The sequence below is a fragment of the Manis pentadactyla genome, chromosome 16, assembly GCF_030020395.1.
Source record: "Manis pentadactyla isolate mManPen7 chromosome 16, mManPen7.hap1, whole genome shotgun sequence".
Classification (NCBI taxonomy): Eukaryota; Metazoa; Chordata; class Mammalia; order Pholidota; family Manidae; genus Manis; species Manis pentadactyla.
Window position 1 is genome coordinate 35459412 of NC_080034.1, and position 212957 is coordinate 35672368.

At 44.0% G+C, this 212957-nt stretch overlaps 3 protein-coding genes and 1 pseudogene across 4 annotated transcripts; 1 reads left to right on the top strand and 3 right to left on the bottom strand.

Moving 5' to 3' along the window:
• The first annotated feature begins 32516 nt into the window (after window positions 1-32516).
• CCDC167 (coiled-coil domain containing 167) lies at window positions 32517-48267 on the top strand. Its single transcript, XM_036907132.2, has 4 exons — window positions 32517-32604; window positions 46166-46260; window positions 46432-46484; window positions 47929-48267. The coding sequence occupies exons 1-4, from the start codon at window positions 32563-32565 to the stop codon at window positions 48030-48032; spliced, it is 294 nt and encodes a 97-aa protein (XP_036763027.1). The 5' UTR covers window positions 32517-32562; the 3' UTR covers window positions 48033-48267.
• A 3320-nt stretch (window positions 48268-51587) lies between these two features.
• Window positions 51588-96226, bottom strand: CMTR1 (cap methyltransferase 1). Its single transcript, XM_036907129.2, has 24 exons — window positions 96029-96226; window positions 93933-94070; window positions 85417-85565; window positions 83749-83907; window positions 81077-81169; window positions 79585-79656; window positions 78353-78447; window positions 78163-78235; window positions 73254-73452; window positions 72199-72317; window positions 70161-70257; window positions 69697-69829; window positions 68816-68995; window positions 61267-61323; window positions 60426-60483; window positions 59862-59930; window positions 58779-58910; window positions 57742-57864; window positions 56954-57045; window positions 56081-56149; window positions 54667-54714; window positions 53714-53826; window positions 52990-53098; window positions 51588-52237 (listed from the first exon to the last, which is right to left on the bottom strand). Exons 2-24 carry the CDS (start codon window positions 94063-94065, stop codon window positions 52105-52107), a joined length of 2505 nt encoding a protein of 834 aa, XP_036763024.1. The 5' UTR covers window positions 94066-94070; window positions 96029-96226; the 3' UTR covers window positions 51588-52104.
• Window positions 96227-101070: 4844 nt separating this feature from the next.
• On the bottom strand, window positions 101071-148577 carry LOC118927626 (phosphatidylinositol 3,4,5-trisphosphate 3-phosphatase TPTE2-like; annotated as a pseudogene).
• A 14009-nt stretch (window positions 148578-162586) lies between these two features.
• Window positions 162587-209113, bottom strand: RNF8 (ring finger protein 8). 2 transcript variants are annotated; one of them, XM_036916150.2, is made up of 8 exons: window positions 208847-209111; window positions 195832-195960; window positions 186766-187506; window positions 184435-184503; window positions 182125-182214; window positions 180194-180301; window positions 178009-178213; window positions 162587-162899 (listed from the first exon to the last, which is right to left on the bottom strand). In XM_036916150.2, the coding sequence occupies exons 1-8, from the start codon at window positions 208955-208957 to the stop codon at window positions 162883-162885; spliced, it is 1470 nt and encodes a 489-aa protein (XP_036772045.2). In that variant the 5' UTR covers window positions 208958-209111; the 3' UTR covers window positions 162587-162882. The 2 variants fall into 2 exon arrangements, with proteins under 2 accessions (XP_036772045.2, XP_057349701.1); XM_057493718.1 differs by lacking the exon at window positions 182125-182214 and having other exon boundaries at window positions 208847-209113.
• Between the last annotated feature and the right edge of the window lie 3844 nt (window positions 209114-212957).

The following is a 212957-nucleotide window of genomic DNA, read 5'->3' on the forward strand; positions in this document are numbered from 1 at the left end:
GGGGAGAGGCTGGCGGCCCAACTCCAGCCCCCAGCCAGGACAAAACCCGGCTTCCACTGCTGCAGACTCGGCTTCCAGGGACTTAGAAAGGCGGGCAGGCTGCTCTCCCTCCTTCTGTGCCACTGGCAGGGACAGGCCTAATCACTGAGCCTGGCACGCGGGTTAATGGGCTGCCCGCATTTGGCCAGGGTCCGGGGGCCAGCTCCGAGCCCCGGGCTCACAACCCCGGGTGGTTCCAAGGCACCAGGGTCAAGGGCTCCTTTAGGCCAGCTAAAGGGGATGGGGTGGGGGTGGGGGTGGAAGGTGGCCTAAGGGCAGGAGGACCCGTGGGCTCAGCACTTCTCCCCTCCCACCCACCCCCAACCTCATTGCCAGCTGTCACTTCGATTACTCTTTCTTGGCCTACCCTATATTGCAGTGAGGAGAGGGTCATTCGAAGAGAGGGTGGCTGTTCCGGTCCTCCCCCACCCCCCACGCCAGCTTAGGCCCCGCACCCTGCGGGCGGGGGCGGGGCTGCAGGGACAAGACGGACCCGCGGGGCTCTGGTGGATATGGTGCGCAGCGCGGTCAGCCTCCCTGGTAAATAATGCACGCCTCCCGGTCCCCGCTGCAGCAGGTAGTGTATCAAAGCAATATCGCGCTGCGAATTGCAGTGTAATCGCCGTAATTTAGGGCCCCATGGGTGAGCTCGTTTCGGAAAGGCTGCGCGCCCGGACGGGCAAGGTGACTGGAGCGTCTGCGCCAGCTTTGACCTCTGGATTTCCTCCAAGCTAAGTGAGGCCATAAAAAATTCAGAAGCCTAGCCTGTCTCCCAGCAAATGGGGTGTGGGCAGAAAGATTGTATTATCTATCTAGACCCAGCGAGGCAGATGGCTGGGCTAAGAGTAAAGCGAAGTTGCTGGGCGCGCACAGCCAGACACGCTAGGTGTCTGTGCGCTGCGCCCATCCTCTCCCAGGTGGCTCAGAGAGGCACAGGCGATGTGCCAGGGGCGCCCAGCCAAGGAGCAAGATGTTTCATTGAGACTTGGGCAGCCTGGTGGCAAGCCGGCAGATCCCTTCCTCCAGGGGGCCGCTGGCAACGGTCTTCCAGACCCTCCCAGGTGTGTACCGAGGCGTGGAGCTTACCGCTCCTCCCCCATGTGCTACGAAGTCGCTGGGCATTAACAGTCCTGCCCAGGTCCTCCTGAGGGGCATGCTGCCTGCCTCCCCTCCTCCAGCTCCGCCAGGGAAAGTCATTCTAGGGTGGAGAGATGATAATAGGAAATGTATTTGCAGGCTCCCTTCTAACTTCTTGATGGGAGCCAGCAGGAAGCGCACGAGCTGTGCTGTCCCTCTGCGCTCCACTTCTGGTGACCTAGAAGGTGATAATCATGAGCTTCTCTCAGGAAAGACAAAGAAATGGAAAAACTCATCGGGCGCTGCAGCCCTGTCACATTGCATTAGCAGAGGGCCTACTGTCTGTGTGCCCCCCCTGAGTGCCAGAGGGGCTGTCTTGTGTATCTTCAGGAGCCCCTCACCTCACACCTAATTGTCAGGACGTGCCCCTCTCCAAATCGGTTTCACCGCTCAGTGAAGAGATGCCATGTACACCAAGCTTTCCTAGACTGACAATCTGCTGCTATTCCCCAACCCCATCCTACCCCCTGGTTGTTTCTCCTTTGCTTGGGTGGTGAGCCTGGGAGTTAGTAGGGCCCTTAGAAACCAGCAGTTCTGGTTAAATGAGCCATAGTGCATCCTTAGAGCAGAACCATTCTACAGTCTGCAAGAATGAAGGAGATTTGTGTATGTGTGGAAAGATGTCCAGGGTATATTGTTAAACAGAAAAAGCAAGTTGCAGAATAGCAAGTAGAGAACAATCTCATTTGTGTTACATTTTAAATAACAGCTATATATACTCACATGCTTGCATATGCATAAAAACTGTCTGGGAAGATAGAAGAGACTGTTAACAGTGGTTGTTCCAGGAGAAAAGGAGGAAAGGGGCACTTTAACCTCTCACTCTTAAAAGTTTGTACTGTTAAATTCTTTTCAACAAACAATTGCATTATTCTCATAATTTAAACTTAAATCTTTTCCAAAAACAAAGAAAAAAAATCTTCCCATTCAACCCCTTCATTTGAAATTGGACCCAGAGAGGGAAAGGGACTTCTGTGGGTTGCACAGTGCTCACAGCCTGGCCTCAGTCCCTACCCACCCTGAACCCACACCAGGCTCCTTCCCAGGCACCCAGCCCAGACAGCCAGGCTCAGCAGGCCCACGAGGGAATCATGGACCCCCTTCCCACAGCAGAAAGGAACCCTGACAGGAGTGTGCCCTGATTTGAAGGAGCTGTCAGATAAACATGAAAGAACCAAAGCAAGAACTGAAGGCAGATTTAGACACCTGGCTGGAGTCTACACTTGTCTGTGGCTCTGCTCTCCACCAGCCTTGGCAGGACTAGTCTTTTGATACAGCCGGCTTCTTTTGGTTCAGACTTAGCAGGAGTGGGGACTGAAGGGTTATGCCTAGGGTGACCAACCATCTTGATTTGTCCACAACTGAGAGGGTTCCCAGGATTTCGGACTTTCAATGCTAAAATTGGGGCAGTCCTAGGCAAACTGGGACATGGTCACCCTTGTTGTGCCAGTCATGTCTGCAGCAGCCCACTGAGAGTTTAGCAAAGATGCCCCTTGTCAACTCAAGGGTGAAGATTCTAGAAGGTTGTCCCAGGCAAAGACAGCCAGCCCTTACTCTGGCTTTTCTGAAAAGTATGAAGCTGTAAGAGTTAATCTGCCTCTTGTCAGTTGTGATTCCCCTTTAGTCCAAACACCCACACACACATACACACATCTCCTTACCTCCCTTAGTCAACAAGGGCCCAGCTATACCACCCAGAGCCCCCTGTGTTTCTTTGAGCAACATACTACTCAATAAATTCTAGAGCCTTTAATTATACACGGGTGCATCACAGTCTCTCATCTCTCCCTCCCCACCTCAGGAGATAAAAAGGAAATTTCACAACCTAGTGAGCCTAGCTCATCTTTTGCTCTTTGATGCCAGCCTGAGGTTAAAAAGCAGGGAAAGGCGACACATGCCTCCTCTGGGTCCTGATTTCTTTGCTGATTTTGAGATTCAAAGCATGCATCTTAAAGATCATAGTCTGATTTTGCCAAGCCTGACTTCTCAGCCGATTAATGGTTCCTGCTTCTGTACTGCAGAGCCCGGAGTTCTGCGGAATGCCATCTCCCACCTCTTACCCTCTGGCCCTACAGCAGACAGGCAACCCAGACCAGAAAAGGCTGAGTTAAGCAGTGGGGGTGTCAGAGATGAAATGGGACATCTGAATGCGAGTCCTGGTTCTGTCACTAGCTAGCTGTGTGACTTTGGACAGTTGCTAACCCTGTATGGTTTTGAGTTTCTGCATCTATAAAGTGAAAGGGTTGACCTAGGTAGTCTCCAAGGTCCCTATGGATCTAAGAAACCAGACTTGCTCTGCTGAAATCCTAGCTGGGTGAAGTCGGGCAGGTTCAGGTTCCTTAACCTTTCTGTCTTCATCTATCTCTGGGTGGCAGTAAGGCTTAAGTGCATTAATATTCATAAAGTGCTTAAAACAGTGCCAAACAGACATTAAAGCACTTGTGACAGAGGTATCGGTGTCCCTGACAGGTACCCTCCTCACTCACTAGCCCCACATGTAGTGCTTGGCCTTGCTCCATCCGGTTCCAAGCACCTGCGTTTCCCTGCCTGACCACTTTCTTTGATACCCACCCCCACACCCCGGCCTGCATGCCCGGAGCTCCAGGCAGGCTGGGGGTGCCCCAGAGCCCCAGGGCAGCCTCAACCAATGACAGCTGGAGTTGGCATATAAATACCCCAGCAACCTTGTCCCTCGTTGAGACTACTCTGAGGCTTGTTCCACTGTCTCCCAGAGGTCCAACAGGATTGAGCCAGGATCCAGGGTGGTGACTGCTCTTCCGTGGACCATTTGCTGGCTTTATTCCTTTCCCTCTCTCCCTTGCCCAGTGCTTCCCACAAATACTGTGGTTTTTATATCCCACAAATATTGTGCTACCCCTCAAATAAACTACTTGCACTCAAGTCCTTCTGACTCTGTGCTATTGCACTTTACCGACATTACCTTCACCCATTGCAGTGATCTGTGTGATTGTTCCATGTTACAGATAGGGAAAGAGGCCCACAGAGGTTAATGCCCTGCCCACTATCACACAGTAGGTAAGTGGCCAGCTGGGGTTTGAACCCAGGTGTGCCTAACTCCACAGACTCTATGCCTCCATCTGTCTCCCTCTTCTTCCTCTGAGACCCAAATCCTGCCACAGGGACTGCATTCCTTCAGGGCTACAGTGGCAGCCCCTTTGCTGCAGGCAGGGAAAGGGGGTGCCTGGTCCGGGCCATCTGTGAAATTTCCTCCAAGGCTACCACTGAGAGGCCACCCAAGGACTTCTTTCCCAATCACATGGAGACCCACAGAGCTCTTGGGTTGTGCAATCCTGGGCAGATCAATCACACCCCGGGTGCCACAGCCCCAGTGTAAGTGCAAACATGGGGATCCATGGGGGAAGTGGCCCCCCAGGGTCCTGGAGATGGACCAAGCTGCTGCCTGCCCTGGAAGGGTGCCATGCTTCCTGACCCCCGGTGGAGGCCCCCTCTGGGCCTCTGAAAGTGTTCACTAATGGTAAGAGCAGTGGACCATATGCCTTGACTGAATGAGCCAAGTCACACCCCAGCAGACCTCACTTCAGACTTGGGCTCATCACAGTTCCCGATGTTTAAGCCAGATTTTATACCTATCAGTAGCTTTTATATGCACATGGGTCCAAATTCACAAAAACCTTCCTCCCTTCTCTCCTTTCCCACTTTCCCTCCCTGAAGACAACTGCCACTGTTACTGATTTACCATGAATCTTTCCAGAGATACTCTAACGATAGACCAGTGTACAAATGTTGACATTACAGCATACCATTCTTTCTTCTCCAGAACAGTACATCTTGGAGATCTTTCTTTATGAGTACATAAAGAAATTCCCCATTCCTTTTTACAACTGCCTAATATTCCAGCATACTTTTGTCCCATAATTTATTTAATGCACCCCCAGTGGATGGATATTTTGAGTTATTTTCAATCCTTTGCTAATACAAACCTTGTACCTCTTATTTTGCAAACTTGAAAGTATATCTATAGGAAAAATAACTAAAGGTGGAATTGCTTAGACAAGGGATTATGTGCATTCAAAATTTTGAAAGATGCTGCCAGTTCCAGAGCTCTCTAAAGATGGTGGACCATTTATACTCCCGCCAGTCATGTGTCCTACTGAGGGCCAACACGGATATGCATTGCTGACTTTGATCTCACAACAGCCGTGGGACAGTAGCTTTTTTATCTTTGTTGAGAAAATTAAGAGAGATTCAATTTTGCCCAGTAAATCTTTTAGTGCGCATTTAATTACATGCCAGGCCCTGTGCTAAGTGCTTTACATTCATTATCCCATTTAACTTTTCCAATAACACTATGGTGTGGTTACTCTTACTGTCGTTATTCATTTAACAGATGAACCAAATATTGGAGGCTCAGAGAGGTTAAGAAGTTTTCCCAGCATCACACAGCCAGTAAGCAGCAGAGCCAGATTTACAATTTCTCAGTATGGCTCTAGAGCCTGGGCTGTAGCTGCATCCAGAAGGCTCTCTCCAACTCCCTGTTGATTGCCTTATTGTGTTCCCCCAACTCCTGTAGACACTGCGGGGGTACACAAACAGATCCCCTCAAGGCATTCAAGCCAAAAACTGATAGAAGGCCAGAGCTGGAAAGAACTATGAAAATGCTTTTCAGAAGGAGGCCTCTGCTCCTGGGGCAGGGAGGGAGGGACTGGAAATGTGAAGCTGTGTATCTGGTTGCTTCAATGCGTGGGGCACTGGTGGGATGCTAAACTGTCCCTCCTTGTGCAGGAGGGTCTCACAAAGAAAGAACTGGTCCCTCCAAATACCGATAGGACCTCTACTGAGAAACTTTCATTCCACAGATGAGGAAATAAAGAGAGGATCTACTGGGGCGGGGACAGGAGTATGGCCAGGCCACTCACAGGAAAAGCCAGTACTGAAAATTGCTCTGCTGACCTCCAGGCAAGAGCTTGTTGCTCTGAACTCTGCATGGCATTGCCTCCTGCACACATTTAAACAAAGAGAATTGGACCAAGCAGCTTAGTGTGCGTTGGTGGGGAGAAGGGGGGACTCATTTATTAAGCACTGCTGCATACATATAATCATTTAAGTTCCATTATAACCCTATCATTTCACTGACCCCAGCTGAAAGGCAATGCTGGGAGTTGAACAGCACAGGAGTAAGTGCATGCAGATTTGGGAAGAAGCCTGAAATCCAGGCAGAGGGCTTTGTGCCCACTAGGACATGGGCTGCAGTGAGCTATAGCCGCTCATAGGTTCTTGAACCAAGACATGACTTGATCAAATTTGTGTCTTAGGATACTAACTCTGGTGGCCATGCTGTCCCCTCTGCCTGGAATGCCTTTCCAGGCTTGGATACCTGGAGAACTATAGCTCAAAGCTCTCTCTGATGTGTTCCCTGACTCCTGGGAGTCTGACCAGGTGCAACCACACCCCTTTGTGAGTTGGTGAACCCCTGAAAGCAGTGACTGAGTCTTATCTTTGCATTCCCATTATCATTCATTTTACAGATGAACCCTTGTCTTCTCTGGTCCCATGTCAAGTACATAGTGGGAGCTCCATAAACGCTTATGGTATAAACGAATCAATGAATGGATGGAGTGATGAAGGCCTGACTGAGATAGTGGCAGCAGGAAGAAAAAGGAGATGTGAAGACAAGCTGAGGGAAGATGGACAGGGCCTCTTGACTAGTTAAATATAAGAATGAACAGCTTACACTTACATAGCACATACTATTTACCAGCCCCCATAAGGGAGGTACTATCTGGGGGTGGGGGTGGTGCTCTTTTTTATTATTTTTAAGGGAGATACTATAATTATCCCCATTTGACAGATGAAAACACTAAGGCTCAGAGAGATTACACAGCCAGTAAATGCTTGAGGTCACACAGCTAATACGTGGAAGAGCTGCACTTCGAACCCAGACATTCTGGTGCAGGGTCCATGCTCTTAACCTATTGTCTACTTGATACAGCTTACAAGGGATGAAACTGGCAACTGAAGTCAAAACCATCCATCCTGGGAAACCGGGATAATGATGCTCAGAGACCCCAGGTCTTCTGGCCTCTAATCTGTTGCTATCCATGCCTGCTCACCTCCCACCGACGCATCACCTCCTTGAGCATTCTTACAGGACCCAAGCTTCAGTCTCTACAAAATGTACAGCCTGGACAGAAGGGGCCGAGTCCTCTCCTTTTTGAGGCCCAGTGTGCAGAAACGAGGATGGGGAGCATGCAGGAATGCCAGCCGGCATTAGAGCCCCACCCAGGTGGCTTTTGGCTCACCCCGGCAGGCTCTGGGCCCACAGCCAGTCCAGCCTATAGTGCCATCTCTCTGCTGAGCTTCCTCCCTCACCCAAGTCACAACTCTACACGCTCAGGTTCCTTTGTGGTGGGTGTTTTGATTAATTTTATTCTAATTAATTCAGTAATCTCAAGCTGTTTGCAAAATCTGCACCAAGCACTGCTCCGTGATGGATCTGCAGAAGGGGCTGCAGACAAACACGCGATTCATTTCTCCATTGGAGCTATATATATCTTATGGCTGGGAGAGGGTGGGCTGGGGAAAGCAGCAGGAACATTGCCTGCCTGCCGCCTTCCAATGTCATTTCCCAAATGCTCTTTGCCTGCCTGGACAGGGCTTGCTGGCTGTGGTAGAGGACAGACACCCTGAAGGTCTTGCAGGCAGGTGGCTAGGCTTGGTGACAAGGAGGTAAGTCCCATTCTGCTCCTCTTCTGATCCTTGGGTGGTTCCCTTAACCTCAGCAACTTCCGCACACCATCCTAGAAAATGGAGGTGAAATGCCTGCCTGGCTGCATCAAGGGCCCCAGAACCAGCTATGGGGACCACTTGGGAAACTGTACAACTGCTGACATCACTGTTGGAGAGGTAGTGGAGTGTGATGGTGAAGACTCAAACTAGATTTCCTGCCTCAAGTTCTTACTACCTGGGCACCTTGGAGAGGTTGTTTCACCCTCTTCCCCCCATACCTCAGTTTCCACATCTATAAAAAGGGGTAAAAGTGGCACTCACCTCATAGGGTTCTTATAAGGATTAAATGAATATAAGTTTTTAGAACAGTGCTTGGCATTGAGTCAAACACTAAACAAAATAACTATTATTATGGTTATCTTAGTCATATTTGTCCCTTTAAAATCTTTCCAGTGCAACACAAATGCCTGGTTATGCAGGAAACTTCTCTGACCATCCGTAATGCAACCTGCACCCCTAGTCCCAAAGAACCACCCTTCCCTCATTTCTCTGAATGTGTTGAATTCTATACCCATAATCTCTGTGTCCCCCTTGGGTAGCCCATTTTTCTTCTTGTTCAGTGGAACACCCCAGATAATAGAGCCCATCTTGCCCTAAATCTGTAATTCCCACATGGTGGGATTAAAGGGGCTTGGTCCGTGGCTGTTCAAGAAGCCTTATCCAAAGGGAGTTAGAGGCAGGAAGGTGATTTGAAGGAAACTTATCCTGAAGCAGGATGGGATTGCTAAGGACACACAATAATTTACTTAAATGTAGGAAAGGTTTTCTTACTGAGGTATTGTTAATTGTCTCTATGAGTAATGACTTTCTCTTATATGGAAGGACTTTGAGAGGGATATATGGAAATGTGTAGGAAGATCCCTCCCAATACCCTCTTAGTATCAGTACTGGTGCCATGAGGAGGAAACCCAGCCAACCAACAGCCAAGAAGGTACTGGAATGGGGAGTGAGGTTATGCTTCAAATGGGTGGTTAAGAAAGGTCTCTCTGAGAAGGCATCATGTGAGTCAAGCCCTGGCAAATTAGAGGAAGCCCACTGTGTGGCCATCTAGGCAATGGGCACCCTAGTTAGAGGACACAGCTGTGCAAATACCTTGAGATAGGACTAAACTTGGGGAGTCTGGAGGACTGAGAGCCATGACTGAGGAAGATAACAGGATAAATCAGAGTGATAAGACCACAGGGTTTGGACCAAAGGGCCTTGTAGGCCATGGTAAGGAGATGGATTTCTTTCTAAATGAATGGGAGCCCTTGGAGGGTTTTAGCAAGAAAATGATCCACTCTCATTTATCCAATAATTCTAGCCGTCTTTTTAGAGTTCATCCTTCCATCCTTCTACCCAGTCATTAGCAAGATTTACTATGTGCCTACTATGTGCCAGTACCGGGCACTGGTGGTTCAGAGTTGAGTAGGGCATTCCCCTCCCATTATGTAGCTCAGCACTGATGAGAAAATGAACACAGAGTTGCTTTAAAGGTAGGGTGATGAGTGCCATGGTAAAGCTGTGTACAGGGTTTGACTGGAGGGAAGGAGTGGGGGCCTGGGATTTCCAACAGGAAAAGCTACTGGTTAAAGCAGTGGTTCTCCAAATTGATGGCACCAGAATCCCTCAGAGGGCTGGTTAAAAACAGATCGCTGCTGTACACACCCTCCCCCAACAAATTCTCCTTCATTACATCTGGGGTGGGGCTAGGGAATTCCACTTCCAGCTCATTTCCAGGTGGTGTTGCTCCAACAGGTCCAGTGTCTGTGCTTTGAGAACCACAAAGTAGGAGGCTCTCAGCTTCTGCGGAACCAAAAAGAGGAATCCATTTCAGCACTGGGGGCCGGGACAGCTCCCAGCATCTCCCTACAGCCTTCATCTTCCATCCTGGCCTGAGACCAGAGAGCCCGCTGAGGACAGCATTTCCCTGCCACCACCTCCCTCCATCCACTGCCCCTTGGATTCCACTCACCATCTCCCCCTTTCCCCTCTCTGCCCCTGGAAGGTACATCTTCAAACTCTGTCCTGCAACTAAAGGAGCAATTTCACTCTCAGTCACCTTCATTGACTCCTTCAGGATGCACAAAACCTCAGTTCCCACTGAACACAGTTCACATTCAGCCAGCCAAGAGCCCTCACCTTCCTCCTCAAAACTGTGCCCTAGCCGGGGGATTCCAGCCAACAGCCTCCATCTGCATGTCCGAAACCTTATTCATGTCATACCCTAGTGGTCGGACATCTCCCCACTCTCTTCCTCCTTTCCTGCCCCCTGCCTTTCTCTGTGCCCGGAAAGCCCCCTTCTCTCCCTGCCATAGCCCCCAGGCTCCTCCCCTCCTCTCCCCTTTGCCCATCCCCTTTGTGCTAAATTTGACAAGCCCTTCTGTGAAAACCTAAATTACCAGGATTCTTGGTCCTTAGTTCCTCAGAGAAACTGAGCTGAGGTTTCCAACATCAATCAAAGCCCCAAATTCAAAATTTATAAAAATTCCCCAATTTGGGGTTTTCCAAACTATCCTTCAAGACCAGAACCCTCCTTGGATTTTCAGTGGGCAGCTGATCCCATTACCCTCTCTTTCACAATTGTAAATAAACTCCCTGAGAACAAGGAGCTCAGCTACTCACCTCTGATATAATATGCTCAGCACAGCACCAACTCCTAGTAAATGCTCAGTAAATGCCCTTTATTATTACTGCTACCGTGATTGTACTGTTGTTACTGTTACCTCCTCTTCTTGTGCCTCGCCCAACGCCTAGCACATAGATCTCAAAGTCTTCCAGGTAAACACGTAACAGAAAGCAGAGCTGTCGTTCTCACCTTGCTGGTCTCGCCTCTCCGCCTCTACTGCCTCATTCTTCTTTAACAGCTTCTTCCTCATTTGCCTTTCCTTTTTTTTTTCCTTAACTGCCGCTGTGTTCCGAGCTGGAGCATCTGAGCGATTTTTGTTCCCCACCCCCAAAGCCCAGATCTTGGAGGCCTGGGAGATTAGTGTCAGGAGATTTGGTGGGTAATGGGTTCTGGGCAGTGGAAAACGGCCCCCTTTACACAGATACAATTATACAGGTTACACTTCCCTGGCTTCAGACACGGAGCCTGGCGTCAGCACGGGTGGTGCATGGGGCCACATTATATAGAATATTCTCCACTTGCTGTAAAGCTTTTGACAAATATATAAGGAACAAGATGATTTTCTTTTCCTTCTTTTTTTTTTCCTTTAGCCAAACACCGCAGGCCCTCGTGAGTCACAAAAGTTTTGAGATATTACTCAAGAATGTGGGAGGAAAAACTCCATATTTCCCCCTGTCAAAGGTTTGGTTTTCTTATTTATTTACTAGCATGCCACTGGGTAAATTGAACCCTGAACAACATTAAAAGGAAATAAACATATCTCTCAGCCGCTCACGGATCTGGTGCTCCCCAGGGAGCTAGGTTATCAACAAGCCTCCCCAGCCAGGGATAAAGTTGCAGCCTGGAGGTGGAGTAAGGGCTCACAGGCCTGCAAAGCAGGGGACATTTAGCTCCCCACTCCAGGCATATCAGAGGCCCCCTCCCATCCGCCAGCCTCCAAGACCCATGACAAACACCTGCACCCAGTGTCCACTGCAGCCCTGGGCAGGGGGAATGATTGTCTTTTTATCCCCATGTTTCTAGTCCCTGTGCCTCTCACCAACCCATACACACACGCCCACACCCCGACAATGACAAATAAACCAGAACCTCAGGAGGACTGTCATCTGCATGGTTGAAATCAGAAGGTGGGGTGCCTGAGAGCATTCTTATGGCCTGTTTATAGTCACTGAGAATCAATACTTACTTGGGGGAAAGAAAATATATATATATATACACACATACACACCTATATATCTGTGGTGGATGGATGGATCCCTCTCACCCTGAAAACCATGACAGATGAGTTTTGTTCAGACCTCTATGCATTTTAAGGTGCATTTAAACTCACTAAATTAGAATTGGGATAGGTGGTGGCATCCACCCAGCCCTGACCTGGCTCCCCTCTCCCTCGGCAGGGGGGGCAGCCAACCAGGACCTCGTTCAAAATTCAATTTCGCCCGAGTGGTGTGACTGCTTCTCTCTCTCTGCTCAGTTTCCATGATGAGAAAAGCTGGGCATTCTCCCCAGGGGCTCTTGCCTAGCTGGGTTTGTAGGTGTGAAGGCAGAGACCTCACTGCTCTGTGGTCCTCAGAGGATCTGACTGCACCTTAATTGTGACCCAAGACTGATTGGGATCATGGCAAGCAGTCCACACAGGCTCCAGGAGTACAAAACCCAACTGACATTCATTCTCCTGCTCAAGAACCTGCAGTGGCTCCCAATTACCCACAGGAATTTAAGTTACCTCTGAATTGCAAACCATAGGCAGGGGCTGCCTAGAGCTTTGGGCTGAAAGGGCTCAGGCCCCAAGTGGCTCAGCAGGGAGGGGTAATGATTGATTGATAATGTCTACCACGATGAGGGGATAGATTGAAGGTGTCTGTGCTGAAGAGCTGTCTTCCCTACATTGCAGATTTAAGTCCAAATACCTCTACTGCTCTTTGAAACCCTTCCACTGTCTGGCCCCTCTCCAGCATCATTGCCCACTCCTCTCCAACAAGGCCACCCCAGTGACACCAGACCTCACGTGTGAGGCATGTGCCGCCTCAGTCCAGACTGTGCCTTTACTCAAGCTGGTACCCTTACCCTCCTGCCATCTCTCCTTGTGTATGAGTTTGATTCCTACTACTTCTTAAGGTCCAATTCAAATCCTCCCCTCCCATTAAGCTTTCTTAACTGCTTCAGTCCACAGTGGTTCCCAAGGCACTCAGGGCATTACCACATATTGAAATATTTGAGTGTTCTGTGTGTTTCCTATTTCCAAGTGCTCATCTCCCCAACCCAGTTGGAACTGTGTCCCCCCACTCTGAAACCATCCCTCCAAACAAAAATCACATCTTCAGTTCTTTTGCATCCCCCATAGCATCTCACCCAGTTCTTGCCAGGACTCAGCCTGGTCACAAATACTTGCTGATTAGAGGGCCTTCCACAGGCTTAACCAGGTGCCTTGAGATCTCTGGGGTCTTAGAAACTAAACCTGTGGGGCTGAAGGAGTCAGATGGGCTGGTCCTGAACCGGGAGTCCCCAACACCCAAATTCCATACCTAACTCGCTTTGTAACCCGGGGCCCAGGCACAGCCTAACTAAGTTTCTGGGTCTTGATATGCTCATGTGCAAAATGGGCAGCCACTTTCTGCCCCTTCCCTCCCTGCCCATCAGGCAAGGGTCAGTTTCAGTCTGCACTCTGCCACCAACTAGCAGGGACACAGGGCCAGGACGAGGCCTCCTTGAGCCTGGACGTCTGCCCCTATAAAATGTAACATTCTCAAGGCGGAATAGGTATTCAGGATGGGTTCATCCTCTCTGGTCCCCCTCCCTGAAGCGCAGTAGAGAGTGAGCGACTGGGGAAAAGCCCAGGAAGGCAGGGGTGGGAGAGATCTGAGCCCCAGCATCTTATCTTTGTACCGCCTGCCTCCCTCCGGAGCTCTTACTTTCTCCTCCCCACCATCCCACCCAGGCGAGGAAAGGGGTTAGAAAGACAGCTGTGCTCTACAGAGTGGGGGTGGAGGGGCTCTCAGGCTCAGGGGGAAGATGCTTCTGGGGCCTGGAAGTCAGTCACAGGACAAGCCTAGGGAGGTGGGGGAGGCTCAAGGCCCAGCAGCCTCCCTGAGGAGTGCGGTCAAGTGCGAGGGGCTGAGAAGACAGACCCCCAGGTGGAAGGTCGAAGAGGGATAGAAAGCAAAGGTCACCCAAGCCAGCAGGGCCCTAGGCCTATTGGTTGTAGCCCCTCCCAGTCAGATACCCAGATGCCCCTTGGTCCCACACAGGGTTGGCCACCTCCTCCTCTTCCCCACATGTGGGGCCACAGCTGCTCTGCTCTATGCTCCCCCATGTGGCCACCACAAATGGTGATGACAAAAATTATGGGAAAAATATTTGTGGCACAGTGAAGGGCCAAAAGCAGGACGTGGCACAGGATGTGCTGTGAGAGTCCCGTGTCAACAGCGTGGAGAGGCACTAACCAGCAGAGGCGAAGAGGAAGGCCCTGAAGCCAGGCCATCCAGGTTTGAATCCCAGCTCTGTCTCTTCTATCCTGTATGACCTTGACAAGTCACTTGACCTTTCCGGGCCTCACTTTCCCCACCTGTAAGGCAGAGATGACTAATATGGGTATCCCTCTAGAGGGAGTTAGACTTAACACAGAGCTTCCTATCAGCATAGAAGCCCCTGGGATGTAAGCTGAGGAGGGTGCAGACTTTTGTCTTTCTTCCCCACTTCTCTAGCCTGGCACCTAGAGTAACACCCAGCACACAGGAGGCAGCACCAAGTATGTGTGAATGAGGGAGTGGGGGAGGGAGGATTCACACGGCCACACGCCCACACTGACGGGGACACACCCAGGACCATCTACACGAGTCTGTCCTTCCACAAACTGAGCACTTGCTAGGCGCCAGGCAATGTGTTATTGGGTGGCAGGGACACAACCCAGGGATGGAGGAGGCCAGGGCCCTGTGGCAGAGACTGGGTCATTCCATACCCTCTTCTTCCCTAGTCCTGGGACTTTGGGCTGGTCACATGGCAAACAGAATAAAGTCTACATTTCCCAGCCTCCTAGACAAAGCAATGGAACTAAATTCTGACCAAATAAGTATAAAGGGAAATATCAAATGATAGCTTCTGGAACCCTCCTTTGGAGATAGCTGGTACTTACTCTCCCCCTGGCTAACTCAAAAGTGGGTGTAAGAATGATTGGACTTGGAGCCGCACATCAGGCTGTGAGGGGGCCCCAGTCATGGAAGCCGTGTGTCCCCAGAGGCCAAAGAAGCAGAGATACCATGTCAGCTCTGGACTCCAGACTTTCAAAAGAGAAAGAAATAAAACTTCTCAATTGTGTGAACCAGTATTTGGGGGGTTATTATTATGTGCAGCATGTCTCAGTCCTAGCTGATCCTGCTGACCCCTGCTGGAAGCTCAAGGTCAGCTGGGGGGCCACGGGGGAGGAGGCAGACCATCTCTGCCCCGTGTGGCAGTCACAGGTTTGCACGGAGTCCCTCGGGAGAGCCCAGAGGAAGGGGGACCACAGCCCTGCTGGGAGGGGAAGGTGGGGAAAGGGGCTCTGAGGAGGCTTCCTGGAGGGAGTGGCACCTACGGCTGAGTCCCACAGAATGAGGATCAGTTTTTAAGATGGTGGGAGGTGGGGGAGGGACCACGCATTATAACTGAGACATTTTGAAAGTTTGGGAAGCCCCAGGGAGAGACAGAGAGAAATGTTGTCTTGAGTGACCAAGAAAGATTTTCCAGAGTGAGTGGAGCCAGGATCTGATGAGAAGGACTTTGACAGGCCAAGGTGGGTAGGAAGGGCATTCCTGGCTGAGGAACAGCAAGTGCAAAGGCAAAGAGGTCATGACCAAATGGCAGGGAGAGTCTGCTGTGGTCTGAGCACAGGGATCGGGTAGGAATAAGGGAAGATGAGTTACAGTATTTGAACCCTGCGTGGAATAAGACATGGAAGTTGTGTACAGGTGTTTGCAGTGTATAACATATATCAACTTGCTTAAGCTTACAACACCCCTATGAGGCCAGCACTCCTAGAATCCCTCTTTGCAGATGCAGAAACCAGGCACCGGAGATTAGACCCCTTGCTCCAGGCTGCACAGCAGTGAACCGGGCGCTGAGATTGGAGTCTGGGCAGTGATGCTCCCCAGGCTGCATGCCCCCCTGAGACCCTCTGCACTCTCCTGGGGCCCTGGGCTTCACAGAGAGGCCTCGGCCCCTTTCCTCTACCCGCCCCCAACACCTGGCATCCTCTGTGGGCACATCCTCGTGCCAGTCTGGCTTACAGCAATACCAGGAGATTCTGATCTTGGTGCTGAAGGGAAAGGGAATAGAAGGGGCCCCAGGGAGGCCAAGGAAGTCTGGAGCCACCCAGGAGAAAGGTATGTCTGAAAATAGGGCTGCGGATTTGTTCAGACAGGGTCCTCCTTTCATTTGAGAGGTGAGCTTTCCATCAGGACGCATTCTATCTCTAATCTTATGTATATGCCAGGGAGATATCAACTATCTGTATCTCAGTGCGCTTCTTGCCTTATCTCACTGTACCTTCACGTCAGTGCTATGAGGTTCACACTCTCACCCTCATTTTACAGACAAGGCAAGGCACAGAGATGGTAAGTAACTTGCCTGAGGCTGCCCAGCTCATAAAGAGATGGGCGAGAGAGACCATCTCTCCCCCACAAGGTGGGCGCTAGTGGTGGAGCCGGGGATTGCCCCCATCCATGTGACCTCCCAAGCCCGTACTCACAGCCGCTGGCTCTGACACTTACAAGCTCTCTGTCGGAGATCTTTACACTCCTGACTGAATTCTGTTCAGATGCTGCTGCCTCCCCCCTCATCACTCCCTCCCCCTCCTGTTCTGCTCCCACAATCTGTAGTCAACATATGCCTCGAAAAGGCGACAAAGCCACAAAGCCACCGTTCTCAGAGGTTTTAAGAAACGTAGTATTATTATGCAAGAGCTGAGAGATTCGTTGCTAGAAACACCCCTTACTTTACTCAGTCCTGGCACGTTTGGAAAACCATCCTAAGACATGAATCTGAGTGCCTTCGGGCACCAAAGACCTTGGATGGTTCTCTTCCATCTCCTGCCTCCAGGAAGGAGGCCTCGTAAATACTGGCTGAGCCGTGGAAGGGCCTCTCCTGAGATGGAGATGTGCACTTCCCTTGCTCTGGCTGCGGGTCTGGAATAATCTCTCCACAGGCAGAGGCCCAAAGCAGGTGTGCACAACTCCAGGGGCACTGCTCGCAGAGAGCACAGCATGCCTCGGTCCCTGGAGCTGCTGCAGTTGGCCCCCTTCCTCCCCAACTGGCTCCAGCCTTCAGCACCCCACTGCCCAGCCCGGCTACCCTTCCAGGACCTTACACTGGCTCAGGGCTGCCTGCTCCAAGCCTTGTGGCATTTTAAGCCCAAACTTGAGCTGACTGATGGCTGGACAGTGGGCAGCCCACGTGTCTGGAGTTCTTCCCAGGAGAAGCCCCAAGTACAGCCCAGTAAATCAATAAGCAAATTAATAAGCAAATACTGCTGTCTGCTGAGCCAAACTGGGACACCCGGGCAAACAGATTTCAAATCAACAACAGACGGCCACAGGGCATGCCGGGAACCAGGGCACCATTTCTGGGTGCAATTTCCAAAGAGCCCACCTCCCTGTGCCTCCCAAGAGTGGAAACAAGGTTGGGAGCAGGGGAGTGGGGAGCAGCAGGGGGACCAAGGCTGATGTCCAGGGTAACAACTTTCCACCCTGAGCTTCATCTCTCATACTCACTTAACTCTAGGCCGCTGTTCCTGCCGAGAGCAGGGCTCAGTGCACAGCTGGCAAGAGCTTTATCTGGGTACCACGGATGATGATGTGGGTGACAAAGGAGTCCTGCATGGCACAAGGCACCAGTTAAGGGAGGTGGTCCCTCATTGCTAACTTGCAGCTACCTGGCTTCTATTCACTCCTCAGTGGGGCTGCAAAGGGGAGAAGGCCTGGCAGGTAGAGGGAGGCCAGGTGGATGCAGGTGCCTGGGGGAGGGGACTGACCCGAGTGGATGTCACCCGTATAACGCCATTTGTGAGCAAGTAGGAAGTGGGTCGTCTGGGCCTGGGGAAGCGCTGACTCCAGCTCTGGGCAGCCCGCACAGGGTCCTCCAGGCAGGGGGCTCACCCCCCGCAGTCCGCAGGGGTCAGGGTCAGGATGCAAACAGAAATGTCTGGACAGCTGAAAATAGACTCACCCGGACCTCAGGAGAATCTCCAGCCAGAACGCCCGAGGCGCCCTTTTCTGAAAAGGCTTCCTGAATGCCCACATCTTCTCTTTTGTGCTCACAAATGCCACCCAATCGCAGCAAGGCCACTGAAGCTGAATAATAAGGCAGAGAGAGTGTCTGCCTGGGGCGCTGGCCTCTGGGCTGTCTGCCAGGGCTGTCAGGCTGCCCAGACTTCAATACCAGCAGAGTTAAGGGGCAAGAAAACAGCTTCGGCAAGGGCTTGGAAGACAGGGAGGGAAATGACCTGTCTTGTGAGGCAACAGAGTCAGTCTGCACAGGGCCTTCTGACGCGAAGCTGTCGCGAGGCGTCTCATCCCCACCGGGTGGGCACCAACAGTGCCTGCAGCTCAGTGGCCTTAGAAGCTCTGCCCTGTCTGGAAGCCCATGGCTTGTGCTGTAATGAGCCTGTGTCCCCCATTTCTTTTGTGGCCACTGAGGAGGGGGGTTCTTATCAAGCCGCTACAATCCCAGCTCTCCTCAGAAAGGAGGGAAGATGCCAGCCCCAGACACCCTGGTTCACTTGGAGAATTCTGACCATGAAATACAAGTGCTGAGAAATTTTGATGACCTATCGTTGGCCCACAGAACAATGCCAAAACACATCCACATCCCAACATCCCTTCACTGATTCAAACAATCACAGGGTGCCTGTTCTGTCCTAAGCACTTTAGAGGAAGGTGTCCAGGTGGTGACAGTGAGAAAGCAGATGTGGTTCCTACCCTTCCTGAGCTTGAAGTGAGGAGGGGAGCCCAGCTCTCAGATTCAAAGGGTGGGCTGGGGTGGACAGGACACTCTCTAGAGTGAGCGTAGGTTTCAGCTGGGTCTGGGAAGCCAGCGGGCATCGGGTGGGCTGGGGCAGGAGGGCACTGCAGAGGCTGGGGAGGGGACTGCCAAAAGACAGAGGCCAGAAACTGCCAGTCAGCCCTTGGGCTGCTCAGTAACTGCCACACTCCTGCCAAGCTAGCCAAGGCCTGGGCCCTGGTCCTACGCCAGTCCCCTACAGCAATAGAATGGGGTTTGGAGAAAATGAGAAAAAAAAGCGATCTGCTTTGTAGGCACAGGCCCAAGCCTGCTTCCTTCCTGTCCCCAGGGAAGCCAAGAGAAGCTGCACAGCTGTAGGTCAGAGCACAGCCCTTGGGGCCTGATCCTAGCTCTGCCTCTTAAGAGCTGTATGGCCTTGAGTGAGTCACTTCCCCTCTCTGTGCCTCAGCTTCCTCATTGATAAAAGGAAGGTGAAATTATACCAATGTCCATAGGGCTGCTGCGGGGATTAAATGAGTTAATGCCCGTGAGTGCCCAGAGCAGCTCCCAGCATGCAGCCAGAGCTACATGAGTGTGGCTACGCTTACTGTGAGAGAACAAGGTGGCTAGGCCTCCTCCGGGAGGAAGGTGCCCTGGGCCAGGCCATTTCTGCAGCGTGAGGAGAGAAGAATGAGAAGAGAAGAAAGGGAAAGAAGGGCCCAGAGTGACAGGTGGTCCAGGTTCCTGGAGGAACAATGGAAGAAAAATGGGAATCCATGGACCCAGACTCTGTGTGTGTGTGTGTGTGTGTGTGTTACATATGGTCAAATGTACTGACCTTGAGTGTACAGCTTGATTAGTTTTTACATATGTGCAAGCTCATATAATCACCACACAGGTCAATATAGTATTTCCATCCCCCCAAAATGTTCCTTCAGGGACATTAACCTGTAACAGTCTCCATCAAAGCAGGAAGCCACACCCGAAGGGGGCAAGAAGTAATCTATTGGGGTGCCACCTCTATCTATTATAGCTCAGCCCTGACAATTTCCCTCTTTGTGTGTACTTTATACTGTACATACTATATTAGCACAGTTGTGCATGTTTAGAATTTATTAATAAATACACGTTCATTTGCTGGGGAGATGAGCGAGTATCTCCCCCCGGCCCCACCCACCCACCCTGAGGCTCAGGCCTTGGGGTTTCAGGAAGGCTTTGGCAAAGGGGAAGGCTGGGAGAAGGAAAGCGCAGGTGTCTGCGTCCCTTACTGGGAAGTTCCTCACAGGTCGGCTCTCTCCCTGAAAATTTTGGGAACCACTCCCTCTGCTCCCCTGCAGCCTGAGGGGTGCGGACAGTGCCATTCAGTGTGCTGTCCCTTGAGAGTCCTCTACCTGCACCCATATAGAGAGCCCTTTGTAAATGAACCTCCCTGGGTTACACTAATTTAAATGTGACATCTGTTTCCTGCTGGGATACTGATACACAGGCACATACTGGAAAATGGGTCATCCACAGGAGTGTGTCATGAAAATATTTGGAGATCACCGTTTGTTGCGCAGGATGGCACCTGGAATCTGGACCGGTGGAGGCAGGCCTCCTCTTCCTGTGGGGATGGGAAGGCAGCAGTTTCCAGCGTTTGCTCTCCCCTCGGAACTTGGAAGCAGCCAGCATCCAGTTAGTCTGTTTTACAGATGGACTGAGCTCCCACCTGTGGCCCACCACAGGCTCCTGCCTCGGGCGGGGGGGTGGGGGGACCAGGCCAGGGGGCTGCTCACCCAGGCCGCTCTCGGTCCCCTTTTCCTGTTGGGTATTCAGCTCCTTCTCCAGGGGCCAGTTTTCTATTCCTCTTGGGTCCTGGGAGCAATGAGAGGACAGTTTCACCCCATAACATGAGGAGAGTTCAATGAAGAGTTTGTTTACAAAGGTGTAGATGGGGTTCAGGGAAACCGAGGGCGGTGCTGCAGCACCCCAGGCTAGCAAAAGTGGGGAGTCGCCAGAGAGAGGAGCAGTGCAGAGAGGGCTGCCTGAAGGCCAACCGCGGGGCAATAAACTCCCCAGTCTCACTCCCTCCCTTCCTCAGAACCCCACCGGAAGCCAGAGGGCACGGGAGCCCATAGGTCCCGCAGCCTGCCCGGCCAGGGGGGCAGGGGGCTGAAAGGGGCAGCGTCCGCCTTGAGGGACCAGGGCAAGGTTTCCCGCAGAGTATTGGGAATGGCCTCTTCCTGGGAAGGCCTTTAACCCCACAGCCCAGCTCCACACAACCCACCTTCAGGGAGTGAGAGGGCCTCCTCCCAGAAATCTGCAGGGGCTGGGGGATGAGATGGCGGGGTGGGGGAGCCGGGGAGCAGATGTTGGAGGACAGATCTGAGCTGCGCCCCAGGCAGAGATGGGCCGACTCCTAGCCTGAGCCGGCTCCACCCCGCAGGGAATCCAGGCAGGAGGGAGGAGGGCTTGCTGTCTCCACTTCCTCACAGCCTCAAGGACAGGCGGTGGGGCTTAGGGACACCTCCAGCCTGCCGTTTAGGAAGAGCTCCCTGAACCTTTGCTCACTCAGAATGCAGAGATCAAGCTCTCCTTCCCCTCCAGAGCAGGGGCTTCTGAGCGAGAGGAAAAGAGAGGGAGTCCTCTCGCCCTCATCCCCGGGAACCCCAGCCTGGCTCCGCATCTGTCCACCTGTGTATCCCTAAGCAGGCTCCTGCACTTCTCTGGGCCACGGCGTCCTCATCTGGAAAGTGGCAATAATAGCACCTCTTCCAGGGGACCTTGAGGGGTAAACGGGACAACATACATTATGCTCTTCAGCAGCAAAGAGGGATGGTGGGCATGTGTCATTTTATGGAATACCCCAAAGAAACACTCATCTCTAATTGTGTCTTGCTGAAATAGGAGAACCTTTCCCTCCACTAAGGGCTTACTGAGCATCTGCCCAGGCTTTCCACCTTGTGGGCTGCCCTGAAGCACCGAGGGGATGGAGGCTGGCACTTGGGCTGGAAAACAAACACAGACATGGAAAGGTGAGAACTCTGGGAGGGGACCAGGATGGTTTCAGTGTGTTGTTACTCCCAGAGGGGACATGGGGCTGGGGGAGGTAGGGAGTGTGGCTAAGCGGCGCTGGGGAAGTCAGAATGCAGGGCGAGAGGAATCACCCAGATGGAACCTGAACATCACTCGGAAGGGCGGCAGGGCAGGGAGCCCTCTGTGACTGGGGCGGGCTGGCGGGGGGACCGGATACGGGTCCCGGACACCACGTGTCTGGACAGCCACAGACAAACGGACCCAACCCTAAAGAAGCCCCTCCAAGCTCTTGCCCCTCTTGCAGACCAAAACCCCATCCCTGGGTCAGTCCAGCCATCTGCTCTCATTCTCCAGGCTGCTGATATCAGCAAGAGAAAATGATGCCAGCCTGTCCATCCTGGAGTCCCTACAAATAAATTCATTCATTCAACAAGTATTTACTGATCATCTACTATTTATATCCACTATTGTAGGCCCTGAGGGATATATCAGTGAATGAAATGGATCTACATTCTGGGGCAGAGAGACAAGAAACAAAATAAGTGAGCAAAATATGTAGTAGGTGCTATGGAGGAAAAGGCAGGCGAATAAGGGGACTTAGGAGGGGGTTCAACTTAAAGAAAGGAGCCAAAGAGGATGTCATCAACGATGAGTAAAGATTTGAAGGAGATGAGGGGGGAGCCATGTAGGCATCTAGAGGGAGAGCATTCTAGGCAGCAGGAACAGCAGGCACAGAGACCCTGAGGTGGGAGTGCACCTGGCATGTCTGAGCAACAGCAAAATGGTGGGTAGCTGGGATGGAGTGAGAGTTAGCAGGGGTTCCAGCGTGGAGAGTCTTGTAGGCTGTTGTAAGATCCTCATTCTCAACTGGACACTCTAGTTTGTTTTCCCTCTTTCAAGCCACACTTCAATTATTTCAAAGTCTCAAATCCCCTATACCAATTAGGGTACATTCAACTGCAAGTAACCAAAAAACCAAGTGGCAGGGGCTCCAGTTATAAAGACTTGTATTATATACTAGACAAGTGTCTGAAGATAGTGGGTCCCAGAGCTTGTTTAACAGTTCTCAGATGTCTTCAAGGACCCAGGATCTTCCCAGTTTTCCATTCTTCAATCCTCATCCTCAGTGTGTTTCCTCATGGTGACAAGGTGGCTACTGCAGTTCTAAGCCTTACACCCCCTCCTAATAGCTTCCCACATAGAAATGAATTGGTCAGGCAGAGAAAAATGTAAGTGTGGAGTGAAAAGACAGGATGTTCTCCTCACGTATGTCTCTTGTCGTGAAGGGAAGCAATTTCCCAGAAGACCCAGCAGACTATCCTTTATGTCTCATTGGCCAGCATGGGGTCAAATGTCTACTCCCAAGCCAATCACTGGCAGGAAGGAATCGACAGACAGTCATAACTGATTTGTACCAATCATGATGCATGTCAGGGCTGGGCACATTGACTTCCGGAGAAAATAGGAGGAGGAATGTTGTGGGGTAGGTGATGCCCATCCCATTTACCACAGTCCTCTACTGGAGCACAAAGAAAACTAAGACCTCAGGCTCCCTCACCGGCCCTCCAGCCCATCGATGGTGCCTCCAGCTGCACCCAGGCCCCAGCACTGAGGGCCGCCATTCCACTGAACTCACCACTGTTCTTCCTAATCAGCTACCCTACCTGGCTTTCCCGTCCAGCAAATGGCAACATCCACTGGCCCAATGCAGAAAGATGGGTGGCTTCCTGAACTCTCCCCCACACTTACCGTCCATAACCCCTCTTTACTCACCTCCTTCATTGCTCTCCAAGATGTCATCTGTTTTGCATCCTCACTGTGACTGCTTTGACTCAGGCCCTAGACTGTTGCCACAGCCTCTCAACCTGGCCCCTGCCTCCAGTCTCACCCCTGACAAACCAGGGCTGGGAGTAGCCTGGGGAGAGAGAGGCACCTAGGGGGCCAACTGGAAGGAGGTTTTCAGTCACAGTCACTGATCCCCACCATCCTCCATACGGCAACCAGGCTGAGCGTCTAAAACACAAACCCGAGCTGCCCAGGGGCTGCCCTCTGCCTTGGTGAGAAACCAAACTCCTGAGAATGATCTAAAGGTGCCTCCGGCGTTCCCAGCCTCCTCTCTGCATCTCCCCCTTCCCCATGGACTTGATGCTTCCTCAACCACCCCAGCCTTCCTCATGTCATCAGCTTCTTTGGGGCCTGGGGCCTGGGCCTAGAACACCCTTCACCCATCTTCTGTGCTCCCTTAACGTTTTTTTTCCATTATGAAATATTTAGGACCTCCCTAAAAGGTATAAACAATAATGAAACAAATACCCTTATATTATCACCATCACCCAGCTTAGGAAATAAAACATTACCAACACAGCCGAAGCCCCCCAGCACCTGTTCCCAGTCACATTCGTCTCCCCCATTACTGGGATAACCACTATCCTGATTTTGGTGTTTACTATTTATATAACATATGTTTGGACAGTTAAGCAACATACAGTATTGTTTTTAATATTGTGAATGTTTTGAAACTTTAGGGAAATGGTATCATATGGTTTATATTCCTCTGCATCTTGTTTTTTTCATACAACATGGTTTGTGAAATTCATTCATATTGATGTGAAGCTCTAGATCAAAGGTCAGCAAACTTTTCTGAAAGGTATAAATAGTAAATATTTTCAAATTTGTGAGCCCAACAGTCTGTCGCAACTACTCTTGTCATTATAGTATGAAAGCAGCTATATACAATATGTAAATGATTGAGTATGACTGTGTTCCAGTACAACTTTAATTACAAAAGCAATCAGCAAGCTGGATTTGGCCTGTGCACCAGTTTGCTGATCTCTGCTCTAGACCATCATTGCTGTATAATATTTCACTATATGACTGCACTGCAATTTATTGATCCATTGTTCTACTGATGGATGTAATTGACTGAATTATTCCCAACTCTACTCGATGACTATATAGAACTATAAATTCGTTCACCCCCTTTGCCATGTATATATCTCTGCCCCATTAACTCTGGGAAGACTAAATTTCTAATGGGTTTTAACCAGAATGCTAGCAGTTGGTGAGATCACATACCAATAGTATCTGATGCAAACAGCGGTTTTAAATGTACCTGTATGGCTGAGTTTGGCCTCTGGCAGCCCTGCCATTTACCATGGGAAAAGCATGCTCCCAGCAAGCTGCCATCTCTTTGGCCTTAGTCCTCAAATGAGAGACACATGGAGCAGATGTGAACCTGAGCAGAATCACCCTAACTAACTAACCTAAAATCCCGTGAGCAAGAAGTAAGTATTTGCTATTGTAAGTCACTGAGATATTTTTTAGGGTTATTTGTTACACAGCATTATTGTAGTAGTAAATTAATACAATGGACATTTAAGTTGTGTCCAGTTCTTTGTTATTGCAACAAAATACATTCTTATAATAGGTCAACTGGTGCACCAGTGCACCTTCAACTTTTCTAGTTAATGCTGATTTGTGATTTGTTTACCAAAGCTTTGTACCTATTTACATGCCACAAGCAGTGCATCAGAATTTCCATGTTCCATGTCCTTGTCAACACTTGGTTTTGTCAGATGTCTGTTGATCTGATGGCCATTAAATTGCATTGTCTGTCCAACTCTTACTCATCTTTCCCTTTCTCTGAGTTGCCTTCCTGAGCGCCCAGCCTGAATAGGTCCACATGCTCCTTATGCCTGCCTCTCTCACAGTGCTGGTGACCTGGCATTGTATTTATCTTTTAGTCTGTCACCAAACAGAGAGCCCCTTCCTCCAGCCCCAGTAAAGAGCTCAGCACAAGGCAGACACTTAGTAAATAATTGTGGAATGAAGGTTTGATGAGACACTTTTCTCAAACTGGTCAGCTCCTGTACTGGGGGAGTGTATGAGCTAAGACAACTAGCTTATCACAGGTACAATACACACATCACGGTGGTGAAAGGTCAGAGAATGCCTTTTGTGTGGGTAGGCTTTGAATGCTCTTGTTTTTGTGTTAAAAATTTGATCAGACCAAGGTAGATCTCAGGAGACTAGCAGTAGCTCCATAAGTGAGCAAAAACTAAACCCTAAGGGTCAGGGAATGTTTTGCAGGAAAATGCCATCTGAAAAAAAGCAGGTAATAGTAAATAGCTAGTATTTGTGGTTCACTGTTCTAAGTACTTTATACATATATGGAAACTTACAACAACCTATGGGGATAAATATCAGAGAAGGAAACTGAGAAAAGCAACTTGCTCAAGGTACACAGCTGGTGAACGGAGGACTTGGGCTGGTTTGAACTCAGGCGGTCTGGCTTCAGGGCCTGAACTTTTAATCACCATTCTCCACTGCTGTTCTGGAAACCATCACACACACACACCCCTACAGCAATTTCTTTAGAGATCAATGAACTTGGCACTTCCCAGAGATCCCTTCCCTGAAGCCCTGGGAACCCCTTTGGATGGCATAGTTTTGTTTGGTATATCCAACTTCATATCCAAAGGTCAGAGTTCTGAGAGATCCCAGAGAAGAGCATCTTTGCTGCCAGCCAGCTTATGGAAAGAACTTGAGTCTGGAAGCCAGGAGACTTAGGTTTTAACCCAAGCTCAGCCACAGTCTTAATTTAGGTTATTTTTGTTGCAAGAAGAAAAACACTTTTAATAACTTCAAAACTCCCAAATGAAGAGGAAAGCTGTATTACAGGGGATGGGTGGTGCTGGTGGGGCACCCAAGGGTTGAACCAAGACCTGGACCGTTGAAAGGACATGCATTCATTCTCTGCCTTTCTCTCTGGGGTAAGACCAACATCTCATTCCATGGTCAAATTCCTGGGAGATGAAATCAGACTGACCCAGCTTCAGCCAGATCCAATCGTTGCAATGGGAAGGTGAGAATCACATAAACCTCAGGAAACGGAGGCCATTGTGAGCTAGGCAGATATCCCTAGAAGGTGTCTAACAAAGTTACTAATTCCCTGTAGACAGTAGGGATTCCATCTTCCTTCCTGGACTCAATTTTCTCATTTGTAAAATGAGAAATATTGGATCTGTGTTTTAGTCACCATTTTATCTATTATATCTAGCACATAGTAGGTGTTTATCAAAATGGGTTTGCATGATCTCTATATTACCTTCTGATTCTGATAGTCTGTCTTCTCAGATTCTTATATGTGAGCCATTTGGGTGCTAGGAGCTGACAGGAAGTAGAGGGAAGGGAGGGGAGCAGATACTGGAGATGCCCAGGGAAGCCAAAGGAAGCAGACTTTTCTCAGGCATCTTTCTGGGGCCAGTTTTCTGTCCTCACCAAGCAGCCTTCTGGACGGAATTTGACTCTGCTTTGGACTGTGCCTGGAGGGACAATGCCCTTTATAAGCTGTTAAATTGGCTTTCTGACAATAGCCAGCCCACTCCCACTTCGCAAACACAGTCCAAAGGAGAGGACCCTAGATTTGACTCCAATGTCTAGAATCCAGACACTCCCACCTATTATGTGACTGAGTAGGTGACTTAACTCCTTTCAGTATCAGAGTCTTCATCAGCCAAACAAATATGAGAATATTTGTTCTGCCCCATTCATAGAAGTGCTTGAGGGATATTGCATGTAAAATCATCCAGAATAATTTAACTATATTTGTGGTGTGCTAACTAGGTGCCAGACATAGCATTATGTGCTGAAGCAGATTATTTTGTATAATTCTCCCAAGAATTTTTGAAGTACCTGCTGTTATTAACCCCATTTGTAGATGAGGAAACTGAGGCTCAAAACTTATGTAACTTGCCCAAGGCCACACAGTTGATGAGCAGCAGAGCCAGGTGCCACCCTCTGAGCCACTCGGCTCTACTGCCTTTGCTTCTGACCAGCTCTAGACAGACACAAGACACATGACAACGTGATGGTCATTACTTTTATTCTTACTTCCCAGGGCCTAAACCCCCTTGGATAAGCTAAGCTTTGAGGTTCCAGACATGTAGGAGACAAGAACCTGGACTCCAGAAAAGCAGAACGTCAGGATTTATTCCTTTAGGGGGAAAAAAAAAATCAGTCTCTGAACTATATGAATTAAGAAATCTCTGGGCTCTAAGTAAAAGAAATCCAGCTCAAACTAGGTTACTCAGAAAAGGGGATTTATTGGTCTCCATGCTGGGTAGGGTAAGGGCAAAGCACTGGGAACCAGAGCGGCAAACATCTGCAGGATACACTCTCTCACCACCTCTCATAGCTGCAGCTTCATGCACACAGCCTGCCTTCTCCCATGCCCGGGATGAGCTGCTTCTCATGGAAGGGAGCACAGCTATCAGCAGTTCCTGGTTCACATCCCGAGAGCACCACAACCAGAGATGGGATTTCATTTCCCAGTTAGAGATCGCAATTCTCAGTGAAGAATTTCTATTGGCCCAGCTCAGGTTATATGTCCTTCCCTAGGAACCAATCACTATGGCCAGGAGCATATGGTTCTATGATTGGCTGCCTAGCTTGGATCATGTGTCATCCATGTGATGTGACCAGTGGGAGTGAGTCTGTTATCTTTCAGAAGTTGCAGGGCGGAGGGACAGAGATGGCAACACAGATACAAACTCTGGGGGAATTTCTGAAGCCAGTGGTTACCCCAGTGTGTGTCCTTTCCAACTGTCGACCCCAACCTTTGATTCCTCCTTCTTAATCTACATCTAGTAATAAAAAGTCACCTAATTGGGCTATCTCATATTCCTGTCTCCTTCCTCAGAGGTGTTTGGGTGGTCTTCTGCGTGGATGGAGTCACACACCTGTCCTTTTCTTCAAGTCACTTCATGCATGGATGCACCTCAACTTCCTTGTCTGCAAAATGGGGTTGATTGAGCCTGCCAACTTTCCTTACAGAGCTATGTGAGTACCCACAAAGCTAATGGATGTGAAAATTGCTTTAGAAAGAGCAAAGTGCTGTATTTACAAACACAGGATGTATTTATTGATTTATTTATGCTCTTGTGTGTTCCAAAAATGATTTGAGGTAGTTTACCAAAATGCACACAGTATGATGGGATAAAAATAGGTGATAGAGCAAAGGAAAAACAAGGGTAGAAAAATAAAATAAAGCCATGGAAAATGCTAGTTTTTAAAAAGATGTTTTTTTTTAAACATAACAGGGGAAGTTATGCTCAAAATCGCTGAGCAAGTTCAGATCTGAGCTTCCTCATGAACAAAAGAGTGGGAAACATAACCAGTTACAAAAGGAACAGTAGCCATAAGGTAAAAACATGTCAGCAGGCCAAGAAGGACACATTGTGTATCTTGGCAGTGAGGTCTGATAGAAGTTTCTTCTCATCAAGAAGATATTATGGATATCAAGATAACATGGATATGAGATCCCTGTTCTTCGGTTTCCACGGGTCTCATGTGGATTCATCATCTATTTATTATTTGATTTCGTTTATCTAAAAAACTGGGCATCAATTATATACATCCTTTCATCTCTCTTGCTTTCTTTTCTTTTTATGGTAAAATGAGGCTGGATGCAAGGAGTAGTACATGAGTTCCCCAGTGAAGTATGGGACAAAGAAGTTTGAGCATCTAGGCTGAGCTGAAACATATAAAAATCACTAAGACATAAAACTGATCCAAGCAGGCCATAAAGACACTGCTGCCTTTGCCTCAGAACTTGGGCTATAATCTGCTGTTCTGGAACAAAATTCAAACATAAATCAGCCTCCACTGTATTTTTAACCACCTACAGAATTCTTCATTTCCTGCCTGAAATGCTTCTGACAGTGAATGATTCTACTCTCCCCAACTCCTGCTGTGAGAAGATGCCCTCAGGGCAGTGGTGGGGCTCCAGGTCTGGCAAGCCCAGTAGGGGACTAGGGATAGAAGAATCCGTGCAAGGATGTCCATGACAAATAAGCCAGGGCTGTGACTAGGCCACAGGGTGGTTTTGCGCAAAGTTGAAAAGGACGCCCCCTGTAGGCATAGGAAGCCCCTTGGGTTCGCAGCTGGGGTGTCCTCTTCCCCCATCTTCACCTAAGCCATCATGTCTATCCTACAGGCCTTAAGCCTCCACAAGCTGCCCCACTGCCCACAGCATTCTCTTTTTTCTTTCTGGAGCTGCACCAACAGTAAGTCCCAGACAGCTGGCACTTAGTTATATGATGTCTGGCATTCACTATTTCATGTTGTCAGTCTGTCTCTCTAACTACATTGAAGATATCTTGAGGGTAATGATTGGTTTTTATTTTATATGCATACCTTACTTCAATGAGGTTGAGGTGCCTTCTTTCTGGGCACTTTAAAAATAACAAGGTCATTAAAAACAGAATCCTGGGCTGTCTAAGGTGTCTAGGTCCCCCTCTCCCCTATGCCCATTTCACAGATGAAGAAATTGAGAGCCAAAGAGGAGGCTACACCTGCCCGACCTCATGCAGTGAGAACCTGGCCTAGCCAGGTATGAACCCAGTTCTGTCTGCCAATGCAATGCTCTATTTTCCTTAAACACTTAGCTCTAAAACTCCCAAACAGGCAGTTCAGAACCACAGTTTTCTGGAGAACAAAGACAGACAGACAGCTGGCCCACAGTAATCCATCTGCGTGTGGCAGCATTTCCAGCAGGAAGCCAGGCCAGACTGCATTAGGCTTGGAAAAGCAGCCCCCATGGGAATCAAAGCTGGCCTTTGTATATAGCAGGGGGATGAAAGGGTTACCTGGGGCTCTCTCAGTGTCTCCAGCGCTATGGGGGTCACCACTGACTATAATGTCTAGGCACACAAAACCCACAATTGATGGTCTCAGCAGGCAGGTCGAGTGGAGAGATGGAGAGGGCATCTCCTCTCTATGGAGAGAGGCTCGTGTATGGGCGTGCTGCCTTTGCCATAAACGAGGCATACTTGATAGCAGGAAACAACCCATATTTGCCCCCAACTCCTAACAACAGAGATTTTACAAGAGTGTTAAAGCTGATAGAAACCAACATCGAAACAATAACAGAAAAAACAAACAGCAACAATTGCTAAGTGAAAGCCCATAATGAAAAGCTGGCAACAGGTGCACCTGTCCTGCTGAGTCTGACCTGCTCACTCACCAGCCCCAGAACCGACTACTTAGTAGTTTTCACAGCGACCCTACAAGTCTGGCACAACGAGTTCATTTTACAGGCGTGGAAACTGAGGCTCAACAGGCTTAAGTATGTTGCCCCAGATCACACGGTTGCCAGTGGCAGAGCTGAGACTGGAATCCCGGTCAGTGTCACTCCGAAAGTCTCCTTGCACTGCAACCCACACAGGTTCTTGTTCCAGTCCCATTATCACAACTGTGGTACGGAGTTTGGTCTGGAAAATCCAAGGCTCTTCTGGGAGAAGGATGACAACCTGCCCACCATGTCACCTCCTAGGGAATGGGGGAGAGACACGAGGGAGCATGAAGCACACCCAGATCCCCGTGGCTTTTTCTTGGTGCCAAACAAACACAGAAGGAGCCACGTCTAAAAGAACACAGTGTTTCTCCTCCTCTTCTCACCTCCCCTGGGCCTGTGCCTGCGATAATTGGAAAGCACAGAATCTGTTTTTTCTGGGACTGGAACCAGCGCTGTGAGGAGTGTTCTGACAATAAATGCTGTTGATTGACAGTTGATGGACAATGTTCTTGAGTAAGTTTTTCCTGTGCCGGGTGTTAAGATGAGTACTGCACTAAACAACTGCTCAAAAACCTGCTTCCTGTTCAGACAGAATTTACTACACTTTCCCTCTGGGCCACAGTCAGGCAGCCAAGTGAGATGGTATCTTAGGTCCCCTCCAGCTCCATCATTCAATGACTCTATCGGGAGGAGAACACAGATTTGAAAACACTTTTTTTCCCCAAACACTGAGTCAGGGTTATTATTCACATGCAGAAGACAGGCTCCAACAGAGAGATAACAGGTCAGAAAATAAGGAGCTTCGATTCTAGTCTCATACTCTGACCCAAAAATTCCACTGTGTGAATTTATCTTAAAGAATTCAGAAGGACAGAGCTGTGTACACAAAAATGTTTGCTTTAGGATTATTTGGAAGTAATGTCCAATACAAGAATGAGATGTACTCACTTGATAGCATCCACAGCCATCACAAATGATGATTTCAAAGACATAGGAGTGTCTATGATAGGGTCTTTCAAATTGCAGTTCAGTATCAGTTAGCAGGCATGAAATAATAGGTTTCCTGCCACCAATTTTATTTTTAATGAAATAGACTAGAAGATACCAGAGTATATCTCAGGTGGTAAAGGTTTTTATCAGGAAACTTTGGTTTTGTTTATATGGGTAACTGGGCCATAACACAAAATAATATTTTTTATCATAGGGTCACAAACATTGGGAAGGGCACAGGTCTACAGGGTACTCTGTACAGTAGGATTACAACTGTGTAAAATATCATGCCTGAAACCAAGCCTGGATGGGAATACACAGAAACAAAGATAGGAACAGTGTTAAAAGTGGTTAAAGGATGCTGCTTTTCCTTTACAAGTTTTCTGTGATGTTTGTAGGCTCTTCTAACAATAAAACAATAAAAAATGAGTAAGAACAGGAGACAAAAAAGGAGGAAAAACAACAGAAGGTCGTTATCATATCCCAAGGGGACAAGAAGCTCAAAGTGGGGTTCTGGGAAAATGTTTCAGGATGAGCCTTAAAGGTTGGGCAGAATTTCATTGGGGAGTGGGGTTTGGACTCAGACTGGTTACGGTGGTCACTAAAAGGACTGGAGGGCACCAAAAAAGAACATGGGGTGAAGAAGAGGCTCTCTGTGATGTCAAGCGGTTTTGAACTAGGAAGGAAAGGAGTTGCTCCACCTCTGGGCGGGCCCTTGTTCCTCCAGGGCCAATCTAGTTATCCTCTCTCCACCCCAAAGTTGAGGCTCCAAATAAGAGGTTGCCCCTCATAAACATGGCCGCGCCAAATGGCCCTGCCCCTCAATAAAATGGTGACCCTAGTAGCCTCCCCCTCCCGCCCCCTGGGCGACCAATGAGAGAGAAGCACGAATGTTTGCGCGTGCGTGCTATCACCAGTGGGCGTGCCCAATAATGACTGGGGGATCCCGGCAAGTAACATGACTAAAAAGAAGCGGGAGATTCTGGGCGTCGCTCTGGAGGTGAGGGGAGAAGGGGGAGGGGGGCACATCGTTAGTTGCCTTCTGCCCGTTTATGGGTAGAGGGTCGGCCCGGCTGCAGGTTGGAGGAGGGGCCTTGGGGAGTAAGTGAGGGTGACACGGGGTTTGGGAGAGGGACGCCATGGCCGTGATAGGGCCCGATGGGGTACCCGGAGGTGAGGGGCACGGTGGGGAGCCGAAAGTTGGAGAGCCTCAGGGGCCGCTAGAGATGGGAACCGGAGGTGAGAGGACCTGCAGACCAGAGAGACTTGGAGGTGGAGGGGAGCCCCAAGGAGGGCCGGACAGGGAAGTAAGGAGGCCCCGAGGGGAGGCGTGTAAATGAAAGAGGACCCGAAAAGGGCGGTACTCGGAGGTGAGGGGACCCCTGAGGGGTAGAGGTCTATAGACGAGGGGATCCCAAAAAGTGAGGGAGCCCTTACTGTTTAGTATATTACCAAATGGCTTAAATATCCCCTGAGATGGGAAGTTTTCCCCAGGTACAGAAGCTTGTAGCTCGAAAATTACTTTGGTAATCTGTAGGAATTTACAGAGAATTCTGCAATTCCATGTTCCCAGAGAGCTTAAAAATAATTTACTGCATATGAAAGGGAAAGAAAATTGATGCAAATTGAGCAACTTCTGTATGCTACTTTATTTGCATTCTCAGTTAATCTTCACTATAAGCCTATGAGATTTTTGCAGATGAGGAAATAGGTTTCAAGGAGAGCCCAGGTTGAAATGCTGGAAGAGCTGAGAACCAAGTACAGGTGATTAGCTTTCCGGTACATCTTGTTTCCCATGTGTTACAGTTTACAGTTCCCTTAGAGCACCCTCCCAGGACTTGCAAGGGAGATACAGGGTAATAGTCTTCTTGAATTTACTACCAAGTTCAGAATGCATTAGGAAGCATTTGTAGAGCTTGTTAAAAACAGAGTTCAACTCTCCCCCACCTGGGGTAATTCAGTAGGACTTGGGTGTGCATTGTCAACAAAGAATCTGCATTTTTAACAAGCTACACACACCCATGCTGATGTAGGAAGGTTTAGTACCTCCCCTTGAGAAATATTAGTCTACTTGGTAAGAAGAAAGTGTTTATAGAAATGCAAATCTCCCAAAAGAAAATATAGATGGTAAAATGAGATGGTGCTGTGTAGGGAAGAGCATGGGCTTCATAGCTTATAACAGGACACAATAAGCTGCTGTTGGAGAGAAGCCCCCAAATTCAGAGGCTTTAAGAACAAGAAAGTTAATTTTTTCCTAAGAGGCTAGAGCAGGGATCAGCCAACTTTGTAAAAGGTCAGGTAGTAGGCTCTGTGGGTCATAGGGTCTCTGATGCAACTACAATTGATTTTCATTGTTCACGATTCAGTATTTGTGAATTTTCCTACTAAAATGTATTTGTAACTCCTAAATCAATACTTGTAACACTTTTACTGTAATTCATGGATAAACTCAAAGCAGTGAAAAATTTGAGCCATCTGAGGCCCACCTACCCTACCAAGGACAAAGCAGTGCGCTTCCTCCCTGTTTCATCACTTATGCTGTAAACAAGTTCCTTTCTGTAGTCTATTTAGTGCCATGGTTTTTGCATTTTTGTGCTTTTTGTGGGTGAATTTGCTGTTTAAAATAGCCCTCAGGTGTAGTCCTGTCTAGTTCCTAAGTGCAAGGAAGCTGTATGTGCATTACAGAGAAAACACACACATTAGGTAAGCTTTGTTCAAGGATGTGTTACAGTGCTTGCTGTTGGCTGTGAGTTCAATGTTAATAAATCAGCAATATAAATAGGGTCCCTTTAAACAGACACACAAAAACCGAGGTTTTGTGTTGATCGGTTGACAAAAATCTTGTGACCAGAGGTTCGCAGGGACCTAACCTTGTTCACTATTTGCTAACTCACTGTTGGCAGCACCTTTATGGAACATAACTACTACAAATAAGGAGAATCAGTTATACCTAAGTAGGCCTGGCTGTCTTAGCACAAAAGCAGACATAGGCAGTATGTAAATTAATGGGTGTGGCTGTGTTCCAATAAAACTTTTACTGACCAGAGCAGTCAGTGGACTGTATTTGGGCCATTGGCCATAGTTTGCCAGCCCCTGGTCCAGAGTACCAGGAAAGTAGTGCTTCTGCCATATTCCCTCCGTCTCATAATCCTGCCGTCCCCCAGGGTCTCATTGTCACCTCAGAATGAAACTAGGTGGCACCCCATTGGTGTTCACTGGCAGGGAAAGAGAGAGTGGAGGAAGCATACCCACTGGGAGGCCTGGACCCAAAGTTCTTGACTTTGGCCAAGATGCCCACTAAGATGCAAGGCCTCACCTAACCTCAAGGGGACGCTGGGAAATGCATTCGTGGCGAGGAGGCCACAGGCCCAGCCCATCTTTAGGAAAGAACTAGCTAGTGTGTTTCAGTAAATAGCCTGCAGTCTCCAGGGCAGATTGCAGTTTACTTCACACTGTGGTTTTGAGGATTAAATATGTGTAAAGTGCCTAGCACGTGCCTGGCACAGGGTGATAATCAACAAACTACTCTTATTAGTAGCCCTGGTGGTTCTTTTGCAGCTTTGCATCACGGCTAAGTCAACCCCCTTGTCTGAACTTGAGTTTTCTCATCTGTAACATAAAGGACTTGAATTTCACCAGGGGTCACCGGTTCACTGACTAGGGTCCAAATAAAGATCACAGATGTCTTTTGTTTAGCTGACATTGGTTTTAAGTGTTTTTAATTTGGTAGGGTGTATCCTCTCCTAGTGCCTTTACCAGTCACACGTGCCCATTTTTATTCTTTACCTATTGATACCAATATAGACATTTACATTTGCCATCTTAGTCTCCAAGGTTACTTTTTGTTTGGATATTGTCTTGCCAATGGATTTAAGGCCCAGGTAAGTTCACTATGGGTTCAATGGGACCAAAGAAATTACAGAATGTTCTTGGGGTGAAAGGGTTATACCCAACTTTATTTCCACGGTGGCAGGTCAATCACTAAAATCTCATTCACTCAGAGCGAGTCTGCATGCGACAAGCCAGTCTCTGCCTCTGGGCCTCTGTCCTGGGCGCTGCCACCACTCCAGCCTTTGCTCGCCTGCAGCCTTGCAGCCGTGCCACTGTGCTGCCCAGAGCACTGGGCGGGGCTCTCTATATAGAGTCAATAATGACACATTGCCCACACGTGTGTAGTGAGCTAGCCAACTAGGGCCAGGTGAGAATCCTGGCCACAGGAACCTTCATTTTATCCACAGATATTCAAAGATTTGAGATGTTTAACTGTGTGCCTTAGGAAAAGCCTGGCATCTGGCTAACTCCCCACCTTGTTCCTCCACTGCCCCCAGCAGATTTGTGCATTGAATGTGCACTGATGCTCAGTAGCAGTGGATATTGTCCTCTTATTAAAACTCGTGTGCTTAGTGCCAATGAAGTGGTGATTTAATCAAAATGTTTGTTAATCTGACTAGTGCAATAAAACCCCCACAAGTGAATGATCTCATCACCTGCAGACCATCTCCACTTGTTGTAATGAAGCAATTACTGAGCAGGCAGCACTCACCCTGAGCTGTGCTGGGCAGTCACCTCCTAGGACAACCAAAGTGCCTCCTAGCCTCCTCCCCTCGTGGCTTCTCTTGAGGTGTCTTAATTCAACTCATTTGCTACCTTGTGAGATCTCACAGTTAGAAAAAACTGGTTATGAGTTTTAGCTTCTGAGAGTTAATTCTGACTAACAAGGGGATTATAATTCAGATGAGAAATCATCAGTCCTGGTACTAATTTTAATGTTGTGTGGGAGATGGGAAAGGTTGCATTTCAGTCTAAACTGATAGGGTTTGGGCTGATGTAAAACCTGTTTGTTTTTTAATCTCTGATAGTAATGAGCTCATACTTGGTCACTACTTTTCTTTCGCAGCTGAACCATTCAACTTCGTGTTTTCAGATGTTTCAATAGCCAGTTGGTCTTAAGGTAACAAATTGTGGTTTCTTAGCAGACATCTTAAAAAAGATGGTTAGATCTAGTTCCCTAGTACAAAAATCCATCAGTTTGGGAGCTTTTGGCTACAAGGTATAGAAAACTGACCTCAGTGACCTAAGTATGTAGGAGTATAGCTTTTTTCCCATAAGAAGAAGTTTGGACGTAGCTGGCTACTGGCATTGGTTCAAAAGCTTAGCTAAATCAGGGCTGGTATTTTTCCATTTTCTTAGCTATTTCTTCAGTAGTCACAAAATAGCTGTCACAGCTCCCCGGTCGTCATATCCAACTTTAAGTCTGGAGCAAGGATAAAGAAACTACAGCACGGTCCCTTTTATCAGCAAAGCATAAGCTCTCCCAGGAGTCTCCCAGCTGACTTCTGGAATGTCTCACTGGCCAGAACTGGGTCATGACCAGCCTTAGCTGCATCGAGGCTGGGAAAGCATCTGTTGAGCTTTTCTAGCCCCTGTAGTGGAGCTGGGCAAAGGGAAGGGGTTGGGAAGAAATGTTGTGTTAGCCAACTAACAGTGTCTGCTATAGGGAGTAAAAGTTAGTGGGAATTATTTAAAATTCACTGGAATCTCTACCAGAAAAAGAGGCCAGGATCAGTGACAAGTAAGGAGAGGTGGTAAATTGAGGGGAAAATATGGCCTAGGCACCAGGAGAGGAGATTAGACACTTAAAATTATTTCTTTAATGTCAGCCACTGCTGTAAGCCCCCTACAGGCAGGGAGGGGCAGAAGCACCAAGTTGTTTCAAGAACTGGCCCCCTTACACAGAGGGCAGGGAGAGACCAAAGACAGAGGCAGGCCACTTCAGACAGGTAGGTGGCAGGTTTAATAAGGGAACTTACATGTGAGGCTCGTCTTGGGCAATCGCAAGTAGATCTCTGCACCCACACACCAAATCTTACAGTTCATATAGAGGCCTTAACTGGGTTCAGTCACGTACACCTTGCAGATGGTCTCAGCAACACATTGCTCTCTCAAGGCTGCATCCTTGAAAATAGCTCCCACTCTGGGAACAGTGCACAGAGAACATTCCAAGGATGGGGAGGGGGTAAGGAGCCTCCGATTGCCCGGGTCCAGATTGAGGGTCAGCTGGTGGTCATGGCCTCTGGATGACCTCCCCAGCTCAAGAGTGGATAAAGAGAGCCTTAGTTCTGGAACAGGCCGTGCACAAGGCCAAGGGGAACCTACCAGTTTTCTGAGACAAGGGATAGAAACAGCTTAGTGGACTGTCAATAAATATTTACTGAATTGGCTTGAGTGGCTGGAGGAGGCACTTGAACTCTCTGAGCCCTGTTGAGTGGTTTGCTGACCAGAGGTGAGGAGGCCACCGTGGAACAAGCAGGTGGGCACTGCCTTGCTGGGGAGCCACTGGCCAAGGGGCTGGGAGAAGGGTTCACAGCCTACGGACGGACACTGTTCAAGGGCCACCGACCATTAAATGAGCCTCACCTGCTGCTAGGCGCCAGCGACAGGTCGCCATCGAGCAGGTGATTTCTCTCAGCAGCCTGTGTCTGGCTCCGCTCCACCTGATGGGGGTCAGGAGACTAAAACCTCATTACCTAACACGGCTGGATGTCAGCATGTGTGGAGTGGCTGTTTGCCAGCATCTTAATTAATGAATTCATAAGACATAGAGTGGATGCCAGTTCTTGAATAGTGCTTTGAGCCTTTCAGCGATGAAGAAGCTTTTGCTAATTTATCAAAAAAACATATATTGAGAGGGAAAGAAGAGAAAACAAACCCCGAACAGTTCTGGCCCAGGGACAGCTGAGGGCTCCAGGCAAGGACTGACTTGGCTGTACGTGCAGAGCCGCTCAGCACACAAGCAGGTCCTACACGGCCCTGTGTTCCTGACCCTGCTGCCGGGTGACTCTCTAGAGAGGTGCCAAGTCCCTCGGCGCTCTGCTTTTCCTGAAAATTGTTCGTTAAAAATGGAGAAGGTTTACTATCTTCACCTGCTCAGCCTGGGAGAGAAACTTGTGGTGATTCAGGGAACTGTGGGTGGAAGTTTTTGTGAGCCCCGTGAGCCTCCTCCACAGAAAAACATCCCTTAAGCAACATCAGGGTAATCGACCCTTTGCGGTTTGCAGCTGGAAAATCAAGGCCTGTGACTCCCATGTGACTTGACTGTGGCCCAAAGGCCCCAGATGGAAAGCCCCAGCACCCTTGCCAGAGACTACATGGACAGGTGTTCTGGCTTCTTTACCCATTACAATAAACGTCCTGGGACCTTCCTGACTTATGAAAATGAGTGGATTTCCAGAAATCCAGTTCCTGGGGCTAAAGATGAAACAGCTGACACCACTCTCAGGGTTGTGAATTAGCAAGTGAAAAGAAGGGCTTTGATAACCCATTGGGGGAAGGAGGACTCATCAGGTCCAACTAGCCCACGTATTTCCTTCTGGAAACTGGGTCTGTTGCATGAGTTTTGGAGGGTGCTTTGGCAGTTCAGACAATTTAGGGGTAGGCAGGGATGTTTGAGGCTGGGAGTCAGAGGGTAATTGCCTTCAATGTGATGAGGACAGATGCTCCTGTCTCACCGTCTCCAAGCAAACAGACTTCAGCCAGGTTCTTCCCTCACAGAGAGTACACCTGTTATGTGGGCGGAGACCAACTAAAGCCCTCGTACAAGATTATTCAGAGTAGAGAATCTCTTTAAGCCAGATCAACAAGCTTATCGATAAGCTTCGACTGGGTGTGGAATGACTTTGCTCCACTGAACCCTTCTTTGTCATGAATGTTTTCATGAGGGATTTTGGGAAAAGAGCTTGAAGTGGTGAAAAGACCATCAGCTCTGAAACAGGGAAACCCTGATTCAGACCCCAGTTCTGCCACTTCCAATTACGTGACCTTGGGCAGGCTACTTAGAATCTCCGTGCCAGGAGTTTGCTGCCCTGTAAAGGAGACAGCCCCTTTTTTGCAAAGTTGGTACAGACATTGGTAGCGTACATGGAGCTGCCCACAAACTGTCTAGCCCAGGCAGAAGGCATTGAGTTTGTACCCAGGAGCTGAGGGCCGCAGGGCAGGTGGCTCTCTACTTTCTCAATGTGGGGCGGGGGCTAACAGCACAGACTGCCCGGCTCTCCCAGGGGCTGGCTGTATGACTGTCTTGCCAGTGGGTTTCAGCCCCAGGCAAGTTCACTATGGATTCAATGTGACCAAAGAAATTGACAGCAAAACGTTCTTGGGGTGAAAGGGTTATACCCAACTTTATTTCTAGGTGGCAGGTCAATCACTAAAATCCTGCTCACTCAAAGCGAGTCTGCATGCAGCAAGCCAGTCTCTGCCTCTGGGCCCTTCTGTCCTCACAGCCATCCTCTGGGCCTCTCTGCACAGTCGTCCTGCACAGCCATCATCTGGGCCTCTGTCTTCGGCGCTGCCACCACTCCAGCCTCTGCTCCCCTACAGCCTTGCAGCCCTGCCACCATGTCGTGCCCCAGAGCACTGTGTGGAGCTCTTTTTATAGAGTCAACAGCCATGTATTGCCCACAGGTGTGCAGTGAGCTAGTCAACCAGGGCCAGGTGAGAATCCTGGCCACAGGAACTCTCATTTTATCCACAATGACCCTGACAAATCATGTCTTCTCCATGGCCCAAGTTTGTGCAAAATGTGAGGCTGATGCCATACTCAGCCCAGTGGGTTATTACGAGCATTCTGTGAGTGAATCCACATGAAGAGCCCAGAGCAGGGCCTGGCATATAGCACGTGCTGCGCAATAGTTGGCTGCTGCTGGTATTGCAGCTTACTTTCTCATGGGCTTTTGCTTCCAAGGCTGCTTTAACTTGTGCCATCTAGACATGTGAAACTCTGTGACTTGAATCAGGCTCAGGTACCCTGACATCGTCCTTTTTATTAGGTCTCAGCGTCCATCAAGGACCTGGCCAGGCAGGTATGGGATACACCTTGGCTGCTGCCTGACTCCTGAGGTTAACCTGTTACAGCAACTTCTGTCACTTGCTGACCAGAAGCTCCTAAGAGCAAGGCCAGCAAGACTAGAAATGACTTCCTAAACCAGACAGTAGTGGCCTTCGTGACCCACAGCCAAGCCATGAGGGTGCCTTCTGCCCTTTCCCAGAAGAAAGTCTGCTCTAGACAGGGGCCTCTTAGAGAGTGGGTGGGAGCCACCTCCCAGGCTGTGAAGATGCTCATGGGAACACCATTCAGCCACCTTCAACAGGAGAACCTTCGATAGGGGAGTGACAGCCTGTGGCTCATGCTTGTCAGCAGAATGAGCTGCACTTAAGGCAGCAGCCAGACCCAGAGCTGGCCCCCGACGGGCTTGACCTGACCAGTGTGCTAGGCAGTTATCTGTTAGCTGGCACTCAGCTTCCCTGTCCCCAAAGAGACCTCGGTCAGGACTTTGATTCTGGGAGACTCCTCACTCCTGAAAAGATTCCTCTTGGGAATGTCAGACAAATTTTACAATTTCTCTTAACACAGCAGTTTTATGGTGTATAGAACCCAAGGGAGACTTCCCTAAAGCTCTGAGGATAAGGTGTTGTTCCCCAAGTCAGGTGGCAGAGGGGATTTTGCTCAGGTGGCCCAGGGCCACTGAACTGGTAGTGCAGTGCCATGGAGCACCCAGCACCCAGTAGTGCATCCGAGGGGGGCCTTTAGGAAGGCCTCAGGAAGAGTCCCAGCCCATGGTAACCTCAAAGAAGAGGCCTCTCTTCGCTTAGCACCCGCCAGCAGGAAAGCAATGGCCCTGTTTGCCTGGGGTTGGGGCCTCTGCTGAACTGCCCAGATCTTTGCGTTCTTCCCAGGGACCGCCCCCATCACTGTGAAGAATCCTTGGTCTTACACTTTGCCCCACTGGGCCTGCTCTTCTGCCCAGTCTCAAAGCCACACGCCAGGCACCGAACCCTCAGTCTGTGGGTAAAAAAGGCAGTGGGTCTCCTGCCCGTGAAGGAGGCCTTTCTTGTTACAGCACAGACTTCCTGAATCCTGTCTCCAGAGCCCCCTGGGGCCATCAGCTCCCCCTCAGCGGATGGCTCCTCACATCCTGCCTTATTGTATCTTTCTCCCTCCCTTTCTCCTCTCTTTCCCTTCCTACATAGGCTCAGACCAGCAGTCCTCCTGCGCAGGTTTTAGCCACTGCTGGTCTCAGGGTCAAGAGCAGACTTTCCCACCACAACACCCTACACTCACCACCTACTTGGAAGGCCCCTGGACTGCTTGCACACAGGTTTACACCACACCTATCAGGCCCTCAACTCTGGGTGCGGTGCCTGAAGGCACAGTTTGCTAACTTGAAGGGAGCTCACCCCACCACCTTTCTGTCTGCTCAGGTCCCTTTCCAGCTGTATTCCGCCTGCTGACTGACACCTCAGTCACTTAGTCACAGTGTGGTTTTCCCTGTATAAAGACGGATGCTCAGTCTGAATATTAACATAACACATGCACACTTCTTAATGTTATTGTGCACTGGAGGCACGCACTCCTCTGTCCCCACACTTTGCCTGTGGCTGTTGTAGCCAGCAGTTCTGCTCTTAGAACTCCAGGAACTCCCAGCACCCGAGCCAGTCTCACTCCGGCCATGCTCTTCCTGCCAGGTGACCCACTCTCCAGCCTGTTGGGCAGGGGTCCTGGGAGCCTCCCTGGCCTCTGGAGGGTAACCTCTTCACACTGGAGTTGGTCCGATCTCTCTTATGGGGCCTTTTTCTGCCTTCATCCTGGGGCAAGCCCTGTAGTGGTGCCTTTATCTCTGATAATGGTGTGGATGAATCCAGGCCCTGGCTGCCGGGCCTCCCTGCCACTCTGCATCTCCTCACATGCCCAGACCACAGCGGAGTCTGTTCTGCCCTTGGACACTGCTCTCGGCCTCTCTCTGTTGGGCTCCACCAGGCCCAGCTTCCGTGGCTTGGCTGGCTCCACAGCCCCAGTCCAGCTTCATCCCCAGGGGGGAGCATAAGGTTTCCAGCGTGCTGTGTCCTCAGCTGGCTCACCTCGCAGAGTGGCCTTTCTGATGGTCTAGCTTGCAGCCGCCCCGCTCCAAACCCCTCCATGGACTCAGAGGATAGTCCATCTTTGCCAGAGAGACTCTCCTTCCCACTATCGCCAGCCAGTGACCAATGAAGATTTCTATCCATAACATTCCTCACCTATCTTCTCTTACTCTTGCCACAAATTGTTTTCTTTGTATTCCCCAAATATCCAGTGAAAACCGCTTCTGGTAATAATGATAGCAGACACTTACTGACTCTACTATGTGTGTTAGGCACCATGGTGAGCCCCTTACATGTATGCCTCATGTCATGCTTATAACTCTGAAATATGAGACACTATCTTTGTTTTACACATGAATAAACTAAGGCACAGAATTAAGGAAATCACTTAGACATATGACAAGTGGCAAGCTGATGCTCCTGATTACAGCCTACACACCTTACTACCGTATTTTTCAGGAACCACAGTTTCAGGTTTCTGGATACCTGGGCTCCCAACTGCTTGCCCAGCTCTGACCCTTATGCTTCTAAAATCTTCTTGACATTTGTCTCATTCTGTTCCTAACCCGTTGCCCTCTCTCCTGTTCCTGGCTCACTTGTCCTCTGTTGCCTCCAGCCTCATGACAGAGAAAACTAACCAAGGATTATAGATTCACACTGGGGAGTCTGTAAAGTGAATAATCCATGTACATGTTACTAAGAGCTGACTGAAAATCCAAATAGGGGCTTTCTTCAAGGCCTACTCTCTGGGTCCTGTCCCCCGTTTCTGGCCCAATTTTGCTGGCCAACTCTACTTTAGCCACCACTTCTGATCACATTCACAACTAAAAGATGCATCCTGACCCTCCCTCCCTGCCTTCTTTGCAGCCAGGAGGTCACCCAGGATCTTTGCACCCATCATTGCTGCTCAAGAGCTGGCATCTGCTTCAGCAAATGCTGGAGGGTGTTTGACTGCCAGCGGGGTCACCTTCTGAGGATGGGTTTGTGGTCTACTGGGGAGCCTCCTGACAATGTCAGCCTCCCCTCACTCAGCCCACATCAGGCAGCTGGGTTATAAAGAAGGGAACTTGCTATTTTGAAGGGAATCAGAACTGTCAGCAGGACATAAATATTCATAGAGGAAGGTTAGAACTCAAGTCCCTAAAACCTTGATTTATGTTGGTCCGTTTAAGCCTCATTAAAAAGTGGTAAATGAAAGGGGATATTCAGTGCAACTGCAGATAAATTGGGCTTGTTCACATAAAGGCCTCCAACTGCCAGCTCCACAGGCCCTTCCCAGAGCATGACAGCCAGTTGGTTTGGCCACTTGTGGTTTGCCAAACTCAGTTTAAAGACTGTGCTTAGCATGAGTTCCTGGCCTCACTGGGCCAATTACCACTTGTCTGGGCACCTGGTAGCCTTCCAGAGGTGTTTAGGGATGGGAGTCTTCAGACTGCCTTCTCCCTAGACTGACATGCATCCCGGGGCCTGGCACAAGGATCCGCGGAGAGAACTCTACCCTGGACTGGCTTGCACTGGGTGATCTGCAAAGTACATAATCTCTGTGCATGTACAGTTGCCTCTCCTAGCTCCTTCCAGCTCCTCTGGCACAAACAGAGGGTTCTGGACTCCAGCCGCTACATGAGGCCTAAATCCATCCCAGCCCCTCAATCCCACATCCAACCTTCTCATTTTTCATGGCTACATTCACAAAGACTTCAGTGGGCCAGGCCTTGTGGCCACAGAGAAGAAAGATGGCCACCGGGCCTTCCAGAACAAGAGTTGCAAAGTCAGGCACCCTAGGGGTCAGGCATGTTAATGAGTGGAATGGGCCAGTCTGAGCTAGACTTGACCCCTTGGGCTACAAGTATACAGCCCTGTCCTAAGGGCTCCCAGAGTTTGGAAGACAAGGTTTGGACATGTAGCTGGGATGACATAGTATGTGCTCAGCGTCTGAAAAGGACTGATGAATTTGTAGCCGAGGGCAGCAGAGAAGGCCTTGTGGAGAAGGTAAGAGCTTCAAGAATTAAGCTTTGTTTGGGACCCTGGTGGAATTTCGTGTCTTGTTTCTAAACCACGGAGCAGAAAAGGCAAGTCCGAGGTCCTGAGGAGCTGGGCTATGTGCTGGGAGTGGTGCCATGATGGGGGTGCTTCATGGTAGCCTGAAGAACCTGCTCCTCCCAGTTGGGCTTCACTAACCTTGGCATCAGGCTGTTGCTGTTCCCTGACCCTGGCTCCCCGATGCCTGTTTCCCTACAGTGCAGGTTCCAGGATGGCCTTTGGCTTCCCCAGGTCCTGGCTGGGGCTGTTTCCCAGGACAGCCCTCCCTTTGGTGCCCATTAGCAGAGAAATTACACAATTAACCAGGCAGTTAAGACTGCAGTTGCTCCCTCCCCAAGGACCCTGATTCCGGAGCTGGAGTTGGCAGTGGGCTGGGACTGCAGGGAAGGGGGTAGTTGGTGTGTTGTTTCGGCCAGGCACTCAGCTGAGGGAAAGGGGCAAGAGGCCCAGAGACTTCACATGCAACTCTCCTAACACAGGCCCCAGAACACCTGCCTGGGACTCTGGGACTCATACTTGGAGTCACTGACTGCCATCTCTGTAGGAGCCATTCCAGAAGAGACTGGAGCAGAGAACTCACTGACACCGATAGAGGAGTGTTTCACCCCGACTCCTCAGAAAATTGATTCCATCTGGGGAGCTTCTCCCATTTGGGAAATAGAAGTCATATTTGTTATTCTTCCTAGGGATGTGGTGAGAGTGAGTAAAGCCAGATGGAAAATCATGCATTACCGGGACCCAAGGCACTATTCAGTCACTGCTGTGAGAGATATGGGACCCTCTGAACCTTCCCATCCACTGAAATCTAGGCTCCTGCCAGCAGGGCAGAGATGCAAAAAAGGCAGGCCTGGGCCCAGAGAGGTGGCTGATTAGACACCTGTATACAGATGAACTTTCAAAGCCAAGCACATGATACCAGGACCCAGGCTTGGATGATCTGGTCCAGTATTTTATAAAACTTCAACACAGCTCAAATTATTTCCCCAAGAACACACCTCAGAAACTATAATCCAGACAAATTGGAGAACTAATACCTTTGGCAACCAACCTTTTAGGAGCTTAGCTGTTTTGCCACATAAGTTGCAGGTACCTTGACAATGGGCAGAGTTGTATTTTTCTCATGGAAAGATGTATATTCTTACAACTCTAAGATTACTTTAAGATGAAGTGTTTCAATGTGAAAAATACCTCTGCTTTCTAGCCCCTAGATGTCTAACCCCCACCCCTCAGATATCTGGAGGGCTTTGGAAAGGCAGCACCTTCCAGCAGCAGCTCCTATCATTCTAGAATGCCTTGTGTGTTGTGGCCCACATGAGCATGTGCTGGGGTGACAGCTAACAGGCCCTTCTCCTATCTGCCCTCAACCCACTTTGGTCCAGAGGGGCAGGGCAGCTCTGGGAGCCTGAGCAACTCCCATAGCTGTTCCCAGTGGGGCTCAGGCTGTAACCTGGAGAGGCCAAGGAGAGCAAAATAGAGGTGATTGGGGGGAGAGGGGTGCTGTCCAAGACAACTCTTCGAGGCTCCTCCTTCCCATCCTGGGATCCCAACTGTTTCAAAACTTGTGAAGCTGTGCCCCATCTGTCTGCTGGGTGTGCTGTGTGTTTCAGATTGATGGACTGGAGAAAAAGCTGTCACAATGTCGGAGAGACCTGGAGGCTGTGAACTTCAAGCTCTATGAGGCAGAGCTGAGCCCAGAGGCCAGGTAATGCCCCTGCACCCCTCCCTGGGCCTCCTGTATCCATCCCAGGGTCCTGGCTCTGAACTCCTGCCCCCAGACCCGGACTCGTGTCCAGCCTACCCTGGTGTGCCAGCTGCCCCTCAGGAGTTAAGAAGGAAAAGGGCTTGAGCCATAACACTCCTTCCCCCTCAACAGGAGGTCTTTGGAGAAAGAGAAAAGCAGACTGATGAGCAAAGCATCAAACTATGGTAAGAACTCCTTTCCATTAGCAGCCCCACCCTCTAGCCCTGGGGCCAGGAGGGGACAGCCAGCCCAGGAAGCCTACAAGGTGATGGGGATCAAGGGAGGTCTTCAGGGGGAATCCAGCCCCCAGTACGTTGCAGGAACCCACTGGAAGGCCAGCACGTCTGCTCCTTTGTCCCAAGGGAGACGGAGGCCTGCTTGGCCGTTTTTCCCCTTGGAGGATGAGGTGGTATGGCTGGGTAGCCAGGTCCAGAAGAGACTCACACCCACCCAGACCTGGAAGGCGTGTCCTACCCTACAGACCTCCACTCCCTCCTAGTAGAACCCTGGGATGGGTGTGGGGGGCTGGGATGGAAGAGGAACCTCCCACTTGGGCGCTGGGAAGGGCTGCTGTGGGTGGAGCATTGCTGCCACCTTCTGGGCACTGGGGGCAGAGCCAGGTAGAGCCTAGGCAGGGCCGGAACCAGAGGGGTGGCTGCTGGGCCTGCCCTACCAGCATGGAGGATAATGGTCTGCAGAGGCCCCTCAGACTTTGCAGTTGTATTGTCCCCTTGGGGGCCAGACCTGGCTAGGAATCTGCCCTAGAACACTCCACATGGCAGGGAACTTCCCAGAGGGACCAGTTTGCATCAACACTGCAAGCACAGGGCACACCTATCCCTGACAGGGCCCCGGGCTGTCTCACCTGCCCCAGAGCTGGTGTGCAGTAGCTCCCACCCCCTCACACAGGTCGGGTGGAACACTGCTCAAGCTTAGCAATTTCCATAGAATCATGGCATCACCACTCAGCTTAGCCTTCACAGAGTCCCAACAACCTGCGTGCCTTAATGGAGGGATAAATGCAATCTGTGGCTGCACAATAGCAGGACTGACTTCCTCTAGAGGTGAGCCCCAGCTACCTTGTGGGCTACAGAGTGCTTCCTCTGAGCATCCCTCGTTCCTCCTTAGCTGGGCTTCCAACAGAGGGCAGGCCTGGAAGTACTGATGGTGTGGCCCCACCCTACATCTACTCCAGTGCCAGGCTCAAGGGGGTCCCAGCTGCCCTGAGTTTCTAGTCAGATAAATGAGACACCCTGGACAGATAAGCACCACAGAGCCTACTCAGTGACAGGCCATAGGACTCACCTGACGATGCCATGCCACCACCTCTCTTGGCTTTCAGGTGTGGCCTTTTTGATGACCCCCTCACATACTACATTCTCAACTTCAACTGCATTTGAAGAGAAATGGTTGAACAGCACTGGGTGTTGGGACTGTTTTGGGCTGGGATCGGTAGCCAAAAGGTGAAGATCTGGAGAGATCAAGGAGTGTCATTTTGCGGGTACATGAGTGGCTGGGAGGGCACACTCTTCAGCAGAGTGTACACCCAATTGTGAGAGAGGCAGAGGCAGGGGCAGATGAGAGTGGGAGATGGGACCAAACGACCTGTCCACCACTGTTTTCTCCCAGAAAAGGAGCTGAAGTTGCTTCAGCAGGAGAACCGGAAGAACACGCTGCTCTCTGTGGCCATCTTCATCCTCTTGAGCCTCATCTATGCCTACTGGGCTGTGTGAGCCTGAGATTTCTCCACTCAGCACACATTTCCCCTTGGCTCCCTGGTCGTGACCAAGCAGGCCCTTCAAGCCTCAAAAGAACCAAGGCGCAGGAGCATTTGTCCCCACCCGACACCTGGGCAGGCCTCCTGTCAGCCTAGACCCCTTGCTTGCCTTGGAGCCTGGGTCTCCTGAAGGACTTTATGCTGGCTCCTCCCTCAGCCCCAGGGACAGGCAATAAAGAACACACAAGCTGCTCCTGTCTGCTGAGTGAATGTCATGGTCTGACTGAAGCCAAGGGACAGTGGGGGCAGCTCAGGAATTGAGGAAGACAAGCTGCTCAAGGGAAAGCTCTCAGCTTAGAACTTGGAGGAGAAAAGGGGCTGTGAAGGTGAGCCCCAGCTTACATGAGGAATAAGGAGATAGTATGAAGCACTTTCTAAGCCAAAACTGCTGGGGGCCACCTCTGGGGTGTGGGCAATGCTTGGGCTGAGAGGCGAGCACTGCACCTCCTGTCTGCCACCTCTGCCAGGTACATGGTCTTGCCCTGCAGTCAGTGCCACTGCCTGTAACTAGGGCAGAAAAAATGCAGCCTGTGCAGCCAAGGGTGAGTTGGGGGCTTGAAGTGATTGTATGGGGTCCCATGGGAGCAGAGAGCGCATCCATTCTTCAAGAGGCAGGCAGAGCTGGTAAGGCGTGGCAGTGACCAGTCAGCCTTCCAGCAGCAGTGGCCACTCATGCAGGGTTTGCAGGGAGCAGCAAAGAGCACCTGTGGCCCCTGAACACACCCCCAGAGCTGGTGTGCAGTAGCTCCCACCCCCTCACAGCACAGGAGCCGCGATGGTCAGGAATGGAGGCTGGGGTGAGGCGGAGCACAGCAGAGCAACCAAGAGGGTGAAGGGCCTGGGTACCCAGATTATACCAAGTGAAGTGAAAACAAGGAAAGGAGTTGCCCCAGAGCTAAGGCTATGGAAGATCAACGATGGACCCTCTGGGCCAGGGTGAAGGAGCCAAGTGAAGTGCAGGCGGGCTCTAAGAGGGCAGCAGCTCAGGAGTCACAGATCTGGTGGAGAAACTCTAGCTGGGAGCCAAAGGGAACCATCAGCTCCTGCACATCCCCACCCTGGAGCAGGCGCACAGGGGAGGTGGGCCTGGGGTCAGAGAAACCATCTCTCCCTCTCTTCTCCAGTCTAGTGACACTAATTGGTCTGACACCTCTGTTATTTTAGTCACACAGACTGATCCTGGATTATCACAGTGCCACCATGGAGCGAGCAGGTGTGATTTATGTAAGGGGGAAGGTGCCTGCCTGCCCCTCTGGGCTGTCAGTTCATTCATTCTCCAGTCCCTGCTTCTGACTCTTCCTTGGGCCTCCTCTCTGGCAGCAAGGAGCATCCCTGGGAGCCTGATGGAGCCCAGGATCTTGGACAAACACTTTCCTCTTCAAGTACAGCTTCCTGCCCTTCACCTCCAGCCCAAGCTGTTTCACCCAAGCCAGACTTCAAACCACTGAGGATAAACAGCAGCAGCCCCAGCACAGAGCAACACAGAAATTAAAAATATGTTTATCTTTAATGATCCAAGATTCTGCAAGACACACTGATAGACCCAGAATTGGGTGGAAATACAGCAGCTCAGCAGTGCTGCCAAACCTGGGGCTGTGCGGGAGGAATGCTGGCTGGAGACCCCAAGGTGGAGTCCAACCTCCTAGGGAGCCTCCATGCCCTATCTCCGTGGACACCAGTCACACTGGGATGGGACCCAAGGGAGCTGTATGAGCATCTGAGAGGTATATCTTCCCATCACAAACCACGACAGTCGCCCCCAATCCAAAGCTGCTGCCCAGCTTCCCCTCTTCCCCCTCCACCAAGATAGAGGAAATGAAGTGACCACAAAAGGACAAACAAAAGCAACTGTACCTTCTGCTGGGGAAGACAAAGGGGGTGTTAGGGTGGCTATGGCAAATGGGGGTGCCATGATTGCCAGAGGGCTAAGTGTGACCCAACCCCAGAGATACCCTCTGTTACAGTGGGGCCACTGCTGCAAGGGCACAGAAAACGGCAGGTTTTCAAGGCTGCTCTCTCCCCCTTCTAGAACTGCCCAAGGTTCATATAAAAAGGGGAAGGAAAATCTCTTGGACATAAACATGAGCAACATCTTCATGAACATATCTCCCCAGGCAAGGGAAACAAAAGCAAAAATGAACAAGTGGGACTATACCAAGCTGAAAAGCTTCTGTACAGCAAAGGACACCACCAATAGAACAAAAAGGCATCCTACAGTATGGGAGAATATATTCATAAATGACAGATCCGATAAAGGGTTGACATCCAAAATATATAAAGAGCTCATGTACCTAAACAAACAAAAAGCAAATAATCCAATATAAAATGGGCAGAGGAGCTGAACAGACAGTTCTCCAAAGAAGAAATTCAGATGGCCAACAGACACATGAAAAGATGCTCCACATCACGAGTCATCAGAGAAATGCAAACTAAAACCACAATATCACCTCACACCAGTAAGGATCACCACCATCCAAAAGACAAACAACAACAAATGTTGGCGAGGTTGTGGAGAAAGGGGAACCCTCCTACACTGCTGGTGGGAATGTAAATAAGTTCAACCATTGTGGAAAGCAGTATGGAGGTTCCTCAAAAAGCTCAAAATAGAAATACCATTTGACCCAGAAATTCCACTCCTAGGAATTTACCCTAAGAATGCAGCAGCCCAGTTTGAAAAAGACAGATGCACCCCCATGTTTATCGCAGCGCTATTTACAATAGCCAAAGATTGGAAGCAACCTTAGTGTCCATCAGCAGATGAATGGTAAAGAAGATGTGGTACATATACACAATGGGATATTATTCAGCCATAAGAAGAAAACAGATCCTACCATTTGCAACAACATGGATGGAGCCAGAGGGTATTATGCTCAGTGAAATAAGCCAGGTGGAGAAAGACAAGTACCAAATGCTTTCACTCATATGTGGAGTATAAGAACAAGAAAAAAATGAAGGAGCAAAACAGCAGCAGAATCACAGAACCCAAGAATGGACTAACAGGTACCAAAGGGAAAGGGACTGGGGAGGATGGGTGGGAAGGGAGGGATAAGGGCAGGGGGGAGAAAGGGAGCATTATGATTAGCATGTATAATGTGTGGGGGGCACGGGGAGGGCTGTGCAACACAGAGAAGACAAGTAGTGACTCTATTACATCTTACTATGTTGATGGACAGAGACTGTAATGGGGTATGTGGGGGGGACTTGGTGATGGGGGGTGTCTAGTAAACATAATGTTCCTCATGTAATTGTAGATTAATGATACCAAAATAAAAAAAAAAATAAAAAGGGGGATGGGGCACAGGAAGGCTCTACAACCCCAGGAGGCAGTTACATCCACACTAAGCTACCTGCAACTGTGTCTTTATGTGGTGTCACAAGAGGTGGGGCAAACATGCCTCCCTTCCCGGCCTGCGGGACTGTCAAGAGGTCCAGGGCTGAGAACTCTAGGGAAGACCAGGACAGGAGGTGAGAGGAGACGAGAAAATCTTCAACTTGGCAAAAAAACAGCAAATTCAAAAAAACAAAACCTTGATTTGTACAGCAGCTGCTCCTGGCCAGCTCACGACAGTGGGCTTCCACCAACTCAGGGTTGGCCCAATAAAAAGGTGGGCAAAGCAGGGTGCATGCCACCCTCAGGGCAGTACACAGAACTCAGAAAAGTGAGTACAGGATACGGGAGCGGACCGCCCCTGCCGCTGACGTCCTCCACTGGCCCCTTGTGCCCCGGGCTCTGACCTCCAACATGCCGGAGGAGCAGCATCCTTCAGGCTGAGTCCTGGCAGGGGACACAGTTCCTAGGCAGGTCTCCAGGGAGAGAGGTCCAGATGTCCCAGAAGGAACGTGTGAGTGTCCTCTGATGGCCCCCGACTGAGTTCTGGGGAAGATGGGGAGAAGAGCCCCACCCCCAAGGCCAGGCTGCAGTGACTGCTCCCAGTCCCTTCCCAAGACGGGGAGGAACCAGCGCTGTGGGCCCCATGCAAAGCGCCCTGACTCAGGGCACAACGGGGCATTTGGCAGGGTGGGGGTCCTCAGGCGCTGTGCGTCTGGATGAAAGAGAGGACATCCTCCTTGGACAGCTTGTCTGGATCCTGGGGCTTCTGGGAGTCATGCACACGGATGCCATCCCCCCATTCCCAGAAGAGCCGGCCATAGTAGCAGATGCTGGGGAGGAGGAGAAAGAAGGTCAGAGGGCTGCACCCAGGTAAAGCAGGACCAAGAGGTCACCACCCCACCCCTGGCAACTATGCCTTAGCAGGTGGGTATTCTTAAAAGTCAGAGGTGGGGAATCTATGATTCCAATTGAGGGTCTTCTCTCTGTTACCAAAAGGTACCCAAAAGGCCCCAACTCCTGCCTACCTTCCAGAACCACTTTTCTTACAACCAAGCTGTTGCTGCCAATTGTATCCAACTGGGTTCCTACACTTCCTGATAATCCTGGTTTATCTGCTGCTGATAGAGCAGTGTAAGTGTGGTGACAAAACTTGTGTCAGTGGCTAATTACAGGCACATAAGGGCTGCAGGCTGCTGTCAAAACCTACGATCAACAACCAGGTAAATGGACACTAGGCTCTTGAAAAAGGACAACTGGGACCCTGCGTCCTGAGGGGCAGAGCTGGGGCTCTCACCTGCCCACCACTACCGCTAAGTCATATAGCAGTGGCTGCTCCATGGGGCAAATGTCTTGCCTGGGTGGGCCCTTCATACCCAGGACTGCCAACTTTCCCAGCAAGTCCTGGCATGGCTCTAGCTGAGCATAATTGCTACCCAAACCCAGCCACACCCTGAAGGGAGCCACCATGCCCACCCTTACCAGGAAGAGCCCAGCAGGTGTGGGTGCCCCAAGAGGGCTGGCCAGTGTCTTGGCAGGAGTACCTGGGGCTGTGCAGGGACAGGCCCAGAGAAGGGCTACTTACTGAAATGGAGCAATGGAGTCTGCAGGGAGGTCAAAGGTAGAGATCTTGGTTTTCTTATTGTAGAAGAACTTTCTTTTGAAGCTTTTGCTGAATCCCATGGTCCATGGTTCTGACAGCAAGAAGACGGAAAGAAGCCCAGAAAGAACACAGAATTCCATGGGGGTAGGTCAGGCCAACATAGGGATATGCCTTCCTCCGCTCATGTTCTTCCACTCCCCTCTCCCAAAATGCAGGCAGAGAACAGCCTGTCAGGATGCAGCCTTCATTATCAGCCCAAAGGGGCTCCAGGAGGATGAGGATAACCACTTAACAACCACACCCCAGTCCTGCCAGCCTGTCTGCAACATATCTCTGGGACCCCGGCAGAGGGAGCAAGAACTCATTCAGAGGGCACCAAAGAAAAAGGACTTCACAGGGGATGTAAATGCCAAGCTTAACTTTCCAGATATGCTGCCTATTGAGAAGTCCCTTTTCCCGACATAAGGACCCTGTGTGCACACACGAGTTGGGCTCCTCTTGCCCCAGCCCTAATCCAACCCCCAGCACCCCACAAAGAACAGAAGATGCTCAAGGAACACAGTCCCCTGCAACATGTACTGAAAAGAAATGCGAGCCTGGCTGCCACCCACCTAAATAGGGAGCCCTTCGATCTGGCCCAGGCAGGGTCTGGGCCAGTCACCTTGTCTGGGGGTGAGGGAGCAGGGAACACTCACTCATCACCCACCATTCACTGTCCTGACGATGTAGAGGCCAGTGGGCACAAAGTGCCGGTCATCCCGCCCTGTGTAGCTGAGCTTTGGTGTGCCACTGGAGCCCTTGATGATCTTCATTTCTAACCTGATTGCCCAAGCAGGGGTACAAACAGGACATATGAATGCGTTTGAGTGTGGGAGAGAGAGAAAGCCCTAACATTAGTCTGGCTAATATCAAAACCACACCAACAACAGCCTTTTACAAAGCTAGACCTAAGAAACTGAGGTAGATGTAAGTTGCTCCAGGCCACACAATGAGTGAGTGCAGTGCTGGTCTAGAACTCAGCCTCTGAACTCCAACTAAGCAATGGAGGCAGGGCAGTGACAGATGCCCCACTATGTGGCTGCTGTTTGGGGGGCTTCAGGGTGACACCAATCCAAGTAAGATGTGAGACCACAGGCACCACTGGGTCTTCAGCCCACCACCCACATCACTGTGGCTACCGAAGAGTTAACACAAGCATACTGCGACCCAGCCCAGCTCCCTGGCCATAGGAGCGCATACCCAGGATGAGACCCACAGACTGAGCACCCAGCACACTGCTAAGAGTATGAGAATGCAGTTATGCCCACTCCACCCCTCCAGGCTCAATCTCTCTCAGCACCAGGAGCTGGGATTTACAGTGTTTCAAGCAGCTTGCTGCTCTGCCCCTCACAGGGACAATCATAACTATTACAGCATCAATGAGACCATATTTCTGTCTGGCACACACCCGCCCTGCTCCCCTCCTGACAGGGTACTGAATCAGCTCTCAGTTGGGGGCCTCTTTGCTATACTGGAGTCCCACTAAGGCAAGGGAGGTGGGGATAAAGGCGGCCTGGCAGAGCCAACTCACCGCCCCACCTCTTCAAAAATGCTGGACACTCTTCCACGCCTCCTACCCCAAGTCCTCCAATCCTGAGCTACGCTGGTTGAGTCACTCACCTGACAAAAATCTTCTCCATCTCCTCCAGCCTGTATACCTCTTTCACCCTGTGGATAGAGGGATGGAGAGAGGAAAAAGGCTTCCTGGGGAGACATTCTTATCCACACAACAGCTGGCAGGCTGGAGACTGCCTATCCTCGCACTCTGCATGGGGCCCCTGTACCACCCAACCCACCAAGAATGAGCCTGTTGCACTGCTGTCCTACACAGATGAGTCCTAAGTTTCAAAGTTGCAAAGCACCCCCTGGGGCCTACCCCAGGGCAACTGGAGAACACAATACAGTTTTGGAAATGGAAGGGAGAAAGAAAGGTCCAGCAGACAAAGATTCTGCCAGCATTCCTACCAGGTCACCATCACTGCAACCAGGGTTCAGAACACGAAGGTCCAGGCTCTTGCCCAGTTCTGCCTACATGGATTTTAGGCCCCAACCCCCCACAATAGCAGTTACTTCAAAATAATCCTGACAGGCCTACTACCATAGGGAGTGGGGGCCCCTACCCAGGGTATAGGGCTCCTGTTTGATTCCCAGCTCTCCACTTCTGGGGCCCCCGAACATGCTTTTGGAACTGCTACTGAGTAAGGTTTCCAGAGACCCAACAACCAGACCACAAACAGTGGAGGCAGGGTCCCTGGAAGCTGTGCCTTGGGACCTGGCAGATAAGACATTTTAAAACACAGGAAGCAATTGCTTTTAGACTTTCAGAAGACATCTGTAAAGTGTAGGCTCATTACTGCATTTAATTTGAACTAAGTTAAGTTATATTACAAATAATAAAAATGATTTTGATAAATGTAAATAGACACCTCAGTCTTTGGTCATATGAAGCCCCAAAGGTAATAACCTCAGACTCTGGCCCAGCTTGGAAAAGTCTGTTCTCCAGCTATCTGCTCTCTGACTATCATCATCCTCTCCTCCCTCAGAGACCTGGAGTTTTGACACTACCTAACATGGCAGCAAACCTTGGCCTTCTTCCTAAGCACCAAGAATCCCCCTCCCTCAAACCATCTTTCTCTTTTTCATGTTCAAAACACCGGCATTCCCAGAGCACCCTTTTCTTACCTGAAAACACTGAAAAGGCCAGGTGATATGCTAATGATACCCAAGCGTGAATATGCAACTCAGAGGTGTGTTAGCAGCTCTCAGAAGCATATGCGTCTTAAATAAGGACACCTTAAACCCTAGGAATGAACCCTGTGGAGGTCTGCCCACTGTGACAGGATAGGGAAACACTCTGGGACAAAGGAGCCAGCACCCCCAAATTGCTCATCAAGTGCAATCTTACCTCCAACACCAACCTTGCCTGGGTCCTCTCCAAAAAGTCCTCCCATCCCCCACAGGACAGGGAAGCAGACATTGGCCAGAAAGAAGCAATGGGGAAGGGGGATTAGGGAGGGAAAGACGATATGCTCACCTGATGGGATTCATGTCAGGCCGACTGGGCTTGGAAACAGCTTTCACGAATTTCTCTGCAAGCTGAATTCTACAATCCAAACAGAGTCAAAGGCAAGCAAGGGTGCTCTCACCCACACTTCCACAGCACCAGCAGGAAAACACTACTGAATCTGCAGAAAAACTGCTCCAAGAGTCAGCAACCATGCTCCCCAAGAAGCCACAAGTACACTGACATCTTTGCACATGCCCTCTCCTCTGGATTCCAACCTCACATTTCACTACATCTTGGTTGGTTCTCCTGAGGTGTCCTTTCAGCCGTGCTCAGTCACACGCTAGAACCTCAGTTATCTTTACTGTGGACGTCTGCTCCATCACCGCCTACCAGATACCACCACACACTCACTCAGATGGACCGATTTAAGAGAGACGTCAACATCGTGTGTGTGTAAAACGTCCCTCTCTTTTGTCCCTTTCTAACAGCTGGTTAGGCGTCCACCCACAAACAAAGGTGCCTCTGTGGGAGTTGTAGGATCCAGATGAACTAACTTAAATGGGACCACCCAAGCATAAGACACACTCTTCAGAGATCTTCCCTCTCCCTATAAGGCCATGCTTTTGCTCAACCTTAACACAAACACTACCTCTGATCTGAACAGCTGTGGCAAAAATGAAGTGTGCTATTACCTATAACAATCAAGGCCTAAGCCCTAGCAAACTGAAGTGCCAACACCAATTTCTCACCCTGCTTTGAACTAGTCAGTGGATGGCAGAGGGAAACTCTTAAGGATGTCCTTAAACATAGAGGGCAAAAGTGAGGGGCCAAGCCTCAGAGGCTGCAGCCACACAGCTACCCTGTCCCACTCACCCTCCCTCCCCAGGGCCCAAGTCAGACCTTTGGTTAAAATGTTGCTCCCTCACATCACTGCCATTCAGCACAAGGACATCAAGGATGTGGATGGCACTAATCTTCCGCTGGGCCTTTCCCTGGAAGAACAAGTACACTGTCCACCCTGCCAGGGACCAGACTGAGCCCACTCTGCCCACTGTGGCATGCTGGCCTCCATTCTACCTACAGACGGGGAAGGATAGGGCTCTAAACACAGGATACTTCTCTTGCCTGCCTCCCAGCTGATGCTCAGCACCAGACTGGCCCAGACTTCTGGGAAGGCAACCATCTGAGGCTTTGGGTGATAAGCCCCTTGAACCTCAAACCCAGTGAGGCTGCCAGCATGGTGATCCAGCCAGGGTACTCCAGCCTGGGCCTGACTTCCCACCCTCACCAGCTGTTCCCACTGACTATTCTGAAAATCACTGGTATGGCTGTTAATACCCAAAACTCATGGGAGATAACAAGTTACTTCTTTCCCAAGGGATCCCTGGTCAGAAACTAAATTGACAACAAAAAAATACCCAGCTGATCCACAAGAGCCCTTGACGCAGAGATGATTGAGGTCTCCTCCTGCTTGTACACTGACTGTGGTCTTTCTTACCTAAATATACAGTGGCTTAGAGCAACCACTCAAGAATAGGAATAATTACAAAGCCTTCCACTGGCCCTGGGCTCTGTCAAGCACCACATCCAATGTAACCCATTTGACTGAGTGGGGAAAGGGCCAGGCTCAGCTGTGTCTCACTCCCTTAGCTGGCAGGACCAGAACACATGATTGAACCACCTCTGACCTCCCCTTTCAGCTCATGGACAATCTCCACAGAGAGCAGAGTGTCCCGGGGCAGCTCTGTCTTCAGGTCCAGCTTGACCCAGCGGTCTGACTGGCGGCCATCCCATGTGTAGATCTGGGACTTCTATGGGCAAAGAGAAAGGACCAAGTCAGACAGGTATGGAGGTTGAGAAGTGAGAGGCTCAGTTATTGAAAGGGCTTTTGGCTGGCAGCTACAAGCTGATGGGGTCAGGAAATGTCAGAGGAAAACATCCAGAAGAGTTTGTCAGTTATACTTCAGTGATGACAGTGCTGTCTTCCACTGCCTCAGCAGAAGAGAAGTGGAAACCTGGCTCAGTCCTGGTGGTAGGGAACAGGCCAGCGGAACTTTCAAAAAGGCCCAAGTCCATGATTAGGGGCCCTCAAGAAAGATCCAGCTTGGGGAATGTCTGAGATGGGTTTGGTGAAGGGTCCAGAGAACAGAGGAGACAAAGTAAAAATTGAAACAGATTAAGTCTGAGAGAGCACAGAATGTGAGGAAAAAAAGATAAAATTATAGAGAAAGACAAATCAGAGTGGAAAGAAAGAGTAATAATGACATTACCCAATTAAGTAAGATATAGAACTGCTAAGGCTTTCCCTTACCCCGTTTTAGATTCTAATGGCCCTAAGGATAGATGGTGTGTTTCTAAGAGGGGATAACATGAGTGTTGGTGGTGTTGTAAAGTAATGGCTGTATGGGCTTAATCCAGATTAGCCTGCTACCACCCTAGAAGCTCGACATCACAAGAAAAAAGGTAGTGCTCCCTTTAGCAATGCAGAGAGATGAATAAGCAATACGTGAAAAAATGAAAGAATGGATGAATGAATGACACCTGGCTAATTCAGAGGAGGAAAGGAAGTGAAGTTTCGAGAAATACCTTCCCTGGGGTCAAAGCCCCAGTTCCACGGTGCCAAGAGCACACAGACCAAGTGAGGCAGGCAGCTAGCTGTCCTGCCATAGACAGAGGGCAAGATTCTACCGCCCCAAGCTGGATAAGAAGCCAGCTGCAGACTTACCCCCAGGCCAATGAGGAACTTCTGCTCGCTGCCAGACACCATGCAGCGGTAGTCAAGCACAGGGCGGATCTTCTCCAGGGTTTTGGAAGTGAGCAGTGTGGGCTTATAGCTGAAGATGTCGATCTCAGTGCCCTGCAGCCCCGGGTCAGAGAAAACACGGCTGGGTTGGGGGAATGGATAGGCACTCAGTAAGGGTGCCTCTATGGGGAGTGGGGTAGGCTGGGAGAAGTGAGGGACCAGAAGCACTTGCTGTCTCCTGCAGTTCCTGCTCTACCTAACCACGCACTAAATGGAATCTAATTCCATCTGCTTGGAGGGTTCCTTTAGGACCTATTGGGAGAGGCTGGCAAAGGAAAGAACACCAAGTCCCTGAGTACATATCAATTTACCAGACCTATAAGGAAATGTCACCAGAATATAAAAGCCACCCCTTCAATAAAATTGAAGGCAAGGACTTGCCAGCAGTTGGTTTGAGAGCAGTTAAGTGATCTCTCCATCTCATTCAGAAGAATGTACACAAGCTATTCCTCTGAGACACCTTGAATCTCATTCTCCAGTCCCCTGACCCCACAAAACCAGTAGCACAATGGTCCATGATCTAGGCCAGATTTAAATGATAACCAGGGAAAAGCTGGAAGTCAGGTGTTGAAAAAACAGGGCAGATTTCCAAAGACTAGCTCACCAGAAACAGGACAAGGAGCCTAGGGTTAAGGCAGCCCCTCTTAGCCCTCAGTTCAGCTACTCTGCCTTAATCGTCATCACACATTTCATGTTTCCACTGCAGGCAAATCTTAAGGGACCCTGAACTTGCCAGGGAGTGATAGCACCACCTTTTGGGCAGCAGGAGTGCTGAGAACACATACCTAGAGCAAGAATCTCAAGAAGCCTGATAGGCTCTCAGAGAACTCAACAGCCTACACCAAAGACTCCCGCCTCTGGTGGCCTCGGCCCAGCTCCTCAAAGCCCAGGTGGTGCCTCCACAAGCCCTCGGGAGGCTAGGCACCTGGAGCTCTCGGTGATACACCTCCCCCACCTAAAATTAAGTTTCTCTAACTTTTCATTTTCATCAGACACCAGACTTACCTGGATTAGCTCAAAGAACTTGGATTTTGGGTCTGAAGAAGAAGGAGCAACTCGAGCCTGGTCTGGGATCTGAAACAAGAGCTTTGATTTTCAAACATGCTTTTGACCAAGGCTGTGTGTGAGTGTATGTAAGCGAGGGAATAAGCTCAGACTGGGGAAGAGGAAATGGCACTTAACAAAGGAGGATAGAAAGAGATGAAGGTGAATAATTCAGTCTCCGCTCCCTTTCAGGCACTTGTTAGAACACCCCCCAAAGGCCCTTTCCTTTCTCTTGGGCTCTCTGTGGTCAATGTTGCTTCAGAGGGCCACCAGCAGCAAAATGAGACCTGTTCACCCTCCACCCTTGTACCTTCTGACCCAGTTATAAGGTCAAACTGGCAGTGAAAAAAAGGGCCAAGGAGGTAACTCCCAGCAATGCTGAGATAATCCAGTTCTGGAATGCTGTAAGGGTAGGCAGATATTTTCATGCACGGGAAGGGCCTAAGGTGGCAGTGTTGGAGTCAATCCCATTCTTTCCTACAATTTCCCTGCCAAGGAGCAACAACAGGCTGGGGATACACTCACCCCCCAAAGTCGGAGGCACTCTTTCCGGATCTCTGCCTGCCGAGGCTCACTCAGGGTCCTGGGAAAACGAAGCCAGGAAATAATGAAAACTTCCAAGAGGTACAAGGAGTATTCTTCCTGTGTGGCCCTCAGAATCCCAGAGGAAGACCACATGGATGAACATGTGTGTGCATACACACAGGCCATGTTGCCATTAGCCCAGAATGCTTATAACACATGGCTCTCCCTCTTGAACATGGGAGTTCATATGTATACAAAATGGGATGATCTCTTCCCACCACAAAGGGAAGGGAGGACCAGTACCCGCCCTCCTGACCACCCTGAATGCCATGGTTCCCCACACATGCTTCTCCCATTACCTATCAGCATGCTCTGGCTCCTCCTCTGCTCATACAGGCCACATTAAGTCCATCTTGGTGGATGTAAATAACTATGATCCAGAAAGCTAAACTAGCTTATACCTGCCCCCTCCCAGAGTTTTTCCTTGACCAGTACTACTACCTCTCCTCTCTTGATCACTCTACTCCATGTCCCCTGAACATTATATGTTCTGCTTGCACTATGCTCCTGTACACACTCTGATGCACTGTTAGTAACTTTTCCTGTATCCCTGAGCTGGGTTACTCTTATCTGCCCAAACACAAAATAAAGTCTTTTGAGGGCAAGGTTCATGCCATATGTTTCTCTGGCATCCTTCATAGACCACGACAGAGTATGAGATTAAAGACTAGACTGTTTTAAATGTCTGTTAAAATGAAATAAATGGGAACTCAGTGGAAGGAGCAAAATGAAAAGATCTTCCCCTGAAATAGGTGAATTCTGGGAAGTGGTCAGAACTCACGTGTCTTGAACAAAGGCATGGATTTTGGCCAGAGCTTTGATCTGAAGACTACAGTGGCTAGAAGAAAAAGAAAATGATTCAATTTCAGGAGGATTACCAAAAAAAAAGACAGCCCGAAGACATCAGGAGAGAAGTTTTACCAGAGCAGTGGCCATCTATATTTGGGAGAGGGGTTGGAGAGTTGAAAGAGAACCCCCTTGACCACACTCCAAAGCAGACCACATGGGGTCTGCTGAAGGCTGAGGGTAAAGCAGAAAAACTGAGTTGAACCCTCCAGATGTATCCCAAGTCCTTAAATATCTCAAAGCAGTGGTGAACTGATTCTAAATAAAACAACTAAGGCCAGATCCAGTTCAACTACTGACTAAACTGACTCAACCCACCTGTACTAATAGCCATCCTTTCTAGTTTCCACTGTCCTTTTACAAACAATGTCTGGCATTTAATAAAAATGTATGCGATGTGATAAAGCAAGCAAATGTGATCCACTGACAAGAGGGAAAACAACCAAGTTGAACAAGACCCAAAGATGGTCCAATTGTTGAAATTATCAGACAGGTCTTTTAAGCTAACTGTGAGAAACAAGTTAAAAAATCAAATGGAAAAGGTGTATAAAGTGCATATGAAGGTGGAGTGCATATGAAGATGGGAGAATATCAGCAGAAAGCCAGAAACCATATTTTTAAGAAGGGGATTAAAAGATATTGTGATTAGCACACAATGTAGGAGGGTCATGAGGAAGGCAGTATAGCACAAAGAAGACAAGTAGTGACACTATAGCATCTTACTACACTGATGGACAGTGACTGCAATGGGGTGTGTTGGGGGGACTTGATAATATGGGTGACTGTAGTAACCACATTGTTGCTCATGTGAAACCTTCATAAGACTGTATATCAATGATACCTTACTATAAAAAGAAAAAAAAGAAAGTATTTTTAAAAAGCAAATAAAAATTCTAGAAATGAAAAATATAGTATTAGAGATAAATAATGTTTTTGATGGGTTTATCAGTAGACTGAACATAGCAGAGGAACCTGAGGGCAGACAAGTCAACAGACACTCAAACTGAAACATAAAGAGAAAAAAGTAAAAAAAAACAAAACAAAACTGGGGCATCTGAGTTCGGTGGGACAATAACAAACAGCTTAACATAAATATAACTGGAGTCTAAGAAGCAGAGAAAGAAAAAACAACAATACAGACATGAAAATAGCCAAGAATTTTCCCAAACTGATGACTGAATGTCCACAGATCGAAGGTCAAAGAACCCCAAGCGGAATCAATACAAAGAAAGCCATATATGAATACATCATGGTCAACATGCTGAAAACAAAAGGTAGAGAAGATCTTAAAAGGAATCAAAGAAAAAGGACACATAACCTACTGGAAAACAATGACAAGAATAATGGCTGACTTCTCATCAGAAATAAGGAAGGCAAAGAACAATGAAACAATATCTTTTAAAGGGCTGAAAGGAAAACACTGCCAACCTTGAATTCTATATCCAATTAAAATATCCTTCAAAAATAAAAGGGAAATAAATATACTTTCAAAAGATAAAAGCTGAAAGAATTAGTCTCCAGCAGACCTGCACTACAAAAATTGGCTAAAAGAAATTCTTAAGGCTGAGGGGAAATGATTCCAAAAAGAGACCTGGTTCTGCAGGAAGGAAAGAAGAACATCAGAATAGGTAAATATGTCTGTAAATATCAAAGACCTTTTTTAAAAAATTAATGCACATATATAAGTGTGTGTATTTTTTAATCTCTTTAAAATATAGACTTTTGAAAGTAATATAAAGTGGGGCTTATATAAAATAACACAAAGGCAGAAGGACTGTAAATGCTTTACTGTGGTAAAGTTCTTAGATTGTTCATGAAGCAGAATACTTTTTTGAAGATAAACCATGATAAAGATGCATATTGTAATCTCTAGAGTAATAACTAAAATATAACATAAAAGGCATAAAAAAAGAAAAAAAAAGCCCTAGGAGATAAAAAGGAATGCTAAAATATACTTCCCCAAAAAGGAGGGAAGAAACTGGGAAACAAGACAGGATAAATAGAAACCAAACAACCAAGATAGAGGATTTAAATCTAAATGTATCAATAACTACATGGCATGTAAATGTACCAAACACCCCCATTAAAAGGCAGAGACTGTCATACTAGATAAAAAGGTTAAGACCCAACTATATGTTTTTACAAAGACCAAGACAGGTTGAAAATAAAAGGACATAAGAAGATAAACCATGTAAATATTACGCAAAAGATAGCTGATGTGGCTATATTAACATCAGACAGAGCAGACTTCAAGACAAAGAGTTTTACTAAAGATGAAGCAGGATATTTCATAATGACAAAAGATCAATTCATTTAAAAAGACAAAAGCAATCTTAAATATGCATATGACTAATAACAAAGATACCAGATATATGAAGTAAAAGCTAACAAAACTAAAGAGATAAATCAATATTCATAGTTGAGGAATTTAACAGCCCTCTTTAAGCAATTGACAAAATAAGAAGTCAAAGTATCAGTTAAAATACAGAAGATTGAAAAACACTACGAATCAACTTGACCAAATTAACATTTATAGAACCCTTACTCAACAACAGCACTTGGAATATTCAGCAAGATAGATCATGAGCCATAAAAAAAAGCTTCAATAATTTCAAAGGACCAAAATCATACGGAGTATATTCTGAGTACAAAGGGACGATATCTAATCAATATCCTGAAAATCCCAAAATATCCTACACCATATATCTGCATGATCCATGAATCACAGAACAAATCTTAAGGGAAATTTTTAAAATATTTGGAACTGTATAATAATGAAAGAGAAACATATCAAAATGTGGAAGAGTCAACTAAAGCAGTCCTTAAAATTTATAGCATTTAAATATATATGTAAATATATTTCTGTATAAATTTATTTAAATGCTATAAGTTAAAAAATTAAATGAAAGGAAATTATTTCCTTTATTCTCCTTACTTTGGCCTTAATTTGCTCTTCTTTTCCTAGCTTCACTGCTTTTTGACCCTTTCTTCTATATATATTACACATTAATTATACAGGGATTAATAAAGATAAATTTATATATCTATATATTTAAACCAGACAAGGACTTCAGAAGAACACAGATTTCGATATGAATATCCGTCATGAACACAGACACAAAAATCCTCAATGAAATATTTGTGAATTCAATATAGTAACATGCAAGAGTGATACTCATGACCAACTGGAGTTTATCCAAAAATGTAAGATGCATTTACTATCTGAAAATCACTATGTAATTCACTGCATTAATGGAAAAAAGAAGAAAAAAATTAATTTCTATAGATACAGAAAAAGTATTGGACCAAATTAAACATCCATTCATGATAAAAACTCTCAGGTAACTAGGAATAGAAGAAACCTCTGTTAACCTGATAAAGGACACCTACAAAAACATTGACAGCTAACATTATACTTAACGGTTAAAACATTTTATACTTAAAATCGAGAAGAAGGCAAAGATGTCTGTTCTCATCACTTCAACATCATACTAGAGGAATTAGTCAGTGCAATAAGGCAAGAGAAAAACAACTACTATATGATCTAGTAGTTCCACTTCAGGGTATTTATCCAAAAGAACTGAAATCAGTATCTCAAAAAGGTATCAGCACTCTCATGTTCACTGCAGCACTATTCACAATAGCCAAAATGTAGAAACAACATAAATGTTCATTGACAGAAGAGTGGATAAAGAAAATGTGGTACATATGGACAATGGAATATTACCTAAGGCTGTAAAAATTCTGCAATACACAACAACACGCATAAACCTTGAGGACGTCATGCTAAGTGAAATAAGCCGGTCACAGAAAGACAAATACTGCACGTTTCCAATTATACAAGGTATCTGAAATAGTCAAATTCATAGAAGCAAAATGTGGAATAATAGTTGCCAGGTACTGAAAGAGGGGAACGTGGGGAGTTACTTAATCAAATGAGCATAAATTTCACCTAAGGAGGATTAGTAAATTGTAGAGATCTGCTACACAACAATGTACCTATAGTCAACAATATTGTATTGTACACTAAAAAGTTTTTAAGAGGTTAAGTCTCATGTTGAGTGTTTTACCACAATGAAATAAGAAATTTTTAAGTACTATTTAAAGACATACAAATTAGAAAGAAGAGAGTAAAATATTTACAGAAGACATGACTATGTATGTACAAAAGCTGAAGGAACCTACTAAATTACTAAAATAAGTAAATTAAGCATTCTCACATAGTCAATACATAGTAAATATACAAATTTCAATTGTATTTCCATATACTAGCAATCGAACAGTTGAAAATGAAATTTAAAATACCCTTTACAACAGCATCCCAGCCCGTAAAATTCTTAGGTATAAATTTAACAAAAGATATGTAAAACTTCTATACTGAAAGCTGTAAAACATTGCTGGGAGACACTGAAGAACCTAAACAAATAGATTTTTTTGGCTTCTGGAAAGGAAGATTCAATATCGTTAAGATGTCAATTCTCCCCAAACTGACCTATAAATTCAATGTAATCTCCATCAAAAATCCAGCAGGCTTTTCATAGAAATTGACAGATTCTAAAACTTATATGGAAACGCAGGAAACCTACATTAGCCAAAACAATCTTGAAAAAGAAGGACAAAGCTAGAGAATATACACTACCTGACCTCAAGACAACTTTTTCAAGGTATAGTTATCAAGACAGTATGGCAAAGAACTGTCAGACAGATTAAGGGAACAGAACAGAGTGCCCTAGATAAAAGCACACATATATAGTCAAATAATTTTCAACAAACGTGGCAAAGCAATTAAATGGGAAAAGGAAAGTATTTTCAACAAGAAGTGCTAGAACAACTGGATATCTATAAGGAAAAACAATTTGAACCCTTACATCACATTATACACAAAAATAAATAGATGTAAACATATAAGCTAAAACTCTAAAACTTCTAAATGAAAACAGGAGAATATTTTCATGACTTAAGTGTAGGTGGAGATTCTTTTAGAGAGGAGAACCACTAACAAAAAAATTTTGATAAATTGGATTTCATCATCAAAATTTAAAACTTCTAGGCATCCAAATCGAAAAGAAAGAAGTAAAATTACCTCAATTCCCAGATGACATGATCTTTTATGCAACCAAGATTCCACAAAAAACTGTTATAATAATCAAATTTAGTCAACTAGCAGGATACTAAAATCAACACACAAAAATCAGTCACATTTCTATACACTAACAATGAGCAATTCTTTTTTTAAAAAAGGAAATAATAAAATGCTTAAGAATAAATCAATGTAGTGAAAGGCTTATACACTGAAAGCACTGAAAACATACTGAAATGCAAATTAAAACCACAATTGATATACTACGACCTACAACTAGAATGGCTAAATGAAAAAGACTAACAATACCAGACGGTGACAAGGATGTACAGCAAACAAAACCCTCTGGAGAGTATTAACCAGTACAAGCACTTTAGAAAACCATATGGAATTATTAAAAAGTTAAATACACACCTACCCTATGACCTAGAATTTCCACTCTTGTATTTATCTAAGAGAAATGAAAACATTTTTCCACCAAAATCAATATACAAGAATGTTTAAGCAGTTTTATACTCACAATAAACTCAAGCTGGAAATATCACAAGTATCTATCAACAGAAGAATAAACTATGGCATATGCCTGCAGTGGAATACTACTCAGCAATAAAAAAGGAACAAACTAACACAACATGAAAGAATCCCAAAAAATTCAAAGTGAGGAGAAAAAAAACACAGACAAACAAGTACAAGTATATACATATGATTCCATTTATACAAGTTTTAGAATAGGCAAGACTAACCTACAATGATAAACATCAGAAGAGTGGTTACTTTAGGGTTGACTAGGTAGGGGCACAAAGAAATTTCCTGAAGTTATGGAAAAAATATTTTTAACCTTAATAATGATGTACATGGATATATGCATTTGTCAAAACTGATTGAAGAATACATATAAGACCTACATTTCACTTACAGAATAATGCCTGTTTTTTTTAAAAAGTAAAGAAAACTAATCTCTGATTTGAAAAGATATATGCACCACTATGTTTATCACCACACTATTTGCAATAGCCGAGATATAGAAGCAACCTAAGTGTCTATCGGTAGAAGAATGGATAAAGACGTGTGTATATACACAATGGAATATTATTCAGCCATTAAAAAAAAAGAAATCTTGCCATTTGCAACATCATGGATGGATCTAGGAGGTACTATGCTCCGTGAAATAAGCCAGGCAGAGAAAGACAAATACCATATGATTTCACTTATTTGTGAAATATAAAAACAAAGCAAAAAGAACAAACAAAACAGTAGACTCATAGACATTGAGAAGTGACTAATGGTTTCCAAGACAGAGGGGTTGGGACAGGTGCAGGGGAAGAGGGGTAAGGGGATAAGGCATAATAATTCACAATCACAGTAGAAGTCGATCACGAGAACTGTTGAACCACTGTAATGTACATTTGAAACAAACATAAGATTGTATATTAAAGAAACTTTAATAAAAAAGAAAGTAAAACAAACTAACTGGGTATAGGGTTGGTTAAACACTCTGTGCTTTTGGGAGCATTGAGAAGTCCAGTTCTGCTGTGCATCCATACATACTCGTAGCAGAGAGCATTACTATCAAGATGGGAGAGCTTATGTGGCAATGCTGTGGACAGTTAAGATACCATGAGTTGACGGATAAAGATTTCTTCTCCTTTTATAATTCTCCAGAGCCACCTGTACCTTCCAACTTCTCTGGGAGGCTTGGGGTTGTACCCTTAGAAATGAGCCTTCCAGTAGGTATTGGACCCCTAGGAAAGCACTTCTGCTGATTCATTACTACTATACAACTTTCCAATCTATCTCAAAAAAACTTTTCTCTAAGGCTTGCACACTTTGAAAGCTGAGCCAACTCTTACAACTTTAAATTATTACCACTAACAGGGAGGGGGGAAAAACAATTTATTAAGGCAAAAAACCAAACCAGCATTCAGATCACCCATCTGGGGAACTCATGAATGGGCAAAAGCTTTGGTACGAGAAACTTCCAAACCATGTTGTACACTTGCTTTCCAGCCATCTCTTGCCTCCAAACAGGGGACTTTTTTACAAGGCAATAACCATGACCGCCTTTTATAAACAGAAGCATCTAAAGGGAAATTACTCCTGCCTCCAGGGATACAAGACAAGGCCATTCTCTGTCAGGCTTCACTATCATACTCAGGCTCCCACGGGCAGGGCTATGCTGGCCAGATTCCCACCACCCAACCTTAGCACAGGGCACTGGTAGCAGGAAAGAGTCCCAAGATAGCCAAAGTCCCAGGGAGCCCTGGAACAAGTGGACCAATCCTGGTTACCAATTTTTTAGGGCTGACAAACTGATACCCAGAACCATTCATTCAGTCCTTCATTCTCTGATCTTGATACCCCAGTGGTTCCAGGAAAAAAAAAAAAAACAACCTGGTTTGCTTACCTCTCGTTGGACCGCATCATGTAGTCAGTAAATTCATGGTCTCCCTTAATCACTTCCAAGGGAACCACAAGGTTGACATCAGAATCAGTGTCGCGCAGCTGGTTGAGTTTAATATTGACTGAGAAGAGGTAATCCCGCACATCATCTATGCCCACCTTCAGGCCCTTGCACACCACGTACCTACAGAAGATATTTTATCATTCCACTGAGCAAGGGCTTCTCCCCTACATTCCTCCTCCCCAGACTCTTTGTGAATCATGAAGCTAAACAGCCTTAAGTCTATGCACAAAGAACAGCACAGTCTGTGCCGCAAAAGTTTACCTCAAATCCTTGTTTTGTGCTGTGCTGTATGTCTACTCTCTACGGCAGTGTTCTCAACTGCCCTGTGCCAGGCTGGCTGCATCACCATCACCCAGGGAATCTGTGAAGCTATAGACCTAACCATTCAGACTCTCCAAGAATGGGGCCCAAAAAACTGTTTTTAACAAGCCATCCAGCATTCAGGTTCGCTGCACCTTCTCTCGTACTCTGCATAAGCACCGCGTCCCACGTGGGATGCCAATATGCCTCTGGTTGGAGGCCCCCTTGCCCTTACCCAGCCTATATGCCTTCAAGTATCTCTTCTATTGGTCACCTTCTCCTTCCTGGGCCAAACCAAGGGTCCCTCACATAAATGTGGTGAATAAGGCTTGAGAAGGAGGCAGAGGTTAAAATGGCACATCCCAGAACCAACAGATCCAAATCCTGATTCCTCTTGGCTCTAATCACTTTTTTAAAGTCAAGGTTTTTAATGAAGCTTGAGCAATCATGCCAGAGATGCACCAGGATTTGCTATTCTGACACTTAGCCAATGAGTCTGATCAAAATGGAGAAGGACTCACCTCTCTGAGTTGGCAGGACGGCTGGTAATCGGCTTAAAGAGACATACTCGTTCAAAGCAGCAGTACAACAGGTAGATGAGCCCCACACTGAATGGGGTGAACAGGTCAAAGGTTTTACAGATGAAGTGGCCTCCTGGAGTAGAGAGAAAACACCAGGAGTAATCAGTGGGTTCTAGTTCAGGAGGTGGGTAAGGTGTCTCCAGGAGTATATATGACAAAGTCCATATTTAATGGGCCCAACTGCTAGGACCATTAAAAGACATGGGCAAATTAGCGGGGAGAGTCAGCTTTAGAGGGGACTCTAGGGATTCTACAGCTTTTATTTCCTAAATTTCTCATTCAGCCACCTGTCACCTGATCTAAGCAGATTTTTTTTTTAACTTTCCAAGGTACCCCTGTCATGCTCTTGTCTAATAGGGCCTCTAGTGGGTCCTGGGGTGGGGAGACAGCTGAGGAAACATCACCTGTCCGGACAACAGATAGTGCCATGAGGAACTGACAGAGCAGCAGCTGCTTGCTGAGGATCTCCTGAAGGTTCTCCTGCCCCTCCACTGAGAAGCCCTGAAATGAGAGCACAAAGACTGGGTTCGCAAACACAGTGCTAGGGACTAAAGAGCACCCCCACCTCATTTTCACCAAGGTGTCTTAAAGTGTTTACATTCATCTCTGCCATCTAATAAAGATACAGCTGGATATTTGAATTATTTTGGCAAGGTCATATGGCTCATTATGGATGAATCCAATCTAGCACTAAGACCCAGGCCTAACTACCAGCCCAGTGTCATTCTCCTGTTCTATCACTCCTACAGGATGGAACCAAACCTGCTTTTCCAAGAAAATGGTCCAAAACCTTTAAAACTCATGTGGAAATCCAAGGGAAGAGTAAGGCAGAACAGAGGCAAAGTAGTGGCTAGTCACAGGCCAACTGTAAGATAGAAAACCACGCCCTAGTGAGTCCAACAAGACACAGGGAGCACATATGTATGAACAGTCTGCTTGGGCTCACTCAGCCACTGTTCTGACACTAAGCAGGCCCCAGTCAGGTGACAGGAGAAAAGTTAGCACAACTCTTGACAGCAACAGAAACCTCTCCTTCTTTGCTGACCAAGGCTTTGTTCACAAAACCCCCATTTCTCTCCCAAGACCATGAAGGCTCTCCCTCCAGTTGACAGGGTGTTTGTTCAAAGAAAGTGCGTTGCTATTCCTGGCATGGTCTCCCTCCCTATGAGATCCCAGCACGGAGCAGAGAGCCAAGCTCACACTGAAGTTAAGGAGCCCCTGGCTGGAGGAGGGGCAGAGGGGAGTTGTTTAATGGATACAGAATTTACATTTTTCAAAATGATAAAGTCCAGAGATTTTATTTCACAACAGTGTGAATATACTTAACACCACTGAACTATATACTTAAAAATGGTTAAGATGGTACTTTTTATGTTATGTATTTTTTTCTCACAATAATACAAAGAAAAGTAAGGGAGGCTGGCCTCTATTAAGCTGGCTCCAGCCAGGCCAGGTCTCTCTCAGTCCCACAAAGGTAACAGCTAAACAATTCAGCATTAAAACACCGAACAATGTCCTTCAGATTTATAAATGCTCCTCAAAATGCATGCCTGTTTATAGGGTCAATCAAAAAAATAAAAAATAAAAGAAGCCCAGGTCACCAGTCTACATTGCCTGAGCAGAAAGACAATCCTGAGTATGCCACTCTAGCTGCCACACTGCAACCTCAGCTTCCCAAGCACTACAAGCCCGCCAATCTGCTCAGCGTGGCAGCCCCTCCCTCCTCCTCCAGCCTCTATTCCTGCTGTTCCCTGCAGTGCACAGTGCTTCAGTAAGGCCGCAGCCTGCATATTCCTTCACCTTTCTACACCGCTACTACTGCTCCAGGCCTCCCAGGCCTCCCAAAGGACACTAGAGGCTTTTCTCACCTCTCATCATGTTTTCTCTCCCTCCCCTAGACTAAGTGGTGGCTGACTTCAGAAAAGACTACTGTAGCATCCCCTTTCTGGGTGAGAAGGCTGCACTGGGCTCCCCTCTGTGCCTCAAGCCGCTGCCCAAGGAATGTGACTCCTTGAATTTCAAGTTGGATCAGCCACTGACAGGGCCTCTTGTGGACTCCCCTGGGCATCCAACAGCCCATCCAGAGGCTTATGATGGACCATGTATAGACAGCCTCTGCCTGAAGCAGTACCCAGGTGACAAATGATAGAAGTGTTCTTCCTGGCCAGTTTTGCCTAGTTTGTCTTAGTCATGGTCTTCCTCTTTCTGTTTCTAACAGCTAACCAAGGCCCTTTGAAGCTGGTCCACTTGCTCCAAGCAAAGGTGTCTACAACAGCACAGCTTGCCAAAGCTACCATTGAAAATCCATATACCAAAAGAATAAAAAATACATCTCCCACTACCACCTTCCTGGGCAGTTGAAGGACCAAATAAAAATAAATTCTCAAGCCTACAACAAGATGAATTCTTAAAACATAACCCTATGGAGAGCAGGTCACCTACCCCATCAGCCATCAGAAAGTGGACACCCTTGCGGTCTGTGTTATCCAAGACAAAATTCCGAAAAGCAGTGACGTTCTCTGGACGGGTGATATCTCCATCTCCATCGATCCCACCTTCGCCTGGCAGGACACAAGATTCACATTCAGCTAATCTGCCCTGTGCAACCCAGGAGCTAGGACACAAGTTCTCTAGAGCTGTTAAACTATTTTGGCATGGTCATATGAGTCATTATGGATGAGTATATCTTCAAACACAGGTACCAGGTGGGCCTCAAGGCCAAGAGAAAAGCCCCTGGGAAGAGCAACTCACTGCAGGACCCGTCCTGCAAGGCTGCCTTGCAGTGATGGGCCAGGAGGCAAAAACAGGGCCCTACAGTAATAAAGCAGAGTTCAAAAGGAGTTCACCAGCCAAGTCATCAAATGAAACAAAGGGTCTTCTTCAAGACTCAAGTTGTGCTTAAAGCACCTACATGTAGGAACCAATATCAATTATTAATAAGGACTGTTAAGAAAGGACTTAGGATTTGCTACCAAATCACAAGAGAGAGAAGAGAGGACTGCTGCCAGGCTGTAGAACTGTTACCAGTGTACTCCATACCAGTGCATGGGTCTGGAGATAGGTGTGGAGTTTGCATTTGTTAATTATCTTGCCAATTCTCAACCAGAGATCGGGCAGTTTTATTATCTCCTATCACCACAAGAAAGAAAAGAAATAACTAATATGGCTTTGATCAGAGTTTGCAGTACAGTGTTTAACCTGTACCCTGCAGGCCTGGGGTAAAAAGGGACAGTGTGGCAGGAACTCAGACATCATGACAAGGACTAGGAACCCAGGTTGAGACCTAGGAAAGAAAACTTGGCTCTCCCTTTTTTTTTCAATTAACTTTTTATTTTGGAATTATTGTAGATTTACAGAAAAGTTGCAAAGACAGAGTTCTCATATACTCTTCACCTAGACTCCAGTTTTGTTAACATCTTACATTGCATTTGTCAAAACCAAGAGACCATGCTTCTGACCTAAAGTCCCACAGATGACTGACCCTCATAGCCCCTTACCATAGTAGGGTTCAAAGAGCTCACTGGAGGCTGAGTAGAAGTCCTCCAACTTGAAGTCATTAGGGCCCTTCAGAGTCATCCCAAATCCCTTTGCGTGCCACTTCTTCCTCCACAGCACATACTCTGAGAAACCACCTGGGCCTGCGCAGACATCAGCAAAATATAGAAGCTCGGCTTCCCGGTCCTTCACCAGGGGCTTCTGCAAAGGCAAATGGAAGACAGGGGAGGAGGGGGGAAAGCTGGCTCAATGGGGAACAGGAAGGAGAATGCAGGGGATGTAAAATAAGCCTTTCAGCAAGCACAGTACAGAGCTCCCACCAGGGCCACAACACCCAAGAAATGTATCCTCTATGATCACTGCCCTCTGGAATTGCCCATCCCCACCTCAAAATACCCCTGGATGCCTTTCACACCACCAGGCCTAGTTCAGACTCCTAATAAAAATATCACCAGGCATCTGAGTGTGTATTTTCTGTTTCTCAGAGTCTTTTCCTTATTATATCCTGCCTTACAAGAGCCTACTAAGCAGAACAGATGCTGTCCCCTACATTACAGATAGAGAAAAGGACACACTAAGATACAAAGTAACTTGTTCAGCCAGTCCACTACAAAGCTAAATCAGAATCCAGTCAACCTGATGGATAGACTCAGGCCTTCCTGTCCAACCAAAGTCTGGGGGACTCTAACATCACCCCCTCCCAACCAAAGGGCCTACCTTTCCATAACACAGCCTCTCCTTCCTTTCTCCCATTTCTCCTTAGCTCTCCCCCTTTTTGTTCCCAATTAACATTTTATTTTTAAATTATTTTAGATCTACAGAAAAGTTGCAAAGACAGAGATTTCATATATCCTTCACCCAGAGTCCAGTTTTGTTAAAATCTTACATCGCCATCTGTCAAAACTAAGAAACCAACATTTGTTGTAAACTTTAACTGAACTCCAAACTTGATTCAGGTTTCACTCATCTTTGTTCCATTTCAGGATCCAATCCAAGATACCATTTAGTCTCCTCCTTTTTTATACTCTCCTCTTCTCCTGCCTTTGTCCCTCTGCTAGCCAGGGACCTGGAATGGTGAACAGCTGGGAGGTGACAAGGCAGAGAGGGAAGGAGACACTGCTTCCAAGCAGCCCTCAGAGCATCCACTCACCTCAAGAATAACTAGATCACAATAATCACTTGCATTTTTATTGGATTATAGTTTTGGTTATAGTTTGATCAAGTAGCTTTAACTCTTAATCTAAAATTTATGCTGAACCCAGCACTGGCCCTTACTGTGTGTTTGTCTCTTCTACACACCTAGAAGGGCCCTAGAGGGCAAATTCTACTGGTCACTACCCTTCACAGCAGAGGGGATTTACCATCTGCATTGGTGACAACAAGTGGTTGAGTTCTAGAGCAGGTGACTATAGAAGACCCTGATGACATCCACCAGGAAGGGGCCTTAGGCAGCTCAGCCCTCCCTCTCTACAGGTTTAGCATAGCTGAGTGTTGTCCAAAGTTCTGTAACTGCTAGATACAGATCAGAAGGCTTTATGGAAAAGAGTTATAAGAGAAAAATGGAAATACTAATGTTCACAACCCAGTCACTTTCTTGGTGACAAGGCCTTGCCTCTGATGATAGCTATCTAGCTTTACCAAAACAGTAAAAAAGATTCTGGAGAAAGTGACTTAGCTAAAAATAAACTTCATCATCCTGTGACAAGCACACCCAGGCATGCTGGGATATATCCGTTCTTTCTCCCCTTCCCCACCATGCTACCCCAGCATTCTTTGTTCCTGAGCATCAATTATTCATATTTTTGGATTATTTTCATTTGCACACCAAAAAAGAATTAATGGCATTTGCTGAGAACATTTTGTAGCACTTCCAGGCTACAAAAGTGGTAATAAGACAGGGGTCACAAGTTTAAGGCCTCCACACTCTGGGAAGAGGGAAACAATGTTCCTCACCACTGGCTGTGCCCTGGCCCCAACTCCCACCTCTCCAGGTAAGCTGTTGGCCCAAAGGAAGACAGGAAGATGAATCAATGAAAGCATCTTACTTCCTAAAAGAGGGCATAAATATGATCTCATTCTGTGATTTCAGGACACGTGGCCTTCACAGGCCATGGCCAAAAGGTCTTTTCATAAACAGAACAGCTGGGGTTCTCACCTCTGCCACTTATTGGCTGTGCAGTCAAGGGCAAGCACAAAATTTATGTCTTTAAGCTTGAGCTTCCTCAACTGTAAACTGGAATGAAGGTAGGTTATTTCTCAAAGCTGTTGTAGGATTAAATAAAGTACCATATGTCAAAGACCTTTATAAACTATAAAATACTAAACAAACGTAAGATGATATTATATTTAACTAGATCAACTTCCTTGGAGTCAAAAATCTTGTCCTTTCCCATCTTTTTCTCTTTCCAATGCCTGATGTAGTAATAAACACTCAGTGGGCACTTTCTAAGCACTAATTTCCTCTAAGATAACACTAAAACTTAAAGATCTACATTCAGTTTTTGTCTCATTATGCTTCACAGTGTTTTCTTACCTAAACTAAATCCCCAGGCACATAAATCTCTCACATAATGTTATGGTTTATTACATACTTCCATATAACCAAAGAATCTAAATTCCCTTCTTTCCCTTGTCTCTTCCCAGTTCTCGTTTACAATTTCTTTAGTTCCCTACCCTAGTCTCTTTTCTCCTTTTACCACAACCTGCAGAACCAGAAACTCCCTGAAAAACTTCAGAGTCTCCCACCACTTTCCACCTACAATCTCTCCACAATTCCCCAAACTCCAAGTTCTCCATGCTCTTATTCTATCATTTGCTTGATCCAAGAGCCACTGAAACCCTAGCAAATGTGGGTGTGTGCCTGGACTTCCAACCACTCCCACCTCTGCTGGGAATGGCTCTAAAATATCTTTGCTTGACTGAAAGACACACCAAGCCTGCTGGGCTCAGCTGTCACTCTGTTCCTCAGGGGAAAAGAGATGAAAAGAGAGAAGAAAACACTAAGGGCTGGAAAGAAATCACTTTCTGTAGTGGAGAGCCAGAGAAACATTTCTGAAAGGGCAATTCTCCATGGCCACTAACAATCAATTCAGGTCAAGAAGCTGCCTGAAGCGTTACAAACAGGCTGCCTTTTCCTACATAACTAACATCTCCACCCTCAACCTGAATGGTACAACCCTGGTGCCCACTTCATTTTCATGACAGCAAAAGACAATAACCAGATACCAGATGCTGAAGGCATTTACATTCAAAAGCCCAAAATGACACTGTGACTTCCCATCAGCTTGATAGAGCTCCTCTGCCAGGCAGGGGGGTTTAAAGGAAATCATTTGGTGCTCAGAAAATTAAATCAACATTATATCAACCTAATTTTCTCAAGATGCTAATTCCAAGAGCCCTTTTATGCTGCCTGCTGGTACTAGAAAATGGGGAGGAGACCTGGGAAAGAAAAATGACTAAAAGCTGGAGGGGTCCACATGCCAGTTCTGCCAGCATGGGGAAAGCAGTTAGGGAGGTGGAGCTGAAACATTAAAGAACCTGGAAAATAAGTTTCTTTAGCAAGTGGATAATCAGGGGCCTAGGGAAGGAGGGTGAGGAAAGCAGAAAACAGGCTTGGGAACAGCTGGCTCCTGGCCCCTTTACTGTCAAAGAGAACTAACTTTCTAGCACTAGAAAAATGCTTTGAAACCTTGAAGGGAACGCTAAAATGAAATTTTATTTTTTCTTTCTCTGTCATTATAGAGGATCTGTATTCAGAAAAATGAAATGTACCAGAGTAGAAAATCATTTTGCTCTACCACTTTTTGAGAAGGGTCCAAGTCTGATAATTATGATCCCACACTAAGCTTGTTCAGAGAGGCAGAAAGGGAAGGTGGCCACACCTGAAATCACAGATCTTAGAGCTGGAACAAATCTTGAGAGCCTTTTGGTCCTACCTGAGTCTCTGGCAGGTTAGGAGTGCTATTTCAGAGATGAGGCAGCTGAGTCCCAAAAAAGGTATGAACTTAAATGACACCACTTGCAGTGTGTAGTCCCTGCCCCTCCCCATACTCACCCCACCCCCAAACACCCCCCCCCCCACATTGAATAACTCAGCCTAGATTTTCGGATGATACCGACTTTAAATAGACCAGTGAAAAAGGACCCAGATGCCCACATTTCATTCAATAGTCAAACCACATTTCCCAGGTCACTCCCCTCTCATACCAGAAATAGCACCTAAATCAGAGGATGTCACAAGTCTTGATTTGGAAAATAAGCTCACTGTAAAGACTATGTCATCCACAGTAGGAAGGTGGCAGGCAAAAGCTCCCCAGTGTCAACTGGCCTCCACATGCCAATGACCAAAGAAAGGCTTTACAAACACCCCAACCCTGCACCCTTACCAGCTCTGAAGTCCATAAGAATGTCTGGAACCTAAGCATCACAGTAGGGAAGGGATCAAATCTAAGTCAAAATTTTACTACTGGTGCCTAGCACTGTGCCTGGCACAAAGTATGAGCTAGATAAATACATGTTTAATGAATGCAGAGCCCATGGGTCTAACTCAAGGCCTCACCTCCCTGCTCCCTAGGCCTACAGATGCACAGCAGCTCATTTTCTCCTTGTATGCCCCTTTGCCCCTGCTGCAAGCCCTGCTCTCCTCCACATGGGGTGTGCAGCAGGATCTGCAGAGCTGGGGGCTGGGACTCTCAGACCAAAGCCCAAGACACAACTGCTATTTGGGGCACTCATGGAACCACAGTAGGACTCAATCTAAGGAGCTCAAAGCAAAGTATATGTCTAATCACAAAATATATCTATTCACATAGCAAGAATACTCTCCCAGCACTGCACCACTGGCAGTTTCTGAGCCACTGAAGCTTACGCCCATTTAGCACTATGAATTCAGAAGCAGAATCTTGTTCTCACCCCATAAGAGTCCCGTGGATTTGTAAACATGCGATCAAACACAAAGTCCATGTTAGCCATCTTCATTGCCGCCCTGCAACAAAGCAGAACAGGAAAGTGCCAACTCAGTACTAGACATATGGAAAGATGAGGCTCAAATTAAAAGGTGGAACAGCACATGTCAGGGGAGGGGAGAGAAATGTCAGCAAACCTGTTTAGGAAGAAAACTCCTCGGATCATCTCATAGGGATTGGCCCGGGTCCGAGCTCGCCGCATTTCCTCCCCATCCAGGACATCAAACACACTCTGCTCAGAAAGAATCAGAACCTCAAGGTGAGCACCAGCCTCAGGGATGGGACAGGAGACTTGAGAGCTCAAGGAGCCTGGCTCACAGCTCTCAAAACAACTAGGCTCCTGCTGAATCCCAGCTCTGATATGACCAGTTGCATGACCCTAGACATGTTGCTCAATTACTGACCCTCAACTAGGTCACCTGTAAAATGGTAAAAAATAAAATTTAAGCACATTCCTGCATGGTAAGTGTTTAATAAATGGCACCCGTGGTTATGCACTGAGCCACCTCTTAGCATTGCTAATCTTCATGGCAAATCTACTTCTCCACTGCCGCAGCAGCTTTCCAAGGGACAAGAGTTCTGACATTAAGGCTCACTCAGAGATGGCAAACAAACTAAGCCTGGGTTTCCTGATGACACCTACCACACAGTAGGATTCCCTTCATCCTTCTCCAGTTTTCTCTCTGAGGAAAGAGACTCATTTTCACCTGCGTTCCAGTCACCTTTAGGATATTCCCAACACTCTGCCTGCCCAAAAAATCAGCTCTGTGCAGCTAGTCTGAGGCCCTTCCTCTTCTCCGACCCACTTCCTCCTTAGAGTTTCCTCAGTTCATCCTGCTCCAGACAAAGCACTTCCTGACCCAACATCAGGCCAAAAGATGACAAGCAGAGGCTAACATTCACCCAGTGTTTTATGAGCCTCATACTATTTCATTTAATTCTCAGAACAACCCTGGGAAGTATTTTCTTCCCTTCTTACAGATGAGTTTACTCAAACTCAGAAGCTAAAGCAACTGGTCCAAAGTCACACAGCAAAAAGGTTGGAAAACAAGGACCTGAATCCAGGTCTTCCTGATGCTAAAGAATGATTCCAGACTTTTCACTAGGCCAGGCCTCCCAGGATTACAATGAACCGACCAAGGTTAAGTGGATCCTTTCCTGGCTACCAACCACAGGGCAGCACATACTAGAAGGAGGGACAATAACCAGGAAAAAAGACATCTAGGAGAAATACATCAAGCTGCACATCTGATCTCCAAGAAAAACCTTAGCTAAACTTCAGCTCCCCTTCAAGCAACTCAGAACTAGAAAAGCCTAGCACAGTCCCTCACACAAGGTTTTCAACTCAGCTCTAGCCACAAGGCCTTACCTTACACTGCAACATGCTGTGGAGTAGCTCTTCCCCACAAAACTCTGTTTCATCTTCAATAATCATCTTTCTCTATAGGAAGAAGAAAACAATCTATAATGACCACCTGCAATGCGTTTGGAGGGGGATGAACAGAGAAACGAGGTTATGAGTAAGGAGAACAGGAAGGGGCTTGAGTCCCTCCCAAGGAATATTAATCCCTGAAGGGCAAGAAAGGGAAAATCCTAAATCCCTCTGGCAATACTCCAGATGGCCGTAAGATGAAGCAGCCTCCTGGGTGCTCTGACTAGAGCACCATATGGATACAAGACTCTTGAATGCCGAGGCTGAGGAAAGCAAACAGGAAGGAGACATTCAAGCTGTCTGCCCCTGGAGCACCAAGGCACAAGGGTAAGGGCTGCTCCAAATGACAGAAGCCAGGCCTTCAACAGGAAGCTTGTACTCTGACAAGTATAAATACAGGACACTAGGCACTGACCTGGTAGCGTCAGGAAAAATAAGGGCTCAAGGGAGCCTCACGGTGTTATCTTGTGCAACCTCACATCTGAATGAGGCTACCTCCAAACCAACAATGTTCAAAGCCTAGTGTTCTCAGATATTATACTCCTCAAAATCAGAGTACCCCAAAGAGCTTTTGTTTATGTGGGAGATACAGATCGACTGATTGATTGACTGATGTCTATTATTAGAAATTAAAACTGATAAAATTTAAAAATATTAATTCAGTTTAAAAGAGTACGTTATGTAACATAAATAACGTATTTTTATGAAAAATAGTCATATTTCAAAAAAACTTAGAAGTATGGCACTGTTTTCCATTTTTGCAAATCTCTTATTATGTGGCTTAACAGGAGACAGCTAGATTCTCCTCTCCACATCTGTATTCAATTGGTTGTGTATCACGTCACAGTCTCTGGAAAACTCCACTGGACACTTGTGAGAGAATGAGAGTAAAAAAGGCAAATAACTTTTAGGATCATTATGAAAACAATTTTGACCTTGTAGAGTCCCTGAAAGGTCTTGGAGATCCCCAGGGGCCCTATGCTTTGAGGAGAGCTCTCTAGACCATAATGATTTGGTAGAATTTTTTTGTTCTTACAAATTTCCTTATAACAACTCCCTCATTACTTTCTGAGAACAGGGATAGTACCTTTTCATCTACCTGGAATGGTGCCCAGCACTAACCAGAATAAACACAGATGCATATGTTACTCTAAAAAGCATCTATGAGGAAGGTAGAAGTTATGCATTCTGTGCTGCCTTGCAAGTAAAATGACCAGAAGAAAAAAAAATCCTGTCTGCCACATCTCCCAGGACCACATCTGTAAAGCCCTTGACACACCCTCTTGACATAGCTTCATTCCTGCCAGAATGATCAGGCTCCCATTTTTCTTTCAACTCTGAGCATACAGACATACACGCTGGACTAGAGGAGGAGAAAAGTCAGGAGATAAATGCCAAGAATTCAGGGTACACTTTTCTGAAGTCCTACCTTTCCCACAACCATCCAATCACTCATCTCCTGAGTGTCAGGAATTTCGGTGGTACATTCTGGAAACCATGACACCTGCTCACAGGCACTGGGCTACAAACAAAGGAGAGGAAAGTAAGCCAGATAAGGCAGACCCTCAGGGTCTCGGCCCCAACTCATCAGGACTTCCCCAAAACAATCAAGAGGGACTCAAGACAGACTGCGAATGGTCCAGGAAACTGAGGCCAAATGCAGTGGTCAGACATGAGACTGAGTGCCAGAATTCTAAAGTTTAACTTCTGAAGGTCAGCTTTGATTCTGGTTTGAATCCTTAGAAACTTCCCAAACCATCAAAGTTTCTTTCATTTGTTCCAATATTATTTGATGAATACCTATTATATGCTAAGGCCTCAGAATTCAAAGTTAAAAAGTCATGGTCCTTGACCCAAGGGGCCTACAATCAGAGTAGTGGGGACAGAGAGAAGTACACATGGGATATAAGTCTACGTAAGGTAATTACATCAGGAAGACTGTACGGTAATGAGTCTCACCTCCTGATGCCTTTGTTATTCACCAAATAAATAGAATTCCTTGCCTATGCATTCCAAAACAGAACAGAAACCAGCATCTCTAATGATGCTTCCTTTTAATTTTTCAATTATTTTCCTTATCAGGCTAAAACGGTGGTTTTCATCCTGGCTATATATTAGGATCATCTGTAGTCCTTTTAAAAAGTAGTAATGCCTGGGCCCCACCCTCAAAGTGTAGTATTCTGCTTGCCTGAGGTAGGGAGAGAGAATAAGTCCATTTTTTAAAAGTCCCAGATGATTCTAATGTGCAGCCAGGGCTAAGTTCACTGGGCTAGAGAGAGATAAATTATAAAATCTAAACAGGTGGCTAACCTGCATGGCCACTTGACACACTGCCTCCCAAGCAAGTGTGAAGAAGACATTCACCATTGCAAACTGAAGCAATGTGATGAAAGGTAATATTACATGCTCTGAAAGGCATAAAATAGTAACACAATGCAGGGTCTTGAGGACAAGCCAACCACTCTCAACAGAAAAAGAGTTTAAAAAGAAAAATTACTGAAGTCTTTTGTCAATGAATCTGGCAATGAATCATGGCTCCCCCTTTCCCCTACACTGGTCAAATCCTTCACCTTTAAGTATAAATAGTTGTAAATACTAAAATCTAGTAAAAAAAAAAAAAGACGCCCATATACACTTTGGACTTCTAAAGGGTCAAACTTCGCATTCTACATTTCTGGGCTGCAGTAGCCATTAAGCATTTGCCTTGCAATGAGTCTAGGAACTGGATATTAACCTCAGGCTACCCAGACCCATCTACCTTAAAGAAGTGGATACCAGCTAATAGTTGAGCCACCCTCTCAACCAAAAGATAGGGCATCTTTTGTAACAGAAAAACTGAACTATGGTAAATGGTGATTAGGACAGCCTTGCCTCAAAAAGGAATTTCAGTAGTATGTCTCCATTAAAAACAGAGATTTTTATGGGCAAATTTCTAAACTCCAAGTTTAGCCAAGTTAGTTCTAATTCTGCCCCACTGAGAAGATTGGGAATCTCTACTGGTTTTCATACAAATGAGGACATGGAAAGCACCAAGTATTTTTCAGGTAAAAACCTACATCTAATATCCAATTATATATATTTACCCTACTGTGCAAAAAAAATTATATATATTTGTCTCATCTGCTCTTCTGCTGGTCTTGTCTCCTTACAACTACAAGGGAACACACAAGACCACCTCCAGAACCCAACAGCTTCTGGCTGTCTGCATCTTACTTTGAAGCCTTTTTAGGCTTCATCATGTATGGGTTCATGTGAGTTCTTTCCTGAACTGGAATATCAAGGAAACAAAATATCAATTTTCCAGAGTTCACAGCCACATCTGAAGCTCAACTACAGCAATTATGTAAAAGGCTGGACATTTATATTCTATTTTCTCCAGTTTTGACTCTGTAATGGTAATATATCCTCATTATGTTTAGGTGCTTTTATTGTCCCTACTTCAAATCATTTATGGAATAATGTAGGACTAAATAAATGAATAAAAATAAAATCTCAACATCATTTGTGCCATGAAAAGGGATTAGTCTTTTAGTATTCAGTTAAAACAAACCGGTACTAAATAGATAAGCAGACTAAACCCACAACAGAAAAGATGTATGAAATAAACACCTATATAGAACTGGGATGGCATAAATCTGTGGAGATACAAGGGTCTCCAAGAGCCTCTAATGCAGTCACTTACACAGTGGGAGAGTACATTCTCATTGGGCACGCCTAAGTCCTTTTGGCATAAGAAGCTAACTACCTTGTGAGATATCTTAGTCACTTGTGGCAAGCTTTATCTATTTATCGAAGTTCCATCGAAGTTCTCTGTGGAACCAAACTCTGCTTTCTGGCATCTTCTACTCACTAGTCTTAGATAGTCCTGTATGAAGCAACAGGGAACAAATCCACATCCTATCATCTCTATCTAGTCCTCTGTTTTCCATTCTGGACAGCCCAAGTATCTTCCACGTAAGAAACTAATTCCAATCTCCACTAACCACCCTGACCATACAGCCTCTGGAAACTTCTAGTTTGGCTAATGTGGCTACTTAATTTAAAACCATACATCCAAAAACACAACTGGCTTTCCTGCCTCCTCCTCTCCACACCAGTTACCTCTGGTTCATCTCGCCAGTCCACATTCAATTCTTGGTCAAAGCCTTGCAGTGTCAGACCCAAGCCTCTTCTACCTTTTTGATTAGACGCCTCAACGATGTCCTTCCGACCCTGGCTGTATTTACCCAATCCTTCGCCTTCCTTGAAGCCCATCTTAGCCTGAAAAAAGGGAAGCAATGGAGCATTAAATAAACAGATAATAATGGAGCATTTATATAAACATTTATTTAGCCTCTATCATGTGCCAGACATTGTGCTAAAGCCTGAGCTACAGAGATAAGGCATAAAGTTTTCATCCTAACCTAATGAAGGAAAAAAACACAAACAAGTAATTGTAGATTAACTGTGGGCCCAGTGGCGGTCTTCTGTGGAGGTGAAAGTCTAGGGCAACCAGAAGTTGGGTAAATGAGAAGAGACCTCATAGCTATAATTAAAAGCACCAAGAGTATGTAATGAATCTCACTGGACAGTTGCACAGCTACTTTTCCAGCTAATTTGTCTGATTAAGTGAAAAGCAGATCTAGAGTAGAGTTGATAAACAGGACATAATTTAAAATGGAACCGCTTCAAGCGGCAACTTCTGTCTTACACTTAGCAAGTCAAAGAGACTTACTAGGCAAGGACAATGAGGGTTTGTAGGAGACCTCTTAATCAAGAGAGTAACTGAAAAATCACTTCATTTAAAACTGAGGTATAGAAGGTACTATAAGATCCTGAACACATTTTTTAAATGTCACACTGTCTATAAACTCACACTGAACTCTAGTGTGACTGGGCCTAGTTATATATCCCCCAAATCAGAAACCCAAACCCCAAACCCCACAGACCCTTGACTGATTTTAAAAGAAGATCTAATTCCCATAGAGGGTCTGTATTCCCTTTGCAAAGAGCACCACCAGTTTAAGAGCTGGGTGGAATTCCTACCTACTAGAGAAGGTAGCCACCAACCCTTCTCTAGGTCAAAGAGGTTACTGAGTCACAAACTTCTCCATCTTCTACTTCCCCAAAGTTTGTGTCCCAACTGACTATGACCTCCGAAGTGGTAGATCTCATTCTTGAATGAATCCAACAGAAAATGGAGAAGTCAGCTATAATATTTCTGAAGCTAGAGAGAAGGCAACTTGGATTTCCCTAACCTTTGCACATACACTAAAGTTTGATGAGGAAAGTAAGCATGTCTTCGCATTCACCTTCCTCCTTGTGGTAAGTCAATGGAGTATGGAAGCTGGGAAGGAGAACTGGGCTTCCTTTGGGAAGTAATACAAAAGACTGTTCAGACACCTGGGAGTGAGCAGGATTTTAGTCATTTCTTTTGAGACCACTCACTAGAGCAAAAATTCAGCATGAAGCCTCTTTACTGATCAACACACATATGGATGTGTAGGCAAATATGTTCACACATGCTCAAAAGAACTCTATAAGGAGACCAAAGGGTCGTCTAACCTTGGACAGGACAGGAGAAACAGGCCTGAGCAGCCACCTCCATAGATGACTCAAGTGTGGTAAGACAGTTCTATTGAATAGGGGCCATACTCTCTCTACTAAATTTCAGTAGCTGGAAAGCAGAGGAAAAACTCATGCCCTAGCTTTTCTTCATTTTATATTACAATTCCCCTTCTCTCATTCTAATAGTAGAGCTCTAGAAACCCAACCCAAGTGCTGACATACCATAAGCTTCTGAGAGACACTATTATACATGGAATAGCGAGAAGAAGTTCCCTCCACAAGAGAGTCTGCTTTGAACGCATCAAAAGAGTCGGAGCAGTGCTGCTTCCCCTCAGTCTCACTGTCAGACCCACTAAGGCTTTTGGTAGATGCTGGAAAAGAAAAAAGTAAAATGTTCAGGTGAGTCTATGGAACAAAATAGTTTCTACAAGTCCAGGTTTCATTTATTCAACTAGTGTCCAGTATGTGCATTGCACACACAAAGTTCACTAAATGACCCCAGGTGAAATGTGTTCTCTATCTCTTACTGTATAATCTTGGACAAGTCACTGAAAGTTCCTAAAGGCACCTGACACACAATGGCAGCTCAAAAATATCAGTTTTCTTTCCCTATCCTTTCAATTTCTTCCCCTACAAAACTGGGATGGTAGTACCTGCCTCACAGGTACTATCTAATTAAATGAAATGTGTTTGAAAATACAATGGTAAATATAAAATGTATTTATTGAAGATATATATATATATAGTTGTTATTTCTGATGCTGCTATTTATTATTTGAACATCAATTTCCAAACATTGATACCTGGCTCCATTTCCAACAATTCAGTCATCAGACTAACAGTTTCTGGTATTTATCTCCCCAGTTCCCTGTGTTTTCATGGTCCTTCAAACTTAAAGGTAAGAGGGTGAATCTACAGCACAACCCAGGGAAGAGCTGGCTCACAGGGGGAGACGTGGAAAAGAGCCAGGGAGGAGAAAAAGCGGGGGAGGGAAGGGAGGAAGAAAGAAGAGGAAAAAAAGGAAGGTTGAGAGGGACATGTTCAGGCAGTGCGCTGAGGTGGACAGTAGAAGAGCTGCACCTACATGCTCCAGGAAGTCCAGGTTTCTGGAGGGAGCTGATAGCCTAAGTGAGCTAAGCCGTTATCTTCACAGTCAACAACTTTGTTGCCAAAGGACTCCAAATAAGGCTCATCTGAGCAGCTGCCAATGAAATGGCAGGAGATGGGTTACCTGTCTCCTGGCCAAAAGCGGGATATTCCAAATATTCACTATGACTGGCTCCTTCCCTCTCTTTAATAGATATATGAATTTCTTGACTTGAGGGTTATTTCAACCCAATATAATTTTATTCATACCTGGCTCCATTTCCAACAATTCAGTCATGAGACTAACAGTTTCTGGTATTTATCTCCCCAGTTCCCTGTGTTTTCATGGTCCTTCAAACTTAAAGGTAAGAGGGTGAATCTACAGCACAGCCCAAGGAAGAGCTGGCTCACAGGGGGAGATGTGGAAAAGAGCCAGGGAGGAGAAAAAGGTGGGGCAAGGGGAGGGAAGGGAACTTCAGGCAAACCAACCGAAATTGGGAAATAGACTGTATCTCAAAAATCTGGTTAATAATTGTTGCATATTCCCATCAAAAATAATATAAATTGTAAGCCAAGAAGAATGAAGAACAGGAAATAAGGGCGGTGGTATCCAATCTGATCCCAAAGAGAAGCTGTACAGTGCTCGACAGTATACATATCTCGCTGATAATTAACTGTGCTTATTTAAGAATAAAGGTTTTTTTCAATTTATGGGCATTATTCTTTTAAACATCTATTTGTTGTTAGGATATAAATACTTGTTATTTAGATATAAATACTTAGTAAACTGAATTGTTAGGTATTTCTTTTGGCCTAGGGGCATAGAGAAAAAAGTTAGGGCAACACCAAAGGTGCCAAGAACCAAGAAAATTTGAGAATCTCTGCTCTATATACTGAAATGAATAGATCACCAAGACACATTAGCAAATGAATAATAGAAAGAGCTAGACCATATGCATGAGCATGGCATCCTAACTCCTGTGTATGAAAGAAGAAAAATAAGAATGTATGTTTTTATTCCATGTAATTACAAAAAGGGATTTTGGAAGGAAAGATACAGAAGACAACCAATAAAAGTAATTATCCACATACTCAGGGATTGAGGAATGGGGACAGAGTACCAAAATGATTACTTGGGACAAGTGAAAGTGAAAGAAAGGAAATTTGATTTACATTTTAATATCACTAGAGTTTATACCGGCTATCTTTTTGTATTTTTTTATTTATGAACCAATATATTTATGACTATATTATTTAAATTAATAAATAAGGGAAAAAAACTAACTTAGCAATGTGGCATAATTCCTTTAAGGAAGAAAGGAAGTCCCTGAGAAGAGATGGTGAGACAAAGCTTGGCTGCTTGTGGTGGGAGGTACTAAGGAAAGCCACAGAGGGCAGCTGTGTAAACCAATTCTTTATATACCCAAGATGGCTGCTATTCAGGTACTAGTCATAACTTGAAGATTACATCATGATTCTAAAGCCTATGTGCCCAGATCCATCCACTGCCCTGTACGAACACAAACTTGCTAAGGGGTTGACACTGGAGGAGAGGGAAGCCTTCCCCAGACCCAGGCCTCGTTCTCCTTCCACTGTGCTCCAGTACCATAAGTATTCACACCATCAGCACAGCACTCACCACATCGCCTGTTATCATCACATACCACCCCCTTGGACAGAGTCACTCCTAAAGTGTGGGAACTGTGTCACAGACAGACATCCATCTCTAACACCTGGACTGAGGCTTTCCACCTAACAGAAATTAAGTGCTTACTGTAGTGAATGTAAAGAATTGTCACCCAGCTGTCATCTTTGCTAAGCATCTACTGAATGTACTGCTCCTTATATTTCCTTTTTTTTAAATGTATTTTCTCTTACAACACCTCATACAAGTAGTGCAAGACCAGCCCTCAGAAGTAACAGGGTATATGCCATTATGCATTTGTCCAAACCCCAGAGTGTACGAGTGTAAACCATAATGTAGACTATGGACTCTGGGTGATAATGATGTGTCAGTGTAGCTTCCTCAGCTATAACAAATGTACCACTCTGGTAAGGGATGTTCATAATGGGACACTGTGCATATGTGAGGGCAGGGAGTATAGAGGATACCTTTGTACTTTTCTCCTAACTTTGCTATGAACCTTAAACTGCTCTAAAAAAAAAAATGAAGTCTTTAAATACTTAAGAAAAAAAACAAACCAGTGAAACAACAATAACAAAAACTTTAAGCATAAGGATGCAATACCAATATCCTAACAAAGAATTGGGCCCACCTGGAACTTTTTATTTAGCAACCCCTACACCACAAGTAGGTTGAAACAGGACATCCATCAGCTCTGTTAGAGAACAAAACACTGATATTGTTTAATAGACCAGACAACAATTTTGGTTCAAGACATGTTAATGGACCAGGTCCATGCTATAAACAATGGGGTACTACCCAAAAGTAATAACCCTATCCTTAGAGAGCTTAAAAATCTAATAGCTAAAATAAATATGCTATAATAATTTAAATTATTAATATTTGTATTTATTTATAAATAAATTATTTGTGTTTATTTATAAATAAAAACAGGGATATACATTTTGCAAAAGGCAGGTGAACATGTATGAAAAATTATAGTAAATAGAAAACCAACATTCTGGTTCCTAAGCAGTTAGGCAAGGAGGAACTTGGGTTGAGAATAACCCTGTATGAGAGGCACCAAATCTGCCACTTCCTCTTAAGGTGACTATCCAATTCCCTCAATAAGGAGCCAACTTGCTTACATGGACTAATGCAGCACACACTGTAGAATGCCACAGCGTGCCTCTCAGAAGGAAAGATCCAGAACATTAACAATGAGTAACCATGGAAACTGAGAGGTGCAGTGATATTTATTTTCTGTTTTGATCTTTTCTGCATTTCTGTATGAGAAATAAGAATATATTAGTTTGAAAATTAGGGTAAGAAAAATTGAGCTATAAAGAAATAAAAGTGCCATTCCAAGCTTTGCAAAGAATTTGGTTCCTTGTCCCCTCAAAGGGGACAGGAGATCTGAGTGGAAAGAGCTCCTAAGTGGCTCAAGACTAAGCTTGGGCCTCTCATCTATCATGTCCTATGCAGAGGAGAGATATATGCTCTGCAACAGAGTGCCCACACGCTAAAGAACCACACTTCCAAAGGTGCAGATTCTCTTCACTCAGTTGCTTCCATGCCTTCAACCTGTACTGCTTAGTACAGAAAGAGGTGGTACCAGCAATGTGGGCAGCTCCCTGAGCACAGCCATAAAATTTCCTTCCAGGCAGCCCAGGAATACAGGGTCCTGACTAACCAGAAGCTACAATGTTAAATCAGTTACTACTCCTTTTGAAACCAGCCATCTGGAGATTCATAGGCCTATCTATGCAGAGGTTAGGAAAACCTGGTAGCCTTCTCAAAGGAGAGTATGCCTTTGGTCCAGCCCTACAGAATTGCCAGGCTGTTTGGTTTGCACAAGGACCCATCGATGCACACCCACCAATGGTATGAATATCATTTCTGGGCATGCAGGGCCCCTGCCACCCCTAAAACTCAGAGAGGGAGAAAAAGATCTTTTGTTTTGTTGTCATAATATTTTTGGACCAAGGTGGCAGGGAGAACCAAATTTGGGTGAAAGCCTCATTAGGCAAATCAGTGATGACTTTGGTGTAAAATTCCAGCCCCAGACTCTGGCAGAAAGATTTGCTTTATTCCTCTTTCCTAAGTGTACAGCTGTCCTGTCCAGGTTCTGAAAGTGAAGTTAATAGGAGCTAAAATATCATCCTCCTAGGCATTAATTTGTGAGATCAAGAAGTATGCTAGATAAGCAGATAAGCCTCATTTCTCTCTTTTATTTCATGTGGTATTTGAAGCAAATTCTTAGTGTGACATGATTTAAGACAAAGTTCCCTAGATTAGTCCTGATGTCCACAGACTGCCACAGCCACTACTCATTTTTACCCCTGGGCCTTTAGAGGCAATCTTTTCAGATGAAAAGGAGACAACTGTCATGGCTGCAGCAAGAACTAGAGGACATTTAGCCTTCCAAGACCAATAAGAATTTAGCAAACAGTGAGCAGTCCTGTAATGAGGACATAAATTAACAGGACTAATAAGGTCAGTCTATCAAAATCATTAGTTTCATTAAGAACCTGACAAAGCTGGGTGACATTCCCATTTACCTCCCCAGAAGCTCCCCTTCTAAAACCTACCAGAGAGCTCAAAATATTATATTTAAAGGTTTCATTTAAGATTTTATCTTCATTTCATAGAAATCATTACTCTTAAGTCATTTTAAAGAAGGGCTCCCTTTATAGAAGAATCAGAGGTTCCCCAGGTGCTGGCAAACGTTTCACATGGCAGTAAGCAGTAGAGCTAACATGCCAAGATTAAAAGTGACAGTGACAACACACAAAGAAGGGCGGTTCCAAACACCAGTGGCCAAGGTGAGCACCACAGAGACACAGAAGAATAAATTATGGATTTTTATATAAACATCACATCCTGCCTAACAATTGCTCTGGAATGTACTCATTCCTGTTTAAAGACTCAATTTGTCCTTTATGGCAGACAAATGGTAACTTGTTAGAGCAATTTAACAGATACTGATAAAGGAAGTTTTTGATTAAGGTCATGAATCTGAGCTGATAGGAAAGCAAAGGTGTTTCAGGGAAAATAGCATATTTACAGAAGAATTAAACCTGGCGGAGGGGAACGTGCTTTTACTGTGGTGCCAGTGAAGAAGCAGGGCCACTAGAAAGCAACACACTGTGGGAAGGCCAGGAGCACACACTGGATGCACAGCTCAGGAGAAAAGGAAATTGTCTTGGGGTCTAGACTACAGTTCACCTGTGAAAAACAACTAAGAAGAACAAAATGACCTCCATATGCCCCTCTGTACTTCAATAGGCTATTATTTAACAGCAAATTTCCCAGAGTTTATTTAGGCTTGAAAATGCCTTCAAACTCCTCTTAAAATGCTCAAAAGAACATATAATGCCACACTGGCCATGACAACAACATCTCTTTTTTTCTTTGGTCAGATGTCTGACTCTGACCCAGCAATGCAGCTACCTTATCAATAATGTAAAATAAACAAACTGATTAAACTAAATAGATCTATAAATGAGTCATCACACTAATCTAGCAGAGGAAGCACAAACAAAGCCCATGCAGACAGGGCTTTTTTCCTTTTCCTTTTTGTACTCCCTAAAGAACAATTTTCAATTATCTGTTCAATGGGTAGAAGTGGTTGGAGTACAAGGAAACACACTTGCTTTAATGCAATGTCTTGACTAGGAAAGCTGCATACAGATCTCAGGGGATATGTAGTTTCTGGTGAGACACTAAACTATCCAAAGCACGTCTAAGAGGAGCCAATACAGAGCAGATGATAGAAATGCTAAGTACTTAATAAAATGATCTTCTGTATTATTTTGCCTGTCACTCCTGCAGGAGTGACAGGCAAAATAAAAGAGGTAGAGCTTTTTAACTCCCTGGAAAAGATAATACTATTGTCTTCTATCAATTCTATTCAATAAACATTTACTGAGCAGTTACTCCATGCCAGACTTGGGGTTCAGGGGGAGAGGCACAGAGAACAATCTTGCTGATGAAGACACCAGACTCTAGTCCTCAAGAGTTTTTGTGTCAATGTGGAGCTATCCCTTCCTAAAATAAGCCGACCCAGGGAAATCTAGCAATGGCTGTTGGCCTCTGCCTCCTGCCTCATTTTCTGCAAATGAAAGGGACCAAATGGCCCATTGCCAGATACATACGAGGTACTGGCCACCTCTAGATTTCCATTCTGTATACATAACAGCAGTAGTCAAGCCTGAGTCACACAGTGCTACTTCCAGAAAAGGTTAAAGCTATTTGGTACAATTCAAGGGCGTTGGGGATAATCTCAATTCACAATCACATTTTTTAAACCTTGAAATTTAAATCAGACTATTCCATTGAAAGATCCTTAACCATATACCTTCCTCTATCTGGGAGTTGTTCTCGTCTGACTTCAAAGAGACGTTACTAAGAGCAACTATCCCCCAAGATTCCCTTAGAACCAGACACCTCCACCAACTGAGTATCATTCATTTCTCCACAGAGGCTGACCCTTTTGCCCTTGTAGGCCATCTCACAATACTCCAGAGCCCTACTCAAGGAGTCTACCTTTACCAAGCTGCTCAAATCCCTGATAAGAAGCAAAACTCCCTTTCCTCAACAGTTCCTACAACCAATGATCTTATGCTTTTGCCTTCTCACTTAGTAACCTCAATTACACAAGCCCTTCTCACCTATCCTGGAATCCACTGTAACCACTTTAAAGGCACACATATCTCCACATAGAAGGTTATGAGAGAGTCATTTTCCAGCTGGGACCACAGCTACACCAAATGCTGCAGCTATACCACCTGTCAAGCTTCTCTCTGGATCAGCTTCTTGGTACAGCTGATGACTAACTGCCCTTCAGTTAGCCTCTACTTGTGAATAAATCCTGTTTTCTACCACTCTCAAAGGATACTTCACACCTTCTCAGTCACCAATCTGTTACTAAATTTCATTCCAGTTTACCAGTGATCCAACAGAGGATCTGAAATGCAAAACTGCTGGTATACTGGATTGAATACCACCCCCCAAAAGATCATGTCCACCCAGTACATGCCAACATGACATTTGGAAATAAGGCATCTTTGCAAATAGGATCAAATTAAGATGAGGTTATATTAGATTAGGGTGGGCCCTAATCCAGTGACTAAGGTCCTTATAAGAAGAGGGAAATCTGAACACAGACACACAGAAGGAAGGCAGAGGCAAAGCCCGGAGTTATACCGCTACAAGCCAAGGAGCACACAACCACCAAATGCTAGAAGAGGCAAAGAAGGAGTATTCCCACGAGTCCTAGGAGAGAGCATGGCCCTGCTGACATCTGGATTTTCAGCTTTGCCCTCTAGCACTGTGGAGAATAAATTTTTAAGCCACTCAGTTGTAGTAATTGTTACAGTAGCCCTAGGAAATTAATACACCTGGCAAGTAAATGCAAATAGAGCTACTTCTAATTGCTTGGTATTTGAGACAATCTCCTAGACATTTAACAATTTTTCACAGAAAGCATGTGTGAAAACTGTGAATGTCCACAACTCTAAAAAACAGGCAAAGCAAAATGTTAGCTTCAGCCAGATGAGTGAAATCCTTTGAGCTTAATGTAAACAATTAACACAGTGATGCTCCAGTTCATTTGGGTGTTTCTGATCACAACTGCTGGGAGAATTGAAAAAAACAGAATGAAAAAACCTGAGGGGAATTAGGCCAGATCACTCTAACAAAGAGCCCATCCCATGAAAGAGCCACAGGATGATCAAAGCAATTAAGAGCACAGGGTACTCAATGCTCATCACTTCTTCCAACTAATTCAAGGCAGCAAAAGAGTACCACCTACAGAAGGACCGGCGAGAGAACTAAGGCACTTCTGAAAAAGCTCTCCACATATAGTAAGAGAATGGCAGAAGGGAAGAGAGTCTACAGTCAACACTTCTCTGTTGTTTTGCCTAATTCTCCCCAATGGGCAGTAGGCTGTATTCTGCCCAGTTCAGGCACCAGGGATTCAAATAACCAGATGACCAGTGGCCTCAGACTACACAAGCAAGCATACCTTTTGCTGCATGATTGATAGAAGAGGGAGGCTCATCCTCAGATGTAGAGCTGAGGTTCAGGGCAAGCTCTGCAACTCTCTTCTTCTGCTTCTTGATTGGAGCAGTGCATTCTGGATCACTCCTCCTTTTCATGGTTACTGCAACCATAAATCCAAACAGTCAGCTGCCCTCAGAGCAGGGATTCCCAAGCATAAATCATCAATTGGATGGGATTTGGCAACTCCAAACAGCTTCTAGCACCAGCACTTGAACACCCTCTTCCTTAGAATGAAAATGCTAGCCAAGCTCTGGTTTTCAATAATAGATATGAGTTTCACTGGAAGATGTGGTATTCATAGACCCAGAGGCCTCTGGGCCATTGGAGTTACATACCAAAAGTCATGGATCAACTCCACAAGCCACAGGGGGGAGAAAGGCCTTGGGTACTTGTCAGTCTATACTTTTCATACAACATTGGCTATGTGTAACAACAATGTACACTGGGAGTTATGAAATCTAATGAATATCAACCAGTATTTCCAAGATGAAGGGACCATCCTAGAATTGTTCCATGGCCATTATTACTTTACTAGGACAATTAATAGATTACATAATATGATACAAACACTGGTTTTGGTTTACTTCAGGATGTTTGACAACATTAAAGAACTGGAAAAAATTTTTAAACAGAGTAAGGAATAGAAGTGGTTGACTTAGAACTGAGGAAATAGAAAAGTGGGAAAGTTACTGGGACAGAGGTAGCTATTATATCAGTGGACTCGGGCACAAAAACAGTAATTTTAAGAACATGAACCCACCTCCACAAAATAAGAAATGGAAACAGGCAGACACCATGTTACCATCACCATAGGTACATGAAAGGTAAGCATGAGAAAAAAAATGAGAAGAAATGAAGATTCTGAGACCCAGAAATCTTAAGGAATGATCAAGTTTAAGAGCAAGCAACAGTAGCAGTGAAGACAGTGGAATTTACATGCAACCATTGGTTTTAAGAAGACTCAGAAAAAAGGGGACTCAAAACAGAAGCAAATAGGTGGGAGACCACCGGACTGCAATCCCTTGGAGGAGGGGAGGGGAAGGGGCACAAGAACAAACTTAACAGCATGGGTCACAGCAGCAAGAAAGCAATGAAATCCAAAGATCCCTCAACCTCACAAAACCCAGAGTCACGTTTCACTTCTCTCCAGCTCAAGAATGAGCCAGTCAACCCAAAACATAATCTCATGTTAAGTAGGCAGCCTGTTACTAAGCACAGGCAGGGGCTATCCTGGGGAAATAGGGAGAATGGGAAACACTGTAGCAACAGAAAGCAAGACCAGGTTGATCCACATTTCACTTTAAATCTGGCCCACCCTAGCCTCCCTCTCCACCCCTGCAAAAAAAAAAAGGACCATAACAAAAGCAAAAAGAGCCCTCTGATTTTTAACAACTCACTGGGGAGATTAGGCACAGGAAACTCAATATGGACTGTGTTGGGGTAAGTGCAAGAAAAGGAGAGGAAATAGTTTTGTGAAAGCCGGAGATACTGATGCTCCTCCCCAAACCACTTAGATTTGGGCCTTCCAAATCATCTAATCCAACCTTCTCTATTTCCACTGGAAAAAAACTGAGGCCCGAGAGTGGAAGGCCGCAGTTAACCAGGGCCCAGCTCAAGTGACTGTACAGGCCAGAAGCATGTGCCCCAGCAGGGAACTTCTCGAAGTGTTAGGCAGAAAGCCTGGTTCTCCCTGCTGCTCCCCCAGGGAAGGGGTTCAAACCCCCTCTCCGGTCTTCTCTCCCCAGGTCTCGGTTTCGCACTCCCACCCCTATCCACGGGGATAAGTGAGAACTCCCATCTCCCCGGGCCAGGCTTTCCACTTGAAGATAACGTGAGCGTGTGAGTGCGTGCACAGAGACGTTCTGCCAGCGGCGGCCCGGGCTGCGAGGAGCTGAAGGAGCGGTTTGGAGTGCAGTGGCGAGTGTGAGGGAGGGGCGGGAAGAAGCGGCAGCGAGGGTCACGACCGCCGGTGGGGCCCGGGCGGCGGTGGAGGGGAGGAGGATGCTGAGCCCGCGCGCCTGCCCGCTCGCTCCCCCCGGGCCGCGCTTCAGCACTCACGCTGAGGGGAGAGGGTGAGCTGCCAGAGAGCGGGGCGGGGTGGGCGTCAGGCTGCCGTTGCTGCCGCCACCAGGCCTGGCCCTGCCGCTGCCAGAGCCGCCGCCACCTCCCTCAGTTTCGTTTCCCCACAAGCTAGCCTGGGTCCGCCAGCCGCGCTGTCGCGCTCGGGTCCCGCCCTGCTGGCCGCGCGGATTGATGACGTCAAGAGACAGCCGGTTCCCCCGCCCTGCCGGGTCCTGGCCCCGGGGAAGAAAGCTCGTACTCTGGCCCGCCCCAACCCAACCCAGGGCGGCCCAGGGCGCCTGCGCGGCAAACCTTCCGGGAATGGATACAAAGGCAAAAGTATCAAATACTTTCGGCTCTTGGGTACAGAAATAAATATAAAAATTGAAAGGGCCAAGAACCGTTCCATCGTCTCATCTCAGTCTCATCATTCTCTTCATTTTGCAGATTAAGAACAAATTTAGAGAAGTAAATTTAGTTTTTGGTAAACTGGTTGAGGGCAGAAACACAATCTTCGTGTTCACTGATGTGTCCCCCAAATCCAGCATATAGTACATCCTCAACAAATGCTGAACAAAGGTAGGGAGAAAAGAAGGAATGCCGCCTATGGCATCTTACCGTATGGGCGCACATAGCTTCCTATTCCAAACCCCACTTCCGATTTTCAGGCCAACATGGCCAAAAGTTTGCGGAACCTTCTCACTGAGGACCTCACAACCATAAATTCAAATCTGACCTTACGTTCTACTATATGCCTGCTTTATCCTGTGAACGGCACCACCATTCACCTGTGGGCCCAACCAGAAATCTGTGGAAGCCCCGTCTACCTTCATTGCCCATAGCCTCTAATACACACTTCATTAAGTTTACCTCCAACTTATTCCTCACATCTATCCATTCTTCTCCATCCCCTTTGCCGCTACCATGCACGCTCTCCAGGATTTTTAAAATCATCTCCAAATCATTGTGTCAGTCTCCAGTTGCGATCCCTCTAGTGCATTCTCCACAAAGCCAAAGTAATTTTTTTTAATGTGTTCTAATCCTATCAAATCTTCCCGTTGATGCCGGGGTTCTTGTTCACGAAGCCCAAGAATGAGCTTCACACTCAAGGTAGGAGAGCTTGGTACAGGCTTTTATTTAGAGATACGGTGAGAAGACAGAGCTCCAGTGGTGCGTTGTCTAGGGGGTTTTATAGGCAGTTGAGGATTTTTCGAGAACATGAAAAAAAGCTTAGGGGTGTGGACTTTATAGCAGTCCAGGATATTTACAATTAACTTGATACAAGTAACCTCCTACTCTTTAGATTTCTCCCTGAAATACCAGCATCTTGGTCTGGGGGGCATATGAAACAAGGCCACCTGCTCAGCCCCCAAGGTGGGCTGAGGCATTGTTTGCTAAAGAGTTAGTTAAGTGCAATCTTATCTTTAAGGTGGAATCCTTCTTGCCTTTTACTGTGTTATGGCTGGGCTTGCATGCTAAATTAGTTTGCCCAGTTTGCAAAATCACTTCATCAGATCTGAAGGAGGAAAAACAGCACACAGGCCTGGGCCTTTTAGCATGTTAAAGTGAATCTTACACATGATTATAAATGATTAGCATAAAGTAAACATGTGTTACTCTTCTTTATCTGGGGCACACCAACTGATCTCACTGAAGAATGACTCTAGAGCTGAATGTTTAGCACAGTTTTAGTAGGGGGTTTCCTTGCATGCAGTTACATTGCTCTGACTGCAAATATCCTGCCTTGCTTTTTTCTGGAGTTCCTCACCCTACTCTGACTACACCCCCAGTCCCTGTCTCACCATCAATGACTTCCCACTTCTCTTAGAATGAAGCTAATGTTCGTATGACGACTGCAAGACTCTCCGGTCTGATTCTTTCTGTAGCTATGCCTTGTGCTACTGGTCCCTTACTTCTCCCCATCCTGTCTCTAACGGTTCATTCCCCTGCCTGGATGGATCACTCTTCACCCCCTCTTGACTTGGTTAATGTCTGCTTATTCCTGAGGTCTGTTTAGCGTCCTTATCTCTAGAAATCTTTCCTGATCCCACAAGTCTGGGTTGGGAGACCCACCCCTGCTCCCATAGCACTGTACCCTTCTGCTATCAAAGCAATTAACCACCCTTGTTGTGTAAAGACCCACTGATTCTTCTGCCTTCTCCACTCAGTTTTCAAATATCTGCAGGAAAGGTTATGTCTATTTGTATTGAATCCATAAGATTTAGCACAGTGGATGATGGCACGTGCTCAAATGACATTTATTGAATTTGTGGAAGTATGGAAGGTGAATGAAGGTTAACTGGATATGCCCAAGATCGCAGAGCTAGGAAGCACCAAATGAGCATTTAAACCCAGGTCTGTTTGTTTCTAAAGCTCAGTGTCTTTCTACCTCACCAGGGTTCTTAACAGTGTTGTGCCTTAGATACCTTTGGTAATCTTATAAAGCTTATGGACCCATTCTCAAAATAATTTGAAAGGATAGGATTACAAAGGAAATCAATTATATTGAAACACAGCTATTGAACAAATTTTGTGATTTGTTTTTAATTTTAATGCAAAGCATTAAATAGTATATTTATAAGCAGAGAAGGAGAAATGCCATATGATTTCACTTATTTGCAGAATACAAAAACAAAGTGAAATAGAAGGAACAAAACAGCATTAGACTCATAGACACTGAGAAGTAACTAGTGGTTACCAAGGGGGAAGAGAGTGGGTGGGGGTGGGGGGAAGAGGACTGTTGAACCACTGTGATGTACATTTGATAAAATTAAATTTAATTTAAAAAGTACATTTAAAATATAGGAAAATTAAAGATAAATTTAGTTTTTAATATATGTGAATGAACCCAATGAAAGGTGGTAGAACAACAAGACAAATATATAGGGAAAAGCTTAAACATGAACCATAACATAAGAGCAAACCTAAACATAAGAACAAAACAGATAAAGCTTATAAAAGAAAACATAGGTAACTATAGTTAACAATGTATTGTATATTTAAAACTTAGAAAGGAGAGTAGATTTCAAAAGTTCTCATCACAAGAAAAAAATTAACTATGTGAGGTAATTGATGTTAATTGTGGCAATCATTTCACAATATATACATATATCAAATCATTGTGTGGTACACCTTAAACTAATACAGTGTTTATGTCAATTGTATCCCAGTAAAACAGGGGGGAAAATAATTAAAGAAAAACAAAAGAAAATACAGGAGAATAACTTTGCAGACTCAGAAAAGACACAGGACCCAGTGAGCATTAATCAGAAAAAATATATATAAAATATATTTCATCAAAGTAAAAGGCTTCAACTCACCAAAAGACACCATTAGGAAATTCAGTAGGCAAGCCACAGACTGAGATAAAGACATTCACGATGTATGTCTGACAAATGACTTAGATCCAAAAATATACTAAATATATAAATGACTTAGATCCAAAAATACATTAAATATCTAGTAATAAAAAGAAAAACTGAAGTTTTCCAATTCCTGTCAAAATGGAGAAAACACATTCTATCTCATTTTTCCCACTGAATGCAATTTAAAATCTAGGCAGAATGCATGGAACACCTACCTGAGAATTCTGAAAAGCAAATGGTAGCAGGATTATTGGAGAAGAAAACCAGAAGTCAAAGAACCACCAAACCAGGGGTGAGTTTTTCAATTGTTTCCCTTCTGGTATCTCCCAGTCAAGACTGAAAGGCAGCCTGAAACCTAGAACAGTTCAACAGCAGATAGAACTCTAAGACAAACCATCTATTTCTCATCCCTGAAGCAAAAAAGAAGTCCTTATAGATCAGAAAAAGTGGGAAATCCCATGGTTTTGTTTTATTTCTTTAACCCACTTTCACCCCTGTCTTCAGGAAGTCACAAGGTGACAATGATAGCAAAACCCACAGCCCATTAGAACCACAGCCCACAGAAGGTAAGTGGGAAATTAAGGTAAGAAGGTAATTTTAACTTGGACCTACCAGGTTAGTTCCCCTTTTAAAACAAACAAAAAACCCAACCAAACAACCAAACAAAATCAACATTCTCTATAGGATTTAAACAAGACCCATTTTATAAGCCACATAGTGTAATATTCAAAATGTCCAAGATAAAATCCAAAATTGGTCAATATACAAAGAACCAGGATATATTCGATATGTTTCAAGGTAAAAGAAAATCAGTAGACTCTAAACTTGTGAGGACACATAATGTTGGAATTATCAGACAAAGTGTTTTTTTTAATTGACTTTATATTTTCAGAGAAGTTTAAGGTTCACAGCAAAATTGAGGGGAAAGTGCAGAAATTTCCCACATATTCCCTGCCCCCACACATAAGCCTCCTACAGTTATCAACATCCCCCACCAGAGTGGTACATTTGTTACAACCGATGAACCTACATTGACAAATCATAATCACCTGAAGTCCATAGTTTACATTATGGTTCACTCTTGGTGTCATACTTCTGTGGGTTTGGACAAATGAATAACAACCTATATGTATCATTATGGTATCATACAGAGTATTTTCACTGTCCTAAAAAAATCCTCTGTGCCCTGCCTATTTATCCCTCCCCAGTCCCAACCCCTTGCAACCACTGTTCTCCATTATTCTCTTCATAATTTTATCGTTTCCAGAATGTCATATAGTTGGAATCATACAGTAGGTAGTCTTTTGGGATTGTCTTCTTTTCAGTTAGTAAAATGCATTTAACTTTCCTCCAAGTCTTTTTTCATGGCTTAGTGGCTTATTTCTGAAGAGTCCTGACTAAAGAATCTTGTACATTTGATAAAATTATACAGTAGCTAGTATTCCATTTTATAAGTGACTTCATTTTGTAAAAGACAGGTCACATCAAGAAGAAGTTACAAGAGTTACAAAAATTTAACCAACACAGTTGCCAGGGCTGGCCGGATGCTCCCATCCAGTGGAAGGTGGACGGCTCGCCCACCTGGTGGTCAGGAGTGTCATTCCACCTAGAAGGAACAGGTCCAAATGGTTGGTGAACAAGTTGAGACCAATTGCAGTAAAGGTCGGGTCATATCTAGGCCCGCTCTGCAGCAAGGCCTACTCTGCGCATGGCCCGCTCTACGCACAGCCCCGCTCTGCGCATGGTCTGTTCTGCGCACTGCCCGCTCTGCACACGACCCCATTCCTGTGTATAAAAGGAGAATGAACTTGTACTTTGGGGTCTCCACCTGCAAGTGTGAGACCCCAGCATGCTGGCTACCTAATAAACACTCTTGCTTTTGCATCCACGCCCCTCCCGGTTATTTGGAGGTAGATTGCACGGACCCAACAATTTCCTTTTAGTTCTGAATAACATTCCATTGTCTGGATGTTATCAGTTTATTTATCTATTCACCTACTGAAGGACATCTTGGTAACTTCCGAGTTTTAGAAATTAAGAATAAAGCTGCTATTAACATCCATGTGCCAGTTTTTGCATGGACATAATTTTTCAGGTCTTTTGGGTAAATACAAGGAACACAATTGCTGGGTTGTTAAGAGTATGTTTAGTTTTACAAGAAACTGCCAAACTATCTTCCAAAGTGACTGTACCATTCTTCATTCCCACCAGCAATGTATGAGAGTTCCTGTTGTTCCACATCCACACCAAGATTTGTGTTGTCAATATTCTGGATTTTTGACCATTCAAATACATGTGTGGTGGAATCTCATTGTTTTAATTTGCATTTCCCTGGTGACTATAATGTGGAGCATCTTTCCACATGCCTATTTTCCATCTGTATATCTTCTCTGGTGAAGCGTCTGTTAAAGTCCATTTTTTAAATTGAGTTGTTTGTTATTAAGTTTGAAGAGTTCTTTATGTGACTGGGGCCTATTGGGGTTAGTTCCCCTCTAAAACAAATAAACAACAACAACAACAAAACACGAACAAAAATCAACATTCTCCATAGGATTTAAACAAGACCCGAGTCTCATTTTGTCCTTTATCAGATGTTTTTTGCAAATATTTCCTCCCAGTCTTAATTTATCTTTTCATTCTCTTGACATTATCTTTCACAAAACAGATGTTTAATTTTAATGAAGTCTAGCATATCAATTATTTCTTCCATGGATCATGCCTTTGGTATTGTATAAAAAATTTATTATCATACCCAAGGTTATCTAGGTCTTCTGCTATGTTCTCTTCTAGAAGGTTGACAGTTTTGTGTTTTACTTGTAGGTCTGTTACCCATTCTGAGTTAATTTGTGAAAGGTACAAGATTTGTATCTAGATTAATTTTTTTGAATGTGGATACCCAGTTGTTCTAGCACTATTTGTTAAAACAACTGTTACTGTTCCATTGTATTGCCTTAACTCCTTTTTCAAAAATCTTTTTGAGTCTCTTTTTGGTCTCTCTACTCTGTTCCATTTGATCTATTTGCCTATTCTTTGGCCAATACCACACTATCTTGATCACCATAGCGTAATAGTAAGTCTTGAAGTTGGGTAATGTTAGTTGCTTTTCTCCTTCAATAATGCGTTTCCTATTATGGGTCTTTGGCCTATCCATAGAAACTTTAGAATTTATTTGTTGGTTATTGCTGGGATATATATATATATATATATATTGGATTGCATTGTATCTATAGATCAAGTTGAGAAGAACTAACATCTTGACAATATTAAGTATTCCTATCCATGAACATGGAATATCTCTCTATTTATTTAGATCTTTTATTTCATTCATCAGAGTTTTACAGTTTTCCTCATACACATCTTGTACATATTTTGTACACAAGATTATTACACAAGATTGAAATACAAGATTTATACCTAAGTATTTCATTTTGGGGAGTGCTATGTAAATAGTATTGTGTTTTTTATTTCAAATTCTACTTGCTCATTGCTGGTATATAGGAAACTGATTGTCATCAGACTCCCAGAAGGAAAGAAGAAAGAAAAAATAGGTAGTGAAGAAAAAATATTTGAAGAAATAGTGGCTGAAAACTTCCAAAATATAGCAAAAGACAAACTTAGAGACACCAGAAGCTCAGCACTCTCCAAATAGGAAAAAATCAAAACTTATTCCCATGAACACAATAATAAGACTGCTGAAAACGAAAGGCAAAGAAAATATCTTGAGAAAACCAGAGAAACACTGTGTATCACATATAGAGGAACAGCAATTAGAATGACTATGGATTTCACATCAGAAATGTCAGCACTGAAGGAAGAATAAAAATGGCAAATATCTACATAAATATAATAGACTCTTTTTCTCCTTTTAAGATCTTTACAATTTACATGAAAGTTGAAAGCAAAAGTTATAACATTGATGTGGTTTTCAATGTATGTAGATGTATCATATGAGACACTATAACATAAATGAGGGAGGGCAAAATGACCTATAAGGTGGTGAAGTTTCTACATCCCACTGAAAATTGTAAAATAATTCTTCTAAATTGACTCTGAAAAGTCAAATATGTGTATTGTAATCCTTAGAGCAACCTTTTTAAAAAGGATTCAGGAAAGAGGAGGAACTAAGGTGGCGGCGTGAATAGGGCATAGGAGATCTCCTCCCAAAACCATATATATTTTTGAAAATACAATAAATACAACTATTCCTAAAAGAGAGACCAGTGGATACAGTACAACAGCCAGGTTACATCTACATCTGCGAGAACTCAGCACCTCACGAAGGGGGTAAGATACAAGCTGCGGCCTGGTGGGACCCAAGCACACCCCCCACCTCAGCTCCCCAGTGGGAGGAAAGGAGTTGGAGCAGGGAGAGAGTGAAAGTCCAGGACTGCTAAACAACCAGCTCTAGTAATCCGGACTGGGAGCACAGACACACACTGCATGGTATGCTGGATATTAGAGAAATGGAAAAGAAAAATCTGCAAGCAAGTCCCCGCACATGGCCCCCCTGGGACAAAAGTAAAGTGAGTGCTTTTTGAAAGTCTTGAAGGGACAGGGACCTCACAGCTGGACAGAAGCATCATGACACACTCAGCCCAGCCCGTGGGAATACTGCAGAACTCCGGGAGCCCTAACCCCCTAGGTAGCAGCACAGCTCTGAAGCCCCTCATGGTGATAAGCAGCCTATCAGTCATTCCCCCAGCTGGCATGGCCCCCAACGCAGTAGCACAGTAGCTGGAGAGAGGCCGCATGCGCCCACAGCGGCAACAGAGCAGCCCGGGAGTGGCCGCACCCCCAGCAGCCACCAGAAATCTCTACCCGGTGCACAGCCACCTGGGTCAGACCCAAAGGCCGCTGCCAGCACACAGCTGCCCAACACAGGCAGAAGAAACTGGGGCAAGGCACGGAGACGCACAGCTCTTGCAAGAGAGCACACCCAGCATGCCTGCCACTCCCTGCAGAGCTCTGGGCTGCCCTGATAGCAACCCCACCCACAACAGCAAAGGGCACTGATTGGGAGGCTGTTCCAGGAGTGTGGGTAACTAACACAGGCAGCAAAGAAGGGCAAGGTGATCAGCAAACAAGAAAGGACTTTGTTCTCCCAGCTGACACATGTGCTACCTGCGTAACTCTATCGCCATGAAAAGGCAGAAGAATTTGGTCCAGACCAGATTTACCCAGACAACCCTCGAGAGAGGGCCTGGGGAGATAGATTTAGCCAATCTTCCTGAAAAAGAATTCAAAACAAAGGGCATAACCATGCTGATGCACCTGCAGAGAAATATGAAAGAGCTAAAGGAGCAAGTAGGGAGGGAGAATACAGAAAGAAAACAATCTTTGGAAGGACTTAAGAGCAGACTGGATGTGGTGCAAGGGGCCAGTAATGAAATAGAAATCAGAGAACAGGAATACATAGAAGCTGAGGAAGAGAGAGATAAAAGGATCTCCAGGAATGAAAGAATATTAAGAGAACTGTGTGACCAATCCAAAAGGAATAACATTTGCATTATAGGAGCAAAAGAAGAAGAACAGTGATAAAAAGGGATAGAAAGTGTATTTGAAGAAATAATTGCTGAAAACTTCCCCAAACTGTGGGAGGAAATAGTCTCTCAGACCATGGAGCCCACAGAACTCCCAAAACAAGGGACCCAAGGAGGACAACACAAACACATATAATAATTAAAATGCCAAAGATCAAAGACTAGGACAGAGTATTAAAGGCAGCCAGAGAAAGAAAAAAGGTCACCTACAAAGGAAAACCCATCACACTTCTCAACAGAAACCTTACAGGCCAGAAGAGAATGGCATGATATATTTAATGCAATGAAACAGAAGGGCCTTGAACAAAGAATACTGTATCCAGCACAATTATCATTTAAATATAAAGGAGGGATTAAACAATTCCCAGACAAACACAAGTTGAGGGAATTTGCTTCCCATAAACTACCTCTACAGGATATTTTAAAGGGACTGCACGAGATGGAAGAACTCCTAAGGCTAAATAGATGTAAACAGAGAAAATAAACTCACACAAAAGAAAGCAGACCAACCAAATACTAACTAAAGGCAAAAAATAAAATCAACTACTCACAAAAGCAGTCAAAGGAAATGCAAAAGAGCACAGAATAAAACACCTAACATAAAAAAAAATGGAGGAGGAATAAGAAATGAGAGAAAAAAAGAATCATCAGACTGTGTTTATCATAGCTTAATAAGAGAGTTAAGTTAGATGGCTAGATAGTAAAGAAGCTACCCTTGAACCTTTGGTAATCACAAATCTAAACCTTGCAATGGCAATAAGTACATATCTTTCAATAATCACCCTAAATGTAAATGGACTGAATGCACCAATCAAAAGACACAGAGTAACAGAATGGATAAAAAGGCAAGACCCATTTGTGTTTATACAGAGGATCAAAGCCTAATTTGGCTACCCCGAAAATGAACTAAGATACGATATGAAAAAGAACTTCCAACATCAGCACTCTCGGGAAGACACATGACAAAAGATGATCAGCAAAAAAAAAAAAAAAAACCCCAACAAAGATCCACGCACTGCCACAGGTGTAGATGCACTCATCCCACCAGTTCCTGGACTTGCCATGGGAATGAGGAAGGAGATATCTAAGCTGGCCTGTGCATACAGTAAAACAACAAATTGGACTGGATCTATACTGTTGAAACTCAACCAAGAATTAAGAGAAGTGCAAATTGTAGCGCTCCAAAATCTTACAACCACAGACTATTTACTGTTAAAAGAACATATGGGATGTGAACAGTCCCCAGGAATGGGTTGTTCTAATTTATCTGAATTCTCTCAGACTGTTCAAGTTCAGTTGGACAATATCCACCATATCATAGATAACTTTTCACAAATGCCTAAGGTGCCTAACTGGTTTTCTTGGTTTCACTGGATATGGCTGGTAATTACAGGTATGCTTTGGTTAGGTAACTATATTCCTATTATGTTAATGTGTGTGCACAATTTAATTAGTAGTTTAAAACCTATCCATGCTGCAGTTACTCTACAAGAAGATATGTCAAAGAAATAATCAATCTTCCCAGGTTTTCTTCTGCCTGCTACTTCTACAGCTTTTCTTCTTCCTACCTAATCACAACCTTTTAATAGAACTCGTGCCACATGTCGAAATTACCGAGTATCATAATTCTTCCAAGTGGTAAAGACACCTCAAGACAAATGCTGGGCATAGAAGCCACAGGGCATAAATATGCAAAGAAGTAAAAAGCTAACCTTTTCAAACAATAAGGCTTCTCTCTCACTTACCAACTTTACATTTCCCTGTATGGTCCCGGAAGATGACTGGTTAGCCAGAGACGGGTAAGATTCCTCAAGGGAGGAACAACCTAAGACAGGCACAGTCACAGGGGGCCATCTGGTGAGAAAATGGGGAGCAGCAGAGGTGAGGCTTAGAACCTCCCCCCTCATGTTCTGAGAGAAATCTTCTGCATACATGGATGTTTATTGCCCTCGTCTAGCTCGGATTAACACATAGTCTACAGGCACACACCTGATCATCTACATTTGCTCTCTTACAACACTAAACTCTGTTTTCTACCTTTATCTCGTATCTACCTACCACTTCAGCATTTTATTAAAAATAATAATAATAGAGAAATGTGGTATCCACATATAAATCAAGTTTAAAAATCAAATGAATATTCATATTTGAACTGACTGTTTATAGTTCATAATGCATGAACAAAACCGAAAGCTTCTGTGATGACTGCCCTTGCACTGTTCACCATGTAACTTATTCACTATGTAAGAATTTGTTCTCCATGTAAGAATTTGTTCGTTATGCATCAGAAGATTGGAGACTGACGAAAATTAGGCTTGGGGTGGATTAATGATTGTGCATTGAGTATTGACCCCCCTATACAGAAATTTATTGTTGTTAACAACTATTTGATCAATAAATATGAGAGATGCCCTCACAAAAAAAAAAAGGCAAGACCCATCCACATGCTGCATACAAGAGATTCATCTCAAACCCAAAGACATACACAGACAAAAAGTTAAGGGATGGAAAAAGATATTCCATGCAAACAATAGGAGAAAAAAGGAAGAGTTGCATTACTTGTATCAGATAAAAGAGATTTCAAAACAAAGAGAGTAACAATAGATAAAGAAGGACATTACATAATGATAAAGGACTCAGTCCAACAAGAGGATATAACCATTCTAAATATATATGCACCCAATACAGGAGCACCAACATATGTGAAACAAATACTAACAGAATTAAAGGAGGAAAGAGAATACAATGTATTCATTCTAGGATACTTCAAAACACCACTCACTCCAAAGGACAGATCCACCAGACAGAAAATAAATAAGGACACAGAGGCACTGAACAACACACTAGAACAGATGGACTAAACAGACATCTACAGAACTCTACACCCAAAAGCAGCAGGATACACATTTTTCTCAAGTGCACATGGAACATTTTCCAGAATAGACCACACACTAGGCCACAGAAAGAGCCTCAGTAAATTAAAAAAGATTGAAATTCTACCAATCAACTTCTCAGACCACAAAGGCATAAAACAAGAAATAAATTGTACAAAGAAAACAAAAAGGCACACAAACACATGGAGGCTTAACAACACTCTTCTAAATAATCAATGGATCAATGACCAAATTAAAACAGAGATCAAGCAATAAATGGAGACAAATGACAATGAAAGCAAAAAGCCCTAACTTCTGTGGGACATAATGAAGGCAGTTCTAAGAGGAGAGTATATAGCAATCCAGGCCTATTTAAAGAAGGAACAACAATCCTAAATGAATAGTCTAAAGGCACAATTATTGAAACTGGAAAAAGAAGAACAAATGAGGCCCAAATTCAACAGAAGAAGGAACATAATAAATATCAGAGAAGAAATAAATAAAATTGAGAATAATAAAACAACAGAAAAAATCAATGAAACCAAGAACTGGTTCTTTGAAAAAATAAATAAATATATAAGCCCCTAGCCACACATATTAAGAAAGAAAGAGAATCTACACACATCAACAGAATCAGAAGTGAGAAAGGAAAAATCATGATGGACCCCACAGAAACACAAAAAATTACTACAGAATACTATGACAATCTATACGCTAACAAACTGGAAAACCTAGGAAAAATGGACAATTTCCTAGAAAAATACAACCTTCCAAGACTGACCAAGGAAGAAACACAAAATCTAAACAAACCAATTACAAGCAAAGAAATTGAAGCGGTAGTCAAAAAACTACCCAGGAACAAAAGCCCTGGGCCAGAGGGATTTACCTCAGAATTTTATTAGACATACAGAGAAGACATAATTCCCATTCTCCATAAAGGTTCCAAAAAATAGAGGAGGAGGGAATACTCCCAAACTCATACTATGAAGCCAACATCACCCTAATACCAAAACCAGGCAAAGAACTCACCAAAAAAGAAAATTACAGACCAATATCCCTAATGAACGTAGGTGCAAAAATACTCAACAAAATATTAGCAAACTGAATTAAAAAATATATCAAAAGGATCACACACAATAACCAAGTGGGATTCATCCCAGGGATGGAAGGATGGTACAACATTTGAAAATCCATCAACATCATCCACCACATCAACAAAAAGAAGGACAAAAACCACAAGATCATCTCCATCGATGCTGAAAAAGCATTCGACAAAATTCAACATCCATTCATGATAAAAACTCTCAACAAAATGGGTATAGAAGGCAAGTACCTCAACATAATAAAGGCCATATATGATAAACCCACAGCTAACATCATATAGAACAGCGAGAAGCTGAAAGCTTTTCCTCTGAGATTGGGAATGAGACAGGGATGCCCACGGTCCACACTGTTATTTAACATAGTACTGGAGGTCCTAGCCACGGCAATTAGACAAAACAAAGAGATACAAGGAATCCAGATTGGTAAAGAAGTTAAACTCACTATTTGCAGATGACATGGTATTGTACATAAAAAATCCTAAATACTCCATTCCAAAACTACTAGAACTGATATCAGAATTCAGCAGTTGCAGGATACAAAATTAACACACAGAAATCTGTGGCTTTCCTATACACTAACAATGAACCAATAGAAAGAGGAATCAGGAAAACAATTCCATTCACAATTGCATCAAAAAAGAATAAAATACCTAGCAATAAACCTAACCAAGAAAGTGAAAGACCTATACCCTGAAAACTATAAAACACTCTTAAGAGAAATTAAAGAGGACACTAACAAATGGAAACTCAACCCGTGCTCTTGGCTAGGAAGAATTAATATAGTCAAAATGGCCATCCTGCCCAAAGCAATATACAGATTTGATGCAATCCTTATCAAATTACCAACAGTATTCTTCAACGAACTGGAACAAATAGTTCAAAAATTCATATGGAAACACCAAAGACCCTGAATAGACAAAGCAATCCTGAGAAGGAAGAATAAAGTGGGGGGATCTCGCTCCCCAACTTAAAGCTCTACTACAAAGCCACAGTAATCAAGACAATTTGGTACTGGCACAAGAACAGAGCCACAGACCAGTGGAACAGAATAGAGACTCCAGACATTAACCCAAACATATATGGCTAATTAATATCTGATAAAGGAACAATGGACATACAATGGGGAAATGACAGTCTCTTCAACAGATGGTGCTGGCAAAACTGGACAGCTACGTGTAAGAGAATGAAACTGGATCACTGTCTAACCCCATACACAAAAGTAAATTCGAAATGGATCAAAGGCCTGAATGTAAGTCATGAAACCATAAAACTCTTAGAATAAAACATACGCAAAAATCTCTTGGACAGAAACATGAATGACTTCTTCATGAACATATGTCCCCGGGCAAGGGAAACAAAAGCAAAAATGAACAAGTGGGACTACATCAAGCTGAAAAGCTTCTGTACAGCAAAGGACACCATCAATAGAACAAAAAGGTACCCTACAGTATGGGAGAATATATTCATAAATGACAGATCTGATAAAGGGTTGACATCCAAAATATATAAAGAACTCACACACCTCTCTCACACACCTCAACAAACAAAAAGCAAATAATCCAATTAAAAAATGGGCAGAGGAGCTGAACAGACAGTTCTCCAAAGAAGAAATTCAGATGGCCAACAGACACATGAAAAGATGCTCCACATCACTAGTTATCAGAGAAATGCAAATTACAACCACAATGAGATATCACCTCACCCCAGTAAGGATTGCCACCATCCAAAAGACAAACAACAACAAATGTTGGCGAGGATGTGGAGAAAGGGGAACCCTCCTACACTGCTGGTGGGAATGTAAATTAGTTCAACCTTGTGGAAAGCAGTATCGAGATTCCTCAAAACACTCAATAGAAATACCATTTGACCCAGGAATTCCACTCCTAGGAATTTACCATAAGAATGCAGCAGCCCAGTTTTAAAAAGATATATGCACACCTATGTTTATCGCAGCACTATTTACAATAGCCAAGAAATGGAATCAACCTAAGTGTCCATCAGTAGATGAATGGATAAAGAAGATGTGGTACATATACACCATGGAATATTATTCAGCCATAAGAAGAAAACAAATCATACCATTTGCAACAACATGGATGGAGCTAGAGGGTATTATGCTCAGTGAAATAAGCCAGGCAGAGAAAGACAAGTATCAAATGATTTCACTCATCTGTGGAGTACAACAACAAAGCAAAAGCTGAAGGAACAAAACAGCAGCAGACTCACAGAACCCAAGAATGGACTAACAGTTACCAAAGCAAAAGGAACCGTGGAGGATGGGTGGGAAGGGAGGATGGCGGGGGAAGAAAGAGGGCATTATGATTAGCATGCATAATGTGGTGGGGGGCACCGGGAAGGCTGTACAGCATGGAGAAGACAGGTAGTTATTCTACAGCATCTTACTACACTGACAGACAGTGACTGCAATGGGGTATGTGGGGGGAACTTGGTGATGGGGGATGTATAGTAAACATAATGTTCCTCATGTAATTGTAGATTAGTGATACAAAAAAAAAAGATTCAGAAATTCCAACTTCTAGAATGGCAGTATAAGGACCTCTGAAAATACAATCCTCCATAAAAACAATGAAAACACAGGCAAATTTGTCAAAATCAACTTTTTCAGAAATCTATAAATTAACCAAAGACTAGCAACAATCCAAGGAGTCCTTCCAGAAAAATGGTTTCAGTAAGAACAATGAGCTTTTGCAGCATTTTAATTTGCCCCAATCCTATCCCCTTATCACCAGACAGACTTGAAAACCAAGAGCCTTACAACTATAGCAGCTGTTAAAAACAGCAGTCTAGCAGCCACCGAAGAGGACAAAACAGGTTTGAACCTCCCCCAAAACCCCATGCATAAAGAATTGTCACTATTTGACCAGTGTGGCATCTCACTGAAAAGCTCCACCTCAGGACTTGTCTTTATTTTACCTGACTCACAGGTCTTTCTGCACAAACAGCCTCTTCACAAGTCATTATCAACAAAATGAATGGCAAATTTTCAATACTGCAGCTGCCTGAGGCAGCATTGCCAGTTGGAGCTAAAAAGACTCAAAAAGGATACATAACTTCTTCTAGAGTAACATAAGCATGTATGGGCAATAGTGCCCATAGGGGTCTCTGAAAAGCCCCAGAATATTCCTAGATATTTAGAATGCCACAAGAATGTGCAGGGCTATGAACATGCCCAGGAAAGACCTGAGAAGGCCCTAATCTCTCACCTCTGACTGACTATGAGGCTCTATATAAGTAGAGTTGTAAAATGTCTGCCAGAGCACTGAAGCCATACCCAGTGCACAGACCTTGACAAAGGCTAGGAGATTTATTGGTTCAAAACATTTTCTGTCCAGTCATAAGGTAAACATTAAGCTAACCAAGGAGATTTCCATGGCCATGCATGACAAAATAATGACTGTATAGAATCAGTTCAGGAAAATCACTAAAAACAGCAGCAAAAACAAACTAGGTAGGGGATATTATATCCAGATTGCCACAATTATTTTAAATACTGCTTTCAACACACAAAGTAATTGCAAAGTATGATCCATATACAGGAAGAAAAAGCAGTCAATAGGAACTATTCCCAACAAGCTGAGAAGTTGAACCTAACAGACAATGACTTTAAATCAGCTAGTATAATATGTTCAAAGAATTAAAGGAAAATATGTCTAAAGAATTAAAAGAAAATTTGAGGACCATGTCTCACCAAATAGGGAACACCAATAAAGAAATGGCAAAAAAAATTTTTTAAAACCAGACAAAAATTCTGGAGTTGAAAATTGCAATAACTGACATGAAAACTTCATTTTGGGGGCTTTTTATGGACTGAATTGTGTCCCTTATAAAATTCATTATTTTGAGGCCCAACTTCCCAATGTGACTATAGTTGGAAATAGAGCATTTAGGAAGTAACTAAGGTTCAATAGGACCATATGGGATCCTCAATAAGATTCACATCTGAGTTCTCACAGGAAGTCATGGAGGCCAGAAGGCAATGGAATGACATGTTCAAAGTGCTAAAAGAAAAAGACTGTCAACCAAGAATTTTATATCCAGCAAAACTATCCTTAAAAAATTCCCCAAAAAAACCAGCAAAAAAAAAAAACTAGGGAAGAAGAGGCCATAAAGGAGAGATTAAGACATTCCCAGGTACACTAAAACAGAGAATTTGTATTATCAGACCTAATTACAAGAAATACTGAAAGGAATCCTTCAAGATGAAAGGAAGGACACTAGATAGCAAATTTAATCCACACAGAAAAATACATAGCACCAACAAAGATTGCATCAAATCCATTTTGGGTGTAGGCAGCCAATGAAAAACAGTAAATAAATTACATCCAGAATTTGTCTTATATTCCCTACAATACTCACACTTATTTCCTAATCAGAAAATCCAGTCAGAAGTAACTTGAGATGTATTTTTATTTTAAAATATTTTTAATATGAATTAAGAAAACTATACAAAGAGATATAGTAAAAAATTCACTCTACCAATTAAAATGGAATATTTAAAAATGTCAAACAATCCCAAAAAAGACAGAAGAGGGAAAACAGAGGTATGAAAAACAGAACAAACAGAAAATAAATAATAAAGCAGCAGACTTGAGATTAAGTGTCTTAAATGCCAATGGCCTAAACACTCCAATTAAAGAGATTGTTATAAAGGATTAAAAAAATCAATAACCAACTATATGCTATCTATAAAACACCACTAAATATAAGGGTCAGTTAAAGTTAAAAGGATTTAAAAATAGTATATACCAAGAAACCACTGATCAAAAGAAAGCTTAAAGATCTATATCAGTAAAAGTAGTCTTCAGAGTGAGAAAAAATTATCAAGAATATAAAGACATTGCATAAATGATAAAAGAGTAAATTCATCAAGAAGACATAACAATCTTAAATATGTTTGTACCTAACAACAGAGCTTCAAAATTAAAGTGAAAACTGATAGAAATGAAAGGGAAAATGGAGAAGTCCACAATTATGGTTGGAGAGTTCAACACTCATCTCTCAATAACCAGTGGAACAGGAGACAGAAATTGTTAAGGTTATAGAAAAACGAATATCATGACCAACTGGATCTAACTGACACTTATAGAACACTTCACCCAATAACAGCATTCAAGTATATATATATATATATAAAGATAGACAATATCCTGGATCATAAAACAAACATTAACAAATATAAAGGAATTGAAATCATACAAAGTATGTTCTGTAACTATATAGCATTAAGGTAGAAATCAATAACAGAAAGATAACAAAAAATATCCAAATACCTGGAAATTATTTTAATTATTCTAAATAATACATAGGTCAAAAAGAAATCTCAAGGGAAATTAGACAATATTTTGAATAAAATGGAAATGAGATACAACATACAAATTTTTTAGCATACAGTAAATCCCACTTAGAGGTAAATTTTATGGCATTAATGATTGTTTTAGAAAAGAAGAAAGGTCACAATTCAACAAGCAAAGCTTCCACCTTAAGACACTAGAAAGGGGAAAGCAAGTAAACCCAAAGTAAGCAGAGGAAGGAAATAATTTTTAAAAAACTAGAATCAATGTAATTCAAAAAAGAAAAATAACCCAAAAGCTATTTCTTTGAAAAGATCAGTAAAATTAATAAACTTCCTGCCAGACTGACAGAGAAAAAAATGAGATACAAATTACCCAGGTATGGGAGAGGGAGTATCTTTATGGACCTTGCAGACATTAGAAAAACAATAAGGGAATACTAAGGACACCTCTGTACATATAAATGGACCAATTCCTTAAAAACAACAAACTACCAAACTCATCCAAGAAGAAATAGATATGTAAATAGTCCTGTAACTGTTAAAGAAATTTTCTTCATAGTTATAATTTTTTTAAACTTCAAAAAATGTTGAGGGCCACAGTTTGAAAAAGACAGATGCACCCCTATGTTTATTGCAGCACTATTTACAATAGCCAAGAAATGGAAGCAACCTAAGTGTCCATCAGTAGATGAATGGATAAAGAAGAGGTGGTACATATACACAATGGAATATTATTCAGCCATAAGAAGAAAACAAATCCTACCATTTGCAACAACATGGATGAAGCTAGAGGGTATTATGCTCAGTGAAATAAGCCAAGCGGAGAAAGACAAATACCAAATAATTTCACTCATATGTAGAGTATAAGAACAAAGAAAAACTGAAGGAATAAAACAGCAGCAGAACACAGAACCCAAGAAGGGACTAACAGTTACCAAAGGGAAAGGGACTGGGGAGAATGGGAGGGAAGGGAGGGATAAGGGCAGGGAAGAAGAAAGGGGATATTATGATTAGCATGTATAATGTGGGGAGTGGGGGAAACGGGAGGGCTGTGCAACTGAGAGAAGACAAGTAGTGATTCTACAACATCTTACTACTTACTACGCTGATGGACAGTGACTGTAATGGGGTTTGTGGGGGGGGGACTTGGTGAAGGGGAGAGCCTAGTAAACATAATGTTCTTCATGTAATTGTAGATTAATGATAACAAAAAAAAATCACAATGCAAAAAAAAAAAATTTATATATATATATATATATATTGAGGGCCAGATGGCTTCACTGTTGAATTCTAAAAAACATATAAAGAAGAAAGTACACAAATTCTACAAATCTCTTCCAGAAAATAAAAGAGGAAGGAACACTTTGCAAAGTATTGTGTGAGGCCAGCATTATCCTGATACCAAAACCAAATAAGGACAATAGAAGAAAAGAAAATTGCAGACCAACATCTCATGAACATTAGAAACAAAAGTTCTAAACAAAATACTAGTAAATAAAATCCAGCAATGTATAAAAAGAATTCTACTCCAGTTAGGATGGCCAACATCTAAAAGACAAACAACAACAAATTTTGGTGAGGTTGTGGAGAAAGGGGAACCCTCCTCACTGCTGGTGGGAATGTATAAACTAGTTCAACCATTGTGGAAAGCAGTATGGAAGTTCCTCAAAAAACTCAAAATAGAAGTACCATTTGACCCAGGAATTCCACTCCTAGGAATTTACCCTAAGAATGCAGCAGCCCAGTTTGGAAAAGACATATACACCCCTATGTTTATCGCAGCACTATTTACAATAGCCAAGAAATGGAATCAACCTAAGTGTCCATCAGTAGATGAATGGATAAAGAAGATGTGGTACATATACACCATGGAATATTATTCAGCCATAAGAAGAAAACAAATCATACCATTTGCAACAACATGGATGGAGCTAGAGGGTATTATGCTCAGTGAAATAAGCCAGGCAGAGAAAGACAAGTATCAAATGATTTCACTCATCTGTGGAGTACAACAACAAAGCAAAAGCTGAAGGAACAAAACAGCAGCAGACTCACAGAACCCAAGAATGGACTAACAGTTACCAAGGGGAAAGGGATTGGGGAGGGTGGGTGGGAAGGGAGGGCTAAGGGGGAAAATGGTACATTATGATTAGGACACATAATGTAGGGGGGGACACGGAAAAGGTAGTATATACAGAGAAGACAAGTAATGATTCTACAGCATCTTACTACACTGATGGACAGTGACTGTAATGGGGTATGTGGGGGGACTTGATAATGGGGGGAGTCTAGTAACCATAATGTTATTCAAGTAATTGTACATTAATGATATCAAAATTTTTAAAAAAAGAATTCTACTCCATGGCCAAATAGGGTTTATCCCCCAAATGCAAGATTGGTTAAATATTAAATCAATCAATGTAATCTATTGTATTAATAGACTTAAAAATCAAACCTCATGTTCACACTAACTGATGTGAAAAAAAGGCATTTGACAAAATTCAACACCCATTTATGATTAATAACTAGTAATAAAAGAGAAGGATACATATATAATCATATGTTAATTATCATAATATATGCTACTATAGTATATAATTAATTATATATATCAATTGTCCTAATTAACGGTGAAAGTCTGAATGCTTTCCCACTGAGTTCAGGTGCCAGACAAGGATAAACACTCACCACTCATGTTCAAATCCTACTGCAACCCTAGCTAGTGCAAAAAGGCAGGGGGGAAAAGATACATGATTGGAAAAGAAAAAACGAGGATCTTATTCACACACAACATGATATCCACAGAGAAAATCCCAGAGAATCTGCAAAACATGTTCGCAGAATTAAAGAGTTTTAAAAGTTTGCCAAATGCAAGGTCAACAGACAAAAGTTGGTATTTCTAAATACTGTCAATTAATAATTGGATGTCAAAATTTTTTAAATACCATTTACAACATCTTCAAGAAAATGAAAAATTCTAACAAAATTTGTTTGGAATATGTCTGCTAAAAAAACAAGAAATGCTGATGAAATAAACCAAAGAAGAACTAGACAGAGAGAAATACCTCATTCATGGATTGAATGACTCAATATAGTTAAGATATCAATTATTCTTGAATGATATATTGATTTAGTACAATTCCAATAAAATATCCAGCAGGAATTATTGTAGATATAGACATACGGATTTTAAAATTTATGTAGAATGGCAAAAGAACATAGATAAAAAAAACATTTTGAAAAAGAAGAATAAAGCTGGAAAGTTCACACTACCTGATTTTAAGAGTTACTATAAAAGACTATTAAAAAGCTACAAAGACCAAACGGTAAAGGAATAAACACATAATCAGTGGAGCAGAATACAGAGTATAGAAACAGACTCACAAATATGGCCAAATACCTTTTTGACAGAAGTACAAAAACAATTCAGTGGTGAAAGGATTGTCTTTTAACAAATGGTGTTGAAACACCAATCGAACATCCATGTGCCAAAAAATGTTTTTAATTAATAATCTTGAAGTAAACTGCAACTTTTATGAAAACTAAACCAAGATGGATTATCCACCTGAACATAAATGATAAAACTGTTAAGACTTTTGGAAGAAATTGTAAGATAAATTTTTATAACCATAGGTTATATGAATTAAAACCACAATGAAATATGCACCTATTTGAATACCTGTCATTTTTTTTTTTTAATTTGACAATACCAAGTTCTGGTGAAGATGTGAAGCAACTGAACTCTTGTAAATTAGTGGGCATACAAAATAATGCAAACACTCTATATAACAGTTTGGCAGAATTTTATAAACTTAATATATGTGCATCTTATTGCCCTGCAGTCACACTTAGATATTTACCCTATATAAATGAGTGTTATGTTCACATAGAAACCAAATACAAATATTTATATAGAGGGCAGCTCTATTCACAATTGTCAAAATTTAGAAATATCTCAAATGTTCTTCAATAGGGGAATGAATTAGCAAACTATGGTACACATACGTAACAGAAGACACAAGCAATAAAAAGGAACAAACCCATTTGCAACAACATGGATGGAACTAGAGGATATTATGCTCAGTGAAATAAGCCAGGTGGAGAAAGACAAGTACCAAATGATTTCACTCATCTGTGGAGTATAAGAACAAAGCAAAAACTGAAGGAACAAAACAGCAGCAGAATCACAGAACTCAAGAATGGACTAACAGGTACCAAAGGGAAAGGGACTGGGGAGGATGGGTAGGAAGGGAGGGATAAGGGGGGGAGAAGAAAGGGGGCATTACGATTAGCATGTATAAGGGGGGATACGGCGAGAGCTGTGCAACACAGAGAAGACAAGTAATGATTCTACAGCATCTTACTCTGTTGATGGACAGTGACTGTAATGGGGTTTGTGGGGGGGACTTGGTAATGGGGGGAGTCTAGTAAACATGATGTTCCTCATGTAATTGTAGATTAATGATACCAAAATAAAAATAATAAAAATAAAAATAAAACTGTGCTCACAAAGGCAAAAAAAGGGGGGGAGGACAAACTATTGACATATGCAACAACATGAAAGAATTTTAAATGCTAAGTGGAAGAAGCCAGGCTCCAACAGTTACAATACTGTATGATTCCATCTACATGACCTTTTAGAAAGAACAAAACTCTAGGGATAAATAACAGATCAGTGATTGTTAGGAGTTAGGGGTCAGAGGAGGGTTTGACCATAACGTGGGATCCATGAAGTATTGTTTAGGGTGATGGAACAGTTTAGTATCCTGATTGTGGTGGTGGTTACACAAATCTACATTATGTATTAAAATTTATAGAACTGTACACCAAAAAGTCAATTTAACTATATGTTGTTAGTTATCAAGAACATGTAAATTAAAACCACAGTGAAATACCACCTACTAGAATGACTAAGCATGCAGGCAAAAGCAAATGTTGACAAGGGTATGGAGCAACTGAAACTCTCATATGTTGCTTAGAAATCAGTATGGCAATTTCGGATGAAGCTAAACATACACCCACTCTGACCCATCAATTTCACATCTAGGTATTTACAAAAGAAATGAAAACATATGCACACAAAAAGACTTGTATATCGATGTTCATAGTAGCTTTGTTCATAATCACCTCAAAAATATAATACTGTGCAAAAAAAGCCAGACACAGAAGGGTATATACTCTACAATTTATATGAAGTTCAAGAACAGTCAAAACCAATCTATGGTAATGACAGAACAGTGTTTGTCTGTGGAACAGAGGACTTGACTGAAATGGGGTATAAGGGAACTTTCTAGGGTGCTGGAAATGTTTTTTTATCTTGATTGAATTTGTGGTTACACAGGTACATACAGTGTCAAAATTCATGGAATTGTTCACACGTAACATTTTTTATTTCACTGGATGTAAAATTTACCTCGATAAGATAAGAAAACTAAATTGTGAAGTGACTTTGAACATGCATGTTTTGTTGGACATTAAATCAATTATTAATCAAACTTTTGTTTGATCGTCAGAAATGTTGAAAATCCCCATTCGTAGATGCATAGAGATCTGTTGTTGCAAATGGAATTAAAGCTTCCAGAGTTTTTTTAATCAAGGCAAGAAAAATCCTTTCTGAAGGAATACTAGAATTCTTCAAGTACATTTGAATTAAACTCCAGTTTGTTTGTTCTAAGATTAGTGAATTCATCTTCAGTTAGGTCAACATATTAACATCTTTGATTCAGTTTATATAAAGAAGTAATGTGCTACATACCTGTGGTTCAACTTTGAAGCCATCAAGATAGAAATAACTTTTGAAAGACTTCTGAAGTGTTCCAGAAATCTGCAGATTTTTTTAACTGACAGAATTTTGTATTACAACTCCATCTTAGAAAAGCTTATCCTCCAGTTTTTTCCTTATCAATCACTTAACTGAGAATGTTTTAAATTTTTTAAGAAGTATGTTTAAAAATTTTTAAGAAGCATCTATAATGTTGACTTAATAACACTGAATTGAAAGGTTTAGCTCATTCATATGGTCAAAAGTACACACCAGGTAAGCCAATAATACATGGATAAAATTCTTTTACCTAAGGTGTCCCAAGAGTGGCTATTTTCTCTTTCTTTTTAAAGTTTCAGTTAAAGTAAAACTTCTGCCCTTAGTTTGAAAAAAAAGCTTGAAGGCATATCCTTGTGAGGTGTGAGGACTAGCAAACTTCTGTGTGGTAGAGAAGGAATTCATATTTTGCTCTCATATCTTTATAAAAAATAAAAAATGCATTAGACTCAAAGATCTGCCTCTGATACAGTAGATGAAATTTATACCTGTTGACAAGACTTATTTTTCAAGGTTGTTAGAATATTTATTAGTGCATGTGTGTGTGAAAACACAATGAGTGATGTGAAGTTTCCTTTCTCAGGCAAGTAAAATAACTAGGTGCAATTATACAGTACAGTGTTAGCAACTGTAGTCACAGTATACATGAGGTCCTCAGATGCTATTCATTTTATGACAGTTTGTATCTCTTTATCAACCTCTCCCTATAGTCCCCACCTCTCAGACCCTGGCAATCACTTTTCTACTGTATCCTTTGATGCACTCATTTTTTTATTTTGATGGAATCCAATTTATCTAATTTCTCATTTTTTGCCTGCTTTTGATGTCATATCCAGGAAATCATTGCCAAATCCAGTGTCATGATGATTCTCCCCTATGTTTTCTCATAAGACTTTTCTGATTTTAGTGCTCACATTAGGTCTTGAATCCATTTTGAGGAAATTTTTGTAAATGGAATAAGGATCCAACTTCATTATTTTGCATGTGGGTATCAGTTTTTCTCTACTACCACTTGTTAAAAAGACTGTGCTTTCCCGATTGAATGGCGTTTGAATACTTGTCAAAAATCATTTATGCAAGGGTTTATTTCTGGGCTCTATTCTGTTCCAATGGTCTATATGTCTGTCTTTATGCCAGTACCACAGTTTTGATTACCATAGCTTTGTAGTAAGTTTTGAAACTAGGAAGTGTTGCGAGACCGTCAATTTTTCTTTTTCAAGATTGTTTTGTCTATGCGGCCCCCTGAGGTTCCATATGACTTTTAGGATGGATTTTTCTATTTCTGTAGAAAAGAATGGTGTTGGGATTTGGATAGGGATTGCATGGAATATATAGATTGCTTTGGGTAGTTGCTGTATTATTCAACTCCAGAATAATCTTTTTTTTTTTTAGCTATTTCTATCTCATTATTGAGTATCTCTGTTTGTTGGTTCATTGTTATCATGCTTTCTTTTAATTATTTACACATAATTTCCTATATTCTTTGAACATAATTATAATAGCCTTTTTGAAGTCTTTGTTTGCCAAATTCTATGTATGTTTTCTCTGAGTCAATTTATATTGACTGCTTTTTACCTCTCAAATATGGGTCACACATTTCCATTTCTTAATGCATCTTGTAATTTGTTGTTGAAAATTGGACATTTTAGATAATATCTTACAGCAGTTCTGAATTCTAATTTCTCCACTGCAGGTTACTGTAATTGCTAATTTTCTGCTGTGTTTTTGTTTATTGTTTCTCTGCTTGGGAACATCTTCTGGGCTAAATCCATGAAATCTGTCTCTCCTGCAGTATATGCTGCTGCTATCTCTGTTCTACTTTGCTACTTTTTATTCTTATTTTTATTTCTGACTTCCTGAGGGTTGCTCCATGTCTGGCTTCCTGAGGGTTGCTCCATCTGTGTAGCAACTGATTGGGCAGAGGTTGTACTCAACCACCTCCAGGCAGTAAGTTTTATGTCTTCTACTGCTATCAGTCTGTGTATAGGTAGGCAAATGCTTTCAAAGTTTAGGCCACTTTCAAGTGTAACCCAGCTTTTACTTTCTATTGGGCCCTTTTTTAATCCTCTCTACAGGAGTGTGTAGCTGACCTCAGCCCTTTCTGATCTCCATTATGCATGCATGCAACCTCGGTGTGATACATGCTTTCCCCAACCAAGAATACAACTTTAAGCTAGTAGAGCCATTGGCTCTTCTCACTTGCCAGCCTCTGATATTATCACTTTTACCACTAATGCTTCTGGGTGTGGTCACTGTCCATTGCTCCAAATTGCATAAGCCCCTACTGACCACAGCAGAGAAGTAGCTGGTCCTGATTACCCCCAAATTTAGAATATCTGTGTCAAATAAGGTGAGGAGGTTTATGATGGAATGGTCCCAGGCCAAAACACCACAGATGTCCCCAATTCTTACCTGAAGTTCAGCAGTTTTTCAAACACAAATGCTTCTCAGATTGTTGTATGATTTTCTTTTGTTTCTGGGGAACTGGTTGTTTTTGCCAATTTTTCTTTTTGTCTACTATTGCTTTTGTCACTAGTTTTTTTTTGGGGGGGAAATGTTATGCTGATTTATTTACTTGGTCATACCTGGAAGTCCTGCCTCCAGTTTTCTTATCTTAAATGCTCAGTATTTTCCAAGCAATTATAATATACAAATACTACCTATGCAATATACTGTGTGCTCATTCTTCTACTTCAAAACACAATGTACAAAAAGGGAATTTAAGGAGAAAAGTAAAAGAAAGACATCTCTTACTCATAGAATTTGTAACTCTGTACATGAATCATGTGTTAGTAATAATAAATTATTTTAAATAATATCCTGTAAGAGTTAATTCAACCATTAAACATGTTTGAAATTGTCAAATCCACATTCCTACACTGCACACTTGCTCAGATTATAAAAGATCAAGCTGCCTTATGGAGAGTTTAAGAATTCTCATTTGAGCTGTCTAGTTTGCGAAACTTGACAGCAAGAGAAACAACTCACCTCTTTTATTTGATCAACAAACACTTTTTGATAGAAATTTCTGGAAAGCAACAAAGATATCTAAATTATCAATGTGAGAAACACATCAATCACAAGGTGCAGAGTTGTCTAATGCCTTGTCTTTCAAGATGCATGCTATGTATGCTCTGAGGAAGCTTCTTGTAAGAAGATGTGTGCAATATACCTACATAACACAAATATAAGTAGGTAGAAGACTGTGATCATGTCTTACCTAGTAGTAGACCTAATAATACTGTATCTCTGAAGTAACAATAAGTAGAATTAATATTTTGAACTATCTACAGTGACTTTAATGTGATATAAAAATGGCTATGGTTTCTGTGAGTGACAAAGTCACAGGTATTACTACTATTATTAAGGTTTGTTGACTACTGTATTAGCTAGCTATTGCTGCATAGCAAATTGTCCCAAAATTTAGTAGTTTAAAACAACCCTTACTGTCTCACACTATTTCAGAGGACCAGGAACCTGGGAGCAGTTTATTAGTTCAGTGGTACTGGCTCAGGGTCTCTCATGAGGCTGAAGTCAAGCTGTTGGCCAGGACTATAGCCATCTAATAACATTGACTGTGCTTGAAGAGACACTTACAAGCTCATTCATGTGACTGTCAGCAGAAGCCTCTCTTCCTTGATGAACCTATCTCATTCTGGGTGGCAATTTGTCCAGCTGAAAAACTATAATGCTAGCCTCCCTTGCAGCTAGGTGTGACTATATTCTACATTTGGGCCAATAGTGTGGAAGTAGAAGCTGTTGCATGGCATTTCTGGGGAGTCTTAAAACTATGAGACAACAGCTAGGAATGGTGAAGGGAGAAATAGCCTGAGTTCTTAAACAATAGAACTTCTCTTTAGCTTCTTTTATGTGGGGGAAAAATGGCTATTTTAGGGCCCTATATTAGGACAACTGATAATTGGCCTAATATAGGCCAATTCTGGTGTGCATATGTTATTTTATTTTATCTTCACAAAAACCTTGGGAGGAAAGATTTTATTACCTCATTTTATGAAAAAGGAAATCAAAAGATAGATTAGTTGACTTGCACAAGCTCATCTGGATAGTAAAAGTAGAGCTGGAATTCAAACCCAGGTATATCTGACTCCTCAACCAATGCTTGTGACCACTAGACCATTTGGTTTTTTTGCAATGTGGACAGTCTAAGTTCCCTGCAATAGCAATTATAATAATAATAGCAATAGCCAACACTTGAACTGTGGCCATGTGCCAGGCACTATGCTACAGACTACATTTAATTTAATCTGCACAACAACCTCTGTGAGGTAGGTATTACTATCCCCATTTTACAGTGAGGAAACTAAGGCTTGGAAAATTAAATCATTTTCCCACGACTCAAGCAGAGACACAGATGGCAAACACATGATCTCATGTATAGTTTAGAAAGCTGCCTTTGGGTAAGGTGAGGAAAATGGATTGAAAACGGAAAGAGCAAAGACCAGGGGCTTACTTAGGAAGCTATTGAAAGATTTTGAGAAGAGGGAAGGAAGGACTGAGTGAGCACTTGTGCATTCTGTCCCAGGCCCTGACTTTCAAGATGCATGCTGTGTACACTCTGAGGAAGCTCCTTGTAAGAAGATGTGTGCAAGAGGAAACAGTTAAGGATGCATTTGTCTCTCTCCTCCCTGAGCTTTTAGGGAGTCCTTCCATTTCCTCCTGTCTCTCACCTCCTTTAGCTTCTAGAATATCCACTGTCCCAATTTCACCCAGAGTTTATGGAGGGAAGAAAATAGGTGGAAGAAAAGACATGATAAACCCATTTGCTTTAGAATGTAATTAACTTAAAAGAAAGCTCAGTGGGCAGGAGAGAAGGGGGAATTAAATCAGTAGTTCAACCTGTCCCTCATTACTCAGAACATAATTCTATAACCAGAGTAGGTCAGAGTGGGAAGTGCCCTCTTAACTGTTAGGAAAGGTCCCACAGAGGTTGGATAATTGGCTGAAGGTCAGAGAGTAAGTAAAAGGTAGACTTGAAGCCCATACTCTTTTCACTGTCACAATTGCAATCTACACAAGTAGTAGAACCTGATGCTCCTAACTCAAACCCAAAGAAAGTGTTTTAGCATATAGGTTGAGGATACAGGCAAAGCTAGACCAGGCTGTGTCAGTCTTCTGACTCAGGTGTAAACAACAGAAATAGACCCTGGGTACATTAGTTAGAAAAGGAATCAACTGAAAGGATTGAAATGATATATCAGAAATAGGCTTGGCAGCTATGCAGCCAAATTATGCTATAGAACACCCCAAATTGTACTACACCACCAGTCTGGTAAAGTCACCATCACCCCCAGCACCCAGCACACACACCAAAGCTTGCATGGCAAGTACCCTTGACCATGGACAATGCTACAAGCACCACTGCCACAACTGTTTGGAGAAACTGGATTCATCAGGCACCATCCTGACAGAACCAGGACTCTGCGGTTGCGGGTGGTTTTTTTTTGGTATCATTAATCTACAATTACATGAGGAACATTATGCTTACTAGACTCCCCCATCACTGAGTCCCCCACATACACTCAATTACAGTCACTGTCCATCAGCATAGTAAGATGCTATAGAATCACTACTTGTCTTCTCTGTGTTATACTGCCTTCCCCGTGTACCCCACCCAACATTATGTCTATGAATCATAATGCCCTTTTCTCCCCCTTATCCCTCTCTTCCCACCCATCCTCCCCAATCCCTTTGCCTTAGGTAACTGTTAGTCCATTCTTGCGTTCTGTGAGTCTGCTGCTGTTTTGTTCCTTCAGTTTTTGCTTTGTTCTTATACTCCACAGATGAGTGAAATCATTTGGTACTTGTCTTTCTCTGCCTGGCTTATTTCACTGAGCATAATACCCTCTAGCTCCATCCATCTTGTTGCAAATGGTAGGATTTGTTTTCTTCTTATAGCTGAAATATATTCCATGGTGTATATGTACCACATCTTCTTTATCCATTCATCTACTGATGGACACATAGGTGGTTTCCATCTCTTGGCTACTGTAAATAGTGCTGCAATAAACATAGGGGTGCATATATCTTTTTCAAACTGGGCTCCTCCATTCTTAGGGTAAATTCCTAGGAGTGGAATTCCTGGGTCAAATGGTATGTCTATTTTTAGTTTCTTGAGGAACCTCCATACTGCTTTCCACAATGGCTGAAGTAATTTACATTCCCACCAGCAGTGTAGGAGGGATCCCATTTCTCCGCAACCTCGTCAACATTTGTTGTTGTCTTTTGGATGGTGGCCATCCTAACTGGCATGAGGTGATATCTCATTGTGGTTTCAATTTGCGTTTCTCTGATGATTAACGATGTGGAGCACGTTTTCCTGTGCCTGTTGGCCATCTGAATTTCTTCTTTGGAGAACTGTCAGCTCTGCTCTTCTGCCCATTTTTTAATTGGCTTACTTGCTTTTTGTTTGTTGAGGTGCATGAGCTCTTTATATAATTCAGATGTCAACCCCTTATCAGATATGTCATTTACGAATATATTCTCCCATACTGTAGGATGTCTTTTTGTTCTACTGATATTCATATCCAATGATATTTGGAAATGTGATTCACGTATGTGAAAGTAAAAAAAAAAGTTTACTTTTGTGTATGGAGTTAGACAATAATCCAGTTTCATTCTCTTACATATACAGTAGACAGTTTGACTTCTTCCTTACCAATCTGGATGCCTTTTATTTCTTTGTGTTATCTGAGTGCTGTGGGTAAGACCTCTTGAACTATGTTGAACAAAAGTGGGGAGAATGGGCATCCTTGTCTTGTTCCCGATCTTAAAGGAAAAGCTTTCAGCTTGTTGCTACTAAGTATGCTGTCGACTATGGGTTTGTCTTTTTGTTGAGACCCATTTTGTTGAGAGTTTTTATCATGAACGGATATACAAAAGCTTTTTAGTTTGATATAGTCCCACTTGTTCATTTTTGCTTTTGTTTCCCTTGTCTGGGGAGATATGTTCATGAAGAAGTTGCTCATGTTTATGTCCAAGAGATTTTTGCCTATGTTTTTTCTAAGAGTTTTATGGTTTCATAACTTACACTCAGGTCTTTGATCCATTTTCAGTTTACTTTTGTGTATGGAGTTAAATAATAATCCGATTTCATTCTCTTACATATAGTTGCCCAGTTTTCCCAACACCAGCTGTTAAAGAGGCTGTCATTTCCCCACTGTATATCCATGGCTCCTTTATCATATATTAATTCACCATATATGCTTGGGTTTATATCTGGGCTCTTCTAGTCTGTTCCATTGGTCTATGGGTCTGTTCTTGTGCCAATATCACATTGTCTTGATTGCTGTGGCTTTGTAGTAGAGCTTGAAGTCAGGGAGCATAATTCCCCCTGCTTTATTCTTCCTTCTCAGGATTGCTTTGGCTATTCGGGGTCTTTTGTGGTTCCATAGGAATTGTGGAACTATTTCCTCTAGTTCATTGAAGAATGCTGTTGGTATTTTGATAGAGATTGCATTGAATCTGTAGATTGCATTTGGCAGGATGGCCATTTTGACAATATTAATTCTTCCTTTCCATGAGCATGGGATGTGTTGCCATTTATTGGTATCTTCTTTAATTTCTCTCATGAGTGTCTTGTAGTTTTCAGGGTATAGGTCTTTCACTTCCTTGGTTAGGTTTATTCCTAGGTATTTTATTCTTTTTGATGTATTTGTGAATCAAATTGTTTTCCTGATTTTTCTTTCTGCTAGTTCATCGTTAGTGTATAGGAATGCAACAGATTTCTGTGTATTAATTTTGTATCCTGCAACTTTGCTGAATTCAGATATTAGATTCAGTAGTTTTGGTGTGGATTCTTTAGGGTTTTTTATGTACAATATCATGTCATCTGCAGACAGGGACAGTTTAATTTCTTCCTCGCTGATCTGGATGCCTTTTATTTCTTTGTGTTGTCTGATTGCTGTGGCTAGGACCTCCAGAACTATGTTGAATAAAAGTGGGGAGAGTGGGCATCCCTGTCTTGTTCCTGATCTTAAAGGAAAAGCTTTCAGCTTGTTGTTGTTTAGTATGATGTCAGCTGTGGGCTTGTCCTATATGGCCTTTATTATGTTGAGGTACTTGCCTTCTATACCCATTTTGTTGAGAGTTTTTATCATGAATCGATGTTGAACTTTGTCAAATGCTTTTTCAGCATCTATAGAGATAGATAATCATGCGGTTTTTGTCCTTTTTGTTGATGTGGTGGATGATGATTATGGATTTTCAAATGTTGTACCATCCTTGAATCCCTGGGATGAATCCCACTTGATCATGATGGATAATATTTTTGATGTATTTTTGAATTCAGTTTGCTAATATTTTGTTGGATAGTTTTGCATAAATGTTCATCAGAAATATTGGTCTGTAATTTTCTTTTTTGTGGTGTCTTTGCCTGGTTTTGGTATTAGAGTGATGTTGGCCTCATAGAATGAGTTTGGGAGTATTCCCTCCTCTTCTACTTTTTGGGAAACTTTAAGGAGGATGGTATTAGGTCTTCACTAAATGTTTGATAAAATTCAGCAGTGAAACCATCTGGTCCATGGTTTTGTTCTTAGGTAGTTTTTTTGATTACCAATTCAATTTCCTTGCTGGTAATTGGTCTATTCAGATTTTCTGTTTCTTCCTGGGTCAGCCTTGGAAGGTTGTATTTTTCTAGAAAGTTTTCCATTTCTTCTAGGTTATCTAGTTTGTTACCATATAATTTTTCATAGTATTCTCTCATAATTCTTTGTATTTCTGTGGTGTCCATAGTGATTTTTCCTTCTCATTTCTGATTCTGTTTATGTGTGTAGACTCTCTTTTTTTTTTATAAGTCTGGCTAGGGGTTTATCAATTTTGTTTATTTTCTCAAAGAACCAGCTCCTGCTTTCATTGATTCTTTCTATTGTTTTACTCTTCTCAATTTTATTTATTTATGCTCTAATCTTTATTATGTCCCACCTTCTACTGTCATTGGGCCTCATTTTTTCCTGATTGTCTACTTTCATTAATTGTGAGTTTAGACTATTCATATGGGATTGTTCTTCTTTCCTGAGGTAGGCCTGTATTGCAATATATTTCCCTCTTAGCACGGCCTTCATTGCTTCCCACATATTTTGCGATGTTGAATTATTGTTGTCATTTCTCTCCATATATTGCTTGATCTCTGTTTCTATTTGGTCATTGATCTATTGATTAATTAGGAGCATGTTATTAAGCCTCCATGTGTTTGTGGGCTTTTTTGTTTTCTTTGCATAGTTTATTTCTAATTTGTTACGTCTGTGGTCTGAAAAGCTGGTTGGTACAATTTTGATCCTTCTGAATTTACTGAGGCTCTTTTTGTTGCCTGTAAATGATCTATTCTTGAAAATGTTCCATGTGCACTTGAGAAGAACATGTATCCTGTTGCTTTTGGATGAAGTGTTCTGTAGATGTTTGTTAGGTCCATCTGTTCTAATATGTTTTTCAGTGCCTCTGTTTCTTTACTAATTTTCTGTCTGGTTGATCTGTCCTTTGGAGTGAGTGGTATGTTGAAGTCTCCTCCAATGAATGCATTGCATTCTATTTCCCACTTTAATTCTGTTAGTATTTGTTTCACATATGTAGGTGCTCCTATGTTGGGTGCATAGATATTTATAATAGTTATATCCTTTTGTTGGACTGACTCCTTTATCATTATGTAATGGCCTTCTTTGTCTCTTGTTACTTTCTTTGTTTTGAAGTCTATTTTGTCTGATATAAGTACTGAAACTCCTGATTTTTTCTCTCTATTAGTTGCATGAAATATCTTTTTCCATCCCTTTACTTTCACTCTGTGTATGTCCTTGGGACTGAAGTATCTTGTAGGCAGCATATAGATGGGTCTTGTTTATTTATCCATTCAGTGACTCTATGTCTTTTGATTGGTGCATTCAGACCACATTTAGGGTGATTATCGATAGGTATGTACTTATTGCCATTGCAGGCTTTAGATTCGTGTTTACCAAAGATTCAAGGGTAATTCCCTTACTATCTAACAGTTTAATTTAACTCACTTCATGTGCTATTACAAACACAACCTAAAGGTTCTTTTTTTTTTCCTCCTTTTTCTTCCTCCTCCATTCTTTATATGTTAGGTAGCATATTTTGTACTCTTTGTCTATCCCTTGGGTGACATCTGTTTAGCCTTAGGAATATTTCTATCTATAGCAGTCCCTCCAAAATGCACTGCAAACGTTGTTTGTGGGAGGTAAATTCTCTCAGCTTTTGCTTATCTGAAATTTGTTTAATCCCTCCTTCAAATTTAAATGATAACCTTGCCAGGTAGAATATTCTTGGTTCAAGGCCCTTCTTTGCCATTGCATTAAATATATCATGCCACTCCCTTCTGGCCTGTAAGGTTTCTGTTGAGAAGTCTGATGATAGCCTACTGGGTCTTCCTTTGTATGTGATCTTTTTCTCTCTCTAGCTGCTTTAAAAAATCTGTCTTTATCCTTCATCTTTGCCTTTTTAATTATTATATATCTTGATGTTGTCTTCCTTGGGTCCCTCGTGCTGGGAGATCTGTGCACCTCCATGGCTTGAGAGACTATCTCCTTCCCCAGATTGGGAAAGTTTTCAGCAATTACTTCCTGAACGACACTTTCTATCTCTTTTTTTCTCTCTTCTTCTTCTGGTACCCATATACTTCAGATATTTTTCCATTTTGATTGGTCACACAATTCTCTCAATATTCTTTCATTCTTAGAGATCCTTTTTTCCCTCTGTGCCTCAACTTATTTGTATTCCTCTTCTCCAATTCCTATTCCATTTACTATCTCTTCTACTACATCTAATCTGCTTTTAAATCCCTTCATTGTATGTTTCATTTCAGATATGGAATTTCTTAATGATTGAATCTCCATATTAAACTCATCCCTGAGTTCTTGAATATTTTTCTGTACCTCCATGAGCATGTTTATGGTTTTTATTTTAAACTCTCTTTCAGGAAAATTGGTGAGTTCAGTTTCATTTGGTCCTTTTTCTGAGATTTGTGAGATTTTGGTCTGAACCAGGTTCCTTTGTTGTTTCATAATACTATGTGGTGCCCTGTAGTGCCCACAAGCTCCAATCTCTGGAGCTGCTCAGCCCCTAGAGTGAGGTTGGGGGTCGTAGGGGAGTGGCACTGGTGCCTGGGGGGCAGGAAAGAGCTGTTTCCTGATTCCCAGCTGCAGTGCCTGTCTCCAGTATCAGAGCCACTGGGCTGAGCACACAGGTATAAGCCTCTGTGCTTGGCATCTCTAGCTGTTGTAGGTGGGGCCTCCCTCTGGCTGGCCTGACCCCAGTGCAATGACTGCTGGTTTGTGAGCAGGTGCCAGCAGGCCAGGAGGAATGTGCAGCAGGCTGCGCATCACAATGGGGGGCCTTGGAGCTGAGTAGCCAGCCAGGGGGATGGAGTGCCTGAAGCTCCTCAAAGTTCCAAACCTGCTGGGCAGAGTGCACCCAGACAACCTTGTCCACCTATCCCTTCTCCTGCGCTGCAAGCTCTGTGCAAACCCTGCCCCTTAAGCAGCCCTCTCGCTGCTAGGAAGCCTCTCAGACCGCCTGCCTTTCCCTTGTCCCAGAGCAGCTGGGTGTGGATCCCCATCCTCCACAAACAGCTGAAATCTCAGTCTATCAAGCAGTCTGCCTGTCCCAGCTGCCTAACCCCATCAACCTCCAGAGCACCACACAATGTAGGTTTGTGCTCCAAAGCTGACCTCCAGGGCTGGGTGTTCAGCAGTCTTAGGCTTCCACCCCCTCCCTGTTCCATTTCTCTTCCTCCTGCTGGTGAGCTGAGGTGGAGGAAGGGCCTGGGTCCCGCCAGATCAAGGCTTTTGTATGTTACCCTGTTTCGAGATGTCTGCTCTGTTCATGATGTCTGTATGCTGTCTGGTGCAGCCTTCTTTCCTGTTGCTGTTTTAAAGTTAGTTGTATTAACTATATTTTCACACTATATGTGGTTTTGGGAGGAATTCTCTGTCTCACCTCTCACACCACGATCTTGAATCTCCCCTTAGGATGCTGCAACAGCACTTTAAAATAATGTTTAATTTGTTTCTGCTGTTACAGCTGGAAATTAAGGGGTTTAATAAGAACATATTCACCCAAATGAAGAGTTCTTATGAATATATTATTTAACAATATATTATTTGAAATTAAGGTACATCTAAGAATATACCCATAAGAACAGTGCATTTATACACATAATATACATTTATATACAATAAATTATAAATATATTAATAAATTGTTATTTACATAAATAAAACAAATAAGTAACATTGTATAAATTTAAAATTATTAAATTTATTAAGAATATCCAAGATTGTTTTCATGAAGGGGAGTGCTCATGGGGCAAAATCCATCATTTTATTTTGTGATGAGGACATCCATGTTTGGTTACAGAACTGTTCCAACCTATAAAATATTAAATCGGCACGTTAGTTCTCCAATTTCTAGCTATTTGCTTCAGATAATACTCTTTGACCTTGAAGATACTACCTCCTCCATGTCCCAGACTCATCTACTTCCTATTTATCATATCCCTCCTGTTTTGACTTGAATCCAAGCTAACTTGAATCCAAGTTCTACTACTTCAACCCCTCTTCAACCCTACAGCACCCCCTTACAAAAACCCCAACCCTAGATCCATCCAGCTCCATTTTCTCCAGACATAAGTTGCTGAGCCCTGCCAGGGAAAACCTACTGGTGCCACAAGACATCATGGCCCCCTCATCACCATGCCCCCATGCAGCCCAGCAATCCTTTTGTTTCTCTAGTGAGCTTGCTCCTGTTCTCTGAAGTAGCGATTTCACACCTTCTCCAACTTCTTCCAGCCTCTGATCCCAACACTTCTCCCTTCCTTCACTCTGATCAGAAGATCCCTTCCAATTTCATAAGTAGAAAACATCAGTAGAAAAATTCCTCCACTTCTACCATATTCTCAGACTTTTTCCCCAAATATATTCCAGACAAAATGGATGTTTCTGACCAGTATTCCCTCCTGGCCTTAATAGCACCCATTGTGTGTGTGTGTGTGTGTATATATATACATATACATATGAGAGGCTGCTTTGTATACTTAGGAGAGCAGCAGGATGTTTACCGTGGCAGAGCAGATGGTCAGTCTCAGGAGTACTGGCCCAGATGAGGGGTGGAGAGGAAACACCCATTCTCTCCTCTCCTCAGTTCCTGGTACATAATTGGTCAGGCTTCTTCCAGTCACCAGAAACCTGCCCACAGAGCTCCTCCTGGGGCAAGGGCCAGGGAAGTAGAGAGCACTGGGAGCAGGGAGAGAGTGGTGTGAGCATGGGAGCAGAGAGCTTGAAGAGCAGAGAGGGGAATCCTGGAGGAAGAACTAGGGAATGGTGGCTGTGGAGCCCCAGTGCTAGGAGAAGATTAAGCCCATGCTGAGAAGCAGGAGGGAGCAGCACCAGAGTCTGGAGAGACTGAGATCTACTGCCATGAGAATAAAAGTGGTATGAACTCCTTAAAGAAAAACACAACTTCTTTCCCTTGTCTTTATTTGGTCTCACTGAATTTTTTTGCCTTATTTATTTATTTGTTTTTATCTTGTATGCATTTAATAGGTTTACAAAAACATATGTACATGTTTGTACACAAGGATGCTAGCAGAGAAGTAGGTTCAGAAGATACAAGGAAGTAGCAGGGATTGTAAGGAATATGATTCTGTCTTAGAAGGGGGAAGGCACTTAATTAGGTACCAGCTATGACTTCATCAAAATAGATCTCAGCTGCAAACTCTGAACGGTAAATTTTCCATATTTTGGGTTTATGGAGATTATCCAATTCATTTCTTGAAAGATACAGCCTGTTACTTTGTATAAAAGATGTATGGACCAATTAACAAATGGGCAGAAGATATGAAGACACAGTTCTCCAAAGAAGAAATTCAGATGGCAAACAGACACATGAAAAGATGCTCCCCATCACTAATCATCAGAGAAATGAAAATTAAAACCACAATGAGATATCACCTCACACCAGTAAGGATGGCCAGCATCGAAAAGACTAAGAACAACAAATGCTGGCAAGGATGCGGAAAAAGGGGAAACCTCCTACACTGCTTGTGGGAATGTAAGCTAGTTCAATGATTGTAGAAAGCAATATGGAGGTTCCTCAAAAAACTCAAAATAGAATTACCATTTGACCTGGGAATCCCACTCCTTGAAATTTACCCAAAGAATACAATTTCTCAGATTCAAAAAGACATATGCACCCCTATGTTTATCACAGCACTTTCTACAATAGCCAAGATATGGAAGCAACCTAAGTGTCCATCTGTAGATGAGTGGATAAAGAAGAGGTGGTACATATACACAGTGAAATACTATTCAGCCATAAGAAAGAAACAAATCCTACCATTTACAACAACATGGATGGAGTTGGAGGACATTATGCTCAGTGAAATAAGCCAGGCAGAGAAAGACAAGTGTCAAATGATTTCCTTCATTTGTGGAGTATAACAACGAAGCAAAACTAAAGGAACAAAGTAGCAGCAGAATCAGAGACTCCAAGAAGGAACTAGTGGTTACCAAAGGGGAGGGGTGTGGGAGGGCGGGTAGGGAGGGAGGGAGAAGGGGATTGAGGGGTATTATGTTTAGTACACATGGTGTGGGGGATCACAGGGAAAACAGTGTAGCACAGAGAAGGCAAATAGTGAATCTGTGGCATCTTACCACACTGATGGACAGTGCCTGTATTGGGGTATGGGTTGGAACTTGATAATATGGGTAAATGTAGTAACCACATTGTTTTTTCATGTGGAACCTTCATAAGAGTGTACATCAATAATACCGTAATTAAAAAAAATGATGTATGGAATCCTGAATAGCCAAAGCAATCCTGAGAAGGAAGAGTAAAGCAGGGAGGCTCTCGCTTCCCAACTTCAAGCTCTACTACAAAGCCACAGTAATCAAGACAATTTGGTGCTGGCACAAGAACAGACCCATACACCAGTGGAACAGAATAGAGAGTCCAGATATTAACCCAAGCATATATGACCAATTAATATATGATAAAGGAGCCATGGATACACAAGGGGGAAATGACAGTCTCTTCAACAGACGGTGCTGGCAAAACTGGACAGCTACATGTAAGAGAATGAAACTGGATTACTGTCTAACTCCATACACAAAAATAAACTCGAAATTGAAAGGAAGGAGTGACACACAGCAGCAATTCACCGGAGAGTTCCACTTTATTGGGGAAAAGTACTAGGTTTTATAGGAAGGGACATAAGCTGATTAAGGTGTCACTTCAACAGGACTGGTAGCTATTGGCCAGGTGCTGGGATTGGGGGTGGGGTGAGAGGTGATTGGGCCTCGGGTGGCGCCTGCGGGAACCGAAGACCTGGAAGATAAGCAGGAAGTTCACCATCTTACAGGTGGGGGCCCTTCACTCCCCCCTTTCTCCTCTATGGGGTTGTGGACGTTGCTTTCTCTCTCACTGCTTCCTGCTGAACGGGGGTGGAGAAGGGAGTGAGGGCTTGAGAACTGGGAGGAAAGGGTTGATAGGACTCCCCACAGTAAGGACGAGTAGATGTGGACTTCTTCGGGTTGGAAATTAATGAAGGTTCCCTGTAACCATAGGTCGAGGACCTGTTGATTCCAATGGTGCCAAGAGGATATGGTTGTCAGGAGCCAGGCGTCTGAGGCCATTGTTTCCAGGAACAATTCCCAGCCAAGAGAGGGGTCCATCTCAGCATGTGGTGAGGAGGTCACGTGAGGGTGAGGGATCTTCTGTGACCAGAAGCTGATAGTTCCTGAGTAAAAGCTGGTTGAAAGTTTGATTAGAGATTTTTCCGACTTGGGATTTGATGAACTTTATTATACAGGGTAAGAAGAGACAGGCGAGAAGAATGATTATTATGGGGCCTGCAATGGACCAGAGCCAGGTAAGGAGGGGGTTTGTTAGTATTGAAGAGAATGGGTTGGAATTGGAAGCAGAGTGGAGGCTGGAGGCAAGGTCGGTGAGTTTGGTGATGTCAGTTTCTACAATGCCGGATTCGTTGATGTAATAGCAGCACTCTTCCCGAAGGAAGACGCAGGTGCCGCCCTTCTCGGCTGTAAGCAGATCTAAGGCCCACCGGTTTTGAAGGGTGACCTTAGCTAGCGAAGTGACCTGTCTTTGGAGAGAGGCCAGGGAATCGGCAGTGGATGTCAGGGCTCCCTCAAGTTTGGCGTTGAGATCTTTAATTGCCCATAGAGAGTGACCAAGGCTCCTCCCGAAAACCCTGCCCCAATGGCTGAGGTGGTCAAAGAGATACTGACCATGATGGGAAGGAAAGCAGCCCTTTTTGTGCGCGAGGGCAAGGGAGGTTGGAGCTCAAGAAATTCTGCCATGCTGTAAAGTGTAAGCTGTGGGATTAGGGTGATGAGAATGCAGGGTATATTGGAGTTGGGAGGCAGTGAGTTGAAAAGACTGCCATTACACCAAAAGAAGTGTCCTGGTTGTGTAAAAGTCTTAGAGCCGGAGGTGGGGGTGTAGATAGAGAGGCAGTGAAGTGCGCTGGAGGGGGGAGGGGTTGGGCCTACACAGTGGTGGATGGTGAGATTATCTGCGTATTCTGGTTCCCATAGGGGTATGTCTGCCAGGGGACGGAAGGGTTGTCCTTCTGCGTGAAAGGAGTAGTTGGAAATATTAAGGGGCACGGTGGCCAGCAGTGGGCGCTGTAGTGATGCGCACAAGAAACAATTGGCAGTGTTGAGGGTGTGGTTGAGAAAGATGGTGGTGTCTTGAATGAGCTGTAATCAAGAGTAGGAGAAATTAGAAGAGGGGCGGGGATAGGAAGATGAAGAGGTGCCGTCAAATGTTTGAATAATGACTTTTTTGGAATGTCTGATATCTGATGCAACTTGAGAGATCTGGGAATGAGAGGGAACATACTCTTGAGAGATATGAAGGGTACCGTGGGGGGTCGAGGACCCCCCGTAGTAAACTGAGGCTGTGACTCCGGTGGCCCATTGAGGGTCCCAGGGATCAGGGATTGATAAGGAGAATGAGCTGTTGGGATATTTTATGAAACAGTTGGAGGAGTAATATTGTGGGTACCGAGAGTCACCCATGTAGTGAATGGCGCAAGACCAGTAGGGACATCCCCCATAGGTGTCTGGCCACTGCCTGCATGAGGCTTGTTTTTGGTCATAGAGGAAGCAGAGGTAGGGAGTGAAAAGGGGGCTGCTAGTGAACACTTCGGTGGAGGGAGGAAAGTGAAGGTACAAAGGCTCGGAGCAGCCTTTTAGAGGGCAGTCTGATGTGGTAATGAGGGCAGTGGTTTTTGTTTGATGCTGTGTGTAAGTCTGTCTGACCTTGAATCGCCATACAAAGGAGGCTGAGGTGATGGGGAAGATGATAGAAATGAGGAACGAGAGCGAGAGAGCAGTAAAGGAAGAAAAGGTCATGACTCAGGTATGGATGGCAAAGGGGGTGAACGGGAGATGCGGAGTTTCAAGGGATCAGAGGGATGAGGCGTGGTAGAGTAGACAGCGTCTTGGGCTGTATCCGAAGGACTCTGGGTTGTGACCGATGGGTCTTGGGTGTCCAGAGAAGGTGGGTCCTGGTTGTTTGGTTTTAACCTGGAGATATGAATCCAAGGGGTGACAGAGTTATCAGGCAGTGAGAGCTTAGCAGCCGAGGGGGTGCAGAGAATGACTGCGTGTGGACCTTCCCATTTTGGGGTGAGAGGGGGCTTATTTTCTGGAGGCTTATAAAACACTAGTTGACCGGGTCATAAGACAGGAGGGTTTTGGGAAGCGGATGGATCCGGGAGGAGCCAATCCTGATATTTCCATAATTCGGTGGGGAGGAGAAAGAGTAGCGGAAGGGCCATGTTGGGAGGAATTGGTCCTTTGTGGGGAGGGAGCCCCGGGGGTAAAATTGGGCTGCCATACATGATCTCAAAGGGTGACAAGAAGGAAGGTTTCTTTGGGAGGGCCCGAATGCGGAGTAGAGCTAAGGGAAGTAAGCGAACCCAGTCAAGTTGTAATTCTAGAGATAGTTTGGTCAGGATGTCTTTTAGAGTCCTATTGGCTCTTTCTACTTTTCCTGAAGCCTGTGGTCGATAAGGACAGTGTAGATGCCAGGGGAGTGAGAGCGACTTGGAGAGGTTCTGAATGATTTGGGCAGTGAACTCAGGGCCGTTATCTGATTGGAAGGAAGTGGGCATCCCGAACCTAGGGAAGATCTGGGTGAGGAGGATAGAGGCAACCGCGGAAGCTCGTTTGTTAGTGGTGGGGAAAGCTTCAACCCATCCTGAAAATGTATCTACCAACACGAGTAGGTATCTGGTATGCCGTACGGGGGGCATGTTAGTGAAGTCTATTTGCCAATCTGCGGCGGGCACATTACCCCTTGCTTGATGAGCCTGGAAGGGTCGGGCCTTGACGGGGGTATTAGGGTTAGTGCCTTGGCAGGTGGTGCACCTGCAGGTGATTTGGTTAAGTAGGGTTTTGTCTGCAGGAGAGAGAGAGAAAAAGGATTGTAAAAAATGGATCAAGGATTGGGGGCTAGGATGGAACATATCGTGTAAGAAGCGGAAGAGAAACTCTATCCTGGGAACAGAGGGTGTCTTGTGATAAGGCTAAAACTGCAAGGGCAGATGGATCGTTGTCTGGTGCATCTTCTGATAGGGCAACCGACCGGGCTACTCTGTCAGCTTTGTTGTTACCCCTTGTAATGGGGGAGTCATCCTTTTGATGTGATTTGCAGTGGACTATGCCCAGTCGGTGTGGGAGTTGTGAAGCCTCTATAAGTTTGGTAATTAAGGCTGAATTAGTGATGGAATTTCCTTTTGTGGTGAGGAGGCCTCATTCCCTCATTCTTTCCATACTGCCGCATGGGACAAGAGAATGTGGAATACGTATTTGGAGTCATTGTACAGTGTGAGAGATGTGTCCCGGGCTAGAGTGCAAGCTCTGGTGGCCGCAATGAGTTCGGCCTGTTGGTTGGTTGTACCGGGGGTAGGGCTCGTGCCTTGATGATGTCTTCGAGGGAGACTACTGCGTATCCTGCGTAGTGGGTGCCCTCATGTTTAAAGGAGGACCCATCAGTAAACCAGATGAGGTCGGAGTGTGAGAGGGCTCCTTCAGAGATCGTGGAGTGGCACGGAAGGAAGTTGTGAAGGGCTTCCAGGCAATCATGCAAGGGAGTATGAGGAGAGCAGGGTAGAGGAAGAAGAGTGGCCGGATTCAGGGGCGGTCAGGGGAGGACAGAAATGTCTGGATTTTGGAGGAAAGAGGACAGTAAGGTCAGGAGTCTGGAGGGAGGGAGAGTCTGTAAACTTTTGTAGGTTAAGAGATCCTTTAGGTGATGTGGGGACAGAATGGTAAGGGGCGCCCCGAATGTCAGTTTATGAGCTTCCCTCTGCAAGAGCTGTCCAGCGGCTAATGCCCGTAGGCAGGGGGCCCATCCCCGAACTGTGGGGTCTAATTGCTTGGAAAGATAAGCTACTGGGGCAAAGGATGGGCCATAATATTGGCCTAGGACTCCTAGAGCTTGACTGGACCTCTCATGAATGTATAATGAGAAGGGCTTTGACAAATCAGGAAGATGGAGAGCTGGGGCTTCCACAAGGGCTTGACAGAGCTTATTGAAGGAATATCGGGGTGAGGAGGATAATGGTTCTTCAGGGGGGCCCTTGCTGAGGTCATATAGGGGTCTTGCCAACAGGGAGAAGTTAGGGATCCACACTCTAAAATACCCAGCCAGGCCTAGAAAGGAAAGGATTTCTGTCTTGGTTTTGGGAACGGGCAGGTCAGAGAGGAGTCGTTTTCTGTCCAAGGTAATGGACTTTCTTTGTTGAGATAGAAGGAATCCGAGGTAAGTGACAGAAGGGGAAGAGATTTGAACTTTGACGGGGGATACCCGGTAACCTCTGGAAGCTAGAAGGTTAAGTAGGGAGGCAGTGTCAAGTTGAGACTGTTCCCACGAGGGACTGCAGAGTAGAAGATCGTCCATGTATTATAATAAGGTGGACTCGGAGTGATCATGATGAAACTGTTTGAGGTCCTGAGCTAGGACCTGTCCAAAAATATGGGGACTATCTCGGAAACCTTGTGGCAAAACTGTCCAAGTGAGTTGTTCAGAATGTCTTGTGTATGGGTCCGTCCAGGTGAAGGCGAGAAAATCTTGGGAGGAGGGGTCCAGAGGGATAGAAAAATGCGTCCTTGAGATCTAGGACTGAGAAGTGGGAGGCCGAGGCAGGGATCCACGATAAAAGGGTGTATGGATTTGGAACTAAGGGATGGATAGGGACGTTGGCCATGTTAATGAGGTGGAGATCTTGGACTAGGCAGAAAGATCCATTGATTTTTTTAACAGCTAATATGGGGGTATTAAACAGAGAGTGAGTGGGTCTGAGGTAATTTATGTTTAAAAGGTCCTGAATGATGGGTTGGAGGCCTATGAGGGCCGAAGTGGTTAGGGGGTATTGGGCCTGACAGATATACTGTGAGGGGTCCCATAATTTAATAGAGGTAGGAGGACATAGAGCCATGGAGGGACTTGTAATGTCCCAGACCTTGGGATCTACAGGGTGTATGAGGGCGAAACTGGAGCTTTCATCAGATAGAGGGGGGTCATCGGCTATGAGGGCCATCAGACAGGGGGTACTGGGGGCTGTGGGAGTGGATATAGTTATGGAAACATGGAGGAGAGAAAGGATGTCCCATCCTAGTAAAGGGATGGGACACTGGGGCATAACCAGGAAGGAGTGGGAAAAAGGTATGGGATTGTCCTGGATTGTGCATAAAATGGGAGGGGTTTTCAATGGGAAGGTCTGTTTTCCTCCTACCCCGACTATAGGAGTAATGGTTGGCATGGTAGGGCCCCAGTATTCTCGCAAGACTGAGAAGGTGGCTCCTGTATCTAGGAGGAAGGAGATGGGGCGACCGTCTACTGTTAAAGTAACCCTGGGCTCCTGTTTGGTGATGGAAGTGGTCGAGCGAGAAGACCCCGGGCCCCGTCAATCCTCCTCCACCAGTCCCACTATGGCAAGCTTAGGATGGGTGTTGTTCGTCCAGTCTCCCCTTCGGGTGGTTGGGCAATCAGACCCCCAGTGGCCCTTTTTGTGGCATCTGGGGCATGGGGTGGTAGGAGGTCTGGGGGAGGGGCATGCCCTTGACCAATGTCCTTCTTTTCCGCACTTGAAACAAGCTCCTGGGGGGGGCTTGTTTGTGGAGGGGGGCCCAGGTTGTGGTTTTATCAGCTGGGCCAACATCTGAAAGTTGGCCTGATCAGCTTTTTGTTTACGGCATTCTTTCTCCTCCTCGCGGTTATGGAAGACTTTAAAGGCCACTGTTAGGCTCTCAGTCTGTGGGGTAGCGGGGCCCTGATCTAACTTTTTGAGTTTAGCTTTAATGTCGGGGTAGCTCTGAGCTAGGAAGTATGTCATAAGGACATGTCTTCCATCAGGCGTTTATGGGTCTAGGCTGGTATACTGTAATAGGGCTTGGGTGAGTCTATCTAGGAATTCGGAGGGAGTTTCTTCCTTTTTTTGAATTATGTCCTGGAGCTTTTGAAAACTGACTATTTTATGAGCTGCCTTTTTCAGACCTGCTATTAAGCAGGAGGCGAAAATATCCCGAGAGCGGAGCCCTACAGCAGTGTTATAATCTCAGTGTGGGTCTTGTTCGGGGACAGCGGTGCGGCCAGTAGGATAGGTAGGGTCAGTCCTGTGGGTTTCAGTAGCGTGTGTTTGGGCAAAGTCCCAAACTTGTCTGCGCTCTTCAGGAAGGAGGGTATTGGCCAGGAGCATGAAAATGTCATGATGTGTGAGGCTGTAAGACTGGAGGGTCCATTGAAACTCCCTGATATATGTCATGGGATCAGTGGAAAAGGAACCAAGGTGTTTTTCAAGTTGGGCTAAGTCCCCTAAGGAGAAAGGTACGTGAACGTGCATGATGCCTTCGGGTCCCGCCACCTCTCAGAGGGGGGCGATAATTTGGGAGGCCCCCGGGATCGAGTCTGAGGGGGACTGAAGGGTTCCGGCTCAGTCTGTGGGGGAGAAACAGGTGATGTAAGCAAAAACGGAGGAGGCCCCCGGGACCTAGTTAAAGGGGGCCTTAAAGGCTCAGGCTCAATCCGTGGGGGAGGGGCAGGTGAGGGGGGCGAAGGCAGAGGAGGTGAGATGGGGGAGGAGATGGTGGGAGAGGAAGGGGGAAGGGCTGTTGTAGGAGAAGAAGGGGAAGGGAGTGGGTGGGAGGCTTCTGCAGGGGAGGAGGTGGAGGCGGCAGCGACTGCAGAAGAGGGCAGAGGGGTTGTAGGAGGGGGAGGGGCTGAAGGAGGAAGCCTGTATGGCGGAGGTTCGTCGGCCGGGTCAAAGGTAATCGAAGAGGGACTGGGAGTGTTTGGAGGGGAGGGAGGCAGCCTGCAGGCTAGGAGAACTTGGGGCGGGGAACAGGCGGTGCAGAGGCAGGGATTTTGAGCTAGGAGACGAAAAGCCTTGATATAGGGAATCTCCTTCCATTTTTTCAGGCACTGGCAGTAGTTAAAAAGATCGCGAGTGACGTTAGGATCAAGAGTTCCCCCTGCAGGCCATTGGTTGTGATTGTCTAGGGGGTATGTCGGCCAATCTTGGGAGCAGTATTTACGGAGAAGTTTTGGTTTTATATCAGGCGTCAGGGAGAGGGTGGCTAGATACTTGAGCAGGCATTCAAGAGGTGAGCTTTCAGGGAGGGATGAGGAGGCTCCCATGGCTAAAGGACAGAGAAGGAGACAAACAGGGGAAGACGAACGGAGACCCTCGGACTGGGAGCAGACGGCAAGGAGACAAAGGGCGTCCCCGATGATCCTTGGGGGTCTGCGGAAACTCGTATACGAGTCGGAATTTCTTAGGAAGTGTGGGTCGTCACCCAGACTTCTCTAAGAAGGCAGAGTGCCGGAGTCACGAGGAACCTGGTACTAGGAATTTTTGGCGGAAGGAACAGAAGGAGGAGGGGGAAAAAAGGGAGCGTTCTCATCCACAAAGGAGTCACCTCGTTTATGGCTGTTGGAGGAGGGGCCTGAGGGTCCGCCGCAGCCGTGAAGGCCTGAGGCGGGGAGAGTTCCCTCCTCGTCCCCAAGCGTCAGGGCCTTGCTGGACGATCACGGTCAATGGCGCTGCAATAGCTTGGGGAAGAGCGGCCCGCTCGGGGGAAAACTTACCCAAAGGCCAGAGAGGAGTGGTGAGTGTGAGGAGTCAGCGCCGGAAAAAGAGGACAAGGGCAAGCTGCTGCTGGTGTCTGGGGAAGACGGGGCCCAGTTGGGGTGTCCCGTCTCCCGGGTTTCGGCACCAAAATGAAAGGAAGGAGCGACACACAGCATCAATTCACCAGAGAGTTCCACTTTATTGGGGAAAAGTACTAGGTTATATAGGGAGGGACATAAGCTGATTGAGGTGTCACTTCTATGGGGCTGGTGGCTATTGGCTAGGTGCTGGGATTGGGGGGGCGAGAGGTGATTGGGCCTCGGGTGGCGCTGGTGGGAACCAAAGATCCGGAAGAGAAGCAGGAAGTTTGCCATCTTACGGGTGGGGGCCCTTCAGAAATGGATCAAAGACCTGAGTGTAAATCATGAAACCATAAAACTCTTAGAAAAAAATATAGGCAAAACTCTCTTGAATATAAACATGAACACCTTCTTCATGAACATATCTCCCCGGGCAAGGGAACAAAAGCAAAAATGAACAAGTGGGACCATATCAAACTAAAAACCTTCTGTATAGCAAAAGACACCATCAGTAGAATAAAAAGGCATCCTACAGTATGGGAGAACATATTCATAAATGACATATCCAATAAGGGGTTGACATCCAAAATATACAAAGAGCTCATGCTCCTCAACAAACAAAAAGCAAATAATCCAATTAAAAAATGGGCAGAGGATCTGGACAGACACTTCTCCAAAGAAGAAATTCAGATGGTCAAAGGCACATGAAAAGATGCTCCACATCACTAATCATCAGATAAATGCAAATTAAAACCACAATGAGATATCACCTGACACCAATTAGGATGGCCACCATCCAAAAGACAAACAACAACAGATGTTGACAAGGATGTGGAGAAAGGGGAACCCTCCTACACTGCTGGTGGGAATGTAAATTAGTTCAACCATTGTGGAAAGCAGTATGGAGGTTCCTCAAAAAGCTAAAAATATAAATACCATTCGGCCCAGGAATTCCACTCCTAGGAATTTACCCTAGGAATGCAGCAGCCCAGTTTGAAAAAGACATATGCACCCCTATGTTAATGGCAGCACTATTTACAATAGCCAAGAAATGGAAACAATGTAAGTGTCTATCAGTAGATGAATGGATAAAGAATATGTGGCACATATACACAATGGAATATTATTCAGCCATAAGAAAACAAATCCTATCATTGGCAACATCGATGGAGCTAGAGGGTATTATGCTCAGTGAAATAAGCCAGGTGGAGAAAAACAAGTGCAAAATGACTTCACTCATCTGTGGAGTATAAGAACAAAGCAAAAACTAAAGGAACAAAACAGCAGCAGACACACAGAACCCAAGAACTGACTAACAGTTACCAAAGGGAAAGGGACTGGGGAGGATGGGTAGGAAGGGAGGGATAAGGGGAAAAGGGGGCATTACGATTAGCACACATAATGTAGAGGGAGGGAGGGAGCACAGGGAAGGCAGTATAACACAAAGACAAGTAGTGATTCTATAGCATCTTACTGCACTGATGGACAGTGACTGTAATGGGGTATGTGGTGGGGACTTGATAATGGGGGGAGTCTAGTAACCATACCATTGCTCATGTAACTGTATGTTAATGATACCAAAATAAAAAATAATAATAATAAAATAGATGTATGGAACCAGAAGAAAAACAGGCAGTTGTCACAATATTAAGGAAGTTACAAAGAGAGAAACTGCACTTTCACTTTATCATACAGAGGTGGACTGCTGACCAGGTTAATTTAATTATTACTCTGTCTGCTTCAACATCATGAGTTATTGTATTGTTAGTATGGGGAGAGGAAATCCCAAGGCAAAAACCTCTAAAAACCTAAATCAGTCAAAGGGAGAAATGAAGTTTAAAACCCATTTATTTCTCACAAACTGCAGTCCTGGGCCATCTTTCTCCTCTGCTCTGGAAAAAGCCAGCAGGCAAGCAAGCCAGCCCTCTCTTCTTCACCTCTCAGATAGAGATAAGCCCTCTGTTGCCCAGGTAATTACCCATTGATATGGAAATGAACTTCTCTCCACCCCTGAGGAAAGATGCAAATGCACTAAAGCCCTACTTCTTTTCACTTCTTAATGCCTGTTGGTATGCAGATGTACCAAAGCCAGGCAAGATATTCTGGAAATGTTACAATTTTACCCACAGGCTACCCCTCTAGAAATCTCGCCTTACAATTTACTCGTTCCCCCCTCTTTCGACAAATCTAGTAACATACAATAGCAACAGCAATAAAATCTTGATATCCTCAAACCAGAGGATTCAGGCCCTGCAGAGTAAGTAAATGTACTTTATAGCACAATCTCTCACTAAGGACAAAATATGTTTCTACACTTGTTTACTCATTCCTAACAACCATGCTAGATTGCTCACAAAACTTTTAACAAACATTAGACAAAGTCAAGCCTCTCTTTAAGCATTTTTTTATTGATAACAGCAACACAATCATTATTCTCAACCAGAGGATTCAGCTAGGTTCAAAGTCCTATGCAGATTAAGTCCAAAGTGAAAGGGTATCTCACCGCGACCCTCCTTACCCAGAATGACTCAGGAGACACGGGCCCACGCAAGAGACTTTATTATCTGAGAGACTGAGTGGCTGCCCCAGAGGGGGGGGAGAGAGAGAGAGAGAGAGAGAGGGAGCAGCAGAGAGAGCAGGGGGACAGAGAGAGCAGAGAGAGAGAGAGAGAGGGAGAGAGAGTAGGGGGACAGAGAGACAGAGACAAAGAGAGCAGTGAGACATACAGACACACAGAGACAGAGAGTGACAGAGACAGAGAGAGAGCAGCAGAGTGAGAGAGCCAGAGAGAGAAAAGGCAGCAGCGTGGTGCCTTTTATTGTGGTGGATCCGCTTGGCCTGTTGTTTTGGGGGAGGGTCGGGATGTTTAGAGATAAGGCGGGGTAAGCCCAGGCAAGCCCCAGGCAAGCCCAGGCATAATTCTCACAGGCTTATGTGCTTGGGACCATGGGGCAAATGGAGGATAAATTACTATATTCTTAGACAAAGCTTGTCCATTCCAGCCATCATGTGGCAGCTGCAGCCAGGGGGCACATCCAGGCCACAAGGACTGTAGAAGCAAATAACGGTGATTGTGGGGGACCAATTTGCTTTTATTCTAGGAATACACAGGAGGCCAGCTTGCAGGCCTTTTCCCCAAGGTGCCAGAAGAGCCAGCCATCTCCGGTCCATGCGTCAAAATGTCCAGGGCCATGTCCATTTTATTTCTAGTTGCTGCACTCATCTTTGCAATGCATGTCCAATAAAGTGAGTGCCTTGATTGCTCTCAATCACCAGTGACCGGCAGTAGGCTGTAAAGAGGTGCTCTAGGCCCCTCTTGGTGGTTTGCTGATCTACACAACATGCCGGGCACTCCTTCTGGGCTCAGCTGACTTCTTCAAAGGTCAATGGTAAGCCCCACCTACAGGCTACAGCCCACATTGTCTTTTGCCCCACATGCAACAAACACTGATGTAGCCATTGGGCCACATCAGAGGCAGACTCTCCTTCTAGCCAGTGCACCTGGACCAATGAGTCTGCTTCATTACTCCCTGGGGATGCCAAAGGCAAATGGCTAGTCACATAATATATGGTAGGTGTCTGTGCCACACCACTCTGTAGCCATTGGGTCCAGTCTCTCACCCACTCTGCAATGGGATAGGTGGCTATTATCTTGGTCAGAGCTTTTCCAGCGATGTACAAGGCATGGTACACAGCAGCCAGTTGCTTCTCTTTCAAGATGTACCAGACCTCTGCTCCTTTCCATTGTTGTGACCAGGCTCCAGCCAGCAGCAGAAGCAGCAGCAGTGGCAGAAGCAGTAGCCTTAGGTTCGGGCCACGGGTTGGGGTCGGGGCAGCCAGCAGCGGTGGTGGTGCCTCCACGACCACACGAGGTGTAGACACACATCCCTCGGCGTGAGCACCACTTCTCCCCATCATTTCTAGGGGCGGCCCTCCCAAAGGTTGCACCCATTATGACAGATTTCAGGTTCAGAGGAATCCGGCTGACTACGCCAGGTGTTAGTCTGGGGAGAGGAAATCCCGAGGCAAAATACCTCTAAAAACCTAAATCAGTCAAAGGGAGAAATAAAGTTTAAAACCCATTCATTTCTCACAAACTGCAGTCCTGGGCCGTCTTTCTCCTCTGCTCTGGAAGAAGCCCAAGCAAGCAAGCAAGCCCCCTCCCCTTAACCTCTCAGATTCAGACGCCCCTTGGTTGCCCAGGTAATTATCCATTAATATGGATATGAACTTCTCTCCACCCCGAGGATATGCAAATGAACCAAAGCCAGGCAAGATATTCTGGAAGTGTTACAATTTTACCCACAGGATTCCTATAAAAAGACACCTTTCCAGAAGATGGGAATGACATAGCAATAATACTTTCAAGTATGTAAGATCTAAATCAAATCCATCCTTCTTGTATCATCGTTTATTTCCTGAAACCATCCTTCTGAACAGCATGTCAAGATGCCTTTTTTGATAAGCCAGATGAAAAACTCCTATCAGAATGATAAGTCGTAGAAGTTGAAATAAAGTTGCCAGTCTGGGAATATCTTTAAGAACCTTAAAGTCATAAAAAATATAAACACTATCACCAGTAGAGTTACCACAATGACAGCATCTAAGGAGTTAAGTATATCAGAAAAATAAGATCGTATCCCTTCTACAAATACTCGAAGAAGAACATCCATTAAAAAAAACAAACCAATAGCTAAAGAAACTGAATGAAATTCCAAAGGACTATACATTGTGTTATCAGTGACAATTAGCTCTGTAATGATGAGGGACAAATCCACAAAAGTCAGCAAAACTCCAAATATTCTGAGTGTGAAAGATGATACAATTAAGTGCACAGTCCTCTTAATCACCCTATCATATGAATTAGGAAAATCAATGACTTGCATCACCATCATCAAGCTCGGAAAGTTGTTCTATTTTACTGTCATTCACGGCTCTAACACAGATTACTTTTTCCAACTCACTTGAGTCAGAGTTTACCCTGGAGATTCCCTCAGATGATTCTGCTGTCAATTCACTCAGCGCAGAGTTTTCATTGATGATGTCCTTATTGGTCGCTGATGTGAACTCATTCCAGTCAGAGACACTGAAGACATTCTGGCTAGAAGACACAGCAAGGCCTATTAGAGTCTTCTTATCTTCATATGAATTAGGAAAATTGATGTCTTCGTCACCATCATCGGGCTTGGAAAGTTGTTCCATTTTACTTTCATTGGCGTCTCCATCAGAGATTACTGATGTCGATTCATCTACATCATTCCCCTTGTTTTCACTTTTGTCAGAGGACCCTAAAGAGTCGCCCATAACTTTATATTTTTTTGGACGCATGAACCGGTGATACAAAGGGTCCTCCTTTCATCTCTACATGGTACTGTCTTGTGGCTGAATTTAATCTAGAATTAATCTGTCAATAGTCTTTATAGGTGAACAGGAACACCAGCTCATGCTCAGTGGGAATAGGAATTCCAAGCTCCCAGTCTTCTGCCTTTTTTTGTTCCAGAGAGGGGCCCAAAAACCAGGACAGGCCAAGGTAGAGATGGATTTCTGGGATCCCCTGTGCTCTGCAAGGCCAGGATCTGCTAACCTGATGCTCCGAGTTAGTACTGGAATAAGAACCCCAAACAACAGATTCCAGGTGGTAGTAGAGCGGGGAATACAATACACTTGGTTGCAGATGGCAGACTTAAAAATAGACACTGTTCTCCTTAAGATGGGGGTGGGGGTGCCAAGATCAAAGATCCCAGGGTAATCTCTGAGCAGACTGTCCAGCCTGTTAGTTTTTCTCTGGCATCCAAAGGAGGGCATTCTTCTTAAATACTCCTATTCTGAAGGTTACATTGAACTTTTGGCTTTCCCTTTCCCTCTGGCCTGGCGCGCTGGCTGCTCTCCTGGAAGCAAGTCCCGGCGGGACCGCGCACACCCGGTGCCCTGCCCTGGCCTGCGGGCCACCCTCTCCTGGCTGGAGGGGGCTGTTGGCCGAGGCCGCAGCGGCCACAGGCCCGCTCATCTCGGGGCCGCCTACAGCGCCTTCCACTGCTGGCTTCACAACTGCAGAGGTACTCGCTGCCTCGCGGACTCAGGCCGCGGCTCGGCGAGCCCCGACCGCCGGGCCTGCGAGGGGCTCAGTGCACAGCAGTCAGCGGCTACTATGTGGCTTCTACGTCCGCCGAGTTGCCGCACAAGGCTGCGGCGCATCCCTTCTGAGAAGGCCGGCGGGCCCCGCAACCCGTCCGAGAGGCCGCTCCCACCCCCGAGGCCCGTGGGACGCTGGCGGCCTGGATGCCTAATGTAACCCAGGTTCCCCCATGGGTATTTGAAATTCAGTCATTCTTTCAATGATCAAAATAACTGGAGTCTTGGTGAGGTTAAGTATTTTGCCCAAAGCCACATACTTCCTTAGTAGCAAAGCTGGGAATCAAACTCAGATCTACCTGACATCAAGTAATAGGATTTCCTCCACTGCAGGTCCATGCCTGAAATTCCACCAGCCACTTTTGCCAGGCCCTGTCATTAGAATGTAAGAGGTCCTGGAATGGTCCTATCTTAAGACATCATCAGGCAACACCTAAGGGCAAGCAGGAGGGAAGGACAGCAGAAGGGGGTGTGGAGCCTCTTGCAAAGAGGTGAAAGGGTGAAAGGAAATGAGGGATACATTTCCAGCTTTCCCAATCTGTCAGCCTCAGAGATCGAGTTGGACGTTGAGCCTCCTGAAATGCCTTCTGGGGAAGAGCTCTCCAGCATCCCTCTTCTGTAGGAGTACAGTTTTCTGGGGAAGGGAGTTAGGCACCAATGAGTTGGCTACATAGATGAAATCTTCCTGGGGGTGGTTTGGTCATTTCTATCAAGAGCTTTGCAAAAATGCTTAGTTTTTGACCCAGTCTTACTGTACAAACCTCCATGCTGAGCTTGGAGCACTGGATACATACAAATGTCCAGTAAATAAGTAAAAAAAGAGTATGTTACAAGCTGTAAGTAGAGATTGATCCCAAAGATACAGCTGTCTAGGGATTATGAGTGACTTTTATATTCCCAGTATTTGTCCTCATCTTTAATTCTTGTTACCTTTTGTCTTTAAGTAGAGAAATCCACTGTTCTTATCTCTCTGACATTCATCCACCTTCGTTCATAACTGCAACCTCAGTTCCTCTTTCTCAGTGCTATTGTATTCCTGCCCATGTATTCCAGGCAGGGTGGGTCCAAGACCTAGCTATGGACAATTAGAGTCCTCCTGGCTGGCCACAGTGATTGGTTCGGGGATGAGCACATGACTTGAACCAAGCCAATGGGATTCAGTCCTGAGACTTCTGTTGGAACTATTGGGAAAGAGAACTATTTTTCAGGGATATTTTGAAGCCAACAGGAGGTTAAGTCTGTTGGCAGTCATCCTGTTACCCAGCTCCCAGGCAGTCATACTGCTACCCAGGTCCCAAACAGGGGTGCCCCCTTCCATGGTGTGTGAAGTTTAGAGCTGAAGTCTTCCTCACCCTCAACCACAGCCTCTGAAATTCTACTGCCATTGCCCCTTTGTCTCATGTAGGCCTTCTAGACTCAAAGTTGCAATGCCCTTGGGATGTGTTGTCTGAGCTAATAAGTAAAATCAGAGTCCTCGTAGTATGGGGCTTGGTGAAAATAACAGCCAGGAAGGAACTAAGTCCCACTGGCTTTGAACTGAGATCTGGCTTGATGTGACAGGTTATTGCTGTTCAATATGCTCCTCTAACTTATTTTTATTGAAAGCTCCTAAAGGGATTTGAATTTATTTTTGAGTTAGGATGCTCCTCACTTTTCCTCCATTATGGTAAACATAGTGCTGGTTATGGGCTTAAAGAATTATACAAGTGTGATTTTTTGTTAAGAATGTGCTTTTCATTTTTCTTAGAACCTTTCTTACTTCTAAGCTACTTTTCAGTGTCCGACACCACGTTGGCAGAGACCAGCAGGAAAGGAAAGGGATTTTAAATTGGCAACCTGCCTGTTCTGGAGGCTGGAAGTCCAAGATCAAGGTGATGGCAGATTTTGTTCCTGGTGAGAGCCTTCTTCCTGGCTTGCAGATAACTGCCTTATTGCTGTGTTCTACATGGTGAGAGAGGGATGGTCTCACTGAATTTATAGGGAACTTGCCCCAAGTGGGGAATCCCCCTCCTTCCAGAGCAGCACTCATTTACTTCCTAATGCAGAGCAAATGATTGTTTTGCCCCCACTATGCCACTAAAACTGCTTTTCTAATGACCTCCTGGTTGTTAAATCCATTGATAATTTTGGTTCCCATCTTACTTGACCAAACAGCAATCTCTAGCCCAGTCAACCTCTCCCTAATTCTTGAAATGTTGCCTTGCTTTATTAGTTAGGGTTTCCAGAGAAACAAAACCAGTAAGACGTAGATAGGTAGGTAGGTAGATTGATTATAAGGAACTGACTCACACAGTTATGGAGGCTGACAAGTCCCAAGATCTGCAATTGGCAAGCTGGAGACCCACGAGTGTCAATGGCATAGTTCCAATCTGACGGACTACAGGCTAGCTAGAGACCCAGGAAGAGCTAATGTTTCAATCTGAATGCAAACACACCCAGAAAAAAAAAAATGATGTCCCAGTTTAAGGAAGGAAGGCCAGCCTTTTTGTTTTATTCAGGCCTTCAACTGTTTGGATGAGGCCTGCCCACGCTAGGGAGGGCAGTCTGCTTTACTCAGCCCACTGATTCAAATTTTAATCTCATCCAGAAATTCCCATCACAGACACACCTAGAATAATGTTTGACAAAATATCTGGGCACTTGATAGCCAGTCAAGCTGATACACAAAATTAACCATCACATTTGCCTTCTGCGATATACCCCCATTTATTTGCCTCCTACCCTTTCTTGGTCTCTGCAGGCTGCTTCCCTTGAATGTCAGTGGTACTCAGCATTCTGTCTTTGGTAATTTTCCCTTCAGCCTACTCTCCCTGGGGGATTTTATTCTCCCTTATGACCCTAATGACTATCTATCCAACCACAACTCCCATATTTGTATCATGAGCCCAGATCCCAACTCTGAACGTTCAACTCTATGTTGAGAAGCCACAAACTCTTTGTGAGTGATACCATATCTTCCATCCCATAGTAGTAGCTGCCTCATGTCCTGATGTGAGACGCAACTTCATAAGATTACTTAATAGAGCATTTCTTTTGTCACAAATGTCAACCATAATGCTTGAGCATACTTCAGAAAGGTTTTTCTACACTTCTGCATGAGAGATCTTGAATCAACAGCTCTTGCACTCCAGCACTTAGGCTTGCCCAGTTAGTGAATATTTGTCTTGACAACCAATTCAGTGAATGTTGGAATAGGTATGGGTCTGATTTCATGTGACACACTTAACGTGTGACAATTTGCCTTTGGACACTATAGAAGAATAAATTCTCAAGTCCACCTAATGACAATAGAATTCCTAAAAAAGCAGCTATCTAAGACCACTTTAATAACTTCCAAACACAGCTATGAAAGGTGATGTCCGGAAGACTATAAGGAAAATTAAAATTTGTGTGGACAATTAAGGGTAGCATACTAATTAGCATGTGTATGGACTTCGTAGCCACTCCATGCAACTCTTTTTGGCATCTTCAAACTCAAAAATCCCAAAATAGAACCCATGCTTGCCCAACATCTTCTCCCAAAATGTTTTCCTTTTCCTGAGTCATTCCAGTGAGCACTATCACTGAGATAATTGTCCAGGGAAGAAACCCAGTGATCACCCTTAACTCAGGCTCTAACATCTACTTCTTACCAATACACCTGCTCCCTGTGAAATCCTCTGCCTCTCTCCACCCCCACTTCCAGGGCTTTACTTAATTCAGATTCTCTAACCTCTTGCTTGGGTTGTTGGAATTGCTTTAGTGGCCTCCCTGGATCCTCTTGTCCTCCTCCCTCTAACCTGCCCTCCACACAGCAACCAGAGTGATCTCCCCAAAACAGAGGGAAATGTCATTCCCCCTGGTTATGACCTTCAATGGCTTCTCACTGTTTTTAGGAGAAGGTCTTTACTCCATAATAGGGCCTGAGCCGTTCTTCAGCCTCATTTTCTCCACTCCCACCAATTTGTATGGCCTTGGGCAAGCTACTTAATCTCTCATTGCCTCCACTTTTCATCTATAAGTGAAATTATAACTGGGTTGTTACAATGCTCAACAAATGTTACTGAGCAACTTTTAGCTGATACTCTAACTTGTCTTTCGGAACTCTACAATCGAGCCACACAGACTGCCTTTCACTTCTTCAGAGGCCATGCTTTCTCATTTCAATGCCTTCTCATTACTCTCTACCAAGACCACCCTTTCTTGTCCCCTCCTCAGCCCCCTCTCTACCAAGACCACCTTTTCTTGTCCCCTCCTTGTCCCCTCCTCACCTTTAACCTGGTAACCCCTAGTTGTCCTTCAGGTCTTAGCTCAGACGTCTGATGCTCCAGGAAGTCTTCTACCCCCTGCAGCGTGGGCTGGGTCCCTCCTTTCTGTACTCCCTTTGTTCCTAGTACTATCTCTACTTAAACACTGGCTACTCTAGCTGTCTCCACAGGACAAGTTCCATAAGATCAGGGATTGTGCCTGTCTTTTTAATGGTAATCCTAGAACCTAGCACAGTGCCTGGCACACAGTAGACATTTACTAAATATTTTTGGAACAAATTAATGCATTCTGAGAACTCCCCCAGAGGTTCAGAAGCTAAATTCTCCTTAGAAGGGGTTAAATAACTCCAGAAGGGCAGAGGAAGGTCGACAATCCTGCATTCTCATATTCAAACACCTGAGAAGAAAGCAGTACAGACTCTATTTTCCATTCTCTGAATTTCAGGACTTGTGGCAGAAGGGTAAGGAGGTTGTTCAAATGGAAGGAGGATAGCCACTGCTGCTCTGTAAAGATTCCACACTCAGAAACACATCTCCTGACCGCAGACATTAAGAAATTGGTCTGCTCACAAAGTTGGCCCTCAAAGCCCCACTTGCGGCCTTTGAGTCAGAAGAAGCTGCCAGTTCCCAGGTCACACCATACCTGGGAAGGACTTTTCCCAGAATCAGAAGGATGCTCCCCAGAACAACCTGTGCCCATTCTGGGAGAAATTAAGAGCTGGCTTTTGTGGTGGGAACCTGGTATCCCAGAAGAGGGAGCATTGACATCCAGATTGGTGCAGCTCAGGATGAAATGTGGTTCTCACCTTCCAGCAGTAAGGCTCCAGCCCTGGAGAAATGCCCAGTGCCCAGCCACAGTGCCCATTCCCACCACCCCCATGAAAGGATCCTCGTAGGAAGATGGCTTGAGGAAGAATGCTCAGGCACACCAAGACTGGCCATGCTGGGGACTGAGGCCCTACTGCTGATTGTATCTCTGCCTTCCACCCCCTCCACCAAGTATCCATCTGCATTCATGGCTATGAGAACTCAGGTCAATGAGGAAGGAAACAGGGGGCCTTGGGAACGACATAGATCTGCCTTCTCCCTGGTCCTCTGGGATTAGGTCTGGGCCCCAGTGGTTACAGGGATGGATGGTAGTCAGCAGCTATTTTGTTGAGAAACTGGAGATTCTAAAAGTATTGGTAATTCCAATGATCAAATGTGGCCTCGTGGGGAGGGCTGTTCTGCCTCTGCAGTGACACCACTATCCTGGAGCACTTTGAGAGCACCAGGAAGGAGACAGCACCCTTGGCCTGACTAGTGGCTTTCTCACAAGAACTTGAAAGACCTAGGGTGAGGTCTCAGGAATCAGCCATGTGAGGAGATGCCAGTGATATTCTGCTAAATGTTTAACTGGCTACCCACAGGGGGAAAGCTTTCATTTGTAGCTTTTGCCAATTTCCATGGTGTAAATACTCCCACCATGGCTGATTTCCATCTATCAACACAACTCACTGAATATGGAGTTGGGAAGAGATGCACACAGTCGTCTCCTAAAAGCCAGTGCACCTGGGAGGCCTAGGTAAGGAGGTGAGGAACTGGGAAGAGCACTGAGAAAAGGCATAAGGCCATAGGGGTCCTTTCACAGCGAGGCACAAACACAAAGGGCACATGTCCTGCAAATCTGTGCAGCCCTGTGCACCACCAGGTTAAGTTTGGTGTCAATATTCACTTCAGCAACATTCAGCTGTGCCTACCTGGGCTGAGGCAGTATCACCTGAGGCTCCCTCAGTGTGGTGGTGGAGGTGTCTAGTGCTGATGCGGTCTTCAGAACCTGTCTTCTATGCTGAAGACCCAAACTTGTCTTAGAATTGCCCTTGAAGGCCCCTGGTGAGAGCTGCGTGGAGGCCTCCAGAGAGCTTGATCCCCCAAAATCTGGTCCCTACATCCTAAGAGGAGGTAAAGAAGCAGACTGAGAAGGCTCCAGCAACCCAAGTCGAGGTGGTGTGAAATGTCAGCTTTGTATCTGGGAGTGAGCCCAGTATAGCCTACAGGCTCTGGGCCTACAGGTGGAGGAACGTGAAGACACACCCAAATGCCAACTGGAGGTGGTACTGCTAAGCCCTTCCCACATGCATCTGATTAAAGCTTGGTGGGAAATTCTCAGCCTTCTGACCCCTCCCTAGAATGCAGGCTCACAAGTCATTTTGTTTTGCTCAGTGCTACTCCCCAAACTCCCAGAGCAGAGCCTAGTAAAAGTGGGCATTCAGTAACTATAGCTGAATTGAACTGAATTTATTGGAAATATCCAGAATTCAAATGGCGACTGTACTCACAATGGATTTGCTGTGACAAAAAGTCCGCAGAAGGGAAGTGGACAGCAGGGAGAGTGGACCTGGCCATTGCATCTGTGGGATCTGGGTTAGACTTCGGCAAATCAATAGCAAGCAGGAAATACTGCTTGGAGATTAATGAGCTCAAGTAACCATAGTGGGTAGAATGTTTGGGGATGCTGCAAACGAATTACAGCACCTGAGTTCTCACTGAGGACATACTACAGACCCAGCCCTCTCCAAGGATTCATACACTCTTCTAAAGAAGTCAGTTGAACAAGACAGTTCATTTTTCGTCAAAAGAAGGCTCTATCATCTCCCGAGAAGCCCCTACTCCTACTGCCTCAATTCCCATTTATGGAAAAAGAAGACTTGACCAAGTGGGACATTTAACTGGTGTTCAGAAGAACAACCCTTGCCTGTTGTTATCCATGGCAGCATTCTGCTCAAATCAGGCCTTGCACCTATTAATAAGATTGTTGTCTCCAGGCAAGGGACAATGATTGCAAGATCCTCCTAACCTTAGGTTTTCTTAGGTTAGGACCACAATGTAAACTAGACATTCATTCTCTTAATTTCTATGCCAGAGTTTATTGTAGGATTCTTTAGCAGCCTAGGGGCATATGTTGTTCAGACAAACATACCTAGGGGACCTGAGTTTCTAAGTTATGCTTAGATAAGACGTGGGACAGTGTGGATAAAATGAAAGTTCCTGTGACCAGGATTCTCACCTGGCCCTGGTTGGCTAGCTCACTACAAACATGTGGGCAATGCATTGTTATTGACTCTATATAAGAGCCCTGCCCAGTGCTCTGGGCGACATGGTGGCACAGCTGCCAGGCTGCAGGAGAGCAGAGGCTGGAGTGGTGGCAGCACTGAGGACAGAGACTCGGATGGCTGTGCGGGCAGAGAGGCCCAGAGGACAGCTCTGCAGATAGAGAGGCCCAGAGGCAGAGACCGGCTTGCTGCATTCAGACTCGCTCTGAGTGAATGAGATTTTAGTGATTGACTTGCCACCGTGGAAATAAAGTTGGGTTATACCCTTTGTGGATAAAATGAGAGAGTTCCTATGGCCAGGATTCTCACGTGGCTGTGGTTGACTAGCTCACTGCACACCTGTGGGCAATACATGGCTGTTGATTCTATAAAAAGAGTTCTGCCCAGTGCTCTGGGCGCAACACGGTGGCAGGGCTGCAAGGCTGCAGGAGAGCAAAGCAGAGGCTGTAGTGGTGGCAGCACCGAGGACAGAGGCCCAGAGGACAGCTGTGTGGGACGACTGTGTGGACAGAGGGGCCCAGAGGCAGAGACGCTAGTGCTCGACCTACCACCGGAGAACAAGCCGGGTAATAAAGCCTTTCACCCCAAAGAACGTTTTACTGTCAATTTCTTAGGTCACACTGAATCCATAGCGAACTTGCCGGGAGCTGAAACCCATTGGCAAGACACCCTTTCACCCCAAGAATGTTCTACTGTCATTTCTTTGGTCACATTGAATCAATAGTGAACTTGTCTGGGGCTGAAACCCATTGGCAAGACAGAGAGTCTATCCAGAGTCAGTCTGTAAAAAGGAAACAGGCAGTTGGAGAGAGCTGCCCGTCTCAGGCACTCCTGTAGCTGTGGTGACTGCCTGGATAGCTGTTCACAGAAGAGGAAAAGGTAGTGATAAAGAAAGGCTAGAGACGGCAAGGACACTTAGGTCTTTCTATTATGACAACAGCAGTTCCCTTGAGAGAAACAGATGACTGGTATCCAGCTATCCAACCCACAAAGGGCAACATCCCCCACCCTGGCACAGCCTGATTGCTGGAATGAGGTGCACCTAGAGGTAGAGTAAGCCCTTTTCAGGTTAACATAATCAGATGGTTATGGGACACTTGCCACTCACTGCAAAAGGCTTCACAGAGCTAGCCAGCTTCAGTCATCTCTAAATAAAGCCAGAAACTGAAACAAACCCTCTTTACCCAGTTTCTCAGAGCCCTGCTGTAGAGAACATGGCTTTAATTAGAGCCAGACTGCACAGTGGTAGGGCTTAGTTATACTGTGGTTTGGTGCTGCAAGGCAGAAAAGTTACTGTGTATTTTCTAGGCAAGCAAAATATAGATGTTTAATATCAGATATCTCTCCAGGGAAAGAACACACTGTAGCTCAAAGAAAATGCAAAAGTTTGGGTAAATTTTTGACTTGTGTCTCTTAAAAATAGAACATTCAAGGTTTTTGTTTGTGAGCAGTCCAGTAACTAGAATTATTTAGGCTTCACAATGACACACTGAAGTATTTTAGAGATGAAGAAACTGAGGCTCAGAGAGGTTGGAAAACTTGCCCAAGGTCACAGTTACAAATGCCAGGGCTGGGATTCAAACCCAGCTAATCTGACATTCAAATGTTTTCTTTTCTTTATTATTTTTTTAAGTCTGTATTTAAGAACTCACTCTTTTAACCTGTGTGGCACATTTGAGAGGAATGTGGTGTTCTGAAGGGACAGGCTGCAAGTCATTCCGTGTCCAGCGACTGAAGGAAAGGACAGCCAGTCCAGGACATCAGTGTTTGCAAATGGCCATCAGGCTCTTCAAGTCAAGATGTTTCTTCTCTGAGAGCCTTTCCTCTAATGAGGTGTGTGTAAGGGTATTCACTGCAGCATTGTTTTAACAGGAGTAAGTGGATTGTGGTGGTGCCCATCTAGCCCTCTGGGTGACTTACGGCACATGTCAGTATCCAGGGCACCTGGGGGGCTTGCTGCCACCACCACTGGGGGCGGTGAACACCTCAAATATATCTGTAAACACTAAAAATCAACAATGCTATGCAAGACCCAGTTAATAGCACAAACTATGCAGTTCATGCTCCATGTTTTCTAGCACCCAGCCCAACTTGTGAGGATTTCAGTAGCAATAAGCATGTTTTAGTGGAAACGTAGTTGATTTTCTCAAGCCCATATCTTGTCAAAATGTAAATGGCTATTTGTACCAAGTGGCAGTTGCACTGCCTCGGATGGCTGGGAGCAGATCAATTTCAAGTTGTATGCTCTGTGTTGGGTTGACCCAAGTTTTACAAGGTGGGGTTCTGTGGAATTGGGAGCCTAATCAATTTCATTCTTGTTTCAATGCGGCCCGTTGAACCTTCAGATAGAAGTAGTTACATTACAGATTATTTTGGAATTAGATATAACAAGACTGTTGCCAACAAAATATTTAGAGAAAGTTATAGCTGTAAATAATTTTAAAAAGAAACAGATTGAATTTCCTTGATGTTAATTGAGAACTTTTCCAGATTCTCCTTTTCCCTCTTCACATACCACTTCATGGGTTCTATATAATTTTTTGTTGTTTTACTTCTGTTACTTCACTTAAAAGTATATACTCTGAGATTTATTCAATAGGACTTTGAGAGCTGTATGAAAAAAAAGAAGGGTAAATGGTTTAAAGCAACCTAAATTTAAACAAACTGGAAAAACAAATCATGGTACAAACACAATGGAATAACAGGCAACTGTAACATAAAAAGGAGAAGTTCCTTATGTCATGACATGGAACTATCATTAAAATATGTCTGAAAAAAGCAAGGTAAAGAACAGTGTACAATTTGTCCAAAAGAAAGGGAAAGACTACACATGTGTTTTTGCTCGTGTAGACAGAGATCTCTGAAAGGGTATACAAGGAACTGGTAGTGTGATCACCACCTCTGTGCAGGGAATGGTCACTGGGGGACAAGGGTGACAGGCCCTATACTTTAGGTCCTTTTGTACCTTTGATTTCAAAACGCGACCATATTACCTGTTTAAAAACCTGTATCTGTATTCTTCTAAAAGTGAATTATTGATATGGGATCTTAAAAAAACAGAATATATTAAAATTTACATATGCCCATGCAATCACATAAATGAACACATGTATAGGGGAACTATATCAAGATGGTAATAATCTTTTCCTTGTTTTCTTTACTGCTTCAGAATTTTTATGATGTAGTTATATTCTTAAAGTATTGTTCTCCAAACTTAAGTTACTTCCTCCTTGACTACACCAGTATTTCAACCAGCATCCATGTTGAGAAAGATGGAAATGAAGACTAGGGACTCCAGAAACCCAATATTCACAGGATACTCAATGAAGGGAAAAACCTACCATACCTAAAAAGTTGGCAAGTCAACAGTTTCCAATCCTTTATGAAAACACACAGGGTATAAATAAAGAGCTAGAGAATAGTTCTCCAAGTAGGTAGTAAAAGGAAGAGGAAAATACCCTTCTACCTGGAAGTAAATCATTCAGAAACATAATACACAGTTTCATAATCTATTACAAAGCTCCTCATTTCAGTGACTATTCTTTAACATCCTGTATTTTCCCTCATCCTCACCACCAGTAACCAAGATACCTCAGGCTTCCCCAAGCTTCTGTCTCCCAAACACCAAACTCATTTTCCTTGTGTTTCAAAAGGGGAGGCAGCAAAAGAGAAATGACTTTTAATTTTTTGAAAAAGCATACCTTCTTAAAACATAGTAAAAAATCTTTTAAATATAAACATGAGCAACTTTTTCCTGAACACATCTCCTCAGGCAAGGGAAACAAAATAAAAAATGAACAAGTGGTCCAAGTTTTTCTTACCCTGAAAGGGGATTTCTGTGCTATCCACATTTCGTTTTCCAAGTCAAGAGAGGCTGGCTTTTCAAGACTTCACCAGGTTGCTCTTTTTCAATCTTTTCAGCCTTTCTGGGGCTTTGAGAGCAGGAACTCATCTTTTAACCACCCAGGACATCTCTACCCAAGGATGGCAAATGTGTTACTGGAGAGCCAGTACTAAACATCAAGCATCTACATACAGCGGCTTCTCATTGTCCCCAAGATCACAGTGCTGTTGGTTATGGTTTATGAATTCACACAAGAGATCACAGGACTGCTGGTTTTTTACTTACACATTCACTTTGATATACCAATGAAAATGAAAACCACAAACAGGGCATGGAGAGAATTTTGAATAAACTGATTTTGAGTTCTGGTAAAAAAAAAAAAAAAAAGAATGAACAAGTGGGACTACATCAAACTAAAAAAACCTCTGAATAGCAAGGACACCATCAGCAGAACAAAAAGGCATCCTGAGGTATAGGAGAATATATTCATAAAAGACTTATCTGATAAGAGGTTAACATCCAAATATATAAAGAACTCACATGCCTCAACAACCAAAAAACCAGATTAAAAAATGGGCAGAGGATCTGAACAGACACTTCTCCAAAGAAGAAATTCAGATGGCCAACAGGCACATGAAAAGATGCTCCACATTAGTATTTATCAGGGAAATGCAAATTAAAACCACATGAGATATCACCTTACACCAGTTAGGATAGCCAACGTCTAAATGACAAGGAACAAATGCTGGTGAGGATGCAGAGAAAGGGGAACCCTCCTACACTGCTAGTGGGAATGTAAATTAGTTCAACCATTGTGGAAAGCAGTATGGAGGTTCCTCAAAAAACCACAAACAGAAATACCATTTGATCCAAGAATTCAACTCCTAGGAATTTACCCAAAGAAAACAAGATCACTGACTCAAAAAAGACCTGTGCACCCCTACGTTTATCACAGCACTATTTACAATTAACAAGATATGGAAGCAACCTAAGTGTCCATCAATAAATGAACAGATAAGAGGTAGTATATATACACAATGTGGTATTATTCAGCTATAAAAAGAAAACAATACCTACCATTTGCAACAACATGGATGGAGCTAGAGGGTATTAGGCTCAATGAAATAAGCCAGGAGGAGAAAGACAAGTACCAGATGACTTCACTCATTTGTGGAGTATAACAACCAAGCAAAACTGAAAGAACAGAACAGCAGGAGACTCAGACTCCAAGAAGGGACTAGTAGTTACCAAAGGGGAGGGGTTGGTGGGGGTGGGGAGGGAGGGAGAAGAGGTTTAAGGGGCAGTATAATTCACACTCACAATATAGGTAGGTCATGGCGAGGGCAGTACAGCACAGAGGAGACAAGTAGTGACTCTATAGCATCTTACTACACTGACGGACAGTGATTGCAATGTGGGTTGGTGAGGACTTGATAATATGGGTGAACGTTGAAACCACAATGTTGTTCATTGAAACCTTCATAAGATTGTACATCAATGATACTTTAATTTAAAAAAAATACCTTTTCATAATATTATTGCCCATGTTTACTGACATTGGGTAAAACAGACTTGGAAACACTTCTGAACCCCAGCTGAAAGAAGGGAATTCACCCCATTCTGCAACCAGGTAATCAGTGACCCACTTCTGGAATGGAAACAACACAAAGGTCAGGGGCTTAACAGAGCCCATCCACTAAGGCCACGATCCTGGGTTTGGCTGCTTTGGCTGACATTCACTGAGTCTATCATCTGATACAGTCACTTTCTCAGTTGCAATTTATAAGCTGCCAGTGTTTACTTGTGAGACTTTCTGGGAGCTGGAAAGGAAGGAAGATAAATATACCAAAGTCCAGCTGAGCAACCGATAGGTTTTACATTTTATTTCCAGGAAATGACATCTTGTTTTCACGAAGAAGCATACCATCCTCTTAAAAAGGCTGCCTTAGTTTTCAGGGGCAGCCACAGCGTAACACACCTGTGCAAAACAAATGTCAACAGAGGTGATTCCGAGGCACCAAAAACAAAGCAACAATAATAAGTTTAATAAACAGAACAGAAATACATAACCCATTCAACCTAGAGGGAACCAGCGTCTCCTAAGTTCCCTAAAGAAGTCAGTGCTGCTGCCAGACAACACGGTAGTGGGAGGCTGACATGGAAGGCTTGTGCCCAGGACTTCCTCATTCAGTCTCTGTCCCACATGGCTTTATCCCACGCTGTCTCAGAGTGGTCCAGGACCCATCCACAGAGAATTCTCCAGACCATCCCAAGCTCCCATTGTCTGGCAGTTTTTCAAATCCCTGGGAGCATGGTCTTCAGAACAGTCTCTTTGCTTTGGAGAGAAAGAAAAAAGAAATAAGGGAGGCATCTGCACTTCCTTCCCTGGCCTCCCTACTTGCACCACCCTCAGTCTCTTCCCCACATAGTAGCCATAGCGAACTGAGAACACCTGTAACTCTGCTCGATGCCTGCTCCTCATTTCTACCAGAATAAAAGTCCTTGCAAAGGCCTCGAAGGCTCTGCACAATCTGCCCCTGCCCAACCTCCTGACCTCACCTTCCACTCCTCTCCCCATTGCTCCCTCCACTCCAGACACACTGGCCCCCATGCTTTTCCTCCAACACCCCAAGCCCATTCCCCTTCCTGTTCTCTCTATCTGGGACACTTCCCCAGATGGCAGCATGCCCACTGCCTTTGGAGCTTCATGCAAATATTACATTCTCAGTGATGCCTTGCCTACCCTCTCAAAAATTGCCAATGCTCTCCCTATTACTCCCTGACCTCTTTCTTGCTTTATTTTTCTCCACAGCACTAATCACATCTAACTTATTAGATTTTCATTTCTCTTTTTATTCTTTGAACAGTGTCTGGCACAAAGCTAGCCCTCAATAAATACCTGTTGAAGGAAGGAATTACATACACAGCAACAGGCTGGGAGAGGTGGGAGTTCTTCCTCTGTCCAGGGGCTACTTACTGGTCTCCAGGTAGGTCTTCCCATAGCTTCTGCTTCCTTGAACCTGGGCCTAACTAGAGCACAATAAAGCCGCCAAGGGGCGTGCCTCATTTCTGAGACTAAGGTCTGGAACACTCTGGTAGGAGGATTGAAAGGATTATACCAGTTGCTTTTCTCCCACTTGCGGGCAGCCTTGGAGGTGGTGAGCCTTGGAAATGGGCATGCCTTCAGCCTTTGGGAGCTGCGAGAACCAAGTGAGGCTCCCTTCCTCTCAGAGTTAAGGGCCTCACCTAATAACCTAATGAAAGTCACAAGGAAGAAATTCTCCTTACTCCCCTCAAGCAAATTTCCTTGCCTGTACTCCCACATTATACTCTTCTCTTTAAAAAAGGGGGGATATACCAGTCCACTTTTAAAGACCAATTGCTCTATCTGTGCTCTGCATCCCCTCCCCTCCCTCATCTTCTGAAGAATCCTGGCCTATCCACTATCTTGGCTTTCCAGTACCTCTTTCTCTACAGACTCAGCAACTGAATATGCTCAAATCTTTCATGTCTTTAAAAAACAAAACAGAAACTCCCTTTCATCCCCATTCCTTCTCCAGTTACAGCCTTGTCTTGGTGCTGCCCTCCACCACCTTAGTCGGAGCCAAATTTCTTGAAGAACTTTCTATTGTTACTCTTCTCTACTCCCCCACCTCACAATTTTCCAATGCACTGCCAACTGGCTTCTGACCCCGCCAGTCCCCCAGACTTATTCTAGATTAGGTCATCAGTGTCTTGCACACCTGCTGCAACCAAACGACATTTTTTCATCCTTATTTAACTTCTCAGCAACTTTCACACTGTTAACTCCTCACTTCATAACCAGTCACATGCATTTACTGAAGACTTACCAAACACTCTTCTAGGCCCTGAGAACACCACACAGAGAAGCCCTACCCTCAAGTTCATAAATAATGGGCAAACGCACAACTGCAAATACAATTTCAATCTGGCAAGTGTCTGAAAAAAATAATAAAAGATGTAATGAGGGGGGCCACCTCAGACAGGGTGTGGTCAGGAAGGCTCAAAGCACACCATCCCAGTGTCTCTGTGGCCTGCCGCATGCTTTGTTCCCCACCTGTCTTTGGCCACTCCTCATCAGTCTGCCCTGCATAACCCTCTTCCACCACCCCTCCCTTCAATGTTGGTGTTTCTCAGGGGCAGGGACTTGACCTGTGACTCCTACCACCCACAGGGAGGGTGCAAAGTGACTCATTCACCACCACACATGGCTCGTGAATCCCAAATCTAATGTTTTAGCTCAGGCCTGTCTTCTGGGCTCCAGGTCCATATACTCAAATACCCACTGAACACCTCCACTGATGCCCTTAGGTACCTTCAATTGACTTTTCAGTCTAAAGCTAAAGTTATCTCCCTGACAAACTGCTCCTTATTCCAGTGAATACACCTTCAGGCCCCAGCCTGCCCCCACCAAAAACCTAGGAGAGACCCACTGTGAGCTCCCTCTCCTTCCTCACAGCAAACCAGTCCCGCAAACCTGCAGATCCCATCCCCTTAACTATCACTCAAGCCCATCCACCCCGTCCACCCCAACTGCCACTTCTCGAGCCCAACCACCGTCACCCTTGGCCAGGGTTGCTGTTTCTATTCTTGCTGCCATCACCATTTATTCTCTTCACTGCAGCCACATTATCCTGTCCAGAACATAAACGTGAACAGTCACATCTCCACTTAAAATTTTCTGATAGCTTTCCCACTGCCTCTAGGCAAAATCCTTCACACAGTCTACAAGACCCTTCACAATGCAGTCCTGCCTACCTTTCCATTCTCACTGCTCAGCATTCTTAAGCACTCCACAATCCAGCCATAATGCAGCCTCAAAATCCCCTTGCTTTTGTGCTTCTGGCGCCTCTGTGATACTCACCTTCCCTTCCCTGCCTGCCCTTGACCTTCACGAGCACTCTCTCTTACTGTAGCACTTTGCTCTCACAGCCAAGGCCCTGCATCTAGACCCAAAGTTCCACCAAGGCAGGCGCTGCACATACCCTGCTCACTTTTATCTCCAGCACCTGACACTTAGTAGGCCCAGAAAAAAGGAGGCAAGGAAGAGCTGTGTTTTTGGGGTTGGTTTGGTTCAAGTTTCCTGGGACAAGGGTAACAGAGGTCCAAACTCTCCAGGGTAGGAAAGCAGAAAGCAAGTCAAGCAGAAGCCCTGGCCACGAACATGTCTGGTCTATCAAATTTTTTAAGGACCACAGCAACAAGCAATTGGGCAGGCTGTATATCTAGCTGATATAGAGAAGCCTCAAAGGTGATAAACCTCATTCTGTGGTAGTCTGTGAGGGAGAGAGGAACAGGCACATTCAGTGACCCTAGCCACTGTCCATGGTTAGTTCATGGAAATCAGGAATATCAGCTTATTTAAGCTGCTCTAAAAATACTGTGTTCATATAGAGTTAAGTACAGGAATGAAGAAACTCTCAAGGAAAAGCTGCTTTGGTTAATGACATTACATTTACACAAGTGGTCTTCGACAATAAGAAGTTCCTAAAAGTATGTCTGAAAAGCAAACCATAATGTTCTGTGTTAGTGGGGAGGAAGGGTCCATTTGTTAGAGAACTGAAATAACTGTTTTTAGATGCCAGGAGAAACTTCTGCTGTGGCGAACAGCAACAAAGGACCTGAAGGAACTCCTGCTGGACCCAAGATGGCCAGAGCTGCATACACACACTTCTTCTGAAGCTTTTATATGTGCTCACCTTCCTCCTCCAGGCCCTCTTCCCTAGCCCGGTGGGAGAGCTCATCTTCCCCTTCAGTGTAACATGGCGGGCTCGCCCAGGTTCCTGACTAGGTGGGCAGGTGGGCAGAGTCAGCCCTGGCTCCCTCCACTCTGGCAACATGGCTCCCTCAGACCCAGCAGTCTGTGTCTGGGGCACAGTGAAGGATCATTAAGCACATCTAGAAAGGCCACTCTCCTAAGCTGTGAAAGCTTCTCCAAGTGCCTGCAGTGAGGTGGTAGCTTTTGGTGAAGGAGAGAAGATGCTCCATCACACGGCACTAAAGTCAGGAACAAACTTGCGATCTGCATATGGAAAGACCTTTCAGAAATCTCAGAGACCAGAGTCAACAAGAAATTCAAGCATCTAGGGCTCCCTAGGCTGCTACTCCTTATATTCCAATTAATCCCACAGCAGAAGTCTCTGCTAATACCTCTGGGTACAGGCCCTACACTGCCTTTGCCACTTCCTCTGTACATTCTGAGACGCCAATGAGGGGGATCAAGGGACAGGAAAGGAAGGACTATAAGAGGCAAAAGAAGAGAAGGGAAGGAGTGAGGAGCCAAGATAGCAGCGTGAATAAGACAGTGGGAATCTCCTCCCAAAAACATACATATTTTTGAAAATATAACAAATACAACTATCCCTAAAAGACCAGAAGATACAGGACAACAGCCAGACCATATCCACACCTGCGAGAACCCAGCACCTCGCGAAGGGGGTAAGATACAAGCCGTGGCCCAGCGGAACCCGATCGCCCCTCACCCCAGCTCCTGGCAGGAGAGGAGTTGGAGCGGGGAGGGAGACGGAGCCCAGGACTGCTAAATAGCCAGCTCTAGCCATTCGCACCGGAGCGCAGACACACAGTGTGAGGAGCGCGGAAACTAGCGAAATGGGACAGTAAAACCTGAGAGCGGGTCCCTGCAGCTAGCGCTCCGGGACAAAGAAAAGCGAGTGCTTTTTGAAAGTCTTAAAGGGACAGGGACCCCACCGCTGGACGGAAGCGTCCCGGGACACTTAGCCCAGCAGCTGGGAATCCCGGGGAACTCCGGGCGCCCTAACATCATGGGCGGCAGCGTAGCTCAGAGGCCCCTCACGGCGATAAACAGCCCCCCGCCCATTCCCACTCCGGCGCAGCCCCACCATAGCAGAGCAGCAGCCTGAGGCTGGCCACACCCACAGCAAAGGAGCTTCCTCCATAGCAGCCGGGCAAGAAACAGAGACCCAGTCTATGTGCAATTGCCCAACACAAGCCACTGTGGATCGCCGTTGTCCCAGGAAAGAAAGGCCAAGAGCAAGTGGAAAGGGTCTTGGTTCTCCCAGCTGACAGACAAGCCAACAGCATACCACTGCATCTAACAACATGAAAAGGCAGAAAAATATGATCCAGACCAGACTAACCCAGACATCCTCCACATCCTGCCCTGAGAAGGAATCCAGGGAGATAGATTTAACCAATCTTCCTGAAAAAGAATTCAAAGTAAAAGTCATGACTATGCTGATGGACGTGCAGAGAAATATGCAAGAACTAAGGAGGGAGAATACAGAAATAAAACAATTTCTGGAAGGACTTCAAAGCAGAATGGACAAGATGCAAGAGACCATTAATGGACTAGAAATCAGAGAACAGGAATGCAGAGAAGCTGATGCAGAGAGAGATAAAAGGATCTCCAGGAATGAAAGAATTCTAAGAGAGCTGAGTGACCAATCGAAATGGAACAATATCTGCATTATAGGGGTACCAGAAGAAGAAGAGAGAGAAAAAGGGATAGAAAATGTCTTTGAAGAAATAATTGCTGAAAACTTCCCCCAAACTGGGGGAGGAAATGGCCTCTCAGACCACGGAAGCACACAGAACTCCCATGACAAGAGACCTAAGGAGGGCAACACCAAGACACATAATAATTTAAATGGCAAAGATCAAAGAAAAGGACAGAGTATTAAAGGCAGCCAGAGAGGAAAAAAAGGTCACCTACAAAGGAAAACCCATCAGGCTATCATCAGACTTCTCAACAGAAACCTTACAGGCCAGAAGAGAATGGCATGATATATTTAATACAATGAAACAGAAGGGCCTTGAACCAAGAATACTGTATCCAGCATGATTAGCATTTAAATATGAAGGGATTAAACAATTCCCAGACAAGCAAAAGTTGAGGGAATTTCCTCTCACAAACCACGTCCACAGGGTACCATAGAGGGACTGCTCTAGATGGGAGCACTCGTAAAAGGAGCACAGAACAAAACACCCAACATATGAAGAATGGAGGAGGAGGAATAAGAAGGGAGAGAAATAAAGAATCATCAGACAGTGTTTACAATAGCTCAATAAGTGAGTTAAGCTAGACAGTAAGATAGTAAAGAAGCTAACTTTGAACCTTTGGTAACTACAAACTTAAAGCCTGCAATGGCAATAAGTACATATCTTTCAATAATCACCCTAAATGTAAATGGACTGAATGCACCAATCAAAAGACACAGAGTACTAGAATGGATAAAAAAGCAAGACCCATCTATATGCTGCTTACAAGAGACTCACCTCAAACCCAAAGACATGCACAGATTAAAAGTCAAGGGATGTACAACACTAAACTATGTTTTCTACCTTTATCTTGTATCTACCTACCACTTCAGCATTTTATTAAAAATAATAATAATAAAGAGAGAAATGTGGTATTCACATATAAATCAAGGATAAAAATCAAATGAGTATTCGTATTTGAACTGACTGTTTAGAGTTCATAATGCATGAGCAAAACCGAAAGTTTCTGTGATGACTGCCCTTGTACTGTTCACCATGTAACTTATTCACTATGTAAGAATTTGTTCTCCATGTAAGAACTTGTTTGTTATGCCTCAGAAGATTGGAGACTGACGAAAATTAGGCTTGGGGTGGATTAATGATTGTGCATTGAGCATTGACTCCCCTATACAGAATTTTATTGTTGTTAACAACCATTTGATCAATAAATATGAGAGATGCCCTCACAAACAAACAAACAACAACAAAAAAAAGTACACACTTCCAATTGTAAAATAAATAAGTAACCAGGATGTAATGTATAGCATAAGGAATATAGTCAAGTTATTGTAACAGCTTGGTATGGTGATAGCTGGTACCTAGAATTATCATGTATATAAATGTTGAATCACTATGTTGTACACCTGAAACTAATGTAATGTAATACTGTGTGTCAACTACCCTTCAATAAAAAATAATTATCTACAAAAAAAAAACCCAAAAACTCAAGGGATGGAAAAAGATATTTCATGCAAACAACAGGGAGAAAAAAGCAGGTGTTGCAGTACCAGTATCAGACAAAATAGACTTCAAAACAAAGAAGGACATTACATAATGATAAAGGGCTCAGTCCAACAAGAGGATATAACCATTATAAACATATATGCACCCAATACAGGAGCACCAACATATGTGAAACAAATACTAACAGAATTAAAGGAGGAAATAGAATGCAATGCATTCATTTTGGGAAACTTCAACACACCACTCACTCCAAAGGACAGATCCACCAGACAGAAAATAAGTAAGGACACAGAGGCACTGAACAACACACTAGAACAGATGGACCTAATAGACATCTATAGAATTCTACACCCAAAAGCAACAGCATACACATTCTTCTCAAGTGCAGATAGAACATTCTCCAGAATAGACCATATACTAGGCCACAAAAAGAGCCTCAGTAAATTCAAAAAGATTGAAATCCTATCAACCAACTTTTCAGACCACAAAGGTATAAAACTAGAAATAAATTGTACAAAGAAAGCAAAAAGGCCCACAAACACATGGAGGCTTAACAACATGCTCCTAAATAATCAATGGATCAACAACCAAATTAAAATGGAGATCCAGCAATATATGGAAACAAATGACAACAACACAAAGCCCCAACTTCTGTGGGCCGCAGCAAAAGCAGTCTTAAAAGGAAAGTATATAGCAATCCAGGCATATTTTAAAAAGGAAGAACAATTGCAAATGAATAGTCTAATGTCACAATTATCGAAATCGGAAAAAGAAGAACAAATGAGGCCTAACGTCAGCAGACGGAGGGACATAATAAAGATCACAGAAGAAATAAATAAAATTGAGAAGAATAAAATAATAGAAAAAAATCAATGAAATCAAGAGCTGGTTCTTCGAGAGAATAAACAAAATAGATAAGCCTCTACCCAGACTTATTAAGAGAAAAAGAGAATCAACACACATCAACAGAATCAGAAATGAGATAAGAAAAATCATGACGGACCCCACAGAAATACAAAGAATTATTAGAGAATACTATGAAAACCTATATGCTAACAAGCTGGAAAACCTAGGAGAAATGGACAACTTCCTAGAAAAATTGTATTTTTCTGTCCAAGACTGACCCAGAAAGAAACAGAAAATCTAAACAGACCAATTGAATCGGTAATCAAAAAACTACCCAAGAACAAAACCCCCGGGCCAGATGGATTTACCTCGGAATTTTATCAGACATACAGAGAAGACATAATACCCATTCTCCTTAAAGTTTTCCAAAAAATAGAAGAGGAGGGAATACTCCCAAACTCATTCTATGAAGCCAATATCACCCTAATACCAAAACCAGGCAAAGACCCCACCAAAAAAGAAAATTACAGACCAATATCCCTGATGAACGTAGATGCAAAAATACTCAACAAAATATTAGCAAACCGAATTCAAAATACGTCAAAAGGATCACACAACATGACCAAGTGGGATTCATCCCAGGGATGCAAGGATGGTACAATATCCGAAAATCCATCAACATCATCCACCACATAAAGAAAAAGAAGTACAAAAACCACATGATCATCTCCATAGATGCTGAAAAAGGATTTGACAAAATTCAACATCCATTCATGATAAAAACTCTCAGCAAAATGGGTATAGAGGGCAAGTACCTCAACATAATAAAGGCCATATATGATAAACCCACAGCCAACATCATACTGAACAGCGAGAAGCTGAAAGCTTTTCCTCTGAGATCAGGAACAAGACAGGGATGCCCACTCTCCCCACTGTTATTCAACATAGTACTGGAGGTCCTAGCCACGGCAATCAGACAAAACAAAGACATACAAGGAATCCAGATTGGTAAATAAGAAGTTAAACTGTCACTATTTGCAGATGACATGATATTGTACATAAAAAACCCTAAAGACTCCACTCCAAAACTACTAGAACTAATATTGGAATTCAGCAAAGTTGCAAGACACAAAATTAACACACAGAAATCTGTGGCTTTCCTATACACTAACAATGAACTAATAGAAAGAGAAATCAGGAAAACAATTCCATTCACAATAGCATCAAAAAGAATAAAATACCTAGGAATAAACCTTAGCAAGGAAGTGAAAGACCTATACCCTGAAAACTATAAGACACTCTTAAGGGAAATTAAAGAGAACACTAACAAATGGAAACACATCCCATTCTCCTGGTTAGGAAGAATTAATATTGTCAAAATGGCCATCCTGCCCAAAACAATATACAGATTTGATGCAATCCTTATCAAATTACCAACAGCATTCTTCAATGAACTGGAACAAAATAGTTCAAAAATTCATATGGAAACACCAAAGACCCCGAATAGCCAAAGCAATCCTGAGAAGGAAGAATTAAGTGGGAGGGATCTCACTCCCCAACTTCAAGCTCTACTACAAAGCCACAGTAATCAAGACAATTTGGTACTGGCACAAGAACAGCCCCACAGGCCAATGGAACAGGATAGAGACTCCAAATATTAACCCAAACATATACTGTCAATTAATATATGATAAAGGAGCCATGGACATACAATGGGGAAATGACAGTGTCTTCAACAGTTGGTTTTGGCCAAACTGGACAGCTACATGTAAGAGAATGAAACTGGATCACTGTCTAACCACATACACAAAAGTAAATTGGAAATGGATCAAAGACTTGAACGTTAACTCATGAAACCATAAAACTCTTAGAAAAAAACATTGGCAAAAATCTCTTAAGACATAAACATGAGTGACATGTCTCCAGGCAAGGGAAACAAAAGCAAAAATGAACAAGTGGGACTATAGAACAAAAAGGTATCCTACAGTATGGGAGAATATATTCATAAATGACAGATCCAATAAAGGGTTGACATCCAAAATATATAAAGAGCTCACACACCTCAACAAACAAAAAGCAAATAATCCAATTAAAAAATGGACAGAGGAGCTGAATAGACAGTTCTCTAAAGAAGAAATTCAGATGGCCAACAAGCACATGAAAAGATGCTCCACATTGCTTGTCATCAGAGAAATGCAAATTAAAACCACAATGAGATATCACCTCACACCAGTAAGGATGGCTACCATCTAAAAGACAAACAACAACAAATGTTGGTGAGGCTATGGAGAAAGGGGAACCCTCCTACGCTGCTGGTGGGAATGTAAATTAGTTCAACCATTGTGGAAAGCAGTATGGAGGTTCCTCAAAAAGCTCAAAATAGACATACCATTTGATCCAGGAATTCCACTTCTAGGAATTTACCCTAAGAATGCAGCAGCCCAGTTTGAAAAAGACAGATGCACCCCTATGTTTATCACAGCAGTATTTACAATAGCTAAGAAATGGAAGCAACCTATATGTCCATCAGTAGATGAATGGATAAAGAAAATGTGGTACATATAGACAATGGAATATTATTCAGCCATAAGAAGAAAACAAATTCTACCATTTGCAACAACACGGATGGAACTAGAGAGTATTATGCTCAGTGAAATAAGCCAGGCGGAGAAAGACAAGTACCAAATGATTTCACTCATATGTGGAGTATAAGAACAAAGAAAAACTGAAGGAACAAAACAGCAGCAGAATCACGGAACCCAAGAATGGACTAATAGTTACCAAAGGGAAAGGGACTGGGGAGGATGGGTGGGAAGGGAGGGATAAGGGTGGGGAAAAAGAAAGGGGGCATTACAATTAGCATGTATAGTGTGGCGGGGGCACAGGGAGGGCTGTGCAACACAGAGAAGACAAGTAGTGATTTTACAGGATCTTACTATGCTGATGGACAGTGACTGTGAAGGGGTATGTTGGGGGGACTTGGTGAAGGGGGGAGGCTAGTAAACATAATGTTCTTCATGTAATTGTAGATTAATGATAACAAAATAAAAAATAATAAAATAAAATATTTTAAAAAACAGCAGCAGAATCATAGAACCTAAGAATGAACTAACAGTTACCAAAGGGAAGGGGACTAGGGAGGATGGGTGTGAAGGGAGGGAAAAGGGCGGGGGAAAAAGAAAGGGGGCGTTAGATTAGCATGTATAATATAGGGTGGGGCATGTGGAGGGCTGTGCAACACAGAGAAGAGAAGTAGTGATTCTACAGCACCTTACTTCGCTGATGGACAGTGACTGTAATGGGGCTTGGGGTGGGGGGGACTTGGTGTAGAGCAGAGCCTAGTAAACATAATGTTCTTCATGTAATTGTAGATTAATGATAGCAAAAATAAAATAAAATAAATAATAATAATAATTAAAAAAAAGAAGAGAAGGGAAGGAAAAAAAGAGGGCAAAAAATGGAGGTAGTGATGGAGAAGCAAGAAAAAAGCTTCTAATAACAACTCTGCCTATTTTCTATCCCGTGACAATTTTGTAAAGGATAAATTTTTTAAAGAAATTTAAAGAGCCCAGTGTTACATGCTATTTGAGTGCATGCATGTGGACACCCCCATCCCATGACAACCTTGCTGAGAGCCATTTTCTCTGAGACAAACACCGTCCTATGCCAGGCAGGCATGCTAACTTCATGCACATGACTGTCTGTTTTCCTTAAAGGCAGGACAGGGTAGATTAAAAGAATTCCTAGTAAGTATTCTCTCTGGATGAGGTTGACTTGCCAGACACTTACTGCTGCCACATATCCCTTTACAAGGCTCTGTGTTCAGCAAGCAACAATGGGCAGCATCAGTGAAAGGCTTCCATGTGGGCAGGCAGATACTTCCTTCGGGAACTGCCTGTTTCTCCTTCCCGACTGGATGACCCGCCTCCTAGCATACAAGGACCACCGGCCATGTGGTCTGACTGGGCCCATCTTCCAATGGCCCTCAACCTGTGAAGGGGCCTCTGTCTCAGACTGAGGCAAGGTATGTTCAAAAACCTCTCTCCCCACTTTAGCACACCTGAAGGCCGTGGCACACTTCCACTAGGAGCCTCAGTTCAGTATTACAGTATCAAGGGAGCTGCGAGTGAAATTTGAAAAAGCCCTTAGATTGAAAATCACTGTTCTAAAATCAACAAGCTTTTATTTCTACATAATTTGCTTTACTTTCTGAGCACAACCCAAAGAAACTGCTAGGGGAAGCTAAACGTGAGAATGTTAACAATCTTGACAACCAACCAACATTTAATGAGAACAGAACAAATGCAGGAGGGGGAGCAGATGACAGAAGACTGCTCCAGGACCTCACCAGCTTCAGAGGAAGATCCTCTACAGGGATGTAAAAAATGTCTTCCCTGTTAGAAAATCTCACGTCAGTATACCAGAGAGCCACAATTATTCATGCGACAAGCACTTACTGGATGTTCATTATCTGCCCTGGCTCCAGACCATCCTTTCTCCAACACAGATTTGGCATCCTAAATTCTCCTCCTCCTCCTGCTCTCCTCTGTATAATCTGGACCTCACAGAGATTAAAACGGATCAGTGGCTAATCAGTCATGTGGCATTCCATAATCCCATGGGGTTATGGAACTTGAAGACAACAACCAGCCAGGGAGATCTGGAGTGGGGCTGCTCTTGGTGGAATCAGAGCCCCACACTGCCAGACAGGCAGATTGCCCTCTCTAAACTCTAGATATGAGCAATCCTTCCCCTCGAAGAGAACAGCCCTGCTGTGGTATCAAAACTTTGACAATCCTAGTTCTCAGATCCTAAGTTTGAGCCCTTTTAAAATTCCTATGCATGGGTGATTAAACCAGTTTTCACTTGGCAAGGAAGGCTGGTATTTGACATGAGAATTTCCTCTAAACCCCACACTGCAGACCAGTGGAGCTGCTGATGGCTCTGGCACATGCTTCCCTAAATCGGGCCTCAGAACCTTCTGTCTCTAGAGAAAACCTCAAAGCTGCACTTACAGTGATAACTGCAGAAACTGACACTGATGCCAGAACTTCTCACAGCTAGTGAACGTAACAGAGAGAGCCAGTTGGGGCCATTAGTGTTACCAAAAAAGGCAGAGAGGCATTCTTTTTAGCCTTTGGAGAGAAAAGGGGGCTATATTATTTACTCTGCAGAATTAACTCTGTGTGATAGTCAAAGGTGATCTTAGAAACTGGGGCTCTTTTTCCCTTTTGCATTTCTGCATGAAGTGATACACCATGCTTGAACTCATGAAAAGAAACCTGGTCAGTGGGCTAGGTGAGGCACATGGTTATCTCCACCCCTACAGACCCAGCACACTTCAGCTCAAGGCTGACCTTGATCAAGTCTGGGTTCCCAGATCCCTGGCTCCTCTGAAAGAGAAGCAAACAGAAAGCAGCCACAATGCTTTGGCAGACACCTCCTAAGCCTTGGCTGTCCTCATGCTGCTCTGGCACCATGCAGACATTATGTTTTGTGTGGCCACGAGTGTGGCACTGCTAGGAACAGGTCACTGCTTCTAATGCTTCTATGCAGATGCCTCTGCCCTCCTAGGGAAGCTTTAAGACTCAGTTCAAATGGCACTTCTTCTGTGAAGGTTTCTATCCTACTACCACCTGCCCAAGCGAAACTGAGTGTCCTCTCCTCTGCAGTTTCCTAACACCCTGTTGTGGGACTTGTCACACTACCTACTTGCCTTTCTATCTTTTCCATGGACTGAGTGCTGTGAGAGCTAAGGCAAAGACTTCTCTCTCCCTTTATCCTGGTGTGTAGTGCAGTGTTCCTACAAATAAATGCTTATGGAGTGACAGGAGATGGAGAGGAAAAGTTATGGGATTCTGCCAGAATCAAGTGGCTCCTAGGAGATTAAAAAACTTGAGAGCCAATAACTGGGCATAAAATTCACTGGCACACAGGTGGCAGGAGAGTGAAAATACTTTGGTTCCAAAGAGCCACCTGAGAGCTGCCCCACCCTCCCACAGGCCAGAACGTCTTCCTTGGGCATAACAGCTCAAGCACACTTCTGCTCAGCCCCTGTATCGTCTGGCTCTGCGACAGGCTGGCTGCCTCCACCCTGGCTGGCTGACCCAGGACCAGTTTCATACCACAGCTGCTTGCGTATCAGCATCAGATTCCTGGCCCTACACAAAGTGGTTGGCATCTGTTGAAGGGTTAGGAGAGGCAGTAGACAGAATACTCTATTCTTAGCAGTGTGGTTTTTAAGCCCTCGGCTTCCCTTGACTTAGAGAAAGGTACATCCAAAGACACACACTGAGTACAGGTTACCAATGGCCAGGTGGTAGGAGGCACTGGTAAAGGCAGTGAGCTTCTGGGTCTTTTTTTCTTATCTGCCTTTACGTGCAGCCAGATGACATCACAACACTTTAGCTCTGCTTTGTGGGAAGGTAGTGCTGTACTGGATTAATAAAGGACAGAACACAGCAACCAGACCCACCCTGTTTCAATGCACTCTCATCCCTGCCCAATAACCAACTCTTCCTCTTTGCTTTGCCCCAAGACGTATGTTTTGACACAGGGTCATTCAAGTCTCAAGCAGAATGGCTCTGCAACTCTCAGTATAGCAGGCTCTAAGTATAATGAGATCACTTAGTTAAATGAGCACGTATCCATTATGGAAGTGTGGTTCGTTAGGGAAACTCACCCACCCCTTCCCCAATCTCCTTCTCCAAACTCTCTCCAACCAGGAAATGTGTTGGTAAGTACAGTTGAGAAATGCAGAGGTCAAGGTGCCAACCCCCGCCATGCAGTCAAAAATCCCGCTATAACTTTTGACTTTCCCCAAACTTAAATACTAATAGCCCACTGTTGACTGGAAGTCTTACTGATAACATAAACAATCAATTATGTTTCGTATGTTATAGGTATTATATACTGTATTCTCACAATAAAGTAAGCTAGAGAACAGAAAATGTTTTTTTCAAATTGTCACAAATCTCCAAAAAACTTCCCAATACATTTATTGTGAAACACCCGTGTCTAAGTGGTCCCATGCAGTTTCAACTATGTTGTCCAAGAGCCGACCTTATTAGGATCCCCAAAGATAACATGGTAGGATTAAATTTCTCTTTCAAGCTGTGACTCTTATAGATAGAACCTATATATGTTTTCTTCAGGCATTCTCCAACTTGTGAAGCTCTGATCTGTACATATCCTATTTTATAATTGGATAAACCCAACCCAAGGTTTTTGCAATACCTGGACAGCAGCTAAATTATCCTGAACAACAAACAGCACTACCTAGTGATCAGTACAGCAAACTGACTGACCATGTTTCCTAATCACACCTTCTTTTATCCCCTATAACCAAGGTACACACACTTTTATCCTCTATAAACAAGGTACTCCCTCTTTCCTACTGGACAAATAACCAAGTTAATTCTACCTCAATTCTTTTGCACACATTCATCATCTCTAACTCCCTTTACATTTTCCCATTTCTTCCATCTCTTCTTTAGTTCAAGAATCATTTATCTGACTTCCCCAACCAAAAAAGTCTCCCAAGGTTTTTAAGTCCTTTGTTGAAGGAATTTACCTTCTTGTTCATATCCACTCACCTTTTCGTTCCTTCATGAGAACAATGCGTCGTTCTTTCACTTCTGAACTCAGATTATCTACCATCTTATTAATGCAATTGTCCAGAACCAGGGAGTGGGTTTTGGACTTGATGTTCTTCCGACAAATGGGACATTCTGTCTTCCGCTTCATCCACTCCTTGATACAGTAAGAGCAGAAACTATGGGCACAGTTCAAGGTGACAGCCTACAGTGGGAATGTACACACACACATCAGAACTGTCACACTTACTTTCCTAAGGTAGCTGTGATCTCAAAGCTAGGAAAGGAGTTAACTTCCAAGGCCAAATGGAAATTTAACCATAATGCCACCTAAAAAGCTTACAGAGGGTATTAGAATCATTCTTGGGGATAAGACATTTTAAGCTTCAAGTCAGACGATTAATTTTTTTCTCAAAGTTCAGTTCATAAACTCAGGCCCCAAGTGGGCTGATTTGTTGTTTTCTTCCACCAACTCAGACCCCACTGCCAACACGATTAGCTACCTTGAAAACACTGTGACTAAACACAAGTAGGACTAGTAAGTGTGTGAATGTTTGAAACAAATACATAACTAATTTTTTATGAAAAACAAATGTATGACCTGCGAATGGTGTATCAGAACCTCAATTTTAATATACAAAAAGGGACACATACTGAATACTCAGTACATAGAATGGTGGGAGGCATCACCTCTACTCAAAAGAAAACTAAAAAAGTAAAACAAATGCAAACGACTACTAAAAAGGTTGGGGAAAAAGGAACTAAAAATTGGAAGAAAATGTAATGGGTTCATTGACAGTGACCAACCGCTTAAGTAAAGAGGCCTGTGAGAAGAGAGAAAGCAGAAGGAAGCCTGTATTTGTATTGTGCCTATGAGTAATTCCAATGGTCAGATTTCTGCCAGGGTGCTTTTACTCCCAAGAATATAAATTCTCTTCATTGTTCTTGTTTAGGTACATCTCCTAAGACACAAGTTTTTCTGAGACTCAAAAGCCTTCATTCCTGCTTTTTAGGATAGCAACAGAAAATAACACATAAGTTACATATTTTTCAAATGCCAGTTGCACCCAGAAAGCCAACTAGGAGATATTCAGTTCACTATCTGAGATAAATTCTTATTAACAGGACTAAAAATCTGCCTGATTAGAATTAAACCTCTTTCCAACAGTGACTTTAAGAGGTGACCAGCAGAAAAGTCAGGCAGTGAGCTGCAAACAAAACACAGGTCAAACTGTTGGTTCCTTACATGTCTGTAGAGATGTTCTGGGCTGACCGATTCATCACCCATTCCAACCCCCCTTCTCATCTTCCTCTAGCAGACTCTATAGCCCAGTCAAAACAACACTGAGTTTCTCCGAGGAAGGGATCAAAACACTAGAAACCATGGGGGAAATTATGATCTGAAGTCAAATTGGATCCAGGGTAAAAGAAACAGAAGCCTGTCCAGGAGAGATTTTTCAAGAGGCTACCAGACTCAACTCCCTTAAAGACCACCAGAGAAAAGGAAGCAGTGTGTATATGCATTTTCCTTTTTAAAGAAGTCCAAAAAGCACTGTCATTTAATGGCTTGAGTTTAACACTTGTGGTATAAGATGAATTAGTCACAAACGGTGTAGAATCTGAAAAATAAGAGAGTCTGTGCAAAAATATGACAGGAAAAAAATCAGTAAGCTAGGAGAGAGATGTTTCATTTTCATAAGGAGCCGCGGAGGCCCTGAAGTATGTTCCCCTCGGCCACTGAATCCCCAAAGTGACCACACACCAGAAGCATATACCACCTTGTTTGCAGGCTTCACTACCCGCTCACACTGTGCATTGTGCCCAGAGTGAAGAAAGGGTAGCTTTATTAAGCAGCTTTATTCTGATACTTCAAAAATCTAATACCATGTGGTCCTGTTTTCTCCCTAACCACAGAGATAAAGGATTTACTGCAGCTGAAAATAGTGATTAAACCAAATAAATACTCAAGCACAAATAAAATAAGAAAAAGGATGGTGACGGTAAAGATGACTTCAAAAACAAATGGGACATGGCCATCTCTAGAGGTCGCTTTGAAATCAAAAGGATACACTAAGTTCCTAGAAGAAAAATCTCTTCAGAATGTTTCCCTAAAGCAGAAGCAGCCCTGTGTAGCTCAGGCTCCACTCAGGGTTGGGAGAGCAAGAAGGCCACGGCTCATAATTACCTCAATGAAGTATTCTGAGCAAATAATACACTGGAGTTCATTCTCTAGCACATCGTTCATGTGGCTAAGAACTTCTTCCTTCTCGGATTGCACCTTCTCCTTCTCTTCCTGCAAAGACACACAACCCCACCTCTCATTTGGGAGGATCAACATGAATGCAAAACAGGGTAGGGAGCAGTGTTAACTGTCTGGAATACGATTCAAAAGGAAACCAAATTAAATATTCATCCTGGTGCAGCAACACAAGAATAAAACACTTTCCCCAAGGATTATTATTTCTCAGAACTGCTTTATAATACAGGGCACTGTCTTCCTTTCCTTCCTCGCTCCACTTTTTCAGTATTTGCATTGTAGTTTCTGTCTCCTCCCCTCTAATTAACTATATGAGAAAAGCTGAAGATGGCATGCTAACCCCACCAACCACCTGACCAGAAAGAGGTGTTAAGTACCTATAAATAACTGCAGTTTAGAGGTGATATAAAATAATCCCAAACAACCAAGAACTCACTGGATAAGAAAGAAGACAGGAGGAGCAGTCCATAGAGGCAGGAAACTTGAATTGGTTTATAAGGCCCCTTGTGTTATTTGCAGCTATCTCTTCTATAAAAAAAGGCTCATACTTCTATTCCCTGGAGGCAGGAGGCTGGAGAGATGGCCTCTTCAAGTACCTTCAGGCTCCAAGCATTATGACGCTTGCCATTTTCCACTCCTGCAGAGGCCTGCAGTGTAATTTCCCTGTGCTTTCCCCAGGAGGTCAGACCGTGTGTGTACACACTTAGGGAAGACCCTAGGCATGCTCTCTTGAAACAGACATTTAAGTTAGCATGTCACCCCTGAAACAATCAAGGACCCTGAGTAGTGGGTGGATGGAAGCCATTTAGGGTATTTTTGAGTGGCTGATTCCTTTTTCATCTTTTAATCAAAGCAAAGACTGACAGACTTCCTAGGACAGTGAAGAAGGTCTGGACTCATTTCTAACTAGAGTCAAGTTCCCTGAAAACTTGGGAATTGCTGGGTTTAAAAAGATGTGGTGGTTTCTTGGAGGTCTGGGAAGTAAGCACTATGTGATTTAAACAGAGGACATGGATATCAAACCAACTGAAAAGGGTTTCCTCCTTTTTGTGCTCTGCTGCAAGTCTGTATGAGGAGAGAGATGCAGTCAGACTCCGGCATTAATTTCAGATCAGCAGTTGCAAACTGGTGGCCTGTGGATTGGATCCAGCCTGCAGATTTTTTAGTTTGGCACCCCTATTGATATGAAAAAAAAAAAAACACACAGACAAAACTGAACTTGTTGCTAGTATTTGAAAATTGGGATATTTCATATGAATTTCCATCGTCTGTGGAAAACTCAGAAGACCTGACAACACTGGGCTTGCATTTCTGGATGGTGACAATGGGCTGCAGCACATTGGAGCTGCCTCTGTAGGATGTGTGGGGACGGGGACAAGGCGGGGGTGACCCCTTTCCCGTGTGCCTTTCCCTCAGCTTCCAGTGGTGTTCTTACACCCAGGCCACTCCACTCCTATTGCCAGTCTGATCCTGGAGAGCATTTGAGTTTATAAGCCCTAATTTACGAGTTTCACTGATTTAATGTGGAAAAAAATTATACAAATGCGTCTAGATGAATTATTTTTTGATTACACCATTCCTTAGCCTGTGTCAGTGAGATGCTCTGAATGAGCACCTACCATAGCCAATGGACTATACTGCAGGGTTGTGGTGCCTTATTTCCAGCATTTCATTTCGGAATGAAGGAAGGACAAAGATCTTGTCTTAGAGGCAGAAACTTCTATAAATCTGGTTTTACAGATTATTTCCCAAGGCAGGGAACAGCTATCATCTCTCCATTCATCATAGCTACCCTGCACTGTTGAAAATGCTGTTGCACGTACTAGCCAAATTCTAAACCTTCATCTTCCTTCTAGTACCTTAGTCTGCTCCAATTCTTTGTTCTTGGCTTGAACGATTGCTTCAAAGTCCTTCTTGCTGCGATTTAGCTCTTCCATTAGAGCCCGATGCTGCAGAGACATGGCAGATACATACTCAAAATGAGCTACACTGCATCCTCCTTTAGCCACGCACTGCCTGCTCCCTCTGTCAGTGGCTTTCGTTAAAGGGATCAATGGATCAGCAATTTCAAAATAATGCCTTTGTTCTTTCAAGACTTCCCATTTACCTACCGCTTTTGTTCAGGGAAGGGGGCTGATAGGGAAGCCATCAAGTCCATTAATCTCTCTCGAAATAACCCATCCTCAGAGGCCATCCAAATCAACTGAAGAACTTATATAACTTTCCAGAGAGTCTGATTCTGTAGGTTTGGGTGGGACCCAGGATTGTACAAAAAAAAAGTCACCCAAGTGATTCTAAACCAGTTCTCAAGAACTAGTAACTCTGACGCTACCAAGTACTGGGAAAAGCTTTTAAGAAATAATCAGGGAAAAATGGACTCAGGGAACCTAGATAATCATTTCTTTTAAAGAAAAAAGACCTTAACCTATTTATTCTAGAAATAACAAACTACATGTTCATAAGGCAATGCTGCCTGAACCATGCCCGCATCTTCTGGAAGTTGGCATGCCCAAGAGCTACGAACTCATTCACTGTGACTGACTGCTGACACGGACTGTCAAGATGTTCCACATCCATGAAACATAATTTCTGAGCATCTTCATGCTTAAGTGTAGCTTATACTTTAAATCTCATCTCAAATCGTGTTTTAAAGAAGGTGGAGTAAAGATAAGTAGTTTCTGAAAAGGTATTACTCAAGAAACAAATTTTAAAATGTGTGGTCTCCCGAAAAAAGCAGTTATGTCAGCAGGCCTAGGTATTCATCTTGACCAGTGGTCAATTAGATGGCTGTGCCTTAACTTTCTCATCTATAAAATGGGAAAACAGGTGTCTCCCCTATATCAGTGTTGATAAGAAATTAAAATAACAGGTAAGAAAGCATTCAGAACTAAGTTTTTAAAGCTCTATGTAAACATAGGTTTTTATAATGGCCTGGTAAGTGAAAAGGAACCACTTCAGAGGGACCAACAGGGTAGACCAAAAAACTACTACTATTTCAGTTGAGCAAGTGGTATGTCCCCCAGGCATGTTATAGAACTATGACCTAAAAGTATGCCATTCTGGCTATGAATGGAGACTGGCCAAGCACCTCATACTAAGTAACAGTGTTTTCCTGTCTTTCCTCTGACAGGAGAGGGTAAGGAGTTTTGGGTATAAGGTATTCAGTGATCCCTGAGGGACTTCCAAGTAGCAGAACCTTACTCATTCCCAGTCAATTTCAAAACAGTATCTGAGTCTTAATTTAATAATGGGAAACATGCCTACCCTCCCAACCTAGAAAATAAACAAAATTAGAAAATAAAATTCCAAAAAGACTGAATTTTCACCTAATTCTTTCCAAGGCTGCATTGCACCCTCAAGGAAATCAGGCCCCTCCCAAACTTATAATAAGATGTGACTGTTAGCACTGTAAGAAGGCTGGTGGTAGATATCGATAAAAAAGAATGTAAGAATTCTGAACAAATTCCAATGCAATTGTTCACTTTTCTCAAGGAGACTTCAACTACCACACTAACATGACAAACTTGCATCCAACTACTAATCATAGCACATAAAGGACAGAAGGCAAAGCAGGTTTTAAAGATGTCAAAGAGCTTCTAAAAAGTAATCAGATGAGAGAAGGAGTCAAGTTAGAGGAAATAAATTGCAAGCAATCTTTCAGAATTTTATTCCTGTGAGCCTTGTCCTTTCACTAAATCTATATGTTTTGCTGAATGTTAAACGGTATAGTCTCGACCTGACCTAAAAAGTTTAACTGAACATTCTTGAATGGCTTCTGGATGGCTTCAGCTCAGGAATGGTGAGGTAATGGAGGTCCTTGCAGGCCCTGGTGGCAAAGTCATAGCTCAAAATTCCCCTCTGCTTCCCTCACCTTTCTGGAAATGCAGCCACTTCCCCAGAGAGCCTCCCAATTGCTAGAGGCTCCGTTCCATCTTCACTAGAGCAACTTCTGCTCAGATAAAGATGTAAGTTTTTGTGCTGACATCTGGCATGTCTGTGAGACTCCAAATCTCCGACCTGATGGTGTGAGCAGCTGTTTTGTCTCCAGACTGGAGATGCTGCAGGGGTGTGAGCTGAGCAGCCGAGGCAGCCAGTGGCCACAAGTACTCTGGCTGCCCCCCACTCCACAGCCCACTCGAATCTTAGTACAGTGGCAAGAGAGAAGTTACCTCCTGCAGAGCTTGGGCCAGCTGTTGCTTCAGGTCCTCTTCTCTTTGCTCTTTCTGGTAAGTGAAATCCTGCAAAGTCAAACACAAAATGGAAGGTTTCTCTCAGGGAGAGGAAAAAAAGGAACAAAATCCAGCAACAAGCAGAGCAGACCAGCTAGTGTGAGCATCCGGAAACGGCAGGGGGCAGGGGGCAGGTGGAAAATCTCCCATTATACTTCAAGCTGTTGGCAGTAAAGGATTTGAACAGTTAACTGCTCAAATACTGCACACCTCAGGGCCATCACCTTCAAGCTACCACTCAGGTTGTTCTGGAGAAACTGGGCTAATATTCCAGGTCTCTTTCACTGGCTAATGCTGTGACTCCCAAAAGGATGTAAACTGAGAGCTTTTAACCTGCCAAACACCTAAACTCTGACATAATCCCCAGGCTGTTTGTTACTCACTAGCTCCACCATGTTTCTTCCCTGTACTCTGGCCACCCCATCTCTCGCTCTGCGTCTCTACCATTTCTAGCCCATGAAACGGCTCCACCTCCCTCCTTGCCTCAACTTACATTGAATTTTCTCCATCAGCCCCTTCCGATGTGGATGCCTTCCACCTCATTGTTACTTTACATCCAACACCTTCTGTAAGAACCTCTGAGTGCTTCCCTCCTTAGTAAGAATTACTGACCCATTTAATATGCAAACTGGAAATTGTTCTAATTTAAATATACTGACTTAAAACTCTTTTGATTATTTTATGTATGTAATACATCTTATCTGTTCAACAGGGTATATTCCTTAATGGCAAAAACCATTTATTAAGCATCTATATTACCATTCAAACTCCAAATACAGTTCCAGGTAACATGGATGCCCCTCCCCCTGGCAAAGTACGAAGTAGCCAAGGGTTAAATGAATTTCTACACAAGTAGGGGTAGGATAGGATAAATTCCTAGGGCTTGATGGCAGAGGGAAGTGAAGCTAATAAGCAAAGGACTAGATACATTTCACCATGAGGAATTTATATATGACTCTCTCATACACACAGAAACTCTCTTAAGTCAGTGTGTTACGGCTTTATCGTTTTGGTATGGAAAAATTTTACAGCTATGCCTTGAAGCATGCCCAGAGAAGCCACAAATATTAATTAACAGTCACTCTTGTTCCTGAATGCATCAGCCTTCAAAGAGAGTTCTGCTCTGGTGAAGGTGGCATACACTAAATATGTAGAGATAAACCTCCCTCTATTAATTTCAAGAACCAGTCCAGGCCGGATAAGGGAGGCAAAACGGTACACATAAGCAAGCAGCATACATCCTTAAAAAGATCTATTTAATCCATAGCCTTTGCTAATACTACCAATTCAAGGGGGTAGCAGAAAATGGAATGAAATTTATAAATTATTCAGAAATAAGCCAACACTTCTGGTTGTTCCTTGCCCTGAGCAAAGTAAACAAAAGATAAAAGCTTATTTACTTCAATCCTGATTGGCCCTTGTTAGTTCTAAGTCAACAATGGGGAGTTCTTGACATTCAGTATTACCTGGGAAGTAGGTGTAAGTGAAACATATGGTTCTTGCCAGATGGGATCTGATATTTTGAGCAGGGATGAGGATCAGCTCCAGCCTAGAAGCTCTGTGCAACAGCTTGTCAACTAAGCAAAATGACTCGGGATTGAGGACATACTTGATCTTACCTTGACACAGCTAATACAGCCATTATTCTACCTTTCTGCTAAATGGACTGTGGAAAGTGACTATCATTCAGCCAAACAACTGAGTCATGGTGTACCTGTCCCCTTCCCTGCTGGCTGCTCAGGATAGAAACAAGTACATATTCTGTCTTTCAGCCTCCCACTTCCAAGGTTAGGTACAGTAGCTAAGAAGCTGCCAGGTACAACAGCAGAGTAACCAGCTAACCCACTCTTGCCTTGGGGCTAACTGATTTGGCTTCGACCAAAGAAAAGATAACTCATGAGATAACTACTGGTTTAACTGGAGTATACTGTGGTTTTGTGGCATCCTGCCCTTTATCCAACCTCGCTATGAATTTATCTCAGTTCTGAGATGCCTAAGCTTTATATCCTGAGACCAGTTACATCCTGGCTGGCCTTGAAAGCCACCTTACCCATCATGGTACCCCAACTCTGGCTCCTGATCTGATCATCATGCTGAAGCCTTAACCCTTTCCTCAACCCTCTTCTCTTAAAGTTTTCTGTTCCCATTCCATCTCCTGACCCTGGCACTCAGCACTTGGTCCCTGTCCAAGGACAGAGAGCTCTAGTCAGAGACTCACAGAGGGCCTGCCACCCCTGAGGAACACTCTTGTCCTTCCACCCTGGGTGGTACCTGGAAATGCTGCTCCTCTTCCTGGAAAGTCTTCTCCAGCTCCTCCACGCTGGCCTGCTGATGGGCCTGCTCTGCACACAGCTGGCACCGTAAAAACTGCAGTTCCCGCTCCATTTTCACAATTTTCTTTGCATTCCCTTCTTGGACTTGCTTTTTCACATTCAGGACAGCTACCTGTTTTTCTTGCATTTGTGTTTTCAGTTTCAGAATCCTGGACGTGGTCACCTTAAACAGCTTTGAGCTGCTCTGAGATGCTGAAGGGTTTGAGGCTTTCCGTTTTTTATAACAAAGCTCTACAACTTTTGCAGAGCCAGGGTAAACATGAGCCCCTGTGGTCTTCTCACTTGGCTCAAAAGAAGTCAGCTTAGGATTCAAATATTCAAAGGGTTGATCAGCCTCTTCACCTTTGACATGTAACTTGACTGGTTGACCAGGTCCACAAGATACTTTACTGATTTTGGATTTCAAATTTGAGGGGCCTTCAGCTCCAGGACCCTCTAGTTCATCCAAACCAAATTTTCTTTTAGTTCTCAAGCCTTTATTTTTTTTCATGAACTGGGCACTCTCTGGGGCAAGACAAGGATACATCCTCTTCCAGTCTTCTTCAGTAACTTCATATTCATACTCTGCATTCTGCTTATTTTCCAGAGGTACGCCAAGCTGGATGTGATCTCCCTTATGGATAGGATAGAACTTTAAAGGTTCTAGACGTTCTCTGTTCAGCCAAACACCATTTAGACTCTGTGGAAAGGGAAAGAAAGAAAAAATAAGCTTCATGATTTTCCTCCTCTTAATAGAATTTCTCTCCTGCTGCTGTTGAATCTTCTGCCTTTTCAAAAGAAAAACTTGAGAACAAACAAAAAAGGTTCATAAACCACCATCCTCAGAAACAGCATTCTTCAACAGTGCTTTGGCTTTTTACCTCTATTTCACATTCACACCTCCACAGAGAACTGCCAGCACAACAGGCAGGAATCACACCTTATTCCTGGGGGATGAATTACTCAAGTAAATGCATTGAAAGAAACTGAAATTGAATAGCTCCTATTGATATAAACTGGGGGCAATGGCCCAAGACTGGAAAAACTGCCATTAGTGAATGAAGTAGCATCTAATGATGAAGTTCAAAAGGTAGGCTCACCAGGAAAAAGTCATACAAGCACTGTTTCTGGATGTGGCCCCTGAACACACACATGAATGAGCAAAGCATTTCCAAGTACACATAAACATAAAAAGAGAGTACCAATACCCTGTACTGGGGTCAAACTACAGGTGGGATCTGACCCAATTAATAGCACCAGAGGTCCACAGGCAACAAAGCATAGTTGGTAAGAGCTGGAGCCCTGGACACAGATGGACCTGGATTCATAGCCTGAATGCACCACAGTGGGCCTCTTAGTTACATGGCCTTCGGCAATTTACCTAACCTCTCTGTTCCTCAGTTTTGTCTATTAAATAGGGATAGTACAGTTCCTGCCTTGTAATACTCCTATGAGGAATGGATGGGATAATATACATAAAACACTTAAAACACAGTGACTCACATATAATAAGTTCTCAATAAACATCTACTTTCATGACTTAAATTAAATCATAACATAGGGGTTAAGTGAATGGACCCTGGAGTCAGACTGCCTGGGTTTGTAATCTGGCTCCATCACTTAAAAAGTGTGTGACTTTGGGCAACTTTCTTAAGCTCTCTATGCCCTACTTACCACATCTGTAAAACAAAGGATAGTTTCTCCCTCATGGTGTTCGTGTGGATTTAATAAGCTAACATATGTACTGTAATTAGAAAAGTGCCTGGTACATGATAAGCATTATGTATGCATTCACTACTGTTACTATGTTCTGGCTCAAATGACTTACCAACAATCACTTCTCTTCTATGCTCAGCATCTTAAAGGTAAATATGCCAAGTGCAAAAGTAGAAGACATGAAAACAACTTTTAGCAGCTGACTATGAAAAGGAAAACACAAGGACACATATAAGCAGATGTGGGATTATGTAGCACAGCCTATAAATGCAAAATAATATTATGGAGAGCAGAGTTAGCTAAGAGATTCTGAATGGGGTGAAGGGTTCTAAAACAGACATGAAACAAAGGCAGGATTTAAAGTTTAAAGTGGTCTAAGTGGGCATTTTAACTCATATCAAGGACTTAGTTTTGGCGGATGGCCAGTGATGAAGCTCACATGTGAACTGGGACTAAGACTTATGTTTATGTTGTTAACTATAAGCTACCTACTTTCCGCTGGAAAAAATACCCAGTCAACCCAAGTACGAAGGACGCAGCTTGACCACTAGGCAGAGGATAAAGAGGTCTAAGTAGAGACTGGACCTCAGCTTTGACTTGGTATTAAGCCCTTGTTTCTGGTTTTATATTATCTGAGAGGGGAGAGGGAGAGGAAGAAGACAAGAACAAATACATACATGAAGACTGGCTTGAGCCAATCTCACTGCCTTGGGCCCAACCTGGCTTATGTGGCCAACCTTCTCCCAACCTTTCTATTCATATTCAGCCTGAGAAATTATGGAGAGTGATCAGTTCTGCTGAGTTCTAAAACAACAGGTAGAAAAATAAAAAAAGAGGGGATGGAGGCCAGAATAATCTATTTGAGGACAATTTTACAGCAGAATAGTCAATTTTAGATTATGCATAGGAAAAAGGTCTCAGGGAAAATAATGTCACACAGGAGTTAATGTCCTAATGCCAAGGTATAGACATTTAAGAAAAATCTCAAAGGCAAAGATAACGTTAGGGGTTACAGAAGCAGCCCAAGATTTGAGAGAATGAGGAATCCCTAAAAAGCAGAGGCAAACTTTCAAGACATACTGCAGCCCTCCACTAGCTCCTCTGCATTAACCCGCCTCCTTCAGAGCCCTTAGGTCTGGAAAATTAGCTCTCAAAATTTTCCCATCACATCTTATCCTTGGATCCCTCTATGTTCACCCATTCATCACTCCTTGGTGACACCTAGTGGTGTAATTTGGACCATAGCCCCAAGTCAAGTTTTCACAAGGTGACTAGGCAAGGATGAAAATACCATGGCTATGTAAGAACAATCAGGTAGGCTCAGGATATGATCTCAAATACATTGATTTAAATAAATCAGACTCTGTTCACAACTTTCTTCATGCTGGTTTTCATAATCATCAGTTTGAACAATACCAGCAGCAACAAAGTGATAACCAAAGAAAGCCTGCCCAAGTTCACTCAGTCACCAATGGGGCAAATTGAGACAGCCCGCATCCTCCTTAAATACTATTTCACCTGATGCTCAAACTCTGTCCATTGTTTTTAATTAGTTATTGAGAACACTGGAAACCTAAAACCAAAAAGTAATGTTTTCTTACAGTTTTCCAGATGATTTATATAGCTCAGTGGTTCTCAACCCTGACTATACAGTGAAATCACCTGGAAATGTTTAACTAAGCATCAGGACTCTTATTTAAAGTCAGATTCACATATAAACACATACAGTGTGTAACTGTATGAAGACAGTGTGCCCCCTTGCAATCAACCCTTCCCTCATTCCCAGACAACTACTCATCTGTTCTCTGCCCTACACAGATTTGCCTTTTCCAGAATGTTGTATGAACAATATATGTACCCTTTTGAGTCAGGCTTCTTTCACTTAGCTTAATGACTTTGAAATCTGTCCATTTCATTGCATTAACAGTAGTTTGGTATTTTTATTGCTGTGTGGTATTGGTATGGTTTGGTATTCTGGCTTATCCTGGTTTATCCATCCCTCTTAGTTGTTTTTTAAGTTTCTGGTGATTATAAATAAAGCCACTACAAACATTCACATTCAAGTTTCTGTAGGGTAAATATTGAGAAACAGGATCACTGCATAAGTGTATATTTAACTGTAAGAAACTGCCAAACTGTTTTTCAAAGTGGTGGTACTGTTTTGTACTCTCACCTGCAATGTTTAAGAGTTCCAGTTACTCTGCATGCTCACCATTACTTGGCATTATTTTATTTTAGCAATTCTAACAGGTGTGTATCAGTCAATATTTTAAAATATTCTTTACTAAAACATAACATGAAAGTGCACAAATCATAAATGTACAACTAGATGAACAATCACCAAGTGAACATTTCAATGTAACTACCACAAAGTTTACAAAAAATCAACAAAGACACATTATCAGCATCCCAGAAATTCCCCTGTGCTTCCTTCTAGTCACTGAGCCCTTCCCCCTCCATAAGGTGACTATTAGCCTGGTTTAACATCACACATTAGTTTTGCCTGGTTTTGAGCATTAATAAAGAGCATCATGTAATATATATTCTTTGTATCTGCCTTTTTTCACTCAGTATTAGGTTTGTGAGATTTATCCATGTTATTTGATAAAGTAGTAATTTATTCATAATCATTACAGTACAGTGTTTCATTACAAGCATAGTCTACAGTTTATCCATTCTATAGTTGGTGGATATTTGGGTTGTTTCTCTAGGAGTAAATATATTGTCATGAGTATATATATGTGCAACTTTAATAAATAATGCTGAATAATATTCCAAAATAGTTAATAGTGCCAATTTACAATTCTATCAAAAGACTGCTTGCTCCATATCCTTGCTGATAACTGCACAGTTGATCTTAGCCCCTCTGATGAGTGTGCGGTGGTATTCCATCATGGTTTTAATTTGCATTTCACTGATCATTAATGAGGCTGAACAACTTTTCATGGATATTGAACATCTTTTGTGGAGTGCCTGGCTCTTGCCCACTTTTAAAACTGGTTTATCTTTTTTCTTATTGATTTGGAGTTCTGTAGACAGGCATGCCTTGGGGATACTGTGGGTTTGTTTCCAAACCACTGCAATAACCCAAACACAGCAGTAAAGCAAGTCAAATGAATTTTTTGGCTTCCTAGTGCATATAAAAGTTATGTCTACACTACAGTCTATTAACTTTGCTATTGTATCATTTATTTTTAAAAATGTACATACCTTAATTTAAAAATACTTTGTTGCTAAAAAATGCTAACTAACATGTGAGCTTTCAGTGAGTCATAATCACTGATCTCAAATCACTATAACAATACAGTATTAAAAGTTTTAAATAAGAATTACCACAATGGGACACAGAGACATGAAGTAATAACCAAATGCTATTGGAAAAATGGCACCAACAGATTTGCTCAATGCAGGATTGCCACAAACCTTCAATTTGTAAAAAAAAAAAAAACAGTATCTGCAAAGTGCTTTGCAAAGTTCAATGCTCAATAAACTAGGTATCCCTGTACATGCAAGTATAAGTCCTTCATCGGTTATGTGTAGCAATTATCTTCTAATCTGGGCTTGCCTTTCAATCTTTTAATGTGTCATTTGATGAAAGAAAGTTGTTAATTTTAATGTGATACCCTCTGTAATTTTTTGAAGTACCCCAGGTGAGGGCAACAAGTAAGGGCAAAAACAGGTTGAGAACCACTGCTTTAGCTGCTAGAAGACCAGAAGCTGAACTATCCCAAGCAGCAAGGTTTATTCACAGAACATAACTCACCAGAGACTTTTAAAGGTCAGAGCCCACAGAAAGACAAAGGCAGGAATCACCAGGCAGCTAGTGAAGAGCAAGATGATGAGAGAATTAGAAAAACCCAAACAACACGCCTAAGCCTCTAGGATTGCAGAAGAACAAACCACCAAGGCTTTGAAACTGCGATTTTGAAACAACTGATTTTCTGAAAGAGCCTGGGTATCGTTACATAGGATGAATTATCTAAAGAGTTTCTCAACTGAAATCTAACACGACTACAATCGTCCTCCTATTTTGTGTGCAGTTAGCAATCCTCCAAGGTGGTTGTTTTTTTAAACCAAAATTGCATTTGTTGCAATTTTTATATCTGTACTTAAGCTTTCATTTTCTGGCCACTATATATGAAACCATTTTATGAGGAGAGAATGTAATTCTGAGTCTTGAATTATTAGAAATATCTACCTCTTGAAAAGACTTGGCAAATGACTTCAAATATGACTATAACAATAATACCCTGCACATGAAATTCAAATCCTTCATCAGGAGAAGAGGGCTACCAAGGCATCATGCCAAAAAGAAGCCACAAGGAAAAGGAGCAACTGTTAAGGGAAAAAAAGCAGGGGAGGGCTTTTACCTGAAAGAATAGTTGCTCCATCAAAACACTCCAGGCATAACTTCTCACAAAGACCAGAGTTACCTCACAAACTGATTCAAAGCTAAGAGGCTTACAGAAAAGACTTGGAAGAATCAGGAGCCTGCCTTTCCTTTATATTATCTGAGACCTGAGAAAGGAATCTCACAGTAACAACAGCAGTAGGAGAAAGGGTACACAGCAAACACTGGAGAGGGGCCTGGGAGCATAGTCACGATCTATGGCTGGCACAGGCTCCCTAAGCGTCTGAGGCTGACATTTAAGGAACACTGAAATCAGTCTGGTGGCTTCCCAACTTCTCAAAATGTGCTATTCCACATTGCACACAATCAAGGAAAGCAGCAGCAGAGAGTACCAATCTATAATACTGCAACCCCATTTCTCAGATAGCCAACTCTGATGAGGAAACACCTTTTCTTAAGGTGGTTGGTACAAACTATTGCAAGAGCTTTAAATCCAGCTATGTCTTAAATATGCATAATTAATTTTTAAAATAATGCAGCCAGTACAGGTTTCCCCTGCCTTTTGAAAGTAGAGCATTCCTATGAAATCTTTCATTAAGCTAAAATGGCATAAAATGACAAAGCAATTACCATTAATTTATATGGGAAAATTTCTGGGTTCCCAGACCAGAAAATTTTGTGTGTTCCCAAAAAATAACCTCTCTTAAGCTTTTCTGGTACCTTAGAACACATCTTGCTAATGGATGCACAAAATACATCTAGATAAAGCACAGATGCTTGCAGAGCTCAAAGCTACAGCAGCTTGATACTGAGCTGCTGAGTGTAGTTCCCAGGGAAGGAGCTCCAGTACCACTCGCCACTCAGGGTGTGCACAGCCTCTAAAATAGCTTGCTGCAAAACAAATTCTGTATGCTATTTTCACTTTTCCTTGTTCTTCATTTAAAAAAAAAAATCCTCTTCGAATTTCTTTTGGCTAGCAAAAACAGACACTAACGTAAGTCTTTCAAAAAAAATTTAGTGCAAAGCAAACTTCAAAAAGCAGGAGATACCTATACAGCAACTTGCTTGTGTTTTTTACTGGTATTTGACAACAGGACACAGTAGAGGGACTTATTTGAGGTTGAGCCCTGGCTCATTCATTCACTCAGTGTCATGCAGAAGGCCTAGGGCAAGTCAGTTTATCTCTCTGAGCCTCAGATTCATCTGTCTCCAGAAAGGGTTCAATCAGATCATCCCTAAGGTCTCCCTTTCAATATCAATTTCTATCCTGCTGGTAATGCCTTGCCAAGAGTACTGAACCAATTTACTTAGCATTTATACCTTCTTCAACACAGTGCCAACTCAATATAATCCTAGTGCAGGAAGGTACTTTCTCCAACAGCTTAAACCTAGCAGGTTTATGCATGCAAAATGAGGCTGCTGGGCAGGCCTGCAGGATACCTATGATATTGTGAGTTATAATAAAAAATACATATTTGGGAATCACCTGTTTCTAGCACAGAGCTTCTAAAGTCTTTGGAATTCCTTAAGTGATGAGACAGATAAAGGTGTCCTGTATACTAATGAGGTGACTTTTGGAATCCTAGGTCACCTAAGGATGGAGGCTGGCTGCCAGAATCAACCCTGTGATTGGATGGTTGGAATTTTCAGTCCCATCCCTGAACCTCCTAGGACCAAAGAGAAGCTGGAACTTAAATTGAAACAATGGCCAATTACTTAATCAATCATGCCTAGGTAATAAAGCCTCCATAAAAACCAAAAGGGCTGGTTGGAGAGCTTCCAGGTTGGTGAAAACATGGAAGCACTGGGAAAACAGCCTGCCTAGACAGGGCATGGAAGCTTGGCACCCCTTCCCACATACCTTGCCTTACACATCTCTCCCATCTGGATGTACATCTTGTAGCCCTTATATCCTTTATAATAAACTTGTAAACGAAAGTAAATGTTTCCCTGAGTTCTGTGAGTCCCTTTAGCTAATTAGCCAAATCCAAATGGGAAGGAGTTCATGGGGAAATCTGATTTACAGCCAGCTGGCCAGAAGCATAGATGTTAACCTGAACTGGTGACTGGAGTCTGAAATGGAAGGTGGTCTTGTGGGACGGACCCCTTACCTATAGAATCTGATGCTATACTGCAGAACACCTAGTGGGTGGTGTGGTGGTAAATACCCACTCTCTTCAGAATTGGTCTCAGAACCATTTTAATACTCTTCTCCTAACAAGTATCTTTAAAATCTTGCCAACCAGAGCAGTGTAAAAGGGTGTCTAAAGATATTTCATACTTCCTAATCCTTACTGTCTACATCAGGATTTCTCTGACTTCACAGTCTCTATTTCCACCATGTTCCTGAATGCTTGTATATCTGCGCTTTAAGTGCTTCCTAATTGCTGAGCTATACACACTATTTCACCCTCCTTAGTATTCACAGTACACCAGTGATTTTCAGCAGAAAAACCCATTATTTAAGGGAAATCTTCCTCAGAACACCAATACAGAAAACAGGTTAAGAAAGTAGAGAGTGTTTGCTCTGACTGAAAGGAGTGGGGAAGGGAAGGTGCTAAGTGCAGACAGCTCAGCTCCTCCCTCCTCTTTGTGCCCTGAACCACAGGTGTACTTCAGAATCTTCATCAGATTCCCAAGGTCTCTGGACCTTCCACTCAAAAAGGGCCAAATTCTCCAATAACTTAATCTAGTTTCTGGAGCAGGACCTACTGCCCCAATCCATGTGTTCCCTTCAAAGCAACTAACTTCAAGTCATTAGAAATTATTTTGGCATAATCTAATCTCTGGCAGCAAACAAAAGTGGTTGTGTCTGGGGAAGACAACTGGATGGAAAGGAGAAAAGACAGACTTTTGAACCTTTTAATTTTGTACCGTGTATTACTTATGTAAAAAAAGGTAATTTAATAACAAACAAAAATTCAAGTAAAGTCATTAGGTTTCTGTAGATTCCTGTACCTTGTTGTCCATAATTGTCCACTGGCCCTCAGCATTCTGCTTCAAAACACAATGGTTTCGGGAAATCATCAGAGGGCACGTTTTTGATGCCAGGTGATATGTGACACCAAATCCACGCCCCACAGTCACCTAGGGAGACAGTAACAATGTAAGAGATATAATCAGCCACTGTGCTGAAAAGGGAGGTCCCTTTACAATCTTGTCAACCAGCACTATACACGTGTCCTAACTTAAGAAACCCAATTCCCATGAAACCCGAACAGCTATGGCTATTTCCTCCTCCAGCTGCCAAGGGAGCCACCAGGTGGAAAAATCCAAGAGGCGTGATAAGAAGAGACAGGAGAATGGAGTTAATTGTAGATGTCAGGGTTAGGACCTTGAAAAGTCTACAGATGAGAGGAGTTTTTTATACACAGCCCCATCAACTAGTCTTAAACACTGACAAAAACTACAGCCTCTATACAAGACAGTCCCTCCAATTTTTAAAGGCTCTGACTTGGGCGGCTGGAACTTTCAGTCCCACCCCTCACCCTCCTGGGATGGGAGAGAAGCTGGAAGTTAAATTGAAACAATGGCCAATGACTTAATCAATCATGCCTATGTAATGAGGCCTCCATAAAAACCAAAAGGGATGGTCTATAAATTCCACCCATTTGCCCTGGCTCTGCTCTGGACACTGTCAAAAAATCTCCAATCCCCCTTTGACATGACAGCTATACCTAGCCTTCTCTTTTCTTTGCCCTATGTTTCCGCTTACTTCAATCTAACTTCCAAGGCCCAGATTTGAGTCTTTTTTTCCATCCTAATGGCTCTGTGAAGAGACTACTAGTTTATTTTTATTCCTAGATGCCATATTAAGAAAAATAAACTTAATTTTTATTACCCAGTCTAATGTAAGTATCACTTTCCCAGTTCTAGATAATAGCACTGGAGCATTCAAATTGCATTAACTTTCACAGCAGATCTATCACACTGTCAATGTATCCTCAGGCTTAGGAATGATTAAATTTCTTGGTCTAACCCTACCCCAAAAATTGCTATGCTAAGTCATGTCTCTTCTGTCCTATACTTGACTAGTTGGTAAATTTGCATTCAAGTGCAGGACCTTACATTGATTCCTCTTAAATTTCACCTTGTTACTTCAGCCTATCACATGAGCTTGTCAAGACCTTTCTGAATTTTTTATCTGCCAGCAGACATACTCAATATCCCTTCCAGCTTTGAGTTACCCACCAAATTCATAGAATGCCTTCTATACCTTCATTTAAGACACAGATAAAAATAGATACACAGGATGTAGCCAAAAGCAAAGCTCTCAGAAAAGCCTAGTAAACATTCTCCCACACAATCTGGGTACACTTTTAACTAGTTGTAGTTCAATCAAGCCTCTACTTTCCATTTTATCCGTAAGGACAGCATGAGAGGCTCCAGAAAAGGTTGCAAAGAAGCCCCAGTTTATACCTATCATACTTTCCTGATGGACCAGTCTAGTTCATAATAATCCTATCATGGAAGGAAATGAAATTCTTCTGAGATCCAGATCTTAGAATACTCTGCTTATCTTATTGCACAAGCCACCTCTTTAATGACCTATAATGTAACCTTAGCTGAAAACCTTAAGCAAAATGGTGTGTGGCTTTCTAAAAGTTGTTCTCTTTGCTACTTTTGAAAATCTTGCAGAATCATGCCTGTCTCTTAAAGACACCATGACTTGCCTTGCCCCAATCTATTCCTCCCGCAAAACTCTCATCTCAGTAACTAATACTACCATCTAACCAACTGCTTGGCCCCAAACCTAGAAGCCATCTTAGATTCTTCTCTGTCCTGCATCCCTACATTCAAATCACCAGCAAATTCTATTGGCTATAATTCAAGTATGTCCTAAATCTGTTTGCTTCTTTCTACCCCTATTGGCTACCACTTTAGTTCAAACAGCCTGACTTCCTCTGGCTAGGCTGTTTTTGCTTCTGCGCTAGCCCCCCTAAACTTCATTCTTCACCTAGCAGATGGAGTGGTAAACATTTTGAATCAAACAACTTCTCTTCTTTCCAAAATTCTCTAATGATCTAAACTTCCTTCCACAGCCTGTGAGGACCTGAAAGTCCTAACCCCCTCATCTCTTTAGTCTTATCTCATACCACAGTCAGAAACACTCAGAGCTACCGGAGGGTTTTTTTCCCTCTGCTTGGTACACTCTACTCATTGGTCAAGTTCAGCTCCTCAGAGGCCTCCTTGCTGCCTACTCACTCCCACCTCCATTACATTCCTTCTTGTTAGTAGCATGCACTTGGCACAAGCCAAAATAATATGTTTTAGTTGTTTATTTTTGTTTCCCCCTAACCAATATATTTTGTAAGCAGGGACTTTATCTGTCTTTGTACCGCTGTATTTCTGTACCTGGCATAAGGCTTAGTAAATATTTGTGAAGATATGGAAGAATAAAGAGATCTTCCTATGAATCCTCCCAGATTCTAGGATGGGTGTTTTTTTAGGTCAGAAATTGGAAAGTGGGTTACTACCACTGTAAATCATGAAGCAGCAGCCAGGAACTCTTACAGTTGGACTTCTTCCCCTTTAAAATGTTGTGGTGACCACCTCCACAAAAACCAAGTCTAGTTTTTCAGTTGTTTGACAGTTTGCCAGAAATCCCATTAATTATAGAAGTTCCTCTGAATCAAACTTATGCCCTTTAAAATTAGGATTTTTAAGGATTTATGTGTCATCCACATCCTGTAAGAATTTAGGTAGCTTTATTTCTAATTAAGGAAGTATTCCATATTTCATTTTAGTACTTGGGGGGAGATAGCTGGATTGCTGTTGTGAAAATACTACAGAAAAGGGAGATGAATGCCTTTTTCTGAAATTGCTTTGAATTCTCAATCCAGAAAAGGAAGCAACCACTCTCTTTCATCCTTCCCTTTGTCTGGTCCTAGAATTTACCTTGGTCACCATGGCTAAGGAGTCTGCAGTGAGCTTATCTGGATATCCCAGCATCGTTTTTAACATAAAACTAATTTCCTATGGAAACTGAGGGCCAACAAACCACCAGCCCATATGGTGGAGGCTGATTCTACTCCACAGTTTTGCAAGCCTTTGAGCTTACTGACGTTACTGGTCTACAAGATCATCTAGTCCTTACCCCACCTCCTCTAATGCTATCCCATGACTCCACTCCTGCTGTTTCCCAGATGATCAACAAATACTCTAGAACCACTCTTTCCCTTTTTCCAATCTCTTAGGGCAGAAAGCTTCATGAAAACCAAATATGAGAAAAGAAATGAAAAATGAAGATACTAAGGTTTTCCCAAAGCTCTAGCTACTTACAGGGCCTGGGAACTAGCTAACTTGCAATAAATCTCTAATTTGTTTTTCTACCAAATGCTCTGGATTGGTTTATGCTTAAATACACCCAAGTAGGCAGACAATTTACTACAGAACTCCCTTCATTGGAATGAGAGGAACCTTTTTTATTGCTTTACCTCAGACATCTGAGACTTTGAGGGAAACTGGGAAGGCAGGAAACTGACCTTACTCTGCTGTTATAACTAAATATTTAGCACACCTCCTAAAATCTTGTGCACACCAGCTTGTGCTACAGGTAGGGAACCACTACAATAAGAAAGACTTCATCTTTCGCCTTGATGCAGACCTCTCTTCATCCACACTGCAAGCTATGCTCCAATTACTTCTTAAGACCCAACCTTGCAGATGGCCAGACCTCATAGGCCTCTCCTCCACAGAGGCCCCCAAGGCAAGACAGTCTTGCCACTGTCTCCACTATTCTCTCTGGTATGCATAGGTCTCCCCCCAATAGAGGTATCCCCACACAAATGAACCAGTAGTTTAAAATATGTGAGCAAGTACTTTATAGTCCTCTTGCCCTTGCTGCAAGAGCTGAATTCTTTCTGCCCCCACCCCACCCCACCAGTGCTACCAACCTATTCAGAAGTAATGAATTAATTCACAGCAATTAAATCAGAATTAAGTTAATACTTGGCCACTAAGTACCTTACAGAGTTGTGCGTGAGAGTGTGGTACATGTGCAGGGCTCAGATTAAGTAATGTATGTAAAAGTCCAAACTCTATATGAAATACAGTTACTATTACTCATACTATTATGAATATTATAATTCATGTATTATTCACATATTATTAAATTCTATCATATGTTAATCTTCCCAAAGGTATACACTTTTGGAAAAGGCCATGCAGGGAAAGGTCAATGCTCAAGCTAAAAGAAGGAATGCCTAGGGGAAGGCAGAGCCAAGATGGCAGTGTGAGTAGAGCAGTGGAAATCTCCTCGCAAAACCGTATATATTTTTGAAAATACAACAAATACAACTATTCCTAAAAGAGAGACCAGAAGATACAGGACAACAGCAAGGCCACATCTACACCTGTGAGAACCCAGAGCCTCCCGAAGGGGGTAAGATACAAGCCCCAGCCGGCAGGACCCGAGCACCCCTCACCCCAGCTCCCAGCGGGAGGAGAGGAGTCGGAGCAGGGAGGGAGAGGGAGCCCAGGACTGCTAAACACCCAGCCCTAGCCATCCGCACCGGAGTGCAAACACACAGTGCATGGGGTGCTGGATACTAGGGAAACAGGACAGTAAAACCTGCGAGCGGATCCCTGCAGCCAGCGCCCCTGTGACAAAGAAAAGCGAGTGCTTTTTGAAAGTCTTAAAGGGACAGGGACCCCATTGCTGGACGGAAGCGTCTCAGGACACTTAGCCCAGCAGCTGGGAATCCCAGGGAACTCCGGGCACCCTAACCCCCTGGGCGGCAGCACAGCTTGGAGGCCCCTCACGGAGATAAACAGCCTCCCACCTGTTTCCCCTCTGACACCGCTCCGCCATATTGGAGAAGCAGCCTGAGGCAGGCCACGCCCAAAGCAACAGCGGAGCTTAACTCCACAGTGGCCGGGCAAGAATCAGAGACCCTGTCTGTGTGCAGCTGCCCAGCACAAGCTGCTAGAGGTCACCATTCTCTTAGGAGAGGAAGGCCACAAACCAGCAAGAAGGGACATTCTCCCAGCCAACACACACGCCAGCTCCCCACAACTACCTCTATCGCCATGAAAAGGCAGAAGAATTTGATACAGACCAGACTAACCCAGACATCCTCCCCTGAGAAGGAATCTGGGGAGATAGACCTAACCAATCTCCCTGAAAAAGAATTCAAAATAAAGGTCATAACCATGCTGATAGAGCTGCAGAGAAATACACAAGAGCTAAGGGATGAAGTCCGGAGGGAGATTACAGAAATGAAACAATCTCTGGAAGGATTATAAGCAGAATGGATAAGATGCAAGAGGCCATTGATGGAATAGAAACCAGAGAACAGGAATGCATAGAAGCTGACGCAGAGAAAGATAAAACGATCTCCAGGAATGAAACAATATTAAGAGAACTGTGTGACCAATCTTAAAGGAACAATATCCACATTATAGGGGTACCAGAAGAAGAAGTGAGAGAAAAAGGGATAGAAAATGTCTTTGAAGAGATAATGGCTGAAAACTTCCCCAAACTGGGGGAAGAAATAATCATTCAGACCACGGAAGTACACAGAACTCCCAACAGAAGGAACCCAAGGAGAACAACACCAAGACACATAACAATTAAAATGGCAAAGATCAAGGACAAGGAGAGAGTTTTAAAGGCAGCTAGAGAGAGGAAAAAGGTCACCAACAAAGGAAAACCCATCAGGCTATCATCAGATTTCTCAACAGAAACCTTACAGGCCAGAAGAGAATGGCATGATATATTTAATGCAAAGAAACAGAAGCGCCTTGAACCAAGAATACTGTATCCAGCACAATTATCATTTAGATATGAAGGAGGGATTAAACAATTCCCAGACAAGCAAAAGTTGAGGGAATTTCCCTCCCACAAACCACCTCTACAGGGTATTTTAGAGGGACTTCTCTGGATGTGAGCACTCCTAAGCCTAAACAGATGTCACCAGAGAAAATAAAATCACACCAAAGAAAGCAGACCAACCAAATACTAACTAATGGCAAAAAATAAAATTAACTACCCACAAAAGCAGTTAAAGGAGACACAAAAGAGCACAGAATAAAACAACCAACATATAAAGAATGGAGGAGGAGGAATAAGAAGGGAGAGAAATAAAGAATCACCAGACAGTGTCTATAATAGCTCAACAAGCGAGTTAAGTTAGGCAGTAAGATACTAAAGAAGCTAACCTTGAACCTTTGGTAACCACAAACCTAAAGCCTGCAATGGCAATAAGTACATATCTTTCAATAATCACCCTAAATGTAAATGGACTGAATGCACCAATCAAAAGACACAGAGTACTAGAATGGATAAAAAAGCAAGACCCATCTATATGCTGCTTACAAGAGACCCACCTCAAACCCAAAGACATGCACAGACTAAAAGTCAAGGGATGGAAAAAGATATTCCATGCAAGCAACAGGGAGAAAAAGGCAGGTGTTGCAGTACTAGTATCATACACAACAGACTTGAAAACAAAGAAAGTAACAAGAGATAAAGAAGGGCATTACATAATGATAAAGGGGTCAGTCCAACAAGAGGATATAACCATTATAAATACATATGCTCCCAATACAGGAGCACCAGCATATGTGAAACAAATACTAACAGAACTAAAGGAGGAAATAGAATGCAATGCGGTCATTTTAGGAGACTTCAACACACCACTCACTCCAATGGATAGATCCACCAGACAGAAAATAAGTAAGGACACAGAGGCACTGAACAACACACTAGAACAGATGAACCTAACAGACATCTATAGAACTCTACATCTAAAAGCAACAGGAAACACATTCTTCTCAAGTGCACATGGAACATTCTCCAGAATAGACCAAATACTAGGCCACAAAAAGAGCCTCAGTAAATTCAAAAAGATTGAAATTCTACCAAGCAACTTTTCAGACCACAAAGGAATAAAACTAGAACTAAATTGTACAAAGCAAAAAGGCCCACAAACACATGGAGGCTTAACAACATGCTCCTAAATAATCAATGGATCAATGACCAAATTAAAATAGAGATCAAGCAATATATGGAAACAAATGACAACGACAGCACAAAGCCCCAACTTCTGTGGGACGCAGAAAAAGCAGTCTTAAGTGGAAAGTATATAGAAATCCAGGCCTGTTTAAAGAAGGAAGAACAATCCCAAATGAATAGTCTAACGTCATAATTATCGAAATTGGAAAAAGAAGAACAAATGAGGCCTAAAGTCAGCAGAAGGAGGGACATAATAAAGATCAGAGAAGAAATCAATAAAATCAAGAAGAATAAAACAATAGAAAAAATCAATGGAACCAAGAGCTTGTTCTTTGAGAAAATAAATAAAATAGATCAGCCTCTAGACAGACTTATTAGGAGAAAAAGAATCAACACACATCAACAGAATCAGAAACAAGAAAGGAAAGATCACAATGGACCTCAAAGAAATATGAAGAATTATTAGAGAATACTATGAAAACCTATATGTTAACAAGCTGGAAAACCTAGAAGAAATGGACAACTTCCTAGAAAAATACAACCTTCCAAGACTGACCAAGGAAGAAACACAAAATCTAAACAAACCAATTATCAGCAAAGAAATTGAAGCGGTAATAAAAAAACTACCCAAGAACAAAACCCCCGGGCAAGATGGATTTACCTCAGAATTTTATCAGACATACAGACAAGACATAATACCCATTCTCCTTAAAGTTTTCCAAAAAATAGAAGAGGAGGGAATACTCCCAAACTCATTCTATGAAGCCAACATCACCCTAATACCAAAACCAGGCAAAGACCCCACCAAAAAAGAAAATTACAGACCAATATCCCTGATGAACGTAGATGCAAAAATACTCAACAAAATATTAGCAGACCGAATTCAAAAGTACATCAAAAGGATCATACACCATGACCAAGTGGGATTCATCCCAGGGATGCAAGGATGGTACAACATTCGAAAGTCCATGAACATCATCCACCACATCAACAAAAAGAAAGACAAAAACTACATGATCATCTCCATAGATGCTGAAAAAGGATTCGACAAAATTCAACATCCATTCATGATAAAAACTCTCAGCAAAATGGATATAGAGGACAAGTACCTCATCATAATAAATGCCGTATATGATAAACCCACAGCTAACATCATACTGAACAGCGAGAGGCTGAAAGCTTTTCCTCTGAGATCAGGAACAAGACAAGGATGCCCACTCTCTCCACTGTTATTTAACATAGTACTGGAGGTCCTAGCCACAGCAATTAGACAAAACAAAGAAATACAAGGAATCCAGATTGGTAAAAAGAAGTTAAACTGTCACTATTTGCAGATGACATGATATTGTACATAAAAAACCCTAAAGACTCCAATCCAAAACTACTAGAACTGATATCGGTAAACAGCAAAGTTGCAGGATACAAAATTAACACACAGAAATCTGTGTCTTTCCTATACACTAACAATGAACCAATAGAAAGAGGAATCAGGAAAACAATTCCATTCACAATTGCATCAAAAAGGATAAAATAATTAGGAATAAACCTAACCAAGGAAGTGAAAGACCTATACCCTGAAAACTGTAAGACACTCTTAAGAGAAATTAAAGAGGACACTAACAAATGGACAACTCATCCCATGCTCTTGGCTAGGAAGAATTAATATCGTCAAAATGGCCATCCTGCCCAAAGCAATATACAGATTTGATGCAATCCCTATCAAATTACCAACAACATTCTTCAACGAACTGGAACAAATAGTTCAAAAATTCATATGGAAACACCAAAGACCCCGAATAGCCAAAGCAATCCTGAGAAAGAAGAATAAAGTGGGGGGGATCCCACTCCCCAACTTAAAGCTCTACTACAAAGCCACAGTAATCAAGACAATTTGGTACTGGCACAAGAACAGAGCCACAGACCAGTGGAACAGAATAGAGACTCCAGACATTAACCCAAACATATATGGTCAATTAATATTCGATAAAGGAGCCATGAACATACAATGGGGAAATGATAGTCTCTTCAACAGATGGTGCTGGCAACACTGGACAGCTACATGTAAGAGAATGAAACTGGATCACTGTCTAACCCCATACACAAAAGTAAATTCAAAATGGATCAAAGACCTGAATGTAAGTCATGAAACCATAAAACTCTTAGAAAAAAACATAGGCAAAAATCTCTTGGACATAAACATTAGCGACTTCTTCATGAACATATCTCCCCGAGCAAGGAAAACAAAAGCAGAAATGAACAAGTGGGATTATATCAAGCTGAAAAGCTTCTGTACAGCAAAGGACACCATCAATAGAACAAAAAGGTACCCTACAGTATGAGAGAATATATTCGTAAATGACAGATCTGATAAAGGCTTGACATCCAAAACATATAAAGAGCTCACGCACCTCAACAAACAAAAAGCAAATAATCCAATTAAAAAATGGGCAGAGGAGCTGAACAGACAGTTCTCCAAAGAAGAAATTCAGATGGCCAACAGACACATGAAAAGATGCTTCACATCGCTAGTTATCAGAGAAATGCAAATTAAAACCACAATGAGATATCACCTCACACCGGTAAGGATCGCTACCATCCAAAAGACAAACAACAACAAATGTTGGCAAGGTTGTGGAGAAAGGGGAACCCTCCTAAACTGCTGGTAGGAATGTAAATTAGTTCAACCGTTGTGGAAAGCAGTATGGAGATTCCTCAAAAAGCTCAAAATAGACTTATCATTTGACCCAGGAATTCCACTCCTAGGAATTTACCCTAAGAATGCAGCACTCCAGTTTGAAAAAGACAGATGTACCCCTATGTTTATCGCAGCACTATTTACAATAGCCAAGAAATGGAATCAACCTAAGTGTCCATCAGTAGATGAACGGATAAAGAAGAGGTGGTACATATAGACAATGGAATATTATTCAGCCATAAGAAGAAAACAAATCCTACCATTTGCAACAACATGGATGGAGCTAGAGGGTATTATGCTCAGTGAAATAAGCCAAGCAGAGAAAGACAAATATCAAATGATTTCCCACATCTGTGGAGTATAAGAACAAAAGAAAAACTGAAGGAACAAAACAGCAACAGAATCACAGAACCCAAGAATGGACTAACAGTTACCAAAGGGAAGGAGACTGGGGAGAATGGGAGGGTAGGGAGGGATAAGGGCGGGGAAGAAGAAAGGGGGCATTATGATTAGCATGTATAATGTGGGGGGTGGGGGAAAGGGGAGGGCTGTGCAACACAGAGAAGACAAGTACTGATTCTACAACATCTTACTATGCTGATGGACAGTGACTGTAATGGGGTTTGTGGGGGGAATGTGGGGTAGGGGAGAGCCTAGTAAACATAATGTTCTTCATGTAATTGTAAATTAATGATAACAAAATATAAATAAATAAATAAATAAATAAAAATGGGCAGAGGAGCTGAACAGACAGTTCTCCAAAGAAGAAATTCAGATGGCCAACAGACACATGAAAAGATGCTCCACATCGCTAGTCATCGAGAAATGCAAATTAAAACCACAATGAGATATCACCTCACACCAGTAAAGATCGCCACCATCCAAAAGACAAATAACAACAAATGCTGGTGAGGTTGTGGAGAAAGGGGAACCCTCCTACACTGCTGGTGGGAATGTAAATTAGTTCAACCATTGTGGAAAGCAGTATGGAGGTTCCTCAAAAAGCTCAAAATAGACCCAGGAATTCCACTTCTAGGAATTTACCCTAAGAATGCAGCAGCCCAGTTTGAAAAAGACAGATGCACCCCTATGTTTATCACAGCACTATTTACAATAGCCAAGAAATGGAAGCAACCTAAGTGTCCATCAATAGAAGAATGAATAAAGAAGATGTGGTACATATACACAATGGAATATTACTCAGCCATAAGGAAAAAACAGATCCTACCATTTGCGACAACATGGATGGAGCTAGAGGGTATTATGCTCAGTGAAATAAGCCAGGCGGAGAAAGACAAGTACCAAATGATTTCACTCATATGTGGAGTATAAGAACAAAGAAAAACTTAAGGGACAAAACAGCAGCAGAATCACAGAACCCAAGAATGGACTAATAGTTACCAAAGGGAAAGGGACTGGGAGGGATAAGGGTGGGGAAAAAGAAAGGGGGCATTACGATTAGCATGTATAGTGGGGTGTTCGCACGGGGAGGGCTGTGCAACACAGAGAAGACAAGTACTGATTTTACAGCATCTTACTATGCTGATGGACAGTGACTGTGAAGGGGTATGTGGGGGGGACCTGGTGACGGGGGGAGCCTAGTAAACATAATGTTCTTCATGTAATTGTAGATTAATGATAACAAAATTTTTTTAAAAATAAATAAATAAAAAATAAAAAAACAGCAGCAGAATCACAGAACCCAAGAATGAACTAACAGTTACCAAAGAGAAAGGGACTGGGGACGATGGGTGGGAAGGGAGGGATAAGGGTGGGGGGGAAAAGAAAGGGGGTATTAGATTAGCATGTATACTATAGGGTGGGGCATGTGGAGGGCTGTGCAACACAGAGAAGTAGTGATTCTATAGCACCTTACTTCGCTGATGGACAGTGACTGTAACGGGGTGTGGAGGGGGGACTTGGTGAAGGGGGGAGCCTAGTAAACATAATGTTCTTCATGTAATTGTAGATTAATGATAAAAAAAAACACACAAAAAAAACGAGAATGAATGTCTAATGTGGATTTCTAGTCAGTAATATGGGGATAGTTGAGAGATTTGGGGGCTGAGGTGTCTTTTTGTTGTTCTTCAAATCACAGCATACAAGTAACCCTTTAAAGCACCCTAACATAGCAACATTTACGCCTGGACCTGACTCTCTGTCCAACCAGTACTCTAGGATAGTAGTAAACAACCCGTATTCTTGGCACTTGATCATAAAGCTTGCATGGATGTTCTCAGATCACTTCACTGTATTAAATCACTTTTCCCCATTGAAGTGAGTAAATTCTTTGAGGGCAAAAGTCATTATTATTCGTCCCTCTCACAGTACACCAATAATATAAATACTCACTAAAAACTTAGGAGGCCTTGAAACTATATAGCTTATAGGAAAAATCTAAACATACATAAGTCAAAAGATTTATCTTTCATACAAATTATTTCCAAAAACCAAATGGTTTCCAGCGACCACACTGAACCAGCTCTCCGGCCCAAGCTGGCCGCACTCTCTCTCCCCTTTTCTCTATCATTCTCTCTAGAACCACCACTGCAGTCCAAGCAGCCCTCAAATGGAACTGTGCCTCATCTTCCCAATTAAAAATTTTTTCTTAAACTTTGCATTTATGACCTCATTAGAAAACATAAGTAGCCTCTGAAGAGGAAAACTCGCATTTCTTTAATCTCTACCCCCAGCCCACCTCAGGGGCTGCCACTAGGCATTGCGGAGACTCCCAAGATAAATGGGGCCCATTCAAAAGCGTCCATTTCCCTCAAGAGTTGGAAAGGAAGACATTTTTAAAGTTTGAGTATTTTAAGGAACATGACCCAAAACTCGCAATCATTTTCAATATAAACTCGAGAACGTTCATGTTCTCGGCAGCGCTGCCGGCTCCCGCACCTCAAACAGGGTGGTCGGTGACTCGGTGCAAGTTCGAGCGGCTCTGCCGCGCGTGCCGGGCACCGCAGGGCTCCCGGCGACCCAAACTGGGGCCGTCCCAGCCCGCTCCCCAACCCAGTCGCCTCGAAACCCCAGCTGGTTCTCACAGCCTCTAGGCCCCTCTACCCGGCTCCTTCCCGCAACCCGGACTCCCGCCCAGTCCCCCGCAGGCCCGGGCCGCTCCCAAAGGGCCCCCTTTTCTCCCACTGGTCCCTGCCTGCACCCCAGACCGCCCAACCGTCGCGCCGGAATCCCCTTCCCTCTTCTCTCCCCCGGACCCACCCTGCGCACCCCTCTCGGCCTCTGCGCTCCCGGGCACCCCTTCCGCCGCGGAGGCAGCCCCCACACCCACCCCTCGCCTCCAGGGCAGCCCTGCCCCTCACCTCGTTTCCATCCGCCAACAGCAGCCACTCGGCGTCCATCCCCACCCGCCGCAAACACCAGCTCCGGCCACCGGCGCCGTCTCCCGGCGCCCAGGAGCCGGGCTCCCCCATAGCCCGCTCTGCTCTGGGTCGCAGTTAGCACAGAGCGAGACCCCGACCCGAGTTGACACAGGCCCTCCGTTTCCTTGCCGCCGCCGTACCTAAACAACAGACAGAAGCAATCGCTACGCGTTCGGAATCGATGCGAATCAGCGCTTCGGCTCCGCGCCCTGCCCGCCCCCGGCTGCAAGCCTGAACTACTGCGCCTGCGCCAGAGGAAGGCCGCGCCGGAGTCCGGGATCCCGGACCGGGTAGGCAGAGGTTGGTCGGAGGCTCAGGAGTCCTCGCGTCACACCCTCTCCCCTTCTCTAGAACCACGCCCCAGCCCTCGCCGCCCCAAACTGGGGCCTCTTCTCAAAGTCCCTTTTTTTTTTTTTTTTTTTTTTCAATTTTGCCTGATGAGACCCATGTTGCTTAAAACTGTAACCAACTTTTAAGCAACTTTAAACATGTGATAATTTTTAAATCTGTTAAGTCTGTTCCCACACAGTCTTTATTTTGCACGACCTCCTTTTACTTCCGAATTGTTAAAAACTTACCACACTAGACCCATCTACGGAGGCAGAAATCAGTTAACCTGGGGCTGGTGTGGAAGAGGAATTGAATGCAAATAAGGATTTGGGGAGGTGATAAAAATGTTCTAAAACTGTAATAATTTTTATACAGTTGTACACATTTGCTAAAAATCAATGAAGCATACTTACACTCCCAGTGAATGAATTTCATGGTATGTAAATTATCCTCCATAAAGCTGTTAATTAAAAAAAAAAAAAACCTTCAAACTGAGACAGGGAGGCAGCAGAGCATAACTCCTGCCCAGTTTAGTGTGGGCCCTGGAGAAGGACAAAGTCTTACAAAACAGGGTGCTTGAAATTGAAACAATGTAACAATTTATTCCCCATTGTGACCCAGTGGTATAGAACAGCTCATGGCTCATAGTCCCGTAGGCCCATTAGCTTACAATAGGGTATCCGGGAAACCTTCACAGACGTAGGTTAAAATATAACTAGCATTCTGGCTAAATCTACACAACACTCCCGCTACAGCAAGCATAAAACCCTAGACAACGAGACCCCTAGCGGCAACCTTCCCCCTCCCTGCACCTGCGGGGAGTTCCATATTTTCTCTTATCCGGAATAAAGTTCCCTCTCTATATTTGAATAAAAGCTCTCTGTAAATCTCCTGCCTTGTCTGTTTACGAAGTTCATCCGCTCCGCGAACAAGAACCCCGGCATCAAAACTCTTTCCCTTGATTCTCCAGTGTAGTGTGGTGGCTGCTCCCTGTACAGAGTGACTTTGTAGTACGGCGGTGCCCCTTTTGTCTTTAAAATTTTCACACCCTAATTAACAATTTTCTTAAATTCTGTCAGGAGGAAATACACACTAAATGAATCATACACAGTACAGTAGTAAATGGCTAACATTTATTGAGAGCTAATGCCAAGTACTAGGCCAAGCATCCTATATACTTCATCTTAGTTGCCCCTCACAAACAATATTTTGACAGTGGTTATAAGTATTAAGATTCCTACTAATGAGAAAAGAGGCACAGAGAAGGTTAGTAATCTTCCCAAAGTAACAAGGTAAATGTAGAGCAGCGTGCCACTTCCCATCTGTTTCCAGCACTCAAATGTCCTAACCACAGTTGCAACCCTAGCCTGGAGGGGAATGTTTTATCTGGATGGCACTCTCAGATCAAGAATTTGATCTGTGATGTCACAGACGATCAAAAAAGTGGTGGGAGCCACAACTGCTCTTCTGTAGATGCTTCCCTAAGCTTTGGGTGGGTGTCTTGTTGGCAACTGTGCTTAGAAGCTGTTGTTGGGCAGCTGTGTCTGGGAAAGTCTCTCCCTGTGCACTAGGGGAAACCTTAACGTGGACAGGGGAGGATTCTTGGCTTCATAGAGAAAGAATTCTCGACCAGGTTGGACGAGTGTAGGTAAGGAAGGAATTCATGAAAGCAAGAGTAGCAGCGAATGGCAGCAGGCATGCAGGCAGTAGTGAGCAAGGAAGAACAGAGGAAGGAAAGGGAAGTTCAATGAATTCCTGCTTGGCATGGGGCAAATCCCTTGCTACCTCCTAAAGCCAGGGTCACCTGGCATCCAGTGTCTGCTTGAATCTTCATGGCATGGGAACTAAGCCCCTACCACCCCAGAATTTGGGGGAACCGCAGAGCACTGGATGGAGTGAGATTATGTTCTGAGAACTTCCACTTTCTACTGGTCTGAAATAAAACGGAGAGAGAAAGGACTGTGTTAAGACTAGAAAGCTGAATGAAATAGCAAAGTGACACAGACATTTACCACCAGAGGTAGAGATTGGTGAGTTCTTATTTTTATCATGGAAGAGACAAGTGCAGAGCAAGTGCAATCAGCTTATGCAACAAGAAAGAGTATTTGATATGACAGTACACTACTCAGACAAGAATGCGAGTGACCTGAGAGGAGGTGCCCTTAAGGGTTAGGGTTGGGGTTTTCATAGGGCCTTTTCATAGGGTAGGGGTCAGCCTAAGGCATGATACATACAGGTGATTCATAATGCCTTTGAAGTTTTGTCTTAAGATTAGGGTTATTTAGGTGATTGTGTTGATCTGGATCTTTGCATTCTTTATCTTCATAGGTTCATTTACATCTTGGAGGTCTCTCTCTTGTCCTGGTTACTAAGTTACTTGGTTGACTAAGGGGCTGGAAGAAGAAGAAGAGCACATAGATTAAGTTAAAGAATAAACTGGGCCTTTTTCCTTTTTTGCAGGCTAAGTAGATTTTACAGTGGCATGATGTTGGCCCCATTCCCTGCTCTATCTCAAAGCCACCTAGCACTTAGCTGGCACGTCTCCTTAGGCTCTTCATGGCCATGATGGTTTCTCAGACTTTCCTTGTCTTTGATGACCTTGACAGTTTTGAGGAGTACTGGCTAGGGATTTTGTAGAATGTCCCTTAATTGGGGTTTGTCCTATGCTTTTCTCAGGATTAGGCTGCAGTTTTAGTTTTGGGTTGGCAGGCCAAGGAGGTAAATGCCATTCTCATCATATCATATTAAGGGTATGTGCTATCAACATGAATGATCACTACTGATGATGATCTTGATCACCTGGCTGACGTATACTGTTTGTCAGGTTTCTCTAAAGTTACCTTTCTGTCCTCCATACTGTGCTCTTTGGAAGGAAGTCACTATTCACAGCCCACACTTACGGAGTGAAGAGTTATGTTCCTCTTCCTTAAGGGCAGGGTATCTACATAAATTGTTTGTAATCCAGCAAGGAAAATTTGTTTCTTTTCCACAGTTAATTTATTGAATCATTTACTTATATCAGTATGGACTCATGGATACTTATTTTATACTTTTGGTTGTAATCCAATACCACTTTATTTCTTCTGTTACGCAAATTGTTCCTACTTTGGCTACATTGTACCTTTGACATACTCCCATCATTGTGTTTTATTGAACACTTCTTTACTCTCTTGTACAAGATGCTCTAGATCTAGAATCAGTCATTATTTCTCTAAAGAGTTCTGGTTTCTGTTATGGGATAATGGTACTAGAAACCAAGATCTGGGCACTAGATGTGCTTGTTGCCATTGGAATGTTGTTGCATCTAAGTCTTTCAGCTGACAGAGCAAGTAAATATATGTGTGAATATGAACCCCCCTATATCTACATATCTATGAATATTAACATATGTATGAAATAACATGCATATATACATACACATGGTTATCTATCTCCACCTGTAAGGTAAATGTGTGCATACTGATGTCTTAGGACTCTAATGAATTACCACCTGGCACCCAGATTATTAGTTATCCTCACCCCTTGTTTATTTGTAACTTTACACTCCAGAGGTCAGAAACCTGACTCCTTCCATCTGCCATCCATTTAATTAATCATTATTTCCAGTATGCATGGATAATAGTTTCAGAATTGTCAAGCCATACACCCGTGGGAGACAGCGGCATCAACTAGACTATATACTACTGAAGTGCATGTCTTTTGCTTTCAGTTCTACAGACGT

Excerpts from the sequence above, each read along its gene's own strand:
- CCDC167 (XM_036907132.2), top strand. The coding sequence starts at position 32,563 with ATGACTAAAAAGAAGCGGGAGATTCTGGGCGTCGCTCTGGAG. Across the intron at positions 46,261-46,431 it reads GAGCTGAGCCCAGAGGCCAG|GAGGTCTTTGGAGAAAGAGA; the intron begins GTAATGCCCCTG and ends CCCCCTCAACAG. Across the intron at positions 46,485-47,928 it reads GAGCAAAGCATCAAACTATG|AAAAGGAGCTGAAGTTGCTT; the intron begins GTAAGAACTCCT and ends GTTTTCTCCCAG.
- CMTR1 (XM_036907129.2), bottom strand. The coding sequence starts at position 94,065 with ATGAAAAGGAGGAGTGATCCAGAATGCACTGCTCCAATCAAGAAGCAG. Across the intron at positions 78,236-78,352 it reads GGAGTTTTCTTCCTAAACAG|GGCGGCAATGAAGATGGCTA; the intron begins GTTTGCTGACAT and ends GCTTTGTTGCAG. Across the intron at positions 52,238-52,989 it reads GACTCCATTGCTCCATTTCA|CATCTGCTACTATGGCCGGC; the intron begins GTAAGTAGCCCT and ends CCTCCTCCCCAG.
- RNF8 (XM_036916150.2), bottom strand. The coding sequence starts at position 208,957 with ATGGGGGAGCCCGGCTCCTGGGCGCCGGGAGACGGCGCCGGTGGCCGG. Across the intron at positions 195,961-208,846 it reads TGTTGGCGGATGGAAACGAG|GTGACTGTGGGGCGTGGATT; the intron begins GTGAGGGGCAGG and ends CTGTCTCCCTAG. Across the intron at positions 180,302-182,124 it reads AAGAATTGGAGCAGACTAAG|GAAGAGAAGGAGAAGGTGCA; the intron begins GTACTAGAAGGA and ends GTGTCTTTGCAG.